This window comes from Panthera uncia (genome assembly GCF_023721935.1).
Source record: "Panthera uncia isolate 11264 chromosome A3 unlocalized genomic scaffold, Puncia_PCG_1.0 HiC_scaffold_11, whole genome shotgun sequence".
NCBI lineage: Eukaryota > Metazoa > Chordata > Mammalia > Carnivora > Felidae > Panthera > Panthera uncia.
Genome location: NW_026057578.1, coordinates 67,181,593 through 67,469,950, shown reverse-complemented (window position 1 = coordinate 67,469,950; position 288,358 = coordinate 67,181,593). Strand labels below are relative to the sequence as shown.

The following is a 288,358-nucleotide window of genomic DNA, read 5'->3' as shown; positions in this document are numbered from 1 at the left end:
TTCTCTGGAATTACAAGTAAGAATGTTTTAGCATTGGAGAACAAATACATTTGTCAGACACAGAAATTAGAAGATGTTAGTGACTTTGGGGAGTTATTCTACCATAAACACAGATTTGTAAGAAATGGCATTTAAGAAATTGCAGATGGTATCACTATTGTTATATCCTACCTTTATATTCCTTTCTTCTGGCTCTAGAATCAGAATAGAAACTATGTTAATATTATGTGTTTTAAATCAGTAATATTATTAGTTGTCTTAAAAGTAAGAAAAAGTTAGATCATTGTACAATTCCATTATCAGGAAATATTTCTGTCTTTCCTCTGAAATATTTATTTGGGTGTACTTACTGCCAGTTGTTCAGTCTACATAAGATAAGAAGCAATTATGGAAATGCCTGGCTGGGAAGGAAGAGGGGGGAAGAATCAAAAGTAATGCTAGTGCAAAAGGCTGTCTTTGTAACATTACCTTTTTCCCGTGATGTACAAACTTGTAAATATTTTAAAGAGCCTATTTCTCCTCACTCTCTAAATAGAACGCTAGTATTGATAGGAAATTTAAGAAGTGATATTACAAATATACAGACTAATGGATCATTAGCCTATAAAATGTGAATGATCATTGAAGCTGAGCACAAAATGCAAAACTGCTATTGAAACACTGCAGTTTGTTAAATTATGAGCAGTCAAAGATCATGCATCATGCAGCCAGGAAACAGGGAGTGGCCGGATCACACACAATCATTTAAACTTGGTTCTGTGGATGAGAAGAACTGATCTTTGAAGTGATATCTAATGAGGTTTGGCTGGGCTCAAGGAGCTTTTCCAGGGGAATGTGTTGATTCTCGTTCTGCATCCCCTGCATATTTATAGGCTACAGAATAAGAATGATTTTAATTATGCATGACTGAACTGAAGTCCAGGATATATTTGAGTTTTAACTGTTCAGGTGAAAAAAAGAAAAAGCCTTTACAAATTATCCATTTGCTCTCTTCAGTGGGCACAAAAAGTGGCTCTGTGTAAACCCGTTGTCTGCAGAGCCAATATTAATTTGATGACACTTTTGTTCTACCCAAAGATGACCTCAAATTAATCACAGAGTGAAGTTTTAGAGCTTTCACTCTGTCACTTTAAAGTTGTTTTCAGGAGGTTTAAAAATATTTAAGGTTAACTATTGCCATTTAATGAACAGAATGGAAAATGGCAGATCACTCAAACAAATCTCTCTAAATTGGGTTAGTCTGTGGGTGTCTCCTGGGATAGCTATCTTTAAATGAACTGCAAATTCATCTTGAATTCCTGTATAAATATCTTAGGAAAACCCACTGTCATGAAAATCCCATAAATTTTCCAAATTGAGTAAATTAAAACTCAGGTTCAGTAACTTATACAATGCCATAGAGTAGAGATGAGACTCAAATTCAAGTATTTTGACTTCTAAGCATTCTTCTTCAGAGAGAAACACCATATCTTTTGAATTGTGCAGGAACTGTGGCACTTAATGTTATTTTAAGATTGGAGGGTTGGAGACTAAAGAAGCTGAAGTACGTTCTTGAACTCTTAATGAAATTTAAGGAAAATTTGTAGACCACCTTTGTCATATAGATAGCTAGAAATTATGGATTTGTTATTATTTAGTGTATGATATTTAGCCTCTAAGGTCAGCTCATAATATGGTGAAGTGATGCTTAAATCTTCAAGAGAATACTCATATAAGATAGCAGAAGTCTTCTATTAGCTGTTGGAAAATTCGTGGTGTATTATGGCTCTCAAGATAAGCTGTGGGTGATGAGTGTAGGCATAGGCAAATTTCAAAACGGGAAGCCTCGGGTACGCAAAATTCAAATGAAGTTTAGTCCCAAATTAACTCACATTTTGATACATTTCTGTAATGTCCATTCTACCACTACATAATTGGAGCCAAACTCCATGGGTCCAACTCTAGTGCCCGCATATGCTGATTGTATGACCTGCAAAGCCAATTTAATTGGTGAGCAAGTCAGTTAATGCACGGGGTTATTGTTAAGACACAAGGGGTTAAAGTATATAACTGATAGACATCACTAGCTAAGTATTTGCTGTTACTAATGCTGATAGCTATAGTGGCATTATTATTATCAACAGCGTAGGATCCACATTTGTTTTCTCAAAGTGGTTCATACAACCACTTTCAAATTGCCCAACTTTTTTTTTTTTTCCTAAATTAAAAGAGAATATGTCCTTGAGATATACTTATGGTCACAGAATGAGAATGGATGTAAATATTAAAAGAAAATTATACCAATCTTTGATCTCATTATTCTTTGAGCATCTTATTATTAATTGAGAAAATTTATAATGGATACATTTGAAGTACCAGTCCTTATGCTTCATATAGAAAAAGTAAGCTTCTAATTTAAAAGAAAATTAACTATTAATGACACCATAAATTGCAAGCTTTACTCATGGCAATAACAGCACATGCACTGATTTAAAATTTTTCATATGGCACCAGTAGGGGCAGAATAAGGAAAGGTCTACCCAAAGGTATATATAATATTGATCAAAAATATGCCACAGTTTATGAATATCACTAACATTGGTGTGAAACAAGAAGTGGGAAAAATGGTAACTGGCTAAGCAATTTCACAGAAGTTTTGTTTAGAAAGTAAAGGAAGAAGAAATCTTAAGATGTAAGTGGGGCAATACTGGAGCATGCACAACCACTAAATAGTTTATAAAAAGCTGTTTAGAGAAACTAAGTTGTTAAAGGCTTTCATTTTTTTACTTTTGGTCTTGAAGCAATGTGTTTAATCAGGGTTATGCAACCACTACTTCTGTCCTTGTTGTTGAAGACATGAAGGAACTACAACAATGGAATTATTTTTATAAGAATGAATAAATAAAAAATGGTAACTAATTAAAGTATGTACAACTGAATAAGAAAAAGAAAATAATATTATTGTACAAGAACATTGACCCTGTAGCAAAAGAAAAAGAGTAGTTGTCTTGTAAGTCAGACTGGTTTAAGTCACTTTTAGAGCATTTCAAGAATAATATACCAAACAATAGTTCATAATGCCCTTTTAAAATTTGTATTTTTACTGCATAGTAAGTATAGAATCTTCCAAATGTATGTATGTGTATGCATTGTTTTACAAAAATAAGATATTATGTAAACTATTTTGTTACCTTTTGTGTCAATTACTAACAGCTCAGGAATATATCCTGTCATTGCATTCCATTATCATCATTCCCAATTGCTATATAGTATTTTTTGAGTGTGTGTTAACTAATTTGTTTCATCAAATTATTTTCAGTATATATCTGAATGACAAATATTATATTCATGACAAAGTTACATTATAGTCTATAGTCAATCTTTTAAAAAATACATTTCATGCTTCAAAGACAATGATATTATAATAATCAACCATGAAAAAGACAGCTATTTTCTATAGCAGATTTCTTATTACATTGAATAATATAACCTAGTCTGATATATAAATGAATTAAATTAAGTACTGAAATTGAGAGCAAAATGGTTAGAACTCTTTCTGGGATATAGACACAATTTTTGCAAATATGAATCGAGCCACTAAAGAGGTTGTATTATATTTTTAGGTCTTAGAAATGAAGTTCTATTTTAGGTAGAATCCTATTTTAGAACGGTGTTTTCTTCAAACTTTATTGAAGCATGTTCTCTCTTCCTAAACATCTTTATTTATATAGCATATGAAGAATTGGTTCTTTATATTTTAGATTTTACTGGCCAATGTTTTGATTCTTACAATATTGTATATTGAGGAAAGAAACAAACATCAACTTGTCTAAAAAGTTAATACACAGTTGTACATCCATACCATGGAATCATGTGCATCAATTAAAAGGAACAAATTCTTGATACACATGACAACTTAGATGGATCTCAAGGGAGCTGTACTGAGTGGAAAAAGTCCCTCTCAAAGGTTACATTCTACATGATTCTATTTATATACCATTCTTGGAATGACAAAATTATAGATATGAAGACCAGAATAGCAGCTTGCCAGGGGTTAGGGATGATTTGGGGAGAGAAGGGCACATATGGCTATAAAGTTGCTGCAAGAAGGATTCATATGGTGATAGAGTAGTCTGTATCTTGATGTGGTAGTTACGTGTATCTACACTTAAAATAGAATTGCACAGAACTACACACACACACACGAGTGCATGTGAAACTAATGAAATTGGCATAAGCCCTGTGGATTGCAGCAGTGCCAATTCCCTCATTTTGATATTGAACTATAGTTATGCAGGATGCTGTCACCGGCAAAAAGTGTGTACAGGGAACATGGGGCCTCCTGGTATGTTTTTGCAACTTCTTGTGAATCTGTATTTGAAAAGAAAAATTAAAGGGAATAAACGAAATATTTTAAAACATAAAAAATTGTTAGGAGAGTTTAATGTTAGAACGTTGAATAGTTTGAAAGAGGCAAAACTCAATCAACAGAAAATGAAGATGTTGGGGTGCCTGGGTGGCTAAGTCATTTAAGCATCCCACTTTTGATTTCGGTTTAGGTCATGATCTCACGGTTTGTGAGATTGAGCCCTGCGTGGGACTCCATGCTGAGTGTGGATCCTGCTTGGGTTTCTCTCTCTCTCCCTCTGCCCATGTCCCCGTCTCATGCTCTCTCTCTCTCGAAATAAATAAATAAACATTCTAAAAACATGTAAGCCTGCTTTAGAAAATATGAAAGAAAATTATGATGTTGTGTAAAGTACTACGCAGCTACCAGTAGTCTTAATTAATACTGAGTCCAACTTCCAACTATTTTTTATGATACTTGTCGGTACACTTGAGATTAAAAATAGCCATATATATTTCAGACAAAATTATCTTTAAAATTAGAATATATCCATGAGGCAAGTTTTATGTATCCCCAAGAAAAGCATATAACCTATAAAATGTTTAATGGTGGCATTCTTAATTCTTTTATGTGTTATAATTGTGTATCTACTTTTTTAAAAAAGGCATAGTAAACAACTTTTATGACTATAAATGCATTCTTACTCTCTTTTAAGGATAAATAACATTTAATTGCACAAATTGTAATAATTTGAAATAATAGCTTACAATATTCACCATTTTCATTATCTCTCTTTGGACTCTATAGTCCCATGAGTTGGACAAAATGAGCATTTATTGTCTCCATTGTAAAAATTAGTACCCTAAGTTAAAAGTTGCAATGTTAATCAATGAAGTAAGATTAGAACTCACTTCTGATTTTTACGATCTTTTTTAACTAATCTATTACTGTTTCATTCACAATTATTTTGCTTTATTTTACATTGCAAAACTTAGAAAGGTCAGTTAGAATACATTATCTGGGCATCCTCCAGGTACCAACTGTAGAGTTGAAGGAACTCAGGATGGAACTCAACCAAATGCTTGTCCAAAATCTACTGACAAACTAATTCTGTAACTTTGAGTGATTTCATCCTCTATGAGTTCAGTTCCTTCATATATAAATATATATAAAATAAACACTGTAGTTCACTTAAGCTTCTACACTGTTCTAATACTTTGTCTAATCTATATCCCCTTCCTACTATGCTGAGTTATAATTCTCTTAAAAGTTTTGGGATGACTCCTTCTAGAAGACTTCACATTTGATCATTTACTACCAAGCTGTATTTATTTTTTGAGCTACATCTTTACACATAATATGAAATTGTGGTAGCTAAAAAAACACTTTCATGTTGATTTTACTTTACCACTATTTCTTAATAAAAGTGTATTTGCATGTTTAGATGTCAACAAGATAAAAAGTTCTATCATTTTTTTAGTAGTCTTGAAATCCTTTCTCCACTAACCTTAATGGTAAAAAATGAGTAATTTGTAGAGAAGTTGACCAATTTATTTTAAGTACTGATTGGAACATATCTACATTTTGACCTTGGGTATCAAGACTTAAGCCTTTTTCTTCTTATCCAACATGAGTTTGCAGACATATGGTCAAGGATTCCAGCTTACAGCTCTTTCTCAGGATATGTGATGTTTATGGTCTCTGGGTTTTAGGTGTGATGTTCATTACCTTGGTTGTCACATTTTAAAACACATACTCAACCAATGATTTTATGATTTTATTACCCATGATTTCATGCTTTCACAAATGTAAGCCTTACTTATCTCTAGAAATATCTCTTTCCTTTTTGTTCATTATTTTGCATAATTCCTTTAAGCTTAAGGACCACATCTGATCTGTCTTTGTACAAAAAACATTTATCAGAATACCTGGGAATTAAGTAGACAAACAATTGCAGAAGGAACACATTTTAAAGACGTGTTTGAAATAAGCAATTATCTAAAAAAATTTTGGTCGAACTGCTCTGTAATTTTCCAGATTGTGCTTCTTGATACACAATTAAAATACAGAATAAGAGATATTTTTTTATGTCTTGTCAATAAAATATATAAATATTATATTCCTACACATGCTGGTGGTGAAATGACAGTCCTGAAGAAGTATTCTATGTTCTTTTCAACCTTCGAGCAAAGTATGCATGATGGACTGCAAGGGAAATTTTTCTGAGGTTCTTATTGTCAAGATTACAAGGAGTGTGGCCAAATCAATCAATAATCTTTTAGTTTTTAAACTGTGTGAGACATTTGGAGATGAAAAGGTTATAGGAGAATCTACTCATCTGTCAGTTCTGAGTAATACACAAATTGTTCCTATCCTTTTTGGGACTGAGCCAGCACAAACAGAGGACCCTGAAGACATAACTTCTAAAAGAACACAATGAATTTGTATTTGAAATCCTGAACATAACATATCTTCCAAGTACTTTTTAAGAGGTCCTTATCCTTTTGAATTAGATCTCTTTGGCAATTTATAAGCAGAAGGGAACCGTTCTTGAAATATTGACATGAAGACTCAGAACTTAGATTTATTCGCTAATCTGGTGAGGGTATAACAAAATAAAGATTTCCTTGTTAATTGTGAGCAGGATAATATTTACAGAAAGAGATGATATTATTATTAGATATGATTTTTAATGAGAGTTATGACCAGTTGAGCCATATTATCTGTTTGATTCATTTCAGGTGGCCCAATAAAATAGTGAAAAAGTCAGGTCTTATGGCAGATAGTTTCAATATATTTTGCATAAATTATGAGTATTTGCAACAGTGTTACTGGCATTTCACAGGTATACAAATCAACATTTAACTGCTGTAAATATTTGTGTCTTTATTAAGTTATTTTAACATTTTAAATTTGAAACTATACAGAAGTGTTAAAAGGATTGGATGATAGAGCAGGGTTTTAAGTGGAAAAAGATTTATAGATAATGAGACTTTTTCTCTTCTGAAAGGGAACACATTGAGTAAAACTATTCTACGCCAAAGTAATTTGGAGTTTAAGAAACTGATCATTTTGGTCCCATGACAGTATACATTCATATTAGCACAATAAAAGCTAACTTTATAAGAAACAACTCAAAATTTCAGTGACTTAGTATAATAAAGATCTATTTCTGGCTCCCACCATAATTAACCATTGTTCAATATCAAGGTGGAAGCTTTAGTCCATGTAGTAACTAAAGGACCCAAATTTCTTTCATGTTCTGGCTCCACCATTCCTTAAAACTTTGGAGTCCTTCACTGCATCCAGATCTTCTGCATCTAGAAATTAAACAAGGCAGGAAAGAATGCAGACAAGATACACTTGCTCTTATGAATCTTGGGTGGGAGATGGCACACCTCATTTCCACTCTTGTATTATTGGTGAGAACTAACATGCCCTACTTTACATAGAAAGAGGTAGGGAAATGTGATCTGACACTGTTTTCAGGAAGAAGGATACATAGCATTGTCTCTGCTCAACATTCAAGAAATGCAATAGAAATATAGTAATGGGGGCGCCTGGGTGGCTCAGTCGGCTAAGCATCTGACTTCAGCTCAGGTCATGATCTCGTGGTTCATGGGTTCGAGCCTGTCATCAAGCTCTGTGCTGACAGCTCGGAGCCTGGAGCCTGCTTCGGATTCTTTGTCTCCCTCTCTCTGTGCCCCTCCCCTGCTCACACTCTGTCTCTGTCTCTCTCAAAAATAAATAAATGTTAAAAAATTAAAAAAAAAGAAAATATAGTAATAGCAATTCAAATTGATGAACTGACTCCCAGAAATACAGCTTCAGTGTCTGCTCTTAAATACCATTCTATACTGCCTCTCCCTATAGGGAAGAAATAAGTTGTTGGTGGTACAAAATATATGTCATAAATAGATGAAATTGGGAGACCAGATGCTTTTAATTCAGATCTATTTTTGGACTTGTATTTCTAAGAGATTTTTGGGTAAAACAACTCCATAGATGGACCAGCTGATAAGGTCACTGCTACTTCTCTTGGATTACCCACAGCTTTTTCTTTGACTTGATCTGAGATTTTTCACACATGTTCATTTTTCTCCAAGGCCACACTTACTTAGGCAGACCTAGATAAATATGAGGTTTGGTAGCATGTGATAAAGAGGAGAGGCAACCTACAAAGGACTAAAGAGCAAGGCCTCTGGGACCAGCCTGCCTTGATACAAGGACAGTCTGCATTTACTAGTTGTGATACCTTGGCTAATTACTTCATCCCTGTATGCCTTAGTTCCATTGTTTGTAAAATGTAGGCAATACATGTACATGTAACAGAGTATTTAGAATTAAATGAATTAAAACTTATAAAAAATTAAGACAAGCATCAGGTATATTCTAAGTGTTATTTAAGTGTTTGTTAAATTGAGAGAGAGAGAGAGAGAGAGAGAGAGAGAGACAGACAGAGAGAGAGAGAGATTGGCTGAGTGCTCCGGGGATCCAAATGGCAGGAGAGAATTTTTGAGATCTTGGATTTTGAGATGTTTACTGATTTAAATGAAAATAACCATGCTGATAGTGGATGTGTCCTCTTTAAATTTCTTAGTGATATTATTTTCCAAAGATCAATTTTATTGGAATAATATATGTGTGGCTACACACTATACATAGTAGGCCTTGCTACCAAAACATAATATTATTCCAATAAAATTGTACATGCGTGTGCATGTGCGTGCACACACACACACACATTTGATTTGTCTCTGCCTTATTTTCTGTTCTTATTTTTTATGGGGTAAGTAGTTTTTTTTTTAAATGATTTTACAAGAGATGGCATTTTTAAAAGTAAATGAATATTAGACATAAGGTATTTTTTCTCAATGATTGATTGAGAGTAGACATTCACCACAATATGGCTCCTTCATCCTTATTCCTGGCCTGAAAGTGACTCTTTCTATTATGTAGAATCCTTAAACTCATTATTTGAGAGATAAGTAATCTAAATATATTAATTTGATATATATACTTCTGGAAATACCTTTAATTTGAGAAAATGACGAAGTAAAGTTTGGGATAAAACTATATTCAAGTCTTTTAACATTTGTTTGATAATGAATGAGGGTGCCTCTGTGGAATATTAGCTAATGTACATTTAGAAGGTAAGTATTATCCAAAGAAACTCCCTGTCCAGTTTGAGTTAAACTTTCATTTGTATGACCAAGCTATAAGACGTTGTACATGGAAACCTATTCAGTATAAGTACTGACACAATTTAATTACATCAATGCAAATGTACTTGCTATAGTTTTAAGCTAAAGCGTTAGACTCTGTTGTTCAAATAGCACTCAACTTAAAGTGCAACCAGCACTTCTCCACCAGAACACTCCAGATGGAAACCATGGTTTGGTAAGTCTGTAAATGCAAACTCAACTTTAGTCTGAGTCCAGCAAATCAATTTCTTTGAAACAATTCCTTAGCCTTAGCACAGCTGACATGTTTGGCCAAGTAATTCTTTGTTGTGAGGGCTGCCCTGTATATGCTAAAATATTGAGCAGCATCTCTGATCTCTACACACTGGATTCCATTAGCATCCCTTACTTGTGAAAAACAAAAATGTTTCTAGATATTGCCGAACTTCCCCTTGGATGTGGGGGGGGGGGTCAGATTACCCAAGATTGAAAAACACTGCCTAAAAATATTGGAACAACCAAATCCCATGTTTTTCATAGACATATATTAATTTTTCAAAATTCAGGGAAGGAGTTTAAATCTTTTTTGTCAAGTGAACTTTTTATCAATAAATATACAGATATTGTCTTTTTAAAGTAGAGGTTGTTTTTTTCAAAAAACAACATCCCCAAAAACCTCCAACACTGACAAACAGCCGTCTCTTTGGCAGGAGAAGAGCTCGGGTTTTGCTGATTTTTATGAGAGTTGTCATTAACAAATTGACAGCTGCTAAATATGAACCCTATAGTATAATAAACCTTTGAAATTAACTTCCAAGCTTCAGTTGCCAATTTTTATTGTTTTATTTAAGGAGCAGATGTTTCTGACAAATTTTCAGTGTTATAGTAACAGAGAAGGTAGATGATAACTTCATCCTCTGTCTTTTCTTTCCTGCTCACATCTAAAAATCACATTTCAGGGAATCCTTCTTGGTAACTGTCTGTCTTCTAAAATTGGTTGAAACAGAAGTCACAGCACATGCTGGTCCTTAATGCTTATACTTAATCACAGATTTTGACTCAGTATCATTCTCTCTATGATAGGTATACATTGTTAGCACCATATTTTAATGCCCCTTGCCATAATAGCTTTATAATGAGATCATTTAGGTGTTTCAACATCTAAGGCTCTTACATGGGCCATAATTAATATATTTCTCTGTTGATGAATTTTAGTCAACAGTGAATAATGTGATGGTAGTATTCCTGGGATCTATTCCCAAAGCCAATCTACGCCCAGTAACTATGAAATGTAGATTACTGTCATTATTATTTTGAAGAGCTTTCTTTTTATACCCACTAGTTCTATGTAATAAAGATCTTCAGTGTATCACATCTCCCTGTGATAATATTCATGGTTGTGAATAAAAATTTAACTGTGATAATAATTGCTTGAAAATGAAAATATTAAAAACAAATAATAGGATGTAGTGCTTAATTTTAGAATCATGGTGTGAAAAAGTGAAATGGTAACCTGTAGGCAGCATAAGAAAGAAGGAGGGGTGCCTGGGTGGTTCAGTCAATTAGATGGCTGACTCTTGATTTCGGCTCAGGTCACAATCTAAGGGTTGGTAAGTTCGATCCCTGCCCCCCCTGTGTTGGGCTTTGCGCTGACAGTGTGGAGCCTGGTTGGGATTCTCTTTCTCCTTTTCTCTCTGCTCATGTGCACATGCACGTTCTTTCTCTCTCTCAAAAACAAATAAACATTTAAAATTTTCAAAGAAAAAGAAAGAAAGAAAGAAGCAGTGGGCCATTTGCATCGGCTTGGAGGCCTACCTTGACTTAAGCACCCCTAAGCTGCTGCTGCTATTTATTTTTCATTCTCCACCTTATTTTTTTCCATAATGGTTCTTGTGAGAAACTGTAAAGAGTGCTCCAATATATAGTGTGTAACAGGGGTGAACATTTAAACATACACTTTATTTATAACTCGGGGACTACTATTGCTGGGGTCATAGATTGGTAGTGTGTTATAATGAGTTACTCTATAATAAGCTTTATTGAATTCATGAAAACTGCTTTCCTCCTGATTAATACCTTTGTGCATGTTACCATAGAATCAGTATAGCTTTCAGAAAATAGCAGCTAAGCTCAGAAGAGGGAAAGGAAAGAAATGATCTCCCTAGTTCCGTGGGTCTAATTTGTTTGTTTGCATATAATATCCATAAAATCACACCCATTTTCGATGAAAAACTCACCTCAGGGCATAAGAACAAAAGGAAAACAGGTAATTAAAATTAATGATACAAAAGCAGTAATTATGTACACACAGTTGATCAACAAATCACTTCAGGTGGTCCCAGGATTTATTTATCCTGTTTCTCTGTGGCTAATACGCTGATGTGACTAGACAGGTTAGGGTTGTTTACCTACTCACATCTATTGCCTTCTCCCTGGGAGGGGTACTGAAACATAGAACTATGCCATCTTTTTGTGAAGAGAGCTGCTTGATACTATTGAAGTACTGGATGAGGTGTTTCCTATTAATTCCTAAAGCCAGTGTTCTCCAGTTGTCCTGAATGACTTTTCTGGCTAGACCAACAATGAGGTTGGTTCCTTTGAAAGGAGAAGCCTGGGAATACAGTCTTCAGTTTTTTATTGGTTTTCATCATGAAAGTAAAGTGTCCTCAAATATTCTTATTTCTCCTTACAAAGAGGACATTCTCATCCATACATAGCTTCCTCCTTGGATACTTCATAATCTGAAGACTTACTGCCAGATTCCAACTACTGCTATTACTTATATATTCTGCAGATGCAAGCTGATTTTTATTGGAGACCTCTAAAAAACATGGCTAAAACTTGTAATAAGTGTGCTTGATGGCATATTTGGTATAAGAAGGGTATGGTGAGATGTTTTAGCTCTCTGGAGATCTATAGATGGCTTTCTTTCTTTTTGTTCCACTTCTAGCCAGTCAACCAGCAAAGTGTTTACTGTTGCAGTGAACCATTTATAATCCAAACTGCATAGTAAACTTCTAATTCATTCCCTTCGATCCCTGTTTGTTTTTGCAAGTCCCCCAAAGAGAAAGTAGAGTGTGCTTCCCAACCTTGTGTAACTTCTGTTTTCTGGGCAACATGTCTCAAATTATATGCAGTATTGTAGAACAAAAGTAGCATAAAATCATTGGCAAGGATTGACTGAATGAAGATGGCATTTATCATGGACTGTCCTTACAGCTTGTGAGACACTAAGGAAAAATTCTGAGCCTACCCAGATTTAAAGTTATCCCAGGCAGAACATTGGGTAGGCCAAATTGAGCAGGCTGTGTAAAAGAGAATTTTGCATGCAGAGCCATCCAACCAATCTGTCACTGGCATTACCAAAGAGACTCAGGCTATCTGGCCAAGTTGTTCTCAGAATTATAGTTCATATAGTTGGTATTCAAACGTAACTTAGCTTATTTAATTTTTCCTAGGCCATTAAACTCAAAATGTTCCTTCTACTCCATTCATCTGAAATACATTGAGGATCAGAGATTGTTTACATTGAAGGAACTATATGTATCTTCTATGAAAAAGCTGAGGTTTGAGAGATTGTGAGACTTCTTTAAAACTGAAGGTAGGCCTAGAACTCAAACCAGTGAAATATCTCTCATGAGGCTGGTGTTCTCTTTCTCTGCTCCATGCCACCTTATTTACCACCTTTCTTTTTACACTTCAGTGATGGTATGTGTGTGGGATTTGTGTGTGTGTGTGTGTGTGTGTGTGTGTGTGTGTGTGAGAGAGAGAGAGAGAGAGAAAGAGAGAGAGACAAAGAAAGAGTGAGAAAGAGAGGGAAAGAGAGAGAAGAAGGAGGTAGAGACGAAGAGGGAGAGAGAGATTATTATTATTTAGATTTGAAGGTCATTATAGTTCCTATTAAGCATAGAGGCCAGTTATGCTTAAAAGCCTAAAATTCACAGGACAGCCTTTTCAACAAAGTGTTATCTGGACCAAAGTGTCAGTACTGAGATTGAGAAACTTTGGTTTAACACACTGAGCTGTTGAAAAACTTTCTAAATTGCCTAATAGGGATTCACTTGTAAATTTTCTTTTTAATTTTCTAACCCGAGAAGCATTTGGTCTAGAATATTTAGTTCAGAGCTGAAACATGTATGATACCATAATGCATTTGGTCTAAGAAGAAATATCAAAGTTTGTTTTGTTTGTTTTTTAACAACTTGTGAGATGGGAGAAGAAAAAACTTTTTATCCTTTATTCAATGGCCTAAGGAGGTAGTGATCATCTTAGCCAGCTCAGGCTGCCATAACAAAATACCATGGACTAGGTGGCTTAAATGTTATTTTCTCATAGTTCTTGCATTTTTTTTTCTTAGTTCTTGCATGGTTCTTGAGGCTAGAAGTCCAAGATCAAATGGTTAGCATGGCCGGTCTTTGGTGAGAGCACTCTTCCTGGCTTATAGAAGACTGCCTTCTCATTCATTCCTCACTTGGCAGGTAGAGAGAGAGAGAGAGAGAGAGAGAGAGAGAGAGAGAGAGAGGGGGGGGGGGGCACATCCTCTCCATTAAGGACACTGATCCCATCATAAGGGTCCCACCCTCATGATATCATCTCAACCTAATTATCTCCCAAAAGCCCCATTTCCACAGACCACCCCATTGGAGGCTATAGATTCAACTTATGATTTTTTTTGATGTTTATTTATTTTTGAAGGAGAAAGAGATAGATCGTGAGGGGGGAGGGGCAGAGAGAGAGGGAGACACAGAATCCGAAGCAGACTCCAGGCTCTGAACTGTCAGCACAGAGCCCAGCATGGGGCTCGAACCCGTAAATGACGAGATCATGACCTGAGCCGAAGTCAGAAGCTAAACCAACTGAGCCAACCAGGTGACCCTTCAGTTCAACTTATGAATTTGGGGGAAGGGAGGGACATTTCAGTTCATAGCATTTATGGCAGTGATAATGCTAAGATTCATAGCTTTTCCTACCTCTTCAATGAACAACGGGTGAGACTGTGTATTGAGCACCTAGCACAGTGCTTCGTGAGCTAGGGATTCAATAAATGAACTTTGACTGCCCCCCCTTGCCTGAGAGCTTTCATGAGCTCTTTCTTCCCAAAAAAGACATGAGAGATAACGTCCCTTCGAGAGGTAAATATGTGCAGAATTGTCTGAAGACCATAATTTGAGAAGAAAAAGTGAAAGGTAAAGTAAAAGGAAGCTGAGAAAGGGCACCTTGTCAATGGAGAGATTTGTGTGTTTACTGACTTTCGTTTTTCTTTCCCCTTCTCTCCTTCATACTGTGTAAATTCTGAATTGATGTTACCCAGTCTAGTTTTCACATATATAGAACTAATCCATTTTTTGTTGTTATAAATGAAGATATGTTCATATATATTTGACATGGGTGTGTATCCACATATATTCTTTCATTTATAATGACAAATCTTAAAGTGGCAAAGTCTTAATGCTTAGATATTTGCATAATACGTCCTTCCTATGGCAGTGAATTTTATCACAAGTGTAGAGGAAAATTGCCATGGGGTGATGGTCTCCTGCTGTTGAACAGATTCTACCTGTTATTTGCAAAGCCAGGAGCACTAGAGGTGTACTAACTGTCCCTTACTGTAGTGTGTAATTAGGAATATCCTGAATTATCTAAGTCACAGGGGAAAACAGCGATCAAAAAGCAAAATGAAAACATGTACTTTTTCATGGAAGAGGCTGAAAATTAGAGATCAAATGGATACTTTAAAAAGTAACCTGTTCAGGAGATGCCCTCTCCAGCTGCAAATAATTAATCATTACAGGTTTGGGAGACAAAGGGAATATGAAGTGTCAAAAGCAAAGGAAAATCAGATCCTCTTTACATGAATACAGTCTCAAAAACTGGTTAGTTCTAAATGCATCTCTGTGATAACGATGCTATGATTCATACAGATTTAATGGTATCTCTAGAATTATCAAGTCAGGAAGCACTGTGCCCCTGATCTGTGGGGCCATGTTGTCCTCGTTAATCAGGATGGACGTTGAATGGCCTTGCTTTGATTTTGTTCTTGGACCATTGAGAAGCACTGTAATAGAAAGAACACCAGAACAGGAGGCCTGCACCTAGGTGTTAGCCCCAGGCTCTATGATTCTCTATTATGTGGCTCAGCAAGTCGCTGATCTCTGAGCTTCAATTTCGTGAAGTATGATATAAGGACAAGAATTCGTAGCCTACTTATGTCACAAGGTTATTGAGAAGTCCACTTTGGATAGTAGCAACCAACAGTATGCTCTATCTGAACTAACTAAAGCATTATTATTTTAATGCTTATTATTATGATTTTAACTGATTGTTATTTTAATGACTACTAGACTGGTTCTTTTGCTCTTCTGGATTTTTAAATATTCGGCTATTTTCTTTTCTGAACTAAATTGGATGATCACCACAGTGAATATTTGTCATATGCTTAAAAGTACCAGAAGTTTTTTTTCTAACAGTGTAACATTAATGTTCAACTTATTTAATCCTCCCAACAACAGAGTAAAGGAGGCAGTATTATCCCTATCAATTTTATAGTGATGTGAAGAAGATAATGACTGAAGTTCAACTAATGAGTGATAAAGTTGGGATTTAAAGGCAGATTCTTTTTCTGAAGCACTGTGCTATGTGGTGACACTAATACGATACAAATGTCATATGTATGTGATTGGTATAGTGCCTAGTTGAATCAGAATTTAAAATACAGCATGCCACCCAATCCTTACTTGGTTTTAATGGCAAATCTGAAGTCATCTCTGTAGCAGCAGTTGTAATAAATATGATAAGATGTGTTACATAGATGTTTTATGTCTTATAATAAATCTTGTCATAAGTGCTCTTACTGTTACTGTCCTTATTTTGAATTTAGGAAACTGAGGCTCAAAGAAGAGAATTAACTAGATCAGACTTACATTATAGTAAATGGTTAAACTATGTCTGATGGAGACCCACTTGTTCTAGAACCTTTAGCCCTAATCACTACATTATGTTGCCTCTTCTTGGTATTTCTTTTTCTTTTCTAACACGTTTCTTCTGCTTCTGTAATATCGGGCAGGTTTTTGGAGGCAATGAAGTAGTGTATTTTAATCATAATGGCCAGGTTAGGGCAAGCTCTATCTTATGTATTCATTGTTGATATTCATCAATTGTGGTTCTTGTTTGTTCTTGTGGAGAAGGAGATTGGTATATTCTTGTAGGGAGGACTTGTGGTAGGATCCATCATCTGAAGAAAGACACTCAGTGCATATGCACGTTAATCTGACAGATGGTCAGAGTTTAGAGCCCAGATCTTACTTCCGCATTGCCCATAATAAATAAACCATACTGGAAGGTTTGAGTGTACAGAGGGAACACAGGGAATTGATTTAGGACTGCTTGCTAGATGACCTTATTTTACATTAATTTAATATATCGACCGAATTTTAAAAGTCATGCCCTTCATAAAATGGCCTAAGGATGTGTATATGAAAATTAAAACATTAATGCAAACACATAAAACATAAAGCAGCAGCGGTATAAAACACACAGCAGGAAAGTCCTTTGGGGTATGCTAACATAAAAATGGACTTGTTATGCATGTAGGTATATGCTACCTCCTAATGACCTTAAAATAATTTGCATGCCAAATGATTATCACAAAAATACTCATTATGTCATTGGTTCAGGATTTTAAACTGAGTCTTTGTGGGCTGAAGGTCATTGCCTTATTCCAAGGTCATTCTGGCTACTGTATTCAGTCTGCAAAAGACAGGTAGGAATCTTAGATAACATTAGTATCCTCATTACTCTACTGACGGGCTGAAAAGCTAGACTTTCTTCATTTCAGCCATGCATTACTATGGAGAAGGCCTACTATATTTTGAACAGGAGCAATGATAGTCAACTGGAACAAAGTCTTTCCATTGTCAGATTTAGTGAAAGTTTCTTAGCGACTTTCCCATTGTATATATTTATTTGTTTATACTACATCTTGCCTGACATAGGTTTGAGATGTTTTCTTATAAGTTGTGCTGCTGAATTCTGAATTCAGAATCAATATTTTTAAGGTAGTGGTGATCCAAGTAGCACATGCACATTCCCAAGAGTCTGACTTGATTAGCTCTCTCGTGGACTAGAAAATCAAATTCTGCTGACAAGGAAATGACTGTAGGTTTATAGTTAACTATGGATAGGGTATGTGTTTGTTTATGCATACTATGCTTGGGAAGGAGGTACGTAATTCCTTTGGGATCAAGGCTAAAATGAATGAGCTATTCGGAAAGTGAGTTTCCCAAAAGCCGGATGTCAACAGGTATCCAGTCCAGAATTGCCAATTTTAGTGGCTACATTTCTACTTTAGTTTTTCTTTTATTTGTTTATTTCTCTGTTTGGGGAGGTATATTCAGCCAGATATGGAAACACTTCTAGAACTTGGTTCATCTCCATCTTCCACACACTGTCTTTAAGACTTTTGCTGAGCTCCGGATTCCAACAAGAAAATCAGTCTGAGGAGTCCTTCAAGAACCTCCCTGAATCTTTCTTAGGCTCACTCATTTGTTTACATGTGACTTTCCTTGTTATTGTTTTTAGTTTTCTAGTTAAAAAATAGTGCTAACAATATATAGACCAAGAGGAAATGAGAGTCCTAATATACTTGAATATTTTAAAATTAGGGAAATAACATAATGACAAATATTAATAATTATCCTTAATAAGTTTAAAATATTTTGGAAGGCTTTGTTTTATCTATAATAAGCTCAAGAAAAATTATTTCAAGAGCCTATGGGAGCAGCTTCATCTTTTATTATTGAGAAAGAGATACTAAGTTCTCTTCTGGTAGTTGCAGTATCATCTGCATGAGCAGATCAAGCAGAGAAAGCCATGACTATTCATCTGTTTCTAATAAATTTCTATAAGCTCCTTTTCAGAAGAACTCCATGCACATTTAATGTTTTATTCTCAGGCAAGTAAAATGGGTTTTCAGATGGTCAGTGACCAGGAAGATAAATCTAGAGTTGGAATGGGGCATCATTTATTTATTTCCTGTCCCTCAGGCAAATATGTCAGTAATCCTATCAATATAACTAGGCCTTCATTACATTTTCAAAGGTATCCAAGAATGAAAGTACTATGACTATTCCTTTTATCATTCTTCTAATGTGGAATTGTCCCTTTAGCAGAGACTCTAAGCTACTGAATTTATTCTTTCTGATGTCTAACTAGACTTGACTTTGCACTCCCTGTCCTCTTTTGCCTGAGCTTGGAAAAATTTCTTTTTGTCCCCAGTCTGTTCTTCCAAATCGTCCTCAAACAGCCGATTAATGCCATCAAAATGACCCAGTTGAGTGACAGTTAGATTATAATCTCTCTCATGATCAAGATCTTTTGCTGATCACCATATGTCTCCATATATTTACAGTACCTATAACATTTGCTTTCAAACTGTGAATTATAACCCATTAGCAGGTCTAAAAATGTATTCAGAGGGTCCTACTAGTTATAACTTATTCTTTTATCTATCTATCTATCTATCATATATCTATCTCATATGTACATATAAATGTACTAGTTTACCATGTAAAATGTATATCATTCTATGGGTCATGGTTCAAAACATGTTAGAGTTTCTTTGTTGTAGGATAAAGCCCAAGTATTTGGTCTGATACTAAGACTCCCATGACCTATTCCCTCTTTTCCTCTCCAACACAGTCTCCCTGGTTTAGATCTTATCTCTTAGCCATACCTAACTGCCCAACACACAATATGAAGGGCTTTATCTTTACCTCTTTGATTTTACTTGAGCTGTCTCCTCTGCCACAAATTCCATTCCCCTTTCTCCATCCATTTCACAAATTTAATTTCTATTTCACATTTTTTTTCCTTAGGTCAGCTAACAAACTTTCCCAAGAAATCTCCCTGAAATTCCCTTTCCCAGCAAAGCAGTGTCTCAGTCTCTTGAGCTGGTGAGCCCTTTTCCACAATAGCTACAGTATAGCGCACCGATTAAGAGAGTGGGCTCCTTGGAGCCTAATTCCCTAGGTTCTTGAATCCTGAGTCGTCTACTGCTATCTGCGTGTCTTTCATCCAGTTTCTCCGTGTCTTTCAGCCAGTTTGGTGCGTCTCAGTTTCCTAATTTGTAAAATGAAAATAATAATAGCAGCAACCACACAGAATGGCTAATTAAATGACTTAATACATTTCAGGTGCCCAGTTTAAAATACTTGGTCAACAAATAGAAACTAGTATGATAGTTATATGTTTGCTTCTGCCTCTAATGAACATTCTCCACATGAAAATTGATATTCCATTTGGAGATGCCTCTGGCAAATAATATGTTTGTTTACTTTTGTCTGGATGCCTTACAGTCATGAACTGTTTATATTGGAGTCGAAAGAAAGGGCAACAGTGTTTTTTGTTTGTTTGTTTGTTTGTTTTTAACCACCAGCAACCATTGGGATAAAGAAGTAGTGGAAAGAGGGGTATCTGGCTGGCACAGTCCGTAAAGCATGCAACTCTTGATCTCAGGGTTGTAAGTTGGAGCCCTATGTTGGCTGTAGAGATTACTTAAAAATAAAATCTGAAAAAAAAAAAGAAATGGAGAAAAGAGAAAATCATCATCAGCTTCCTTAAAATTCATGGCAAGAGTCTTGGCTGGATCTAGCTACTGAAGAAAAGCACCTGCAGGTTTTCTTCTAGGGCTTCATTTACCTAAGTCTTGACCTGGGCTTGTCAACCACCCAATCCAGAAACACTTTGTAAAATGGAGTTTTGGCTTCTGGCCTTCCAACTTCTATTATGTCAGTAAACCTGCCATCAAACAATCTTACTTAGGCCTCAGGGTTAGAAGATTCTGGCAACCATAAAAATGTTCCAATTGATTCATCATCAATATGTATATGAGGATGAAAACAAAAGAAAATGTAAGATGGAAAAAAAATCAAAGCTCCATTAATTCTATTCCCTCGCCAGTAAATGTCCTTTCTAATAACTTCTTTTACTCAAGTTTCCACTCTTTTCTCTGAACATCAGCACAACCTTAAATGAACCTGATTTTTGTTAAAGGCCAAATTTTGTTGCTATCCAAATTTTAGCCAAGATAAGCGTAAAGCTACTTTCAGTTGGGTATGTTTCTGACTTGGGGTTTTAATTCCTCACCAGTAGTGTAGAAAGTAGATAAATGATTGCTAAATTTGCCACTGTGCCAATTGAGGTTGGTTTTAAAGCTGTAACTATTAATTTTCCCATTTTTGGGATTTGTGATGTATGGTTTTAATGTTTTTCTTGTCCCTTTCAATTCATCATGAACATCTGTAAGACCACTGTGTGCCATCACTAGACTCTTTGTACACAGTCCCAAGGCAGAGACACATCCTTCTTATTAGAAGGAAGATTTAATTTGCACTCAAACAAGACATTTCCCCAGTGTAGTCAGAAGAACAGAAAAAAACCCTTTGGAAAAATAAGAACATTGATATGAAAGCAGTATTCTGTGGTATGTTCATTTCCGAGCAGATACTCATGGATTTTAATATTTGAAAGACTTCTAGAATCCCATCCTTTCTACTGGAGGAGATGAACTAGACTTATAGTTGCCTTTCCCTTTGAGTGGATCAGGTGTGTAATCCTGGGCCATGGCCCAGAGGCAGGTGTGCCAAGACCAGTCAGTAAAGAGATGAGATCCTCCTCACTATATATTAGAATTGTCTGGGGACTCTTATAAAATTCCAATGCCCAAACTGCCTTCCAGACCAATTGACTCAGAATCTTTGAAGGGAGTAAAACCCAGGCATAAGAATTTGTTAAAGATTCCTAGTTAATTGCAGTAAGCAGTCAAGTTTGAGAACAATTATTCTAAGAGAACTTAATAGATAAGGTTTCTAAATCCAGTGATTTATAAATTAGTTCTGACAATGCTTTCTTTTTTCTTTATGAATTAAGGAGCAAAGTGATACTGAGAAGACCATTTTTATCCTCATTCCTTCCTAAGAAAGGCGTTTTCAATTCCTGTTGTTTCTTAACCTTGTCCTGGTTGCCAATAGTACCAGATGCCAGTGCAGTAGCTGTATTTTTAAAATATTCTAAATTCAAAACATGTGTTGTCAAATTAACAGTCATCAATGAAAACAGAATGAGATAAAATGACCTTTCCTTTTTGCCTTTTTGCTCAAAGAGAGGACTTCCTCCAAGGAAGGATAATTAAGTTCCTTGGAGAGTGTTCTTTGATCTCATTTCCAGAGATCTCCTAAAATAAGAAGGATGCTCTTTTGGCAGGGAAGTGTGAGGTATTCTAATGCCCAGAGGGAGAAGCAGAGGAGTAGATTGGATCATCTCTGCAGCGTTTAGTTAACCATGAAGATTCTTTTACCTTACTCTTTAGCACTCAGTGTTGAAACTCAGCATTAATGACTAAAAGGCAAGCCTGCCTTCTCCCTAAAGTTATTCCAAACTGCTGATCTACCCATTCATTCAAGTGGCCTGGGACTTTACCCAGTGTCACAGAAACCAGCCCTTCATTGTAGGTAATCTGCATGTTACCAGCCTGTGAGTAAGCCATGGCAGTTAATGACCAAATTACATTGGTGCCTAGACTTCATCCTACAAAATTCTGCAAAATTCACTGCACCACCACCAACAAATATTTTCTTTCTTTTTTTAATTTTATTTTTTTATTTTTTAAAATTTACATCCAAATTAGTTAGCATATAGTGCAACAATGATTTCAGGAGAAGTCTTAGTGCTCCTTACCCATTTAGCCCATCCCCACTCCCACAACCTCTCCCATAACCCTCAGTTTGTTCTCCATATTTATGAGTCTCTTCTGTTTTGTTCCACTCCCTGTTTTTATATTATTTTTGTTTCCCTTCCCTTATGTTCATCTGTTTTGTCTCTTAAAGTCCTCATATGAGTGAATTCATATGATTTTTGTCTTTCTCTGACTGACCACTTTCACTTAGCATAATACCCTCCAGTTCCAACCACGTAGTTGCAAATGGCAAGATTTCATTCTTTTTGATTGCCGAGTAATACTCCATTGTATATATATACCACATCTTCTTTATCCATTCATCCACTGATGGACATTTGGGCTCTTTCCATACTTTGGCTATTGTTGATAGTGCTGCTGTAAACAAGGGGGTGCATGTGTCCCTTCGAAACAGCACACCTGTATCCCGTGGACAAATGCCTAGTAGTGCAATTGCTGGGTCGTAGGGTAGTTCTATTTTTAGTTTTTTGAGGAACCTCCATACTGTTTTCCAGAGTGGCTGCACCAGCTTGCATTCTCAACAAATATTTTCAACATCACCTGGGAGCTTATGTGTGTCTACCATTTAATCCTAGTTTCAGTTAGCCTCTGGATGGCTTCCCCCCCTCCCCAGATTTGAACAATCCAGGATTCAAAATTCTCTGGAAGAGTTTTCAACCCAGACGTTACAGGAAGTGTTTCCTGACATTTTCTAATAGTTGCTTCATGGACATTACATAAAGTACTTTTACTTAGTTAATAGTATTCATTCAATAAGTAGGTTATAGTAGCTGTATTTTTTCTATTGCTGCTGCATAATCAAATACCACAGAGTTGCAGCTTAAAACAACACTCACTTATTAGCTCACATTTCTGTGGTGAGGAGTCTGGATGGGCTTGATTTATTTCTCTGCTCATTGTGTCACAAGGCTAAAATTAAGGTATCAACTGGTCTGGGCTCTTATCTGGGGATGAAACTGCTTCCACCCTCCTTCAGATTGCTGATGAAATTTAGTTCCATGTGGCTATGGAAACTAGGGTCCTAGTTTCCCTATGGGTTTTCGGCTGAACGGTCATTCTCAGCTCTTAGGAGTGGCCCTGCTATCGTTACACACGGTGCCCTCCATCTTCATGCCAGCGACAGTGCCAGATTCTCCTCACATTGTGTATCTCTTGGACTTTTCCTTCTGCATGATTTGAAGACTACTCTCACATCTTGGGTGTTTGGTAGAGCAGAACCCCACTTCTGGTACCAAAATCTGTGTTAGTCTTCTATTGTTGCACAGATTACCACAAATTTATTGACTTAAAATGACACCCATTCATTTATTTACTTATTTATTTGTTTAAAGATTGAACATATTAAGTAGAGGCCTGACAGATATTTAACTTTATTTATTTTGAGAGAGAGAGAAAGAGAGAGAGTGTGCACACGAGCAGGGGAGGGGCAGAGAGAAAGGAGAGAGAAAATCCCAAGCAGGCTCAGTACTATTCCTGCAGAGCCTGACATGGGACTCTATCTCACCAACTCGGTTGGATCTCACCAACCATGAGATTATTACCTGAGCCGAAGTCAAAAATAAGACCCTGAGCCACCCAGGTGCCCAGGCACCCCTTTATTATCTCATGGTTCTATAGGTCAGAAGTCCAGGCAGGCTTACATGGGTTCTCCACTCCAGGACTCATAAGCCTACACTTAAACCATCAAGAGGGTTGGGCTCTTATGTAGAGGTTCTGGGAAAAAAATCCTTTTCCAAATTCATTCAGGTGGTTGGTAGAATACAGTTTCCTGAGTCTGTAGTTCTAAAGTCCCTGTTTCCTTGTTGGCTTTCAGCAGGGCCTGCTCTTACTTTATAGAGGCCATCCATATCCCTTCTTATGTGGTCCCCTCCATGTTCAAAGCAGTAAACATGCATTGAGAGCTTCCCATGCTTTGCATCTTTCTTACTTTTATTTCTGCCACCATCTGGAAAGAATTACGTACTTTTAAAGGACTCACGTGGTTAGATTAGGCTTACCAGTTAATCTGGCTTTTGCCAAATATGTCATAGGTATAATGTATCATAGTATTCACAGGCTCCATCCACTGTCAAAGGGGATAGGATTATACAAAGACAAGGGTCATTGCAGGTTATGCTTGGAATCTGTTGACTACAGTACCTCTAGGAAACATGCAAGACATAAAGTTGTATAAGACACTAGCTGACCTAAGAATATATATCATATGGTAAAATGATGTCGGCACAGCATGAAGGTAGATGTGATGTGTGGGTTAAGTAATAATAACAGTTTGCACAGTGTAATCATTTAACATCATTTCTAAAAGCACTGCCCAGCTTATTATTTACAAAAGCTCTGTGAATTAGAGGTCATTATTCTCATTCTACAGAGGAGAAAACTGAGGCTCAGAGACCTTAAGTGAATTGACATAGGTCTCAGAAATAGTGTCAGAACTGAGGCTTCAATGTAGATAAGTCTGATTTTGAGATGCTTAAACACTGGATGTGCTTACTCCTGGGACCTTCAGTACACAGCTCATGCCCTTCACTAACCCATGAAGATCTCCGCATTTAACCATTATGTGGACTACCCCCATCTTTTCCCACTTTCTAGTTTCTCTTCCTCCTCATGAAGCCCAGTTAGGCACTGAGGTCTTCGTCAACACCCTCAGGTTGATGAAAAGAACCAGAGGGTCCCTTTCTCTTTCACTTCTTCGGTTCTTTCACACCTAGCATAGACTATTCCTGCCCATCTCCTGCCTCTACAAACCTCCAGGTGAGTAGCAGACCTCTCTCTCCCTCTTCATATATAGCCCTGAGCCACAGGGGACATGTGTAAAATTCAGCAAGAAGTTTTTCAACTAGTTATGTTTCACTTGAATGACAAAAAGTTCAGAGGTCTGGCAGTGAAATGTCAATGGTTTCACCTAAGCAGCTGCTTTGAGGGTTACCTTCAGAGTTCTCTCTCAAAGTTGGGTACTTTGGTGGAGAAAACAGAACAAAATCTCTGTATTCCCCATTAGGAATGCTTTGTGTCTTCCCTGACTCTCAAAGCATCTTACATAAATTAGAAAAGTATATTTGGGAAGGGAGGATTGTGGATGGGGGGTGGGGACTACTGTTGATCACAGTCCTGGCAGGGGATCTGACTCCATGTTCTTTAGAGTATGAAGTTTATTTTTTCTTGGTCCTCATAGTGTAACAAGCTGCCAAAGCAAAGACAAGAGAAGTACCATTTGATAATTGGATTCTTCATTTCAGGGCTGGTTTCATAGTACATGCTGTCAATAAATGCTCATTGAAAATGGGTATCAAGAAATCTAGTGTCATTTTAAATACTGAAAAAAGAACAACCTCTCACTTTTCTTCTGGTGTTTTCTGTATTCTTACTACCACCAAATTCCGTTCCAAATTTTTATGATCTTATGCTAGAGAGAAAATATCCTGACTACACAATGATTTTCTCCAAGTTTTGTCAATCAAGCAGCATCATTTTAACATGGAGAGTAGAGGGTGCCTTTGCCACTTTTGTACTGAAATAGTTTCTTTCTGTCATTTGTGCTGGGTGGCTCTCATTTATTTAAATTCTTAACTAGAATTTATTTAAATGCATCTAATTTATTTTATGTAATTACAATAAATGTCAATGTAATTAAGTGGTATGGCAATATTGGTCATAATGAAGTAAATCTTAATGCAGTATAAATAAAAAAAATTAGTGAACAGTGCAAAGTTGGTCTGTTCCAAATTTCAAAACTGAAGTACAGTGTAAATCAGTAGATCCTAACAGAGGGAAAGGAAAACCATGAAATTGGATAAGATGGATTTGCTTTCAAAAACCTAAGTAACGATTTCTCCTTCAATCTCTGAACCTGGCTCAGAGTGACAGTTGCAATAAGATCAAGTTTAAATTTCGTCTCCACATTGCCGTCCTACTTATGAACTTGGTTCCCCCGTGACAATCCATATGTTGTCTTATATTTGTACAGTGTTAGTATGAACATTTCTAAATTTATAACATTAAAGTAGACCAAAGCATCTGTTGATGGTTGGTGCATATCAAAAGGAAGTAAATATTTAATGTACTTTTTACATTCAGAATAATGACCAATTTCTATTTGTATGCGGTTTTGATCAAAGGAAAGAACTTTGGAAGAATACTTACCAAGAAAAGCAAAAAGCAAGTGTCAATTCTCAACTGCAAACTAACCTTATAGGAGAATTCTATAGCTATGACTTAAAGCAGATTGTGACACAGAGGCAGAGGCTAATTGGCCACCAAGGCTCAAAAATTAAAACATGTTTGCAAAAGCAAACAGAGAGTCCAGGTAATCTTCAGATTATCACGTTGATCTATGTGTTTCTCCCCTTGACTCATCAGTTTACAAAGGTTCGTTTGAATGGGGGCACTCATTTGTCACTCATGGGCTGTTTAATAGTTGGAAGGTTATTTTATTCTAATATTGACTAAATCTGATTGTTAATACTAGGTGACTGTTAAAGAAGTTGCCTCAACCATGTTGCTTTGAAGACCTTTTAGGCTAAAAAATGTGTATGAAAAGTATGTAAACTTCCAAATTACTTGGGATACTACCTTCTATGTGATGATATATATATGGTTGAAGTCATTTTTGTTGCTCAGTATTTGAAACTAAAATGTCTAATTTTTAACTCAAATTAATATTTAAGATAGAAGTTGACAGAGATTTTAAATTTCAATCTTATAATTATAGCTCCAGAGCTTTTGGTAAGGGAAAAAAACCCACAAATAATGAAGAAGGATTTCGCCTACAAATAGTAAATGCAGATATGATTAAGTGTGTAATTAGCAGGCTGGCATTTTTAAAGAAAGGAAAGAGATTATGTGTCTGTGTGTGCTTTTAATTTTAAAAAATTATTTAAAATAAGGACACCATTTAAAAATGAATTTATGTGGAAAATGAGAAATTTATAGTAATGCTATAAAGTGTAATTTTTCCAAATAATGTATGATTACGGCTTGAGGATACAGCAAGGTTAAGCAGAATGGTATTAATTACCACTTACATATGATTCTGTGAAATAGCGAAATGTCTATGCTCAATTGTGTGTACGTAAAATATACATATGAAATCATCTTCACTGTTTCTCATGGGGTTGAGATTTGTGCCCTTTTCATTATTTCATACTTTTATGGTCTTATCTTAATCTTCTGGTTCCTTTACTGCCACAAAGGTTATTTCATAGTGCAATGTTGCTATTGATTTTCCTTTCTATTTCTTTCTTAGAGTAATTCTGTCGAAGTTGCTGTGTAAACATCACAGGAAATAGAAGCAATCACTCTGTTTTAAGATGAAATTTTACCCTGACAATGTTTATAAGCAGAGTTTTACATTTAGGAGATTGCGAACTTTATATAAGGTTTATGAAGAACTTCAACAAATTCATTTTCCTGGTTTGAGTTAGCTTGCCAAAGAAAGCAATTTTATTTGATACAAGTGCCAGTAATAATGTTTTCTCCTTAATACCATATAAAACACTGCCTAGTTCTTATGTAGTTTATTGCCCTGAGTGATAGATCAGTTTCATGAAATCAACACATAAAAATCAGTTTGAATGGATGAAGAGCTGTTTGGGTACAACTTTGGTCAAGTTACCTAATTTGTTACTGAGTTGTATTAAAAAGTTGATTTTTTTTAATACAGGCTAACAACTGGTGATTTTTAATGTTTTTTTTTTATTTTATTTTATTTTATTTTTTTACTTTACATCCAAGTTAGTTAGCATATAGTGCAACAATGATTTCAGGAGTAGATTCCTTAATGCCCCTTACCCATTTAGCCCATCCCCCCTCCCACAACCCCTCCAGTAACCCTCTATTTGTTTATATTTAAGGGTCTTTTATGTTTTGTCACCCTCCCTGTACAACTTGTGATTTTTAAATCAAATGGCAAAAATAAGTCAATCTTTTACTTATTTTCAAGACAATTCTTTATCAAGCTAATTTCAGATTTTTTTTCTTCCTCCTAAGTTCTTGTGTATCATAGACTAAATCAGCACAATGATTTACATAAGGAAGTTCTAAAACCATTTGTTTCCTCCTTCCTTCAGTCAACAAATTTTACTGAGCAAATTCTATGTTTCTGACCCTAAAAAGATTCTTCATTTGTGGAAACCATTGTCTAGTGGGAAGATAAATAGACATTATAATGAATATGCTATAAGTCACTGCTGACTGTCAAGGCAGGTAAATAAAAAAAGCTTACTGAATATTCCAGATGCTATAACACTTTGCCAACCACTGAAGCAGGTTTCAATAGGAAGGAACTGGTCTGGATCCAGAAGAAAAAGTAATTTTCTTGTCAGAACTCCCCCCATTCTGCCTTTGTGGTTAAGGGATTATCTTTTGAAAGAAGAGTAAGAATGCACCTCCCTCCACAGGTATATATGGTAATATGTCAGACATTCTCAACATTTTAAACCTATGGTTTATACATGATGATTGGATGGAGTCCCTCAGGCTGCTCCTTGTAGAAGCATGTGTAAGTTTGGAGCCAAATGAACAGGTATATAAATTGAATAGGTATATAAATTGAAATGAGACATATTAACTCTACTTGAATTCTAGTCAGGAGTTTACCACTAATCCATTGTTACCTCAGTTTCCTCATAAGTGGAATTGAGTTCATAATCCTTGCTTCACCCAATTTATGGGACCATTGTGAAGATGAAGTAACATAATAGATGCGAACATTCTTTGTAAAGTTAAATCTGCACTATGCAGATGGGTGGTGGGTGGTGGTGATGTTAGCTGTGAGGTACCACTGAACTACTACAGGCAATCCTTGCAGTGATGATAGATTATGACAGATTACATTTCTAGAGTAAGTGTAAACATGGAAATGGGACATGTCAAATCTGTCCACCAGAAACGCTATTACAATGGGGATTACATTTCTGACCGATAACCTAATGTCTAAAATTATAGATATCATAACATATGCCCTCTGTAATCAAATATTAAGTCAATTTTTCATGTTACAGCAGATCACTATTCAATGAAAATCTTTTCTAAAAAGTTGTGTATATAATTTTAATTTTTAAAAACCCAGGAAGTAATCTCACACTGTTGTATTTAATATTATAAGGTATAGTGGACTCTGTAGAATTCTTGTTTTCTCAAAAACTTCTGACTTATTGCAACAAATGATTGACACCAAATAGAATATCGATCTGAGCCAAGGTTCTTTGGATAGTGTTGGATAGGCATCACTGAGAACACTTTGGGAAGTCCTTTTGTCCACTTGAATCTTTTTGAACAATTCCTTAGGATATATTTAGGATATGTATACTTGCCCACATTTTCTTGTAAATTTTCCTGTAACAAATTGCTGTTCTGACTTTTTTTTTTAATGTTTGTTTTTATTTTTGAGACAGCGTAAGTGGAGGAGGGGCAGAGAGAGAGAGGGAGACACAGAATCCTAAGCAGGCTCCAGGCTCTGAGCTATCAGTACAGAGCCCAATGCAAGGCTCGAACCCAGGGACCATGAGATCATGACCTGAGCCAAAGTCAGATGCTTAACCAACTGAGCCACTTGGGCGCCCCTGTTCTGAGTTTTTGTAACAAAAAGACTTTTTCCCCTTTAGTTATCATCTCATCATTACTACAGCTGTATCTAATCTCATGCATGAAAAAGTGTAACCTCTTGATCACACTCAGTTTTGCACCCTTTCATCCTTATTGTTTGTTTCATGATATTAAAAAACCACAGAGGTTTGGCTTGAATTGAAGCCAAACCTATACATTACCTATTGCTAGGTTTGATACAGAATTTTCACAGTCAAGTCACAAATGCTGTGTATTGTCTCACCTATCAGATTATAATGGTCATGGAAACACTGTTTTTTTTCCTCTTTGTAAACATTTAGAATATCTGGTTAAAAAATAATGAGTCCAAATCTTACATATTAAGGAATTTTTTTCATAGCATAGTCATGTTAATAATCATGGATTAGAATAATCTTGGAACTATCTCCAGTATCAATAACCAGTTGCAGAGTAAAACTTCTCATTATCTTTTAGCGTGGACTGCCTTTCTTTCTCTCAACATGATTTCCCTGGTTCTTTGCCTCTTTTGAATCTCTTCCTTCTTAGTCTTTTTCTTACAGGCAGAAGATCCCAGTGAAGTATGGGGCTGTATTCTCAAATAGTTTCTTCAATTATAAATTGCCTGAAGCTGCTTATTACTCAGCATACACTTTATCTATTTTGCTTGAGATTTTCAAATTAGCAGTTTGTGTCTTAACAACAAAGTGTTTTTGAATTAGCTGTATTTTTTATTGTACCCACAGATTACTAAGAAACATACACAAAAGTTGATCTTTTGAAATGGGTCTCTGTTTTGAGAGGAGTTTTGTGTTTATGAAGGAACAAGAAAATGCTTTAAAATTTTCCAATGATAGAATGGCAAGTTGGTACAGTTTATAATCTCCCAAATAGTCAAGATCTGAAACTTGTTATCTTGGGGAAATTCCATTCTCAACAATATGCTTTGAAACTTCAAAATAATTCACCAAAGACCAAAAACAGAATGTTTGTCTTTGTTGGTTTTAAGGCCCCTTTTGAGCATCTGTTGGTTATATCATTGTGAAATTCTGTAAACACATCAAGAAACAACTGATCAGTTCCATGACTGTGATCTTATCAAGTCTGGCCCTCTTGTTTTTTCAGCAGAAGTATATAGCATATTGTTTTAAGTTAAAAAAAAAAAAAAACAAACAAAAACGAAACAGAGACTTTCATTCCTGGAAGCAGCGTTTTCTGTCTCTCTGATCAACATTGGCAGCTGTTCATTTTCTGCTTGAGTGAACTTCGAGAAAGGCAGTTACCTTGCATGTGACGAATGGTAGGTGATCTTTGGCTGTCCCTATCTTACACAGTTTTTGTCTCATCCTGATGAAAAAATCTTCACTATCACTATAGACTCATAATAATATTTTATAGAACCAGTCATTTCTTTACAAGCTCCAGAAAACTCTATACTTAAGGTAACCAATGTGTGGTGGAGAGAGAATTGTTAACCTTTATTATTATTATTATTTTTAATCTTCATTTATTTTTGAGAGAGAGAGAGAGAGAGAGAGACAGAGTGAGAACAGGGGAGGAACAGAGAGAGAGGGAGACGCAGAATCCAAAGCAGGCTCCAGGCTCTGAGCTGTGAGCACAGAGCCTGATGCTGGGCTCGAACCCACGAACCGTGAGATCATGACCTGTGCCGAAGTCGGACGCCCAACTGACTGAGCCACCCAGGCGCCCCTAGAATTGTTAATCTTTCCATCTTAAGGAAACCAATGTCTCCAGCAATCAGTTTTGCCCCTATTACAAATGATATTCCACCAGTGATGCCATAAAATACTATCATATAACGAAATACAGCTATAATATGGAAACAAATCAATCACTTTACACTCCAGCTTTGTGGTTTCTGAAGAACAGGTCTTTGTTTCCTTTGCAAAGAACTTTAATTTTTAATTATATTCGTCAGACACTTCAAAGTAAACCATTTGCTTTGTAAGAAAAATCAGGATCAGGACATTAACATTGGGATAATAATTTCAGAACTCTTTCTTTCTCTTCCAATTGTGCTAGACATCACCCTGTTCCAACATAATTTCATTTCTCCTGGTGTTTTATGAAGTAAATGCATGTAAGAAAATGCACTGTCTATGACTGTCTGCAAACAGTGATGAATGGCTTAACTAGGAAATGTGTTACACTTAAATGGATTAAAACTGGAGAATATTTAGCTGTGCACTTTGTATTACATTTCATATCCTGCTAGGTTCTGAAAAATGGTGCCTGGAAATGTAGAAAGACAAATGTACCAGAGGAATAGATGCTACATAACTCTTCAGAAACGACGAATAAGGTATAACAGAAAAAGAATAGATTCTGTAACCCTTTCATTTCCCCCCAACTATTTTGACTTTTTCTCCACCCACCCACCCACCCACACTTTATCCAGAAGCATTCTTTTCCTATAATTCCCCTTCCTGATTATCTCACCCATTAGTAGCAAGGCCACATCCATCCACTGTCTGCAAATTACTGCTTTGTCTTTCTACCTCCAACTCAATCATGAAAAGATCCTCTCAAAAAAGCACCTTGCACTAAACATGTCTGAAGATCTTCCAGCCAAACAACTTCCTCTCTTCGCTCTACTTGTTGACAATGGTTTTCCCCAAGAAGTTCAGGGTGGCACTGAATATCTTTGAGTCTGTTTGTTTGTTCACCACAAACTGTGAAATCAGGCTGGCTGATCTTTGCATTGTCTTCTCCAATACCAATATCCATTTTTTTCCTTTCCGTTCTTACTGCCTTTCATTATCTGCTGCTCCCCTTGTCTTTCCTCCTTCTCGCTTCCCATCTCCAAATCCATTCTGTACACACCTTGATTCAAAGATTCTTAAAAACACAGCTTTGAGCATTTATTCAGTAACTATTTCTGAGTTTTATTTTGTAAAAGTTATGATGTTGAACTGCCCTCAAGTAGCATTTTATCCATAATATTATGTATCATATATATGGCATATCATATATAGCATATTATATGTTATATGATATGTAAATATCATGAAAATCTATGCTTATCTATTTTTTGTTATATTGTTGCACATGCCATTTTCTCTGCCTGAATGAGTTACAAAGCTTCATTTCAAGACACAGATAGAACACCAGCTCCTCTTGGAGGGAAATCTATGTGGAAATGATCTCATGTTGATTTCATGTAGGATTGCATGTATGTCTTTTCTACACCGCTAAATGTTAGTACTCTTAGATTTGGAACCTATATCTTATCCATCCCCAAATCTACTCATATCACATGACAGAAGGCTTTTTAATGCTGTGGTTAAGCACATAGGTTTTAATCCCAGCTCTACCTCTGAACAGCTGTGTCCTTGACTTGGCTGTTTAATAATTTCCGCTGATTAATATTGTCGGGAGGCTTACCAGAGGTAACACGCACAAAGTACTTAGCACAGCCTCTGGAACCTAACAGGCATTCAATGAAAATATTAGTTACTATTGTCATCTTAGCACCTGTGTGGCACTTAACAGACAACCAAAAGGATGTTTTCCTGTAGCCGTTTTGATGGTTTGTGAATTGCACATGCTCGTCATGTGAGAGGAAGCCCAAACCAATAGCAGTACTGTATGCCTTCGTGGTTCATTCCAACTGACTCAACAGGGAGGTTTTAGGAAAGAGGTGGGATTGGTACCTATCATATATTTTTATATTACCATTTCAGTGAAGGAACTAGAGAAAATAGTCTGGTGTAGGGGTGATGTAGAAAAATATGTGGTGTAGGGGCGCCTGGGTGGCTCAGTCGGTTAGGTGTCCAACTTCAGCTCAGGTCATGATCTCGCGGTTTGTGAGTTCGAGCTCCGCGTCAGGCTCTGTGCTGACAGCTCAGAGCCTGGAGCCTGCTTCAGATTCTGTGTCTCCCTCTCTCTCTGCCCCTCCCTCACTCACACTCTGTCTCTGTCTGTCTCTAAAAAATAAATAAATGTTAAAAAAATTTTTTTTAATGTGGTGTAAAACCTTATATTTTATTGATTTTCCTTTTTTGGGGCCTGGATTTTGCAATTTATTTGGTTTTCAGATGTCCTTATTTTTAACATGTCCTTATTTTTAACAACTATTTTTATCTTATATTAATGGTCTTTAGTTACAAGTCATATATATTGTATGTTTATGCACAGATTTGAACATTGCAGTAGCACATGGAGATAGAAGGGAAAGAAGCCTTAGTATTCTTTTTTTCCAGGTAAAAAAAATTAGAGAAATCAAGTTCAGTGATTTCCCCAAGTCATTCCACCATTAAATGACAAAACCTGAGGTAAAACTCAAGCACTCTGAAACCGAGCCCTTTGCCATCTCTCGTATACATTACCTGCCACTCTGTTTGTTTAACGAGGACCTCTAGAAAGAAATAGCCCTTGCAGTAACTACCCAGTGAAAGATCCCTTTATTTGGTGTTTCCAAGGTTTCTCCACAACCAATAAAATTACAGTATATGACTTTTCATTTAAAAAATTTTAACATTAAAAATGGCATCTAATACTTTTTCTGATTCCAAAAATAATATGAATTTATTGTAGGACTCTTATAGAACATAAACACAAACAACAAAATAAAAAATCACCCATAATCCTACTGTCCAGAAAGAGGTGCTAAAATATTGATATCTGTAATTCCAGGTATGTTTATTTGCTTACATATGAATTTGAAAATTTTTCTTAAAGACAATAGAAATCTGTTACACTATTATCTTGTAATGTGATTTTTTCACTCAGTGTACTTTGAAAAGGTTTGTCATTATTTTTATTAGTTGCATATACTTCCAGTATATCAATATGCCATATTTATTTAATTCATCCCCCATCTGTAGACAAAAAGGTTTCATTTTTTCAGTTGTAAGGAAAAAAAGGTGGCTAACATCTTTTTAGATAAAATATTCTATATATGCATTTTTTCATTAAGATAAATTTGAAGAGGAAGAAAAAGCAGGATCAAAGGGAATACCAGATCTTAATGTTTTAGATATGTATTGTTCATTGTTCTACAGAAGGATCTTACTAGTTTCTGCCATATCAAATTGTACTCCTAGAAGCAGAGTATGAGACTAACGCTTTTAATGTCAACATGTAAAAATTTGTCAGTATTTTAATGAATATACTAAAATCAATCTTTCCTTCCTTTTCTTAGTAGCTCATAAGTAGCGGGTTCTATAATTTGGGGTGAAGGAGCTCTATTAGTGTATACGAAGTCCCCAAAGTATAGATTAGCACACTCCCAAATAATTGCTTGTTAGACACTGTCCACACTACTCTAGAGATCTAGGAAGGCTAGAGGCATTTTCCCTGAATGTTTTACTTACTACCAAAAATCAGATTATATTTTCAATTAGGTAGTATTTAGTGACTTGTTCCCTTAATTAACCTCTGTCACTTTCATTGATTTCTTTTTTTAGAAAAGTGAAATGTTGCTGTCTTTTTGACTGTACATTTTAGTGTGCACTATTAATGAATATGAGTTAGAATTATTTTGGTTGTAACTGTCACAAAGGCAGCCTGGGCCATTCAGACAAAGAGGGAGATTTATTGGCTCCCAGAATAGGAGGAAGCCTTGAATAACCAAGCTGAGGAGGGAAGAATGTTAAGGGCCAGCCCTAGGGATTCAGGCACTGACAGGAATCAATCTGGTTTCCTCTGTGCTCTCTCAGGTTGTCAGCTTCATTCTATCTCACTGCAGACTGCATTTTACCTTGTGTTGGAAAGCATGGTTTCAGGAAGTTCCCAAGTTTTGTTGCCTTAATCTTTAGGCCCCAGTAGAAAACCTACCTGAGTTTTGGGGGGTCAGTATCTGAAGTCTGAATATCCCTGTGTGTGTATAGGAATAGATACTTTGTTCTAGATTGAAAAAGCTAGGTGAGATTTCCACCCCTGGACCAATCCAATGTGTTTAGGGAGATACAGTACTGTGATGGGTCCAATTTGGGCCCTTTCTGAACCTTTAAACTGTGGCCCAGGAGACAGGTAACATTAGAATGTAACAATCCCTGAAGTGTCTACATAGGTGAGGTATGGGGAGGATTAGGTCCCAGTAGAAATGAGGAACAGTTTTAGTAATCCCAGAATTGCAGAAAAATAGAAGTAGTACTGAGTAGAAATAAACAAAAGTAGGCCTCTAATGCATAATGCCTGAATGATTCTCTTTTATCCTACATTATCTACTATCTCTCTGCACTTCACAAACTGTAAAGATGTACAAAAGGACATAGAGATCCATGTAGGTATGTTTAACAGAAATATATTTTTTGCTTGTCAGGAAAACATTGACACTAGCATAATATGGAATTATTAATAGGTAAGAGCTTTGCAAAAACTAGTGAGCTTTGGGGCGCCTGGGTGGCTCAGTCAGTTAAGCATCTGACTTTGGCTCAAGTCATGATCTCACGGTTCGTGGGTTCAAGCCCCGCATCAGGTTCTGTGCTGACAGCTCAGAGTCTGGAGTCTGCTCCAGATTCTGTCTCCATCTCTCTGCCCCTCCCCCACTCACACTCTGTTTCTCTCTCTCTCTCTCTCTCTCTCTCTCTCTCTCTCTCTCCTCTCTCTCTCTCTCTCTCTAAAAATTAAATAAACATAAAAAAACTAGTGAGTTTTATTTCATATAGAAAATGTATAGAATTAAATATCCAAAATAGAAATGTTAGCACTTTTTAGTTATATCCTTCACTATTTCTGACGATGTCTAAATGTAGATAGAACGGCAAGAACGTGGGCTATTTTTTCCAGGAGTGTGGGCCGTGTTTGTCTTTATAAAGTGTAGCATCTATTGAAAATGGTGTTTAAACCTCCTTAATAGGAACGAAGTAATAGAGCTGATGCTTGAAGACGGTGCAACAGAACCCACCCATTGCTATGCTTGTCTCTTTGATAAATGACATGATACAAAATGACTAGCTCAAGGTCAGCTCACTGAATTGTAGTTTAAGCAAAGCTCAGATCTTCTCAAAGTGATCAAGAATGATTTCTTTAAAGGTAATTGAATCTACTTAGAGAATTATCTACCAGTGTTCTCTAGGAATAGCAGATGAATTCATCAACAGAAGATAAAAATATTAGGAAAAATAAGACACCATTTTTACACCCAATTTAGATCCAGTGGATGGTTTGAATTGGACATTTTCTTTCCATTTGATATCAATATTTTTACTGATAAGCATGTTATAGTGAGAAGGTGGTAAGTCAAATGGTGTGGCTAATACACTGAGAGTCCTTGAAAATGATAATGTAAAAGGACTGGGCCCAGAAGCCTATATCTTTTCTTGAAGGAAGGTTACTGGTTTTTTTTCAAATTTATTAGTCACCAAAGGTAAATGTACAGAACGAAATCAACTTAACATGTTAGAATGTTTACTATGTGCTTTACATTGGGCTAAAGCCCAATGTATATATAAAGCCCAATGTATATATAAAGATAAAAAAAAAAGATGCCCCAAAAGCTTATCATTAGTGGAAGAGCTAGCTGGGAAAGGAGAAAGAGTGCAGTAGAAAGTTTTCTTTCTAGAAATGAATGAATTCTGCCAAGGACACCACCTTTCTGATCTGTTATTTCAGGCAAAAGCTGTGCATTGCTGAAAATACCTTTATTTTCACTACTTAATGTGCTCTTAGGGAAAGCATACTCTTAATATGAACTTGGAAAACAGACTTTCTACCTAGAGATGATTGTAGACACTATATTTAACCCTCGTTTGGCATATCCATACCAAGAAAAAGGTAGATGTTGTCAGTATGTACTTTTTTCTGGGCCAGTGTTCTCTACGAACCTAGGATCTATCACTTTCCTCAAGACTCAGGTGAACTCTCAGACAGTTAGAGGGCAGGCTTTAAAATGGCAGATATTTACTCATACCAGGTGACAGACCTTTGCTACTGAGAATCTGGTTAGATGTTTGTCTTTATATCCTTTGAGCATTAGTACCAGGGACAGTTTCTGATTGCAATTCCAAATTATGTCACAGCCAGAGAGAAAGAGAGGACTATGCCAATGCTTGAAACCTTTCCATAAAGCTCACTGGCGGTCTGGATATACAGGCACATGTCTAGTACTGGACATGTGTGCAGGAAAATAAAATAAACAACTAAACTCAACCAAATGGTAATGAGAATGATGATGTGAACAATTTATCTATTGGAGAAATTGGACTTTACTTTCTTGTCCTTCATGTATTTGTGTAATAGTACTAATTAAAGCTAACATTTATTAAGCATTGTAGCAAGCGCTGTGCTTGAATAAAAAACTTACTTCTTAATTGACTCAATTAGCCTTGCACTTGTTAATGAAGAAACTGACACACTCAGAGGTTAAGTAACTTACTGCATCATGGAGTCAATAAATGGTGGAGCTATCTGCTTTTGGAGCACATGCCATCATACCCTAACAATCTCTGTGAATGTCTGGGCTCCAAATGACTTATACAACTTTTTTTTTAATGTTAGTTTAGCACACACAAGTATCAGATTCTTACCCATGCTACCTTTTGTTCTTTAAACAGGCATCTGCTTTTGTAACTACATTACCAAAATGAATGTAAGAATAGATGCATCTCAGTGTCAACAAGCACCTTCCTTCCAAGTTATAAGATGGGAGAACCTGTAAAACTCTACACAGTTGGCAGTAGTTTTAACTCCCAAGTATCCCCACTTCATCCCAGGATCCATTTCACATCCAAACACTGTAAGCTGGGATTTCTTTTACAGAAGGCAAGCAGCATGCGTATGTCAGCCTAACAGCCTTCATTGATAAAGTCTGAAGGCTTTCAGTGCTTTAAAAGACACCATAGTATCTCCAGTTAAAACTATTCAGTATTTGCTTTTTCTGAAAGAAGAAATCCTGTAGTTTAAGGTTTTTTGTTGTGGTTGTTTTTTATGTTGGAAACTTGTTTGAACTATGGTAAAGTTGAGGCTAGTTGAATGGCTTTTCCCTAATTTTGCAAGTGGGTGAGAGTATGAGTGCAGTTCTATGGGAAGTTTTTGAGAGTGAGAATGGCAAGTATAGTGGATGAATTCCAAATTTTGTTTAACTAGAATGGTGTTGATAATGTTGATTAGAGATTTATTTTTGCCAGATGTAACTTCATATTACAAGTCATAGAGAAGTGTTAATTTTACTAACAGCTCTGGGAGTCACTTCTTCTCAGATATACCATCTGTTACTTAGTTGCCCTTTTAAGCTCTCTTTTCAACTAGGGATGCAAGTGTCCATAAGTAGACCCTACATATAGAGGGCACTAAAATAGTTTATTTTCAAATGCAGTTATATGGATTTTCAGTTATTGAGAAATCTTAAGAAAAGTTATCTAGATGCTTTTGTACCTGCTCTGTACCTGGTGGAAGTGTAGCTAGTCGTGATCAACTCTTCATCTGAGTAATCCTTTTGTTTTGTTTTGTTTTCAATGTTTTATCATTCATTTATTGGTTTAATAAACAATATTGTTTGTAATTTTGTGTATAATATTGTTGCCAAAGACATGTGAGTGGGTGCTGTGGAGGAGACAGATAAAAATAAGGCATGTGCCTTGTCGTTTAGGTGTTTGCAGTCAGCTTTTCCTGGGAATCTTGTAAGGCATGTACTTGAAAGAGTATATCATCACTCTGGTTTCCTCCTAGCTGTGAGCAATTATTGCCTTCTTCATAAGTAGACATTTGAATAACTGCAGCGCTTGCTGAAACTTCGACCTTCCGAAGATCCCAGATGTGAGAGGGGTCTTTATCATTCATCTAAAGTATCTAGTGAGTATTTATAGAATACCCACCAAATAGAGCATCTGTGCTCAGTGTCATAGGGCAAACGGAATGAGAAAAAACTAACAAATTTTTCCCTAGGGCATTTTTAATGTAAGAACTAAACATATTTTAAAAGTTCACAACATAAAGTGGTATAAGTGAAAATGAGTGGCAGAGAGCATAAATGCCAAATACATCCAAAAGAGGAATAAATTCAAAGGTTGGGGAAGGTTGCCCAGTAGACTGACTTAGTATAGGGGTATCAAATTTCAATGGGTGAAAAGTACAAAGATAGGAATTTCAGCTTGACTAAGGTTTTGGAATATACATCAGCAAAAGAGGATTCTTCAAAGAGAACTTGGTTTGTGTGTTTTGACTTTTAGCCTAAATACGAAAGCTTAGTTTATTAAAACTTTTTTTTAACCCAAATGCAAAGCAACAGAGGTAAAAACAAAGAAAAAATCAGCTACTTTTGCTTGAGACTCTGTCCCTCTTAAGATTTAGGCTCATACAAATAGCAAAATTATATTCCTTTATCACATTCCTTCATTCATATTGTATTTATTCACTCAGTACTTAAATGTGTCCAGCCTTGTGCAATGTGCTTGACATTAAGAATAGCCCTGAGGGGTAAAATAACTCACCAAAGGAGAACATCAAGATGCCCTTTGGAATTTTGCCTGTAGAGTGATGGGAGGTCATGTGGTTCTGATGAGGGATTTATAAACTGATTGCATAAATGTAGTTTCAGCTCTAGGAGCTGCTGCCCCCTCCCTTAACAAACCAAATTAAAGTTTGCCAGAGTCTCTCTACAATGGTGACTTGAGTTCAGCATGTCTCATGTATTTTTTTAGTGTATTCTAGTTTTCATACCCACAAACTTTTTCCGAAAGATATCAGAGATAAATTTGTCTTTTACCACTGATTTGTTTCATTTGTTTAAATTAATGATATATCACTCTACCAAATATCCCTAGGCAGAATGAAATGAAATTACTTTGTTTGAATTAGATATGCTAAGTAATTCTAAAGTGTAACTCTAGAGGGAGAGCATTCTGTGTTTAATGTTAAAATGTCTGCACATTTCGACAACTCAGAGAAAATAAAATTGTATTTTTGGAGATGATGACATTTTTGGAGAAAGACTCTCAAGATAAGGTTATTGGCAGAGAAATGAAAGACTCGTACAGAATATTGGATGAAGTCTCAGTGGAGGAAAGAAAAGTCAAGGAAAGGAAGTGTGAAGAGTAAAGGGATGACAGAGTCTGTTATAAGGGATCCATGATGCAAAGAAATGGAACAAAGTGAAGTATATGGGAGAAAAATAATTAATGATGAAAACTGTGTGTATTACAGAATGAGGACTCAGAAGTCTTTATTATAATACCAATCAGAAAAGAAATAATACTTCTCTCCCTCAGGTGGGTGTTCATCTGCTCATATTTTATTTTTTAATTGAAATTCTCATTGTTCATTGACCAGATCTCTTCTCATTTATTTTCACAGCAACATTGGTAGCAGCAAAATAATCATTGAGAAAACTATAATGGAGTGGGTGACTTACTGACTTAAAATATTTAGCATAGTGTATAACTCAACAAATGTAATTCTTCCCAATTATTTTTTATTTTACAAGAAGATACTCACTGTATTAAACTGATTGTGTAGACTGCTTTTTTTCCTCATGTATCTTGTCCTGCTAAACACTTCCGTTCTCTGAATGCATTTTTTAAGTAACATAGCACTATTGCACAAGTTTAAAGGTGAACCTCTGGCAGATTCAAGTACCTCAAATTTAAATCAGATATCTGACTTTTAACGTTAAATTAAAAGTTGTCAGAAAGGAAGATAATTTTTTAAAATTTATTGTTGCATTTCAAAAGGACCAGATCCAGGTCTGTATTTCAAAGTTTCTTTAATAAACCCTGGGAAATTTTTTTTTCTTTTTTCTTTTATTTTCTGAATCCACTTCTCTACTCCAAATGATTTAGCTGCTTTTATTCTTCAAGCTCCTTCCAACCATTCCAATGGAAAATTGTCTTATTTTGTTCCTGGAAAATTATACCTTTTGTTACTGGAAGCTTATTAAGAGTAATTAAAATTCAAGGTTACCCCACTCTCAGATGTTTACATGAAAATAAAGTCAGATTTCAGTCACCTAGATATTGGGGAGAGTTCAATAAAGGTGGCTGCTCATATCAAAATTATGTACTTGAAAAATGTGTTTTGATAATCTGCACTTCCCTTCTTGATGAATGAATAAGAAAGAAATTTTCAAGAAAGGATCACATTAAGTCTTTCTTTTCCTCTTTTTTGTAACCCTAGTGTGAATTGAAGACATACCTTTTTCTCTTCAGTATTTGCATTTTAAAACTGATATCCAAAAAGTGAAATAAACAAAATATTAAATTTCATAAGAATGTATGGGAGACATTTTGCAGTGTAAGAGTTCAGTGAAGTTTTATCCAAAGATAGAAACTTCTGTAAGGCAGACTCTGTTGATAAAAGCTGTCAAACTCAATGTATAATAGCATAGCAATATATAACTTCAGTTGTATAATAATCATGATGATTATTTATATCATCAATATATTATAAATGTAGTAGATATATAACTAATAATAATAGCTACACATATATATCTGATGTCATAGTAAGAGCTTTATTCCATTTTGAAAGCCCTATAACTTTCTTGCTGGCTGCTTGTCTTTCTAACATGAATTTTAACTGCAAGCAGAGTGAGGGAATTTGTTTTTTAATTGTAGGCACTCCTTTTTGTTTTCAAATTTAGGTTAAATGGAGTTTTCATATAAGAATTGAAGAGTTAGGATAATGTGGGACAATGCTAACATGGCAAGGATTTTTTTTTATTTTTTTACAAATTTAATGAATCTCATCTTCGTGCATATCCTTTCTGTTATCTCCTTGGGGTATTTCCCTTGTGGTTCCTACCTACAATTCTATTAATGATGTCAGTAATGGTATTGTAAAGGATCGGGCTTCAGGTGATATTAGTGTGTATAATGATTTGAAGAAGGGAATGACCCACTTTTATGTTAGGTCATTTTCTCTACCTATCACCCAAAACACACTAGCTTCAGTAAGTGCAATCCACTCTCCAAGAACAAGTGTTCAATGATCAAATGAGCCTTGGGAAATGAAATCCCACCTGTGGAGGGTACTGATGTGCTTGGCTATATAGAATTTGAAAAATACCCTTAAAAACTGTACTGGATACACTTACCTTAGCAGATAAGCTGTCTAATTTACTTTCCCAGGGGAATTTTTTTCTTTGTTAACATAATCTAGAACACATTCTCCTATTGTAATAATATAGGATCTATGTCACCTCAAAGGCATACTCCATTTGGTATTTGCCATTGTGAAATCTCATCCAAAAGATTATGGTACAATGTAATCTAATTTAAATACAATTCTTGGGAAAGATGCTGTTTTATTTAATTAAGGATTAAGAGGAACAATAAAAATATTTGCATTGTTGGAAATTACTATATACAACTACATCATTCTATTTTGTATTTATTATCCTAGCACATTTTGACATTGTTTTTGCTGATTTAGGGCACTGTAGGCCTATATAATCCCATTCTGTCACTGATAACTATTACGTAGTTGCTAAACTATAGGAAAGTAGGCCAAATGTATGCTTAACACATAAATGTGTTGGAATATATATATACTCAACTTTATGATAATTTTACTTTTTAAAATAATAGTAGAAGTTAGGACAAAATCAGTCAATGCAAGTTTTGTCATTTGTGTTCTGGGCAATTGAAGTTTTCCTTATTATACTTGCATAGGTTTCCTGATATGATCCTATAGTACTGTTGGATCCACTCAATAACCATTGAGAATCTCATCTTTGCAATGGACTGCCCAAGCGTTAGGTGAATATGAAACAAAAACAAAAACAGCAACCTGATAGGAAATTTGTTACCTTAAGGAAATTGACACAATGTAGGATAAACTTCACTATACTAGACAATATATCTGAAACACTATCTCAACACAAATTTTACAATAATTTTTTTTTCTAAGTTGTCTTCTGAGGTCAAAATATCTACTTGGAAATGCATAGTTACTAATGGCAGCTAATACTTTTTGAATGAATCGTGATTATCATAGCTTCAAGTTTAATCTTCTTCCCTCTCTCCTCTTAAATACACATAAAAAGATTGTTTTGTAGTTACCTAATGCTTATTGATCATCAATTTCACGATTGTTTTTTCGATGACAGTATTTTATTATTCTTCCGACTTCCCAAAATTCTAGGAAAGTGATAAATTTAGTCTGTTAGGCTATTTGTGATTCTTAACCCACTGACAGAATTCTGTTATGAGCATATAAAGTAAGGCCTCACCTATCCTTAGCACTATAATTCACTTACCAGGAGGTTCACAGAAACTTTCCTGAGCTGTCAAATACATATCCAAAACTCACTTGCCCTGTAGTCACAGAAAAGATCTTCAGTACCTCATATATTGGGTATTTAATCTTAGCCCATTCATAACTCCAAAATATTTTGTTATCTTTTCTCTGAGTCCAAGATACGTTACAGGAAGTAGCAGATTAAGAGAATGAACAGGAGCAGCCCACAGTCAGGCCTTTCGACTGCAGTGGTGATAGTGGAGAGGAAGAAACCCAAGAAAGCAGATTTAAGGACTTTAGAAAATTATGGCTCTGCTAGGCTGAATCACGTCCTGTAGGGGAAAAAGTGGTGTGGAAGTCTTTTCTGGATCACTTGACAAAATTGGGACAGAGATGGTAGATTAGATCAAGTAATGTATGTTATTAGTAACGTTATTGTGGTTATGTAAGAGAATATCTCTATTAGGATACATATACTGAAATGTGTAGGGGTAAAGTGCCAGGATATATATAATTCACCATTAAATGGTTAAGAGAAAATAATTGTGGGTGTGTTTGTGGAGAAGGGGTGGGGGAAATGTATACAGAGAGAGAGAACAAATAAACAAGTGAGGGAAAATGTTAATAGCTGAATCTGGGTAAAGGGAATATGGGATTCTTTGTGATTTTTTTTTTTTTGCATCTTTACTATAAGTTTATTTGCAAATAATTTTATTTTTTAAATCATGGTTTGAAGGTTTATTGTGTAGCATATATTCAAAATATGTTATTTTTTACTTCTTTATTTCCCAATCCAATAGCATACATTTGTAATAATGATATTAAATTATCAAGTTAATATCAAGCATCACATATTTAAGAAAGCAAGGTCTATACAATTCATTTCAAGGATAGTTTTATAATAATTAATCTATAATTTTAAACTTAGAATATTAGAGGAAAAAAACCTTCAACCCCCAGACAGCTGGGCTGTAGATTCACATCCTATCACATTGTATATGGTGTCTCATAAACTTTTCAATAGTGACTTCTAGTGTTTTTTAAATATATTTTTAATGACAGAAATTATCAATGATATAATATGATTATTACTCCCTCTATGTCTTTTTTATCTTCTTTCTTACAGCCTTATTAATTTTTGCTGGCCCAGTTTAATTAATAAATCACATATTAAAATACATATATTATACACACACACACACACACACACATACACACATACACATACTCATAATCATTTATACTCTGAATCAAAGGTTGTGATTTAATAGAAGTGACTTCTTCCTTATCCATGGAATTCAGATATGCCCATTTTACCCCTCATACAAATGGGATTCCCCTTTCATGAGATTGTGATGAGGATGATCTTAAGCATGGTGCCCATATAACCCCTGTAGGTGGCAGTATCTGCCAGGGATTTTTTTGTGTGTGCCACTACTTTTCCCCCTAGTTTTGTGGTTTCTCCTTCACATTATTGTCTTGGGAAGTCAGAAAAATTAACAGGGCCCATGAATATTGACATGTATGAAATAAAGGAACAAAGATATAGATAGAGCTGAGAAGAGCAAGGCCCAGGTAAGGCTTGAAACTAAAAGTTCAAGAACAACCAACAAATGTGAAAGAAGCTTACGGTTGATTTGTTGTGCCCTCACTACTGTTGTCTAAGTTTTAAACTGAGAGTTTGTTGCAGAAACTGAAGAGTGTGTTGCAGATCCCAAACCTGTTCCTGAATTGAGCCTCTTCATCAGCTTCCAAAATTCCTGTGGCTATAATTTGAAAGATAATTCTGCTATAATTACATTGAAGTGAGGGCGATAGGGAATAAGGTCTTTCTCACTGAAGGAACCAAGATTATGTCAATAGCTCTCAGAGACCAGTGTTTTGCTTTGGAAATCCATCCTAATTTAATGTATGAAATGGAAAAAGAAAAAATATATAGCCATAGTTTTGGAGGATATTAGAATATTTTTGTAGGATTCTTTTGAAATCTTGTTAGAATTAGTGTCGATTCTATAAAGCTTTAAAATATTTTGAAGGTTAATCAGTAAATACATTTAAAAAAATCACTAAGCATATACTTGGGCAAAACACTATGTATGCTAAAATATAAAAGCACTGATGGTCATCAACAAAGACATTGTAGTCTAGATGAGAAGCTGAGACATGATAACTCAATCATTATGTGACAATAAAATAGGAAAATGCAAGAGAGATCACATGGTGTGTGCTCTATGAAGGAGATGGACAGTGATAGTTGGTCAAGGCCTGAGAAGAAGAAATTACCAGCTTTGAGTCCAGGATTCCAGGAGGAACTTAGCTTTGAAGGATGAAAAGAATTGAGATTGGTGAAGAGGAGAGTTTAAGTTATTTGAGTTTGAGTGAACACAAGGTTTGAGCCTGGCAATAGGCTTGCAAGCTTTAGAAAAGAAGAAATAGATCAGTTTAATGAGAGTGGATGGCCTGTGTCTAGAAGGCATAGGAGAAATGGTTGAAACAGTAGAATAGAGCCAGACTGAGGATGTGGAATACCTGACTCACAAGTTTGGATGGATTGTTGTATAGAATCACTTGAAGTTATTTTTGCAAGGAAGAGGTATGTTGAGTGGGAGCTTTTTAAAGGAAGATTAATCTGTAGAACATTTATACATTTGCTGCTTTGTCCATATGTAATAAAGAGATTTTTAAAAGTTACATACTCTCTCCCTTGTTTGGTGTCTGGGCTGATTTTAATTATACTTAAATCAACCCATAATAAATTTGTGTCTTCCAGCCAAGAGTGTCTGTAAGTTCCCTTGATAGCATGATCCATTGCCTGAATGTCCTTGTAGCTAGAGACTGCTTTCATATTATTTAGCCTGAGTTCTTGCCTTTGTGCTTAAGCACATAACTTTCTCAACTGTACCCATTTAATGGCATTAATTCATCCAGGTTTCTTTTCCACATGCCCTTTTATATATTTATAGATAATTCTTCTCTTATTTCTCCTTCCATGGTGGATTAATATTTCCATCCTTTCTTTTCCTTCCTTCCTTCGTTCCTTCCTTTGTTCCTTCGTTCCTTCCTCCTTCCCTTCTTTTCCTTTCCTTCCTTTCTTTTCCTTCCTTCCTTCCTCCTTTCCTTCCTTTCCTTTCTTTCTTTTCTTTCCTTCCTTCCTTCCTCCTTCCCTTTCCTCCTTCCTTCCTTCCTCCCTTCCTCCCTTCCACTGCCCTCCTTCTCTCCCTCCCTTCCTTCCTTCCTTCCTTCCTTCCTTCCTTCCTCCCTTCCACTGCCCTCCTTCTCTCCCTTCCTTCCTTCCTTCCTTCCTCCCTCAATTCTTGACTTCACTTTATCTTCATTCTCACCTTCCTGATATTTTTATAGATTTTTTAAAATTTAAGTATAGCTGGTACATAATGTTACATTAGTTTCAGTTGTACAACATAGTGATTCAACATCTCTGTATGCTATACGCACAAGTGTAGCTACCATCGTTCCCCATACAACACTATTGCAATACCATTGATTAAATTCCCTATGCTGTACCTTTTCTCTCATGACGTATTCATTCCATGACTGGAAGCCTATATTTCTCACTTCCCTTCACCCATTTTGTCCACCCTTCACCCCCACCTTCTAATTTTTTAAATGGCTTTTACTATGTATTATGTATGTATTAGCTGGCCTGACAAAATTTTTAGCACAAAGGAGACTTATAATCTTAATAAAGTTATTTAAAGTCCTAAAAAAAGCTTAATCACCTTCCATTGTTCAATTTAAATATTACCTTTTCTAGGAAGCCCTCTATAATCTTCCTACCCTATGCTGACCACCCTCTTCTCTGAAACTCTTAGTTGATTTAGTCATTGCTATAGAGTAGAAGTCTTACTTACAACAAGTAATGTAGATAGGTCCATTGCTGTATATTTATCTTTTCCAAAGTACCTACACCTAGCATTGATATTATAGGTCTATCTGTGCTTTATATGTGGAAATCATAGATGGAGGGGAAAGTATATATGTGGCAAAGCAGAGTATACTACAATATTTTTCAGATGGTTTACCAAGATCACATGTTGCAAATTGATTGTCCTTGAGTTGGGGCTGTCCATACATGTTTTGCTTCCCTAAATAGTGGCTTATTGAACATTTAAAGTATTTTGAATTACTTATGAACATTTAAAAAATTAGGATGTTTCCCATAAACATCAGTATCTCCACTATGTGAAAGAAAAGAAAAAAAAAACAGTGTACCTGACAAAGTGATCTGCATTCTTATGGTAGAGTAATCAAGTAGAAGTGAGTAGCTGCCAATATCTTTAGACCAACTGGGAAGACTCTCTTTTGTTCGGGATAGCTCTATTTTTCCCCATTCCTAATTTAAAATGCTGTCTGGCCCTCCCAGGCACTTGAGTTTGTGATTGCTGTCCTAAATGCTTAGATAAACGTGGAGTGCCCTGGACTGTTTCAGAATTCTTTTAAGATGTACAAGAATATCTAGTAACATCCTGAACTTGGTGCTACAGTGGTTATCAGATTTTAGATGTAAGAAGAGTGAAATGGTCAGCTTCTGAAAAATGAAGATTCCTTGATCACATGCTGAGGTTACTAAATCAGCAGATCTGGGAAATCTAAATTTAAAAAAACAAACACACAACAGATGATGGTGATGCATATGTTATTTGTATCACATTTAGTGGAAACTTCTTGTGTCTCTTGATCTCTGGAATCAGACATACCTTGCCTTCACTGATAGAAATAAGTTCAATTTTAATAATAATCATTTTAAAGTATAAAGTCCTAGAGGTAGGAAGAACACGCTGTTGTGCTATGTTTTTATCGACATCTTCATTATTAGACACTTACTTTGTGTATGATATTTTCCCATAATAAATAATTCTTGGATGAATATCCTTATGATTCATTTTTAAAAAGGAAAATGAAAACTCCGTGCTAACCAAATTTATTTAGGGAGTTGTGTGTGTGTGTGTGTAGATCATATATATATATGATATATATATCATATATATATATCATATATATCATATATATATGATATATATATAATTCAGATATAATTCAGGATAGAATCCATCTTTTTTTAGGCCTAATTTTTCTCAAACTAAATATTTTCATATTGTTACCACTTTCAGTTACTGCTTCCATTATCTATCATTAAAATAAAGCTAAACGTGGAAAATATACTTTTTCCATGATGACTCATTTCTGTTGATTTGGAAGAGGGTCTTAACAATATGTTTCCTTAGTATAGATAAAATCATCTGTATGGTCAAATAAGGGTGAAATTAAACTTTGTCAATTACATCTATAATTCTAAAACCATTGCCATTTGCTCGTGGTGCCAAAGCAAATGTAGGTGAGGTTTAATAATATTCACCAGGTTACTACTGGTGGTGTTTGTTTCTTTTAAAATGCAGGACCTCATTGGCAAGCTGGGAATTTATCTCCTTGGATACTGAAAAGAATAGAACATTTCAACTATATGTCAGATTTTTTTTTTTAATTAAAAGAATTTTTTTACATTTATTCATTTTTGAGAGACAGAGACAGAGCACAAGTGGGGGAGGGGCAGAGAGAGAGGGAGACACAAAATCCGAAGCAGGCTCCAGGCTCTGAGCTGTCAGCACAGAGCCCGACGCGGGGCTTGAACTTACGAACTGCAAGATCATGACCTGAGCCGAAGTCGGATGCTTAACTGACTGAGCCACCCAGGCCCCCCTTTTTAAAATTTTTTTGACATTTATTTATTTTTGAGAGACAAAGTGAGACACTGCATGAGTGGCGAGGGGCAGAGAGAGAAGGGGGACACAGAATCCAAAGCAGGCTCCAGGCTCTGAGCTGCCAGCACAGAGCCTGACACGGGGATTGAACCCACAGACTGCGAGATCATAATGGCTGAGCCACCCAGGCACTCTTAAACTGTATGTCAGACCTTTGCCTTAACTTTAGCAAAAAAGTAACTATCGCATCTATCTACTCAATTTATGAATATTTTGGGTTAATGATATGACTGTCATTGTCCTAGAAGGAATAACATTCATTAGTGAATAACATTAGTTCAGGTTCACATGATGGCCCATGTAGAATAAAGAGAAACTTTATTTCTCTTCATATGATTTTGAGAATGTTGTACATTTACAAAATGGACTCTTTACTTTTTATCTTCACTTCTCAACTTTTATATGATTTCTTTGGCCCACATTTCCAAGAACAATCCCAATTGAGAAGTCAGACTTTTATGGCTCACATTCTGTGTTATTAAACACATGAATCATTTTGGTTTTATGACAAACTAATGGGACCATTGTTCCTATCCTGCAGAAGGTTGTTCTTTGGGGACCTTTTGAGTAAAGAGAAGAATGGAACAAGAAAATAAGATAGCTTCAGCCTAATAATCAGAGGTCAGTGCAGTCTGCAAGAAGATCATTGTTAAGTGTTTCAGCACATTTTACAAAATAGTCTGAGGAATTGCCAGTGTTAGTGTCATTATGGCCAATGATTAAATTCTGTTCAAAGTTAAAGCAAATTGGAAAAGAAGAATAAGTAAAAAGTGTGAGAACGAGAATAAAACAAGGGGGGTTCACCTTTAGATCGCTAACAGAGGACAGTGAGAGGTGATAATTAACATTCCAATTCTGTTGTCATAGATTTGACTAAACTCCTTGTGTTATTTCCACTCTTTCTAACCACAGACAACTTAAGGAATTAGTATTGATGTGTTACAAATGGCTCATTGAATTACTTTTCCTTTGAGGTCCCAACACCAAGGGTTCCTTCAGAAGACATAGAGAATCTTTTTTTCAGTTTGCATTGTTTTCACTATAGAGAGATTTTTTTTTAATGTTTGCTTGTTTGTTTGTAGTGCATATGAGTTGGGGAAGGCAGGAAAGAGAGAGAGAGAGAATCCTAAGCAGGCTCTACACTGTCAGCACAGAGCCCCACACAGGACTCAATCCCAGAAGATCATGACCTAAGCCAAAATCAAGAGTTAGATGCTTAACCAACAGCCACCCCGATGCCCCTAGAGAGAATTTTTAAGTGTTGGAAACCAGTTGTGTCCCCACCCACCCACACCAGCTCAACAAAATTGACAGATTAGATGCAGTACTATTTCCAAAGTCTCCATACTTAAAAAATTCTTTATAGTTTCCAACTAAATTTATTTGTAAGAGAATGATGAATGGGTTTTTCTTTTTTTTTAAGTTTACAAGACTGCATCAATATATTTTTTAAGTTTATTTATGTATTTTGAGACAGAGAGTGAGAGCAGAGGAGGGGGCAGAGAGAAAGAAAGAGAGAGAGAATCCCAAGCAGGCTCTGCACTATCAGCACAAAGCCTGATGTGGAGCTCAAACTCTTGAACCGTGAGATCATGACCTAAGCAGAAATCAAGAGTGGGACGCTCAACCGACTGAGCCACCCAGGTGCCCCACGACTGCATCAATATTTTTTAATGACAACTTTTTGTTAGAAAAAGATGGTCTAGTTTGACTTAGAATTATACAGGTCCAGGGGCGCCTGGGTGGCTCAGTCGGTTGAGCATCCGACTTCAGCTCAGGTCATGATCTTGCGGTCTGTGAGTTCAAGCCCCGCATCAGGCTCGTGCTGACAGTTCAGAGCCTGGAGCCTGTTTCAGATTCTGTGTCTCCCTCTCTCTCTCTGACCCTCCCCCGTTCATGCTGTCTCTCCCTGTCTCAAAAATAAATAAACGTTAAAAAAAAAAATTAAAAAAAAAAAAAGAATTATACAGGTCCAATCAAGTAAGTGAAAGTAACATGAAAAAGTCAAATGTCTCTTTCTCCTTCAGAGGAATAATCAATTTGTTTCGGGCAAAAACCAAAAACTGTAAATAGGACAACAAAACAGAGTTTTTATTTCTTTCATTTTAAAGTATAACTTTTCAATCATTCTTTCATAAACAGCCTACCATCTCTTCTACTCTTAATCAAAATCAAATTTATTTTTCTCTCCAGCTAATGACTTTATGAGTGGCAGGCAGGCTATTTTTTGACACAGGGAATAATTAAGAAGAGCTGAATTGACTAAATGAGAACTGTATTTTTGGTAGACTAGTTAATAATGACTTGGAAGTTTTGTCCTGATTTAGAAAGAAATTAAAGTTACTACATTTCTTCTTTTTAATTTTGATTGACAGACACAAGTGGGAAATCTAGTTACGGTCAAGTAGAACAAGATTCTCTGACTAAATCAAGAAAGGTTTGTTTGGAATTTCATGACAGCCAATGATCAATGACTTGATCAGTAAACTTTCTGGAGAGATGGGTCATCATTTGTGGCCTTAATCTCAAATGTGTTAGTAGCTCCATGCTGAGAACAAACATGTCCACAAATGCTCACTAATCAATCACTGAAAGTATGTGAGTGGTGAGTACCAAATAAAGCTTTGGTGTGCATGAGTCTAGGGTTAGTTGCATTTGATAAATTCATTCTGGCACAAGTAAAGAAAATGTAGTTGGTTTGTCTCTTAACTTTCAATGTTGTCAAAACAAAATCTTCAAGTGACTGTGTTATAAGTACTTTCTGTTAGGTTCTTTGGTGTGTTTCTTTGTTTAGCACAAATTAGAAATGTGTTCCTATTTGCAATTTCAATAAGCAAAGTTAAAAGACATTGATTCTTTCTCTAGTTTTGGAAGGTTAATTCTCCATGTTTCTGCAGACTTACAGTGAGGTCATTTATCCGTTCCCAAATGTGTACAAATGGGTAGCTCTATATTTATTCTGTCTGATTTCTCCTTTTATTGGCTGGGACCATAACAAACTAATTATTTTTTTTTATTTATTCACTCTTCCAGATAATGCATTTTGGACAGTAAAAATAATATCAGTTTGATATTCAGTTTGCACATAGGATTTCATGGCTGTCATGCCTGATTAGGGCAAAGGCATTTCTTTCTCTTTGCCTTAAAGCTACAGCAAAATGCTATGAGTAATTTGTACATCAATGACTCCTTCACACCCTTTCTAGGGAGGTGGATAGGCATCAAATGTCTGTTAGGGAATGGTGCCTTCCGAATCAATCAATAAATAATCTGAGGGGCTCCTGGGTGGCTCAGTCGGTTAAGTGTCCAACTTCGGCTCAGGTCATGATCTCATGGTTCATGGGTTCGAGCCCCTCATCGGGCTCTGTGCTGACAGCTCTGAGCCTGGAGCCTACTTCTGATTCTTTTTCTCCCTCTCTTTCTGTCCCTCCCCTGCTCTCACTGTCTCTCTCTGTCTCTCAAAAATAAATAAATGCAAAAAAATAAAAAATAAATAAATAATCTGAGTCTTTTAGTATATTACAGGCTATAATATTAGAGACAGAAATATTTTAACAATGTTAAATGAAGTCAGAAGATGTGTCATAAAAGCCCATCATGTTCTATCCCTAAACCAGCCCTCCTGGCAAAACAAAAGGAAATTTGAATTTAGATCACTTTCAGGATTTCTTGAATAACAACTTTGAATAAACTTATTCTTTGACTTGGGAACTTTACGCACCTCACTCTGAACAATTTATTCTTCTCAGGAAATTTTATTTCTTCTCTCTGTGCAACTCAGCCCTACTCAGCTTCCTTCATTTCTAGGGGGGGAAATGTGTTGGTTTTGTGTAGCTGCATAGCAACTTAATTAAGTAAATGATTTTATGAAGGGAGAACTTAATTAGAAGATGAACTTTCTAACTATTTCTTCCTTTTACTTTTCCTAGCAAGAGATATTGTCAGAGAAAATTGGACAGTATTTTAGAGATGAAAAGAGAATAAATATCTATTGTTTTGAAGACTGGGCAAGTAGGAAAAGTAGGCCAAGTCCCTGGGCTGCATTTGTGGACCATTTTCTTTTCACTGATATGTTTGACATCTACACAAAATATAAGACAATAGAATTGGCCAAGATTAAATGTAGGCTTTGCATTATCCATGTTATGTCTCAATTTTCTTGCAAGAATACTTTTTTTTCTCCTCAGTAGAATTATTTGACTATAAACCGATGAGTGAATCCATAAATATCTTTCTCTGCTACAATGAAATTTTAAAACACTACAACCAAGATAATCATAGCCTTTACTTTGATCAGACATCAGTAGGCAGCTTGTTTATACTCTATAGTTTGTAAGAAAAAAATCAATATGTGTTTTTTTCTGCTATAGTATTTGGATATGGTGTCCCCCAACCCTAAAATATTTCTTCTATCCTTATCCTTAAGTCTCTTGTAATGACTTGTAGAAAAATGTTTCTTACCAGCTATTTTTTTTTATTTTACCAAGTTATCCAGTGTCTAGTAGAGTACCTCAATAAATATTTATTCAACGAATGAATCAATACCTCTGTTTAATACCAAGAATTCAGCCTAATCTTAAATAATAGTAAACTGTTGCCTTGCAACTGCTCATGACAGCCTTAGGATTGGAATGAGAAGCCCACATTATATTCTGAAGTGTAATATTTTTGCTTTCTTGTCCAAAACATTCCAATAAACTAGCAGGAATTGTTGGTGGTGGGGGAGGAATAGCAGAGGGGTGAAATGCCATTTGCTCAGATTTTTAGGAATAGATTAGACATCCATCTCTTCTGGTGTTTTAAGCAATTACCGGCCAGGTGTATATCAGCTGTGTTATGTCAGGACTTTCTAATGCCATTGGACTTTTTTATCAATGATGATATCACAAAATAGTCAACCCCCGACTGAGTTTGTGGGTGTAAAAGGGATAAAGTAGACATCATTAAGCAATGTTTGCAGCTAGGAGATTTAGGAGGAAAATGTGTGTGTGGTGAGAGAAAGAGGATTAGGAAAAAGCAATGACTTCTGAGGGTTGTGTCAGTGTCTCACTTTTGGAATAGGGCTGGGAGTCTGCCTCCTGCAATCTACTTATTTGGTCCCCAGACTGGTAATCAACACTTGGTCTACATTTTATCAAATGACTGCTTGAAGCGTGGTGAGAGTTTTCGTAATAGAGTTTTGCTAGTAGTTTGTGTGCCATGCTGTGGAACCCATTCCACAGCAAGGCACTGACTTTATAAGAAATTTTGTTCAGTTTTCTATTACCTGGAGTCTTTATTGAATCAGTTCTGCATAATATCTTTAATGGTGACCATGTATCTCTGTTAGATATGTGGTAAGGAAAGACCTCTTTCTTGGTACTATGATTTTTCAAATTAATTTTTTAAAGTTTATTTATTTATTTTGAGAGAGAGCATGCTGGAGAGGGGCAGAGAGAGAGAGGGAAAGAGGGAATTCCAACTAGCCTCTGCTCTATCAGCATAGAGCCGGACATGGACCTTGATCTCATGAACCATGAGATCATGACCTGAGCCAAAACCAAGAGTTGGACTCTTAACTGATTTAGCCACCCCCACACCCCACCAATTATTTTTGATTAGTATGGGCAGCTATATCTCAAAGCACTTTTTATTGCTTTTCAGAAAAAAATTATAGTTCTAAATTCAGACCACACAAGTGATATTACTTGAATAGTTGACTTAATTTTGGACTACCTTGAAATTCTTTGCCTTGATAGCTTGAGGTTTCTGTATCTAGACGTTCATCTTCCCAGGATATACCAGAGTAGCCTTCTGTGTTTGAATCAGACTTTATGTTTAATTACTTTCAAGTAGCCAGGCAAGAGAAGGCCCCAGCTGTACCTGTTCCTAATTAACTCTTATTAGGTGTTCTGCTTCATTGAAGGTTTCCAAAATAAAGAGGAGTTCAAGACATAAGCAAAACAGTGTTGTCAAGTTTTGGCTTTGCCAGTGAGATGTGTGATTTGGAAAAATAATTCCTCAAAGCTTCAGTTTCCATAGCTGCAAATGGCACATTTTTTTCAGGTGATAACTAAGACACTTCCAGCTCTGGAAGTCTATGACCTCTTGAGCGTTTATGTGGTTGTAAGGTCTCCCCCATGAGAAAGCCTTTCTTTACCTGGCCCAGAACAGAGATCTTCCTTCTTCCTTGCCCATGGCTTTAATTTAACTTTCTTTTCCAGGGCACGAACTGACTTATTAACTTTTTCCTGAATTGTCGCTCCAGATCAGAATCTAAAAATTATTCGGATTTTAACAGATCCTTGTGCACCTGGAAAAGAGTCCATATAGCACCCTGTAGGCTGGTGAAGACTATGGGTGTAGTGGTGTGCCATATCTACTCCACCCAAGTTATTAACACAATTAATTCCCCTGGAGGATTTTTAGTAGTTGTTCTGATCTAACAAACTTTCATGCCTTAACTTCTCTTTTGATCTTTTCTGCAATCTAGATTGCCCACTAGTCAACAACCTCCATGTTGTCGATTGTACAGAGACCCATTCCCAATCCATATATAACCTAAGAACAAAGGGTTGCTGTGGATGTCAGTCCTGCCCTATGCCAACAGCTTGCCTCAGGTGTTTCCCCTACATCTTCAACCTGCCAGTCCAATCTTAAGCCAGCTGCATGGAGATTTGTTATATCCAACTTCATAAGGCAGCATTCTTTGCTGCTTGCATCTGACACCTGACAGGTCTATTTGTCTTAGATCAGTCCTTATACTCTTGGTCCTGATTAGCAATATCCTCACTACCTCCCTGGTACTACCCCTGCCCTCAAGATATCAACTTCCAAACCAAGTATAATGTTAGGCACACAGCAAATGTCATCAGCTAGGTGGAAATATGTTCTGTTTTGTTCCATTAAGTGTTACTTTGAGAGTAAAAGGTAGCCATTCCTTAAGGCTTAAATTGCATAGATCTCAGCAGGCAGGATAGATAGAAGTAGACAGCAAAGAAGAAGAGCCCATAAATCCTGAGGTTTAGAACTTCCCTGACTTTTTGTCTCACTGGACTTCTCTCCATACTCTCTTACAGGATCTATAGACGCTAGGTTTTTGCATCACTTTTTATTTCTAGGAAGCTACTCTGAGAAAGTCAAGGTCTCCAAGGAATATAGGAAACACAACTGAGAACTGAAGCAATATATGACCAAGAAGTCTTTTTTTTTTTTGTCCTGAAGTTCACAGCAAAATAAGATATTGTAAGGAGGCAAGAGTTTAGGATGTGAACTAGCTCATGAAGAAACATATGAGGTAGCATAACTGCACACACTTGACCATCTCCACGTGTACTTTAATTTTAAGTTCACTTCCATGGATTTTTCAATGCCTTAATGTCTGTTTTGAAATTATGATGTTCCCACCGCCCTGGGATCTATACAATTAGCACACTTTGGCAAGAGCAAAATAAAGTTTAGGTCAAATGTATTTCAATTCCTGTGTAAACAACGCATGGCAGCTGGAAGTTGTTTTAGAATTGCAGATGGGAATAGGTAATTCTGCATCCCTATGTGTATCAAAACGCACATGCTCAAAACCACCACAAATCGAACTTTTTCTTCATACCTGTTCGATAGAGTTGTTGGGACCATTTATTTCTTTAACTACTATTGACTTATCCTAACAGTAGACCAACCGATATCTACCAGGCCTTTGTTAGATGTTTGTCCTTTTTTCTACCCCCTGCATAAAGCCTTGGGCATGGGAGTAGAAATCAGTAATTGCAAATTTTTAATTCCTGACAGGCAGGGTTTTACTCTCTCTGGCCTTTAACAGCCCATTTAGCCTCTTCAGGCTTTACCCATCAGCAAAATGTAAATAGCTGAATTAATGTGAATAAAGGGCTTTGAAGATGAAAACTCTTCTGCACTATAAGTGGCAACAGAGCCTTTCTTCCTTTATTGAAAAAACATTTATTGAGCTTAGTGTCAATTCTGTGCAGAGCACTTTAGGGAATCATAGAGATGTACATTGCCAAGGTTTCTGTCCTCGAGGAGGGTCACTCCCATCTTCGTGACACCCAAACCTAAACTGGGAAGTAGTGACTATTTCAGCATTGGGCTTGGCTAGTGATTGCATGACTGGTTACGTCTTGAAAATACACATTTACCAAAGAAAACACTAATTCATTATCCACAATCATAAACTCAGAAGTAAGGTTTGTTTGTCAGTGATAGTCAAAGGGATCGTCCCTGAAACTCTAGCCCCTCAGGATGCTCCAGGACAAAAGTGTTAATGATTAACGAAGTTAGGAAGGAGCTACGTTAATACCATTCTCTTAAAGATTTACAGTGAATATGCTTACAGTTTTTCAACCCAAACTGAGAAACACATTTTTGCAAATCTCCTCTAATTTTACTCCATTGAATATTTACATCCAAATAATTCTAGAATCTTACAGAATTAAAGTGGGTTTCAGAGGTGTCCAAGTTATGTCTGAAAAATGGTTGCAGGGAGGAATAAGCTTCTCTTAATATGGACCAATAAAGACATATTTAAGTCAAATAAAGTGGGCAATTTTTTTTCTTAATTTTTTAAAATGTTTGTTTATTTTTGAGAGAGAGAGAAACAGAGCATGAACAGGGGTTGGGAAGAGAGAGAAGGAGACACAGAATCCAAAGTAGGCTCCAGGCCCTGAGCTGTCAGCACAGAGCCCAACGTGGGGTTCAAACTCACAAGCTATGAGATTATGACCTTTAGCTGAAGTCGGGTGCTCAACCATCTGAGCCACCCAGGTACACTGAATATTTTTATTGGCTTTTATTTGAACTGTTTATAGGGTGGCTAAATACTTGAGTAGCTACAGTACATAATCCTAATGTGGCCCAAAATAGGCCCTCTCTTATTTTTTCATGGTAAGCCTATAAAGACTTTTTTTTTTTACATTTTATTTTTTTATTTTTAAAGATTTTTATTTTCAAGTAATCTCTATACCCAATGTGGGGCTCAAATTCACCACCTGGCGTCACATCCTCCACCGACTGAGCCAGACCAGGTGCCTCTGTTATTTTATTTTTTTTAAGAAAGCAGATTGGTCCATCAACTTGATTTTCACATTTCATCCCAATGTCTCTGTATGTTTGAATCATTAATTTAGTTTTTTATTATGACACATGGAGCATGGTTCATGAAACTTAGCAAATAAATTGTTCAAGCAAAATAATTTTCTTCTTTAACATGTTAGTTCTCCACCCTTTCTGAGTATCTGACCATTATTTTATTTTAATACAAAATTTCTATATAAAATTGACTTTAATTTTCTACTAATCTATTTTCTCTGTGGGAAAAACTACCCTTTTAGTTATATTCCAGTAGAAATCTGCCAAGGCAGTAAACTTTACCATCTTTGCTTCACTAAATTATGTTCAACTTCAGTAGAGTATGCGTTTGGACTGGTCAGAACTGTATCCAATTATTCAGTTTAAGCAGAGGTGATAGGAACTTTAAGCAAAGAAAGCTGACTTTACTTCCTTCTAGTTTTATATAAGTAGGACTTCAAGACAAAATGCTTTAGTTTTCAAATAAATATTGTAAAACTGAGGTTTTCAAATAGAATAATTTCCTTTCTTTGGCTTTCTGTGCCATCAACAAAGACATCATCAAAAACATGAGGTTTTCTTTGAGTTTTACCACCTTGAGGATTAATTTGCTTCAGTTTGGTTTGCTATTCATGATAAGTGTATTCATTTTTTTAAACTGTGTGTTTATTAGGAGTATTTGGATTTAAATTCATGTTGTCCATGGTATTCTTTTTGAGCATCAAAAATGCATGCAGAAAGCAAAATGAGAGTAATTTCACTCCTACTTTACGTTCCTAAGAGGCAAATCATCCACATCTTGGAACTCCATCTGTATAAATATTTGTCGTTTAAATCCTGCCTTTCATTGCCAAAAGGCAGTGAGATGGTCAAGCTTCTGCCCACATGCTTCCTGATGTTATTGTATTAGCTAAGATTCTTTTTAATGTAAAATGGGGGAAATTTTAACTCAATCTGGCTAAAGCATCAGAGCAAATGTATTGGCTAATGGATTCAAGAAAAAAGCTGGATGCAGGAGAAGAAAGATGTCCTTATGACTCACTGTCTTTCTCTTTTTATTTTCCCACATTTCTATGACTTGCCATGGTACCACCAACCTCACGTCTTCTCAGATATGTTTTCTTAACTATAGCTTCCATCATGTGCCAGGCGACATCAAGTAAGACAAACATCCCAGTTCTCAAAGATCTCTCTGCTTAACATGGCACCTTATAAATATTTGATCAAGGTGTCATGTATCTTATTTTTTTTCTGTTACCAAGATAACCCCTCTTTCAGCCATTTTACATGTGGAAATCTATGATGAAAGGATAAGAATGAAGAATGAAAGACCCAAGGGAGTGAAGTAAGGGAAATTCCTTTTACTAGGTTCATCTCTGCGCGGTGCTCCTTGGGAACTGTTTAAAAGTCCTTTGCCATCAGGCCAATCTTAAAACTGCTTTTTTCTCCTGACCAATTTAGTTTTGCTTCTTACCTTATCTGACCTTTATTATACCCAGAAGAAAATGTGAGAGAATATTTTACTATGATTGAAGTAGCGTAAAAACAAAGTAGCATAAAAGCTTTCATATTTATTTATTTCATTGTAGTTCTACAGCACAGTCCTAAGACTTCCTGGCAGTTCTTGTATCTTTTATATTGACAGATGAATGATAAGAAGTCTAGTAAGGTATCTAGAAAAGAAGACGTATTAAAACAGTAACCTATTGCCAGTTTTCTATGGAACCTTGACGATATCAAAGAAGCTGAGAAGATACTGGTAAATCTCAGAAAGCCCAACTCTGAGTAACTCAAGTAGATAGGCAGAACTATATTCAAAATCAAAACATTTTTCATCACGCCATTTCAAGGGGCAAAAAATTCCACACCATGTCAAGCAGGATTTTGAAAATTTCTAGGTCATTTACGATTTAATAATGCTTTTAAATTTTGCTCTTTTTGTTTTTAATGAGGGCAATGTTTGGTACAAAGGTGAAGTGGGTATTAAATAAAAAATGCATTGTTGTTTTTCACTTTACCTTGTCCCTTTAGGGGTCCCCCATGTTTTAGTTCAGATTCAGTTATTGTCATATATTCAGTTGATAGGCTCTGATTCCCATTATCATCCCAGTGGTTAGAGGGACCAGGAGTGACTGGGGAACTGCAAAGCAGAACTATTAAATTTATATTTACTGCTAATCATTTCAACTCCTGGCAGACAGCCTAATTGCTAGCACAAAGAGGATGCTCGTGAGAATCATGGTCATATAACTTGCCCAGTGACTTTCAGTAAGATACATGGTTTGTGAAAGCTCTTGGCTTATTGGGAGAGTAAATATTATTGCAGCTTGAGTTTCCTTGTGCTGTTTCCAACTCAGGATTTATTAAATATAATTTAACAAAATATCTAATTTAAAGAGATGAGACAAAATGTGATTAGTAGTTTCCCATCCTATGTTTTTGGGATGGGCAGCAATACATAAGCTCCTTAAAAGACCAAAAATGAATCTAGGGCTTTTTCTATGCATAATTCCCATCAATGTTAATAGCTTTTTGTGGGCACAGTTTCTATTAATGTTAATGAGATACACGCTGGAAGAAAAGAAAACTGATCTCCCTTTGCTTCAAGTATTTTCCAGTGTAGCCTGAGAATGAACATCTAATAATAAAATATACTGACTCCATAGACAGGGAATTATTCACCTCCTTCTTTTGTTTTCATTCTGTTTTGGCTTTGCTCAAGTTGTATTTCTGGAAATCTACAAAAAAAAGTACAACTATATCAGTTGTCTCAGCAGTAGCAACTGTTTATTTAACCAGGGATCCCCCATGTTTAGTGTATTACAAGACAATTTTTCTTTTATCTGCACAACTGTACCAGTAGCTAACACTTGACCAGAGCTTATGTTGTAAGTGTTGTAACAATACTTAACTATGAAGGAAGGTGAGTTATAGTCAGGAAAAAAAAGACACGGAAGGTGTTTTCTTGACATTTAGTCAAGGTCAATCAAACATCTGCAGGGAAAGAGCAATACTCTTATATGCGCTGTGTTCCTAATATGCCAATTTCTGTATTAATGTTTAATGTATTAATGTTTTATATATGTTTACAATCCTGCCTAGGGGTAGCCTTTTAAGAGTCAGTCTAGGGGCCAAAATGAATCAAATACATTTTTATTCTAAACACTGTAATTTCGCTTCCTTTGCTATTGTTGTTTTCCTCTCTTCTGTTCTATGGTCTCTAGAAAAAGCAGCATATTTCCTAACGCAGTAAACAGGTCACTCAAAAGTCACTCAGAATTTTCCAAAGCAAACAAAAGAATAACTACTCCTTGTTAAAAAAAAGTTCTTAGGTTATACCACAAAAAAGCGCCCCCCCCCACACACAATGATAAATAGATTGAACTTCATCAAAAAACTCACATCCAAATAGTATCCAGATTCTCTCATATTACCCTGGCATGAATGTAGGCATATGTGTACATGTGGTCAACTCTGTGGGCATATTTTCCATTTTCTTTTCTTTAATTTTCTTTATTTCTAATTTCCATCCCATCTGTAACTTGGTATTCATGTCCCTAGATCAGCATATAAATGAGAATTTCATTAACTTTAAAGCTTAACTGTAACCAAAAATATTAATATTAAAGCCAGAATCTTAGTTAAAATGTTTTTGTGGAAAAAGACATGATCTTTCCTCTCTTTCTTGTCACTGGGTTGTCCCAGTTTCATCTGCCTTTTCAGTTTCTGGCTAAAAAAATGTCTTGAAAGAGAAATAGCTAGATCCCTGTTATCCCCAGGATTTCATATCCTGTCAGCCCTGCTTTCTGGTGCAAAGCCAGACATCTAATCTTATATGCTTAAAGGCACATGGGAGAGAAAACTCTGGAAATATAAGTCTGTGCTACTAAGAGATTTTAAATGAAAAAAGAAGATAATGTAGATTTTATTCAAGTGTACTAATTTTACATTCAAATGCTACTACTGAAATTTAGGACTGCTGAGAATCAACATTGTGATTTGATGGTTAATGTTGCTGCCACATTTTCAATAAATGAAATATTGAATATAGGACTATTACAGTCACTGGCACTGTGCCAGTATTAAGAAGAATATAAGGAAATATAGACAGTTCCAAGTGGGAATCTTTGTGTGTGTGGAGATATACACACACACACACACACACACGTACATTATATGTGCACATATATGCACATATATGTATATATAGACACACATATATAAGCAAAAATAACAGCAAAATGTGAATATTGCTAAAGATAATAAGTACTTGATTAATGAATGTATAATGAGTCATGAATCAATGGTTGAATAAATTCAAAGGAGCTAAAGAATTTCTAGATGCTGAGGTCACAGCAAGAGATTATGAAATGGTCTTTGAGGAATGTCTTAAGACCAAAATTGTGGTAGTGGGAGGGAAAAGATCTATTTCAAACATTTTAAGTTAAATTTGGTACATATTTACTCATAAAACAACGCTAGATAATAATATGTATGATTTCTATTATAAGACATTCTAGAAAATGCAGAACTATAGGGAGAAAAATCTGAAGGATGGTTGTCAGGGGCTAGTGACAGAGGAGGGGAAAAACAGTAAGGTTCTGAAATGCATTCTTTGTTGTGCTAGGCACTATGGATATAAGAAAGCATGCCTGCCTTAAAAGAGCCTATAATCTAGTTTGTTAAATTAATCCAAATTAATATGCATGTAGAGGGGAAGATCAATAAGTTGAAATATAGGCATAGTGGATTCTGTTGCACTTTTGGGTGAATCATTTACCCTGTGTCAGCCTATCCTTTTCATTAGGTAAAGTAATAAGATTGACCAATAGATGAATTTTGATATCACTTTTGTTTCTAAAAATTTATGGTCCTATTATTATGGTCCATGTGTTAATAATGAGAAGAAGTGGGCTTTCTTGAGAAGCCACCTGTGATATATACTGAAATATAAATTACATGAAAAATGATGTTCGGAGGTTAGGCAAAGTAAGCACAAAATAACTTTGAGATTCAACTCTCAGTTTCAGTTGCCTATTTGTGGCCACTAGGAGTGTAGGATTTAGTTGGGAAAATATGATATCCCATATTTTTATTAAGGTCAACTGTAGCCATCAATTTCAATCCTCAGTCTCTTCATAGTCTACTAGCAGCATTTTACATGGTTGAATATCCCCTCCTTTGCAAAACACTTTTTCACTTGGTTTCTAGGACCACAGACTTTTTTTCTTTGATTGCTTCTTCACAGTCTCTTTTTCTGTTTTTTTTCTGATGTTTAATTAGTAGAGAACCCTCGTCCTGAGTCCTAGAGCTGAGTCCCATCTCTTTTCTCTTTATGCTCCTTCCCCTGGACCCCATTCTCTCTCATGACTTTAACAACATCTTTATGTGATGCCTTCATATTTGACCTCTAGATCTAGACTTACATCCCCAATTTACTACCCAATCCTGTACAAACTCTAGTTGTCCAAAATTAATCAGATATTCCTTTTCCAGTATACTCCTTCTACAATATTAGCTACCTCAGAAGTTGGCATTCAATACTGTTGCTTTTCCCAAAAACACTGAGGTCATCTTGAGTTCTTCCTTTATCCCATTTCCAATATGACAGCAAATCTGGTTGGCCCTATCTTAACATGATTTGATTATAATTAAAATGTAATAGAAATTTAACCACCTCTCACTATTTCAATAGCCTACTAATTCTTCTCTGTACTTCATTCTATTCCCGAAGAAATTAAGAATGATCTTTTAAAAATTTAAATCATAATTATATCAGTCATCTGCTTAAAATCCCCCACATACCGCTAGCCATTATCACCCAGGGTAGAATCCCAGATTCTTCCACTGACCTGTAAGTTCCTATATGATTTTATGATCTTCCTCTGCCTCCACACTCATACACACCTCTTTACTTCTTAATTACTCTATTCCAACCATACTGCCTCTTTCAACATGCCATGTTTTCTTCTATCTCCAAGCCTTTGTATGTGATCTTTCGTTTACTCAGAACCCTTTTCCTCTAGACACTCACACAGTTCTTTACCTCACCACTTGTGATCTTCATAGACTCATCTTTTAGTGAGGTGTTTGCCAGTGTGTTTTGCAGTGCTATTTACTAACATTTCCTCTTCTCCTTTCTTATTTTCTTACCAGATCACATACTGTGTATTTCATGTATTTATCCAAGTTACTTTGTTTCCCCATTCTAGAATGAAAGCTGTAGGAGGCCAGAGGTTTTGCCTTTTGTTTCTGTTGTTCCCCAAGTTCAATAGAAGATGTCTGGTGTCTCAAGAACATATGTTAATGGATGCCATGTCTGGTAACTGCAAGTTAATCTTTGCCCAACAAGTATTGCAGAACCCACCCAGAACAAGCAATCTGCTGCTAGTGGTCTCAACGCACTTTTCCCATTTGTGCATTTCATGTCGGATGAGATTTAAATGCCTTCACAACAGCCAAACAGGAAGAGCAAAGCCCCGTGTTTTGTGAAAATAGCAAGTGGGGAAGAGATTACAATTCATGTGGGTGATCTCTAGGACACCTGAAAAATAACTTTTTGCTAGTTGGCTTGAGATAATTAGCATAGTCAAGTGTCAAGCATTGCTCTGGACCTCATTAACACATCTCCTCGGGGAGGCATTTTTACTTGGAAAAATTAGCCTTTCCTCTCCAAAAGCACTGAAAAGACATCTTCCTCTAGCTAGCCTCTGGTGAGAATCTGAGCTTCTCCATTATCACATCTGGTAACAGAAGAGAATATACTTTGATTCATTGTCACATTCAGATAAGTGAAGAAAGAAGCTTCTCCACAAGTGTGAATAGATTTTGATAAACAAATGGATTTTTTTTTTCTTTTTTGAAAGGATATTTAAACAGCAAGTGTCTCTGCTCTAGTGCAGCTTGGCTGTCTAGACTTGAAGGACTGCCTTCGGTTGTGTTCAGCATATGTTATCACCAAGCATACTTTTTATGAAAATGTACTGACGGTGCGACTTCCTCTCCAAAGATTTTTGAGGAGATTCTCTAAAGAAAATTGCCCTCTCGCTTTGTTTGTCTAATAGGTGCTACTCCATTTCTGCTGCACATTGTTTCCTATTGCACCGTAAATAACCCATAGTTTTATTGACCTTTGACAATCTTTAGGAAAGGTCTAGATTTTGTGGTTTGCTTTAGATTTACTACAAGTACATCAATGATTCAATCTCACTAAACATTAATAATAAGTCACTAGGATGTTTTCTTCCTTCCCAATCAAAAGAATCACAGTCTGTATCCCTCATGTACTTTACTTACACTGTCTTGGATAAGAAGCTTGTATTCTGAGCAGCAAGTGTTTAAGGTAGTTGAAACACAAGGAAGAAGGTGTGAATTCAAGTTCTACCACTGGCTGGCTGTATGATCTTTGCTAAATTCTCTGTAACTTCGCTTCAACATCTATAAAGTGGGGATTATTACATAATCTGTTTAGTTATTGTGAGGACTAAATGAGGTAAGTGTAGTGCTTAAAATGGTGTCTATCCTGCTCTAAGTGCTTAGTAATGTTAACTCCACTTATTATTACCCCATTGCAAGTTCAAATGTCAGCAATTAACCAAAGCCACTCTTAATCACTGGATCTTATGAAATGATCAGTAGCTTAACCCAAATTTCCTTAGAATGTTTTAATGGAAATAAAGGTTTCGTGGAATTCAGGAGGACAGAGTAAGTGAAAGGTTTTGTTTAAAAATACATAAAAGGACTAGTTTTTCGTGACTTACACTGAATCTGTGTTTTAATAAATTCCAAATAGGAGATAATATTTAAGGAAATAGAGAATATGTATTATTGTCAAATCCATAAGTTCAATGACCCTATCAAATATACATTCATGTTTAACGTTTTTTTTTTTTTTCTTTTTTTTATTTATTTTTGCGACAGAGAGAGACAGAGCATGAACGGGGGAGGGGCAGAGAGAGAGGGAGACACAGAATCTGAAACAGGCTCCAGGCTCCGAGCCATCAGGCCAGAGCCTGACGCGGGGCTCGAACTCACGGACCGCGAGATCGTGACCTGGCTGAAGTCGGACGCTTAACCGACTGCGCCACCCAGGCGCCCCACATTCATGTTTAAATAGCAAATGAAGACAGTGGGAATGGATATTTCACATTGTGAATAGCATTATCTCTATTACATAGCAGAGGCCTATTTTAAAAAGTAATTATTTTTAACACTTCTAAGAACGAATTTAAGTTAATATGTTTATCCCTAAAAATAAGCTATAAACTGTATCGTGGTTAATAATTTGTTTCCTCTTTCACTGTAAATAACCCATAGTTTTATTGGCTTTTGGCAATCTTTGGGAAGAGTATGTGTGCATGTATGCTTCGTGCGTATGTGTGTGCATTTGAGTCTTTGAACATTTGCCAGAGCGAGTCCTAATCATATTTTATAAAGATGTATATAGTAAAGTATACTTTTTAACCTTGAGATTTAATGGATATCTTCCTCTAGCTCATATATGTTTTGTTTGAAAGCAGTCTACAAATAAGAATATGCAGAGGTTACATTTACATGAGAAACAGGGAAAGTGAGAATAATTTCAAACATAATATTGTCTTTTACTGTTTATTGTTTGCTTCTTCATCAACAATAGAAATCTATTAACGATTGCTCTAAGCAGAATTTATGATGGATTACAGAGAACTAATTGTGTGCACATGTGAAAATATAACAGGATATTTCTTTCATTGAATTAAAAACATGTTTGTTTTTTTTAATGTTTATTTATTTTTGGGAGAGAGAGAAACTGCATGTGGAGAGAGGGGCAGAGAGAAAGACACAGAATCTGAAACAGGCTCCAGGTTCTGAGCTGTCAGCACGGGAGCTAGAATCCACAGTGAGATCATGACCTGAGCTGAAGTCTGGTGTTTAACCCACCAAGCCACCCAGGCGCCTCTAAAAACATGTTTCTAAAAAACTCATGAAAGTGCCTTTTTGTGATACTTACAAGACTGCATATTTTGTATCAGTTTTCACAAATGCTACTGGAAAAGTTAAAAAGAGCCAAACTGAAATACAAAAACAACTCAGGTAAATACAGGAAGATGGCATGAAAACATCCTGGTTAGGTGGCAGTTGCAAGGATTGATATGTGAACTAGAAGGCTTTGTGATACATTCATATATTTTGCTTCCTTTTTGCTTTATTAGCTGAATTAGGATTTTGAAACAAAATCTCTTGAGCTAGGATTACAGTGTTTTACTATGTTTGCCACTCAATCTGGAAAAGACATTTTCTACGTTTTACATTCAAATGATAGATTTTTTTTTTTTTTATGGGCCTCCCCTTTGAACCTTTCTCTGTTTACTGTAAGGTTTTGCATCTCCCTAATCCCTGCCATAGGCTTTACACATGACAAAGAAAGCTCGGATAAAGGACTAGGAGAAACTTGCAATTTCTTTGGGGGCTTTTTAGAAGGATTTACATGCACAGTTAATTGTAACTTCTGCTTGTATTTTCCCAAATAGACGAAAGCCTTAAAGTGTCTACCTTAGGAACACATTTAGCAGAAAAAGTGTCCCATATGTAGAATCAATGAATTTTGATTTTTTATTATTTTCTTTAAAAAAACATTTTCAACACACCCAGCCTTAAAAAAAGCACATAATGTTTAGAAATTCTGACAAAACAAAACCTGGAAATAAGATGATGCATTGGCTACTTCTGGCTAAAGTTCTGATACGCTGTTTTTCAGAGTAATATGTGGGAAGATTCTAACTTGGATTGGGTGAGCATCATGAAAGTCTCAGTGTCACAGAGACAAGACGCATCTTTTCTGAGCCTACTGGCAAATATAAATCTAAAGCTTATCAGAAAGTCTTCAAGACCAACTAAAAATGATAGATTGGCACACGGGTATTGTACCTTTTGCAATGCAGTCTTTCCGCAAACAAAAATTAATCTGGCTTTAAATAGGGTTAGTGCAGACATAGAAATCCTTCCTATTGGTGAATTAGAATGTATTCCAGACTTATGGATAAAGGTGTCTGTCCTTGATTACACTGTGGTCCATTTTACAGCCAGTGGGAGCAAAATCTGAACACCTGACTGACTAACCACTAAGTCCGTTGAGACCCCCAGAGTTCTTGAGGCCAGTATGTCAACACTTCACTACTACAGTTTCTAAAAAAGAGTTATGAAGTCTGCTTTTGAATTTGATGAAAACAAAATTAAACACGGAGCCACACTGTTCTTTTGTTCAGCTACTTTTAAAAGCTAGAGAAAGGAAAATTTACTTAGAAGATATATGTTCTTGCAATTTTTCTCCAAATGAACAATTCACCAATTAGAGCATCATAGTCAAATTGCTATCCCAATTTTTGTCTAAAACAAAAGAAAAGAAGAAAAAAATGCTTCATATACCCACCTATAATCGTAAGAAGCCAGAGCAAGGGAGGGAGGAAAATTGCATATAATTTACATTCATATTATTTAGCAATTTATTTAACAAATTGATCCTATCCATCAAACTCCTGTATGCATTATACCCTAGACTGACAGTAGCAGCATAACCTGGAAGCTTTGAGAAATTTAGAATCTCAAGACACACCCAAGATTTACTGAATCAGAATCTCCTTTTTACCAAGATCTTAGGTGACTCACTAAACACATTAAGGTTTGAGAATCCCTACCCTCCAAACTGCTTTTTCAGTATTCTCATCCAGGGACACATCCTGTTAAGTATAATACTAAGACTTTTGTATTTCCCCATAAATACCTTTGCCTTCAGATTCATTTGCTAAGCCACATTCGTTCTTCTGGAAGTTGGCTGGCCTAATGCATAGTTCCTACAATAGAAGAAAGAACACCTTGGTCTTTCTCTAATTTCTTTTTTTTTTTTCCAGCCTAGACTTGTAACAAAGATTCTGCCAATGCTGTAGAGTTTAGACAATACTGTAAAAAGGTAATTACATTAAATTTCTTAGCAATGGAGGTCGTGGGCCAATTCTAGTATTTTTCGTCGCAGGAATTCTGGCGAGTGTATCGTATATATTTTTGTCACGTTCTCATCAAAATTTACAGGTGAAAAGATTTTTTTTTCCCCTGACAGCCTGAGGCTTTATGATTTGGCTCACTGAATCGGTGAGAAGTACTCATTGAAACTCTTCTGGTAGCTGTGTGAGACATGCCCTCTAGTCTATTACCTATACTATCTAAAGCAGATTGTTCTTTTTTGAGCCATATAACAAGATATAGTTTTTGGAAGGATGTATAATCATTCAATACTTGCTTCTGTACTTTGGTATTTGCTATTCTGTATTATATCCTATATTAAATACGTATCTTTTAACACTGCCTTCTATCTTCCAGACTCAAATGTATGCTGCTCACAATTTTGTTTTGCTCATTCAGTTTGTGCTTGTATTTAAATTATGGACTGAGGGGCAGGGTATGAAAAATCTTCCTTCTGGCTCTCTTTATTCGCCTAATCTCTCGGTTCAAAGATTTTCATGGGAACCCCTAATAATTTTGTAATTAAAAAGTTGCTGTTATTTTGCACAACACTTTGGGGACTTTGCTGACTGAAAGGAACTATATAAATTTAACAGAAGTTTATCGTTTTATGGTCTTCAGTTTTCAAGGTGAAAGCAGCAGGACGTGGGCTGAGACTGTTTTCAAGGTATATCTGCATTCAGGTCTTATATTCTTGTACAGAGTCTGATAAAAGTAATCACAAAGGAGTATTTTGAAAATGTCTGCTTCTTTTATTTCCAAGGCTTTTCATGCACACATACATTAAACACACATTAAATACATACATACACACACACACACACACACACAATTTTCTGCTATTTTTGTGACTCAGTTCAGAAAATCATGAAAATGGTTAGTTTCCCTTGACATCCCACTGCCTCCCAGGGCTCGCCACCTGCTTGTCCGCATTAGATACCAGAAAGGTGCAAGATTCGGAGGCATCACAGGAAAAGGCCAGCGCCAATTCACAAATCTGGAAGAGAAGGTAGCCCAATAAATAGGATTTGTTCCCCTCCTGTATCTGAGAAAAGGCTGTCACACTCATATTTGAAATTACCATTGACTCAGTTTGCCTGAAAATATTTAGAAATGTCAGTGTCAAGGAGGAGGGGTGGAGGAGGAGGATTTTGCCTTTTCCTCAGAAGAGGGGATATAGGAGAGAAGCAAAGACTTTTCTTTCTTTATTAAGCTCTCTATCTGTAGATATTCAAACTCTCCACTTTTAGATTGCAAAGCAATTTTGAGAATTCTTATTTTGAATGTCCTTTTTCAGTAGTGATCTGACCCCATTGAAATCTCCAGATAGTTTCGGAAGTACTATCCCCAGTCTAATCTTTGACTTCCGTGTTAGAATGTATGATTTCTTTTCATTGCAAATCTTATTTTTTCCACCTTCTTCCCCAAATTTAGACAATGGGTTTAATTGATGATTTGTTGTTTCTTGACTGCTGACTTAACACTTTAGGTTATATCTCTAATTACCCCTATGAGGTTCAGATAATAACAAACTTCAGGGAGTTTTCCCAGATTCCCAAAGTCATTTATTAGAGCCTGCAATACCATGTAATAAATTTTTCTGATAAATTTCAATTGCTGTAGTCAAGCCAGTGGAAGATCAACAACAATTGCACAGCTTTTTACAGTACCCCAGCAATAGTGCAAGCAATTATTTCTTCAGCCTGCAATTTGTTTGCCTTATATTAAAAATTGTTAGTCACAATAACATGGAGAGATTGAACTTTGGGAGAATTTCAAACTATGTCTACAGGCACATTTGGAAAGTTTCAAAAATCAATTAGGCAAGGAATCTAACTACTAGTATTAAAAATATAGAAAATATAATTGCTTAGCCCTAAGATTGACCCAGTGAAAAATTATTTTTCCTTATTAAGCCTTCTTAATAAGACATACTACTTATAAATTGAATATAAATATACATATGTATGTAATTCTGATGTAACAGGAAGACTATTACCATTGTTCATATTGGACATACACTAGCAGTTTTCAAGAAATATTAAATAAAAATAAATGAGGTATAAAATTTCCAGAAGTGAATCTGATGTCTCCCACCTAGTTTGCTATCCTCTTTTATTTATCTACCTGATTTTTATTTTTTTCTTCAAGACAGGTAGTGTAGGGTAATGGTTAACTTCAGACTGCACAGTCAAACAGGCCTATATTCATATATTGCTTATTGCCCACACTAGTTTGTGCGAGCTTGAGCAAGTTACTAGCAGTTATAAGTCTCAGGCCATAAACAAAATGTAGCTAATAATGGTACTTCCCATATTGGGTGGTTATGAGGATTAAATGAGAAAGTGCATATAAACTGTTCTGACTATGCTAGGATGAGAATTAGTGCTCAAGTAATACTGATTCTTGTTGGTATTTTCTCAGCTTGGGTGAACTCCTAGACACCTCAGAAACTTGTTTCTTCTGTGGTCCTATTGTACTTTTTTTTCCTGATCAGTATGTGTGTGTGTGTGTGTGTGTGTGTGTGTGTGTGTGTGTATAACATATATTTTAATAGATTTTATTTTTTAGAATAGTTTTAGGTTCACACTAAAACTGAATGGAAGGTACAGAGATTTCCCATGTACCTTGTACCCCTATGCATGTATAGCCTCCCCTTTTATAAACATCTCTCACTCTAGTGGTATGTTTCTTATAACCAATGAACCTATATTGACACAGCATTCTTACTTAAAGTCCATACTTTACATTGGGGTTGATTCTTGGTGTTGTACATTCTGTGGGTCTTGACAAATGTATAATGACAAGGATCCACTATTGTTGTATCACATAGAGTTTTCACTGCCTTAAAAATGCTCTGTGCTCTGCCTGTTCATTCCTTCTCTACCCCCAGCTTCTGATAACCTCTGTTCCTTTACTGTCCCCATAGTTTTGTTTTTTCCAGAATGTCAAATGGGTGGAATCATACAGTATACAGCCTTTCATATTGGCTTCTAGTATGTAGTAAGAGGCATGTATGGTTTCTCCATATCTTTTCATGGTTCCTTTTTAGCACTGAATATTCCATTGTTTAGATGTACTGCAGTTTATCTGTTTAATAAACTTGGTTACTTCCAAGTTTTAGAAATTATGATTAAAGCTGCTGTAAACATCCATGTGCAGCTTTTTGTGTGGACATGTTTTCATCTTTTGGTTAAATACCAAGGAGAACGATTGTTGGGTCATAATGGTAAGAATATGCATAGTTTGTAAAAAGCTGCCAAATTGTCTACCAAAGTGGCTATACCATTTTGCATTCCCACTAGCAATGAATGAGAATTCCTGTTGCTTCACATCATCACCAGTATTTGGTGTTGTCTGTATTCTGGATTTTGGCCATTCTATTAGGTGTGTAGTGGCATCTCATTGTTTTCATTTGCAGTAATGATATATAATGTGGAGCATCTTTTATATGCTTCTTTGCCATCTGTACATCTTCTTTGGTAGTGTGGCTCTTCAGGCCTTTGGACTAATTTTTAACCTGGTAGTTCATTTTCATATTGATAAGTTTTAAGAGTTCACTGTATATTTTGGATAAAATTTGTCGGGTATATTTTTTGCAAATATTTTCTCCCAATCTATGATGTACTTTCTTTTAAAAACCACTAATAGTGTTCAGGTTGTATATGCCTTGCATTGGTATGTCATTACTTATATATACAACTCAAAAACAGGAAGTAGGGCCCGAGTTTTCTCTGTATCTTTGATAGTACCTGTACAGTCCTTTGCATGCATAGAGATATTCAATAATGATGAATTGACCAATTGAATTATCAATATCCAATGGAAGTCATGTTAGTGTATTCATGCCCCAAATGAAGAAGTTCCATAGAAGCACCCAAGACTGGAGGCATTCAGCAGGGCCTGATGCAAGTTATTTGATCCTCTTTCTGCCTCACTTTTCAGCATATTCAAATAGATTGTAGGTGTGTATCAAGGATAAAGAGTGTCTTAAAAGGATTATCCTAGAATTGGACTTAAACTTTTCAATGGCTTTTCAGAGAGAGACTTATAGATAGATCACTTGTATAGGCAGAATTCTGGTCACTGGATAAAAGAACAGATGCCTCAGAGGCAAGTTATGAGTGATCCTTTTTGGATACATATTTTAAAACTTCCATGGACAAAAGATATTGTAGCAATGGTGAAAAGTAAACACTAATTCATTCAAAACTACTTTGAGTGTCTACTATGTGCTGAGGCATTGTATATCAGACAGAGGTCAAGTTGATATAGATGTACTCAAAAAGCTTTATAAAGCACTAGGACAGAAGAGTCATATGCACAGATAATTATGGTACGTGGTAAATAGTTATGTGTAATAAGTATGTACAAAACCAGGAGAGCAAGAAACTAAATTTGGCTTAGGAAGGAAGTCATTGACTCATTTAACATATTTATTAAACATCTACTGTGGTTTAATTTCCTTGCCACAAACAGGCTTCAGGGAAGAGTTGCAAAAACCTGTAACTTCAAGATACTCCCCGTGCAGGAATCTGGTTCAATGGGTAGTGAGGGCTTCAGGAAGGAATCTCAAGGAAGACCTTTTGGAGAAGATGGCCTTTGGACTTGGCGTCGAGGGACTGGTAGGATTTGGATATTTGGAAATGGGAGTGATGAGAGGGGGAACAACATTCCAGATATTGGCAACATAAATGGCATAGGCACTTGACTGTCTTACATTAAAAAAAAATAATAATAAAACAAAGAATCTATTGATTTCTGATTTCTTTTGATGATCATTTTATATCTAGAAAGGTATAGTTAACATACTAGTAATATATTATATTTATTGAGAATTTACTTTGACCTAGACATTATTTTAAACACTTTACTTGTTTTTTAAGCTCACGTAATCCTTACTGGATCTCTGAGCCAGATATGATTTTTATTTGCAATTTGACTCAAGGAGGACTAAAGCCCTCACATGGGACTGGGGCACACCCACAGGCACATTTGATACTGAATTCTACACTGCAGGTCAAAACCATGGCAAAGCTCTTAAAGCCTCTCAGGACTCTGTCTTCATGAAAGAGTTCACAACTCAAAATATTAAAAAAAAATTTTATGTTTATTCTTGAGAGAGAGAGATAGAGTGCGAATAGGAGAGGGGCAGAGAGAGAAGGAGACACAGAATCTGAAGCATCTGAAGCAGGCTCCAGGCTCTGAGCTGCCAGCACAGAGCCCGACGTGGGGCTTGAACTCATGAGCTGTGAGATCATGACCTGAGCCGAAGTCGGACACCCAACTGACTGAGCCACCCAGGCGCCCCACAACTCAAAATATTTTAAAAGACATTTCAAAAGAAGCTTGCAAAACTAAAAATGCTATGAGAGAGAGAGAGAGAGAGAGAGAGAGAGAGAGATTGCTCTGAGCCAGTAAATATGGACTCATCAAATCTAAAGTTAGAGTAAGCAGAGTCTTGTATAACATGTGTTTGTTTCTGTTTTCTGGAAAATGATGGACAAGGAGGGCATCTGCTTGGTTGAGAGGATGTAATGACAGGGGAAGAGAGAAAGCTAGGTTGTCTGGCTCCTGTTTAGATTTCATCTTTTCCATCAAGCAGAATGATACAATATAAAAGGTAATATGAATCTGAGGAAGTTTAAATCCAAAATAAATAAGAGAGTTAGTATTTTCAGACAGCAGAGCTAGGAGGGAGCATTTTCGATAAAGAAAAAGATTTGAGCAAAAGCAACACAGATGAAAGATCTGGAGGGGATGGTTAAAGTCCTGTAACTGCAATTTAAAATCCACATGAATAAATACAGAGAAGATATCTTGGCAATGAACAGTGTGCATAGGTCTGAGAATTTTAGTTCACTAAATGCTCGTATCTGCAACTAGTGAATTTGGCTATTAAAAAACCCAGGCAATATTGATGGAAGAATATTGCCTTAATTGAGGAAGATAGTGCACTGTTTATCACGCATCTTATGTATTGCATTTAAGTCAATGTACTGTGTTAAGGTTCTTGAGAATCTAAGTTCATTAACAAACTGGATATGAGAAGGGTGAACAGTGAGAAAAATTTCTCTTAATGATTGATAGTTAAAGCATGGAAAGTGAGTCTCCAGGGGAAAACTTGAGCTGATGGTGGAAGAAAGCAGACTGGATAACAGTTTTCAAGAAGGTGAGGGGTTGTCATATGGGAAAAGGATACAGATTGCACTATATTGATCCTTACTGCAGACACATTAAAGAGAGGTAACTTTCAGTTCAAACAAAAGGATTTTCAGAAATGAATAGGCTGCTTTGAGAAGTAGTAACATCACTGGCAGGTTTCAAGTAGAACTTAAGGGTCCTTTGTCAGAGATGTTTTAGAACAGCTTCCTGCATTTTGGGAGAGTCTGGGTCTAAGACCTCTTTCCAGTGCTAAGATTTTCATTATTTTATTAATTAATATTTTAAGTCATTGGAAAAGTCCCTCTTATTTCTTTCACCAGTTGTCTCCTCCTGCATTTTGGGGCCATATAAAATAATAGACAAAGAGAAGTCTTATAAATTTCCTACGTTTATGGTCGTCAAAAGAGAGAGTTGTTTGCATCTTAAAGTTTTAAATAATCTGAGCAAATAAGATGGAAATAAAACATTATACCTAATGGGAGTCAATCCAAAAGTATAAGTTCTGGCAAGGAAATGAAAGACAGAAGACATTGACAGTCTTATCTTTTAGAGTGCTGATATTTTAAAAGGAAACTCAGCTTACAGGCCTTCTCTTAAAATATCAATAGGGGAACCATAGAAAATTTTTATGAAATAGTAATGTGAAAGAGTCACTACACATCATACAGTCTAAATTAACACCTGGGTGAAAATATTCACTCGGTTTCATTGTTGAATTATATTTAGTAACGACTATTATCTAATGGAGAAACGAGACAAAAAAGATGCTGGAATTGGTAGCACCTCCGTTCAGATGCCACTCTCGATCAATTTTTTATTGCCTAAGACATTATTTTGCATACATACACACAGCCCACATATAAAGTTGGAGCAAGTTAGACTTGAAATTATTTTTTATGTTGGAGTTTATGCAGATTAAGAGGTCTGCTTTCATTCTTTATTGTTAAGTGTGGAGGGATGTCTGATGTTCTCTTGGTAGTGATTATTGCTTTTCTTTATGTCCTGCTTGTCAGTTGCATTATACAGATAGTTCCCTGACTTCTAGTGGTTCAACTTACAATTTTTCCACCTTATGATGATGGGAAAGTGGGGCACATTCAGTAGAAAGTGTTCTTCAGTTTGAATTGTGATCTTTTCCTGGGTTAGTGATAGGTGAGATGATACTCTCTCCTGATGCCGGGCAGTTGCAGTGACCTGCAGCTCCTGAATAACTGATATACTTACAGACATGGTTTCTCCCTTTCAGTATAATGTTCAACAAATTCCATGTGAAATCAACACCTTTTTTATAAGTCAGGTGTTGTGCTAAATAGTTTTGCCCAACTGTAGGCTAATATAAGTGTTCTGAGCATGTTTAAGGTAGGTTAGGCTAAGCTGTGACGTCCTATAAGTTAGTTGTATTTAAATGCATTTTCAACTTACAATATTTTCACATTACAAAGGGTTCATGGGAATGTAAGCGCGTTGTAAGTTGAGGAAGATCTGTATGTCTGCTTTAGCTTCATACAAAGGATGGAAAACTTCCAGGTTAACCATCTTTCTTATGGTTAACAAAGGTTTCCCTTACATAGTAAACGCAGTCTTGTTGTGGTAACTACACCAACATCCTGGAAGCATAATTGCCTATAAATCAAAACCATTGTCAATATAATCATCCTGAATATATTTTTATTTTGTGTTCTAGACTGTCTTTATTTTTGATAGGTTAGATATAGCAGAAGCCTAGGGTATCATTCTGTCATCAAGAAATGAAAATAAACTCACTCCACAAAAAAAGTGAAACATTGCTCTGTGGATACATTTATACTATTTCAGTGTGATTCTCTGGCCTCAACCAAAGTGAATGTAGCTGAAATTTTGATGGAGAACCAGCTGAGTGTAAGGTCTTCTCCCCTCTCTATTGCAGCAGTTATTGTCAGGACATGTCAGAGTCCTGATGAAACCAGATTTGGTTGTTTTCTTTTTCTTTCTTTGTTTTGTTTTGTTTTATAGAATAAATACACAATCTTAAGTCTCAAGCAGACAGTAGTATGCGATTTAGAAGTTACAGCAATGCCTCTTTTGTTTTCAATTTTTTGGTCTGTTGGCTAAATCTATTTATTGCTCAATATTGGTTCTCATACATTGAACCATTATGAATTAAAATTTATTATGGTATGTGAAAATTGAGAAGGCAATGTAGAAAAGAATAGAACTATACAACTAAAAACAATGATCTAGAAAATGGAGATGTTTAGCCAAATGAGGAAATGGAGACAAGGGAGTTGTCAAGTGATTAGTTCAAGGTCACAACTTTAGTTAGGGACAAAAGTTACAGTCCCCTCGATTCTCATTGTTCATGCTTTCTATTATGGAAACTTCCTAGCACAAGTAGAGAAAATAACATAGTAGACTTCAGTGAACCAATAACCCGGAGTCAACATTTAGAATCATTTGACCCCCCAAAATGTTCATATACCTTTATTAAATTCATGTTTCTCTTTTTTTATTCTAAGGTATTTTGCTGAATGTCTCTTACTACTCCTTATGAGAATGTTTGCATTTATGATTGACTATCTTATTCTTAGAACAGGATTTTGACAACTGGCCCTTGATGCTATTTGAAATGCCTATTTTTGTGTCCAACAGTGTAGTGGCAGTTTAGTAGCAGCAGTGTGGGATTTTTTTCCTCTTTTTTTCCAATAATTTGAACTATTATTTCCATTTCCTATCATACTGATTGACATGACTAAGACAAAGCTAACACATAGTGGTTACAATGTAAAGATCCATTTCTTACTTTACTGGCAGTGCTTTTAGTTTAAGCATTATGTTGGCAATAAATTTAAGGTAGATTTGCTTTTATAGTGCCAAGAAATATTCTTCTATTTCTAGTTTACTAAGTGAATCTTTAAAAAATTGAGAATGGTATTAAATTTATCCAATATCTTAGATATATTGGATATATTAAGACAATATAGAATTTGTCTTAATGGTTTATATTGTTTTTTTCCTCCCTTGTCCTAATGATACATGTTATTACATTGACTAATTTTGAAACATCATAGCATTCTTGATATATCCCCAGCATGCATGGCGTCTGAAGTCAGAAAGAACTAAGCTTGAATCCTAGGTTTATACTTAGTGGTTGTGTAATTTTAGGCCACATTTCCTCATCTGTAAAATGATCATATTAATAGTTACTTAGAATTATTAAGCTAAAATCGGTTATTATATTAAGTGGCACTCTGGGACTGACTCGATAAATGGAGGTGCATGAAGCGCCCATCTTTGTCATGGTGGGTTATTCATTTGTATGCTATTGAATACATGTAGGGAGTATGTCAAGCAGATTTTTATAGCCTATGATTATAATATAAATTGGCCTATGGAATTGGGATTTGTGTGTGGGTACTACATTTCACTGACTTTTTATGAAGAAGTTCTAATTTTATGAAGTTAGATGGGTGGTTATCTATCATTTTCTGTATTCTGAAACAGGTCTCATCACTGGGAATTATCTATTTCTGTGATTTTCCCCCCAGAGGCAATAGAACACTATAGTAGTTAAAATAAGCAGATCTGGATTCAAGTGTTAATTCTTCAACTGATTAGCAGTGACTTTGGGCACGTGCTTAAACATTTTTATGCCTCAGTGTCTTTATAAAATGTTGGTAATAACTCTGTTTCTCAGAGTTGATGTGAGAATTCAATCGTATTCAGTAAATGTTTATTTGGCAACCATTACTGGCTACAACTGTGTTCAGTGCTAAATTTTAAAAGATTAAACTGGGAATATAGGAAGTGGTCATTGACAATTAAAGCTTATTGATATTATTATCAATATTACCAATAACTGAGGCATAAACTACCTAGACCAAGAGCCTTTTACACTGGTAATTTGTGCAGTTATTTCTGATCTAGTTTTATCATTTTTAGTTATCTGTACCATTTTATTACCTTCAGCACTGTAAAAGTATATGAACATAACTAGGGAGATAGCTGGGTAGGTATTTATTCAATTTTTTTAAGAGATTGACCATTTGTATTTGTGTTATAGTGTTTGGCTAAAAAAAATGGGGTCCTAGAAAGTAACATGTGATAGTATTTGTGGTGGAATAATTCTAAGGCCAGTAAGAAGTTAAATAATAATAGTAATTTTTTAAAAAGTCTCTATAATCTCTTTGAAGATTAAAAGGATGGCAGAAATGTACCTTATACAGCTTTCATCTGGATAGAATGAGAGACAGCATGACACCATTAAAACTCTTAGGGGAGTTTTGGCTAGCAAGAGAATGAAAAAGGGAGGATTTTATTTTAGAAAGCCAAAAATAATAAATGCTGTTCCAAAAAAATAAGTTGGATTAAAACTAAGTGGCAGCTCAGGAATGGATAAAAATTCAACAAGACTTTTGAAACACTCAGCTAGTGTGTGTGTGTGGATGCACCTTTTGATGCTGAAGAGTTATTTCCGGTGTTATCATTCTCTTTTTTGTGTGTGCATTTTTGAAAACCTTGAATGTTGGCTATTTTCCGAGCTGATAATCATATATCCTATGCATTAACTACATATCTTCCATAACCAGTGCATTTTGGTGGTCTGTGCTAATGTCAGTGTAGATTTGTTAGGAAAACATGTTAAAATAGTTCAGTTCTTGTAGCAGAGATTGGACATTATGACAGTTTCAGCTAATGATGAGTCAGCACTGCATTAAAAACAAAAATAAAATGCTAAGATGGCATTTAAAGTTATGAGATAAATTTATCTAGAAAATGTTTTCATGATTCCTTTTTATGGCAGTTTTTTGATATGAAATAAATTGTCAGAGCACATTTTGAGACAGCTGATAGACTTAATCAAAGCAGAAAATTGTATTATTATTTCAAGGGAATATGGAATAATTTAATTTTAAGTAGGAAAGCTAATCAGAAGCTTAATGCCACCAAGTCACTTGTGCTGGGTACATATTTGTTGCATATTGGTCCAAACTGAAATGCTTCCCACATCTCTTAGTCACCTATTATTAACTGTAACTGTTGAATGTTGCGACTTAATCATAGACTGTTACTCGTTAGTTGTTAATTGGGGTACAACCAGAGCCAATATTAAATATTCTTCCCTTTTTCTGTTGACATCAAAGCATGCTATTTGCTTGAGGAGAATTTCAGGGTTTTTTTTTCAGTTTTTAGTGCAGCATGAATCTTTATGATTCCTTGCATGAAGCATTCTCGCAGAGCTGGCACTCTTGGACAGCATCTTGGATAAAATTAGCTCAAATTTAAAATGGTATCATTAAAAACTAGACCCATGCTTAGGAAGAAAGAGAAGATGGCAATGATTGAGAGGCTGGTTTCAAGCAACTAAGATAAAAATTAAACAATTTGGAGAATTTTGATTTATTAATAGAAAATTTTAAATATTCATGGAAGGAGAATGTTAAAAGGATCTGAAACACGGTCATTATATTTTTCAGAGAGGGGTTAAGTGAGATAGAATAAGAAATCAGACTAATAATATTTCTGATCATGACCTGGAAAGTTAACTAAATTGAAAAGTTATAAGAGAAAAATACTTCTCTTGGGTCAATTCATATTTCAAAGTTCAGCAATACCACTTATTAAATTATTTTTATTGTGATATAAAAAATAATTATAGTTTATTTCATTTCTTCTGAAACCATTTAAAGGCTTTGTATAATTATAGTTATTATACTAAGTTTACACTATAGTATATAGGACTATACAAAGCTTTTTTGATACAGTCAAACCAGTTACAAAATTCATATCTATATCTATTTGATTCTGGATTGTGACATTTGAAAGATTTGACCTGGAAAGTTATTAATATTTATTTTTAAATATTAGGTATAACGCTATTGGGAAAATACAATTAAGTTTCTAATTTCCTTTCCAATTGATCACATTTTGCTTAACAAAAAACTTAATGACTGATTTTGTTATGATGATGTATTCCATTGGATTTGACTGGAAGTTTGAAACACCTCTTTCCAAAATAACAACTAATACTAAAAATGGTTTAAAGAAACCTCTTAACTGTGGGGGAAAAAAGATATTGGAGAAAAAAGGGGTACAGACAAGCGGGGAGAGAGGACAGATATTGGCCATTTTTCCAAGGGCCCTTCCATAGAGTTTTTGAGCATCTGACATCTAGACTTATAATTTAGCCTAAAGGGTTTGCTTCCATATCTATTCCAGGGGCTCCCCAAATATGAGGAAATCTTTTCTGTCCCTAGGGCTGGTGAAGAGTTAGCCTGCTAGTAATTCTGAAAACCTGGACTAAATTAATGCCCATGAAAGAAGAGTTGCTGGGCTCTACTCACCCTTATCTTGGCAAGTTTGTCAGTGTTCAAAGCACCATAAAATGATAAGAGTCTACAGGCCCCAGGATATTTTCATGTGGCCTATTCTTTTTCCATTGGGTCTTGAAGAATGTACAGAGGAAAGTAGCATGATGTGACTGAAAAACATGAATTTGAAACTAGATAGGCCTGTGGTGGATGCAACTTGATATTTTAGCTCTGATTTTAGAAGATTCACCCACTTGCTGTGAGGTTCAAACATCCTCAAAATGATGATTGTAAGGGTGACAAATAAGAGTTATTGTGAAGATTAAAGGAGTAAATGTTTGAAAAGTAATCGATATATTACTTGGTATATTCAGTGGAAGGATGTTGACATCTCTCTCTTCCCAAGAGGCATACTGATATCACATGTTAACTGTAATCTCTTTTTAGCCCCTTGGACTCCTTCTCAGAGGCATACTGGTATGACTAAGCATGCAAAATCTGGAACCAGATTGCTTGAGACCAGATCACAGCTCTCATGCTTATTAGGCAGATGATTTTGGTCAGGTCATTAAATGTTTTGAGACTTAGCCTCTTCATTAAATAACTGGAAATAATAACGTATATTTAATATAGTATGTCTGGTAAACTGCTTATAAGGAGTGCCTGGCACACAGCAAGTATTCAAGAAAAGGTAGCTATTATCATCATCACTATCACCATCACCCTTGTCATCATTGCTGTCATCATCATCATCATCATGCATCTGCTGCCAAACATAGCCCTTCCTATATAGCCACACTCATGTGATAAGTTTGGCACTGATATTAGAAAAGAGTGAATAAGCTAGATATGGTTCCCATTTGGCCTTAGAATGTTTTTAGTGATTAACTTCTCAGCGGATTTTTACCTTCTCAGTTAGATTTGGTATGTGTTCATTTTGAGAGAGTGTACATGTTTGGCAGGGTATGTATATAAGTTGGATGTGAGATCACAGTGTATTAATGTTGCTGTGATATTTAAAGATTAAAGATATATCATGGATAACCCAAAGTCCACTAAAGAATACTGTTAATCACACAAGACATGGCCTTCCTCTTTGGTACTGACTTTGCAAGTATTGTCAGGAAAGACCTTTAAGTGTCTTTTGTTCCTCAACGGGTGAACATTAATCACTTTTTGCTCCATAAAAGGGCATTTACATAGACAAGCTTTGTACTTTTGCTCAGCTGATTTGTTGCCCAACTCCGCTCTGAAGTCCTTTTTTCCCCTTAAATATAGATGATCCATTATTTGGAGATGGGTGAAACAGGGAAAGAACTAAACAGAAAAAGAAAGAACAGCAAAGATACTAAGATGGGACAGAACATGCTATATTCATGGGACTGAAAGACTAGTATGACAAAGCAGTTAGGAAGAGAGGGAGGGAGGGAGAGAGAGAACGAGCGAGCGAACAAGCATGTGTTCTTTCATAGAAGGCTGATAATGTGACTTTGTTACAGATCTTTCAGTCTGTCTTTACTCTGTTATCAGAATCCACAGTCTCCTCAAAGTGTCCTCTGGCTCTTCTAGGTAAACAGTAAGGGATGACTTTAGGAACCCACACTGGTTACTGCTCTCAAGAAGATAGCAACACATGTTATCTCAGGTTCAAAATGTTCATGAATTATTTACAGTTGAGTACTTTGTGTGTTTTTATCTTCAAAATCCTTGGCCAAATTTAGGAAAAACTCATATCTTGACTTCATTTATTTGCATTTTTTCCAGAAGTAGAATTGGATGAATTGCTTCCCTTATATGAAGTTCATTGCCTGGAAAAGTACATTTTAGGGACATGGGCATTGGACCTGGTTCATTTTCTCTTCTAGGTGAACAGGAAGGTAAAAGAGTCAAAGGTGACAACTTTTTATTTCTTCAAATAATTTGTGGAGGGTACTTATAAAACTAGTCTAGTACTTTCAAACGGTATTTGTAAGGTGGAGAGTGTACAGAGAACTCTTGCTACATCTTAAGATAAAAGAGCACTCTAGAGAAATAAGTTAACAAGACATTCTACCCACAAAGAAACTAAAGGTGTTACATTAACTTTGAAATATAAGCATAGAATGATGAATCATTTTTTGACATTGTAGAATTAAATGACTTTTGGAAAATATGGTGAGTCCCTGTTGATTCAGAAAGTCTTTATGTATTGTATTTCATAAAGCACATTGATGAATGAAACTTAGGAACAAACAACTAAATGAATGTCAAAATGCATACTGTTAGGTTCTACATTTGTATCAATAGTTTAACATTCTTAGTGTGCTTAGCTATCTGTCGTCAATTGCTTCCTTGTGCAAATGATATGCTTTCATTTTTTTATATGTAATTTCATGACCTACCTGTCCTCGATGGACTTTCTGGATAATACCTACATATATGTTCATTTATAATTTACATATCTCCATTTCTATGAAGAATCCATATATCTATGTCTGAATCTACATGTGTATCTGAAAGTATCTGTCTTTATACCTACATATTTTTGTTCCTTGGAGCTCGTACACACATTCTTCTCTCTACTTATATAAGTTGGATGTGAGATCACAGTATCTCTCTACTCTTTCTCTCACATTATTAGTTTCTTCTCATCTTCAGCTCCTCAAAGAGGCTTTTCTTAACTACTCATTGCCTCTTGTAACACCCTGGTTTTTTTTCCTTCTTGACACTTAGCATACTTTATATGCTAATATAAAATTTAATGTATAAAGAAATAATTTGAGTCAAGCTTCATGTTGACAGCAGTGCCTTCGGTTTTGTTAACCACTGTTTGTGTAGAACTTAGCAGAATGTCTTTATAGCAAGGAATCAGTTTCTATATTTTGAATGAGTGAATGAATATTGTTGAGGACAAAACTCACGTGTTAAGATATTTCCAAAATTTTGGAGCGCCTGGGTGGCTCATTTGGTTAAGCCTCTGATGTCAGCTCAGGTCGCGATCTCACGGTCTGTGAGTTCAAGCCCCGCGTTGGGCTCTGTGCTGACAGCTCAGAGCCTGGAACCTGCTTCAGGTTCTGGGTCTCCCCCTCTCTCTGCCGCTCATCTGCTCATGCTCTGTCTCCCTCTGTCTCTCAATAATAAATGTCATAAAATTTAAAAAAAAGATATTTCCAAAAATTTAGTACCATTTATGCAAGAAAATCATGAAGTTTGGGGAAATGAATGTATATAAACACAACTAACAAATACACTTAAAATTTATTCAGTTCTAGAAAGAGTGGTATAGTGTTTAGAGAAATACACTGTACCTAATAAATACCTGATAAACATTTCTTGATATTATTTCTTATTTGTTTAATTTTTTGTATTTTATTTTTGTGGCAATATTACTGTTTGAAGATGAAGAAAGGTCATAATCTTCAGGAGTTTCAGCATTAGAGATTCCATATTCTCTTCTGAAAACTGTTGTGCCAACATCACACCCATAAACACACATTCATTTTTGAAGGCTGCAGAAATTATTGCTTGCTATGCTGGGAATAATAGAGCCTTGCTGATTCTATAGAAAATAGTCTTTGGTGAATGCCTTTTCTGCCCATATGCACACATTTGCTTTTTCCAAGAATGTCAGACAGGTAGTCCTGGACTAGAAGTCAATAAGAAAGAAAAAGAGAAAGGTAGCATTGTCAGCTTTTCTCTTGGAATGCATTTCAAGTAGAGCTCTGCTTGAGGCTTGTGAAAACCAAGATCGCATAATCCATCACACACATTTGAAAATATTATCTTGTTATTATTTTTCGGGTTTCAAGTCACGATTCACAAACACAAGTTTGAAAAATGATATCCCTTCCAGACTGACCTTTTCATTTCATGTATAGCTTGTGAACATTCATCAGCCAAAGATTTAAAAATAATTGCAATTATCTCGTTGTGTTTTTTTTTAAACTATTTAAAAAAAATACAAAGGTTAATTTTATTTTACTTATAACCTAGTTACTGAGGCAACATTTACCACACAGAGGACTGAACTCACTATCCAAAGATGTTTTGTCCATTTGTCTGAAAAATGTGGTGCCGTGTTATGGAAATTTGGAGCATTAGAGTTGACTGTAATTATATAGTAAGGTCTCCACAAAAGTAATAGTCCTGGGATACCACAAATAAATGAAATCCACAAATAATCTCAAACCTTTTTATAGGAAAACGTTTTTACATAGAAATGCCAACAACTAGCGGAATTGATAGAGCCGAATGTCCTTTCCCTATCCAGTTCCTGGCGGAGGTAATAATAAGCAGTGTAATGGCCCAAAGACAAGGAATCAGAGAAAAGTAGAGAAACAAAGGTTATGGTTTTAATCAGCACTTGAAACACAATGTTTATTGCACACAGTTTCCTGAATGATTGTAAAATGTGAGCAAAGTTAATTTAACACCCAACCAAGGGTTTTAAAGCAACAGGAAAAACACATCAAAAAACTTAAAAAAACACCAAGCTATTTCTGATCAGCCCACTGCACTTTGAATGAGGCTAAACTTTAGCCAGTGTGGATCTGAGCTTCTCATACACAAACCTGAGGAATTTGTCATGATGCCATATCAGGTGCCATGGGCTAAATATTCAAAACAGAGGTATTACCATTGAAAACTCACAAACCATGCATAGACTACCAGTTAGTACGTATTTTTTGCTCTGTTTGATTTCTGGGTTTTAAAAATTATTTTTCAGGGGATAATGCTTAATAATAGGATACATTCTTTATATATAAGGACACATTTAAAGAGGAGTATTTCTTCTTGTGGTGGTTGCCATTTCAGTGGATGGAAATACAGAATTAATGAGTGCAATGAGATGACTTTGATTCCCAAGACCATCAGGTAGCTTTATTTCATTCTTTATTGTTCATGATGTCATGCAGAGATGTGTTGTTTGAACCATAGGTAAGTATAATGAAAAAGGTTGGATGACATCTCTGAACCCATGGCCACTCTGGAGAACTTCATAAGGGTTCAAGAATCACTTTACAAATGTAAAGGATAATCTAGTATTGACTCAACTGATGAAACAAACAAAATAGAGACAATCTCCAAATATCAAGTCATTATTGCCCCTTTAAAAGATATACGAGCCAGTCACTTAGTGGGCTGGTTTCACCCAATATTGTTTTGATTGTTGGCTTAATTTTCTCTAAAGATAGATATTATGAGGAAAAGGAGGCATTAAAGAGTTGGTGCTATCGGTAGAACTCAGTGTCTATCTATCCTCAGAAGGAGAATTCATTGACCCTTCTCACTTACCACCACTAAGTCCTAGACACCTGAGAAGGCAGGAGTTCTTACTCATAAAGACAAGTCCCCCGGGGCGCCTGGGTGGCTCAGTCAGTTAAGCGTCTGACTTCGGCTCAGGTCATGATTTCACGGTCCGTGAGTTCGAGCCCCGCGTCGGGCTCTGTGCTGACAGCTCAGAGCCTGGAGCCGGTTTCAGTCTGTGTCTCCCTCTCTCTCTGACCCTCCCCTGTTCATGCTCTGTCTCTCCCTGTCTCAAAAAAATAAATAAAATGTTAAAAAAAAAATTAAAAAAAAAGACAAGTCCCCCATCACCCCTGGAGTGAAGGAATTATAATTGCTTGGAAAAGAACACATCTGCTTTACAAAGGTGTCTGAGACACTGACCTAGTGGCATATCGCCCTGTCCCTTCAAAATTGGAGAATTCCTGATTGAAACATATAATAAAATGCTAGAGTTCATCTATTTTATAAATCTAAAAAACTAATACATTAAGATTTTGGTGTCTCTGGTGTATTTCAAAAAACTAACTAGTATTTTCTAAATGTGTGTGTGTGTGTGTGTATGTGTGTGCACGCACGCATGCGTGTACGTGCATTCTAACTGCTTAGCCATTCATGAAGGCTTTTCATAGAGCCATAGTATCATCGAAATTGGAAGGGGCATAGCGGTTGTCTAATCACGCAGTATCTGCTTCAGTGCAACAAATGGAAAGGTAGTATATCTCATAGGTAAACATGATTAGATTTTAGAATGTTCTCTCTTATGCCCCCTGGTAGATAGATGCTCTGACTTTGGTCAAGTCTCAGCCTTTTTGAGCTTTGGCTTCTCAATTTATAAAATAGACATGCTGTTACACAAGTTGTTGTGAAGATCGTGAGATATTATGTGTCCCAACTAAACTGTACTGGCTGTGTAATTCAAGCATTATTTTAATTAACTTCTGTTAAACCTACTAAGAAGCAAAACATTGTTTTCCAAATGTAAGAATAATAATAATAGTAACAATAATAATAATATAGCTCATAGGTGCTGAGTAGCCATTAAAAATGTTTACAACTTTCTATGCATTATCTCATCAAAAGGAAATTGCAATGTGATGAAAGTGTTCTGAAATTAAATAGTGGTGAGGGTTGCACAACCTTGTGCATATACTAAAACCACTGAAACATATATTTTAAAGGAGCAAATTTTATATGTGAATTATATCTCAATTAAAAAAAGAAAATTGTATGTGAAAGAGTTTTAGAAAATTGCAAATGTGCAGGTGATCTACAAAGTGCCATGAAGGATACAATGAGGCATAAGTCCGTCTTTTTTCCTACTCGAGTTTTCTATAATATGGTTGAGAAGTTAAAACAGATGCATAAAAACTAGCACCTAAAACAGTATGTGAGGGAGGCCGTCATAGGTTTACGAAGAGTATTAGATACTCAGAAGACTAGGAGATACATGTAGGCCTCCAAGAGGATAGTATCACTGTCCAGGATATAATTTCATGGAATCAAAGGAACTCTAGAATTCTGTAGAATGGAGACCAATTAGAAAAGACACACTAATGTGTGTCTTAATGGGGATTGGATGGGAAAATTAAAATAATGTTTTCTTAGAATATATTACCCCTAAATGAGATCTTTCTGATGTGGCATCACCAATGATCTCACCCACTTCTGGTTTCTTGCTATGTAGTGCTATAAAATGTAATTAGCCAAAAAGAAAGATGCACTTCACTACTGCCCTATATCTGACTCAGTCCTTTGGCTTCAAAATCTTTTTCCTGGAACATGTGAACAGTTGAAGCCATTCTTTTTTTAGAAAGCCCCTCCAACATCATCAGGTCCCAGAACTGATATTTATTAACTCTATGATTTGGGACACATTATTTAAACTCTCTGAGTAGATAGAAAAAAATAGCACTCAGTCTTCATGTTGGCCGGGGGTTTTAAGTGATAAATTGTATAGAGCTCAATGTGTCTCACACAGTGAGCACACTGGTATGCAGAGCCTGGGAAGAGATGGGAGACAAGGGGAAAGATCTTCTGTGTCCTTGCGTGTCTTTGGTATCCACAATGTGTATTATAGCTGTCTATACACAAGCTTGCTCCTGCCACACATTTGAAGGCTCCCTGAGGCCTCTCAGAGCAGTTCCCCATGGTGCACCCTGCTCCCCCTTTTGCTGTTCCCTCAACTGTTTTGTGGGTGTGAATATTGACATGCATGATTTGTCTTCTCGATTTGATTGAAAACCTGTGAGACGGAGAACACATTTTATAGGTCTGTGCGGTCTACACACTTACACAATGCAAGATGCCTGTTATATGTTCAATTTTTATTTATTAGCTAAATAAACAAAAAAAATATTAGTAGGGGAAAGTGAGAGACAAGGCAGCAATAGCTTCTTGTTTTTGAAATGATGTGTGTGTGTGTGTGTGTGTTTGGGGGAGGTGTACATTTCCAGCTCAGTGCCAGGTTAAAATAACTGAACCAAAAACACTCTTTGACCGTCTAGACTGGTAAACACAGTTTCTACCAGATAGTAAGACCTCTTAGTCATTCATTTAGCAATGTATCTGGGCGAAATTAGCAATTATCCGAATCAGTGTGTTTGTTTTGAGGTGAGAAAACAGGTGGCTGTCTAACACACGCTGCAGTGTTACTTTATTCCAGCAATAGTGACTGTAGGCCCCAGAGTCCCCCTCAGGCCTTAAAACCTCCTTTCTCTGGTGAGAATTAGTCTCCAGAGGAGCAAAACATAACATTCAACCTGACTTCGATTTCGGTTGTCGATGTAAAATTGGACCATGGGAGTTGTTCTGTATTCTGAAATGAGCGTAAGCATTCAGTGTATTTGAAGGCATTGTCAAGTTTTATCCAAAGTGGGGCCCTGGAGTATAGGACCGCATTGTTTTGTGCAACAGAAGTTTGTAGACCATAAGCAAGTCTCCTTGCTAAATCTACATGCCATCCTGTGTTGCACACTTGTTCATCTTGTTTGTTGATACTCTAAAAGTACAGTAAACAAAAAAATAGCAAAAGATAATTTTTTTTTCATTTTTGGTTGCTTTCCTTGACATAGTCAAGCCACACAATTCTACATAACAACCCCAGAAAAGAGGAAAAAAAAAATCAGTGGACATATCTATATGCCATATACAGGGTAAATCTTTACATTTATGTATTCTGTTTTACCTATTTCATACGCATATAGATTGAAATATATCTGCATCTATAACATACAGACATCTTGCTTGAAGTATGCCCCAGATATTAAGTACACCATTAAATCTTTACCTTGGTTACAACAAATATTTTCAAGTGAATATGTGATTGCATATGGAATTAAAAGGTGTGTGAAACTATGGTACCACTTGCTAGAACGCTCAAGTTCCTTCCCAGTGTTATCTTTCATGTTTCCTTCTAACTTGGTTTAATAATATAATCCTTATTCAGAAATGAGCTTTTGTGAAAAAATCAATAATTACCTTTGTCACTATTTATTTAATGAATCCATGGAAAGACTTCATTAAATTATAAATGCCTTGTTACTGATATTCTCATAATAGATTTTTGAAATTATATGTGAGCCAGTTATCTATTTCAAGGAAAATACAATGTAGAAAGATCAGTACATGTCCAGTGAAATTACTGCTGGTTTTGCTAATACAATATTCATGAGAATTTGCTGAAGACAATCACATTTAATCCCAGAGAATAAGAATTTGAAATGGATTCTTTTAAATGTAATTATCCATTGGCAAGAAAGTTTAGCAAGTTTTATTGTTTATGTAATTGAAATGATTTGCTATTCTGTCAATATGGGGGAGTGTTTTGAGAATATTTACAGTTTCTGAATGGAATCATAAATACTGATTCTCTAAATATGCTTCATATTAATATTTTGTGGTTTATGTGCATTTTTAATATATTTGTTTTCAGGGGAAAAATGGAGTCTGGATGCAGCTTGGATAGGGTAAATAAGGTCTGATTTCATGTAGCATCTGTTGTCTGAATCTACTTGGGTGGTATTTAGTCTGTTCTAGCTGACTCTGGAGTCTGAATCCATGAAAAATCACTGATCTTGGAAGTCAAAGGACCTAATCATCATATATTCAGGAAAGGATGGGTGTTATTTAAGTCAGAAGTTCTCTAAGCCATCACCAACCCTCATTGTTTCTTAATTGTTTGTTTTACTATGTTGTAAGAAATGAATCCCTACAAATTCTAGAGATTTCTATACCTTAGAAAATAATCATTTTACATTTCATATTGCTGAAAAAATGTAGGGATAAAGCAAAGGGACTTTTTCTCAGAGTTTGGTGCATCTTGTAACTTTGGCATTATAATGCTTTTATTTCCAGAACTTGAATCTCCTTAACAATTAGAACTCTGATAATAAGGGACTATTGTAGCCTCCCTATCAGAATAAGTAGGGAACCTTCAAAATTTCTTTCAGTCTATCCTGGGATAGGAAACATGTCTGTAATAGAAGAAACCCTAAAACAGTGGAAACTCCAGAGTAACAAATATCCTTAAGCACTTGTTACATTGAAAAAGCTGATTCCTACAATGCAACAGGAATTTAAATCTGGTGTTCTATGAAATATTTCTTCTTGATCCCAGGGAAAGTCTTAACACTACGTTTGTCTCTTTTAGATAGTTAAAAAAAAAAAAAGGTCATCCATTCACTTTTACGCATAGGAAGTAATTTCAGTGCACTCCTTTGTAATACTAAATACAACTTCAGTTAGAGCCAGTTTATTAGCCCTGCTTGGGTTGCCTTGGAGCGGCCACTTATCCTGGATGAGGGGAGGAAGTTGTTTCTCCTCTTGTTTCAGTGATGTTCACTTCTCCTCCTCCTTCCTGACTCCTCCACAGGAGGAGGAAGCAGGAAAAGGAAGAGAAGATAAGGGTCCTCCTTGATCTTACTTGGCTAATACAATAGTAGCCATCTAGCTGGACTTAGCCAAAACTAGAAACTGACTCTGGGAAGGGGCACTTTTGGGGAGGCTTTTTAGTGGGTTTTTCAGTGCTCTTAACCACATCACTGGACTTTTTTTTTTTTTTTTTTTTTTTTTTACCTGTAATTCCCTTAAGGTAGGTAAATGCACCTCCTTCAGGTGGTCATTTAGGATTTCTGCCTCAGTCCACCCCTGCAACTTCAGGTTCCTTCAGTTGTCTTCACTGCTCATCTCCACCACACCCACTCATCCCAACTGGTGGCCCTTTTGAATGTGATACAACACAATTCTATGCTGGCTCTCTAAGCCATGGTTAATGCTCACCTGTCACTTGTTCTAACAAACTCTGATGCACAGGTACAGTAATAGGTCTTTGCTCTGCCATCAGAGCATCAACAAGCCATAGTCCCTTCCCTTGAAGATTTCTCAGGCAAGAGTCCAATCCCAGGCAGGAGCAACTAGGATTGCTGACTATCCTAACCACTGCAACCAAGTTCCAGGAGATGAGTATCAAACTTTCTGAGATGTTTCAGTGGAGTCACATTCCCCTGCACTTGAGATAAGGGAAAAGTAGCACCTTCCACCTTTCCAGGTACCTGGAAATCACTTCACAGTCCAGTGGTCTCCAAAAATCCTCTTCTAGTTATCCATCTCTTCTTGGCCTTTCTCTCTTTTATAATGGGCTGAAAATAGGTAATTAATTCAGGGTCCCAAAAACAATTTTTAGTGTTCTCCTTTGCAAGTTGTATACCTCATTTTGTACAATGGAAGTAGCAGTCTGTTTTTTGTCTTATTACCAGCTCAAGATTGCAGCTGAAATTAAGACAAAGAAATCCTTTCTAACATCCTGTAACATCTGCGTATCAGTTGCTTACTGTCCACTATAAAATTATTTTAAACACATATTGATGGATACATATGTAAAATCTGCAAAGCACTATATGAGGCCCCGTGGTGCTCCTACTCTAGCAGGAAAATGAACAGGTAGCCAGAACAGCTAGATTAACCAAATCTGCTAATTGCAGTTATAGAATGACCCAACATTCCTCAAATTTAGCCTACCATAATCATTAGAAGCACAAAGTGCATTCTCCAAAGTGGGAATGCTTGGGTTTGAATCACCGCTTTTCTCTTTTTAGCTGCATGACCTTAGCTGAATTCCTGAATCACTCTGTGCTTTAGTTTCCTCATCTGTCAAATGGAGATAATGTAGTACCCCTCTCATGGGGCTGTTATGAGAAAGATCAAAGTTATTACTTATAAAGTATTAGGAATAGAATAGTATAAAGGTATTTGTTAATCTCTTAAATAAGATTCTTAATTTTCTTCCTATTAGTTACATCATACATGTGTTAAAATACGTATTTATCATGTTAAGTAATTTACTGAAAGTGAGCAAATTGGAAATCTTCCAAAACAAGGAGATAATGATTGCTTGCACAAAAGGCCTGTGCTAAATAAAAAAAATGTCTAAATAATGTCTCCACAGGCCCTTGGATTAAGTTTCAGTTTTCAGGGGAATCCAGCTGTTTGTGTATCACTGGAATCATTCTACAAAAAAACCTGGAATGTCTTACAATGGCATATATTTTAAAGTAAGGATTCTGAGAAATATGCTAGACAATAAAAATAAATCTAGAGAGAAAAAGTACACCTCAAGTGTATGTAGCTTTAAAAATTACTCTGCTCTTGGATTTTGAGTTTCCTAATAACCAAAGTTAAAAAGGAAATATGATTTAAGTCATATTGTCCCTGAAGCCTAAAAACAAATCAAAACACACAAATTAAAGTCCATACTAACTCAGTATAAGAAAGATATCCTTTATGAATAGTAAAAAGCAGAAAAAAGAAAAATGGAAACCTTTGCATGTGACTATGAAAGGGACAATGCGCAGTGTCCCACATAGTATCTTCAAATACTTCTGTTTAGTTAATACAATTTTATACAAGATTTTTTTTGAAATAACTCTCAGTGTAAGCTGATGCCATGTATACTGTTGCTGCCTATTCAGTGATGAGAATCCAGTGAGAGGTTAAGAGGATGTGGTCCAAATATGCAGGTTTCCGATATTCTGATTATAAATTTCTACAGGAATGGATAGATTTTATGTCCTTTAGACCCCTATCCCCCCATGTTGTTCCTCTCAACTGAGGTTTGATGAAAGGTGAGCTGCAGACAGTTTGAGGTGATGTACTCTGACAGGGGCCTGCAGTGTCTGTATTCTATGCTGCTGATTAAGGGCAAAACCATATGCTTTACAAAATCAGCTGAGCTCCTGGTAGAGCTGACAGAACTGCTATTAGAGAATGCTTCTCAGAGCAGAGAACATACACACACACTTCTCTTTGCAGCCTCATCTTGTGAAATTCTGAAGTTAACAGCAACAAAGTTTGCACTTAGAATAATTTTAATGCCAATTTGCATAAGCCATTAGAAGTTAATTTTATTTTTTAATGTTTATCTATTTTGAGAGAGAGAGAGAAAGAGAGAGAGAAGGGGGGAGGCAGAGAGAGGAAGAGAGAATCCCAAGCAGGCTCCATGTAGTCAATGCAGAACACAACGCAGGGCTCGAACTCATGAACAACGAGATCATGACTTGAGTCGAAATCAAGAGTTGGGATGCTTAACTGACTAAGCCATCCAGGTGCCCCTTGAGAGGAAGTTAAATATATATATATCTATATATCTATATCTATATATACGTATATATAGATATAGATATATAGATATATATATACAGATAGATAGATATATAGATATAGATATATAGATATGTATATCTATATCTATCTATCTATATATATATAGATAGATATAGATATAGATATACATATATATATACATAACTTAGTTATAAACCAAAAGTGAGGGACTGAATTCTCATTCTGGTACCTGTCTATTGTCACTTGACCTTGAAGAAGTCATTGTACCTTCCCGTGTCATAGTTTCCTCATTTGTAAAATAAAGAAATTGAGTAAGTTTCAGGCACTTAGCATTTGATGACTTTTTTCACGAATAAGGACTAAGAAACTGCACACACGAAATGCCTGTCAGCGTGTTCCATATCTTTTAGAATGATTTCCTGTATTGTGAATATTTATCATTCCACTCTAAACAGACTTAATTGCTGTGGTTTTGCCAGTTATTAATGAAAGAGAGAATTTCTTGCCTCATTTGTTTATGTGTGTGTGAAATGGAGAATGGAGTAAAGAAACTACATTAAAGAACGTGACAGGATGTCCTTCCCCACGGGCAGCTGTGCACCTTTTCCGGGGCATCCTCTGGGAGGAAAACAGTTCAGTTCTCTAGAAAGTGTTTCTATTGGCATATCCATCATCCATGAAAGAGATGCTCCAGATTGACCCAAATGTCAAGAGTCTTGCTTCTAATATATGAATTTTTCAGAAGTAAAATTGGAGGAAAGTAACCATTGTCTGAAGCATATTCTTGAACAATACACTGTATGTAATGTTTTGCTTAAATTTGTGGCTTCCTAGAACAGAGACTAGGAGGGTGAATGAGGGTAACTACATGACAAGAGAAATGCATCTCACACGGCCTTCGTATATATATATGTAGTGATAAAAAGAACCCAAGATGAACGTCACTGAACTGTGAATATTTTGAGGGAAGTGATTACACACAAACACACACACACGTGATTTTACACACACACACACACACACACACACACGCGTATACTTATGTCTGAATCTCTTTTTTTAATTTTTTAAAATTTATTTAAACTAAATTAAAAAAATTCATCCATTTCTGACATCCCTCACACCCTACTTCTTGGAATCACCAGTCTATTCTCTGTATCTGTAACCTTGGTGTGTGGTTTGTTTTAGATTCCACATATGAGAGAGATCATGTAGTATTTGTCATCTCTGACTTATTTTACTTAACATAATATTATTTAATTATTTAATATTTAACTTACTTAACATAATGCCCTTGAGGTCCATCTATGTTGTTGCAAATGGCAAGATTTCATTCTTTTTGATCGCCAATATTCCAGTGTGTGTGTGTGTGTGTGTGTGTGTGTGTGTGTGTGTACACACACCATATCTTCTTTATCCAGTTTTCAGTTGATGGACATTTGGCTATTGTTGATAGCACTGCTGTAAACATTGGGGTGCATGTGCCCCTTTGAATCAGGATTTTTGTATCTTTTGGATAAATGCCTCATAGTGCAATTGCTGGGTTATATGTAGCTCTATTTTTAATTTTTTGAGGAACCTCCATACTGTTTTCCAAAGGGGCTGCACCAGTGTGCATTCCCACCAACTGTGCAAAAGGGTTCCTCTTTCTCCATATCCTTGCCAACATCTGTTGTTGCCTGAGTTGTTAAACTTAGCTATTCTGACAGGTGTGAGGAGGTATCTCTTTGTGGTTTTGATTTGTATTTCTCTAATGATGAGTGATGTTGAGCACCTTTTCATGTGTCTGTTAGCCATCTGGATGTCTTCTTTAGAAAAGTGTCCATTCATGTTTTCTCTGCATTTCTTCACTGGGTTATTTGTTTTTTTGGATGTTGAGTTTGATAAGTTCTTTATAGATATTGGATACTAACCTTTTATCTGATATTTCATTTGCAAATATCTTCTCCCATCCCATTGGTTGCCTGTTAGTGTTGTTGATTGTTTCCTTTCCTGTGCAGAAGCTTTTAATCTTGATGAGGTCCTAATAGTTCATTTATGTTTTTGATTCCTTTGTCTGCAGAAAGAAGATGCTGTGCCTGAGGTCAAAGACATTGCTACCTGTTTTCCCTTCTAGGATTTTGATGGTTTCCTCTCTCACATTTAGGTCTTTCATCCATTTTGAATTTACTTTTGTGTATGGTATAAGAAACTGGTCCAGTTTTATTCATTCTTTTGCAAGTTGCTATCCAGTTTTCCCAACACCATTTGCTGAAGAGACTGTCCTTTTTCTATTAGATATTCTTTCCTGCTTTGTCAAAGGTTAGTTGACCATACATTTGTAGGTCCATTTCTGGGTTTTCTATTTCTTGTTCTATTGGTCTTTTGTCTGTGTTTGTGCCAGTACCACACTGTCTTGATGATTACAGCATTGTAATACAGCTGGAAGTCCAGAATTTTCATGCCTCCAGCTTAGGTTTTCTTTTTCAATGTTGTTTTGTCTATTTGGTTTTTTTTCTGGTTTCATAAAAGTTTTAGAATTGTTAATTCTAGTTCTGTGAAGAATGCTGGCATTTTTTGATAGGGATTAATTGAATGTGTAGATGGCTTTGGGTAGTATCAACATTTTAACAATATTTGTTTTTTCAACCTATGAGCATGGAATGTTTTTCCATTTCTTTGTGTTTCTTCATTTTCTTTCATAAGCTTTCTGTAGTTTTCAATGTACAGATCTTTAACCTCTTTGGTTAGTTTTATTCCCAGGTCTCTTACAGTTTTTGGTACAATTTTAAATGGGATCCATTCCTTGATTCCTCTTTGCTGTTTCATTATTGGTATATAGAAATACAACCAGTTCTGGTACTTTGATTTCATATCCTGAAACTTTGCTGAATTTATGTATCAGTTCTAGCAGTTTTGGGATAGTCTTTTGGGTTTTCCACATACAGTATTATGTCATTTGTGAAGAGAGAAACTTTGACTTCTTCCTTGTCAATTTGTATCCCTTTTATTTCTTTTTGTTGTCTGATTGCTGATGCTAGGACTTCCAATGATATGTTGAACAACAGTGGTGAGAGTTGACATCCCTGTCATGTTCTAGCACATTGAGTACTTCCTGCCACTCCCTTCTGGCCCACCAAGTTTCAGTGGACAGGTCTGCTGCTAACCTGATGTGTCTATCCTTGTAGGTTAAGGACCTTTTGTCCCTAGCTGCTTTCAGAATTCTCTCTTTATCTTTATATTTTGAAAGTTTCACTATGATGTGTCATGGTGTTGACCTGTATTTGTTGATTTTGAGGGAAGTTCTCTGCATCTTGGACTTGAATGCCTGTTTCCTTCCTCAGACTAGGTAAGTTCTCAGCTACATTTTGTTCAAATAAACTTTCTGCCCCTTTTTCCTGTGTTCTTCTGGGACTCCTATGATGTGGGTATTGTTTAGTTTTATGGAATTGCTAAGTTCCTTTTTGCTCTAATACTTTCCTTTCCCTCTTCTTTGCTGCTTCATTTTCTTCCCATAATTTTATCTTCTATATCATCTATTGTCTTCTCTGCTTCTACAATCCTCATTGTGACTGTATCTATTCAGCTTTGTATCTCAGTTATACCATTTTTTTTTTAAATTTCAGCCTGACGGGTTTTTAGGTCTTTGATCTCTGTAGCAAGGGTTTCTCTGGTGTCTTCATAAGCTAGTAGTCTTATGACTTTTGTTCTAAATTCTTGCTCAGATATATTGCTTATATTTTCTTTGAGCAAGTCCCAGCCTGTGACTTCTTCTTGACCTTTCTTTTGGGGAGAATGCCTCTGTCTTGTCATTTTGGCTAAATTTCTGTCTTTTGCATGTTTTAAAAGCCTGACATGTTTTCTGCTCTTGAGAGTACTACTATATTAAAAAGGGGTCATACACTATCCAGGGCTTGGCTCTTCAGGAAGTGTTTCTGGTGTATGTTGTGTGCACTCTGCTGTTGCGGGTTGGCTGCTCTTTCCTACTGCGTCGGTACTCTGCAGAGGTCCTCCTTGCTTGTAGTGGGATGTGTTTGGACCTTAACTAGATGTACTTTGATTTGTTTGTTGAAGTTAACCTTGCACCTGCCATGCTAACTCCTGCCAACTGTGGAGATCCTTCTGCCACTCTACAGATCAATTTCCTGGGTGTTCCAAGTGATCTGACCTCAATACAGCTGTGTTTGAAGAATAAGGACAGCCCAGGGCTCTTCTACTTCTCTGCCATCTTAACTATTCCCCCCAGGTTCCCTTTTCATTTTGTTGATGGTTCCCTTTGCTGTCCAGAAGTTTTTTAGTTTGATGTAGTCCTACTTATTTATTTTTGCTTTTGTTGTTTTTCTTTTGGTGACAGATTAAAATAATCATCACAAAAGACTTATACCAAGGAGCTTACTGCTTATGTTGTCATCTAGGTTTTTTATAGTTTCAGGTCTTATATTCAAGTTTTTGATACATTTTATGTTAATTTTTGTGTATGGCATAAGATAGTGGTCCAGTTTCATTCTTTTGCAAGTGGCTGTCCAGTTTTCCCAGTACCATTTATTGAAGAGACTGTTCTTTCCCCATTGTATATTCTTGGCTCCTTTGTTGTAAATTAATTGGCCATAGTTGTGTGGATGAATTTCTGGGCTCCCTGTTCTGTTTCATTGATCTATGTGTCTGTTTTAATGCCAAATACCATAGTGTTTTAATTACTGTAGCTTTTTAATATAGTTTGAAATCAGGGAGCATGATGTCTCCAGCTTTGTTTTTCTTCCTCAAGATTGGCTTGACTATTCAAGGTCTTTTGTGGTTCCATTCAAATTTTAGGGTTTTTTGTTCTATTTCTATGAAAAATACCATTGGAATTTGGGTAGGGATTGCATTGAATCTGTATAATGAATGCTTTGGGTAGTAAGGACATGGTAATATTAATTCTTCTAATCTGTGAACATAGAATCTCATTCCATTTATTTGTGTCTTCTTCAATTCTTGTCATTAATGTCTTATGGTTTTCAAATATACAGATCTTTTTTCCCTCCATGCTCAAATTTATTCCCATGCATTTTATTCTCTTTGATGTAATTGTAAATGGAATTGTTTTCTTAATTTATCTTTCTGATAGTATATTATTAGTGTAAAGAAACACATGAGAGGGGCGCCTGGGTGGCTCAGTCGGTTAAGTGGCCGACTTTGGCTCGGGTCATGATCTTGCTGTCCGTGAGTTCAAGCCCCGCGTTGGGCTCTGTGCTGACCGCTCAGAGCCTGGAGCCTGTTTCAGATTCTGTGTCTCCCTGTCTCTCTGACCCTCCCCCATTCATGCTTTGTCTCTCTCTGTCTCAAAAATAAATAAATAAACGTTAAAAAAAAGAAACACAAGAGATTTTTGTCTATTGATTTTGTATCCTGCAACTTTACTGAATTTGGTTTTTTTTAATTTTTATATTTTACATTTATTTATTTTTGAGAGAAAGAGAGAGACAGAGCACAAGTGGGAGAGGGACAGAGAGAGATGGAGACACAGAATCTGAAGCAGGCTCCAGGCTCTGAGCTGAAGTCAGACGCTTAACCAACTGAGCCACCCAGGCTCCCCTGAATTTGTTTTTTAGTTCTAGCCATTTTTATGGAGTTTTTAGGATGTTCTATATATAATATTATATAATCAGTAAATAGTTCCAGTTTTACTTCTTACTTTCCAATTTGGAAGCCTTTTATTCCTTTTTCTTGCCTAATTGCTGTGGCTAGGAGTTTCAATAATATGTTGAACAAAAGTGACAAGAGTGGATATTCTTGTCTTGTTCCTATACTTAATTCTTATTAAATGCTGACTAATCACTATAACTTCATACAATTCTTTTTTGTCCCCTCCTTCCTTTCAGCACCAAGGAAAAATTGGAGTTAAATTTAATGTTGGGACAGATGACATCGCCATTGAGGAGTCCAATGCAATCATTAACGATGGGAAATACCATGTAGTCCGTTTTACAAGGAGTGGTGGCAATGCCACATTACAGGTGGACAGCTGGCCAGTGATCGAGCGCTACCCTGCAGGTAAGCCAGTGAATGTGTATCGGGGGAAGATTTTATGAAAAACAAAGTGGAAAACAAAGCACTATTTTGTGTCCGTTTCACCAGATTGTGGGTTTTCTGAGAAACCATCAAGTATTTATTGGACTTTAAAATCATGTGAATGTAATGCTGTCCTAAACTGTTCTTGATACAGTGTACAAATGGCATTTTGGAGGAGAACTTGAAGGCACACTTTATCTTTTGCAAAATTCAGGACATCAGTGAAACCAGAAAAATGCACACATAAAAGGCACAACATGTCAAAGCTCTTTTTACTGGATCCTTGCATTCGAACAAAGGAAAGGCTTTGTCAAAAGTAACAAAGTTGTATTTAAAACCGAGGGAGGGAATATTACATATTTTTCTCTGAAAAAAAGTAGGACCAGGTGGTTCCTTTGATGGTGCAGAGCTGAAACTCATGAAAAGTGCAAGAGGACCATGAGACAAATAGAGAAACAGTAAAGGAACAATATATAGTACTATAAGTCACCTGTTATAAGAACGTGTAAGTAAATGAAGTTTGTTTTCACTGTCATATAACCATATGGGAGTTTCACAAAGATTCTGTGACACTAGCATTATTCATTTCACGTCTATAAAATGAATGTCAAGCTATTATAGATAAAATAAAAATTACCTTTTTTCATTGTTAATCAGCTTATCAGATCTGCATTATTGAAACAAAGGAAATAAAGACTTAAACTAGTGTTACTTGTGGTTGCATATATTCCCAATTAAAAAAAAACATGTTATTTTGGGGTGCCTGGGTGGCTTAGTCGGTTAAACATCCAACTTTGGCTCAATTCATGATCTCACAGTTTGTGAGTTCAAGCCCCATGTCAGGCTCTGTGCTGACCGTCTGCTTGGGATTCTCTCTTTCTCCCTCTCTCTCTGCCCCTCCCCCCTTTCTCTTTTTCAAAAATAAACTTTAACAATCATGTTATTTTAAAGTAAAATACAAATTAAAAGTATACTTGTATTTTACTTCAATTATTATCTCTATATTTTAGTACAAGAGGTTACTAAACACATCAGTCTCATTTCTCTCTGCTCCTCTTTTAGCTACAACTGACTTGTACAACAGATTTATAGTAGTGTATAAAGAAAATATTCAAAAAGAAATTTTCATTTTGCACAATACAAATGATTACCAAAATGCATATAAGCCTCTGTTATAAGTATTTGTTTCTTGGAAGAAATGATATGAGGAAGTGACTAACTTATTAATAAAGATCTCAGTTTTTCTTAATACTGACTCACAATTAGGAAATGTGTAATGAAATGTCCGTGGTGCCCTCCTGGAACTTTTCTGATTTATATATTTCTACATCTTCAGGCCTCATTTCAAACCTATTCTATAAAACTGGTGCTGTGCAAATATTTGCTGAATTAAGTGTGATAGAAAAAAAACAGCTCTATGACAAAATTCAGAAGCAAGCACATTAATAATATGTCCAGGGCTCATTATAATACTGGCAAATAGTAGGCAGTCAATAAATATTTGCTGAATTGATGTCCTGGGAATTATCCCTACAATTACAAGAATGTACACCTTATTTTACCATCTATAATGGATTGGAAGACTTGGAAGGAAAGTAACTCAAATATGTCACATAGACCCTGCTAATACTGCATTTACTGAAATCCTATTAGAAGGGTATTTTTCATAAAAAGTACACCTTTAGTGGGATTATGGAGAGTAAATTGGTAAATTTTCCAAAATACAGATTAATCAATACCTGTTTACTGAGAGGAAGTTACTGCACTGGACACCATGAAATGTGTAAAGTAGGGTAAGGTCTAGGCTGTGTCTCTGGGGGTTTTGTCATCTGTGAATAAAAGACCTGAATATGTAAATTGACAAATTCTGTTACTATTATAGTAGCCCAGCAATGTTTCACCAGTTAATTTGTTAAAATTATTTCATTTTAGTAACTTTTTACTTTTATCACACTTTTATCACATAGTGCTATTTTTTAAGAGCTCCTTTTTAGAGAATGCTAATGGTGACCTACAAGGGGAGAGAAGTCCCACTCTCAAGTTAGTTGGAGAAAATCTGTTTTAAACTAAGTTTAAAATATCTATATCTGGACTTTATTTTATTAATATACATAATGCATCTCTAAAAGAGAAATACAATATGCATTTCTCAAGCATAGATAACCAAAACCTAGTTTTCTAATGCATTAATGCATTGAGATAAATATTTTATATTTTCAAAAATTTCTATGCCTCTTTAATATATTTTATCTGATTGAAAGTCTTTTAATTGTGCACTTACTAGATACTATGTACTAGGTATATTTCAAAAAAGACATGATCCCGTGGCAAGCTAATGTCCAATTTAATACTAGAATAAGGCAGTAAATTAAGTCAGCAAATAGTTGTATATTTTTCTAGACTAAAATTTGTTTAACACACATATAATGTCTCATTTACCAATTAAACGGATGCCCAGTATAGGGAACAATGTAAAATATATTTAAAGATCAGAAACTGACAATATCCTGATAATTAAGGGACAATCTTTAGAAATAGTTATTTTAGATGCAACCTCTTTTATATTTAGAAAAAAAATAGGCACATGCAAAGATTCTACGTACGCTTTCAGTGAAAAGTATTTGAGATAATATTAATTAATCAAGAGTGAGCAAAGTCACAGTTATTATGGAAGATACAAGCAAAAGTAAAACACAGAATCTGTCCTCAAGAAAATTAGAGCACTTGTGAGGAATTTCAATATATACATGTAAAAAGTTCATGATGAATATGTAAAGAACTCAGGGGAGTCACCATTGTTATCAAGTATTTTATTAATCATCTGTTCTGTGTGCATTTCAGCATGATATTGAGGTAGGAAATAAGCCATGAAAATTTCAAAGACTTTCTTCTTTTGGAGCTGTATCTGCAACAATGCTGTGAAGGCTGAATACAAATTTAGAAGTGTGTGTCATCTAGATTAAAGTTTTTAGAACAAAGTGATTTTATGTATGAGTTCATTAGAAATGTCTAGTATATGTCTTTTATATTGGTTTGTGGTATCACTACTTTTATTTTAAAGTTTTTTTTTTTGTTGTTGTTATTCTTCATTAGAAATACAGCTGCACTAATGCTTTTACCACCAAATCCTATAATCAGAGAAGCAGGAACCAACAGACTATATTTGGTTCCTTTTAAAGTGCCTGCACTGCAAAATATAGGTAATAAGGATTGAAATTAGTAATTAAGTATAGCACTTAACCTTCCATTATAGGGCTTTGTGGTAAGTGCTTTTATATGAAGCAATTCATCTGGTAGCAACACTATACATTTAATGAAAAGCACCTAAAGCGTTGACCAGTGGTATTACCCTATAATTGTCTGAAAGGCTTTCATAGAGAAACTAATTAGTAGAGGTAGATTTTATGCCCTTTTGGAGTATTTGAAATATTCTTTTAACCCAACAATTCATATTTTAGAATAAATATTGAATTTTCTGAAAAACAGACCCACTTTTCATTATTTTCTCTACATGGAGCAATGTATAGGAATAATATTGTGCAAGCCATTTAAAGTTGAGAAACCATTTATTAGTGCTTATTAGTTAAAGCTCTTAGAATATAATGCATCATTGATATCTGATTTGTTCCTAATTACAATTATGTAGCAAAACTTCTCTCGCAACAAAAATAGATTTCCTTTTCTCATAATGTTAATCCACAGAACTTAACATCATCTTACTCTTTGCCCAGACTAAAGATTGCTCCAGTTAAATCACAGTTACCCTTGAGATTAAACGTTTGAGTTCATTTGTCTACCAGCATGCCAAAAAATGTCCTTTGCACAAAACCGAATACTCATTTCATTCATGTCAAATGAATAAATCAAATGAACAAATACTTAAAGGATATGCACTACATTAAAAGGACATACTAGATTTACCATCTGGACACAGAGATACATAAAAAATGTTGGAGATTAAAAATATACCATCTGAGAAAATATAAGACTTACCATATAACATTTGGCTAATTTTGGATGGATAAATACAAAAAAGGTAGGTTTTAAGGAAGAAGAAGCCATTTTGAAGTAAGTAGGCTAGTAAAACTATGAAAAAAAAAATAGGAAACTTGATTTGGATCTTGAAAGGCTTGATTTTTACCTAAAGGGTGGCATGAATTTATTTTAATGAGATTATCAAGAAAAGATAGAGACAGAAAGTATTTAGAAAGCTATTAAACCGTCCAGATGTCAAAAGATGAAGGCCTAGAGTAGTGTGTAAGAAAATAGAGAATAACATAGAATACGATGGAAAATCTGCTCAATGACTGAAAAGAAGGAGAGTCATTTCCACTTTTTAGTTTGTCTCTTTCTCTCATCAGCAATTTTCAACGTTTTCTTGCTGCACTATGTCACCAGACTGCCCCAAGTTAACAGTGAGATGGAAATCTATGGTAGGAATGAATAGAGAAGTCAAAGACATGTTTCTTGCTTGCTAAGAGTTTAGTCTTTTAGGGAAACAAGGATTCAGAAAACCCACCAATGTCAAATAAAATAGGTTAACTTCAAAATTACTAGTGAAGAGAAAACATGGTTTTCTATGATGGTATAACAAAGCAGATTATTTAGGAATAGGAAAGTTTAGAAGAAAGAGAGGAATGGCCCAAGAAAAGATTCCATAGAGATGGTGTAGATATTTTTTGCATTACCATCACTTTGGCTCAAAGATCTTATTGATATTATCTCTAAATCTTGATTTTGTTTTAATCTTTGAAAGTTGGTAAAATATTTGAGAGCTCAGGAAATTCATGGTGATGATTTCCCTTTAAATTCTATATACTTAGTTTAGGTTAATTCTATATACTTAGTTTAAGTTGTCGGTAATTATTGACTATCTGTTTGAGTCATTCCATCATTTAAAAGTTTCCTAGATATTGGTGTTTTTATTTACTTTTAATGAAATTTTTGCTATGTATGATGTATTTGAGAAAATCTGCATTTGTGATCATAGCATAAAAAAGAGAAGGACCTTCACAGATCCTTCTATTTCAGCTCCTTCATTTTACAAACAATAAAATGGAACCTTTGAGAGGTTGGTGGATTTAGTCAGAATCACTTTGCCAGTTAGTGTCAGAGCCAAAATTATACTTGGGAATTCTTGTTTACCAACTTTGTGTACCTTATTTCATACTATCTGGAAGATAGAAACCAGAATGAAGATAAATCATTAGATAAATCCTTCAACATAGCAAGGTATACTCTTCATAGCTAAATATTAAGATGACCTACACGATTGGTCATGGTTGTACATGTTATTCCATGTCAGAGTCCATTACTTCTGCTGACCAACACAGACACATACACACACAAACCTATATTATGAGTGGTAAAAAATAACACATAGAAAAAAATTTTCTTAGAAAAACCATAGTTAATTACCCAAAGGATACAAAAATGCTTTTTAGAAGGGGCACATACATAAACATTAAAAAATAAATGTTTAAAAAAAGGCACCTGGGTGTGGCTCAGTAGGTTAAGTGTATGACTTCGGCTCAGGTCATGATCTCATGGATCATGAGTTCAAGCCCCATGTTGGGCTCTGTGCTGACAGCTTGGGGCCTGGATCCTGCTTCTGATTCTGTGTCTTCCTGTCTCTCTGTTCCTTCCTCGCTCACACTCTGTCTCTCTCTGTCTCAAAAGTAAATAAACATAAAAAAAATTTACAAGGGGCACATGCACCCCAATGTTTATAGCAGCAATATCAACAAGAGACAAATTATGAAAAAAGCCCAAATTCCATAGGCTGACAAATGGATAAAGAAGATGTGGTGTATACACACACACACACACACACACACACACACACACACACACACACACACTGGAATATTATTTGGCAGTCAAAAAGAATGAAATCTTGTCATTTACAACAATGTGGATGGAACTAGAGTGTATTATGCTAAGTGAAATAAGTCAGTCAAGGAAAGACAAATATAATATTTCACTCATATGTGGAATTTAAGAAACCAAACTGATGAACATGGGGAAAGGAAAGCAAAAATAAGAAAAACAGGGAGGCAAACCATAAGAGACTCTTAAATACAAAGAACAAACTGAGAGTTGCTGGAGGGGAGGTAGGTGGGGGAAGAACTCTTGTTGGGATGAGCACTAGGTATTATGTGTAAGTGATGAATCACTAAATTCTATTTCTGAAATCTTTATCACACTGAAAAAAAACAAACAAACAACACCATAGTTATTTATCACTGAATTTTTGAGTCAGTAATACTCATTAGGAGGCACTGGTTATTTCTTAATCTCACTTTTGTCAAATCTCACATTTGACATTTGTCACATGTCTTGGTTAAATGTATAGATATGGGAAATGCTTGATGGAATTTTGTTTCCCTCCTACAAAAGTAAGGCAGTGAAAATATAACTCTTTATGGAAACTGATTAATCATAGTGAAGATTTGAATCATTCTTTAAATAAAAACTAATTTTTGGTGCGGTCCAGCAGAAGACATGGTAACCTGTATTTGTCACATAGTAGGCTACTTAATGAATAATGTTTGGAATAAATCCAGTTTCCTCATTCAACTTCTATGTAATAACATTGTCTTTTGCTCATGGTTTTTAGGCAAATATGTACATGGATGAATATTTATATGAATATATACATTTTTGGCTTCTGTGATATAGCTAACTGTAACTAATTCAAATTTTCCAAAGTAAAGCTTACACACTATGAAATATATGAAACTTCAAACACTGTAGCTATGTTAGAATTAGTGACTAAAATTCTGTCTTTTCTAGTATTAATATCTTCTTTAATGGTGCTCATTTTTTTGAGACTTTGGGGCTTTTCTTAATGAGGAAAAATTATAAATTTTTTATTAAGCAGTATATTAAATACATCTGCCTAAAGTGTGAGCTACAGAGAGATTGTATCCAAGGAGATGGAAAGAAATGGTACCTTCTCAGACTTTTCACTCATTCATATATATTCTCAGCGACCTGTATTTTTTTTTAAGTCAAAGAGTTCTTACAGTTACTGTAAGTCAATCACATTAGGATTTTTAATTTTTTGACAAAAGAAAAAGAAAGTTCCTCTGATAGCTTGGTGGGCTTTGGCATCACTTATACTACACAGGCTAACAAACATAGATAATATAAATAAATATAAATAGCCCTTCATGATTTTCAGAAGATTTCCCTTTGTTCCCCATTATTGTTTTCAGTGTACAATCTTAGTACTCCAAATTCTTATCGTAATTAAGGTACACGTTGATCCCACTCCTGAAAAATATGTTAAACACAAAATGGCATTACCATAATTTTAAGTAAGGATAGCCAAAAGTATTAACTGAAGAACTGGGTTCAAGGACTTTTCCCCAAAGGTATTGATAATCAGGTCAATGAATCTATTCACTGGTTACAAAAAAATGAATTACTAATGTTACATAAAAAAATTGTTGCTACTACAAATGCATAATTTAGTTTTTATGAGCAGAGGTGGAAAATGTTTAAAGTAATAGCTAAAGTGTGAAGGTCAGAGATATTACTTTTTTTTTTAATTCTAGTTTCTTTTTTTTAATTTTTTAATGTTTTTATTTATTTTTGAGACAGAGAGAAACAGAGCATGAGCAGGGGAGGGGAAGAGAGAGAGACACAGAATCCGAAGCAGGCTCCAGGCTCTGAGCTGTCAGCACAGAGCCGGACATGGGGCCTGAACCCACAGACTGTGAGATCATGACCTGAGCCGAGGTCGGACGCTCAACCAACTGAGACACCCAGGTGCCCCCAGAGATATTACATTTTTAAGGATCTTAGGCTTTCAGGAAATTTCACAGCTTTTCCAAGTGTTTTGGTTGATTTTGATAAGATTTATAGTTTTTTAACAATGCTTTTATAAACTTCGTCAGTATCCAAAAGTATCTTATATCCCACTGCTTATAATTACTTGAGTGCAATGGAAGATCAGTCGTGTTCCCAACTCAATGAACCATTCTCTTAATTCTTTCTCCAGCACTCTTACTCCTTATTTTCTCAAGAGCGTTTTATTAAAGTGCCCAGGTATATTTAAATGCTTTTGTGATAAGTACAGATAACAACTAGTACCTTTGTGTATAATTAAACAATTTAAAAAATTCTACCAGCTGTTTTTCCCTTTCAGTTCTTAATGTCACCATTTGAATGCCAGCTGTGAGCAAGACTCATATTTTGCGTAGTATTTCCTTTTCTTATCACATACCTACTTTTCTTACGTTGTAAACTCAGGAATAAATTGGTATTAAATGTCACTTGATGGTAAATAATCACGGTTTTTTCAAGAGGACACAAATTAGCAAAAAGATAAAAATCTCATATCCAGATGTTGAAGCCCTATATAGACTTCATATGAGTACAAACATTAGATAACTATCCTCAGTTTTAGATATTAATCTATATCAATTTTTCTATTATTTTTTTTTTATTTTTGAGAGACAGAGAGATACATAGCATGAGCAGGGAAGGGGCAGAGAAAGAGGGAGACATAGAATCCAAAGCAGGTTCTAGTCTCTGAGCTGTCAGCACAGAGCCTGACGTGGGGCTCAAATCGATGAACCGTGAGATCGTGACATCAGCCAAAGTCAGATGCTTAACCGACTGGGCGACCCAGGTGCCCCTTTACCAGTTTTTCTTAATGTTTCTTCCTCTATGAGATGATGATGAAGTAGGGCATCTTATCTTTAGAAAAATACACATATGTCTGCATTTAAACACAGTTATGCATATGATTTTTTGGGGTTGTGTCTCAACATCCCATGGCCCATTTACCTAGGATTCAGAACCTGTGCTCTGGGTGATCTTGAGGATGTCAATTTTAGAGGAAAAAAACCAAAACAAAACAAAGTCTGTGTAATGAACACAGAGGAACCTCCTATCCAAATAAAGTATGCTTCCAGTGAAATGTAGCTGCCCTTTATAACCTTCTAACTATGGATGTAGCCCTCTGGATTAGCCTCTTCTAACTCATATAAAATCTTTTTTCTTTAATAGAACAAGCCCAACTTTTGTACTTCCACTTTAGAAAAACTTAGTTCTCTCTAACATGATTATAAGAATGTTGTTATCCTTCTAATAAATGTATTTCAAGCACTGATATTATGCTTTATATAATTCTAGCATCAGTGCATTGCATATTAAACAGCCTCAAAACCAAGAGGCATGATTTGAGGCTCTCATGTGGAGAGATCTATTTGTAAATTATCTGAGGATTGTGAAGTGTGATGGCGAAATTACAGTGTCCAATGTGTTCAAGATAAAAATGACTATTAATCTGACATCTTTGGAAAGTGTTATCATTATTATGAGGACAAGTTAATAAAGCCCTTTGCATGTATAGAAGAAACTTCAGAACCCATGGAGGAGGACAATTTCTCTCCTTTTCTCCCCTTACTAGATAATTTTTCACTTTTATCTCATTACTTTTTTAATCTGTATGGTTTATTTTCTTACATATGTACTTAACTCACTCCAGGAGAATACTGACAATCCATTCCTTCCTTTCCACCAAAACCAAACTCTCAGCATCAAAAATGTTATAACCAATTAAGTTAGGTGAATGTAGGAAAATGTATATTCTAATTTCTGTATTAAGAACTACCGCAAATGTGGCAAATAGATGCCATTTGAACACTATCTAAGGTTCATAATTTTGAAAAAAATCCAGAGCAAAGATCAACAAACTTTTACTGTAAAAGGCCAGGTAGTAAATATTTTCATCTCTGTAGGTCTCATGAGCTCTGTCACAATTACTCAGCTCTGCCATTGTAGCTCAAAAGCAGGAATAGTAATAAGCAAATGAATGGCTGTGGCTGTGTCCTAGTAAATCTAGAAAAATAGGTAGAGGGACACATTTGACCTGTACACCATAATTTCTTGACCCCTGATATAAAGGCATAACAGAAGGATATGGGGACCAATCTGAAGGAGCTCCTACATGCCAGAATTGGAGTTATTTGAACAGCAAATTAAATGGATATAGCACTGGATTATAATCCAGATAGTGAAATAAGTATCCATGAGGACATATTGGTATTAATAAGTAACTGAATGGACAGATGACAGATAGATAGGTAGATACATGGATATATAGGGGAGCAGGAACAGTTTTGCTTTTTGTTTCGTTTGTTTTTTAGAGAGAGAGAGAGCAAGTGAACAAGCACAAACATGGGAGAGGGGCAGAGGGAGAGAGCCACACTCAGTGTTGAGCCTGATTTAGGGCTCAATCCCATGATCCTGGGATCATGACCTGACTTGAAATCACGAGTCAGATGCTCAGCTGACTGAGCCACATAGGTGCCCCTAAGGAGAGTTCTTTCTTACAGAATAATTCAATTAGCAAATGTAGAAGGATTATGGAAATAGAAATTCAGCATTACAACTTCAAAGTAACAATTGTTGAGGGTAATATTCACCAACAGATGCCAAAATTAGTGCATAAAAGTTGGAGTAGAGACTAGTAATTTATGTAGTGTAAAAGTATCTCCTTCAAGGGGAAAGTAAAAACCTTTCACAAAGAAACTCAGTAGAACACCTTAACCAAGTAATCAAATTAACCATCATCATTATTAAGAAATATTGATTTATGTACCTCATGATATAATGCACTGAGAAAGTATTTGCAACAAAAATTCATAACCTCGATCTAATCATGACAAATGTGATGTGGGAATCTGTGTTGGATTCTGGACCAGAAAAAGGACATTAGTTAAAAATTAGTAATAAAGTCTATACATTACTTAATAGTATAATACCAATGTTAATTTCTTAGTTTTGATAATTACCCAATGGTTGTTTCACTTGTTAACAGTGAAGAAAGGTGGGTAAAAGATATGTGAAGCTCTCCTTACTATTTTTATAATTTTTCTGTAAACTAGTAATTTTTTAAAAAAATTAAAAAAAAATATTTTTATCAAAAATACCTTTTCCTCAATTCTCTATAGCATTATTCCAGGAAAAAAAAAAGATTTTAACAATAAAATTTCATGTCTTTGTAGAACTGGCAAGTCAGATGTAATTGTTATGATAAATTATATATTAACATGTTTATATGGTTGTTAGAAAAGCACATTTATTCCTGAGGAATATAAACCTAGTTTCTATAATAATCCAAAGGTATAATATAATCTAATATTTTAGTTCTTAATTAAGAAAGAATGACATAATAAATGTGAAAGTCTTTTGAAGTATGAAGCCTTTAAATAGGCCATATATTAAAATTTAAATTATGATGGTGAATATTTTATGTCAAATTTAGCCTCATGGGTTGGATATTTGTCAAAGAAAGTCTTTCATCTTAAACATTTTAAAGTCTGTTTTGTTTTTAGCCTTTTGAATTTGACTGTATTAAAAAGCAGCTAAGATTCCTACCTCTTCTGAAAATTTGAGACTAACTTCACTCATGTTAAGTATTACTGAAGTAATTTGTCATCTTGGGCATATTATCTATACTGGTGGCCTGAATATTTAAAATATCCATTGAGAGTCCAAAAGAGAATATACCTAACATAAGTCTGTCTAGATATTACCATATGCATTTCCAATGAAGTATTTTAGCTGAATTTATGAGATATAAAACTGGACAGAATAGAGAAACATCTAGCTTCATTTTTCTAGATAGTGTCAACTAATTGATAGCATGCCATAATAATTTTTCAGGGTCACCTTGCTGGAGCATTTTAAAAGTCCATGTAGAGTCTTCAGCTTTCTCATTTGTTATTTTTATTGCTCAATTTGGCAGAGGAGTTGGATGAGAGTGTATTTTCTGGTTAATGGAGAGACAAACAAAAAGGCTTTTTTTAAATGCAGACTTTGCTGTAAAGTGGGGGTGGGATGAGGGTGCAGGATGGTCACAGTCACAGAAGGAAACAGGTCTGGGGATAATTAGATGAGGCCTGTACTTTATGGAAGCGTGTTTGAATAGAAGGTTAAATGCATAGGATTGACTCAATAAGGAAATTGGTGTTGCACAAGGGTTGAGGTAAAGAGGTAACACTTCACCCCGAAATCCCAAACATTCACAGGGCCCATATAAATTCCTGCCTTTTGTAGGATCTAATATTGGCAAGAGGGAGCTAGACAGGCAATCTATATGGGGAACTGTGGTAGTTTTGTTTTGTTTTTTTTTTAACATTTATTTATTTATTCTGAAAGAGAGTGTGGGTGTACACTCATGTGTGAGCAGGAGAAGGGCAGAGAGAGAGAGAGAGAGGGAGAGAGAGAATCCCAAGCAGGCTCCACACTGTCAGCGCAGAGCCCAGTGCAGGGCTCAATCCCAAGAACTGTGGTATCCTGACCTAAGCCGAAGTCAAGAGTTGGTTGCTTAACCAGCTAAGCTACCCAAGCACCACTGTGGTATTTATTTTATATACATTTTCCATTATAAATATTTTATAATCTTTAAAAGCCAGCTAATGTTATGTCCTTCTGATAGATGAGTAAACACAGAGATTAGGTTATTTGCCAAGGTCACAGATCCCAAAGCTCACTCCAGTACTCTGAAGTATTATGCAACATTGCCTACACTATTTATTCTTACTCCTTCTAAGGAAAAAAAAAAAAAAAGAGAGAGAGAGAGAGAAGTTTCTTTTGGGTGTTGCACAAGGATTGAAGTAAAGAGGTAACAACCTTTGTTGTGAGGTGCCTGGGTGGCTCCGTCTGACTCTTGATTTGCTCAGGTCATGATCTCAGGGTTCATGGGTTTGTGCCCCACATTGGGCTCTGTGCTGAGTAGAGATTCTCTCTCTTTTCCTTGCTTTCTTCCCCTCCCTTGCTCTTGCTCTCTCTCTCTCTCTCTGTCTTTCTCTCTGTCTCAAAATAAATAAATTAAATAAATAAATAAATACATACATACATACATAAATACATAAATAAAAAATTTAAACCTTTGTTGTGCTGAGGTCCTGTTACCAATGCGTATTGCTCATTTTGTTCAGATCTCTGAGGGCTGTGTAAGGGTCCCTTGGGATTGGTATCATGCTCATAATGATGCCTTCCCCTGCTACTTGTCATTCTTCTTTTGTTTTTTGGTCATTGTTTATTTAGGTATAGCAGTGAGTGCCAAACCCAATTTGTGTACCCCTCTTAAACACTAAATTGCAATAGGAAATATAGATCACACATCAAATGATCAAACTTCAGACATATGCTATATACTTAACACAAGATTAAAGATGGAGTAGTGTGGACCTTAAGGGACAAGGTTCAGGGGTCAGACTGCTTGAGTTCAAATCTTAGTTACAACACTTCACACATGTGATACCTTTCACCAAATACTTTAGCTTCTTTGTACTTCAGTTTCCAAATCTGTAAAACGTTATTAATGATAGTACTTACTTCAGAGGATTGTTTGAATTTTCAATGAGTTAGTTATTAGTTTCAAAATACTTAGTTATTAGTAAAACCCTGGTAAGTAGGAAGTACTCAATACATATTAGCTCCACTGTCAGTAATCATAGTAGTTCAGTTTTGCAATCCTATAAGTGCAATAGGTACGAATCTCCCTATTTTAGTGTCTGATTCCTTCTGAGAACAAATTTACCCCGTCTTGGCTATCAGACTTGGGTTCATATACATGGAGATAAATCTTTCCAGAAGGTTTAAGAGATGTAATTGCCCTACACTCTTTTGCCCCCCACCAAACTCATTCTGAATCAAGATATTAAAGAGGCATCACTATGAAGAACTGGGTTCAAGTCCAATGAGTGACACAGAAAATATGTTCTGTATAAATTTAGAAAAAGGAGTGGTGTGGGGTGATCAGAGAAGACTTCATGAAAGACTGGAATTTGGGCTGGGTGTTGGGGAGTCCTCTGACTTTTAGTAAGTGAGCATTAGGGAGACCATGCTAGCTGATGGACAGACTACTGCTTCTAGTTATGCAGTTTGGGTGACTATGGACTGCACCAATATCCCATTGGAGGAAATGAGTGGAAGCTGGAATCCAGTGTATGTTTGGGTCAACAAGCCATGTGCCCTAGCACAGAGGATGTCCCCTGAAAAAGAATTGACTTTTCCTTCTTACCAAGCACCTTGGGTTTACCCAACCTTTTGTCTGGGTGTTCACTGTCAGAGGAGAGTCTCCTTTCTGTTTCCTGTGATGGCACCCTTTAATTAGGAGACCAAACACACATAATTCCAAGAGAAAAGAAGCAATATTAATAGTTACTACTATATTAATAGGCACCTGCCAACCCTATCTTGGGCAATCAAAAACATTTTTCACTTTATGTGTAAGCTGCCAAGTAGAACTGAGACTATTGCTTGTCTCTTAACTGGAGAAACTAGAATCAACCTGTTGGTCATTATATTAGGTGGTTGGGTTTATTCCTGCTCAGATGGGGAAACTGAAGATATCAGTTAAAAGAAGTCTCAGACCAAACTTTAGGAAATAATTTTAACCAGACTCAAAATCATTACTTTTTTTTTCCCTAAAAGTATTTTAAAATATCAGTACATTCTCAGTCACTTGTAAATCTTGTGCTTAATTTCGTCTTTTGTCTAGCCAAGTTTCACATATCTTAAATTATGTTTAATTTTGGTTCAAATTTCTTTTTCACTTTCTGCCTGAAGATATTTTTCTTGAGTATTCATTTTTTATTCTGAATTAGAAAGCATTGAGAAAAGGTAAGCAAGTAGGATGGAAAGAAAGCATCATAAAATTGATTGAATTATTTAAAGTGCTTACAACAGAAGCAATTCTTGGACCTAGCCATTTCTTTCACATATTTTACTTTAAGGCCCTAATAGAGGCCCAGTCTTGGATACTCCTTTGATCCATCAATGAACGTTCAGTAAGACCCATCTCATGGTTGTTCCATGGTATGCCAAAGCTGATGGGGAACACAGGGAAGCAAAAAAAACAAAACAAAACAAACAAACAAACAAACAAACAAAAAAACAGTTTTTTTGTTCTGCAGGAGTTTGAGGAATAACCGGAGAGGAAAGGTAACTCAGAGAAGTATGAATTTTACAGGAAGTACAAGATTACATAGCACAAAATATGATGATGAGAGCTGGAAAAGAGATGTGTTTAGTACTTAAAACAAGTCTGAGTCTGTTCCAGAAGGGACAAATGGATGTATATTGATGAGGAGCCTATTCTAGGTTGGAGGGAGAATGAATCAAAGAATAAAAGTGGTTAAAGATCCCAATATAGCACAAAAAATGGTTTTTCTCCCTGTGATGGTGTGTTGATGATAACTTCATACTGTCTTAATGATTAAAGCTGAGGGAGTAATTAAGGAAGGAAGGTCAGAACCACTTTCTTCCAGAATTTGTGGGTTCCTGAGGTATGTCTATACTGTGACAAAAGGATGTTTTCTTTGGGAGTGTCAAGATGGCCTTAGAGATAGCAACATTCTGCAGATTCCTGTTTGAGTTCCCCTGGGCTCTCAAGAGAAATTGAGTACAGTTTCTGAGTCTGTGATGATAAGGTGAAATGAACACTGTCCACCTGGACAAAACAGAGGTAACTGGTGGTAGTTGTGTGTAACTGTTAACTTTTAATAAAAAATCTGGGTGAATAGGTAGAGGTAGGCACAATTGAGTTTTATTTCTACAAAGATGTGTATTTCTGATTGTAGCTGAATTCTCATTCTAACTATCTTATAACTTCCCAAGCCACCCTACTAAACTCCTAACTTGTGTCATTAATAACATAGTTCACCTTATTACCCCCACATATCAAAATCTTTTAGTTAATCCCATCAGATCAGTCACTGGGTCCAATGGTAGGCACCAGTCCGTGCGCTAATTATTACTTCAAAGATTCCCCAGTTTCCATCATTCATTTTCTATCCTTGCTGGCATTATTTTAGTGATATAGGCCTTTATCACAATTGGACCCCTCGTTATCAGCTGTAAACCATCTATATTCATCTTTGGCCCGCATTATTTTAATCCATTTGGTATATAGCCAAGATGTTTATCTTCCTGAAATTGCTTTTATCATATCTCTTCCTGCCCTTCAATTCTTCAGTGGCTCCCTTAAGTAGGCTATATAAGAATAGAATTTGTATAGATGAAGAGAGATGTATAGTAGGGTTCAATGCCTTTCTTTGGGGTCTGATATTTCATAATTGGGAATTTTATTTTTCAAATTCTATTTTTTTTCTTTTTACACACAGAAATTTTTTGAAAATCTGACTTTTCTTGCTTGACATTTTTCTAAATATTATGTTACCAATTTCTTGCCCTTGCAGTAGGAAACCAAGGATTACAGGTGTTCTGTTTTGTTTTTTACAATATTTATCATTCCAATGTCATACTTTAAACTTTACTGTGGGTCTTTATTGAATATATCTAAAATCTATTAACTTTGAAAAGTAAATGTAATGATTAGGGGCGCCTGGGTGGCTCAATCGGTTGAGCATCTGACTTCAGCTCAGGTCATGATCTCATAGTCCATGAGTTCGAGCCCTGTGTCAGGCTCTTTGCTGACAGCTCAGAGCCTGGAGCCTGCTTCGGATTCTGTGTCTCCCTCTCTCTCTGCCCCTCCCCCGCTCGTGTCCTGTCTCTTTCTGTCTCAAAAATAAATAAAAACATTAACAAAAATTTTAAAAGTGTAAATGTAATGATTAAATGTAACTAGAGTATTTCTGTGTGTAGCCAAACCAAAACAAATCAGAATAAGAAAGTCCGCTGTATTTGCCAATAATGTGTGATGATGCTCTTTACTTTTTTTATTTCCTTTAAATATTAGATAATAAGAATAATAGTAGTTTTATGACATTTTTTCAACTCTTAATGAGCTATGGTACTTTCCAATTGTCTTCTAATTCTGTAGATCTCAAGAGACCAATGCATCAAGGTTATCAATCCCATCTTATATCAGTTGGGAATTGGACCAGATTCTAGCTAAGGTCTTTTCATTTCTACAGGTCTGTAATTTTGTGTAGTCTATAAAAACAATAGTAGCCATCTATTACCAGAAACTATCCAGGTGCTTTATACAAATCACATCTTATTCTTAAAAATAATCTCATTAATCCCATTTTACAGATGTGGTAAGACATGGAAAGAGTAACATGCCTTTAGTACTTACTGAAATTTGAACCTGGGATTTTCTAAGTCCCATAAAATCAAATGGACTTAATTATTTCTTTCCATGAATCTTAATACTCTTGTGGTTTAAATATTTGGAAAACAAAGATTTCACAAATTTAAAACTGGAAACTCTTTGTCTTGGGGCTGTTAAAAGGTGACTTTTCATTTTTGGTGAGAAATAATGTCATCTACCTGTACTGCAACTTTCACCTAAATTATTGTGACAATGTAAAGTGTTTAAAAAGCTATGTATTCTTGATAATATGTTGTGTTATAATCCCTTAGGTTAGTCATGAGGTGAAATATCTTAGTCATTAAATAAAATAACATGGCAACCCAGGGGGAATGGATGCCTGGAGCTAAGGTAGGGGGTGATGGAGCAGTGCAGGGGGTGATAGACTATAGCATGGGAGGTTGAGATGGAGACACAGGTCCCAGGAATATCAGAAGAGAGAGTTAAAGTCAAAGACAAAGCTTTCCCAACCCCTTCTATCAAAAATTTCCCCCAAGTAAAATCAGGCCAAAATTGAAATCTGGCCGTATGGGTGCCAGCGGTGAAATTGTATTCAATTTCTTAGGAAATATAAGACTTGAAATGATTGCATTCAGATAAAGCCCAAATCTTTTTGTTTTAGCACTAATTTGTGCAGTCATCTTTTTTGCTAGGCCTCCGGTTGTCCTTGGGTATTTTCAGTGGAGGCGCTCACCTGTATTGCTAGGTGGCTTCAGGGAGGTAGGGATACCTTATCGAAGTTGGGCTTGGAATTGGTGTCATTACCCACTAATAAGCATCCAGAGAGAAAGAGAACAGAGTAAGTCACTCATCCATTTGGGAGTAGATGATAAATATTTCAAGTTAACTGTGAAAGTTGCTATTTTTGTAGCTGTTGTTAACTATTTAGCAAGCCCCCCAAAACCTAATTATGATCTCACAGAATCATTTTTTGTGTTTACTGAAAAAGATTCTTAAGGCAATTTTTAAGACTAGAAATTTGTGTAAATAATGTAGGCTTATCTTTTTGGGACTTAGAATTTGTTTTCAGAGTTTTGGAAGTGGGCACAATAAACTTTTTGTGATCTTTGTGATAGTCACAAAATTGAAGAAAACGTCAGTATATTTTAGTAAAAGAATCTCACCTATGTAATCATTAACATAAGTAGGAATTTATTTTATGCAGTGTTTTGTGTGTGTGAAACTTTTAAAATAAATTAGAAACTTAACACTATATTTTAAATAGTACTGCAGTCATCTGTGTTAATGATGTTACAGGGGGCCACAAAGTAAAGGAGGTGGTAGGATCACTTTTTTGGTATTTTAAGAAATTTCATTTAATGATATGAAATGTTAAATAATTCCTTTGCAAAAGTTGTTCTATAGACATAATGGAACTATATGTTTATCTATACCTATTTATACTTATAGGTATATGTGTGTGTGTATATATATATATATATATACACACACACACACACACACATATATATATATATATATATATATATATATATAAATATAAGTATTTGATATATGTATTTCATGCTGAAATAAATTTCATCATTATCTTCTAATTTAAATAATGCGGGGCGCCAGGGTGGCTTGGTCGGTTAAGCGTCCGACTTCGGCTCAGGTCATGATCTCACGGTCTGTGAGTTCAAGCCCCGCGTCGGGCTCTGTGCTGACCGCTCAGAGCCTGGAGCCTGTTTCAGATTCTGTGTCTCCCTCTCTCTCTGCCCCTCCCCTGTTCATGCTCTGTCTCTCTCGGTCTCAAAAATAAATAAACGTTTAAAAAAAATTTAAATAATGCAAGCTGTAAACTGGTGGACTTCATTCTATAACTGTGCTAACTACCAGAATCGTGGTGCGGACTGTTATGATTTAAAGCAAATCCAGAGAAGGACGAAATGCTTTCTCCGGCCAAAATTTATAATTAAAATGGGTACAATTTTGACATTAACATGGTACGCTATTAAAATTCAAGTCCAGGAGTACTCATTTCTAGACTTTTTTAGCAATTATACCAAAATGTTATCATATCTGCTTAGTACCAAAGATCTGTGATTAGGTCAACGGTACATAACTTTAAATAGTTTTAAATCATCTCTCCATTAGTTCACTAGGGTCTCCATAACAAAATACCATAGACTAGATGACTTAAACAGGTATTTATTTTGTCATTGTCCTGTAGGCCAGAAGTCCAAAGTCAAGGTGTTGGCAGGGTTGATTTCCTTTGAGACCTAGCTCCTTAGCTTGCAGATGGCCACCTTCTCTCTGTGTTTTCACATGGACTTTTCTCTCTGGGAACATGTCCCTGCTGTCTTTGTGTGTGTGTCCAAATTACCTCTTCTTGTAAAGACACTGGTCAGATTGGATTAGGACCTACCCTAAGGATGTCAATATAGCTGAATCTTCTCTTCAAAGGACCTATCTCCAAATACAGTTACGTTCTGAGGTACTGAGGGTTAGAGCTTCACCATATGAATTTCAGGGGGTGAGAAGCACAATTCAGCCCATAACAATCTTAAAGTATTTGAAGGGTCCTCATGTGGAGGATACCAACAAACTGTTTATTTCCACTGAAAACAACACAAGGCCAGTTGGATTTTAAAGACTTTAGGAAAAATTTTAAATGAAATGTTAATTAGGCTAGAGTTGAATGACCCAATTAATTTAGCAATGACACAGCCTAACTATAGATGTGCTAGATTATAAAGAAAAGAAAAGAAAAGAACATGTAAGTAGACAAATTCCAAATGTCCTTTCTAATGGAGTATCAGCTTCAACTTGGTAAGACATTATTTGTAGTTTTATCATTCTCTCCATTCTGTATTTAGTGATCCACTAAAAATCACAGTGGCTTAAATTTAAGGGGAATTAATGAAGGCAATAAAGAAATTCATAGTCTCATTCTAAGAAATGCAGTGTACTATTTCTTCTCTGTATCTACTGCATTCTTTAGGATGTGTGGGTCTTAATTGGTGATCTCCACCCAGGCTGAGAGTTATACTTAGGCCACCTGCAGGCGGCCAAAGTCTTCTCTTATCAGACTTGATTATATGGGAGCTCTCATGAGGATGTCTCCTGAACCAGAAGCAGCCGCATAAAGTACAGTTCCCCAGATCACAGGTGTTTGAGAAACCCCAGAAAAGATTTTACTTAAATTTTGGACAGAACGGGTTTGCAAAGAGCAGCCATTGATTTGAAGAAATCCTTATTCCCTCTTGAAATTGTCCTTTCTTACCGCTTCATTACTAAGATTTTAAAATGAAGAGGAGACAAACCTCTTTCTGAGCTTCCTGAAGCACTCCCCCATCCTCTTAACCACTTTTTAAAAAATAGAAATCTCCTAAAACCTAACCTGTGCCTGCCTTTCTCCTCTTGAAACGGCTGTCAGAACAGTGACATGCTTCACCGGGTGGGTAGAAAGAGAAGCCAGAGGAATGTCTACATGGTGAGAGGTGTGTGTGTCTGTATAGCTGAAAGAAGAAGGAAGACAAGTTTGTCATATTAAACATATCAGAAAAATGTAATGGTTTAATTATAAAGATCTCCACAGATGACGACCCAAAGTCTTCATAAATTTGTCAAAGCACTATGAGATAGTTAACAAAAAAAAAAAGTGAAAAAAGCATGCCAAATCAAAAATTTCGTCTTTTGGGGTGCCTGGGTGGCTCATTTGGTTGAGCATTTGACTTCGGCTCAGGTCATGATCTCACTGTTTGTGAGTTCCGGCCCGAATGGGGCTCTGTGCTGACAGCTCAGAGCCTGGAGCCTGCTTCAGATTCTGTGTCTCCTTCTCTCTCTGCCCCTCCCCCACTTGTGCTCTATCTCTCTCTGCCTATCAAAAATAAATAAATGTAAAAAAAAAATAAAAAGATTTTTAAAAATTTCACTCTTTTAAGTATATTTGCACAGTTAGAACCATTGCTCATATCTTATTTTTCAATGGGTCTAAAATTACTTCCCTCATAAAAATCCACAGACAGTGTATGTTAACAAGATGGCCTAATGTGTGTCCTCTTGACAACCCTACCTTCAGCATGGGATCATCAGTCATTAGCATTGGTGACCACATTAGAGGTCATACAGTCTACCAACCTCATTTTACAGATAATGGGACTGTCTTGCTTTAGACTACCCAGTATCCACTTCTGTTTATAGTTTCTGCTGTAGCCCCCTCCTTTTTTTTTTTTTTTACCATAAGCCTTATGGGGGAAAAAGAAGAGATTGAGACGTTATTTTTTGAAATGCATCTCTTTAAAGCATTAATATACAGATTAAAATGTCATTTTGAGACTCAATGATATCTAAAGTTTTCCTATTCCAGGAGCAGCTTTGTCACTCTCCTGCTGCACAGAACAGATGGTGGTCTCCTGAATTTCATTTTCTCTTAGGACAGGTGCCTTTGGCTTTTTCTTTTTGTGTGGCTTCCTCAAGTTACTGACCTCCCTTCAGTTGTTCCCTTTGGCTTCTAGGTAGCCATGCATAGATCTCTGAGGATAAAGTTGACATTGCTTGGGAGAAAATGCAGTGGTTCATACAAAGCATCTTTGGGGTGGAAGACACTTATAAGTCTATTTCCTTTATTTGTCTTCAGAAAGCAAAATTGATTTATTTTCCACTCCTCACATCTACCTCCTTCCTGATATTCAGATGAGTGAGAAGCAATTTCTGCCATCTGTGTATTCCTAGATACATCCTATTAGTCAAGTTAGGCCAGACAGCAAATAATGACACAACCACAATATTTTGCTAGTATATATGGAGTGTAATACTCTTAGGTATTGTGCTAAGAGATTTACATAAATTACATCAGATACCCTTACAGATACCTATACTACAGATGAGAAAACTGAAGTTCAAAACTATAATGTTTCTGGTTCCATGTTACAAAGCTAATCACTAGGAAGCCAAAAAGCAGAGCCCAGTAATCCTTAACCATTGAGGTTTCTTCTTCCACTATGAATCTGACTACATGGGCTTACTTATAAAAAATCATTGCTGGTATGCAAAACACATTTTTATTAGGGGTAAGCCATTTTAGGATTTTAAGTTCAATAGTATTTGAATTATCTATAAAAATATTATTTTATTTAAGAGTTTTTACATTGTATAAGATTGAAGAAGGCTGGCAATCAACCAACAGCTGTGTTCCAGCCTGTCCTTTTCAGTTTCAGAGCATGTAATCTTAAATAATTTGTGTACAGTTGATAAATCCCATCTCTTAATTGAAAAAAAAAAAAAGTCTTCCTGCATTCCGATTACAAATGAAGGAGAGAGATTTAAGTCCATTGAAAATGAGATTAGAATGCAATAGTAATCAGACCTTTCTTCACTGGCGAGTAAGGAACTTCCTCACTATCATTTATAGTCCATATCACACTATAGATGAGACATTTACTTATTTCTTCTTCTTTAGTCTAAATATTAAGAGGAACCGATTAAAAATCAGGGTTGGTGTAAGCAGGTAGAAAATTAAGCTGTACCACATAATTTTCTGATTCTCATAAATCAAGAACTGGGGAAAGGAGGCTTAAATATATGTGTAAGTTCTTACCAGGGTGGATAAGCTTAAATTTTTTGACATGATTTAGAAGGTATTTAAGATACTTATATCTTGGAAAATGGCAAAATGCCATTTTTAAGGTAATGTGGGATTGTTCTTACATTTAGTTTTCTTTTGCTCATCACCAAGTGAAGTCTGTCAGTGGCCCTATCTGGTTTTGTAGCTGTGAAACTATTCTTCTGTCTTAAATGCTACACAGCTAGCACAAAATAACTCTTTAGTATCCATGATAACAGAGTATGACCTTTAATTTATCAGAGTGCATTCTGTATTTTGTTATCTGCTTGTCCCTGTTGCTTTTTATTTCTTGCTGCTAGTTTTTGATATGATACTCCAGGCTCTTTGCATTAGGACCTCAACAACATAGAAAGACAAGGGAGAGCGTGTAAATCACTGTTCATTCCCCATAGGCGATGAGATCCAAGGATCACAAGGTTACCTCTACTTTTAATTAATCTGATACACCAATATCCAAAGTAAAATTTTTGAATGTAAGTAGCTAATAAGAACAAGTGCTTCTACAAATATTTATATAAAGGCATACTTAGGGGGCACCTGAGTGGCTCATTTAGCGTCTGACTTCAGCTCAGGTCATGATATCCCAGCTCATGGGTTTGAGCCCCGCGTGAGGCTCTGTGCTGACTGCTCAGAGCCTGGAGCCTGCTTCACATTCTGTGTCTCCCTCTCTGTCTGCCCCTCCCCCTGGGTGTGATCTCTCTCTCTTTCTCTCTCTCTCTCAAAAACAAACAAACAATTAAACAAATAATTAAAAAAATTAAAGGCCTACTTAGTTTAATTCAACGTAACGGGGGGGGGGGGAGGCGGTGAGCACAAAGAGAGAAATTTCTTAACCCAGTTAGATGTGAACTAAGCTTCTGATTTCTTCCTCAAAATAGTGTTGAACTGTACAGTAGACAGCCTATGGCCTTCATAGCAGTCTCTCAGGAAGATATTGTTTAACTGGATACAAAGGACTGCTGTGGTTTAACTGGATAGAAAAGGAGCTGGGGTATCATCAGAAACATTAGTCTTGAACAGACATTGCCCTACTTGAGCAGGCTGTGCTCTCTCCAGCTGTTTAAGTGGGCTGACTGATGAGGTACTTGGGTTGTACCACCCTCTCTTTGTAGAGCAGTACATTAACATACTGTATTTAATTTATAGAAAATGATGCTTTGATTTTGTAAGGAAATGGTGGGAGCAAAATTGAAATATCTGTAAACATAGTATCAATATGAAAGTAAAATTTGAAAAAGATTATCCATAAAAAGATCATCCATAGGATGGAGACATCCTAACCCAAATATTTTCATTTTTTTTGCATATTGCCCTCTAATTTTTGCCAACTTTCATCATATTTTATTAGTGGTTTTAACATTGTGTGTATTACATTCTTCACATGGTAGAAATATTTGAACCATTTTCATTTGTATTTACAATTAGTTTGAGACTCAATATATTCTGCTAGAAAATATATTTATTAAAAATAGATTTAAAGCTGGGGCGCCTGGGTGGCTCAGTCGGTTAGGGATCCGACTTCGGCTCAAGGTCATGATCTTGTGGTCCGTGAGTTCAAGCCCCGCGTCGGGCTCTGTGCTGACTGCTCGGAGCCTGGAGCCTGTTTCGGATTCTGTGTCTCCCTCTCTCTCTGACCCTCCCCGTTCATGCTCTCTCTCTGTCTCAAAAATAAATGTTAAAAAAATTTTTTTTAAATAGATTTAAACGTGTATAGCTTTATGAAATTGAAAAGAAAAATCAATCACCAACCTTTTGGGATTGATATCCCCACTACAACACATTTTTATCTAGCTATTATTTCAATAAAATGTAGACTGTGATATAGGTAAAATCCTTTGCGTCCTGTCACACCTTCTGTGTCTTTCTAGTCCATTGTCCTCTCTGAACTTCTGTGGAAACTACAGTTCAAATAGTGGTTAATTAGATACCTATGCCAATTTATCTATTATCCTGACCTTTCATTTAACTTTCCTCACTCTGCCCCTCATGACTGCCCAAAGTGGAAGCTCTTTAACAACAGGATCTATGTGATGGATTGATGTATGCCTGACATAGTCAGTGCTTATGTATTGACTTCATTGAGTCAGATTGCTTTCCTAATGTCTACCTAAACTGTACTAATGAAACAAGGCATTTAACTATTGGAACTAGAGAAGGAAGGTGAAGTCTTTTGTATACGTGAGATATGTCTAGGAGTGGTAAATGTGGGTACATGCATTGGGTTATTGATGAATGGCATTTAAGCACTGGGTCCTTCGAGATGTGTCAAGGGGAAGCAGAGATAAGAGGTGAGCAGGGAAGAAAAAAGAAGGAAATATGAAGTCCAAGCAAAATTCACTTTAGCATGTTGCAGAGTCCCATCCCTCTTCCCACAAGCCAACAAAACACAGTGGTCTTCTCATTCATGACTAGGACCCTCTCTCCTTTTCCAACTTGTCTCTTGAGAGGGTAAACATCAAAAAAGCTGTGAACTTGGTGGATTGTTATGCCTGGGGCTGTTCTTATAGGTAAGGGATTAAGATCAAGGATGCCTGGGGTATTTTATGTCTCAAGTGGCTTGCGTGGCAGGGCATCCTCATAAAAGGAAAATGAAATACTGCTTCTCACTGGAATCTCAACTTGTAGTAGATCTTAGATTGCTTTATTTACCTGCTTCACTATCTTAATCTATAAAGTAGATTATATCCTCCTGATAAATCCTCAAGGATTTTGGAAGATTACTGATTTTGTGCACCCAAGAAGGCAGTCTCACGCCAAACTTCACAAGGCAGAACCTTTATAAACAGGACCATGACATTTTCCATTATACAAGAGAGTGCCAAAAGGATTAAAAGGAAGATGTTGGACCTTTACCTCTCAGGCTGCTTGAGACTTTTTTTTTTTTTTTTTTAATAACTATTCTGAGGCACCTGGGTGGCTCAGTTGGCTAAGCATCTGACTTTGGCTCAGGCAGTCTTCTCACGGTTTGTGAGTCCGAGCCCCGCATCAGGCTCTCTGCTGTCAGCACAGAGCCCCCTTTGAATCCTGTCTCCCTCTCTCTCTGCCCCTCCCCCACTCACATGCTTGCTCTCTCTCTCGATCTCTAAAATAAGCATCTAAAAATGCTTAAAAATAAAAATACAAAATAACTATTCCATGGAATAGCTTAGGAGTCAAATATACCTGGGTTCAAATGATTCCTCCATCTATTTTGTATGACATAACACTAGTTACATCATCTATTTGAGCCTCATTTTTTTAAATCTGTAAAATAGGGGTGCCTGGGTAGCTCAGTCGGTTGAGCATCTGACTTTGGCTGAGGTCATGATCTCACAGTTAATGGGTTTGAGCCCCGCATTGGGCTCTGGATCGAAAGCTCAGAGCCTGGAGTCTGCTTCAGATTCTGTATCTTCCTCTCTCTCTGCCCCTACCCTGCTTGTGTTCTGTCTCCCTCTGTCTCTCAAAAATGAATAAACATTTTAAAAAATTATAAAGTAAAAGATACATGTACTTAATATGAGGACTAAATGAGATAGCCTATATGAGTCAATAGCACAATGCATACATAAAACATAAAAGTCACTCAATGCATTATTATCCTTTTTTCAGATAGTCTTGTATTTTCTCTAACTCCTTTACCTACAGACCACTTTCATACTTAAAAAGTGGGTTTTTAAAAATACATGAAACTTGGGGCGCCTGGTTGGCTCAGTTGGTTAAACGTCTGACTCTGGCTCAGGTCATGATCTCGCAGTTCGTGGGTTCAAGCCCCATGTCTGGCTCTGTGCTGACAGCTCAGAGCCTGGAGCCTGCTTTCGATTCTGTGTCTCTCTCTCTTCTCTGCTCCTCCCCCACTCATGCTCTGTCTCTCTCTCAAAAATAAACATTAAAAAATAATAAAATAAAATAAAAATACATAAACCTTAATTGTAGGCTTACTAGTTTGTTTAGTCCTATTGTCAGAAAAGAAGCACTTTTAAATGTTGGTGGTTATATGTTTGTAATTACATGGGGTCTTAAATGTCCAGATGACAATCTAAATCCATCACTATTTTACATTAGTCATGAATCTAGTCTGCTCTCATGGCTAGAAGATCTATAATTTCTACCACCTGATGTTGTGGAGATCCAATTCTGTGTCATTTTTACCTCGGTTAAAGGAAAGACATTTTCTTTGCAACCAATTGTTATATTTATTGATGGACTTTGGAAAATGTTGGTGGGGGAGTCTACAATTCAATTAATTTTCAAGAAATCACCCACCTAAAATCACTCTAGAAAAAGATATTCTTGGAAATTATACATATTTCTGAAGATTCATTGAGTCTAAGACTATGTCTCTCCCATATGGTTCATTAGAGAATGGAGGTACTTGCAGAAATTTCTTCCTGATCAAATCAACTATCAACTATCCCTACAATTAGAAACAAAGGATCCGAAGTTGGTATTAATTTCTCTGCCAATATATTTGCACCATAGTGGTCCCAACTTCAAGTTACATGCCATTGGCTTATGTTTAAGCACAAAACATTTTATGTAAGACACTTCCTTTGGCCTATTGTCAAAATCGTGATTGATGAAAGAGGAACAAGATTAGGGAGTCATAATATATATACCATCAGTGTACTAACAACCTTACTGATTTTTGGTTCTTGAATAACAAATACCATAGGGCTGTGCAAGAGATACCCCTACTGGATTCATTTTCCATTGAGGAATCATTTATCAAGTTGTTACCCTGTGCTCAGCATGTGCTATGCACAAGGTATATAGCAGTGAACAGATGTACTGGATGTAACTTTTGCTTGCAAGGAATCTAAAATCTCGAATCAATTTCATCATGATTATAGATACTGCTACTAAGTGTTATAACAATGCATAATGGAAAGCTCTAAGCTAACTAGGTGGAGGGGGTGCACAGGGAATGCTTCCTCGAGAAACATCTAAGCTGATATTTAAGGGAAAAATCAATTGGCCAGACTCGTGTGTGTGTGTGTGTTGTGTGTGTGTGTGTGTGTGTGTACATGTGTATTTACAGTGGGAGTGGGTGAGTATGTTAGGATACACAGATACAGGAAGCTTGCAAAGCAGATAAAATGGCATCTTTAAAAAGAATTAGCTCTGCTAAAGGAATTGAAAGAAGTGCAGAGTGACTAGAATTTAAAGAATTAGAAATAAGTGGTTCAACATGAAGCTGGAGGAGGCAGGAGACAAACTGATGCATTGTTATGCACATATCTTAATGATATAGCAAACAATGTAATACACAGACAACTATTTTCATTAGAATAGCTACATTCTTTCACAAGTGTGTTCCTCAAAGTATCTATGATGTTCAGAATCTACTTATTTGAAACATTACCAGCTAAGTTAGGTATTACTGTATTAGAATGGTTTGCAAAGCCATGACACATATGGCATTTAGTTGGAAATTATGTGATAATGTTGCTTTTAAAACTGGAGTAATTTTACATAACTATGTTAAACGTTTACATTACTTTGTGGGTCTAGGCATATCCAATGGCATGTTCTCAGTTAAGAACAAAAGATCTAAAAACAAACTCCTATTCTTCTCTGGAAGTATATATAGCTTTTCAGAATGCTTTTGTGTTTCCTTTCCCAAAGTTCAAAACTCAGGAAAAAAAGAAGGCTTCAGAAGAAGCAAGTATCTTTGTTTTTACTTTCATATTACTTTGGACAAGTGTTGGGTTCATAGCATTGCTTTCTTTTTATTTTATTTCCCACAAGTATATTACTTTGTCATACCGAAACTGACAGTTTTGTTCCTGAGGAGAAATTACACATCAGAGGTGAAGATTTATGAAAATGAGAGGAAAAAAACTATGTATTAGCAAAGTTCACATAGCTTTTCTCTACTGACCAGTAGTCATAAAAATATGATTACAATTTTATTTCTCTTTGTTCTTGGAGTCCCACAATGAAATTTAGCTACAAGTCAAGGATTTGAATTTTATTACTCCTTGCTGCTTACCTTGATTCTTTGAAATTAATTTTGTTTCCTTGAAGTCTGAGGGTTTATACAAAATTAATATTCTATAATATGACCAAGTATTATTGGTTAGATAAGAAAATGAAACTACCTGGGATTCAATCAAAATAAAGAATGTTGCAGTCTAAGTCTGAATGATCAGATTTTCCTTTTTATTCTTCACCCCTGGAACCTTGTTTGAAATATCCATTACATTTAGCACTTTATATCTAAATGGCCATTCCAAATAGAGCTTGCACCTATACATTGATTCTGGTGGTAGGAAGCCTAGCTTTTGTCAAAAATACTGAATCCTGAAACTAATATAATGTTTGTATTAATTACAGTCCAATTAAAAATTAGTTAATTAAAAAACACTGCATTCTTTTGCAAATCAAAGAAAAATAAACCTAAGTTTTACATATTATTTCATTGCTTGGAAATTACTTCAACAGAGAAATGAATGTCACTGGTGACATTTTCAGTGGAGGTTACCAACATATTTAACCCACATAAAATCCGCTGGAAGAAAAAAAAAAAAGATAAAAGGAAAACCTCATTCTACCTTTAGAAGGTAGGGTGAAGTTAGGGTGAAGGAAGTATGTTTTAACTATTCGATGAGAAGTTCTGTTATCATAAACTAATTTATAGTCTCAATAGATTGCTCTGTTGATCTGTATGCTTTTTAAAAAGTTAAATTCTTCTTGGACTCTTTAATGATTCCAAAATGAATAGATCTTTTATAAGTGGGTCATTATTACTATATCATTACCTCTGATTTAGGAAACTTAAAGATGAAAATAGCTTCCCCCAAAGATTCTCTTTGACTTGACTGGAGTATTCAGGTACATTCCACTGATTTTTAATCTCTCCTGTCATTATAAGCCTCTTCCTTTGACCATGCTCAGAAAGACAATGTAATGTTTCTACACATCTACATGTTTGGTATTAGATCCCAACCCTTTCCATAGGAAAGAACAGGTCATTGGAAACTATATTTATCTTTGACCTTTCCCAATCAAATTGGTTGTTTTATGTCCTTAAATACTGCATGCAAAGTTTAGATGTATATCAAACTATGGCCAGGATTAAAAACGAACACAGTCATACCAAATTACAGATTGTTTTGCAAATAACATATCATTATGAATTTGTGAAGAAATAAAATGGATTTTGAGCAATTTCTCAAAATAATATACCTCAATAATGACTTTTCATATGAAGCTTGTTAATGAAAATCATGAGATTTATTCTCATGATTAAATGTAGGCTTATTCCTGGTGAACCTAAATAATCTGAACTATTTTATACCAGTGGAACTCATCTGTCAGAAAGACATCATCACAATACTCTATTCAGATTTGTCTTTGGTTGATAGTGTATTAATATATAATTTTGTCACGAGAAGTCATTAATCTTTTATTCTAGTAGAAGAACAAAGAATCTGGAAACTAAAGTAAACATATATTGAACACAGGGTGCCTGGGGGCTCAGTTTTTCAAGCGTCCAACTTTGGTTCAGGTCATGATCTCACAGTTTGTGGGTTCGAGCCCCATGTTCTGAGCTGTCAGAACAGAGCCCGGAAGCTGTCTCAGATTCTGTGTCTCCCTCTCTGCTCCTCTCCCACTCATCCTCTGCCTCTCTCTCTCTCTCTCTCTCTCTCTCTCAAAATAAATAAACATTAAAAAAAACTTCTCTTTAATCCGTGTATTGAACTGAAATGAGTACCATCTGATTTCCCATCCATTACTTCAACAAAGACTAAAGTCTGTCATTTGATTTTAAAGTCAAATTTCTCTTAAAAAAAAAAAAGTCTCTGAACTAGAAGGCATCTGATAGTCATGGTTGATGGGATTGTATGACCCTGTTCATGTGGCTACCTTTTTAAAAATTATCACATCTTTTTATACCTATTTCTGCTGCCTACTCATTTTTCTCTTTGTTGTTGTTGTTAGTTGACCTTTGTTATTCATTGGAAATAATGGTGTTTTTATTGTTTTAGCTGACTCTCATCAAGGATCTTTAAAAGCTATTGTTGACTTAAATCATGTTATATCCAATAATGATAATTGCTCTGAGTGCCAAAGGTATGAGAGAAAATTGCATTTACCTGTGTATATATGCATTAACGTGTTTTTATGTGCTCTTTTTCTAAGTTATCAAAAAAGAATATACAAAGCTATTAGTTCTCTCCACCTGTCTTACTTAGGGCTTTTCTACTTCCCTTACTATAATAACTACGATTACTTATTTTGTGGCATGAAGCAGTTATTATTAAGTAAATAATGAACTGATTGTATAGATGTTCAAGTCAGTGACCATCATTAAAAGAAATAAAATTATAAATGAAATATGTGATATCTCATTTAGAAAGTCAAAGGGAAGCTCAGCTATGTGCGATTTATTCTCTGGGCAGAGTATTTCCTTTCTTTTTCTTGTGAATGTTGTTGGGCTCTAGGATGAGATAATGGTTCCCATGGAAGCTGTGAGAATTGAAAAAAAAAGATTTCCTTCACCACCTCAATCTACAGATATTTCACAGGAAGTTATATGATAGGTATTGTGTTCCACCAAGAATACAACAATTAACACCACACACAATACCTGACCTGATGGAACTTCAGAGTTCAGAGGAAAATATTTATTGAATATGCAATTATAAGGTCAGTGCCTGTTTCCAAAGGGCATGTATCAGGTGCTAGGGAAACATGCAGTCAAGTGTCCTAATCTAACTTGATGACAGCTAGGAAACACCTCCTGAGGAAATAATGCTTCTATCAAGAAGATTCCATTAATGAGTCATGTTTGGCTAAGAAAAAATGGAAATAGGGTGAGAGTGAGGAAGAGTATTTCAAATAAAGGAAGCTACAAGTGCAAAAGCCTAGAGGAAAAAGGAGAGCCTTAGAAGAATTGAAAGAAATCTCATGAGGATGCAAAGAAGATGGCAAGGCAGTAGCAGTCACGAGATGAGGAACAGGAGGTAGTAAAGGACTAGATCATGGAAGTACTCATAAATATCATCAGGGGTTCGCAATTTCATACTAAAGGCAGTGGTAAGGGTTATAATAGACAAATGAAATGCTTAGATTTCAGCTGACATGTGGAGAATGGGTGCAATTGATTGCAGGGATGATGCAGAGGGGTCTGTTAATATCCTGTAGTAGTAATTGGGCAAAAGGTGATTTGGAGCCTAAATTTGGGTGGTATCTGAGGGAATAATGAATCATTTCTTATGATGGGAACACTCTGGCATGAAGAACAGCATAAGGAACCACCTAATTACAAAGTCATCAGGAGAGTTATAACAATGTGAATTGATATATGAGTGTTGGCAGACAAAGAAGTTAATAGAGTAAAGGATATGTGTTTTTGAAAAAATATTTCATGTTTGCCTATCAAATTATGGACATAAAAATGTGTTGATCACATAAATCACATATAAGCCAAAAACACATATTCATCATTCATCACACTGCCTTAAGATAACCAATATCATATTTTAGTGTATTTTACCAAATATACATGTATGTAAGCACACAGACGAGAACACAAATTGTACACTCTTTTATTTTTTTATTTTTATTTTTTTAAAAAAGTTTTTAATGTTTATTTATTTTTGAGAGAGAGAGAGGGAGAGAGAGAAAGCACGAGCCGGGGAGGGGCAGAGAGAGAGAGGGAGACACAGTATCGGAAGCAGACTCCAGGCTCTGAGCTGTCAGCACAGAGCCTGATGCAGGGCTCAAACCCACAGACTGAGATCATAACCTGAGCCAAAGTCAGACGCTAAACCAACTGAGCCAGCCAGGCGCTCTAATTGTACACTCTTTTAAAACAAAGATAGGCTTGGAATTTAAGCTATTTGTATCCTTGTTTTTGTTGTTGTTGTTATTTTCTTTTTTTTTTCTAGATTATCAATATACTAAAAATATCCCATAGAATAAAATGTATTTTATAACTTTTAAATGATTACATAATATAAAGAAATACATATCAATGTTTTTATTAAACTATATTTGGGACCACTTTGACGTTTACATTCTTTTTTAAAAGTTGAGTATATTTGACACACAATGTTAACATAATTTCAGGTGTAAATTTTAAATTAAGTACTAATATTACATTTTAAATTAAGTACTAACACATGAAATATTTTAGTCAAATAGACATTCAAGGGACAATTGATAAGATCTAAATTATAGTTCTTTTCTAGTTCTCTAAAAGCGTGTGACCAATATAATGGCGGGTTTATTATGGTAAGTATAGTATATAGTAAAAATAGTATAAGACACACTTACAAATATTCTGAGAAAAAATTATATCTATTATTTTCTTGAGCAAAATGCTCCATTCCTTTCTTGTCAGCAGTACTACCTTTCAATGTTTGTTTCTCCTCTGAGTTTTCCTCTGAGCTTTTGCCAAGACATCTTAGCTCAAATTCCATGTTAGTTAATTTTCACAGAATAGAAAAACTTGCAGTATTCACAATTGAGCACTGAGATGGCAGCTTGGATTCTTCCTAAGTGCGTTATAGATCAAGAGTACATTCATCTATTTGCAAGCATTATTCAAGGTCAGTTTAAACTGTGCTTCTATCAGATAATGTTTTGTTCAAAGAAGCGAGGCTCCCATGTAGTTTGAACCTTTGAGTAGGAACCACTGTTTGTGGCTTGTATTTGTTCCTTACACTGTCATGCCTTTAGAATAGTTTAATAAAAGCAGATACTTGAGAATAAAAAAAAAACATTTTTTTTTCAAATGTTATACACTTCAGCATGTTAAGCTTTAAGTGGAACTGAAGGACACTCAACTGAAGTCACTTTTGTCAAAGCCTTTTCCTATAATAACAAATTTGGATGATGCAAGATGTATTCCCTTGTGATGTCCAAGTGATTGATAAATCAATTTGTGTGGAATATACAAAAACTATTCAGACTTTGTGGTTTCCTTAAATGAGATGAATAAGAATTTCTATTTTCTGAATAGGACATAAAGTTTTCTAGGCCTATTTTAGATTCATCAGTGTGCCAAAAGATGGTATTAAGTTTGGTGTTCATAAATTTCTAATCTGGAATAAGAGGTTGAATGTATTTTGAAAACTTAAACCTGTTTCACCTGAACATGTTTAACTAGTTAATAAGAAACATCAAAAAGACAAAACCCTGAGATCAATGGTCATTTTTTTGTAAAGCTATTATATGCTGTTTAAATTGGTTGTTCGGGTCTGTCTATAACATAAGTTCAATAACCTAGCTCAAATGCAGATTTCTAATTTTCAATTAACATAGGAATAATTTTGTTTGCTAAAATAAAATAAATGAATGAATGACAAGTCTGAAACATGAAATGTTCTAGGTAGAACTTTTTAAAATTCCAAATTTCAAAAAATCATGTGGCAACTGTATAGCTCAAGCTTTAAGTATTAACTTTTAACCTTTGACCTTACAGATTTTAACCAATGAAATGTCTCTTTAAACTTTAAAGGAAACAATGATAACGAGCGCCTGGCGATTGCTAGACAGCGAATTCCATATCGACTTGGTCGAGTAGTTGATGAATGGCTACTCGACAAAGGTAAAAAACATTGATTAAAACTTCAAATAAAAAAATAATTTGAACATAACCAAGTAGTACTTCATTGTAACACTAATAAACATAAAAAATAAATTTTCCGTAAAACTAAATTAAAAACAAATTTAAAACAGTAAAATGTAGATAGTAATATTTGCATACCTTGTATAATAATTTCTATACATTTTTAGACGTACCAGCTGTTTAATAATCTTACCCTGTTAACTTAAGGTTAAAGGGACTGTTAAATATAATCCACTAACTCAATCTATGAAGGTACTCACAGCAAGAATTAACCCAAAATGATAAATCATTCATAGATTATATTACATGTTCCAGCCTCTAAATTATTAACTAAAATATATGTAGTTCTGATATCTTTATTATGGTCCTGAAAAAAAAAAAACAAAACAAAAAACAAAACCAAAACAAAAAAAAACTCTTGGTTTAAACTCTAGGCATCTTAAATAGTGGGCAATATGGATTGCCAGTCAAAATGAAGTCCCTTTAACGTTTGCAACCTTCTAAGAGCATTTGAGAACAAGCCCTAATTAAAACTGAACTTAAAGTTGTGTGCATGCTTTTTATGAGCAGAGAGCAATCTGCTAAAACCGGATACTCAATTTGATGATATTGGTACTGTTGCTGAGGATTGCTGTTTGATGGAAATGTGCCATGATTTCTCCATCGGTTTGTGTATCATTCCTGAAGCCGCTTTTTACATCTGAAGCTATTTTTTTTTTCATTTTGTTTTGTTTTAATAGACTTGCTGAAAGCCAATCAGAAAAATATTTTTGGATTTTTTTTTTTTTTTGTCTCCGACATGCTTAGTGTAAACCATGCATTTCTTTTCAGTGTGATTGCCGGAAAAATAGAATAATTCAAATAACAATGGACTATATCTTCAAAAAATAAACATTTTCGAAGACTAGTGTATAGATACATGTGGCCATTACATGAACTATGAAATTTTTATCATAAATTTAAAATTAGATTTAGCTGCTTTAGATTAGTTTATGCCAGTGTTAATTTTAGAATGACAAATACTTGAAACATTAGCTATCTCACATTTTTTTTAATTTGACAATTTAGACTTAAGAGACCAACAGTATAAGATCTTGATGTAAAAGGGAAAAGGGATCCACTAAAAACTGATTTATAATATGTATCTTTGATTGGTCTTTTAGCAAAAACACTACATTTATGATAAGTTGAGAATTTACAAGTATTTGCCAATGATTATGCATTTCATGGACACCTCATTTATAAGCAATGAATTATGAGTCAAATGCCTCTCTTATAGTTTATTGCTCTCATTATCCACCCCATGAAAGATCTGTTTTATCATCCTTTGTAGAATGTAGAGTTCACAATCAACATTTTTGCATGTATGTAATATTATTTTTACAGGGCGTCAGCTCACAATCTTCAATAGCCAAGCAACCATAATAATTGGCGGGAAAGAGCAGGGCCAGCCCTTCCAGGGCCAGCTCTCTGGGCTTTACTACAATGGCTTGAAAGTTCTGAATATGGCAGCCGAAAATGATGCCAACATCGCCATAGTGGGAAATGTGAGACTTGTTGGTGAAGTGCCTTCCTCAATGACAACTGAGTCGACAGCCACTGCCATGCAGTCAGAGATGTCCACATCAATTATGGAGACCACCACAACCCTAGCTACTAGCACAGCCAGAAGAGGAAAGCCCCCTACAAAAGAACCCATTAGCCAGGTGAGTACGTGGATTTCATTCCTTTGTCTGGGAACTTTGGTTATGAAAGTAGGCTTTTCTGCATAGGTGTCTTTTCTAAAATGGGATTGTTTCTGACCTTGGGTGCTATGGCTGTCTTTCAGTCTTGCTTAGCATAATGTACTCAGTTTGAATGTGAAATGTGTATATGCTTTTAATCTGAGATTTGTCGATTTTTGTAAACTGCTTTGTGTTGGTTTTGTTAGCTACTAGCTGGTAGTCTTGATTAATAACTTTGGTCTAGCCCAAGCTGAGGGGATTGTCTGCTAATTGCACAGGGTTTTCACTTTTTAAGTTAAATAAACAAGTAAATTAGTGAAGTACTTGAAGGGCCTTGTTTGTTCAGGCTCAGGACATCATCAAAATAAAGCAAATTTGAAGAGAAATCGCATACAAAACTTCTATTATATTTTAAAGTGTCAAAATTTTGAATTGATAGCCTTCTGGTTCTCATGATGAATAATAAGGCTACCCTTTTACTGTTGTTGACATGGTAAATTTTTATTCTTCCCTTCAAGTTTCTTCTGACTGGTCTAAAAAGTGAAATTGACATGAAGCAGATTCATAGGAGAAAAAAAACCCTTTAATTATTTGTACACAGTCTCAAGAATAAAATTGAGACCCAAATAAATGACTAAGGCAGGCAGCTTTTATACTTTTTTTAGCCAAAGGAACATAAACCTGTAAGAAATTTACAGGGCAAAAAAGAAACCCTTAAGTTTTGGAGCTTCAATTAGTAAGGAATTCTAAAGGGATTTGGACTGGGGTAATAATTTAGTAAAAGTAACAAGGTTTGTTTATATAGCCTTCTTGGCTCTGTATTCCCAATGTCTGGTGATATGGATGTCTCTTTACTTCCTGGTACAGAGAGGACACCTTTCGTATGGAAGATTTATTTTCTGCTTTCTGAAGACAAAGGGGCATCCTAGTGTTCTTGCGCTGGGTGTTCCTTAGGTAACTCTAATTCAGAATAATCACTGTACCTGCCCTTGATCCCCACACTGTCTATGAGAAAAATGCACTGTTAGTTTATCTGAAGACAAAGACCCAAAATATGGTACTTAAAAACTGTCTTAGGCTTACATACTTTGTATTATATGTGGTCAGCTGCCCTTACCTAGAATCCACTTCAATGAACCTATGTCTCATGTCTAAAGTTTTTGAAAAATAGAGTTTTAAATGCTAAACGTTTACAACTTAATGCAATCAAGGTATACTTAGTGATGGCCTACTGTGCATCAGGCACTGGCATTACATCAGTGAAGACTAAGGAAAAGAAATCTACCTGCCTCAGAGAGTGCTGTAAGAATATTACTAAAATGCTATTAAATGCTACTAGATCCCTATTGACATTTATAGTCTTTGTGTATATTCTGTTGTTATTTCTTTCAGAATTGTGTGTCTACTTGGCCTAAATTGTTTCCTTCTGTTTTGTTTTTAATAGCGAATGTGTGTCTCTTGTAGATGCCATATAAAGCTTTTCCAAATACATGATCCTAACTTTTATAGAAAACTTCATTCTAAATAAACAAGAATGACAACAATTATTTTTACATTTCTTTTATTTCACGTGTTTGAGATACACCTAAGTGTCAAATTTGGAAAGAGAGTAGAAGAAAGTGAATTCTGTTCATATCAGCACGCTGTCTACTAATTAACATGTTTACCGGGGAAAGAAAAAAATAGATTCTGATTTTTACTTTCAGTAGAAGGAGCAAGAAGAACAGGATAGAAAGAGAGAAAATATATTAGAAGAGAGATAATAAAAACTTTATAAATTCTGTAAATTCATAAGGGTAGTATTGCATATTATGTGCCAATATGCACTTTCTCTCTGTCTGTCTCGTTTCTCTCTCTCTCCTTTTATTTTTTATTTCCATTTGACCATAAAGTACAATGAGCTGTCACACAGGGTATTCATCAATATATATTTATTGATCATTCTCCATGTGCCATACACTGTCCTAGGCACTAGGGGGGACATTAACAACAATGAACAGAAACCCCTGTCCTTAGGGAATATCCATTTCAGTAAGAATGTGTGCTCACATTATAATCTTTCTGTTGATTTTCTCTATCTTGTTTAGGTTTGTAAGATTGTTAATAATAACACTTATTCCCTTGAATAAAGACTTAACGACTTTAGAACTTTACACAGATTTATACATATCCAGCAGCTCCATTTGTTATGCTTTACTGATGCTTCATTAATGATTTGTTATTGTGATTGTTGGTTTATGATTTATTTAACAATAAGAAAATTATTGGGGCACCTAAGTGGCTCAGTCAGTTAAGCATCCACCTCTTGACTTCAGCTTGGGTCATGATCTCACAGATTTGACAGCCTGGAGCCTGCTTCAGATTCTCTCTGCATCTCTCCTCCTCTCTGCCCCTCCCCCGCTCATGTATGCACACACTCTCACTCTCAAAATAAATAAATAAACATTAAAAAAAAAACCCAAGAAACAAGTTAGTAAGGTGAATTTGATATAGGAAAATGAAATACAATGCGACCTTTAGACTGTTTCTTTTATATAAAGTAATTCATAAGAGGACATTCTAGGATAACCAGAGTTGGAAAAAAGTATCAGAGATTTTTCTTTGTAGTCTTATTTCATCATTAAAGAAATTACTGATGCCTGAATTGCTAGGTAAACTCGATGTATCCCAAAATAAGAAAAGACTTACCAGCCTTTTCTAAAATGCATTTTATCAATTAGTGACTAGTTTTTATTAAGAAATTCTGTTTTTTAAGAAAACATATAAAATAGCTATTGCATTTGCAAGCTAAATACCTAGAAATAGGGAAATAAAAAGTTATGCATTTTATAGTATTAATTAATGTAAAAGGAAAACACTTAACTACCCATTAATTTCCAATGAAATGTTTCTTTTATTATAAACTATTACATGTTTAAAGACAGCAGTGGTTTATAGAAGTAAATGATCTAATCAATTAGTGATTATTTGGTTCATTTGAGGAGGTATTGACTTAAATAAAAGATTACTAGGTTCATTAAAAAATATTTTAAATCTTTAGATTTTTAGCAGACCAATAACTGCAATTAAATAATTTAGATTAATATGCTACAAATATTCAATTTTGCAGCAATGTTTTTAGGTTGTACCAATAGGTTTTAAAATTAGCTTTTATAATGATACCTATGTGATTTCAGGTAATAAGGTGTGCATATGGGGAAAAAAACTACTAAGGAAGAAAGGAAATTATATACTGTTAAGTAACACAGTAATTTGTTGAAAATTTTCTTTACCTCATAATTGACTTTTCAATTGCCTTTCAATTAAGAAGAGATCACTGTTATATGTAGAATTTAAACTGTTCACTAGAATTGTCAAAGCCCTAGAAGTTTAAATAATAAGAGAGTGATTTATAATGCTAATTCCTGGACTATAACCTTTGACTCATTTTTGTAAATTGGATGAAGCATCTTCCTTTAAATCCTGTCCATAGTGGCCATATCTGCCTGCTTTTATCAACTGCCTTACTAAATTGTGCACCAAGAAGGGTCATTTTATTTTTCAAAAGCCATACCAGACTGTTTTCTCAATCAAAGTATATTTTCCTCAGTGATAACACTGAGCCACTTAAGCTACAATGGCAATGTACCTTGGGGTGATTGCATGTTTTAGAACTATGGAAACAGATTTTTGGTCAAGAAAAATTAAATTGGATTCACTTCAAATAGATGAGATGAGGTTTATTCAGCCATCCTGCAGGGCAAGTAGTAGGGAAGAAATGTATTTTCATTTTTTACAGAGTCAGAGAATTTTTATAAAATAGTACTCATCAAAATGTCATCCAATAGGATCTTGTTTACTTTCCTACTTAGAAGTAAATATGCTTTTAAAAAAAGTTTTTCCTCTGAGGGATAATCAAATTTGAAACTGATGTTTACTTTAGAAAGACATGATTCATATCATGAAATAATGAGGACATTTACCAACCCTTTTTGATTAAGTGGCATTTTTAAAAAATGTGAATATAATAATAGTACTTTTTATGTGCACTACGTAAAGTTCACAAAATTAATATCTAAATGTTTCTGTAAGTCCTGCTTATCTTAAAAAAAAGGTGGGTGATGGGTACTGAGGAGGGCACCTGTTGGGAGGAGCACTGGGTGTTGTATGGAAACCAATTTGACAATAAATTTCATATTATAAAAATAATAATAAAGACGCTTTCTATAAGACTACTCTCAGAAAGCAAATATTTGCAAATAATTGCTAGTAAAATTTCTCAGGATGCTGGGAGCTTCTTGGGATTAGGACAAGGATTGTCATGCAAGATTTTTGGCTCCTAAGTGTTTCCTTTCTGAATAATGTGGCAATGTCTTAAGACGTATATGTAGCTTTATATAAATGAGTAAAAGTAAGCCAGCATGCAAAGGGCAATATTCGTTCCCTTTGAATGCAGTCCATAAAGAAAAGAACGTGAAACTGCTATTCATTTTGAGATCAAAATTGTGACATTTATTCTGTTCTAATCTTTGTATCACATTTTGCAGTCTATTCGTTCTTTTCTTCAAGACTATTTTACAAGCTGTATACACACTGTAGTGAATATGGATCCATAGAAATGCCTTTTACTTAGAGGGGATATAGGAGAACGGAAAGAACACGGCAAATCATGAGACCTGGATTCCACTTTCAACACAACCACCTACCTTGCTGTGTAGCTTGGGCAGGTTGGTTACCATGGCTACACTCTGGCTTTACTACCTCTCTAAGTAGGTTAACTAAGAATCTCTTGAATTGTATTCAGCTCTAAAATTTCAGTGATACTAGTGATGATGCTCTTAATTGCTCTTCTTTTAAAAAAATTTTTAATGTTTATTTATTTTTGAGAGAGAGAGAGAGACAGAGCATGAACAGGCAGGGGCAGAGAGAGAGGGAGACACAGAATCCAAAGCAGGCTCCAGCCTCTGAGCTGTCAGCACAGAGCCTGACCCAGGGCTTGAACCCATGGACTGGGAGATCATGACCTGAGCTGAAGTTGGACGGTCAACAGACTGAGCCACCCAGGCGCCCCTTAATTACGTCTTCTGATGATTAACAAAGCATAGATTTCACCATTAACTTTTACACAGGGTGGCTGTGCATCTGGGGAGGACTGTATAGTTCCTGTGTACATCTGCTATACCACTGTAATTATTAACAGTATCCCTTTTTGAGTTTCACAAGCATTCCATTTTGGTCTGTATATTGCGTTCTCCTCTTACAGGATATATAAAATCTATCTTTGCAAAAAAAAATCATACTTCATAAGAATAATAAATAGGAAAGCCTCATCTTTTACATTCAGAGGAGCAACTGACTCTGGTATCTGTACCTGGTTTTAAGAGTCCATAGCCTTTTTCATCTTCTTTTTATCTTATTTCAAAAAACCTTGAGAAAGGAAAGAAAACGAGGCTTTGAGAGATTCTGATTTTTGACTGGAGGGACTATAGCTTGCAACTCCTAGTAAGAAATTATAGAGTAGGGCAGGATCAGTAAATATGAGTGAAATATATTGGAGCAATTCTGTGGTTACAGTTAGGCTTTTTTCAGAGTGGACATAACAAACCCACTCAAGAAAAAATAACTGTTTAGGATTTAAAAGCATTGATAGGTTGTCAGAAACATATATATTTCACATATGCAGTGTCCTACTGATTTGACAGGGTTTGATTCCGATGGAATGTTCTGAAAAGAAACCCAATTAGTGTTCAAGCAAGAAAAGAGTATTTGAATATATTGGACACTGCTGTTGCTTCCTGGCAGCATTGGAGATGCTCATAAAAAATTAATACTATTTGTTTGAAAAATGTAAGCAGAGTATACACACATTTCCATGAAAAATATTTAAACCTAACAAAATACATTTTGTAACTTCAAAGAACAAAATTTTATTTTTTATTAAAAATATTAACCTCAGCTGTGGCTTCATTATAAAAAATAATTGCATTACTTATAATTATGTGTGTTCCTGATAACCACTCTGCATTTTAAAATACTGGTGACATGAATAATTAATTTTACTTTTGCTAGTCCAGTCATTCTGCTGAATTCACTTAAATTAATGTACATTTTTACAGCAAATTTTAGTGCATAGTGGAAAGAAAAACACTCGCATGTAGATGTAAAATTATATACAGAGGAGTATTCTCCTGAAACTAATGGTGCTGAGTAAGAGAAGTATAAGTCATTGTAATTTTAAATGTAGGGAGGCAACTGCTACTTAGGTACTTTTCACCATCATTGCTGGTAAGCAAAAGTGCCAGGGTATATATTTTAAAGAGTATGTGTTAAGAAAATTCTTTTGCATAGTGCATTTTCTTTAGGATATGGAGATTTTACTGGATAAAAATATGTCCTATTGGTGGATGCAACCTTGGTTTTGAGATATCTTCAGAAATAGCTAGTTGTAGATAAATAAATCCATCTACCCATCTACCCATCCATCCATCCATCCACCCACCCACCCCGCCATGTGTCCATCCATCCCTCCATCTGTCCATCCATCCATCCATTCACTTGCTGAGCACTTACTATATATATACCAGGCAATGTTCTAGTCACTGGAAATATAGCACTGAACAAAATTAAACTTTTCTGCACAAAGCTTACATTTTATTTAATTATTTTTTAAATTTTTAATGTTTTTACTTATTTTTGAGAGAGAGAGACAGAGACAGAGACAGAGACAGAGAGACAGAGTGAGTGTTGGAAGGGCAGAGAGAGAGAGACGGAGACAGAATCTGAAGCAGACTCCAGGCTCTGAGCTGTCAGCACAGAGCCCGACGTGGGGCTTGAACTCACAAGCTGTGAGATCATGACCTGAGCCAAAGTCGGATGCTTAACTGACTGAGCCACCCAGGTGCCCCATAAAGCTTACATTTTACTTAAAGATGGGCATAAACATTAGAGCAAATATCATATATGGGATATTAAATGCTGTGAGGAAAAAAGCAGCGGAGAGGGGATGCTTGTATTAGGGAGGGGCGTGCACATTAAATGGCAGTCCTTTTTGAATAGACATGTATAGATTATTACTGATATAGGCATTGATTATAAGAGAACATTGGCATGTTAAAATACAGACTTATTTTTACATCCAGCAGTATCATACCCTAGGTGGATAGTTCTAGTGGCAACTAGCTGGTGTTTTAGGAAACCAGAACAAAAGTGACACTGAGATTAAACTTTTCTTTCTTTTTTTGTTTTAAAGAGGGACATCCATGGTCTAGGACCAAGACCTGGTGCAGGTGGGAGGAAGAGAGGAAGAGAGGGACAGAGGGAGAGTGAGAGGGAGAGCGAGCGAGAGAGGGGAGAGAGTGTGGTGGGGGACTCACTGGAAGCCAAACAAAGTGTATTTAGAGAGCTCCAGGTATGCATTGTGGCTTCAGGTATGTGGAGGCAGTAAGTGCAGATCCTCATGGAGGATCACAGAAAGGATGGGCAGAGATGGGCTGAGCATCCAGGCAGTTCAGAGGATGGTAGAGTCAGCCCCAGGCACTGCTGCCAAGACTGTTCTTCCCAGAGGGAACCCCATCTCTCAGGGTCTTGGGAGTTCCATAGGCTGTCAGAGGAGTCCTGGGGTGAGAAATACTTGGGTGCACCAGGCCCCAGACTCATCAGTAAGGAGGTCTGGCTCATGCCACCTATAAAGTAAACCCCAATCCTTTTTATCACCACCCCCTATCTCACTCAGAGTCACAGTGAGGCATCACTGTACCCCCAGGGGCCTGGTCAGGCCCAAGGGAGCAGGCTCTGGCTCAAAGCTTGTGCAAGAATGGGACCATCCAAGGTCAGAACGGGAGGAAATTGTTCATACTTGCTGTGTGTGGTCCTATGGATGCGAGACTAGTAAGAGCCTTGTTAATTAAATCAGAGTGTAAGCAAATTCTAGGGTATATAGGTGTATGAAAAGGAGATGTCTTAGTATTATTATTGGTATTCTACACATGAGAAACTTGAGAAACTACATAACTTACCCAAGACTACGCAGCCAGTTTCCTTTCAGAGTATTTTAAGGTGATCTTGTCCTTTGCTTTTAAATATGGCCTGTGTTCAAAATCTTATTACTTCTTGTCTTCTTATACTCTTTTATTTAAAAGCTTATTTATTTACTTTGAGAGAGAGCAGAGAGGGGCAGAGAGAAAGAATCCCAAGCAGGCTCCATACTGTCAGCGCAGAGCCCAACGTGGGGCTCAATCTCACAGAAAGTGAGATTATGACCTGAGCCAAAATCAAGAGTCGAATACTTAAGTGAGCCACCCAAGCGCCCCTCTTTCTCAGATTCTTAACAAGTTCAGTGTCATCTCCACACAAGAGTTAGTTTGCTGTTTTGAAAATTGAAATGCAGTCATGACATTCCCTTCTTTAATACAACCAGATATTTAGGATAAAAGGCAGCTTCCTTGGGATGATGGTCAGAATGCAACCTTCACAGCCAACCTCCTGTTTGCCTCTTTAGAGGGTTTATCTTTATTCTGACCTTCTGATTAAGTACTCACAGTGACCTCTAGAGGTCTTGCCATTTCACACCTCTGTGTCCTCATGTTGGAAGGTGGGAGAGAGACAGTTAAAGTATCTCCCAAACTGAGAAGGCATTTTGACATTTTATGACTGAAAAACAAAGCAGGCCGCTCCATACAGTTTACACAGAGTTCTTTTCAGGGTGATTTACTGATAGGAGGGATCCGTTGGAGGATGATCCTGCTGTGCAGCTATTCTCCACAAAGTCTGAGAGGATATGCAGAAGGGCCTTGTAGTGAGATCAAAGGGTTTGCATGTGCCTCAAGGGACTTGCATGCACCCAGTTGACACCTAACATCTAATTAGATCTGTGGCACCACCTGTGCATGAGGGAGGGGAGAGATCATGTTATTTTTAACAAATTTATGGAGGGCCAGAGCAAGCCTTCCCCTATTCTGGCCTTGGCAGGCATTTGTAAGGTGTGCAAGTTAATTTCCAAGAGATCCCGGATCATATAGCCCCAGAGGAGTGAGTGAGCTGACTTGAACAAGACGGAGGGTTAAAGACAGACTCAGTATTGTCAGCTCCCCTACACCTTGGCATGGAAAGCCCTTTCCTTTCTTCACCTTCTTACTTCTCTCCTTCATACTCTGCCCAGTCTCTCCCAGTCTGATCCCGCATACTGGAAAGTGACACAGTCTGAAGAGGCAACACCAGCATTGGCTGTAGGGGGCAGTATTGCATAGTGGTCAAGAGCATAACTTTGGAAGCCAGAATGCCTACCTAAATCGTAGCCTTACTTTGGCCACAGACTGGCTGTGGGACCCTGGGCAAGTTATTTAGCCTCCATAATACCTGTTTCCCATCTACAAAATGGGGATTATGGCTTCACAAACTTATTGTGAGGATCAAATGAGTCAATGTACTGTATGAACTATGATTGCTACTTGACAATTTTTTATTATCAAAACGATGAAAATTTCTATGGTTCATCCTAAAATATAAAGAAATATAGAGTCTCACACATGTGACCATTACACACTTGGAAGTTTTGTGTGGAAAGCATTCTTCAGGTACAAAATATAAGTTAAAGCATCTTTCTTACCTATAAAGGTATTTTCTCTGCCTTTGAAGAAGTAGCTCTGATAAGAAAAAAATGACAGAAAAAAGAAATAACTCTGAATTGATGTTTGTAAATAAAAGCATCAACTGTGTGGTGTGTACAGAGCAGAAGTCTCTTGAGTGAGGTGTTCTCCATAGGGAGGCAGCACCATCCGCTAGAGCATGTGGGGGGAGGGCAGGGGAGAGTTGTCACTGGCAGCTAGTGACAGAGGTCCATGAAAGCTGTACAGTCCGCAGTGAGAGACTGTCCTCTAATCTCCATATGCTGCACTGCTTTACTCAACATCCCAGCACCACCAACAAAACTAACGGTGACCTCAAACTCCTGTTGACTGAACAGTCCAGAAATTTCCTGTACCTATTTCCTAGCCGTTCCCAAACAGAAGATAATTCATACTATGATACTGAATCTTGCAAATGTGATTTCTGTAGCTGTCCTTGATGACATGTTTTGATTAAGGAGCTTAAAAATTCATGATACACTCCTTTTTCAACTGGGATATGAAATACATCAAGCACTTCCAGCTGTGAATTAGACTAAACTAGGTTTGGGATTCTTGATATAATCTCTTTTGATATAATCTTTATTAGCACTGGAGAAATAGAATGACAAGACTTTGTATCTAAGGCTTCAGATGTGGCAATGATTTTAGTGGGTATTTTCTCAGAAAGGGCTGGTGATATTGTCACCTCCTCTAATATTTTTAGTCTCAGTTATAGGACAAAGGAATATATTTTTATTAAATAATTCCTTAATGTCAAAATAGCAAGAATATAGCCTTATTTTCTTGTCTTAGTTTTAATCAGTATTGCAAAGAATTTGTGCCATTTTATTATGTGGACTGATTTTCATATACATGGGTATGTTGTATTATACCTGTCGATTTATTCCTCTTTTATATGTAGTAATAATTTTCATTGAGCAGAAGGAGAGAGAAAATCATCTAAGCATTAAAAAAAAAAAACAAAAGATAATTGTGTGTGTGTGTATATGTGTATGTGTGTTAATGGTGCTTGCTTTTTTTCTTTCATGGTATATATAAAACAGTAAGCTTTGTTCAATAAACTAAGGTCAAGATTAAATTTAAATCTCTACGATGACTTCTAGAACCAATATTAGATTTTCCTATCTGTTGGCATCACTGGAAGTTTACCCAACAGTAAAAAAATATATTAACATCATTAGGCTGGAACCTCAAGAGAAGGGTTAGCTAATTTATCTGTCTTAATTCAGTACTTACTAAACAGATTTCACTGTATTCTCATCACCACTATTCTCTTTATAGAAGATCTCTAGTAGATAACACCAATATTGACCACAGTAAGCATTCTAAATGATAATTAAACAAAATAAATCATGGCGGTGTATGCTTCTATATGTATATATATTTCTTGACCATAGTATGTATATATATATGTTCCCTATAAGTCCACAGTGATTTTACTTAAAATTAAAAATTAGCAAATATCTTTTGTGTACCTAACATATAAAATGCACTTTTTATTTTTTTTAGCTTACTTATTTTTCGAGAGAGAGAGAGAGCAAGCAGAGGAGGGGCAGAGAAGGAGACAGAAAATCACAAGCAGGCTCTGCACTGTCAGCACAGAGCCTGAAGTGGGGCTCGAACTCACTAACTGTGAGCTCATGAGCTGAGCTGAAATCAAGAGTTGGACACTTAACTGACGGAGCCATGTAGGCACCCCTAAAATGCACTTTTTAAAGTATTATATTATGAAAGGTGGGGGTAATTATATCATGAAGGTACCTAGTGATTTAGGTTTTACAACTAGAAGCATTTCTCACATATTTAGATTATCAGTGAATCCTCGCATAAATTATCAAGTACCCTAAATCATCACTATCAAAACTTTCGTACATCATAGATGCATAGTCTATTATTGACAGCATCACCAACACAATTGAAACTCAGAAACAAATTTAGAGGAGGGATGATATTTTAGTTCCTTTTTAATAATGAGCATATTGAAGCAACACGCTTGTATTATTTCACGTGTCCTGAGTGTTGGCAGTGTGCTAGACGCTACCCTGATTCTGGAATTACTCACATTCCTCTTCTTTTTTTTTTTTTTTTTTAACATTTATTTATTTTTGAGACAGAGAGAGAGCATGAACAGGGGAGGGTCAGAGAAAGGGGGAGACACAGAATTGGAAACAGGCTCCAGGTTCTGAGCTGTCAGCACAGAGCCCGACACGGGCCTCCAACCCACGGACCGTGAGATCATGACCCGAGCCGAAGTCGGACGCTTAACCCACTGAGCCACCTAGGTGCCCCTCTCACATTCCTCTTCTAAAATAGATGTTATCATCCAGTCTGTAGATTTGATAGGGTAGATGGTAGCCCCAGCCCATTTTCTCCTCTTTTAGGATTTTCCCAGTCAAGCACGATCTAGAGACTCCCCTAAGAGACATAAAGCTGAATCATCTTCACCTTTACATGGCATAAATACTGGGTTGAGAAAGCCCCAATACTATCCGTGACATGTCCAAGTATCAGTGTTAGAATAAAATATGAACCAATAATAATAGAAACTTGAAAATCATGTTTATCTTGACAGATTCTTTGGGAGTATCAATTTCACACTTGCATAAGCCAGGTCTTGGTGTAGCATCTGGGACATATTTCCTTGCTTAATACCCTTGTCCCCACTCTGCCACCACCACTCTTTTTCCTTCTTCCCTACCTCTTCTTTTTTCCTTTCTTCCTTCCAAACACTACACCCTATTTTAGGCATTGCAAATTCACACGTGATGACCTGAATTTCAAGTAAGAGAAATGAGCCTGAATTTGGCCAATGCTGTCTAGGTAACAAATATATTCTACTACCAAATCTCCAAGCCTGGAAGGCTAACCACATGAGAAGTCTCTATCTGCTCTATCATGTTATCCTAGCTATCATGAGATCTGCACTAAATATAGCTCAGCTTTTAGAATTCATCAATAAAACTTTGGCCTTGGAACACTTGAGGGAAATTTATTTTCATGTTTTCTATACCTCCAAGTTTATTTCTAAAGCACTTATCCCTGAATATTTATCAAAAGCTTTGTGTGCACAGCTACAGAATAGTGTAGATACTTGTGCTCATGGATCCAAAAGGAATATCAATTTCTTCTAGAAGAAAATTGAAAATGTCTATGTTCCATTAAAGGAAATTTCTCTGGTTCTCATGCCCATATTTCGGAAATGAAAATGACTCATCAAGATTCTTTCAAATTTTGTGGTGACATTCCTGAACCCAACTTTTCCATGAACAGCATTAACTGGCCGTTAGTAATAATTCTAGACAGAGTCAACATGGCAATCCATCATAACACAATGGAAAACAAGCCATCACAGAGCAGCCACATGACCCTCTTGTTCTGTTATGAACTGATGGCTTGCTACTGTCCAAACTAAGAATTTTCATTGTCATTACAGATATTGGTTCAATTACATTTATGACTGAAGTTGTCCCAGTTTAATTGCCTCGTCTTATATACTCTTGTTGGTGTGACTTTCCATTGTATATTATTTGAGAACTTTATTCAGAAAAGGAGAAAAAGAACAACAACATGTATAAAGCACCTAGTCTGAAATTTGCCATTGGTATGCTAACAATAATAAGCCAGCACAAAATTCAACTTCTCTAAAGACAACTTGCAACTTCCTGCTTTCAGCCTTTGCATACGTTGTCCCTTCCCCCAACAGCACTATTCCTATTAACTCCTTTCCTGCACTACAACTATACCTGTGCTCTTATTAGAATGGACTCTAAATTTGTGAAGTTCTGAAGGTGTACTAATCTAAATGGTACATGATTTCAGACCTTGCATTTCACTTGAAGCTTTTCCAAAAAACACTAAGCAGAATGCATTTCATGTTTACATAGTACTTTGGAGAGAGAGATAATCACACATTCAAATAAATAGATAGATAGGTAATCTACCTACCAGAGCCTATAACCTTTACTTTAGTTAGCTTTTGGACAAGTACCTTCAAGTCAAGATCTGTGGTTTATTAATCTGTGCATACTTAGCACCTCACTCACTGTTTGGTTCAAAGTGGGCACTTAATAAACAGTTTTTGAATAAATAAATTAATGAACAACAGAGAGTTCATATTCTACTGAGATAAATACTGTGTGTTGCCTAGTCTTAAATTTTCCTGGACTGATCAATATTTGTAGAGAATAAAGATAGGACACATAAGAAGGGAATAAAAGAAATTGTTTCCTTCATCCACAAAGTAAAGAAAGTTTTTAAAATGCTGGTTTTACCTGGGTGGCTCAGTCAGTTGGGTGGCCGACTTTGGCTCAGGTCATGATCTCATGGTTTGTGAGTTCAAGCCCTGCATTGGGTTCGGAGCCCAGAGCCTGCTTCAAATTCTGTGTCTCCCTCCCTCTCTGCCCCTCCCCCCCTCTCTCTCTGTCTCTCAAAAATAAATAAACCTTAAAAAAATTTAAATTCTGGTTGTTGGGTTTTTTTAAATTTTATGCATACTTATTTAAGAGAAAGGTATGGGTGTGATTTATAGGAGGCATAATTCTTGTTTCAGTTTGTAGTGTTGACAATCACATAAGTCCAGAAAGGAACCTCCAGTAATTGTTCCTCAGATGGAAAGGAACAAGCTGTGTAAAACAATACAATCAGGTTACAGATTAACAGGTGTAAAGCCACTTTCCAGGGATTAGTGGAGTATCATTTCTAGAATATTATGTTTTACCTAGGTGAAAGAGGGGCAGTGCTAACGCTCCCCTCTTTCGAGGAATATTCATTACTCACATAGTTTAGAGTTGCTGACACATTGTAATGACAAAAGCAGGCTAACTTTTAGTTAGATTTATTGTTTTCCATTTTTGTACAGCAAAGCACCCCTTATTGTTTGCACAGAAGTGTGACCTCTCCCATTGTTGCCCGTGGTAAGCAAGAGTCATGTTGCTAACGTCTCAGTATTGTGCAAGTTGTTGCACCATTGTCAAGAGCCAGGAATTCACACTTCCAAGTAGTTTGCCTGACTTTTGGTATCTGTAGCCAACTTTAATGAGTAATAAATAGGTGAAAATATTTGGAGAACAATAAGGAAGTCTGATAAGACCCATTACAGACCTAGTTTGCATCAGAGACCCTGGACAATATTTCAAGGAAAACTTGGGATAGGCTTGATACTTAACTATGTTGGAAACCAGGTAGAATTGTCAGGATGCCCTGACAACCCATCCTAAGATGAAAATATCTTTAATCGTATTTGTCTAGTGTCCCTTTACTTTTGAACACCTAACCTACCAAACATAATAGCTTAGTTTAGCTTACCTTAAAGTGCTCAGAACACTTACATTAGCCTAGAGTTGGTCAGACTTATCTAGCACAAAGCCTACTTTATAATAAAGTATTGTTTTTGCATGTAATTTATTGAATACTATACTGAAAGTGTAAAGCAGAATGGTTGTATGGGTACACAATGTATGGGTTGTTAACCCTCACGATCATGTGGCCAGTTGGGAGCTGTGGCTCATTGCCCCAGAATCATGAGATAGTATACTACCACATATCACCACCCCAAGAAAAGATCAAAATTCGAAGTACCGTTTCTACTGAATGCATATCGCGTTTGAAACATCATAAGGTCAAAAAATCATAAATCGAGGGCCATATGTATAGTATATTGAAGAGATAGTCATTGCCTAATTTAAGCTTGTAAAACTGCGATATTTTCATAAGCAATTTAAAATGAGAACCAAGTACAAAGAACTAGATAAGTAAAAGAAAAGATTAGAGCCTGCTGGCATAACACAAATTGGACACAAAGACTTAAATGAAGTTTGGGGAGTGGAGTGAATTCCTGATGACTGACAGATCTAGACAAAGCCTAGGAAATCTCAAAGAAGTTTATTCCTGCTGTGTGGGTTATTTGAAACTACAATATATTTAAATGGGTGGTACCTCAAATTGCAAATAATAACATTAATTATAACCTGCTCTTTTACACTTTTGGAGGCTAATAGAAGGATGCTGGCAAAATTCACTTTTATGCTTTGTTGTATGTATGCAAAACAAGTGGGGATAATTGGTAAATTATTTTCATTAAGGTAATATAAGCACATGAAAACAAATCAATATGATTTAGAAGATGGTATGTATAAAGAGCAACAATCCCCCATCCATCTCCTCTCCACCTCCAGTCTTATTCCTCAGAGGTGATATCTTTTCATAATTCTTTCAGTAATTAGTTTCACATCTCTAAATAATATACTTCCATTTGTTTATTTATCCCTCTTATACAATATTTGTACAATTCCCAGTATGAAAATTGAAGATTGCCTCCTGGCTTTAATCCCTTCCTTTTCCTTTTCTTCTTCTCTGAAATAGGTGGATAGATAGATAGATTTAGATATAGATTTATATACATTATATATAGATTTATATACATTATATATAGATTTATATATTATATACATTTATATACATAAATACACACATATATATGCACACACACATATATACACATACACACACTGTAGTTATTTGTTTTACTTTGAGTAGTGCATGTACATCTCTATATCTTATTTTGTTTATGACAGTATCTTTTGAGTGTCCACATTAGTAAGATGAAGACATCGTATTCCTCTAGTTTCCCTTTACTTTTGCACATCTCACCATCTCATAGTATTTCCAGGCATGTTAACCTTAACATTCTGTTTGGCAACCACAACCAAATCTTCCATACTTTATCTATGAGGCATCTGAAGTGGAAAAGCAATAAAGAACACTTAGATTACCATTACTACATAAATATCATTAGATGCCAGTCTCAGTTATGTGTTAATATGACATTTCTTTCCTTGTGAGTCTAATATTGTATTGCCTGGATTGTTCAAGGGGGAATTTTCCCAGGATCAAGGTCAAATGGATTACTTTCCATCTTATAAATTGCTGAAAGTTGGAGCATATTATTTAGTTTCATGTTTGAACTGATCTTCCAGAGTTTCGTTTTTCTAGGAGTTCCTCAACATTTTTTCCCTCTCATTGCTTTCCTTGCCTTTGTGATTTCATCACTTTAAATTTTCACTTTTTTTTTAACATTTATTTCTTTTTGAGACAGAGAGAGACAGAGCATGAACAGGGGAGGGACAGAGAGAGAGGGAGACACAGAATCGGAAGCAGGCTCCAGGCTCTGAGCCATCAGCCCAGAGCCCGACGCGGGGCTCGAACTCACGGGCCTCGAGATTGTGACCTGAGCCAAAGTCGGACGCTCAACCGACTGAGCCACCCAGGCGCCCCCAAATTTTCACTTTTAATCATACTTTCAGTTCTATCAAACCTCCCTTACCCTCTCCCGCACTTGAGATCTCCTAACTGGGCTTTCAGTTCTTGAGCACTAGTCTGCGTTGGATGTTCTAGAATGTGACAAAGAGATCCTACTTAGGTTGAGACTGGGCAGAGTGTGTAAGTAGCAGACTTTTCTTTGGAAAGACACGGAACAGATATCCTAATGCCAGGATGAAGAGAATATCCATAGTAAGAGTTTCACATTTCTTAATTTTTTAATTTTTTTACATTTATTCATTTTTGAAAGACAGAGAGAGACAGATTGCGAATGGGGAAGGGGCAGAGAGAGAAGGAGACACGGAAGTCAAAGCAGGCTCCAGGCTCCAGGCTGTCAGCATGGAGTCCGATGCCGGGCTCAAACTCACAGACCCGCAAGATCATGACCTGAGCCGAAGTCGACCGCCCAACCAACTGAGCCACCCAGGCACCCCAAGTTTCTTTAGACCATTTCTTTGCTTTCAAGAGAATGGCCTGGATTTTCATTTGTTAGTTTGTTTTTGCTTTGGGGTAAAAAGCTATTTTGTTCTATATTTTAGGTGGTTATATTAATAATATATTCCTGTATAATAAGTTATCCCCATACTTAGCAGCTTAAAATAATAAGCATTTATTCTCTCACAGTTTTTGTGGGTCAGGTGAATCTGTGTAAAGCTCATCTTGGTGCCTTTGGCTTGAGGTTTCTAATAAAGCTGGAGTCTTAACTGTTGACCAAGCCTGCAGTCTAATTTGAATCTTTGACTGCAGGAGAATGGGAATCCACTTAAAAAAATGTTTATTTATTTTTGAGAGGGAGAGAGTGGGAGAGAGAGAGAGAATCCCAAGCAGGCTTCACTCTGTCAGTGCAGAGCCTGATGCAGAACTCAAACCCATGAAGCAGGAGATCATGACCTGAGACAAGGTCAGACCCTTAGCTAACTGAGCCATCCAGGTGCCCGGGGAATCCATCCACTTTTAAGTCCACTTAAAAGTTCATCATGTGGCTATGCACGGACCTTGTTTTCTTGCATGTACGCACAGTGCTGCCTCAGGAATGTTAGCAACTCACTTCTCCAGGGCAAGTGATCTGAGAGAAGGAGAGAGAGCACAAGCAAGAATTGGGAGAGCTCATTTAGCATGGGAGCTACAGACTTTTTATAATCTAACCTTGGAAGTGACATTCCATCATGGCTGCTGTTACTTTGGCCCACACCCAAGGGGAAGAAATTCCATAAGGGCATGAATGGCAAGAGCTGAGGATCTCAGGGAACCTTCTTCGGGGCCTCCACAATGTCACAGAATAGAGGAATGCCAACTGGTGTGACTTTTATGTATATTTTCTTCCAGTCTCCTAGATCATCTCCAGATTGGCTCTCACTGACTTTTTATCCCCTGTATCTCTCTGCAGCATATTCTAAGCTGTGCCTTTTTCTGCTTATTTAACTCATTAACCCTCTTTCATTCGCTTTTAGTATTTTACTAGAAACCTCTTTGGAAATCTCTTGATTTTGCTAGCTGCATACTTTTTCTCTATACTGTTAAAGAGTTTACAGCCCACTTTTGTTCTTCTGGCTTTTATTTTTGTGGGACCTCAGAGGGAAAAGACACAAAAGCATCTATTCTCTCCCTCAGTTTGAACTGGACATTAGGATTCCTATGATTACTGGAGGAATTTAAGATCAGTCCTGCCTTTAGTCACTATGCAGAAAAGAATGCTCTTGACATTGGAAGTAACTTCTTTTCCAATTCAAATGACACATGGGAAGTCTTCCTCTACCCACAGTTAATCTTGTTTTTAACTCTTAACAGGTCTTGAAATATGAAAAAAAACCACTATGTGGTTCTTAATCATTTCTGGATTCTGAGCTTCCTCGTCTTTCTTCTCTCAGCTTAACATGCTTATGCAGTTTCTGCTTTCTTGAGTATTTATGGTATTGCACTTATACAACCCCAATGAATCTTTTAATCTTCCCAGTTTGACAAAGTTTAGCAATAATCATTTACACTCAAAGAGCAATCACAAAAATTCTAAATGACTCTGTGGTTGATAAGGCCTGAGTTCTTTTGCATTATTTTATTGTCCTTCATTTCTGATGGTTGGAAGTAGATGATGTGGTAAGCTAGCAAAATAGCCTTCAATCTCTCTAATATCTTATCTTTAATGAAATCTTAGAAGGAAATGGTCTTATATTTCTGACTTCATAACCCTCTATTCATCAGTGAAGAAAAGCCAAAATGAAAAGCCAGGTATAGTTTTGTCTTGGTATCCCAATTCAGTTTGTTCCGGAGAGTAAGGAACAGAAATATGACACAGATATTAGAGTAGTATTGGAAGAAGAGAATTTTCATTAGTTGTATTCCAACATTCCATCTTTTAAAATTTTGACTTCAGACACATTCACACATTAATTCTGATGGTAATTGAAGCAAGATTATTGCTTGCTTCTCTAAAAAGGAACTCAGAGACCATCATAATAAAAAACAAAAAGAAACATTACATTCAAACCTAACTACTCCTGATGCTTCCTAGTCTTATATAGTTATCATCACCTATATTTTTGTTTATCATTTCAAAGTTAATTGTTCATCTCTACTCAGAGAAAGATACCCTATTTATCTAATTATGTTGAATTAAAATTACCCTCTTTTCAAGTGCTTCAACCTACTTTGTGTATCAATAAGTTTTTGCTGTGATACAAACTACTCTAAAACTTAGCTCACAATCCTGTAGTGTGCAATTTGGACTAGGCTTAGCTGGATGGTTTTTCTAATCTGGGGTGATCTCAGCTGGTGTGGTTCATATGTTGATGATCACCCACCAGGCTGACTAGGGACTCAGATGACTCATTTGGAACAGCTTGATCTCAGATGGCTCTGTTGGAACAGCTTATCAATGTTCCACATGTGTCTCATCCTCTAGAAAGCCAGCCTGACACAGAATTCTGTGAGTGAGAGTGGGACTGGGCAAAGCCGCTAGAGGCCCAGACTCAGAGCTTGCATAACCTTGCTTCTGCTGCATTCATAAAGCAAGGCACAAGGTCAGTCCCGATTTAGGGAGTGGAACTGCAAAAATTGGGGCCATTTGTAATTGATCACAACTTACAGACTTTGACCTGTATTAATATTTATGCACCAGCCTACCAAGTGATAAAATCATCCTGTCACATGATTTTTTTCTATAGCTAAAAAGTCACAAACAAATGTGCATACAGCTTTGTTAAAAATCTGAACATTTTTTAAAATTTGTTTTTAATGTTTATTTATTTTTGAAGGAGAGAGAGACAGAGAGTGAGCAGGGGAGGGGCAGAGAGAGAGGGAGACACAGAATCTGAAGCAGGCTGCAGGCTACAGGCTGTCAGCACAGAGCCTGACACGGGGCTCAACCTCACAAGCTGTGAGATCATGACCTGAGCTGAAGTCGTACGCCCAACTGACCAAGCCACCAAGCCGCCCCAAAACCTGAACAATTTGGTTAACAATTCAAATACTGGTTATTTCTGTTCTACCTAGTTTCCTCTGAAGATAGTCTCCTAAACCAAGATTGTGTTATCCATACTTTCCTAGGCTCATGCAGTATCAGAATAGCTCATTTGTTCAGCTGACAGCAGGTACTGTTTAAGTCCTGTAATTAGCTTTCTCCCCTTTCTTCCCTAGAGGTATTTATCAGCAAACTTTGATGGTCAAAGATCACGTTATTCAAAGAGCACTCTACTACAAAGTACATGAATCTATTTTGAGATGTATATTTATATCTTTCATGTTCTTGATTAAATAAGCTTAGGCTTATCATAGTCACTGTTTCTTTGCTTCCTTTACACATAAACCCACACCTTCACATTTTCTTCTATTTTATATTTTAGGTTATTTTTCTCTTAGTGTATGCTTTGCAGCTGTCATAGTTTTCCTTTTTTACTAAGTTTTCTCATCAAGCCGTAGATGAAAACGATGACAAAACTTAAAGGAAGGTCATTGCTTTCCCCTCTGAGAATAAGAATATTATTTGGATTACAATGTATCCCCAGAATTTTGCTTTTAATTCACCTTGACATTCCTATAAAATCTGCCTAGACATCTGGCAGAAGTCAACAGTTGGATTTTTTTTCTCAATACATAAACACCTTAATAAACAAAAAGGAACAATACTCTTCATAAAGCGGGTAGAGAGTGTGAAATCTATTTTATGTGGGAAGAGAAATCCAGGTAGTTAGAATTATAAAATATGTTATGGACTGAACATATTTATCCCCAAAATGCATATGTTGAAACCCTACCCCCAAAGTGATGGTTTTAGGAAGTGGAGCCTTTAAGAGTCACTTAGGATTAGATGAGGTTATGAAGGTGGAGCACCCATGAATGGGATCAGTGCCCACACAAGAGTTACAAGAGAGCTTGTTTCCTCTTTCTCTTCACCATGTGAGGATACTCCAAGAAGACAGCAGTCTACATCCTGAAAGAGGGCTCTCACCAGAGCTCAGCCATGTTGGCACTCTAGTCTTGGACTTCTAACTTCCAGAACTTTGAGAAATAAAGTTTTGTTGTTTATAAACTGCCCAGTCTGTGGGATTTTGTTATAGTGACCAAAGCTGACTCAGACAATATGATATCTTGATTCAAGTGGTTTAAACTTCTAGAATAGTAGAAACACTGATATTCAAATGCAGATACCAAGGAAAATTTCACAAAGCTAAAGAGATGTGTTTTGGAAATCATCCAAACTTTTGATTTAGCTTCCCCATGTGTAGCATCTCTTATTGCAGATAACCAAGTTACATTGACTTTTATTTCTTCTTGAGATGTGAAGTCAATAAAATGTTCTCATTAAGCATCACATATCCTCATTTTTGTGTGATGAAATGGAGGAACAACATATAAGAAAGGCATATAACTTCAACTCTATTTAAGACAAATGGAACCAAGCTTTTATTTGCAATTTAAAATAATGAATTCTAGTTTTGACTTACATTCTAATGCAGGCCAGTCACGTCTGCTAAAATCTACTCATTTATTAGGCTACAATAAATTGTCCAAGTGGACTTTAGAGTAGTGATATTCAGATAAATCCACACAGAAAATACATTTTTAGATAGAAAAGGGAATGTGATGGAAATAGTTAAGACACACATCTATAGGGTTATGAACAATACATGTAAACATATTCAAATATTGACATATCATTCATTTACTAAGTAAATATTTGTGAAACACCTACTAGAGGGAAAGGTACTGTTCTACGCAGTGTAGAAATGGGAGTGAATGATTAAAAACTCTGCTTTCATGGTGCTTAAATATCAGTGAGTAGAGAAAACATGAAAAAATGCATAAGCAAACTATATCATCTATTAGATAATGGCAAATGCTATAGGGAATAATACTAGAAAAGGAAACTAGGTAGTGACTTCATGAAAAAACAACCATATGAAAAGCCTTCTATGACAGACTTGTACTATCAACGGTTCATTTAAAAAGTTCAATTTAGATGATATTTTCACTGAATCATTTATTTCTGACTGAATGCCTCAAACATGAATTCATAGAACCTTCCTGATAGCTCTACACAGTGTCTGTGCCACCCTGAATTAAATTTTGGGTCTGTAATCCTTTGTTATTATGCAGTAAAACAAACTATCTGCCGAGGAAACCATATGTAAAAAGAACAGTTTACAGTCAATTTGAATGTTTCAGAGATCTGAACTTGATCCAGGTAACCCAGTTAGAAAAGTCTGAAGTCACTTTATTTTTATTTATTTTTTTTTAATTTCAAATTTTGATTTAAGTTCCAGTTAGTTAACATATGGTGTAATATTAGTTTCAGGACTAGAATTTAGTGATTCAGCACTTACATATAACACCCAGTGCCCGTCACAAGTGCCCTCCTTAACACCCATCACCCCTTTAGTGAAGTCACGTTAAAGTTATATCTGTTGAAGTTAGGCACTACTGTAGTAACAAATACTTTTACATGAAGGCAAAAATATGTTAATTTGGAAAGAACTCAGCAATTCTATAAAAATAATGGGACAAAATTTCAGTAAAAATTTGTGATTTCTACTCTGTATTATTAGTCTGCTCTAGTTGCTATAATAAAATGCCACAGACTGAATGGCTTAAACAACAGATATTTATTATCTTATGGTTCCAGAGGCTGAGAAGCCCAAGATTGAGGTGCTGGATGATTTGGTTTCTGGTTTCTCATTCTGGTTTCTTCCCAATGGCCTTCTTACTGTCCTCCTTTGGCCTTAGGTGCATGTACATGGGGAGGGAGAGATCTCTCTGTCTTCTTTTTATGAAATCACCAATCATATTAGGTCAGGCCCTACCTACTTTTATTATATTTAACTGTACTTATTTCCTAAAGGCCCTGTCTCCAAATATAGTCCACACAAAGGCAATTAGAATTTTAACATATCAACTTTGGGTGGGCACAATTCAGTCCATAGAATACTCAGAACTTGGAATAGACTTGCGCTCCCAAATTGGAAGCTTAATGTACATTACTAAAGTCTGCAAATTCAACCCTGGTGATCTAACCATACTTCCTTTGTAAAATCTCTAAAATTGAATTTCCTTTCCATTCTTCCTACCATCACACTATTTCTTTACTTAGAACATTGACAAGCCAATCTCCCAACTGATCTTCTTGTCTCCAATCACTCTTAAGTACTGTCACTTAATTAATTCTAGTAGTATCACAATACAGAATGTTTCAGGTCAAATTTCCCACCCTCCAGGAGAGCCAAAGAAAATCTTAATTGTTGTGAGTTATGTAGACAATGATTCAGTGAATATTCATTACAAATGTACAAAGGTGCCTTTCCTCTCTGGCACATATCCTCAGACTTTAAGCGTATTTAGAAATCATACTCTTCCTAATAAGAATGGCTGACTAGTCACAGTGAAATAGCATATCTATCATTTTTATTATCCTCCAAAAGGAATTTTCAAATTGAATGGAAGATATTATCTTTTTGAGGTCCCATATTGAATTCTTTTTAACAAATCCTATCTGTTAAAAAGGATGATATATTCACTCTTTTTAGAATTGAGTAGGGGGCAATTGTGCCTTTCATTTTATTAGAGATAGTATGTTGGTGAGGAAGGCCAGAGACATTCTTTAGGAACTAGCAAGACCAGGAGACATGCTCTCCAGTAAGAATGCTTCATCTGTAAGTGGTGAATTAAGGGCTGGGAACTAGATTTATCTTTCAATACTTCTCACTAAAAGGGTTGAACTTCCAAACAACCCCAAAATGCAGACATGAAGAGTCTTTTGAGACACATTTCTAGCACTTAATAGCACTTGGTCATTTTATATGATGCATTTGGATGAGACAAATTGCATTGCTTTTCCTTTGTGCATTGATATTTTCTAAGTACACAGTTAGGTATATGGAGGAGCAAGCGATTAGCCTCTGACAACAAAAGAATTGAAAAAAATGATATTTGTTCATTCTTTTTATCCTCATTGAGTTAAAAGATTTATATATCCTGTATTTTCTGAGTGCCTAAGTGACTGTACTTTATACTGTAAAAGGTAACTCAAAATCTGGCTAAGGAAATTAAATTCTATTAATTTGTGCTGATAATTTCTGAATTATAATTAAGATGGATATGGGTTAGAAAAAAATAAATAAAAACATTCCATTAGTAATAAGCAAGTTAATTTAGATAGTCATTTTAGAATACCCTTTGGATTCCATTTGTAACTCATTCTGCTTGACTAAAACCATGTTAAATTCTTCAGAATAAATCAAGATGAATAGTGTAATAACATAACCAGAGTTTGAGCAGAAGATTCCATTCAAGCATGTTGGTTTCTTTATGTAGATTCATGAAACTTTCTACTTTCATATTTGAAAAGCGAGTTTAATAGTTGCTTGAGAGTCATTTGGATGTTAGATTTATGTAACTTTACATTTGTATAGTAGAAAAGATATGCTTTCCACATTGGTCTATATGTTACATCCCAAAGAGTTCTTTAGAAAACAGTCCCACTGTAGGTAGTATTTTTAAGTTATAAGCCAGGAACTCCTCTCTCTCTCTCTCCACCTCCCCATCATCCCATGTGCAAAGAATTAACTGTGTGTTCAGTTTCCCAGAAACATATACAAGACCTCAGTGCTTTAGAGTTTCTATATTAGTACAGGTTTTGAAATTTAAAACCTCAAAAGCTACTTAGTTGGTGCTTTCTACATAACCTTTGAAATACTTAATAAAATGTCATTTTTAATCATTTTTATCATTTCTCAATGATATTCCTTAGTAAAGGATTGAGGCATCTCATAACTAGTTACTGCTAACTAATCAAATATATGCGATTTTTTATTCTAAGCCATATATACTGCCAAACCAACATCTCAGCTACACTTTACGGTGTCTCTCAAGTTATATATTATCTGTGAATGTTCCCTGTCAAAGTAAAAAAAAAATGTACCAAAGCTTAATAGGTAGGAAGACTTTATTTGAAATTATTGCATATGGGAAATTAAATTCTATCCTACTGAAACAAAGAGCTGCAGAGTTGTTAAGACTGAGGTGGGGGATCATAGGCCACCTGTGTCTGCTAATTGTCCTTACTCAAAGGGAAAGTAAACCTTCTTGTTTCTTCATGGGGATAGTTTTAGTTTTATAACTTGCAACAGGGGGCTCACCTAAGATAGGTTCCTGTCCTCTCACAAAGGTAGGGAGATAAGGATGCTATCCTTTCTGATAATTACATTTCAATGGAATGGCTCCCACATCCTTGAGAAAGACATTCCCTAGGTCATAAATCTGGCAAGAGGCTTTTAAGGAGATTGATATGTATTCCAAAAGGAGCAGAGAAAGAATTTGTAATTAAGGGTTTTCTAAAGTAAATGCTCTAAGGAAAGGGAAGTTGGTGCAGTCAGTAAGAAACCTGTGTAAAGTGTACTCCAGCTAAAGGGAACATTAAGAATGTCTTGGTCATTCTTTAACTCTTCCAACCATAGGGAACCTTTTTCTCCACCAAAATCCTACAGCCTTTCTTGTTTCTACCACTCACTTGACATAGTTACCCAGATTTGTTAAAATACCAGGCTGCCATGTGTGTCTTTGGAGAATTTGTGGCATGGCTTGAAGTACTTTATATGTGTATTATTCTCTTTTAAAATTCAAGGTAGTATTTTGAGGGAAGTATTCGTATAAGCTCCATTCAGAAGAAGAACTTGTGACTTCTTAAGTCCAAGGCTAAGAAATCCCAAGTCACACAGGTCATATATGGTGGAAACTGTATTTGAACATCTGCAAACTAAATGCATAGCCTAATGTGCTCCACTGCTGTCTTAGTTGACTCAGGTTGCCCTAACCAAACACCATAAATGGGGTGGCTTAACCAACAGAAATTTATCACAGTTTTGGAGTCTGGGGAGCCCAAGATAAAGGTGCTGGCAAGGTAAGTTTCATTTGAAACCTCTTTGCTTGACTTGTAGGTGGGCACCTTCTCACTGTGTGCTCATATTGCATTTTCTTGGTGTGTGCACATGGAAGGAGAGAAAGAGAGCACTCTCTTACTCTTCTTAAAAGGCCAATGGTCTTATTGGATTAGAGTCCCACCCTTATGACCTCATTTAACCTTACCTCCTAAAGACCCTGCCTCCAGATATAGTCACTTTGGGGATTAGGACTCTGAAAGAAAAAAACTCAATTTTTCTCCTCAGCTCCCTACTCTACTCACAACACTCTGTCCACTAAATATGTGAGATTTTTTTTTTCCACACTCACTAATTCTCCTATACCAGTTGGATGTCCTGCAATTCAATTCAGTTCTGACACTATCTACTTGGAGTTACTTGCCATAACCCACAGATTAAGGGCTCAGTCCCACAAGAATGTCCTTACGTCATATGCCAATCACAGGTCTCAGATGGTCACCTATACTTCTGACTAACTGACTCTAAATTGGGTTTCCCACAGCCCTCTCCTTGAGTCCAATAACTTGTTACATTGGCTCATAGAATGCAGGGAAATGATAAAAGATATAGGATGATATGATCCTTTATCATTGATAAAGGATACAGATGAAGAGATCCCGAATACAGGATCTTCTGTCCCAGTGGAGTTGGGGTGTGCCACCTTCCCTGTACATGGGTGCGTTCACCATCCCAGAAAGTCTTCAAACCTCACAGTTCAGGAATTGTTATGCCACCTTCATTATGTAGGCATGATTGATTATTAACTCAATCTCCAACCTTTCTCTCCTCTCCAGAGGATAAAATGTGAGGCTGAAAATTCCAAACTCCTAATCATGGTCTATTTGGTAGTGGTCAGCCCACTTCCTGAAGCTACCCAGGAGCTCACCAAGAGTTGCTTCATTAGAACATAAGACACTTCTATCACCCAGGAAATTCAAAGAGATGTAGGAACTCTGTGTCAGGAACCAGGGTCAATGATCAAAGAGCAGAGCCAAAGATTCTCTCAGGGAATTAGGGAAATTAGAAAAGTCAGGAGCTAGGGAAAAGACCACTAAAAATGTATTTCTTATTATATCACATTATCACAGGCTTCTACCTATGAATTTGGGAGTATCACAATTCTTTCTACAGTAACTACCTCACTAACTGCATTGCAAATTCCATGAGGATTAGTTCTATTTGAACTCAGCACACTGCCTTGGTCATAAGAGTTTTGCATTTATTGCTTAACGAATCATGATTGAAAATTTCAAGACTATTCCATTAAGTCCACCTTGTTTTATAGAAGCACTGTCAGAATGTCAGAAGGGGACCAATGAAGTGTGTAGGATATACTAGACTTTTTATTTATTTATTTATTTATTTATTTATTTATTTATTTATTTACTTATTGACTTCATAGAGTGAGGAAAGGAAGAGTAAGAGTCAGATATTTCTGGTGACTACCTAATGGCCTGGCTCATATTCTTCTATTGGTGGCTCATTTGCTGCATGCTCACTACCTTCCAGGCACTACTGTGGCCTTGGCAGTATGCAGATATTAAGGCCCAGATGGCATTCTGTGAGGCTGCCTCATAAGATGTTTGAAGCATGTCCATAGAGTGAGAATCTCTTGTTTTACCTCAGATACTGACAACCTATGTAACATTCAGTGGGACACTGTACTCTTGATTTTATTTCTATAGGGAATGAGATTATGTATATCTAATCATAAAGCTGTTGAAGGCAGTCAGATTATGTTTGAAATCTTGAGAATGAAAAAAATACATTATTATTTTAGAATCTGGGTCTATTGTTTTAAATACCTGATGTTCCCATGTTAGGTATCTGGGAAAACCAGATAATAGCTTTTCTTTAAAGAAGAAGTGTGCACACAACCCTCCATATTTATAGGACTGTCAAAGTTCCATCAGTATCTCTGCAATGGAGTTTTAAAGAGTAACATCTTAACAGTTTTCTGTGAAGAAACTTCTTCTGAATAACTTGTGAATATTTTATATGATCATGGGCAAGGGCAGAAGTAAGAGAACTGAGAGAGAGGCAAAGTAACTTCTGTATTTGCCAAAAGGGTTTTCTCCACCTTTTTGTATTCATTGTCTCAGTACTTGTTATTTCTAAGACAATGTGCAGAGCATTAAAGGCATAAATGCATAGATCTTGAAAACAGAGTCTCAGCCCATAGAAAACCAAGGCAGCGTAGTAGGAAGAAGAATTTATTTACCACTGGAGTAATCAGGGCAAGCTTGATGATGGGTTTCATAATACAACTTAATGTAGGATAGGATTCTTTTTTTTAATTAATTAATTTTCTAATTTATATCCAAGTTAGTTAGCATATAGTGCAACAATGATTTCAGGAGTAGATTCCTTAATTCCCCTTACCCATTTAGCCCACCCCCCCAATCCCTCTAGCAACCTCTGTTTGTTCTCCATAGTTGAGTCTCTTATGTTTTGTCCCCCTCCCTGTTTTTATATTATTTTTGCTTCCCTTCCCTTATGTTCTTTGTTTTGTCTCTTAAAGTCCTCATATGAGTGAAGTCATATGATATTTGTCTTTCTCTGACTAATTTTGCTGAGCTTAATACCCTCTAGTTCCATCCATGTAGTGGTAAATAGCAAGATTTCATTCTTTTTGATTGCTGAGTAATACTCCGTTGTATATATACCAAATCTTCTTTATCTATTCATCCATCGATGGACATTTGGGCTCTCTCCATACTTTGGCTATTGTCAATAGTGCTGCTATAAACATTGGGGTACACGTGCCCCTTTGAAACAACATACCTGTATCCCTTGGATAAATACCTAGCAGTGCAATTGCTGGATCATAGGGTAGTTCTATTTTTAATTTTTTGAGGAACCTCCATACTGTTTTCAAGAGTGGGTGCACCAGTTTGTATTCCCACCAGCAATACAAAAGAGATCCTCTTTCTCCATATCCTCACCAACATCTGTTGTCGCCTGAATTGTTAATGTTAGCCATTCTGACAGGTGTGAGGTGATATCTCATTGTGGTTTTGATTTGTATTTCCCTGATGATGAGTGATCATGTGTCAGTTGGCCATCTGGATGTCTTCTTTGGAGAAGTGTCTGTTCATGTCTTTTACCCATTTCTTCACTGGATTATTTGTTTTTTTTGGGTGTTGAGTTTGTTAAGATCTGTATAGCTTTTGGATACTAACCCTTTATCTGATATGTCATTTGCAAATATCTTTTCCCATTCTGCTGGTTGGCTTTTAGTTTTGCTGATTGTTTCCTTCGCTGCAGAAGCTTTTTATTTTGATGAGGTCGCAGTAGTTCATTTTTGCTTTGGTTTCCTTTGCCTCTGGAGACATGTTGAGTAAGAAGTTGCTGTGGTCGAGGTCAAAGAGGTTTTTTCCTGCTTTCTCCTAAAGGATTTTGATGGCTTCCTATGTTATGTTTATGTCTTTTATTCATTTTGAGTTTATTTTTGTGTATGGTGTAAGAAAGTTGTCCAGGTTCATTTTTCTGCATGTTGCTGTCCAGTTTTTCCAGCACCACTTGCTGAAGAGAATGTTTTTATTTCATTGGATATTCTTTCCTCCTTTGTCAAAGATTAGTTGGCCATACGTTTGTGGGTCCATATCTGGATTCTCTATTCTGTTCCATTGATCTGAGTGTTTGTTTTTGTGCCATGTAGAATAGGATTCAGATAGGTGAACACATAGGAAGATGTGCTGGGAGGTAATAAGTGTAGTTGGGGTAAAGGTGTTAAGATAGAAATTTCCCTCATTTAGGAGACAGAGATGTGGAAAATAGATTTAAGTGTGGCAGTAATGAGAGAGGGAATTGTTAAGGCAAGTAGGTAGCACATCAATGTCATGAAATCAGGTACTTTCTGTGACTTGTTCTCAAGTTGTCTTACTTTTCATACTCCATCATCTGGGCGATATATTCCCAGGGCCATAATCTTCAAAGGAAGTGAAAGAATCTACTTCCCTGTGTTAAAATAATAACACATTTAATGAGTCATAAGGAGAAGTAGTGTGTCCCTTGTTAAACTTCAGCCATCCAATTTTTTATTCCACGTATGTAATTTTAATGGGTTTCGGGAGAAGTGTGTTCTTTCTAATTCCCTCAACAGTTCAGAACTTATTTAAGGTGTCACTAAACCCTTTGAGAGACAGGAGCATGCTTTTATGTTTTGTAATTGATGAAATGTTCCCCCTAAATAAATCTCACATTGCCCAATCTGATGACATGAATAATAAAACATAACCATGTGAAGGGAATAGTCATTTTGAGCAATACGCAGGGAAGAGATGTTCATTTGGTGTTGAAAAGTAGAGCACATTTTCATGATGAACTAGGCTCTCCAGACCTCTGTTGTTAACCTTCTGACATTCAAACTAGAGGATGTTTTCGGGCCAAATTTGCCAAGGAGAAAGTCTCTGTTTTAAACACTAAACTTATGGTGTTTCAGATGGCATGGCCACAAAATAGAATAGATGTTGCAGTTCAAATTGAGAGGACTTATTCTATTCTTGTAGGCAGACAGTGGACGTGGAATGGTGGAAAGTTGTGTTTACTGTATTAATAAATGGTAATCAGTAATTATCACTGCTTCACTGATATTCTTTTCTAAGGAAGTATTTTATGTACTCAGTATGCCATGTCTTCAAGGGATATGCCTGGATACTGAAAATAAAGAGATTGATATCTTCCACTGAACCAGTGAGAAAAAGCTAGTGGGTGTTTCTAAGAACTCATTTTAAAATGTCCACAATTGAGGCTGGCCTGAAGTTGGACCATGAGGATTAAAAGTCCCTCTTTGCATATTTGCAAAATTAGTTAGGGGTTGAGAGTCAACGTGGTGTTAGCCACAGAGCAGACCTGTGTTCTCTTCCTGGCTTACCCACTTACTAGCTGGTAACCTTTACTGAGCTGCTTAGCCTGTTTAAGTATGCGTAAAATGAGAAAACTATAACTTAGTTTGCAAGGTGATTGTAAAAAATACAGCAAATGAGGCACGTAACATTTTTGGCACTTACAGATGCTTACAAAGCTAATATTATTTTCAGCAAAATGTTTAAAAACATAGACATTTTCAAATTTCCCTGCTACTTGACCTTATCAGATTATCCTGTTTTCACACACTCTGCTCCTCCTTTACTCTTTCTGTCTTAACCTCCTTATCTTTAGCCATTTTCCTGATGCTCATGGATTCCATTCCATTGCCTATTACAGGTTCATTCCATTTGACATTGCACATCTAATTTCTCCACCTACATAAATGCAAGTTCCAAACACATTTCAACACTTCTGACTTCTCATTTCCACTTCCATGTCTCTGTACTGGCCAGTCTTCTTACTTAAAACTTCATTTCTCTACCTACTCTTATTAGCTACTGCTTTCCACATTTTGTTCACAAATCATCTCCTAGGACCGGTTATGATACTATGGTAGAATATAGTTGGTATATGTCTGTTGTAGAACCAGTTAAAAGGAACATTATAGGTGTAGTGTGTCTGTAGGTTAATCTTTGTCTAAGAACACATTTTTTTATTCATCTCCTCTCCCCACCTCTGAATCACACAATTATAAACCTCTTCAAGACTTGACCTGTATCTTTTCAGTTATTATGGATCTCTTCATAGTATCTTGTACAATGTTTGAAGATTTATAGGCTGAGTGAATATTATTGAGTATCATACTGTCTTAAAACTACCGTGAATCTCATTCATCAGCTACTCCCAAATTCTTATTTTATAGTTGAGTAACCTAAAAGATTAAACAGCTTACCATGATGGCAAAGCTAGTTGCAGAAATGGGACTAGAACCTGATTGTCTGCACTCAGAGTTTAATTCCTTAGCTCTGGCAATCATTGATAAAGAGCCTTATTTATCTTCCCCATCCTAAAGAAAACTGTGGGTATTATCCTGTAGGATAGCACATACATTATAATTTTCTCACAGATATATAGTGTTAAGAAATGGGTGTTCAGGGAGTGTGGGGCCTAAGACCAAGGGAAATGTTTATATATACTTGAGTTTAACCTTAGGATACTTCTAGATACAAGACATTTTAGAAAAACACTCAAGGCAAAACCCTGTGTCTTGTGTTGATAGATAGTATAGCTAAATACTCAAGGCCTAAGGTCTTGATTAGACTTGAGCTCACAGTCTCAGTTCCTTATCTGATCTGCTGAGGAATATAAGGCACGTTATTTAAACCACTCTGACATGTATATGTACATATATCAAACAAACCTCAGCACCTACTACAAATCACTATCCTCAATGAGTCCTTGTTTCTTCCCTATCAGTGAGGAAGGGAAGACACACAGTCCCTTGGAAGACAACAGAATGATAAATTACTACTTGATTTCAGCAAGAACTATATATGTGGAGACCTAGCTTCATCTGTAAAATAGGAATATTAGCACCTAATTCCTGGAATGCAATGAAGATTATATGAAATACCCACTGTAAAGTATTTAACACAAGTGTCAGATATTGTTAATATTGTCTGGAATATTTCTAGATGACATTTATGAAGTAGTTGTTTTATGTGAAAAATTGCATATAGAGGACAACTTTACTTTTTTAAAGATCATATTTAAAACTCACTATATGGTATGCAATATAGTTGTCTGCCCCATCTATCCCACCATGATTTTGGTACTTAAATATTTCAGTTTCTCGGATCAGATCCAATGAAGACCATCCATACAAACAAATTCAGCCTTGATGTGAATGGTGCTAGAACAGTTATGCTATTGAACTGCTTTTTAAAAGGTTAATCCATTAGCTCTGCCTCTGCCTCCCTCATTTTTGAAAGTGATGCTGGTTCAACATCTATGAAGCCTTAATATTAACCTTTCATTCAAAGTAAGTAAAAACCAGTCCCAGATTTCCATTGCAAACCTGTCATTGGTCACCAGGTTGAACACATTTACAGGTGAAAACATGATGACTTTTCACACATGCACACACACATGCACATACACGCACAAATTGACACTAGCCTCTTTAATGTTGTTAGGTTCATTTTGAGTTGGATTTAATGCCAAGGCATCTGCAGTCTCATCAATGTTTTCTTCTAACTTACAGCACATATTTTAAAATGGCATGAAAAATATGACTTTTAGATATAATAATTCTTAATCAAAATCTGAACTCAGTAGAAAGTAGCACCCAGACTTATATACTAAGCTGTCATGTTACTTCTTTTCAAAAAAGGACAAGAGAAAGTATTGGCAGCGATTTATACTCTTCTTATGGGCTCTAGTATATTATGGAGTGTGACATGCATATGTACGTATATCAAACAAGTCTTAGCACCTGCTGCCAATTACTATACTCAGTGTATCCTTGTTTCTTCCCTGGATATCAGTGAGGAAGGACACACAGTCCCTTGGAAGACAAAGGAATGATATAGTACTACTTGATTTCAATAAGAATTGGGAATACAGAGAGAGACCGAGCCCCAGCATTAGCTAAGGATGAAATTTGGTTGCCATAGAAGCTTTATTTCTACCTACTATATAAGAGATCCTGACAGCCAAATAAATTTACAGGTCACTAACTAAAAATCTAATGCTTTTATTCCTTGACATTTCAGCAACTATTCATCGCAGATTTTAGAAGAAAATAGAATGAATATGTAGAGCACAAGTAAATATAGCACATTTTTTAAATAAAGAATTTAAAATTATTTTATATTATCTTGATTATGTTCTAAAGTTTTAGGAAAGGAACTGTGCATTCTTTTCTCTCTTCTGCAGATGTTTGGTAGCAATCTTATTAAATTTCAGATTTGTATCCCAGGTCTAAAATTTTGTACACATTCTTTAACTTTTTTTTTCACAAGCGTATTGAATTGGTACTAAATACAATTCTCAGTTTTTATAAATGATTTATTATATTTTATTTATATTATGTTGGGGAGGACAAGATTCTTGTAGGAAGTTATGTGTATTAGAAAATTTAGTATCTTTCTATCTATCAAGTCATTAACTGCAAGAATTAGTATGCTTTTTATTTTTTTAAACTTAAAAAAAATAATGTTTATTTATTTTTGAGAGAGACAGACAGCAAGCAGGGGAGGAGCAGAGAGAAAGGGAAACACAGAATCTGAAGTAGGCTCCAGGCTCTGAGCTGTCAGCACAGAGCCCAACACAGGGCTCGAACTCACAAACAGTGAGATCATGACCTGAGCCAAAGTCAGACACTCAACCGACTGAGCCACCCAGGCGCCCCTTAATATGCTTTTTAAATTAAAGAGTACTAAGATGCCAGTTTATTTTCTAAGAGTCAGTATCCAGGATTGGAATAATATAGAAAAAAATATTTATCATTTTTATTAACATTTGGTTTATAGCCATGAATTAGCTTTTATATAGGTTGATTAAGAAAGCAGAAGATAAATAGATGGTTTATCAAAATATACGTTAAAGATAAACTGCATACTGTATTTTTAAAGGTCTTTCAAAATATTTTGATTATTTAACACATTTTTAGGAATTCTCAACTCTAGGAAGACAGCACTGAAGAATTCTCCTGGTTTTAACTAGCATGCTTGGTTCCTTTAATTATGATTCTTTCGTGAAATATAGGCCAATTGGAGTCTCTAATAATTTATTTCTTTAAAAAAGTTACTTCCTTTCATATTTCTAAACTTAAAGCATTTAGTAACTATTTGATATAGTCCCATAGGAGATTAAAAAAAAAAAAAAAGATTGTTATCCTAAGAGAATTGCCAATATGCTTGCTGCCTATCTTTGTACACTCAATTTTGTGTCTTGTGTCTGTGCGTATTTCCAACCAAAGTGCCTTTCCATCATGCTATTCCAGCCATATCCAGCTTGCCCAGAATCTACACATACAACATAGTAAAGTTTTATAGATATTCTCCATCAGCATGTTAGAGAATGGACATCCCACACAACTTGATCCTTAAACTAGAAAAAAATGACCTATGCTAAAAACTCCAGCAGATGTCTCACAGTTAGCACTCTTTGTGTGGTGGTAAGACCTCAGTAGATGACAGTGTATTCCCTCCCCTTTCTTAAGGTGCTTTTTGGTGTTCAGCTTTTTGCAAAAACTTGATAAAGCTGCCAGGAAAGCATTGACATCAGTACCTATTAATAGTTAAGAAAAAGCTTAGGTTGTGTGCTGTGTACTTTTACCCCCTAGCTAATGATTAAATGAAATTTTGAAATATTTTACAATTTCAAACTTAACTGACTTAACGTAAGAAAAATGCTTTCATACATTCAGGTTGAATGCATGTTTTTTGTTGTTGTTTTTTTCCTTTTTGGAAAAATTGGGGAATGTTATTTGTAGCTATTCGAGTGAAAGAGCAAGAAACGGGTCAGGCTGTAGGAATTTTTTGTAGTATTAAATGACCTTTCTGTTATAATTAAGTGTAAGTGTGTGCGTAAAACAAATTGTATACATAATTACATATATATATATATATACATATATTATATATATAATACATAAATAGATTAAAAAAGAAAACTGTTTTTGTCTTTTAAAAATTGGAATGCTTAAACAAGAATTAAATACTTCCTCCCGTCCATGACTGGCTCATCATGAATCTGTTAAAATCTGTTAAAACTACTGCAAAGAAGTGAAATAGGACATTCTGATTGTTTTAAATTTATATGGAATTATCAAGTAAATAATATGATTGCACATAGACTTCCACCACTGGCTCATATATGAATTATAGTTAGTTCTCTAGAGTATTAAACCAAAAAATAGAATAAGCCTTCCTTATGTCCAGGTGGGTGCAGTGTTTACAGACAAATAATTAGGTTTGGAAACATTTGCATTTTCATATAAGAATGTGTCATAAGTACACTTACAACATACAGTTAAGAGTTTTAGTATAAAAAAAGAAACTGAAGCAATGACTTGAGCATGATGGCGTTAAAACAGTTTAATTAGAATGAATATAACAATAAACAAAACCATTTAAGAAAACAACAAATGTACTTATAAATGCTTCTTATAAGAAAGGATACACATCCATTCTTTGATTATAAAATATGCACGACCAGTGTTTTCCTTTTGTTTATAAATCAGAAGTGTAAGTAATTCAATGCCCCAGCTACCCGAGTTATGAGTGTGAAGTGAGGAGTGCCCATTGTGCAGTATATTTAACAGACGTACACACATTGCTTAAAATGATAAAGTTATCCTTCAGTAATGCACCATATGCTTTGAAATTCCCTTGTTATAATCAGTCAAGACCTATCTCTTAAGAACAAAGGATTCAAGGGAGGATACAAGAGAAGCACAGAAAAGACACACACCTGTCCTCAAACAGCTTTCAAACTTGTTGGTGAGACCAGACCAAATCCAAAATAAGAAAACCAAAATAACAAGCGCTAAACTGAAGGACTGACTATAAGGACAACTCTAAGGGCAAATAGGGCTGAATAAAGGTCAATCTCTCAGTTGTGCAAAGGGAGGGGGTGAGTAATCAAACCCTATACACTGGGGATGATGAAAGCACAAATGAGGTAATGTTTTGGAAGAATTTGCAAAGCAGAGGGAGTGATTAGGAAACGTGAAGTTCAGTTTGCTTGCTGCCTGACCTTGTGCCCATTCCTTCCTCTATATTTACCTAGTAAATATTTTCCGGTCATATTTTTCCAATATTCTCAACCCTGCCAACTCATTCTTTTCCTTTCCAGATTTTCTTTTTCTTTTCATCCCACTGAGACTCAGGATGCTGAGGTCAACATAAAAGAGTATTTTCTGTGCCCATCCCTCTGCCTTAACCCATTCAGCACATTCCACATAAAGGAGAAATTAAATGTTGATTTAACAGCCAGCTTTTGTCTGCTGTAGTAGCATATGATGTGTTAGAAAATGATATACTAGGATTGCTAAGAAAAGAATTGATCCAACAAAATGCTTGTAAATAACTAGCAGCCTTGATCAGCAAAAGCATACTTTTCATATCAAATCAGCAGTTCCTGAATTTTAGGATAAGATACCTTACAACTGTAGAAAATTTTACATGTACTCTTATATTCTTTTCCCCAAAGATGTAAGAACTCAGAAGAAAAGAAAAGGTAAGACGATAATACCAAAGATTAAGATGTGGCAAGTTAATAACATGCTGAAGTCATAGCATTTTGTCATGAAGTCATAGTTGGAATGGTTCCATTACTGCCTTCACATTATTTTCATGACCCCTTCCACTGAATATTCCAATTTCCCCCCATATTCCCTTCTTGCTCTTTGGACAGCAAAAAAGCAAGCTTTTGTAATTTGAAAAGTAATTTGACAGGCATTTAAATCTTCTATTTCCCAAATACATACCTCATTAATGTCAAGGCGAAGAAAAATAAACCAGCCCCATAAAAGATCATCTGGAAAAAGTCCAGCCTTCTATGCTAGAGGCTCTTTATGGGAATGACATTGTGACTAGTATATTAATGAAGAAATGTTTTTTTTAAATTGTTTTAAATTCTGAGACTGGAAACATCTAGAGGAGTGCATTAACTTTTTTTCAGCCCACAGGAGGCCCTTTGATGCATTCCTGCTGCAGAGAAAGCATCAAAGTTACAATCTGACAGCGTGCCAAACTAGAGAGAGTAAATTATGTATCACATTTAAGTTGACATCTTCCTGTCTTAAAATACCATAGCATCCTGATTCAAAATCTAAGAGTCACACTACTTAGATCGAAAAGAGTGTTCCGAAAAGAGTTCCTGAGAATTAACGTGACCTGCCCCTAAATGGAAACTCAACGGTTTGAGGAATAAACCCACTGCTTTTAGAAAATCTTTGGTGTTGCAAAAGAATTTTACCCACAAAAGAACTAGAGTCCATCATTTGTTACTTGTTATCCACTATATATTCAAATATAAGCTTTCCAGCCTTCAAGGTCTTTATGAATTGATGAGTCATTAGAAGGCATCTAGATTTGGGTAATATAAAGAGGAAAAAGAAATGTCTTCTTCTTTGCTTCTCAAATATTTACCCAGGGACACAGCTCTACCAAATTTTACTTCTTAACTGAAGCAAAATTCACTGAAGTATTCAGGATACTGTGGGTGACAGTGCTTTGGTCTTTCACTATTACACTTTAATTGGAAGGCAAAATTACCATTGTTGGGATTTATAAAAACATGCTTCTTCCAAACACAGGACTCATACCATTTTTTTTTTTTTAGGTTTTTATATTGTTGAAGCTTTTATTATTTAACATTGATTTTTCCTGGTAGTGTTACAATGCTGTTTTCATGGAGACAAGGGGGCAGTTTGTGGTTAATTTTGCTTTTTCATTTCAAAAATATTTTGACAGTGTTATCACTTGGGGACTATTACTGCACATTTGAAAGAAGTGTCTGTTGTGGCAGAGGACACAGAGTTGACACATTATAAAACATAAATAATAATAATGCTCCTAGTCATATCACATTTATCATCCAGAAGGGCCCAAACTGATCTGCACATAGCAGAGAAGGGTTATTGTACAGCAGGCCTAAAAGTTTACATGATTGGGCTGTATAAAATGCCAATCAAATGTTAATTTCCAGTATTATGCCTAAAACTGTGAGCTGAGACACATCATCTGTATCCAAAGCTGGAGAATAAAAAGCAAATATAGAGGGGCCTCTAGGTGGCTCAGTCAGTTAAACATCTGACTCTTGATATCGGCTCAGGTCATGATCTCACAGTTTGTGGGTTCGAGCCCTACATCAGGCTCTGCGCTGACAGTGCAGAGCCTGCTTGGGATTCTCTTGCTCCACGTCCCCCTCTGCCCCCCCTGCTCATGCTCTAAATCTCTGTATCTGTCTCTGTCTCTCTCAAAATAAATAAATCAATATATATTAAAAAAAAAACAAATATAGATAGTTTGTAAGGTAGACGGTTGTGATCGGTCTCATTCATCAGTTCCAGGCTGCTTTTGTGGTGAACATTATTTCTCTGCCAGTTGCATAGTCTTAGAGGGAGTGGCAAGGAAAGTGCCAACCCTCTCACCTCATTGCAGGGTGACTTGAAATGATCACACTTTGCTTCAGTGCCTGAGGATAAATGTCTTTGATTTAGTCTCTCGGTATAGCCCCACCTTTTCACCCCATTCCATCTCTACCACTGGCAATGTGATATATGCCATCACCCTGTATCACTTCTTTCTGTCACTTCAAGGTTAGTTGATTGGAACTCAAAGAAAGGCCACTAAGGTAATAGAAAAAGGTATCTAGTTTTCTTTGAATAATACTGAAACCCATGGGCATTCCCTATGTCTCATACTTTTCCTCTTGTTCCCTGTTATTGGTGCCTCAGCTTGCTGAGCTTTGCCTATCTGGCTGCTTTGGTCCTTAGAATTGCACTTTTACTCTTCACATTTCCTGTGGACCATGGGTCTTCTTAAAATGAAAATAATCCTCATTTTTTTCTCTTGCTCAACAAAACTCCACGAAGGAAAAGGGAACTAAACTTCATCGCACAATTACAGTTTTACTTCAAAACTTTAGGCATCCATTTAACCGATGCATATATATTGAATGCCTGTATAATACCAAATATTGTTAAAATGTCTAAGTCTCAAAAAAAATCCTGCAAGAGAGACCACGTTATTCCATTTTACAGATGAGAAATCAGAGTCCCAGTTGAAGTTTGCTTTTTTCAGGCAGAACTTTCTGGGATCAAAAACCATGCTTTGGGCAATAAGTCTGCTTTTGGCCATATTAATTTGTGATTCTCTTTTTTGTCTTTCTCACATGTGCCTTCTGTATGATTTGTTTATGCTTTCAAATAATAAATTAACCCTGCAAATCCTTCCTTATCTTTCATTTATTATTACTGATGCATGAACCCTTATCATTAAAAGGGATCTTCCTTAAATATTACTAAGATGGAAAAACAGAGGCCACACATACAGGATCAGGTACCTTCCTACGTAGCCCAGGGCTTTTTCTTTAGCAGCAGTCTGTTGTTTACCTTCCCAGCAGAGGGGAACCCTTGACCTTTTATTATCATTTCCGTTATTCCCATTTCCTCCTTATTCCTGCCATGATCTAAAGTAAGATGAGCTCAGAGTTCTTACTACATGACTATAAAACTTCCACATTAGAGAAAGGGCAGACCTTTCCCCCCAGCATTCTTTTCCCCACTTTCCACATGTCATTAAAGGAAAATGCAATGGCTCTGGTTGGAAGGTGTGTAGGTGGATTGTCCCCCTTTGCTAGGATGCTTAGGCATATTGTACAATCTAGGGACACTTGAAAGGTTTAAGATATGCTTTAATAATCGCATTTAAAAAGTAGTTGTGGGGGGGGCCTGGGTGGCTTGGTCGGTTAACCGTCTGACTTCGGCTCAGGTCATGATCTCACGGTCTGTGAGTTCGAGCCCCGCGTCGGGCTCTCTGCTGACCGCTCAGAGCCTGGAGCCTGTTTCAGATTCTGTGTCTCCCTCTCTCTCTGCCCCTCCCCCATTCATGCTGTGTCTCTCTCTGTCTCAAAAATAAATAAACGTTAAAAAAAATTAAAAAAAAAGTAGTTGTGGAAAAGCTGGGCTTTTTGTTGCCTCTATGTAGCCAAAGCCTGGAAGAAATGAGGAGAAAGGCACGGGTAATAGCTGCTCTGGTGTCAGTTTAAGGTCAGATACAACAAAATCTCTTTATTAACCAGAACACATCACTGGAATAGTATTAGATGAGAAAGTCAGCCACTGGATAAATTACAAAACAAGAGACAGGAGTCTTGACTGCACCAGCTGTGATATCATTACCTAAAATAAAGTCTGGTCTTTTTGTAATATTTCAGTTAAAATGAGGGCTACTATATTGGATTATTTCTTATTTTCTCAATAGGGCTTTATGCTAGATTCTTCCTGAGAAAGATTATGGAGAAGTAATAAACAATAGTGGTTAAGAATACAGTCCCTATAATCAAGTGGCTGGAGTTCACAGTTCTTAACTGTGTGACATTGGACAAGTTATTTAACATCTGCGCTTCTATCCCCACAGAGTTAGGGTATATTACCCTCCTGGTATGTGGATGTGTTCACCAATCGGCAAGCTCACAGAACCTTATACCTCAGGGTATGGAGGCTTTATGGAGGCTTCACCATGTAGGCATGATTCATCATTAGCTCCATTTCCAGCTCCTCTCCCATCTCTAGAGAATGGGGAACAAGGCTGAAAATTCCAAGCTCCTAATCATGACACAGTTGTTCTGATGACTAGCCCACATCCAGAAACCCACCAAGATTAATCTCATCACACAAAAGACATTGCTATTATGCAGAAAATATCAAAAGAGTCAGGACCCTGTATCAGGAACCAGAGTCCAAGACAAATATTAGAACAAAGGATGATTCTTGTGCTTCCTCCCACCACGTGGGAGATTACAGGAGTTTTAGGAGCTCTGTACTAGAAACCCAGGTCAGAGACCAGCAGGCTTTACTGCTTGCCTATTAACAATGGGACATTGAGCAAGTTATTTAACATCCATGTGTTTCATCTATAAAAGATAATTAATGAAAAAAAAAGTTAATGAAATTTAACTCATAGCTTCTTGTTAAGAATGAATCAGTAGCTCTCAGCTAGGGAGATGTTGCCCTCGTGGGACATTTGGCGGTGTTTGGAGACATTTTTTTCATTGCCATGACTTGCATGTGTGTGGGAAGGTATGGGGTGTAGAGTGTTGTTATTGGCATCTGGTGGACAGAGATCAAGGATGTGGCTAAATATCATACTGTGCACAGTACAGTCCTCCACAACAAATAGTTGTCTAATGTAAAATGTCACTTGTGTCAAGGTTGAGCAATTCTAGATTAAATGAAATGACATACGTGAAATCCTCAGAATAGTATGCAGCAATGCAAAGTAAGCATTTAGGAAGGGTTGACCATTATTATCATTCATTATAAAGTTTAGTTGTCTTGCCAACTGTTCTTCCTTAAATAGCATTCCTGGGTCGTTACTCTTGTTACAAAAAACATAGTTTCTTATTAAATCTACATGACTCCACCAATGCTTTACTCCATGTACATTAAGCTATAACTCCCATCTCCCCATTTGCATTTCTCGTTTTTGATGTTTTGTTTTGTTTCCCAAACACAAGCTCTTTGGATTAGACACATATTTTTGTTGTCCCTACTACTAGAATTTTAGTATTTTACTTCTGCTGTACCTGGATCACTCTCCTACTAGTTTATCCACATTGCTTCTCTTCTTTAAATTCCTACTCAAAACATCTCCACATAACCCTTCCTGATTCATCTGCTTGGCCTTAGCATACCACCATTACAGCCTTCTTGATCTCCTGCACTGGCTGGGACTCACTGAAACTAGTATACAGATCATGTAACTTCTCCTTTTTGTAAGTTTGCTTTATCTCAGAGTTAAGGACTATCTTTCATTTATTCTGTTCTTGCATTTAGAAATTTGCCATAATTGGTGTTCAATTAGTTATTGGACTTTTCTTTTGTTGTTTTTATTTGGTATCAGAAGAAATCTTGAAAAAATGTTCAGTCTAGTGGTTCCTGGTTCTTTAGATTCTAAGAAACAAAAGCAATAGCACACATTTTAATATACATAATAGATATTATAGATCCCACACACACACCATACATGAGGCCCTCAATCAATTCAGTGTGTGGTGCTATGGTATAACAAACACATCAAGATAAAAATAAGCCTTATTGAAGCCGAACACTGTGACTCCTGGTACCAGGCCACCAATTCAAGGGGTCAGATATGATTCATCTTAAAGGGAATCTTTAACTTGGCAGCTTTTGAAGCCTATAAAATCATTTGTTCCAAATCCCAAGTTACACGCACACACTGGAATGAGAAATAGATTCTGGGTTATTCTACAAAGAATTGTATTCAAAAAAAATGAACAAAACCCAAGCCAGAAACAAACCCTCTAGAATTTTTACAGGTCTATTCTTCCTGAGGATCTAGTGATAACCCTTGTTTAAAGTGGCTAAGAAAGAAAACTAATGAATCAGAAACCAAGTCTGGGACATGAAGTGATTACATCATGATCTTGAGTGACCATTAAGAAAAGGATATTTAATGGTCTTTCAGAGGAGATCATAGTGATAAGCAAAAGTTAAAGCTCTTTTCAGACTGGTTCCCAAGCAGGCATGGATTCTCCCCTATCGTAAAACTTTGCAACCCTTTTTTCCTCATACACTCACTGAGAAAGGACTCAGTCACAAGCACTGAAGATCCCCACAAGAGTAATGCTTTCAAATATGCAACCCATTCCACTCCATGGGTTAATTAATACAGAACAATATTCAAATGAAAACTACTTTGAACAAGACTTTATATGAACATTGCTAAAATAAATGGGCTTTTCCATTCACTATATTGTAAGTTCTAAGAGGTCAACCACCTACCTTTCTTGTTTATAACTGTATGGCCAGCCCTGACATAGTCCCTGGTGCTCAGTAGGAATTTCATTTCTTTAGTAAGTAAATAAATGAATGAATCCTTGGATACACTATTATGGCAAGAGCAAATTGGAATTCAAAGTAAAACATTCAGAATGTAGACTGTTTTCCTGGTAAAGAATTCAGTCCTCCCCCTTCTCTCTTAAAGAAAAATGAAAGGCAGAAATTATTTGTGACCTGTACATGATGACAGAATTGGTGAAGAGTTGGCAACATGACTGATATTTTATGTGAATTGTAACTTATTTGTCTTAAACAAAGATAGAGAGGCAAACATGTGTTTGATAAATATGCTAATCTATACTTTCCACTCCAAATATCAGATTAAAAAGGACATATAAAAATGTAATAAAGTTATAAAACATAATAGGGAAATCTCAAGCATTGCCTTGAAAAAGATTCCATGCCTTTTTCTTCTTTGCTTTTACTCTTTTAGGAATTCATGCTCTTGTTTTGGTCAGGAAATAAATGGTCTGTTTTTCATGAAAAAAAGACTACAGTTTAAATAGGAAATACTCTCTGTTGTTCATTAACTATTACAGTTTTTACCAACACTAGGAAGAATACAGAACAGAAGAAGTATACCAGAATACGTTTAGGAATAGAAAAAAAGCACTTTTCTGTTAATCTTCTTCCCATATTGACCTTCGACTATTATCTATGCCTAACATCCACACTTATTTCTTAAGATACAGTTCCATGTAATGGGAAATGATTTGGTTCTAGACCATTTAATAACTTGGTTAGCTATGTAATCATGACTAAAAATATTAATTTCTTGGAGCCTCAATTTTAATGGATATAAAATTAGAATAGAAAAAAATAAACAAAACTAGGACATCATGATGTCTACCCAGCTCCAAATTCCTATGATTCTTTGCCTGCATTTTTTACTATGTTTCTCTAGATAAATGTCCTTACCCTATTTAAAAGAAAGAACTCTTGAAACTGTCATTATTTTGGATTCACACACCTTCCAAATAAGGATGAGCCTACAGCTAGAGTTCTCCGTGCTTTCTAGAGGCTGACAATTTGGCCATCCTCTAAGTAATGAGGCAAGAGCTTATTTTTATTAAATTATATAAATACAAATCTAGTTACCTGCTAGTCTCTGTTTTTCCTAGGTAGGCATTATCTGTGCTTATAAACAAACACTTGAGTACACAGTTAGGTACTAGTTTAATTCCATGCTAATTTAATGTTTGTCCTCAGTTTCTTTCAATTTCTCTCCTGAAGTCAATACATAATCCTTTGAGTATCCATGTGACCCTTGCTGTTACTCACTGGACATGTTTATTTCTGTGTGCCTGCCAGTCTGAATTAATTGGTCATTAAAACAGTTCCTTATGCATTTTCAGCAAAGCTTCTAACCTTCCCAAATAGAAAGTTAGGTTTCACATGTTTTTACTTGGAAATGATTTTGAAATCTTGTGCTATAGAAATGCTTTAGGGCTTCTTTCTGTAGTGACTTCATATTTCACCTCCTGGGAAATGTATATTGTCTGTGTTACTGAGAATTTATTTTGTGCTGGCATGGCCCCTGGAGATCTCATTCTCTTGAGAAGCTAGGCCTGGTAACCAAAAGCACTATGCAACAGGATGACAGGCAAATTGGAGTTTAGAATGCTTCATGCCCTGGCCTGCTACGGTGCCTCAGTCTCTGCCCTTTTGAGACAAGAATTACACAGATGGTATCTCAGGGATCTTACCTTATCCACAAGCTGGTCAGAAGAAAGATCTAGCAGGAAGTTCTTGTAAAGATATCCTCCTGGTCCATGACTCTAGAAGGCTGGTTGTAGATTAATGTTTTCAGGTCTGCTTATCATTTTCATTAGACCTTTCTTGGATTTTAAAAATAGATAAGGCTGTAATATCAGGTACCAAGGAAGCCTGTTGATTTCATCAGGAGTAAAGAGGAACATTCAAAAGAAATTGGTTTGTGGTAGCCAATATCTCCAAGATGGGACAGAAATTAGCTCGACCATCCCAACTAATCTCAGTAAGTACAAGGTATCTAAATGATGAGTTGATTCTTGACTTCCATTTCATCTAAACATCATTTGGTAGTCCCCTTTTATGAATTTAAGTGATTCCTTTAACTCAGGTGTTTGTTTTTTGGACAAAATGGATTGGGTAAATTATAGCCTATTTTTCAAGACAGAAATAAACAAATTGCACAATGTAGTTGTATTGCCTACTATGTCCCTAGAATAACTGATTCATGTAAAGAGAGTGCAAAAATATATTTAATCCCATTACAATTTAAAATAATGGTCCACAAACGCAGATTGTGCTTCAGAGCTCCTGATGTCTTAGAAAGAACAGTGATTTGGAGAATAAAAATTTGAGCCATAATTGTAGATTGATTATAGTAGTTATGCAAATGTAATTATAATTTTCTGTGCAGAGAAACATATTTAAATAGAAAGCACTGCAGTGATCTTATTCAGAAGTTACTCTGGTGAATACTTTTACTGTAAAGAAGAATTTGGTGTATTTTAATAATTGTCAAGCGACCATTATGATTGTATTACGATACTGTGTAATTTTCTCGAATTGGATTTGTCTTTCTCTTTGTACGATTTTAATTACTAAAAGTAATGACAAACCTTAGTAAATATGCTAATTGTACACAATAGCAATTTTCTCCATGCGGACATAAAATTCTTGAAAGCATTTTTGCACTTCTAAAGGAAGAAGTCTGTGCAGGGAACTCATATGAAAGACACGAAGGACAGCTTGTGTATGCTCTGAGATTCATTATAATCAAGGTGGGGTATCCCCCTCTAGCAAATAAATTTCAAACAAGCATTTTTCATGCTTTGAGGCTCTGTGTTACTGTAACTCTAGCCCTCATATGATTGACTTGAATAAGAGAATTGGAGAATTTGATCCTAGTCTGACAATGACTTTAACTTAAAAATGTGAAGACTTCTCTAGGTTGCTAACAAAAATTTGCATCTTTTTGGAACTGGTTTGATGATTTTGAGATCTGTGTGAGAAAAAGGTAGTTCAGCAGAGAGATAGATGTTGCAGGGTAAACAGCAAAGGACCAGGGGTCAGAAGACCTTTGTCACAAACTCGTCTATTCTTGATGAGTCTTCTTATTTAAGAAAGGGATGGAGGTATTATTTAATGATTTCTATGATGCCCTCCATCTTTAATGTTTATTGAGCCTAATCCTAGAGATTCTTCTTGATCTTCTGTCTTTACTGAGAACCTTCTGTGCTCAGTGACTGACTGTAGAGATTTTGTCAAAGCTACCAAAGTTCCAGTCATGGCAAGGGATCATCAAGAAATATGATAGTTTTCCCAGCCATGGTGACTTCCCTGAGCTCATAAAAAGTCTGCACATGAAGTAGAACCAAGACCAAATATATCTGGTTATTGTCATAAATGCAAAAATTCTTCAAGGAGACTTCTTTAGTTATTAATTGAACTTTCTGGAAAAAAGTAGCTAATAATTTAGGATTATTAATCGAGACCATCCTGAGCTTTCTGACTCACAGTGATTTGCTAACTCACAGAAGTATTTTATGACATCAATTTATTATGAAGAAATTCATCTATTCACTTGAAAACCATGTAATTAAAATTGGTAAGACCCTCCCCCAACCATATACATACCCCCTAGTGACATTATGGCTCCTATAATGTAGAGTAACCTTCTTATTTCAGATTGTAAAAATGCTGAGTAATCTTGTATTATTTGTATAATTAGCAGACCAGAAAGAGAATTCCAATCCTGTGTCATCATATTCCAAGTCACTTAGAAAACCTCAAGTTTGATCAATGCTATTTAAAACATCAGTCCTTGGGGCACATGGGTGGCTCAGTCGGTTAAGCATCTGACTTTGACTCAGGTCATGATCTCACAGTTCATGGGTTCAAGCCCCGTGTCAGGCTCTGTGGTTATAACGCAGAGCCTGGAACCTGCTTCAGATTCTCTGTCTCCCCCTCTGTTTCTACCCCTCTTGCAGTCTCTCTTTCCCTCTCACAAACAAATAAGCAAATAAAATTAAATTTAAAAAAATTAAAAAATAAATAAACATCAGTCCTTTTATTTAGGGGATGTCTAGATACTTGGAACAACATGATCCATAGAGCAAGTGTCTTTGTGTATGAATGCTCTTTGCTGTGCTCCCGATGATGGCTATAGATTTAAAGCAGATAAGTGAAATTCTCATCAGATCCTTGATAGGCCTCTTGGGTTCATCATCCAAGTTTCATACCAAAGAACAGAATTACTTGCTGGGAAGTTAAAATGGAAAACTCCTGTGTTTCTTTCTACTACACTTTCACCACAGTAGTTCACTCATGACACAAAACACGTGGGTTTTCCATACCAGGCAATGATGCAGTTCTCTGCAGACACCGACTGGATGTCCGACAAATCAATTCAATTCTGGCACTGTCTACCTGGAGTCAGAGTCAAATCCCACAATTAAAAAGCTCACAAGACTGCCCCTCCCCAACTTCAGATGCTATTTACAAGTCCAAGTTTTCGCTTGTGTTTCTGACCAACCAATTATGAATCGGGGGTTCTCATGACTCTGATCTTGGGCTTTACTTGAAAGCATACTCCTCATTGTGGATCCCTTGATAGCACAGAAACTTAAAGTTGTAAGGCACATCGAAAATCATGTTGTTCCACCACCTACCTAGTGTAAAATTTTCTTCAGTGTTCTACAGAGATGATCATCTACCTTTCAAAAATTATTAGTCCTCAAGGTAGCTTGTTCTATAGTTAATAGCTTTGAATATAAAGAAGTTTTGTCATATCCAACAAATTTAGTAAACTTTCATTGAATATTTATTATCTATACTGCATAAGGTCCAACCTCAGAAACAAAAGTAAACAAAATATGATTTATCCCTGCAGAGAGTTTTTAGTTAACAAGAGTTTTTATGCAGGTTACAGTGAAATGGGATTTGGTACATTATATTTGCACATTTTTAGTGATCAGTAAATATGCTATCTGAGCAAAAAGTCTGAGATTAGATACTTGAAGAACCTAAGTGTACCAGAGGGTATTTTATCTGTTAAGTTTATTTACTTATTTTGAAAGAGAGACAGCATGAGTGAGGGAGGTACAGACAGAGGGGGAGACAGTTCCAAGCAGCCTCTGTGCTGTCAGTGCAGAGCCTGACATGGGACTCGAACTTGCGAAGCTGTGAGATCATGACCTGAGCAGAAACCAAGATTGAGCCACCCAGGTGCCCCTGTTTTTTTTGTTTTTATTTTTGTTTTTGTTTTTGTTTTTGTTTTTGTTTTTGCTTTGCAAAGTGGTTATATCAACAGGTAAATGAGGAAAAGAGCAACATAGGAGACCAAGGGAGAGAATCTACATGAAGATTCAGGGTATGGTAAAGAACAGGGTTGGGGTGGTATGTGGGATGTGTAAAGGGGGAATGTATAACAGAAGTTTGCAAAGACACATCATGGGCAGATGATAGAGAACCTGCTAAGGGGGTCTGGACTTGTCTGCAGGCATTAGAAGGCTATTAATATTTTCCAACCCAGGGAATGGAATTAATACAGCTGTGCTTTGGAAAAATGACTCCACCGGCCAGATGTAAAATGATGTAAGAGGGGAGAGACTGGAAGCTGAGCAATCACTAATGAGACAATTGCAGTAATTCAAGAAATAGGTAATGAAAATTAGAACTAAGGTAATGGCAGTGGGAATGTGGGGTAGACAAGAGAAACGTTGCTGAATCAACAGGACTTGGCCACTGATTGAATGTGAGGGTTCTCAATGGAGAGGATGGATGTCAAAGAGAAAGGGACAAATGGAGGAAGATCCACGTGCATAAGCACTAATTGAGGTTAGCACTAATTGAGGCACAAAGACCACTAAGATGTGATTTCACATTCACTCAACATGTATTTGTTGGGTTGTTTCAATAGCACAGGTGCTAGTGGTAGGTAATACCTTTGAGAAACTCTCTGCAGTACAAAATTGTTTTCCAATAAAAGTAACAAGTCAAACTGTGATAAAAAATACTACATTGGATGGGCAGTAAATTTTCCTTAGGTGGAAAATTAAGGGAAAAGCATCCTAAGCAGAGGCTTCAGCTTGAACAAAGGCCTATGGTTGGAAACATGCACAGTTTTAGAGAACTGTAGGATTTGGTGCAGGCACAGGATAATTCGAATGCAGGGAATAGTATAAGATGAGGATGGGAATATTCTAGAACAGATGTTTAGAAAATATTGTTTACTCCATAAAAGAGGTTGGATTTTAATTCTCTGGATAATGGGAAGCTCTGGAACAGTATACTTTTGTTGTTTGTTTGCCTGTTTCTTTTGTTTTTAGCAGTAAAGTTATTTGCACCATATTTCAAAAGATAATACTGGTGAAGCATGAATGATAGATTCAGTACTATGAAATCTGAAGGCATTGGACACCAGTGAGTAGATTGTCACAATAGCACAGGTAGGCAGTGCTACTAATGGCCTGAAGTTAAGCAGTGGGCTGGTAAAAGGGGGAAAAGACAGAGAGTCATGTTAGAGGCGAAGCACGTGCTCATCCTCTCAAGTGTTAGGAATCAAGATCTAACACATGTAGAAAAGCCTTGTCTCTTCTTTTAAGATAATCTGCTCCCACAGTATACCATATTTTTGTTCTACATAGCATATTGTTGTATTAATATTATGGTTCCTTCCTGCCAGTTTCCCACCATCTTTTCACCATGGGTAGTTATGTTATAAGGATTATTTTACTGACACTTAATAAGAATATGATGTATTGATTGCTAACCCCTATATTATTTTCTTTGCAGCAAGAATAATAAACAAATTAAAAACATTCAATAGTGAACTAAGAAAAAAATAGTGTTTTTGCAAAGAATCTGTTATTCCTTTGATTACTATGGATTATTACCTGGCTGTAAGGCAACAGGGCTGCCCACTGTTTTCTAAACTGTTGTGCCCTCATGATGCCATGTTGATATAATCAGCTATTCATGCTGTGGGTCTGTGGAATTCAGAAAATGTTTCCAGAGCTTTAGCAAAAAGATGAGCAATAGCTTTTACCTCCCTCTGTCTTTTCTGTACTCTAACCAGATGTACATAATAAGAAATGAGTATGAATAATCTGCTGTAGTGTCTGGGAGACAAAATGCACCTAGTGTTCTCTGCCTGGATTATAATTCATAGCATCGAATTAGCTACAGTACTGTTACAAATTAGTGTATGTTCAACGCCACCTATTCTTCAGGTTGTTGGTTTGACAGGCAAGGGAACATGCCTCTCATGTTCGCAAAAGCTGAGCGAACCATAATGTTTTGATATCCCAAATAGCCTAGGTTGGGAATAGTTAAAAGATTAGAGAAAACTATAGCAACCACTAACCAGAAAAATAATCTGCCTACAAGACAAAAAAGTCAAAAATCAAAAACAAAACCAAAACAAAAAATTACCTCATACAGAATGACACCAGAAAATACCAAAGATTCTTCTATATTGTTTTTTACAAATATGATTTAACTTTTACATATATGTTCTTGTGAGTTTTGAGAGACTGACCAAAAGCATTGGAGTAAAATAAATATTTTATTATAACAGAAAGAGTCATTAAACACAAATCTTCCCTCATTCCGCGGGTTTATCTGAAATGTACCTGTGACCCTGTCACTGCCCTGCTAAAAGAACTTAACCCATGTGGGTTCCTTAAAATGAACTACAGGGCCTCCTTAAAATGAACTACAGGGCCTCTTTGATCTAGCCCTTGCCTATACCCAGCTCCATCTTTTGTCTCCACTACCCACCAACTAAATGGTCTAGAAATACCCTATTTGCCCTCCTTAAATTCACCATGCCTTTCATACTCTTTAGCATTTTTCTCATACCTCCAAACAATACATATTACATTGTGTTTTAATTATATATTTCTATCTCTCCAACTTTTGTCAATAAGTATTTCTAAACAGGAGGGGCATCAGTAAGTCAAGGGCAGCAAGTTGTTCCATGTTTGATATTCTATCTGGAATAATATAAAAGCACACACTCTTTTTCTTTTATGTCTAGAAGCACCTTATAGAATTGCTCACCATTTCTTACCCATAGGTCCTCAAGGAATACTGGGAACATTATCTGTTTCAGATGTGATCTTGAAAGATTGGCTATATTATGGTTTGTAAATTTTAAGACAAGGGTGTAAACAGGTAATAAATAGTTTTAAAGTTTACAATAGACTTTAGGGAAATTGACTTAAGCATATAAAGCAGATAGGCACATCAGTTTTCAAGAATGGCCTATGCACATCTATATTGAACATTTTGCAAATTATTGTTTTGGATAACTGCTTTGCAGCTTCAAAGAGGTTGCCAGAAGATTTTATCAACTTTCAAATCAGGATGAAACAATATTACAGGGATTGAGAATAAATATTACATTGACAAGATTGGACACTCCTTTCCTCACACTGGCAAAATGTAATAGAGACATCACAAATTCGAGAAATAAAACGTCTTTTTGAAGTAGCATAAATTCATTGTTGGCATTATCAATATAGATGTTTAACAGGAATAAGCAAATGTATAAATTGCCTTTTGTGATTATGTTCCAAAGTTGAAACCAGCTAGCTATATAATCTTAAGCTATTTCTCTTACCCATGCTTCTGTGCTCTCATGCATAAATTAAAACTGTTGGACTGGAATTAGAGTCAGGAGATATGTCGCCTACATGCCACCCCTCTCATTAGCCCCTCCTGTACCCAGAGCAGATATGTATAGATAATTAAGAGTACCCTCCTCCACTGAGCTTCAGATCCCTACTCAACAATCAAGAGAGCCACTACCGTTATATAAGAGTTAACACAGAGAGGAAAACTAACTGATTTTCCAGTTCTCAAATTCCTTGAATCTCTTGGGACAAACTCTAAATCATAGGCAAGTTCATCCTTTGGAATGGGCAAGGTGAAATCGTTTCTGATATGGTAAAGAACTTAAAGCTCTTAAAATGTTGGCCTATATGCCTTGGAGCTTTACAGAGTATTATGTAGTCTCTCCACTTTTTATTTGTTCTGATATTCATTTTCATTTATTATTCAACCCTTCCCTACCCAATCTTTTGAGAGAACAGAGTTGAGCTAAGTTCTGTATCATTTTTAGTGACACAACCAAGCGTACACCAATCCTAAATTGGTACATGCACCCCTTAACTTCTAGTCTGTTTCTCTGGAATGGCTGACAAAGTGGAATAGACAAATGATGGAAGGAAGGTAGAAACTAGTCAGAAAGCCAGTAATATGCAGGGTGAACTCTAAGAAAAACCCACTAAGCTTTTACCTTGAAAAAAAAAAAAAAAAAGCAAATATCTCAGTCTCCCAACCCCACCCTCAGAAAGTCTTCTTAGTTCATCCCATTTTGCTAAAAATGCTGAACTGGAATCTGAAGCTAGAAAAACAAACATCACCTGAATTCTAATACCCTTGGCATTTATGAAGGCCTGAAGCTATGATGTGACATAGAGGAAGAACATAGATCAGAGTTAGATCTTTCTGCCCTCAGTGTATTTTCCAGAGATAGACTCAGCTATGGCTTTGGCCAGACCAAGTCTGTCCAGCCTGCAACTAGCACTGGACCCATGTTGTGTAGTAAAATCAAATATAGGAAAAGTGCTACCAGAGCATTGAACCACATGTTCCAACTCTTTTCTGTGAATTTTACATGGAAGTATGTGTATTGGCTTTCTATTGCCGTGTAACAACAAGTTATGACAAATTTATAGACCTAAAACAATGCATATTTACTATATTATCATTTCTATGGGTCAGGAGTCCAGACAAAGCCTAACTGGGTCTTTTGCTAAGGCTTTCACAAGACTGCAACACAGTGTCAGCTTGGTTGCATTCCTTTCCGGGTCTCAGGACCCTCCTCCAAGCTTACACAGTTATTGGCAGAATTCAGTTCCTTGTGGTTGTAGAACTGAGGCCCTCAGTCCCTAGAGGCCACCTGGAATTTGCTGCCATGTGACCCTTTCATAGCAGTTCACATCATAGCAGCTTGCTTTTCAAGGCCAGCAGGGAAAAAGTCTTTCACTCCAGCCTCCTAAGGCTGTCTTTGTAACATAACCTAATCAATGATGAGGCACATTTACCATTTTGTGTTAGCTGGCAGCCAGTCATGGGCCCTGTCTATACTAAAGGGGCAGAGATTACAAAAAGTCGTGGACACCAAGAGGCAGAAATTGTTGGAGATCACTTTAAGGTGTGTCTGTAACAGTATGTGTGTGCTATAAGAGACAAAAACAAAGATTATATGTTAATTCTTAAACAGAACTTGGTAGGTACCAATATCTTATTTTCATCTATTAACTTATTTAATAATGACTGTCATTTAAGTAAATATTATTATTATCCTCATTTTATAGGCAAGGAAACTGAGACAGAAAGTTCAGTCAACTTGTCCAAAGCACACAGCTGATCAAGGTAGAATAAGAATATGAATGCAGATAACCTGGCTATAGAGTCCATCTTCTTAACTTGTTACACGTCCTCTGTGATAATAGCTTACTCTGCTATAGTTCCCTGTAAGTGCTTTACGTATTTTAATTCATTTAAGCTCCTAGTGATTACACAATTTTAGTATACATCTAATTCATCCCCTTTACTTTTCAGATAAGCTGAAAGAGACCATAATATTTATGCTTGAGCATGATTGCCTCACATGAAAGTGGTAATAAATACAATTTATTGAGTGGTCATTTTGCTGAACAATCCATAAATATTTCATTTATCTTATAACCTCTGTATAAAATAGATATTACCACCCACATTTTGTGATGAGGATACTCAAATTAGAGATGTTAAATAGTTTGGCCATGCTTTCTAGGGTTGGGGCTCAAATCCAGTTCCTTCTGACCCAAAAGCCCAGGCTTAGCACGACTGTGGTCTACAGTTTGGAGGGCATTGCCAAGCTAGTACATCTTTTCTCTTTTCTTTTCAGCAAAATGTGCTGACTTATCAGATTTGTTTTCTCATGAGAAGAAAATAAGTTTATGATTTTTATCTATCTGAAATTGGGGCTCTCTTGTCTGACTTTAATAATTGAGCAACCCCTGGATGACCAAGAAAGCAAGTATAGGAACTTCGTTTTTTAGCTGCCTGCAGCACATTCCCCCACAGGTCATCTGTAGTTCCAGAGGGTCTTGCTTGCCAGTCATATGCTTGAATTTCTAAGCTAGATTCCAGACATTTTTACAGAGAACAATTTGTAGGGCCAGAAAAGACAGATCCTTACCCCTTGGTATGTGTTGCATCACATTGATATCCTATGATTAGGAGAAAACCTCTAGACTCTGTGTAATAACGTCTAGAGTTATTTTCTTCTTATGTTCTATTATTTAGGAATATATTGGTATAGTGTGGCTTCATATAAATCTCTCTAAATTATGTTTACTGTCTTATTTTATGCCCAATCTTTCCCTTCGGAGTGCCTGTTATTGATTCCATTCAGAATTCCATGGAGGTAAACACTTATTTAATTAAAGGTGTGGGGTAACAGATTGGTGTGCTAGATTAAGTTAGTAAAATAGATATTGCATCCTATTAACCCAAAAGCAGGCAGGATGTCTGCTTTCATTGATACTATTACTTAGATATTTGAATCATCTCTAGTTAGACAATTTCCATTTCTTTTCATTATGCAGATGTTTAATGGAAATTGGGATTTTGTTTTATTCTCTTCCTACTAAATGATAAATCCTGTGTCCTTGGAAAGAAGCACAATGTAGATTCAAATGAGCTGCCAAATTGATTTTTGTGTTTGTCCTGCTTTAGCCTTGACTGCTTCTGTAGTTTGCACTTTTAGTGGGTATTTTCTGTGCACTTTGGTTCCTCGTATTAGGCTAGAAGCAGTTTATCATTGTGAAGAGACTTTATGGCCCAGGTGCAGGAAAGCTATAGGTTAGCAATTACTCGGTTGGGAGAAATTCACTGATAACATAACATGATGTGGGGTCACTCACAGGCCCTTATTTAAATATGTCTTTTGCTGTATAATTAAGAGCCCCAGAGTCTTCTCTAATGGCTTCATTTCATTACATGTGGAGTTTTTTTCTGTTAAAATGTGTAAATGCACCTTAGGGTAGAGGTAGGAAATAGCACTTTAAGCTATAGTCAGTCATTTACATTTTAGTATAAATCAATTCCAGCCTCTTTCTTCAGAGAGATTTTGGAAGTTAAAGAATATAAGATGATATACATTCAGATTTGTGTTTGTGTGTGTGTGTGTGTGTGTGTGTGTGTGTGTTCTATTAGGTTTGTGTGTGATGAGAGGGAAAAGAGGAAGGTATATGTTTAGCACAGACAGGTGGGAAGTCTGAGAACAAACTTTATTTTCTTAACAGTTTACTAGAACTTGACATGGATGTATTTGATTATAATATTGCTTCACTTCTTGATTACTTATTTAACAAATTCACACAACAAAGAAGCTGAAATTTTGTGGAAAGAACCTAATTATCTTTAATTCTTCAATCTCTATATTTATTCAAAGATCATTTTGAGGCAAGGCATAATTTTAAGGAATATACTGATATGTAAGACTTGGTCCTCTTCTAGGTTAGTACTTGACTAGTATCTGAATACAATGAATAACTTTTGTAAAGATATAAATTCCATGAGCGGGGCAGAAATTAAGGTCTGTGCTAGTGTAGAGAAGAGAGAGATGGTTTGTGTGGTGGGACCAGGAGATGGTAAGGAAATCATTTTGGATATAGCAAATTTAAAGTCCACATTTACATTTTTAGAACGTATTTACAGGAAAGTAGTCTTTCATCCCTACCCTCAGAAATAGTTTATCTTTAGTTTAGATGCAGTTCTTTAAAAAATGTGATTATCAAATGCTTTGCTACTCCAAGTATGTTCCAAACTGGCAGCATGGACATCACCTGGAAGCTGGTTAGAAACACTGAATTTTATGAGGCTTCTGGATGACTCAGTCGGTTAAACGACTGACTCTTGATCTCGGCTCAGGTCATGATGTAGTAGTTCGTGAGATTAAGCCCTGCGTGGGGCTCTGTGTTGACAGTGTGGAGTCTGTTTGGTATTCTCTCCCATTCCCTCTCTCTCTGCCCCTTCTCTGCTCACGCACAGGTGCGTGCTCTCTTTCTCTCAAAATAAACTTAAAAAAGAAAACGAAACACAGACTTTTAGCTCCTATACCAGAACTACTGAGTCAGAACCCGCACTTTCACAAGACCCCAGAGTGACTTGTCTCACATTGAAGTTCACAAAGCATTGGTCTCATACCCCACTGCAAGGTAATTTCCCTAAGCTGTCGCACATTGGCAGAACCAAGCTTGCTTGGGTACGGGCTGATGGAAGCAGGTAGGCTGACTACAATGAGAGCAGTAAGAACAGGCAACCAATGTACCTCATACTAATAGGAAAGGCCCAAGATAATTTGTAAACAGCTTCCTCGAAATTAAACAAAAGAAACAAGGCAGAAGCTAGGCCACTCTAAGTGTAGGGAAGAAGCTCAATATATCACAACAATTCCTAAGGGAACTGTGTGTGTTACGAAGAATAATTATCATTCATAATAATGAAACCCATGTCATTATTTAAAAAAATAAAGGTTAAATTACATTCAGTGTCCTTTGATTAAGAGGGTGGGGAAGTGAATAATGTTTCAGAATGGTTTCTAGCAAAATTTGGTCCATTTTACTTTGGAATTGTTACTTAAAGAGGCATGCTTCAATTCACATGTGCTTTGGGTATCAAGAAACTGGATGCTCCCCCACCCAAAAAATGTTTTTGGAAAAAGTTTGATATCTCAGGGAAAAAAAGTCGACCAAATATGTATTACGGGAAAGTACATATTTTGGAGAGAATCCATTTATACCTATTTTATAATTCTTAAATGTGTGTGTTATATAAAAATTATGTGTAGTAGAGGGGCCCCTGGGTGGCTCAGTTGGTTAACATCCGACTTCGGCTCAGGTCATGATCTCACGGTTTGTGGGTTCGAGCCCCGCGTCGGGCTCTCTCTCTGACAGCTCAGAGCCTGGAGCCTTCTTCGGATACTATGTCTCCCTCTCTGCCTCTCCCCCACTTATGCTCTGTCTCTCTCTCTCTGTCTCTCTCTCTCTCAAAAATAAATAAAATGTAAAAAAAAATTTTAATAATATGTTATTAAGCTCAAGAGGCATCATTTGTAGAATACCATGTGAATGTAGTTCTCTGGTGTTGTGTTGGGCCTTGGCTTAGAGAGGGACACAGCATCATATTTCCAGAGTTTAGGGCAGGAAAGGTTTTAATCCTGCCCTGCCTTTCCTTCCTTGGTTGGCCTGGGAGGTTTGCACTTTGCGACAGAAGAGTGGAGACCGCAATGTCCTGTTGCCCCTGAAATTTCTGCTTGATGGCTAAGCATCATGGCATTTCTGTTCATACAGGTCATCGCACTCTGCTGACTAGGCTATCTTTTTGCAAAAGCAGCGCAGCAGCATTTTATAAAATCCCTCAAGTGGTGGCAATCTGGACCAGCCCAGAGCTTGAAATAGGCAAAGGTTGTTTTCATTATCCTTGTTTTAAGCCTCCTTTACCTCTTTTCCCTCCTTATCTGGAGTTTCCTTGGCTTCCTCAGGTTCCCAGGCATGCACTGTCCTTCGGCTCTCTACAATCCGCAGAGATGAACCCTAGGAACAGACTGTAAGATAAGGATAGCTCACGTACACTTTTGGGAAACCTAGACCTTACGTACCCTTCGGGGAAAAAGTAGTTTAGGGCCATTATTTCTAATTACATGGTGCTTTGAGGAAGCATACAGGAGTTTACAGTGAAAGGACAGAGTAAGCTTCTGAAACATTGTGTTTGATAAAGGATGAATAAAGAACTATGCCTTACACTAGTAGATATTCACAAAGATTTGTGTACTTAAAATGATTAATGTCCTGTTAAAGATATTTCAGGAACCAAGGAACTTATGGGTGAGGTAGTTTTCTTTAGAAGGTCTTTTTCTCCATCCCTGAATTTATCCATAGTAGATTGCCTTATACTTTGGTAACAGATAATCACAAACTAGTTAAAATGATGACATTTTAGTTAATAATACTATATAATCACTTCTTTCAGCAACCTGTGTCAAAATACTCTAATTCCCTTCTTATGAATACATATCACTTAAATTTTCCCAATGGTCAGTAGCCATACTTCAATGATTCTATTTTATATGCTATAATAATAAATTTTAGTAATTACTTCTGAGAGTTATGCACCTTTATCTCTTAGTAGGAGGCATGAATTTTTATTTCTAACAATCCACCCACTATATTGACCCACTGACATTTCAAATATACTATGTTCACAAAAGAATTCAGCATCTTGCTCTCAAATCTTTTTCTCTTTTTGAGTTTTCTATACTTTTGTTAATAGTATTTTTATTCTGTTGTTAACTCAGGGGAGATAGGTAAATATATTTTAAAAAATAAAAATGCAATGTAAGTGTTAAAATCAAAGAATGATTAAAAGTATGGGACCACATCAAGGGTTGGATGAGCCATTATTGATGCTATAACATAGTATATTCAACATTTTCCACTCTATATTAGTTACCTATTGCTGCTGTAACAAATTACTATAAATATAGTGACTTAAAACAACACCAATGTATTATCTTACAGTTCTAGAGGTTAGAAGTCTACAGTGGATTGTCAACGCTACATTCCTTCTGGATGCTCTAAGGGAGAATCTGTTAGCTTGCCTGTTGCTGTTTCTATAAGTCACCTGCCTTCCTTGGCTCATGGCCACTGGCCCCTTCTTTCCATCACTCTGACCTATGCTTTTCTTATCAGATCTCCTCTTATTCTGACTCTTCTTCTCTCACTTATAATGACCCTTGTGATTACATTGAGCCTGCTTAGATAATCCAGGGCAATCTCCCCAACTCAAGATTGTCAATTTAACCACATCTGCAAAGTCTATTTTGCCAAATAAGATAACATCTTTACAAATTCCAGGGATTAGGATGTGGACATCTTTAGGTGACCATTAGTTGTACCACATACTGTAAATCCCAATCTATCATTCTAGTTATTGTCTCCTCCTCAGTTCATTTATTGGTCCACCATGCTTTCTTTCTTCCTGTCTTAGCTCATGTTTTCTTTTTCAAGGAAAATACCATTCCACCTTCTGTAATATCCAAATATTTCCCATTTTTCTAAGCAAAGTCAATTATATCTGCTTCTAGAATTCTTCCCTGATTCTTCCTTATAAGAAGTGACTTCCCCCTTCTCTAAAATTTCATAATATTTATCTCTACTTTTCATGACTCAGATATGAATAGTTTTAGTTCAAGGTAGAAAACAATATGTCTTCTCCCCTTCTAGACCATGAGGTCCTCAAGGGTATATTCTACATTTCATTTATAGTTCTACATCATGCTTACCCCTACCTGACTCCCAGTTCCCTGTATAGCTCAGTGACTACTGTGGATGCTCAGTAAATATTTTTTGAAAGGATTAATGAATTTCGAGAAATCACCATGTCATTTTGGCAGAGTCATGAGACCCAAGGGACTTGCACTTAGGCTTTCTTTCTTTCTTTCTTTCTTTCTTTCTTTCTTTCTTTCTCTTTTTTTTTTCTTTTTTACTAACCAGGATGGTGCTGTCCATATTTGAAATACAGATTGTTTTCTTTCCAGTGTATTGATTGTTGAAAATAATATGAAAAGTACTAGGCTTTACCACTTTCTTACATATGATTATATTAAAGGTTTTATTTTCTCTTAGATGACAAATTTAGGACTCAAAAAAGGGAAATAAAATCTCAATACTCCTGTAATTACAGATGACAATATTATTAAAATGTAGAAACTCAATTTTTAAAAAGTCAAGTAAGGTTTTTTTCTTTTTTTTTTAAAGCATTCATTTCACTTAGTTATTCCTGCATATCTAATTGACAGAAATTACAAGTTACTTTCTCTCATTTTTCTCCTCTACTGAGATCTTAAAAATGAGTTTCATGTCTTGACTTCACAGATTTGACAGATGTTACCACCCTCTTCAATCACTGCAAGAAATGTGTATCCTTAGCTATAAGAAATCCAAAGGTGCGAAGGAGATTGGAAAGAATGATCATTTTCTCTCCCTTCCCCGGGTGTTTTCATGTTACCCAGGAATGTTTCAGTCATTCTTTTGAGTTGGGTGAAATTATGAGAACTACACATAAATATGTCGATATTTCATTCTCCTGCAGCTTTGGATGTGAGACAGCAGAATGACAGAATCCTGGTTTTTCTTTTTTTTTTTTTTTTTTTTTTTTTTTTTTTTTTTACACTTCAGTGATTTTTCCATGGAGCTATGAGCAGAGCGAAAGAAAACTGCTAACCTGTTCATTAACTTCTAGAAATTCACTCTCACCTTTTGCCTTACACAAAATAAAGTAGTTTGTGGTTTGCTCATATTGTCAAATAATTGTTGTGAATGAGCATGACTGGAGGAGGGAGTCATGATAATAGTTGTGAGGTTGCCTCTGAGCCTTGGGATGACCACATCCTATCTTTGTTTCCTTGAAGTAGTTCCCTTAGCTGGGATGATTTACATAACTTGAAGTGGCCGTAGGTAGGTTGTGATGTTTGTATTTTTCCCAACAGCTCTCACCTGTGTAGTTTAAGTATACTATAAACTTCCAGAATGTAAGTGGGTTGAACACAGCAAATAATTTTGACTAATCTGCTATTGTGATAGGTATGATATTATCTGTGGATTGAAGCTACTTCTCTAGGGCCTTACAAGGACATTCCCAAACTAAATGTCTTGAGCAGATTGTTTTTGTCTTTTTATAGGTCCTATTGCTTCATACATGTCAATAGACAAAGAAATAAACCTCCTGCTTATATACTCTATACCCAATTCTGCCTTCATATAGTAATATTTTGAACTGTTGGGTCCCACCATAAGAAAGCATGTTGAAGAGGCCCAGGCTTCTCTGCTGGAGTCATCATCACACTGGGAAAAAAGTCTGGGCTCCAGCTATGAGCCTCCATAGGCATTAATGAGGAGTGCCCCCATACTATGCTTCATTACTGCTTCCTGAGGGACTCCTCTTGTGAGAGAAAAGAAAGGAGCCCAGTGTGATTCTGGAGAAGCAGTGGTTTATTTCCCATACTTAATTATCCAGCTGCTATATTGTTCCTGAGATAATTCTCTTTGGGTACAAGGCAGGAAATTAGATAATGCCATCTGATGGGTGTATGAGTTTCAAAGTTTGCCTTGAGGTGGCAAATATAATCACAGCCAGTTTTTCTAGGACTTATACCTTGATATAAACAAATAGACCATTTGTGTGATTTAAGAAGGTAAGGTTAGACACCCTGTGTGTAGGGAGAATGTTCAGAATCTGTGAGATTTTTATCTGTAATGATGAATAACTATTATTTTTCTGTTTTTTTAATTTCTCCAAAACTATTTATTTTCTGCATGTATTTACTAAGTAGGAGACATATACTTAGTCCTTATTTATGACAATATTACCTTGATTAAGTTGTTCTGTCTAGACATGGGTTATCTTACACTTCGCTGCCACTGAATTACCTACAAATCAATAGAGAGAATTATGAACAAAACCTCAAGTGTAAGTTAATAAATGTGACAGTTATGAAGCTTGCTACTTGTGCCAAATATGTGCCACAACATAGATTCTTTCATTCAACACCCAGTACCATCTGTGAATCAGGATTTAAGAATGATATGATGAATAAGATTATCACTGACGTCAAGAACCCAAGAACTGGTAAAATTGTCCTTAATTCATTCCTTCCTGCTCCTCACCTCTCAAATTAGCCCATCAGTGAGTCCCATAACACTGACCTCATACAGTCTCTTCTGCACATCTCCACCACCACTGCCTCACAGCAAGCGACTGTCATCTCTAGCCTACACTGCAAAACCTTCTTGCATCTCAGCTCCTCATCTATGCTGCAGCCCCACAAAACATTCTCCATTGACCATACAAATGATCTTTTATTTATTTTTTTAACTTTGTTAATGTTTATTTATTTTTGAGAGAGAGAGACAGAGTGGGAGTGGGGGAGGGACAGAGAGAGAGGGAGACACAGAATCCGAAGCAGGCTCCCAGGCTCTGAGCTATCAGCACAGAGCCTGACACAGGGCTCAAACCAATGAACTGTGAGATCATGACCTGAGCCAAAGTCGGACGCTTAACCAACTGATCCACCCAGGTGCCTCATATAAATGATCTTTTAAACATACAAATAAAATTATGTCATTATTCTGCTCTTAATACCTATTGACTTCCCATTACACTTAGAATAAGGTCTCAGTTTCCTTCCTCTCCCATCTGGATGTCTCTTCTGCCTTCTCACTTTCTTACACTGACAGCGCTTGGGTCATACTGTCTTTCTTTTGTCCCTCAGATGCTACAAACTCTTTCCAACCTTACGTCGGTAGCGTAGTTGTTCCCTGGAACATGAATACTCTCTCCCCAGGTAGTTAGTTATATTCTAGCTTCTTCTGATTTTTCCAGTCTAAGAAACTTTCTATGAATACCCAATACAAGGGGGCCCTTTCTTTACTCTGTTCTATCACCCTTTGACTTTTAAACATTTGTTTGTTTTTTTGTTTGTTTATTATTTGGTCGATTGGATGAATGGTAGAGAAGAGCTACTCCTGATACGTGGGAACTTGTCTAACCCATACAGTGAAGCTTCAGTGTCATTAGAAGCTGGCCTGGTGCTCACAGGTAGACTGTGTTATTTGCCTGTTGAATAGAAACAGTTTCACAGAACAGTAACATGAGATTAAGTCACTCTTGAGACCATAATCTGCTGAAGCAAAACAAGGTCATATCATTATTTTGTTTAGGAAAAAAATAAATAAATAAGGGTGCCTGGGTAGCTCAGCCAGTTGAGCGTCTGACCTCGGCTCAGGTCATGATCTCACGGTTTGTGAGTTTGAGCCCTGCATTGGGCTCTGTGCTGACAGCTCAGAGCTTGGAGTCTGCTGTGTCTCCCTCCTCTGCCTCTCTGTCTCTCCCCCAGTTGTGCACACAAGCCCTCTCTCTCTCCTTCTCTCCCCCCAAAATAAATAAATAAACTTTTAAAAAATGATAAAACCAAGGTCACTGTAAAATCCACAAAAATATCAAACCATCTCTTGGTTAAAATGAGTTAACTATTACTTTTCTGTGAATCATAACTTTATCCTCACTCTCGTCTGCTCTTGTTATAGATAAGATTTATTGAGATGCCCAATCAATCACAGAATTCCTCTACTTCCTGACAGGCTCCTATCCAGAACAGTCTCGCTTTCTTAAACTCTGCCCCAAACCACCTAATAAAGCCCAAACTCTTTAATAAGTCTTGCCTAATATCACCTTACTGAGAAGCTCCATGATTCCTCGTGTATGTACTATCCCTTGCTACAACAATTAATAAACCCAACTTGTTCAACTAAAATTATATTCCTAGTGGTATCTGACTAGATGGCATCGACAGTGGTTTGTTAGTTCATCTTGGTTTTTCGACTTTTTCGAACTACAATATGAACTCCTTTAGAGCAAGGGTCTTGTTGTCTTATTCTCTATTGTATCCAGAATCTTTAATAGGTTTGCCATTTCATAGACCCAACACATATTTGTTGAATTACTTAGTTGATCTTTTTTATATAGAGGTTTAATAAGCCTTGGACAGTGATTTTTACATACAGATCCTTGGCCCCAAGGTTGAATTTGATGGGTTGTAACGTCAACCACAAGTGCAAGTACTTTATGTGCTTTATATAGGCAAATGGCACACAAACCGTTGAACTCGGATTTTCACAATGCAATTAAGGGCTACCTACCAGCTTGTTAAAATTTAAATAATCTTAGCATTCATAAACTCAGACTAGCATACAATTACAGTAACTTAAAATTTAAACTGAATAACCTAGAGTCTGGATTCGATATTCTGCTGGACAGTGTTTCAAAGCATCCACTGCACCTGAACAGGTATTGGGAATTCCTACATGACTTCTGTTGGATAGTTTTCAGTTGATGCCAGTTTTGCTTTTTAAATTAATCTTTCGTATGTTTGGTTTCAGCATTTGCAATTTAGTGTAATTTGCATTTTTGTTATTGTTGTTAACTGTTGTAATGACACATAATTACATCAACTAACATTTGTCAATTAACTAGAATTTCAGACATTTATGTTTTAAAGTTCAAATATTAATCATCCATAAATCTCCCCCTATTCCTTCCTTCCCAAATTTACTTGTGTGATGACACTTCAACACAATTTTAAGTGTTGAATAGGTATGGTAGGCAGGCTTTGGAGTTCTTTTTCTACCTAAGTGGGCTAAGAACAAAATTAGTTAAGGGTAAAATAATGGAGAGAACTCTATTTGCTGAGCCACTAAACATTGAGGCTTCATGCTTTATGGTTCACCCATGAGTTTAAATAATGCAGAACTCTCTGAAAGTAAAAGACAACTAGCATATTTCCTGTCCAAGACTTAGGACAAAGGAAAAGTCAACGCAGAAGGATGAATCCTCTTTTTATTTCCTAATCCCAGCAACTATTTTATCTACCCAGATTTTAGGAGAAAAGAGCCTTTTTTTTTTTTTTCAAGGATGTGCTGCTTTTATTATAGAATAGTCAAAACAGTTATCTGATTACTAAGGCAATGGCAGGCACTAAGCCTCTCTCCTTGGGTTTCCCCAGATTTGGAGATAATAGAATGATTTTGTAAGAATCAAAGAAATTATTTATTATGTAATAGAGTATTTAATTTAAGAGGACTGTTTCATTTTTTAATATATATTTTGCCAACCATCCCACTCTGCAATAATTCAGCAGGGATAAACATATAACTGTTTCATTTCTGAATTACTATGTGGGTGTCTCTCAAAGGACCCGATTTTGAAGAAGAACAAATAAAAATAATAATGATATTTGTTGCTTATTTTTTCTTTTCATTCATACAGGTGTGAAACTCTAGCTTTTAATCAACAAACTGACATTTTTTTCCATGCTATTTGCTTTGAATTTTTTTATAATTATGAAACTACAACTAAATATACAAATTGGTTAAACCATGAAATATTGTCTGCCTAATGTGTTAGGACAATTTTTACAGGGAAAAGAAATTTAATAATAATTTCTCTAGATTTCTAGCTTCTTATGTCATACTTCTCTTTTAAAAGCACAGGTGCTGCCCAGGAAAACACGTTTGTTGCATCTGGAATAAACACAAATCAAAGTAGCTACTATTTTACATAATGGGCTCATAATTTGACAAACTGTATGAATGTTACCACAGGACATATTTTAAAGTCATTAAATGTAGAAAGATATTTGCATCCAGATGTCTTCCATTAAGCCAGATATTTAAAAGATTTGTAAAAATGTGAAACAATGCTTCACTTTTCAAATTTTTTTAAACAGTCATTTCTTTAAATGTTAAATTATTTTGAGAGAGAGAGAGAGAGCCCAAGCAGGGGAGGGGCAGAGAGAGAGAGGGAGAGAGAGAGAATGCCGAGCAGGTTCTGCACTGTCAGTGCAGAGCCTGGTGTGGGGCTTGATCTCACAACCTGTGAGATTATGACCTAAGACAAAATCACGAGTTGGCTGTTTACCTGACTGAGCCACCCAGGAACTTCTAAATCGTCATTTTTTAGATGTATGTTATTTATATTAACATGTGATGGATTTATTTTTATTATTATTATTATTTTTTTATTTTGGAGAGAGACAAAGCACAAGCAGTGGGAAAGGCAGAGGGAGATAAAGAGAGAATCTTAAGCAGACTCTATGCTCAGTACAAAGTCCAACCTGGGACTCAGTCCCATGACTGAGTGATGAAATGTGATTCATGACCTGTGATGAAATCAAGAATCGGAAACTCAACCGACTGAGCCACGCAGGCACCCCTGTTTTTGTTATTTTATTTTTTTTAATTAATTTATTTTTGAGAGAAAGAGCAAGCATGAGCAGGGAGAAGCAGAGAGAGAGGGAGAGAAAACTCCAAGCAGGCTCTGAACTGTCAGTGCAGAGCCCAATACAGGACTCAAACCCACAAGCCATGAGATCATAACCTGAGCCAAAATCAAGAGTTGCTTAACTGAGTGAGCCACCCAGGTGGCCCTATTTTTGTTATTTTAAAATGAGTTAAATGGGGCGCCTGGGTGGCTCAGTCGGTTGAGCGGTCGACTTCGGCTCAGGTCACGATCTCGCGGTCCGTGAGTTCGAGCCCCGCGTCGGGCTCTGTGCTGACAGCTCAGAGCCTGGAGCCTGTTTCGGATTCTGTGTCTCCCTCTCTCTGACCCTCCCCCATTCATGCTCTGTCTCTCTCTGTCTCAAAAATAAATGTTAAAAAAATTTTTTTAAATGAGTTAATTAATATTTAAACTTTTTTTACTTTCAATTTGTAATCAAGCAAATATTCATAGATATAATCTATATACACAGAAGATTTTTGGAGTCTTTAATGATTTTTAAATGTGAAAAAAGTTCCTGAGGCTAAAAAGTATAAGAAATGCCATTTTAGAGAAAGGCCAGATTACTTATCATGACCATATGTGCTGTGTGTCTTCTGGGGTTCTAGAAAATGTATCACTTTATTTAGGTCCAAGTAACATATTATTAAGCAGACATATTTTCAAACTGTCCATAATTCATGTTACTAGGTCTTTTTATTCTTTCATGGTAGTGGTCTCTAGAACCTAATATGTTTTCTTCACAAGGTGAATGGGTTTTGGATTTTCTAATATCAAGTACACTTCCTTAGGTCATGCCATAGGATGATTCTGTCTGCTTTAGCTATGTTTTAAGCAATCTATTAATAATCATGATTTAACTTCTAAAGTGAGTGTGAATATTTTGTTTTAAATAATAAGCAGAGTAGATTCGAGATTCTCTGAGGTAACAATACCCTCACTCACTTGCCTCTTTAGGAAACGAGAAAGAATAAGGCCATAGCCAGCCTGCTGGGTATATGCCTTGGCGTGTGTCATACCTGTGAATTCCATTCGTCATGCTTGTCAGCGTGGACATGAAGTTGAGGATCTCTAAGGCAGTTAGTGTCGCATTTATGGAAGTGACGAAATGCAGCTCACACCAATGATTCCATTGGTTTTGACTGATCAAACTGGAATCCACATATAATTGACAATTGAAATAAAGCCTAGCATTGTCCAGAATGGGCAAAATCTAGTACACTATAGAACAAAATGTAGCATCTTTCCCAGGCTTTGCATGAATCTGTACATAATTTGAAAAATTCTAAAAATAATATATACCTTGCCAGAACTTTTGGCCTTTATTAAATACAGAACACTAATTGTTTCCATAGTGAGTGAGCCATGTCAAAAATCAGATTTGAAATAGTCGATGCAGTGCCTAGCAGCAACTTCTTCATGTTACTAGTTAATGATGATTGCTACTATTTATTGACCACTGAATATATGCCAGTTTTCCTAAGTGTTACATATTCTCTCACTTATACCTTACGGGAAGTCTCAAAAGCTGTGTATTGCCATTTTTCTCATTTTATGGCTAAAGAAGCTGGGACTTAGAGAGGTTGAGCTAACTAAGTGATCTAAGCCCCGAAGTTAGGTCATGAAACCAGATCTGTCTGATTTCAGTGTCTATGCTTTTACCACTAAGATACTATCTTCCATGTGGCCACATATTACATGCATTTGATTGGCCAAAGGGATTCATTCCCTTTTATATTTCCATGCCTTTGCTAAAATAATTAACTCTACCATTTTCAAGACCCAAGTTGAATGCAGCATCTTCCAAAGGGACCTTTTCAGAATCTCTCCATCCCATCATTCCTAATCTCTCTCTACATTTTTCAGACTTCTGTCCCTCAAAATGAAAGACGTTGTGCTTTAGGAGTTGAATTGGAGAATTCAGTATGTCCAAGGAGGTGTCATAGTGGGCAGGGGTGGATCCACATAAGTCTGTTTCTCAAAGTAAGATCTAAAACAGCCTGCCTCAAAATCACTTGAAGCACATGATAAGCATGCAGTTTTTCACTCTCATCACTAGAAATTATAATTAAGTAGATCAGGGTGGGTCCAGAAAATTAGCATTTTTAACTAGCACTCTAATTTTTAGGCATCTTATATTTGGAAACCATTGCTAGAAAATATTGAATCTACATGAAATAATTGCATCTGCCTACCAGAATGTTATTGTGTAACATTATATTTCTATGAGTGACCAGATGAGAATTTCTCTGTTCACTGATTTTCTAATAATGTTATGTTCAATCCAAGATGAGCTTTGTTTCCAGCTTAGGTTTCACAATTTTCTTAATGAAAAATATTCATTCTTTTTTTAAAAATGTGTGTTTATTTATTTTGAGAGAGAGAGAGAGAGAGAATGAATCCCAACCAGGCTCCTTACTGTCAGCATCAAGCCTGAGGAAGGGCTTGAACTTGCCAACTGTGAGATCATGACCTTAGCTAAAATCAAGAGTTGGATGCTCAACCAATTAAGCCACCCAGTGATCCTACTTATTCACTCTTGATCAGTAAAAATGTGTGGTTTTTTTTTGTTGTTGTTGTTTGTTTTTGGTTTTTTTGGTCCATGTGCTTCTGTGCATGCATAGGATTATGGAGTCATTTGTAAGCTTCTTGTAGATACCTCTTCTAAAATTCTTTTTTTAATATTATTTATTTATGGGAGACCTCTGAGAAATAGAGTGCAAGCAGGGGAGGAACAGAGAGAGAGGAAGACACAGAATCTGAAGCAGGCTCCAGGCTCCGAGCTCCGAGCTCTGAGCTCTCAGCACAGAGCCTGACATGGGGCTCGAAACCACTAAGTGCAGGATCATGACCTGGCTGAAGTTGGATGCCTGACCCACTGAGCCACCCAGGTTCCCCATATAGATATCTCTTCTAAGTCATTCTTGGTGCTTAAGATATCATCGTATGGTCCATAATCAAGGAGTGGATGAGCAGGGATAAAAGAGACTTACATTTGATAATATCTGATAAGCTGTGTTCACTAAAAAGCAAAAGTTTCTCACAGTCCATTAAAGTACCTCAACTACTTAAAAGGTTTTGTGTTCTTTTTTTCTCTAGTCCTTTTTTTTTTTCTTCCTTCCTTCCTCCTTTCCTTTCCTTCCTTCCTTCTTTCCTTATACTTCCTGCCTCTTAGCAGACTTGACCATGGACTGAGTATGGCTTTTTTGCTTAATGCTTTTCATCAATCAGCCGCCAAAAATATTTGGTCACTGATGGCTGTTTGGTAAAAGGCATTGCCCTACTCACAGTATCCTGAAAGAATCAGTTCCTTTTTAACATTGTCCTTCAGCAATGTCCTTCAGCACTTGAGTTTGGATCAAAATGAACAATTAGTCTTTCTTCTATCAAAAATTTTTAAAATGTATAGTATGTCAAAAATTTCAGAAAAATCTTTAAAACGAGGAGTTAGGGACTAGCAGTATAAATCCCAACGAGATAAATCTGAAAAGAGTATGCTTGAGCATTATTACCCTTTGACCTTAAACTGGCCAACCTAGAAGCCAGCTGGGAGAAAAACAGTAAGAGAAAATTTCTGTACAGTGTGCGCTCGCTTCATCTTCGTGAATCATTGTTGTGCATGAAATGGGCTGGGATTTCTTTCTGGGTGGATTTATTGTCTTAAACAATTGGGGAAACTTTGCTATGATTTTAGTGGATTCTGATCTCTTATAGAAAAGGTCTAGAGGTCTCTAGATAGGTCTCTAGAAGTCTAGAGAGCCATCCTAAGGAAACTCTCTCAATACAAATGAATTCTTAGGATATGTAAAAGGAGCCTGCTTGGATAGCTGCACGTTCATGGTTTCTAATTGCTGCAATGTGGTAGGGACCAAAACAGCCAAGTGCCTTAAATAATTCTGACTGTAAAAGGGTCATTCTATTCTCCAAAATGTTACTAATTGCATATTTCTTCTATGCACATTAATCTTTCTCACTCCAAAATATTTTCAACTAAAATATCTTTACATTGTAAAGTCCAATCTGGGAAACTGTCTCTTACTGGATGTCTCTAAAGTATCTGTATTTTTTTATTGTCTGCTGTGGTGCTTCTCTCTGTTCCAATGTCTCACTTGTTGAATATTACTCATAATACTTTTTTTTTTTTTACGCCTTAAAAAAAAGCTTCCTATTTCCATTCATTGGAAATTCTGTTGACATGACTTTTCTGGAAGAAGAATTCTCAATTTGTACTCCAAAATGATCTTGAGGTTCTTATATTATGGAGGTGGGATGCTTATTTACAGTGCAGACTTTCAAGACCCATCTAAGTCCAAGACAGAATTACTCTCTGGGGAAGGGCCCAGAAACCTGGATATTTAGCATGTTTCCTTGTTGGTTCTTATGCAGAGTAAACATACCGAACAACTACTCTGTAGCACCAAGGTTACTTCTGATTTGGAAAGAACATTTGATATGTAGTCAGTAGACTTTCAGTTGCTAGTTTCATGGGTCTAGATGTCATTTAATCCTTCTGAGTCTCAATTTCTTTTATTTTTAACATTAGTATAATAAATTTTAGAGTACAGTGTTATCAAAAAGATTACATGAGGCATTGGTTTTTGTGTTTTTACTTTTTAAAAAGCAAACGTACCTAGAGAAATAACCAGTGTAGAAGAAAAAAACCCCACAAGAACAGAGTAGCAGAAAAAAATAAGATTTAGAATATATGAAATTTTACTTATTTTGACATTAATTCGCTTCCTACCTTTGATGTGTACCTGCACGTATTAAAGTTATAGTGAACGGAAGTTGAGTGGTGCTCTATGGCCTGAAACTAGGACTGCCATTTATAAGGAGAAAAAGCAAAAACAATAAAAATTTTAAACTAAAATAATCCACTATGATTTTCTACCATTTCTATCTGTTCCCTTTTCTTAAAAAATGTAAATGGTCCAGAAGTTTCCTCACATATATTCTCTCACAACTAGCTTACTTCCTGACATATGTCTTTTAAAAGTCAGCCAGGCATCCTGCTTCCCATTCATCATAACTGTGGTGCAAATACAGACAAGAGAATTTGATTAAAAAAAAAAAAAAGCCTTCAGCAGTCACGCATAAATCTTCTGAAGGAGGAGACTCAAAGTTTCTCCTTTTGTGTTTCATATCCTAGAAATGCTCATGGGAGGATCATACTCTTTCTTGGATAACCCAAGCTTTCAATGCCATAATCTAGAATCATGGGGTGAGCTGGGAGGAGTCTTTGAAGCCATCCTTGTCTCTTACTTGACATCATTTTTCCTTTCCTCTAAGTCTTACTCTGGTTGATAATTATGGTGATTTTTGAAAGCATCTTGAAACTTGCCAGTGTCATGTTCACTCACTGACTAGACTGGGAAGAATTCTACTGTCACTTAATTCAAGCCAAGTTATTTAACCTCTCTGCATCAAAATCCTTCATCTGTAAAATGAAGGAGTTTGTCTATGCAAACTATAAAGTTGTAAAAATCTAGCTAAAGAGATTTATGACATGCAGTGTTCTCTTACACCACACAGTATGTGATGGTATCTGTAGATCTGTGGCTCTTTTTTACTTATCTCTTTTCTCCCTCCCTCCTCTGTCTGTCTGTCTGTCTCTGTCTCTCTCTCTCTCTCTCATCTGCTTTCTCACAATATTTTCTGGGCAAAAGGAGCATTAATTTGACCTAAAACTGCTCCAATGTCCTAGTCATCCAGGTGGCTTTGTGTCTCAGCTCTGCTGCCCTGACCCCGAATGCCACAGGCTTGGCCAAGTGTGGAAATCAGCATGACAGGAGTCACAGAGAAAGTGCCTGAAGCTGTCCTGAGAACTCTGTTCCCAGAAACCTTGTCTGTGGGTGGAAATGACCAGGTGGGGCCTGGAGACCAGGGCTGCAGTGTTTCTAGAGGATGCAGTGTAGCTCGGCCTCGTCTGTGAACTGTGATGTGGGATGGTCTGAGATAGCAATTTGTCCACTTGCTTGTTCACACGTACACCTTCGTGGACTATAAAGTAGGCGACAATGGTAAATAGCCTAAGAAGTATAACTTGAGGGTCAGGAAAACCCCTTCCCCTTCACATAGTCTCCAAATAGCCCTCTTGGGATCCCTGTAAATACTACCTTTTATGGCCATACCTGTAAAGATCCAAACATGAGGAGGAGTAAGGACCTCAAGTCTTTTGTATTGTTTAGTTCATTGGGATTAATTTCTCAGACCCTTTGTTTAAATTAAAAACAAAACTATGAAAAGTGGAATATAAAACGCATCAACAGCATTTGAAAAAGATCCTAATGTTTTGCCAACACATTTGTTGCCAACAGGCTTCCGGGTCACCACCCTAGGAGTTTTTCTCTTACCTCCTTTTCCCGGTTCCTGTTTCTTCTTCCTCATGACTTCTTAACTATGGAGGGATCCAGGGCCTGGCCCTCAGTTCTCTCTTCTCCACCTAAACTTTCTTCCTCACCACTTTATAATATACACCTCACAGTAAAGAATACTTTTTGTTTTAAACCTCTTTGTAAATAAGGTAGAAAAGCCTAATATTTAGAACACAGTTTATCAGTCTCACTATTGACATTTAGAGACAGATAAATCTTTGTTGTAGGGGCTGTGCATTGGAGGGTGCTTATCAGCATCTTTGCCACCACCCACTCTAGATGCTTGTAGCACCGCCCCAGCTGTGACAACTAGAAATATTTCCAAACACGGTCAGATGTCTCCTTGTGGACCAAATTGCCCCCCACCTCATAAGCTACTGTTTTAGTGTAACTTTGTGTAGAACACAAAAAATCCTTTAATAATGCAAATTATAAGCCTTTGACTGAATTTAGCCAATTCAATATTTTTTAATGTTTATATCTCTTAAAGTACTAGGAATCTGAACAACAACCACAAAAGAGTGAACAGTGGAATCTATAAGCCGAGTTCTGTCTCTTGGATAAAAGAAGCTTGGGCCAAGTAGGAAGCACAAGAAAATGGATTTTGTTTTGTCTTTAGCCCTACACCACTATTGGTAAAACAAACAAACAAACAAACAAACAAAAAAAAACAAACAAAAACCAATGAAACAAAAAAACAACACATTACTTTGCCTCTAAAGCAGCAGTAAACAATATCCTACATTAAAATTCATGGTTAGCTCTGCCACTTCTTGCTAATTGCATCCTGCTGAGAAAACTAAGGCTTGGAGGGGTTAATTTGTCCAAGTTCTGCTAATTAGCCAAATCATTTACTTCTCAGTCCTTCATGTTCTCTAAGAATCAGAGATAATTTAGGTGAATTGTCACTGCATATTGTAAAGCTCTTAGCGCCTGTAAGTTTGTATTGTTATAGGCATTAAGAGATGAAAGAACTGAAAGTTTAATATGGTTTGGGGAGGACTTCAGCTAAGATTGCTAGAACCTGTCTCTGGCAGCTCCCTTCTTGCCCACACCTACCCTATTTTCTTAACATGAAAAAAGCAAGCCACACTCCCTTCTCTCTACTCTCCTTTCCCCTTAACACTTTTGCTCAAATATCTACGAGCCACATTCTTCTAAGCCTAAATGAATGTAGATGCCATCATTTTAATTAATTAATTTTGAATTAGAAAAGTAATACATAAATTGGATGAAAAGCATATAAAACGGTACCTATGCCTCGGTCTCACCTTTGAACCCAGCTCTGCTCCTCAGATTTAACCACTATTAACTGATATTTTAGGTCTTTTTGGAAATTTCTTCTGCATATGCAACTATATTTCATGTGTGTAAATGTGTGTGTACGCGTGTATATAAACTTTAAACAATTTAAAAAATTGCACCTTTGATTTTTGTTTAAATAACATTACATCTTAGAGATGCCTTCATATAAGTACATTTGAATTTGCCACATTATATTTTACAGCTGCAGAGTATCTCTACTGTAAGACTCTACCATAATCTATCTAATCAGTCTATTATTGATGACTAGATAGTTTCTACTTTTGGCTATTGCAATACTGCAATGAGTAGGTTTGATGATGCTTTATTACTGTAGTTTTGTTTTTGATGAGAAGTGTTCTGGGCCTTATTTTTTTTTTCCTTTAAAAAAATAAAGTTTGATTATTGAGGATTATGTTATTATTGAATAAGTAGGCCAAATAGAATGAGCACAAAACAATATGCATTTTAACAAATTTGAAAAATGCTTTATTATTTCCTGATAGTCAATATTGAATAAGGGTGGATAGATATTTGCAGAAAACTTGGCAGGGTTCAGTGTTTCAAGAATGTGTTTAAAAAATAGCTCCCAAGACAAAATGAGTTTTGGAATTTCAGCATTCTAAAGCTCAGTGACAATTTACTTATGATGGCACATCTATCAGTATTTATTCTCAGATTTTTTTTCAGTAGTGTTGGGTCACTCTAAAGGAATTAATCCTTGAAAATGTATGGATATAATTAAAACTGGGCAATGAGGAACAATAAAGAGAAGTGCCCTGGATACTCTTTCTATTATTCCTGAAGATTCTTGTTTCTTTTGAGTTGTTTTTTTTTTCTTGTTCTTTTTAATCTCCATGATATTGCCATTTGAAAAATACTGTGGTCTCATCACTTATAACCTTACCTGTCAGACTGGATACAATCATCTCAGTTACCTTGAAGAACTGTGCAACATATCTGTTATTGCACAATGATCACTGGAAGCAGATGTATTGGGGTATATAGTTCCATATGGTATTCCAGATGTGTGGATCCTTTGCTTACCAAAGAATTATTTTAAATTTCAGAGGAAAGACCAAAAAAATGAGTCCATATTTCCATCACTGGATAACACATTTGTTCTTCTGGCTTTAGGAAATGAAATGTACATTTGGTGGTGGGTTTTTGTTGTTGTTGTTGGTTTTATTTTTAATGATTGATAAAATGGCATATTTATTGGGATTTAAATCGTCTTTAAAGAGGAACAGTTCTAGTTGGCAGAAAAGCATAATAAGGTACTTCTGATTGTTGCATAATTGCCTTTACAAAATCATCCCATAAAAATACTCATTATAAACTTGGCATTCAAGAAAAAAGTCATTCATTAACTTGGGAATAAAATTATAATTACAATTATAAAGCTTTGCGGCGATCCTGTTAGGAGGGTTGCGTGCTAATTGCACAGTTTAAGCTTCTAATTTAATATTAGGTGAAAACATGATAGTCATCTGAAGGGAAGCACATAAGAGTTTAAGGGTTGGGATGTTAAAAAAAAGTTTCCCTTCTGTTTTGCGATCGCATTGGATTAGAAAGCAATATAGAGAAAATTCTCTGCGCATGAAAAAAAGGTCTTTATTTGGGTCGCATTTAGAGGGATGTCCGTTCTTCTATGCAGTCACAGCCAGGGAGTAAATTCAACAATAGCAGCGATGCTTACTTTTTGAGCAGGGCGCGGGCTGGGCTGTGTACCAACAGCCTCGTCAACTGCAGACGGAACTGCAGCATCCCTTCCTGCAGTAGGGCGTCAGCCATTGGTTCCTCGGTGACACGTGACTGATAGAGCCTTTTCTGTGTCTTTTCTCGCCCATCTGTGTGCAGGGCACTGATAGGCCAGGCTGATGCGCAGGCAATTTATCATCTTGATCTCCCACTGAGTCAGGGAGCTCTCCTGTCACCAGTATTGATTTCAGAGGATGGACTAAATTTCCTAGGATTTCCATTAAGAATTAAGAAAAAAGCTCTAAGCACGCAGGGTAGCCAGACAGACATGGATATGAGATGGCACTGTGAAAACTCGCAGGTAGCTTCTTCTCTCACAGCCGGTGCTCAGCACAGCTTAGAACTGCAGCATGCAGGGTTTAAGATACCAGAAGGCTAAGAACAATAATAATGAAAATAAGAATAAACTCTCTTGGATAAACTAATTTTAAGATTTATGTTACAATATTTATTTTTGGAGATTGCATGTCAAATTTATGCACGCTCTATATGAAATATAGAAACGATGCTTTAAATCTTTTAATGTCCTTAAACCCTGAGCATGATTGCTTCTAGTTCTGTTTGCTGCTTTTTGTGAGCTTCAGAGGTTTTTTAGCATGCTTGTGGCAAAAACAACCAAAAATTGTGTGTGTGTGTGTGTGTACATATATATATATATATATATATATATATATATATATATATATATATATGTATTAAGTTGGTTCAAGTAAAAGCATGAATAAAAGCTGCTTTCAATACTTGCCAGACTGCTTCATTATCGTTAATGACTTGGTGATATTTTTGCCTAAATATGCTTAGATTCTGACCATGCATGCTTTTTGCGGCAGAGTGGGTTTTCGTTGAGAATTTGTAAAGCTGGAATGTCTGAATTAAATATATGTTTGGTACAACAGAAAATGTATTAGTGGTCAACGATTAAACCTGATTAAATAATGGAAATATTTCATGATGGTAAGATTTAAGTAACATTTATTTACACTAGTTACTTCTTTCTGAAAAAAATGCATGTCTGGGATTAATGAAAGTGTTTATATTTTTGAAATATAAATATTGATTATTTCAAAGATAGTAAGATTTTAATTTTTAAAAATGCATCAAGGTAAAAAAATTTCAAAAGTATATATATATATTTTTTTTTATTTTAGCCTATGAAATGATTCTAAACCTGCTGTTTGTGTATGCAAGAGATCATGTGCATGTTCATGTGTGTGTGACTTCTTTGGGGAATTGTTTGATACCCTCCTGGCTAGTCCTTATTCTTGTGAAGAGGGAAAAAGCCCTGGCATTCATATATTTCCTGGGCCCATGGGAATTAGAGCCAGCAGAAGCAAGAGTAGGGCCAGATGGGATTGGCATGCTTGGCAGTGAGTACAGACAATAGGTGGGGGCGGAGCAGATGGAGAACAGAAGGAATTGCATATCAGAAAAGGGAGCCGGGAGGGGAAGAGCGGGCTTGATAGTGAAGGAAGCCTGCCCTCTCTTTTCAAGGGAACTCCTGACTGCATCTTCCTTTAATTATGAGATACAATGTCATGTCTGTTGTAACAAATATTTTTCATTAAATTAGGGAAGGAATCATCGAGTAGGGAAGGAATCTTATGAATAGAAGTTGCTTCACCAGATTATAAATGATGTGTTGTCTATTGGTTGTTGTTTGTAACCTTTTTCTCTTTGCTGTGTTCAGGAAAAGTAGGAGAAAAATTAAAATTAAACTATTGTATTATTTGGGTTGGTGGTATCTAGATAAAAATGTGGCAGTAACTACTAAACTTATATGAATCACCTTAGATGATTCAAGCATCTCTAGGGGTTGCTGACTTTTTCCCTAAGTAAGCTTTTGATTCTGAAAATATTAAGAGCCCATGCTGACTAATCTGCTATTATTTTACTTCTAGCTTATAAATAGAGGTTCATTTCTAGAATAACTTTGAATGTTTCATTTAAGTATTTGTTGATTTTTTTTTTTTTTAGGAAGCTTGGGATCTTTATTACCAATGTTTAATTCAAATTCTGAAATGAAATTTATCTCTCAGAATTCTCTATCAAGCTTTCTGTCACCCAAATGCCCAGAGAACTGTGCAGTCTTTGCCCAGGAAGGTCAAAGGGCTGGGGGAAAAGTGAAAATCAATTTACTTCTGAATTCTATAATTTTAATAATTCTTACAAAATTTTAAGGTGAACTTGGACACAGTTTCCAGTCCTGAGTGCAAATGAACTTGACCAAAATCATGCTGCCAAAATATACCAATAAAACACAAATTTTAAAAGTTTTAAATATACATCTTTTGATCCATGGGTCACCCACAACTCACTCAATCATTTGATTAGTGGACCTTGCATATGGAGAGAATTACCATTTTCCAAGTGAACTTTTGCCATGTTGCATATTTCTCTTGACTTACCCTTTGGACCTTGGCTTGAACCAAGGTCCTGGATAAGAGAATGAAAACTTTACCTTTGACATCTTGAGGTATTCAAGATAATTTACTCAGATCACTTATATTAATTTCCCCAGAGTCGAAGAATTGAGCCAGTTTCTTATACTTTATGCAATCCTTTTCCTCCTTGCCCTTCTCTTAGAAATTAATGAAAGAGTCCACTAAGCAAGAAAATGTTCCTCACTTGGCAAATTCTGTCCAATGTTTTTAGAAAGAAATAGAGCCTGCAGACAGAATCTTGGATAGGTACTTGTAATTTTGAGGGTTGTCTGGTGTTCCCTAAGTAAGATGACCCAGTGTTAAAGAAGAAATGTTTTCACTGATTTGCACAATCAAGTTTGCATAATAGGCTAAAAACCATGTAATCCTTACAGGCAAGGTGGAATGAAACTAGAAGAGCCCTGAAGTGGTATTAAATGTCTGGTCAAAATAGTATTTGGGCTCAACTGCCAAGCAAATTTCTCACCAAGACATTAACCAGGGAAATGCTTACATATTTACATAGTAATTAGTGATGTAGCATTGCATATTAAGGATGTTTTGGGTAGTTATGATGAAATGTTACTGTCTGTATGCCTTCCATATGCTCCTTTAATTTACGGAATGTGCTCATCCCACAGCATCTGGGTGCATTTATAAACTACAAGTGCAATCAATTAACTATATGATGGATGCAGTAGGCAGAATGCTAATTGATGGGAAAAGCCCTCTTGGCTTATACTTTGTAGTTTTCAAATGGGAGGGGGAAAAAAACATGTAGCCAAGGACTTTCAGCCATTGTCTATATTAAGTTTAAATGTTTTAAGAACTAAGCTTACTCTGCCCATTTGGAAATAATTCATTTGAAACAAGACTTTTTCCCAGGCAAAATTAGTCGCTTTTAATTCCAGTATATGAGCACTAGCAAAATTCATAGGTGAACCGTATTAGTGGATATTTAATTGTCCTTAGACCAAGTGGTGCCTTTTAATATTTAGTCTTTTTCATTTCCCATTTTCCCTACTTCCAGTCTTTTATTTCTCTGCTGCTTTACCTGTCACTTGTGAATTCAAATGCTATTTGCTCCAGACCTCAATTTTACTACACAATAAGCTGTATATAAATTCAGCAGTGTAATGACACCAAATTTGGCTTTATACATTTTTGTGTGCATTTAGGCTTTCGATTTCTTTGACTTCTACTAAGATTACCATATTGACCTGCAAAGATTGGTTTTACTTTCTGCTATTGTATTTTCATTTACTTGACAATTGGTATTTGAATCTCCTGAAGACTCCCTTGCCTCATCACTCTGGCACAGAAAATGGAGCCAAACACAGTAATATCTAGTAGAAGAGCAATTTCCAGTATACAGAATAATTAGGAAAAGCCATAGACAAGTATAAACTGATGGATATCTCTAGTTTCCCTTAGCAAATGAAGACAGTAATATATGAGATATCTTCAATTTTTGTGTCATAAATTATGAATGGTTATCACCATACATTTCCATTTGCTTCTCAAATTTTTTTCCTTTATTTGAATTCACTTGATTAAACATTAGTAACTATCTCAGAACTATTTTCCAAAATTAGTTATATGCTTTTCTTTTCATTGTTGTGGTATATGTCTGTGTGTGTGTGTGTGTGTGTGTGTGTGTGTATACATACATATATATAATTGTTTTTTTAATTCCAGTATAATTAACATGCAGTGTTATATTGGTTTCAGATGCACAATATAATGATTCACCAATTCTAAACATTACTCAGTGCTCATCACGATAAGTGTACTCTTTTTTTAAAATTTATTTTGAGAGTTTGCGAGGGGCAGTGAGAGAATCCCAAGCAGACTCCACACTGTCAGTGCAGAGCCCTATGTGGGGCTCAATCTCATGAACCATGAGATCATGACCTGAGCTGAAATCAAGAGCTGGACGCTCAACCGACTGAGCCACCCAGGCACCTCTAAATAAGTGCGCTCTTAATGCCCTTCACCTGTTCCACACATCCCTCCTCCCAACTTACCCTCTGGCAACCACCAGTTTGTTCTCTATATTTAACAGTCTGTTTTTGGTTTGTCTCTTTCCTGATTTGTTTTGTTTCTTAAATTCCACATTTCACATATGAGTACAATTATATGGTATTTGTCTTTCTTAGACTGACTTCCTTCACTTAGCATTATACCCTCTAGATCTATCCATGTTGTTGAAAATGGCAAGGTTTCAATCTTTTTATAGCCAAGTAATATTCCATTGTATGTATTTGTGTTGTATATATATGTGTGTGTGTATTATGAATATATACATATATGTTGTGGTATATATTTTTTGAAACTACATGTGAAATAACAATGTAATTATTTTTTTTAATTTAAAATTTTTTTTTAAGGTTTATTCATTTTTCAGAGACAGAGAAACAGAGCGTGAGCGGGGGAGGGGCAGAGAGAGAGGGAGACACAGAATCCAAAACAGGCTCCAGGCTCTGAGCTGTCAGCACAGAGCCCGATGTGGAGCTCAAACTCACAGACTGTGAGATCATGACCTGAGCTGAAGTCGGACGTTTAATCGACTGCGCCACCCAGGCGCCCCTGTAATTATTTTTTTTAAGTTAGTGGGTTTTTTGTTGTTGTTGTTTTTAGGGTTTTTTTGTTTGTTTTTTACTTGAGAGAGAAAGAGAGTGTGAGTTGGGGAGAGGGCAGAGGGAGAAAGAGAGAATCTTAACAGGTTCCATGCTCAGTGCATAGCCTGATCGAGTGGGGCTCGACCCCATGACCCTGGGATCATGATCTGTTAGGAAATCAAGAGTCAGACACTCAACCGACTGAACCACCCAGGCACCCCTGTAATTATTTTTTGTGTTAACAGAGAGGCTCAAATACTTTTCTTACTATTTTCCCACAACTATAATATAATGATGAGAGTGACTTGAATATTATCTTAGGGAACCAAAAGAAATCAGTCTCCTAAAGAAATTAGTCCTAAAGTCTGTATGTTCCCATCTTTGTTTCCACTGCTTTTTTAATTAAAACATAATGGGGTTTGTAGGATACCACAATCTTGATTCTCAGACTTTTGACCAAAAATATGATTACATAAATTCACAGCCTAGATTTACTGGTAACTTCATGGATAAAGTGGGGGTTTAATGCTATGGAAAAATGTCTTCACCTGTGTGATCTCTTCACATTTTTCCAACTGAAAAGTCTGCTAGAGCTTCAAAGACCATGCCTTCCCAGTCAATTGTCCAGTGAAGCGAATTTGCTTCTAATGAAAAAATATTATATATACAAAAATATAGATTATATATGTAAATACTATGTATATATAATAAAGTATGCACCATAGGTACAAAACTAAAACTATCTTTATGACTTCAAAATATGACTATGTTATTGTCAGATCAATATTGCATAGAGTTTTGATGTTTTTTAAAAGCACTTCATTTTGGAGTTGCATAGGTATCAATTCTAAATTACTCATGTGTGAACTGTCTACACAGTGGGTCACCCTGCATGACTAGATCTGCTTTCTAGACCACTTACCCTCCCATTGGCTTAAAAATCACTTTTTTCAAGTACATAGCATGACTTCTCTTAATTAGCACAGGTAGACTTGAGTGGATCATCTATTCATTAGGTTTATAGTAGAAGTACAATATTTTCAGAGTTGAGTGTAGTGTGTGTGTGTGAATATGTATGTCTGTATTAAACACTGGTAAATATTTAGCTGCTAATAGGTTTAAAGGATACATATAACTAACTAGAAATTTCAGGAAAAACAGCTACTCTTGGGTCTGCCAATAGTTTTCTTAGCCTTCAAGAAGTGTATTATCTCCTTCCAGAATATTGGCAATTATAATATATAAGCAATTATGTCAGTGTTTTTTGTACATTTGATAGTTAAAATATGTTAAGATATCTATTGATATATGTATATAGATATATATAGATCAATCGATATATAGATATATATAGGTATTAATTTATCTATACCAAAACTCTGCTAGATATGGTGGTTGACTCAAAGGAAATTCAGATATTTCTTGTCTTAAAAGTCCAGTTGAAGAGTCTAAAAAAATGCATATAAAAGTAAAGTACTGAAAGCTGACCTATTTTACCCTATAGTATGAATTAATGAAAATATATTTGCTGCACATCTGCCATATACTTGATGGTAGTTTGGAGATAGGAGAGGTCACTATGGGTTAAGTAGATACATAGAAGTTGTTCTGTTCTATGTCCCTTGTGTTTGTTTCAGCAGCCCTAGTTATGCAGTCACAAAATAGAAAGTAACACAAAATCAGGTCAAATCAGGTCAGCGACACATCCCATCACACCAGTACCAGCCTCTGAAGTGGTGTCTAATGCAACAAGGGTATTGGAAACAAGCAAGGTTCCAAGTAGTGTGTCTCAAAATCAGTCAAGGTGGTTGTTTCCTGTTCTACATGTTCTCAGGGAAACATATGGATTTATTAAAAGCCAGTTTTTATGCCTTGTGAGTAATAAAAGTAAATGCAAAACATGTATAACTTTTGGGACGCCTGGGGGTTCAGTCAGCTAAGTGTCTGACTTCTGCTCAGGTCATGATCTGTGGTTCATGAGTTTGAGCCCTGCATCTGGCTCTGTGCTGAGGTGAAAGCCTGGAGCCTGCTTCAGATTCTGTGTCTCTCCCTCTCTCTGCCCCTCCCCTGCTCACACTCTTTCTCTCTTGCTCAAAAAAAAATTTTTTTTAAATATGTATAACTTTTTTTTTTCCTTAAAACTCACCTGCATATTCTCTTTATTTATTAAAATTAGCCCTCATTGCTAAACATTTTCCTTAAAAAAAAAAAAAAAAACAAATCAAGGGGCACCTGGGTGGCTTGGTCAGTTGAACATCTGACTCTTAATTTCAGCTCAGGTCAAGATCTCATGGTCCATTAGTTCAAGCCCCACATCAGGTTCCAGGCTGACAGTGTGGAGTCTGCTTGGGATTCTCTCTCCCTCTTTTTCTGCCCATCCCCTGCTCACATCTTCTATTTTTAAGTAAATAATTTTTTCAATAAGAAAAAATATAAGAAATCAGTTTCCTTTTACTGATGGAATGATTTGGGTATAATTCAGTGTGTTTGTAAATTACCCCAGTAATAATTTTCAATCTGCTTGATTCTACTTCCTTTTCTCTATTTGATTGTTTTCTTTTTGAATGGTACCGACTGTAAAGAAAGTAGAATGTGGATGGTATAGGCAAGAAGCAAGGGCTTGGCCTTGAGTGAAACAGTTTTGAATAGTGATAATTATGTAAACAGTCTACTCACGTTGTTGAAATAGTTATCAATACTATTATTTCCTTGGTGAGTGGTTTTAAATACAGTGAATAATTATGGGGAACTTCATGAACCATTGATTAGTACTGACTGAAATGATAGCTAGTTGTAAAATATCAAATTGAATAGTTCTTGATTACTCTTTAAAATTTCAAGCTAGAGATAGTAAGCTTAGGTCAGTGATGAAGGCATCCATGCAAAAAGGGTTTCCTAGATTCCTGACTTTATGGTTTCCCACATAGCCAGTAAGATTTCAATTGCAATAGATGATATCATTTTAAACAGAAGGCTACTGATTCAATAATAAAATAAATACTGACTTTAGCTTCCCTCTCTCTTTCTCTCTCTTGATCTCTATCTCTTTCTCTGTCTAGCAATTCTCTAAATGTTGCATGAACTCTTTGTAGTGCTTTAGGAAGAAAGACAAGGTTCTAAAATGATAAGATCTAGTAGAAAAGTCTATGCTTGGGTGGCACCTGAGTGGCTCAGTCAGTTAAATGTCTGACTTCAGCTCAGGTCATGATCTCACTCATTGGTGAGTTTGAGCCCCACGTCGGGCTCTGTGCTGGCAGCTCGGAGCCTGGAGCCTGCTTCAGATTGTGTCCTCCCGTCTCTCTGCCCCTCCCCTGCTCTCTCTGTCTCTCTCTCTCTCTCTCAAAAATAAATAAACAAACATAAAAATTAAAAAAAAAAAAAAAAAGAAAAGTATATGCTTGGTTTATTTGAAAGTCTGCAATGGAAGGACATTTCCAAAGACATGCCATGCAAGTGAGCATAATACATGTTTTGCGTCTGTAAATATTGCAAATGGGAGGTTGGCTTTACAGGTTACTTTGGTATGGTTGTGGTGGTTATATATTTTTTTCCTTTGTGAATGTATCTGCATCTTTTTTTTTTATGTTTATTTATTTATTTTTGAGAGAGGAGAACACAAGCCCGGGAGAGGCAGAGGGAAAGGGAGACACAAAATCTGAAGCAGGCTCCAGGCTCTGAGCTGTCAGCACAGAGCTGGATGCAGGGCTCGAACTCATGAACCATGAGATCATGACCTGAGTTGAAGTAGGACATTTAACCAACTGAGCCACCAAGTCACCCCTGTATTTGTACCTTTTTAATGAAAACTATTATATAAATGTCAGTTATGTCAACTTATATGTAATATATAAGATTTGATCTGATCAGTGTGCTTCCTTTATATTTTAGTTTTAAAATAAATGCTATAATTTAAATACATAGAAATGCTGCAGAGAAAGTCCACTCTTCATTCAGCTTCCCCTAATATTAATGTTTTATTGAAGCATTGTCCATTTGTCAGTGCTAAAAAAAATAACATTCAGTGTGCTCTTTGAGAAGTGATTTTTTTTGTTTTGTTTTGTTTTTAGGCTTTATGCCACTGAGTGTTGTGAAACTACATTTGGAAAATTCCAACATCACTTGTTTTTTGCTTTGTTTTGTTTTCCTATCAATATCTAAGAGAATCCTCCTTAATGGACTACACAAAATTTCTGCTTTGAAACATTCAATCAAACATTTTAGGAGAAGAAACAATTAATAGAAAAGCAGTCCTTTTTGTTTATACCTATTTTTTCTTTGCACCTTTATATATGTTGGTTTCATTTTGAAATTGGTCTGGGATTCTCTTTTTGTTTCCTTGTGAAATTTACACCATTATCAGCCTGGATTGCTCTTCTAAACTTTAGATCTACCCTTACAAACAATCCCAATTCACCTCAAATTCAACATGGTTCCATTGTGAATGGGTTATTTTGGGACTTTATCTAATCTTAAAACATTTTCTTCTAATTGATTTATGTAAAGAGATTGTACTGAAGAAATGTTTACTGCTACTGGTGTGATGAAGACCAACTACTTAATCTGCTGGTACTTGACTTCTCCATTCATAAAGTGAGGGCTTCACAACTCTAATACTTTTTTATGATTTTAGAGTGTGAATAAATGTGAATTCCCTTTAAGTTTTTAAAGAAAAATGGCCTTAACACATAGACTCCTTTTCATTTTGTTGAATCATCTCCTTGAATTTTGAGATAAATTTACATCTTTAATTTTATTATGAGAATTTTCATTTTGAAACTAGTGTGAGAATAATTCCAGTTTTGGCTAGCGTTAATTTGAGGGAAAGCTCCTTTTCCATTTCCATAATGAAGAATGCAGAGGCTCGTTAGCATTCTGTGGGCAAGGCTGGTAAATTTCAGAAAATTGGTGATTTGGAAATCTAGAAACTCACCATAGGAAATGCTACAGAAGAAATATCGTTTCATGTCAACATCATCTTGATAAATAAGGAAAAATTTTGCAGTGTGTATATCACAAAAGCAGGCAGAATTCTGTGAAAACAAAGGAAAGGGGCACCATACTGCCTGTTCTTGTGTTCCAAAACCTCTACCTTCACTAAGAGACCTTGGAATTATTTCAAATATATTTTTTATACAGTGGATGCCAGAAGAGCTAAATTATTCATTGTAAGTGAAAATATTTATTACCATGTGTCTAGAAGCTCTGATTCCCTTTCTGGTGTTCCTAATAAGAACCCTGTGGTGTAAAATCATGGGCTGAATCTACTAAATAATTAGCCACATGAATACTGTACCTACCGTGTATATTTTTAGGTTTCATATCAGTAAATATTTGATAAAGTGGTGCAGTCTGGACTAAAAGTCCTTCATCCCCAAATCAGTTTTACATTCTTCTCTAAGAAGTAAGGTGCCCCTGGGTGTTGTATGGAAACCAATTTGACAGTAAATTTCATATATTAAAAAATAAAAAATTAAAAAAAAAAAAAAAAAGAAGTAAGGTGCCCTGTGGCTTCTAATGGAAGTGGAAAGGAAAGTAGAGACATAAACAATCAACAGCACCATCTGAGAAAATTCTCATCAGTGATAAAGATTTATGAAAAAATAAATTTGGTAAATGAAAAATAAGATCCTCAGAGGACAAGACTTTGTAAGCATTTCTTTATAAACTTAAAAAAGAAAGTGGATCTATATTGAGAACAAAAGTTTAGACGTATAGGACAAATTATTTTTATGGATGTTCACAACTTATATATAAAGCCTAATATAGCTTGCAAAATGTCTATAGTAATTTGAAATAATTAGCAGGGAAATATTCTTAGACACAGGCAAATGAAATTAGAATTTTGACATTTATAATTTCAACACTTCTGAATATATGGAAGGTGCAGTGATTGCATTTTTCATTTTTTTCTATTTGTTACCAGCATCTAAACATAGACAGGATTTGGTGGATGTTCTGGGAAACCAGCATTTTGGAGCACCAATTGATATGTACAGTAGAGGTTTAACTTTTAGTTAAATCTTATGATAAATTTGATTTCTAGAACACTATTAGCTTGAAACATTTCACCTTTAAAACATACTCTGGGGGCGCCTGGGTGGCGCAGTCGGTTAAGCGTCCGACTTCAGCCAGGTCACGATCTCGCGGTCCGTGAGTTCGAGCCCCGCGTCAGGCTCTGGCCTGATGGCTCGGAGCCTGGAGCCTGTTTCCGATTCTGTGTCTCCCTCTCTCTCTGCCCCTCCCCCGTTCATGCTCTGTCTCTCTCTGTCCCAAAAATAAATAAAAAAAAAAACGTTGAAAAAAAAAATTAAAAAAAAAAAAACAAAAAAAACACAAAAACATACTCTGGGCGCTGCAAAGCTTAAGCACTATGGCACCAGGGGGAGCGAAGAAAGGCAAGGTATTATGAGGTGTGGGAACCCACACTTCTCAGGCAACTCATTTCATTATGGCTACATGAAGTATAGGCCTGGATTCGGTTATGGCAGTTCTAGAACATGGGGCCGATTTCCCCCCCCTTAGTGTCTTTCTTGGCTAATCACCTATGATATATTTCATTCTTTTGTTAGGAGTAAGTCCTCTTACCACTTTAATTTTACTGTATCCAGGGGAACCTAGGTGGCTCAGTCAGTTAAGCATCCGACTTCAGCTCAGGTGGTGATCTCATAGTTCCTTAGTTCGAGCCCGGAATCTGGCTTTGTGCCGACAGCTCAGAGCCTGAATCTTGCTTTGGATTCTGTGTCTCCCTCTTTCTCTGCCCTTTCCCTGATCGTGCTCTGCCTCTGTCTCTCTCTCAAAAAATAAATAAACATTAAAAATCAATAAATACATTTGTTGTATCCAGTGGAATTAACTTTTGGAAAAGCACACATAGGTTCGGAGAGGATCTAACCAGATAACTCACCATTCTTTGCCTATTTTAGTCAACGTCACTGAGAAACTGCCTCTGTTCATTGTATCTTGTATTGTTCAGTGGAAAGTATTCAGGGACAGAAAAATTTTCTACTAGCCAATTTTCCAGTCTGTATCTTAGGTTTGGTGTTTAAGAGGAGTGAGGTCTTTGCTGCCACAGACAGCTAAAATCTAAAGACTCCGCTTAATCAGCTAGTCCTGGAGCAAGGCTAGTTTGATAAATTGTCTTACTTTTACGTGTACATTTTTGAATATTTTTTTCATCTTAAAACCCTTTCTTGAATTTTGAAACCAAGACCTATCTCACATCTCACTCAGTGAGACAGAAATCCTACTTTCTTAAGTCTGAAAGACCTGTCATTGATCTCATGTGTAAAATGAACTGAGACACCCTGCCACTTTCCAAACATGGGTGGAGGAACCTTTTTCTCTCCTTTTTTCCTTCTTCTGCTTTATTTTCTTTATAATTTCCTATTTGCTTTGTCTCTCTTCTTTTAATTTACCTCTAATGGAAGGATGCTACTGACATCTATTGTTTTCTTCTGCCCCACTTGTGTCACTTAAGAATCAAATTTTGAAACCAATAGATGGGTATGAAATTGCTAGGTCACTAGCCATTATTTTTAAACCTTGTGGAAGTTAGGAGAATCAACTGGATTCTGTGACATTGAAAGGAAATATATTGAGCACAACCTAATTCTTAGATGGATAAGATTCTGTACATTTGAGGAATGGCAAATAAGGTTACTCATTGAAGCAGTAGTTAATTGGGCAGAAACTAGAGTCTTCACAATAGAAGTATTAGGAATTTAATTTTTTAGTGAAGCCCTCACACTTCCTATTTAATTGTGTTGGTTTTGTTGGTGTTGTTTTTGTATTTTACTTTAATTTTCTCTTCTAAATAAGGGTATATAATATTTGTTGATGTTGAAATTATTATTTGTTGTTATCCTAATCTTTTGGATTCAATATTCAAGGATAAATAATGGAAGGGTAGGCAAAAATGGTGTCACTTATAATAAACTGTCCCATGACAACTTCCTTACTTTAGATTATGGTGAAATAGTCAATATTCTAACCACCTTAAAGCCACTAATGGTTTTAGATAGAAACTGTCACATTTAGCTGAAAAGTAAATTGTTGAGAACCAGTACATTTCCCTTCATTGATAAAGCACCAGGCCCTGTATATTTTTGTTTCATCTGTGGCTGTCAGCAAGGCATTTCATGAAATAGAAGATTATTGAATTTATTTATGTATGTATATACTCATATAGTTTTAAAACTTTTAACTTTGAAATGATTAAAGATTCACACAGTTACAAAGAAAAATGCAAGGATATCCCTTGCATCCTTTACCCAACTATCCTTGTGTTAACATCTTCCATATCTGTAGTCCAATATCAAAACCAGACTATTGACATTACTATAAATCATAGAGCTTTTTTAGATTTCACTGATTACACATGCATTTATTTGTATATGTGTGGCTGCATGCAATTTTATCATATGCATAGCTTCTTATAACCACCACCACAAAGTATTTAATTGCACCATTACTAAGAGAACTCCCTGTGTTATAACCTTGATTAATTAGATTTTAAGGGGACCTGGGCCATCTACCCTAACCTACTTTATTGGGATGGGGAGTGTTTTGCCTCAGGTCAATTGGTTAGATAGTGATTGAATTCCTAGTTGGCTCAGAATGCTGTGTCCTGTCCCAGACCACTTTCAGACATCCCACCTTTCATTCTCAATTTGTGAAGTTAGGCAATTATTTTTCTATAATTAAAAAAAAATTTTTTTAAATGTTTATTCAGTTTTGAAAGACAGAGAGTGAGTGGGGGAGGGGCAGAGAAGGAGACACAGAATCTGAAGCAGGCTCCAGGTTCTGAGCTGTCAGCACAGAGCCCAACACTAGCTGGAACTCACCAACTGTGAGGTCATGACCTGAGCTGAAGTTGGGTGCTTAACTGACTGAGCCACCCAGGTGCCTCACTACAATTTTAAAGATAAGAGAATTGAAGCAAACAAAAGTTTTAAGGTAGTTCAATTGAACAATTTCATCACAATTCTGGACTTTAAAAAAAATCAGATATTCTAATCCTATTAATGGATGCATAACAGGTTAAGGGAACATTAACCATCAGCGTGAGCATTATTGATATTTCACACAAAGCATGTATGTGATACATGTAATCCACGTTGCTTCATAGGGACTCAGCATGCTGGCTGAGAGGGAGAAGGTAGTCAGTTGTCATCTGTAAAGAATCCCAGAGATTTAGCTACAAATTATATAATCAGTACTCTCCATCAAAAGAATGGAATGTCTCCTCCCTCCCATTCACACACAAACACACCAGATAATGTAGAAATTTGTTTTCCTTTCCATTTTGCCTTTAATGCTTACATTAATTTAGTTACCTCTTATACAACTATTGAGGTGAGGTATTGGAGTTGGAAACAGGGGTATCCTCTTTGGAACAAGTTTCAATGCTACTTACTTTCGGAATGAATCTGGTTATAGAAGAGCAGAACAGAAATTATTTGGAAAGATTGGAGGATCAAAGACTTTTCTACTATATCAGCATCATAGAAATTAGAGATGCAAAAAACCCATTAGTTGATTTGCTCTATTTCCATGGAAATTGCAGTGAACATTTTTCAAAAGACCTAATCTATTTTTGTTTGAAATAAATGGGAACTCAATGTATATTCTTGTTTAGAACTTGAAACTGCTGATTGTTGTGTTTTCTGGGTTGTTTTTCTTTTTAGATCCACTTGACAGTTTGCATAGCTAATTATTACGTTCTCATTGTTTAATCTCAGCATTCCTGTAGGCTTTTTACAATGGGGGAGGGTGGAAAGCAGGACTACAGTTTAAAGTACATCAACAAGCTGTTAAATCAAGGAGTGGGGTGGGGGGAGGGATGGAGAGAATGAGTGTGTGTGTGTGTGTGTGTGTGTGTGTGTGTGTGTGTTTTCTGGAAGATGTGTCAACGTTAAAGCAGCAAAGTGGATTTTAAATAACTACCAGGCTTTAGTAGCTATAACACTTTTGTGAAGGTTTTGTTGGTAACCAAATACAGAAAATAGTGGAGTCACTTGTGGCCTCATTTTATGTAGGGCACTTTGTATCATGATGGGTCATTTGCAACAAAGCTTTTGCTAGGAACACTAAAGAACATGCAATCTTAGAAATCCAGTTTGTTTGTTTGTTTGTTTGTTTGTTTGCTGGTGAATGAACTTTCATAGATGGAAGGACCCTAATAATTTGAAGAAAATTTGTTACGAATTATCTCTTATACCAAATAGATAGTTTAAAAATTTTCCTTTTTTAGTATTCTGTGAATTCCATTTATGGGGAAGAATGCTTTTGTCAAGAGTCACTGGTTTTATTGCTAATGTATCATGAAACCATTGTGGAGGACTCAGAATTTAGAAGCATCAAGTGAACCATTTAAGACCAATTGAAGTAGTGATGGTTCAAATGAGATAAAATTACTTTTTTTGTATGTCTTCTCATTGGTGGTGGTGGTGGTATTGCTTTTGGTAGGGGGTGTTTGAAATACTGACTAGAATTACAGACTTCACCTTCTTTCCTGCATTACAGGGTAGGACTCTTCTAAAAAGATGCTCCACAATTCATTAGAGTGAAAGTTTGCTTTAACAGAGCATTCCTAAATAATTATCATGCTTCTTTAAGGATATGTTCATTTTGGATGAGAAAATTAAGGTAAAAATACAGTAGAAAATTTTTAAAGTTAATTCATATTGAGAGTGAACCCTGTGTTTACAACAATGGTGAAAATGTTTATTGTTGTATTTGTGTATACAGCTTCCCTTAGAGCAGCCAAACTAGTGAGAATGACCAGCTAGGAGCAGATAATGAGTGACTTGGATATCTATATTTGCATGGATGAGTAGATAAATGGATGGATGGATGGATGGATGGATAGATAAATACTATCTTGTAGTTTCTAGTTGCTATAAGCAACAGAGACAGTTATTTCCAAGCCTTTCAAGACACAATGAATGGCAAACATTGTGTGCCTAGCAATTTGAACCTCCACATATGAACTCGTTGAATACTTGAGAGCTAAGATGAAACTCATACACATTCTTGCAAACCATTGCCATGGCAACATACTTAAAATTTCCAAGGTCTGTCTCCCTCGAGTCTGCACCTGCAGTTAGCTTATTGTGAAACAAAAAGAAGGCTTTCCAACTTGAAAATGCTTTGGAATGGTTGGCAGTATGTTTTGAAATAAAGTGGAGTTTAAAAGTTGAAAAGCAAAATAGAACGTTCAGGGGAAAAGTACATTTGCATTCTTCATGCAATATTTAGCTTTTTTTCTCCTCCTACTTCACAATATTCTAGGCGAGGGTAAATGTGGATAGTCTACCTATTGTAGTTATTAGGATATTATGGTTTTTCCCACTTTAGTGAAAAAACCTGCTGCCTCCTGGCATGCTAGGTAACATATGTACATGTCCTATGTAATAATAATGAAGGCAAGAATAGCTAAGATTTACTTAGTGTTTATTATGCAACAAGAACAGTGTTAAGCACTTCATTGATCATGATTTTCTTAATTCTTAAAAGTACACTGCTGAGGTTGGTACTGCATCCTTCCCATTTTACAAATCATTGAAGTTCTAATAACTCCAGATTTAAACTCTGACTCTAATGTTTATGCACCAAATCACTGGATGCAGTGTTACAAGCTCCCATAATCAGTCCCAGCACTCCCCAATTTGTTAAGTGAAGAGCTGGTTCTAGGAGACCAGGAAAGGACGTACCACAGACAGAATCTCTCTACTCAGAATACAGAGTTAATCATGAATACAGCTAAACCCTTGCATGGCAGAACCCGTTCTACCCATAAGAACAAGCAGACACAGTCCCCAATCTTTAGGTGGCTTGGTCACAGACAGTAAGGCAGCCACTTTCCTTATTCTCTTGCTCATCTCTCTCCCAGCAACCTCAGTGGAACACTCGGAAAATAGATTGAGGTATTTGGAGTCTAGTTCCAATAAGGTCCCTTGGACTTAATGAAATAAGAAAAGCCTTGTTGAGAATTATCGTGGTAAAAAATGTTACTGAGTGGGCAACTTAGAAATAAACACATACCTTCATAAGGAGCTATGTATTTTGAGGAAACTAACAGGTCTCTGGATGTTAAGCCACGAGCCTTGGCTGATTGCTTTAAGCAGCTGGGCTTTCCTGTTTGAGAACTTCTCTGACCCTCTTTTTCTTAGAGCCAGTTTATTATTTTTCAAAATAGTTAGAGAACCTTAATTATCTGGATTTCCAGCTCAAAGCAGATCAAAGGAGTGATTTTGGAAAGGGAAAAGGGTGTGGATAAAGGCTGACATGGATAGACAAAAGAGAAAAACTAGTAAGAGCAGGCATTGATTAAAAACTAAAAGAGAAGCATGAGGACCTAGGGCACAGGGCATCTGCCTACACTTCGGCATCTGAGATCACCGCTGTGTTGCAGGTTCTGATGTTTCTAACAGTGATACCAAACCATCAAGAAAAGCTTATCTTCTGAACCTTCCGTTTAAAAGGTGACGCTTCTGCTATTTCAAAAGTTCTCATGATGACAACTGGCATTTTTTTGTGTGACTAGAAAGCGTATTTACTGTCCTAAATCAGCAGACATCCCAGAATTCAGAATTAAGCAAATGGGGCATAGGTTGCGGGTGAAGGAAAAGTGCACATCTAAGCAGGAGAGGTATGATAGCAAGTTAGAGGAAATGTGTCAGAACTGAGTGGAACAGACTGTAAATGCAGGGCTGGAGAGAGAAGAGCCGTCCAGGAGAGGACATGGTTAGTCACTTAGTCATCGAAGTGTGTTACATGTGAATTTTACTTATCACAGTGCTTTTAATGGCCAAAATGATAATAATAATAATAATAGTAATAATAATAATAAGTGAATAGTAGCTGAAGAGGAAGTCATTAAACAATCGCTTAGCCAAATAAAACACTCAAATACCTGTGGGAAGAGTTCAATCAGATTTCACCTAAATGAAATGTGCACACAACGACAGGATCTCTAAGGAAGTGCCTAGTCCCCAACAGAAGACAGCACAATTCTCCTGTAGCAACTGCGTGCACATTCTTCAGTCAGTCCTTGAGCTTGGCAGGGGCTGCTGAGTGCTCTCTGGTCTGATCTGACGTCGGGTGATGTAGGCAAACTTCATTCCCTGGTACTTATCAAAGGCCTTGTGTAAAATTTTCAGTAAAACTTAGGGCAGAATGGCAAAAGGCAAATCATGTTTGAGAAACTTGGGAAAAGCAGCAAGTGATTCCTGCTGCTGTTTTTATCTTCCTCTTGCCCAAACATGGAACTGGGAGCAGTGGAGGGAGGGGGGTGCCAATTGAATAGAAGGCCAGGAGGCAGGCTCACATTCAGAATCCAACGCTGAGCCAGGTAGTGATTGGATCCCACACACCTGACCAGGCCACATTAGTCTCCCTCTCTTTACTGTAAGGGAACTGGAACAGATATCTCAGTGAGTCTCCAAGCTCTGAAACAAAGACAATTTGATGAATTCTAGGTTACATCAAACAGCTAGGGAGAAAAGAAGAGCTTCCTGGCTTTTCAGTCTATTCAGATGTGATGTTTTTTGGGGTGTTTTAAAAAGTGCTCTCGGCCAAAGCATAAGAGACTCTTAAAAACTGAGAACAGGGGCGCCTGGGTGGCGCAGTCGGTTAAGCGTCCGACTTCAGCCAGGTCACGGATCTCGCGGTCTGTGAGTTCGAGCCCCGCGTCAGGCTCTGGGCTGATGGCTCGGAGCCTGGAGCCTGTTTCCGATTCTGTGTCTCCCTCTCTCTCTGCCCCTCCCCCGTTCATGCTCTGTCTCTCTCTGTCCCAAAAATAAATAAAAAACGTTGAAAAAAAAATTAAAAAAAAAAACAACTGAGAACAAACTGAGGCTTGATGGGGGGGTTGGGAGGGAGGAAGGGTAGGTGATGGGCATTGAAGAGGGCATCTTTTGGGATGAGCACTGGGTGTTGTATGGAAACCAATTTGGCAATAAATTTCATATATTAAAAAAATAATAAAAAAAATAAAAATAAATAAAAAGTACTCTCATATCAAATATGTAATTTGCTCTGTTTATAAAATGTTTAAACATGGAGGTGTGGATTTAAGTTGGAAATTACACCTCCTTTGTGAAGAGAATATCTGTGTCTAAAGATCTCAGGAGATCTCTGTCTTCTAAGGCTATTCTTTATATGCATATCATTGAAAGGTAGTCCAGAACAAAGGGAAGTTACTGACTCTGTGGGATAATAAGAAATATATGTTTGGTCTTTGTCCCCACTTCCTGACATAGCTCCTAAGTCCCTTGGACTTTCCTGGGTGCAAGGAGCATCTTTTGTTCTAATAAGTACATGCTTGGTAGGTTTGTAGATAGTTTTAGAATGGGACTAGTAGCCAGAAAGAGCAAGCCATAGTTAGAAGCCTAGAACTTTCAACCCCCACCCCCATCCCTAACCTTCCCAGGAGGGGAGAGGAGTTCAGGATTATAATTCATCATGCCTGCATGATGAAGCCTTCATAAAAACCCCTACATGACAGAATTAGGAGAGCTTCAGAGCTGATAAAGTCATGAAGGTGCTGGAAAGGTGACCCACCTGGAGAGGGCATGGAAGCTCCATATCCCCCCACCCCCTCCCTATCTTGCCCTTTGCATCTCTTCCATTTGGCTGTTTCTGAGTTACATCTGTTTATAATAAGCCAGTAGATGAAAAAAAAAAAAAAAGATCTCAGTAGTCCAGTGGAGGAACAACCCTTCCCGCATGTTGTAGGGAGAGGAAAGTGAGAATATATATGGAGCCAGCTATGTCTATATAATAAATATTGTCAAAATACCTTCTAAGTGCCAGCCACTGTGCTAGACAGGGCCTTTCTAGCCCTAGAGAATTTAGTGCTCTGTATAGTCCTGTGTAATAGGGGTAAATCACTTCATTTGTATTTAGGAAGAAACCTAGAGAAGTTAGGGAACTTGTCCAAAGTCTCACAGCTAATAAGTGGCAGAGCTGGGACTTCTGCCCTATCTGTATAACTCACACCTGTCCACCTCTTTCCATGCTCTGTGGACAGGGCTCAGTGGAGAGCAGCTTTCTGCTCATAGACGGCCTCCATTTGCCACATTCCTGAAGTTCTCCACGCAACTCAAAGTAGAAATGTCTGGCTCTCTGTTATATTCTTCCACTGCATAACTCTTATTAATCAAAGATATTCAATAAATGATTATAAGTGGATGAATGAACTAATGAAAGAGCAAATTCATGGAAGAATCAGTCAAAAGATCTCAATTTTATGAATGAATTCTGTCCAACACATATTTCTTGGTCTAAATTTGATGGCTGGACTCAACCAGCCCTTATATTCATCCAATTTATTTCAGGAGGAAAATAAAACTTTCATCTTGTAGTTAGGTACTAAAGAAAAACATAGAGGTATAGTTTCTTTACAATAAACAAAAGTATTTACAATGCAAGACTATTGAAGTAGAGTTCTGAGGAGACAGGCAGAATTAGGGGCAGTGAAGGGGGGGACCCAGAATTATAGTCAACTATTTTTTCTCAGTTTTTTTCTATAAAGCAAGCTATATCTTATTGCTTTCTCAAAGGACAGGACTGCTTCATAAAAACAGGCAGACCAACTTATTGCAAGATATTTTTAGCTCTTCCTTCTTTCTAAATTTCAGTCTTTCTCTCTTTTCAGTTAAAGGTAATGTCACTTCTTGCTACTGCTCTACCATAAATTTCCAGCCATGAGGTATAATGTGGAAACCAGTTATAAAGTTTCATTGTCACTTCTAGAGATGTTAGAGGCAGATAAAATCTTTGAAAAAGTGTGATTTTTTGCCACAATTCTCATGTCCCACTCTTAGGAGTCATACTCCTGGAAAATAATCTATACTTGTTCACTCTTATTTTGAGACTTAATGAACTGTTATAAATGAGAAATTGTGACAAACATATACCTCAGTGTAGTGAGATTAGAGAAGATGACCATCAGGAGTAAGGTTATTTGACATGATTCTACCAATTCAAGTGTCATGAGTAATATTTCTTCTGTTTTTAAAATCAAGATGAATCATGCACTCTGAACTTTATTTCCACAATCATACTTATTTTCATAAAAGGTTTAGAGTGTGATGACTTTTCCCACCTTTACTGAAGTATAATTGACAAATAAAAATTGTATACATTTAAGTACATGACAAGGGCTTGATATATGTATACATTATGACATAATTCACCGCAATCAGTGGTGATGACGTTTTAAATCAACTCTACTGAACTCTTGTGATAGATATCTTGGGGATGTTAAGCATGGAAAAAAAACTCTATCCCACAGAAGTACATGAGATAAGATAAAGCATACATCTAAACCGTTCCCAAACTTGTAGATTTCAACGTAATTTTGAAAGGCAAATACCTCCACTGTTTTGATGTACTGAGAAAAGATTTCGGTCTTAACTAGTGTATTGTTTATTATTATTATTATTACTATTTCAAAAGAGAGAATTAGCACATACTCAAGTTGGGGAGAGGAAGGGAGAGAGGAAGAGAGAAAATCCCAAGCAGGCTCTGTGCTGTCAGCCAGAGCCCAATGCCAGTTTCTATCCCATGAAACATGAAATCATGACCTGAGCCGAAATCAAGAGCCAGACACTTAATTGACTGAGCCACTCAGGTGCCCCTAAGCTAATTAGTATATTGTTAATCCATAGAGAAGACACAACCATAAGCAGTGTCATGTTGTAACTATAGATACAATCATTATAATAGGGAGCATTATGTGGCAGGGATCAAACCTAAAGTACATCTCTTCCTCTCAGCTTCTTTTCCCTTCCTTCTCCTTCTCTCTCTCTCTCTCTCTCTCTCTCTCTCTCTCTCTCTCTCTTTTTCTCTCCCTCCCTCCCTCCTTTGATTAATAGTGTTTGCTAAGTGATCTGTATTTCCCACTCACCTGTTCATTTAGATGCTCTAGTTATAATAGGGCATGCATTAGAAATAAACTGTGGATGCAGAGATAAAGTAAATGAAGTTGTCACCTAGGTCCCAGGAAAGTGAGTAAGGAGGAGAACTTGAGAGGACTCCAGTGTCCTTGCATCTATATGGTGAATCTCCAGGACATGAGGCCTGGAGAGGAGGGAATGACAGTGCCAGGTATGGATTGGTACTACCTACCTTGTACATTACCAGTGAAATTGACACATACACCCTAAATAAGCAATGCTGAAATGAATCCTATTCTGGTATAAAGGGAATCAGCCCAAGCATAACAGCATTTATGAGAGGGGCTAGTTGGATGAGAGAAACAGATCCCATTTAACTGAGGGTACACTCAGAGGATTTCGGGACATGAAAATGAAAGTTATTCAGTTATGTGGATAGTCGGCTGCCCTTTTTGAACTCTCCCCAGAACTATTCTTTATAGTGTATATGAAGAGAAAAAATAATTCCTTATTAGTTGTAATAATAGCATAGAAATACCACATTGTGGGAACTTGGATATTTCCAGAGTGCTTTCACGCATGTCAAATTTGATTCCTACAACATCCCTGTGAAATAGAGAAGTTATTTTCATTCACATATAAAAATGATTGTATATAAATATATAGTACATATATGTTTACATGTATAGTATATACTTACATGTATAGCATACATTTTCTTAAGTACTGTTGAGAACACAGAAACTAGTCTCCTTATATGTGTGTGTGTTTTCTTCATGACAATTTTAGTGGTTACTTATCTCAAATCCAATAATTTCCTTTGCCACCTTTTAATTTATCTTAAATGTATTTCATTGTGTATCTTTATAGACTATATCACATCCTTTAGAGAACAAAATGGTTTTGGATGGATGGATGGGTGGTGAATGGATAGATGAAAGTCATCTGGGGTAGGATAAGACAAAATCACAACCTATTGTGGTCAGTATGGTCTCATAGTTTTGCCATTAATTAGCACTATCATTGCGGTCAAACAAAAACTATTAATTTTGTAGCTTCTGTTTCTTGATATATAAAGTGACAAGTTTAGACTAAGGATCACTAAGGTCTGGCCCATCGCAAGAAGATGTGTGACTGCTTGACTAAAACATGGTTCATTCTATCCCCTAACATGTTAGACGCCAACAATGAAAGCTTGAAGTTTGGAAACATGTTAGTTGACACTATCCATCATTGGCATTTTACAATTATAAAAAATCTGTTTGGGCATCATTAGCAGTAAGTATTTTCAGTTCAACATGTGTAACGAATTAGTTCATTCAGTCAAAATGGTTGGAGTAGAGATCCATATAGACTTACCTAGAAACCTAGATTTGTACTGTAAACATCTGTCAGTATTCATTTAATTTGGAAACGGCCAAACTCAGTGCAGAATTTTGGACTCATGTCCAAAAGCAAATCAAATAGAGAGGGAACACAGTTGGTCACATACATATTCTGATTTCTTTTTTAGCATTTCCACTCCACTACCAGCCGTCTTTGGAGGTCTTATACCCCAAATTCTAATTAATGCAAATCCAGGAGAATAGGTTATTACAATACCTATCTGAAAATTTAAACTGCACTTTAACTTTTTCTTTTGGCCAGCTCTCCTACATTACTTTGACTAAAAATGTAAATGCAATATGAGCAATAAAGGTCATCAGTAGCTTAAAGAAATAGTACAAGAGATATATACTATCTTTTTGAAAACATAAACTTAATTTCAAGTTTTATGACACCAGGTTTCTCCTTTGCAGGTTTACTACTTTGCATAACTTTGCTAAAATATGATGTCCTTTTTTGACTAAGCGGAAATCCTCATTCTTTTCTTTCTTGCATATTTCCTTTAAATTCACTTTTTTGTGGCATTATTTCCACATTCCAATCTTCCCTTTTGAGTTTTGCCTGTTCAGATGACCACTATCAAATACATATAAAATGCATGTTAAAATGAGTAAGATATTGTGATCTCTTTACCATGGTGGGGTTTTTCTATCCAACCCACTTTTACTGTTCTGGAACCATTGCATACATTTTAAATAGTCAAGAAAATTTTGAAGAAATTGAATGGCTTTCAAGTCTGCCTTTTCCCCCAAGCAGACAGATGATTTATGGTCACTTTTTGTAATAACCTTAAGGCATCAATTGGGGAAAAAAAAACATTAAAGAAATGTGAAAGCTGGCTGTTTTCAGAAATGTTAAGCTTTGCCCTAAATATTCATGAACGCTAGTGTTCAAACATTCAAATTGGGTAAATGAGTGTACAAATGGGTATTTTTTTTTGAGCATGCACTTAACTGTAGTGCTCAGAATAATAGCACCTCCACCTACATTCTGCATAAGCATGTTATTAGTGAATATTTAATGAAGTAATAGTTATGGGAGCACTGCTACATTTCAAGAAAGCTAAGCCATTTGAATTGAATTGATTGTTATTTGTATCAGTGAGTGATTTGTTCCTTTGCTTTACAGAACAGAGTAAGCACAATAAGTTATTTGCAGGTGGGAACTACAATTTATACCCTGCTAAGTAGTGACCATATTTTGTGCCCATCAGAAAACGCTATGTATACATGAGGTATACATGAGGTGTTTTCTTTTCATTGATAACTAATTGAGCCTCACTTTTTTGTGTTATTCATGTGCTGGAGCTAAAACTCATACTTCCCATGTTAGATCTCACTTCATTGCTTTTATTTTTATTAGATTAGTTAGCCATGGAATTGACATCTTTATGTGGCATCTACTACTCAGAGAAATAATTGACAAATAAGAGCCAAAAGCTTGACTGAGATCATGGAAACTACCATAAAATCTATGCAGAGACTCCAAACTCATTTTGCACCTTTAGTAGGATTGTTGATTTTGTTTTTAATTTTATTTTAACATCTGTTTATTTTTGAGAGAGAGAGCAAGAGAGTGCAAGCATGGGAGGGGTAGAGAGGAAAGGAGACACAGAATCTGAAACAGGTTCCAGGCTCTGAGCTGTCAGCACGGGGCTCAAACCCACGAACCATGAGGTTATGACCTGAGCCAAAGTGGGACGCTTAACCAACTGAGCCACCTAGGTCCCCAATAAGATTGTTGATTACCTGAAATTGCCAGTTTGATGTATCTTTATTGGTTTGATTTGGTCAAATTGACTCACAGTTCAGAAATTGTATATATGTGTTACAACTGGGTTATTTTTCTGCAGTTTTTCTCTTGGCAAATATTGCCACTTCTCCCATCCCCTGGAAACTTCTTGTCTTATAAATTATTAGTGCAATGTATTGAACTTGGCTTGGGCAGTCTATAACACTAATCATGACTTCTGACTTTTTTTTCTTTTTTCATGAAAATGTGGCTGGCAATAAGTCCTTTCTGGAGAAACTGCCAGATTCAGTCCTGAAATCCAGACATGAATGCTCTCTCTCCTCCAGAACAGCTTCACATAGACAAAAGTAACAGTAAGATCAAGTGTCCACCAATTAGCAAAACATGTCTCATATCAGCTAGGTCCATACTCAACCCTATCTCCTGTCTCAATTCAGTTTAAATGTTGATCACAGCAGTGAACGATTTGGGTAAATAATGCTATACAAGTGAACACCCTTTATTGAGATATTTTTCAGTGTTGTATTTGGATGTATAGCCATATAAACTCTTGTTGTTTAGAAATAAAGTTTCAATCACAATTTTAGAGTAAATCATGAATTTCTTTGTGGACCTCAAATTAATAGTGGGCATAGTTTTGCATAGTGTAATTTGTTCTTTTGTCCTGATAGATTTTTCTTGTAGGTGTTTTCATCAGAATGTATCCGTCTTCAGTAAAGCTGTTTATCATGAGGAATAAAGTCTAAAGATGCTGTTCTTAGTAGAGATATAACATTACAGACTAAGTTTATCCTCTCATCATATCTTTTTAACACACAGGTATGCATTTGTTCTGTATTTTAAAAAGTGATAGCAGGATGCCTGGATGGATCAGTTGGCTAAGCGTCCAGCTAGCTCTTAATTTTAACTCAGGTCGTGATCTCACATTTGATAAGATCGAGCCCCATGTCATTTGATAGGCTCTGCTCACAGCACGGAGCCTGCTTGAAATTCTCTCTCTCCCTCTCTCTCTCTGCCTCTTCCTTACTTGCACTCTAAATAGTAAACTTTTTAAAAAAGTGATAGCAAGTGAATATGCAGCAAATTCCACCATTAAAGGTTGGGGGGAAGATGCCTGTAAATAAGGAAACAAATAACAAAAATACACGAGTTTCTCTACTTTCTAACCCATCAAATGGTGTCTCTGGAATAACCCTGGCTGTTAAAGAAGTTAAATAAGTTGGGATAACTTCTTACTATACACATCCTTTCTCCCACCCATCCTGATTACATTTTTGTCTCTATAACATGTTGGTGTGTTACATGGAGCATGATGAATTAAGTTTCAGTGCCTTTATTTCTTGAATTCTATTCACATCATTTTTTCCCCTGAAGGTAAGGAGACCTAGATATTTTTAGCAGACATTTTGAACAAGTACAGATGCTTGCTGCATGAATGTACAGGCCACTCTGAATTAGGGAAGACCAACATGGCACTTTGACCTGTGAGTGGTTAAATGCACAGTTAGGGACATTTGTCTAAATGGACATTTATGTAAAGCTAATGCTTTTGCTTGATTACTATTCTGTCTCTTTCAGCAGGTTGTCTCTTTTCTGGAAAAGGTTATAAACATCAGGGAAAGTATACTGAAGAATAGAATTGATTAATGTGACATATTTGAGTTTCTTTCTACCACTCTCTCAACAGCATGTCATAGAAAGACAGCTCCAAACACAGTGAATTAAATTTAAATTACACAGCTTTGGCTAGAAGATTGTTCAGTTAATTCAGCCTCCAAAATGAAATTTGATTTTTTTTCCCCACACTGAAGCCACTTCCTGATTTTTCATAGAGTGATGATTTCTGCCAAGTCATCTATTGATCTGAGATCTTTTATTCAAAAGACTATTGCTGGTTTTCCATTTCTGAGAGAAAAAACATGAAAAACAAGGATGTATATTCATTATACCAGGAAAAGTACATTAAAAATTAAAATACAGTTTTACAACAGGGTCGTATTTGTACCATAATTTTTTTCTACTCAAGGAGGGCTATCCGGTACTATTTATTTTATGACATTTTTTGCTATTTTAGGTACTATGTTTTGTGAAAGATAACACTGAGAACATTCTCATGCTTTCTGTTTACTGTGGAATTGTTCCAGAAGAATGTAGAAAATAGGTCAACTTTTTAAAGAAAATTTAAGTTGGGTGGCCTAAATAATTTAGTCTGCATGAAACACTGTCCACTGAGTCACACATTTTTAGTCCATGAATTTATTTTGAGAAGCAGCCTTCGTTATTTATATTTGATGTTTGATTTCTGATTCAGAATGTAAAACTAGCTGTGAAAGATGGAAGCTTAGTTCAACCAAGTACCAATATAGCTACTGTATTTTGATATAACTACTTAACATGAGATCTGAAAAGTTGAAAATAATTCACACATACAACTTCCGGCTTAACGTCTAAAATTATATTATTTAAAAATATAGTGCTAGAAAAGATGAAATCAGTGTTATATTTATTGAAATAATAACAATAATGTAATTGTTGATAGTATCACAGCTTTATAAGCATTTGCAGTGTGGTCCTGTTTTTGTGACTAATCCTTACAACAATAGGTACTCTTAGGCTCTCCATTTTTTTCACAGACAAAAAATTAAGGCACAGAACAAGTGTTACACTTTTAAAGCAGGGTTTCTCCACCTCTGCACCACTGACCTTGTGGCTCATAAAATCCTTTGTTGTGGAAGGGCTGTCATGCGTATTTTAGGATCTTCAGCAGCTTCCCAGGTCTCTGCTCATCAGACCCCAGTAGTAGCACACTGCCTCCATCAACCCCCCTGCCCAGTTGTGACAACTGAAAATGTCTCTCCTCCTGCCCCAGGTGAAGGAGGAGAAAGGGGGCAATACCACTGCTGGGGTGCGAAGTACTGGGTTAAAGAATCTATTCTCATTGCCAAGTAGTATTCCATAGTATGTATAAACCACATCTTCTTTATCCATTCATCAGTTGATGGACGTTTAGGCTCTTTCCATAATTTGGCTACCTTGAGAAGGTAACAGAAGGCCATGGGGGAAGGGAGGGGAAAAAACAGTTACAAACAGAGAGGGAGGGAGGCAAACCATAAGAGACCCTTAAATACAGAGAACAAACTGAGGGCTGATGGGGTTAGGGGAGAGGGGAAAATGGGTGATGGGCATTGAGGAGGGCATTTGTTGGGATGAGCCCTGGGTGTTGTAAGTAAACCCATATGACAATAAATTATATATATTTTTTAAAAAAAGAATCTATTCTCATCCTTCTCATCCTCCTCTTCCCCTGTCAAGAACAGAACAACAACCCTATACTGATTTCATGAATACAGTTAAAGTTCCTCAAGGAAATGAGAAATTCTTTTGTAACCTTGAAAGTAGCTTGAAAGAATTTCTACTGTGGTTGAGAAAAAAAGTAGCTTTCCACTTGAGGTTGGCTTTAAAAAAAAAAAAGGCAGATAATCTGCTCTGGGGTGAACTGGAACAATTGACCTGCAAGACCTCATAATCCAATAACTTGCTATTATCAAGTCAGTTTGGATGTTATCCTGCAAAATGTGCTCATGCCAAGAGGAGGCTGGATTCTGCCTTTTGAAGCTCACTTTAATGAAAGATACCTGCGTGACCATCACACCAATTGCTGGTAGTTACAACTGACATGAACAGTTTCAGTTCCAGGAAAACTGATATTTTGAACTCCCTCTTTTAAAATAGTAGCAGCAAAATAAATGAATCCAGTCTCCCAACTGTCTCTCAGGGGAATTAAGAACAAAATAACATGAAACCATCTCAAAATGCTACTTAAATGCTCGTATTCATTTAAAGTTACCTCATGAAGCCTTAGCATCTGAACAAATTCTTTATTTGAATGTGCAGCACAATGTCCCTGCACTTGGAAAAACTTCAGGCTGAGTTCTTGTCACAAAAGTGTATCATCTTTTATCTTCATCATTTTCAAGGTGGCGCAGTTTTCCTGAGATTGATTTATTTATACTTTAATCTCTGACTATATTAAGTGCTCCCTTAATTAAAGCAAGTCATGCCACATTTCTTTTTTTTCTTTAATATAGGATCTCTATATATTATTGTAATTCCATTTTTAAATCAGGATTTCATCAGGGTTGGTGTTCTGAGTATTGTCTACACAATTATAATCCCCTTAATCCTTAACCAATGTAATGAGATATTTTCTGTCATATATATGTTGAGTTCTGTACTTGAGCATTAGCCAAATCTGATGCAAACCTTCCCAGTTTCCATGCAATATCTATTCTGAGTTTACTGCTGCTTGTAAGTGGCAGTAAAGAACAACCTTTGGTGCTTGTAAATGTGTTGATGATGTGACGAACTGCTAGGATTTACATACTCTGCTTTTTATTACAGTGATGGTTATCTTTTTTTGCTGTAAGTGCAATGAAGCAACTAGAATGTCACAGAGAAAACTGTCACCTCCATCCTCTTGCCATAAAATATCATCCTGCTATACATTTCTCATTTATCATGAAACCTCAATAATGAAAAGGACAATGGTGAAATGACATCTGCTACCTGAATATTGCAAAAATAAGAATCAAGTGTGAAATCTCCCCACCCCCAATTCCTTAAATGGATATTTGCTTCCCTTTAACACATCAGTGAAATATATTCTCTGCTTAATCTGTGTTTCCTAATAATGACAAGCTATATCTCAAAGATTCATCAAATTCTACCTAGTAGTGAATATAAAAGGTTATAGCTCTTCTGCTTTTAGGAAGCTAAACACAAGTACTGCATAAAGCCTACTGATGCATACTTTGTAGCACTCCAGGGTTGTAATAAATTTCCAGTCATCTGCTTCTGGCAGGTTGTTTTAAACCTCTGTATGCTACTGTGTGCAGCTATTCTGTGCAGTTGAATGGATGGGTATCTATAAGTTGGCTACGACCACTTCTGTGCCCTTATGTAAAATAAGCTGTAATCAACTTTACAAATATGTGAATTCTTTCATGAGAGATCTAAAATAGATTGCAAAATGTGGGCTCTGTGTTGTCATAAAGAGAAATAATGAATTGGGTTTCTCTACCTATCAGGAAAACACAAATGTGTTTCATGTGTCAATGAGACAAAGATAAGAGTATCTGTTAGATCCCTTTAAATTAATCTACTTAATGTGATTCTTTTACAGACCACAGATGACATCCTTGTGGCCTCAGCAGAATGTCCCAGCGATGATGAGGACATTGACCCCTGTGAGCCGAGCTCAGGTGGGTTAGGTTAGTCGACTTTTTTTCTTACTTTTTTTGCTTTACTCTAAATCTTTGTTGCATGCTTTGGTCCTTAGAAGAAGCTTGCATTTATATCTAGAAGTCCACCCCATTGAACAATGCCTTATTGTGAGATAAGGGGTTTTGCTTTTTACATGGATAAATTTCCCCACATTTATTGAAAAACAAATTTTAAAAACAAAACCCACCAAGATTATGTATTTCAGAAGAAGCAGTGGGGGACAGCACACAAGGCTGATATCTTACTGTTCACATTCCATTAACTCACAATGTAATTTTTGTGTATAACGGTATAATGGGCTTTCCCTTGGGTCACCTGTAGTAAAATTGTAAAGCTTAAAAATTGCACTGCATTGTGGAGAATTATTTGACCTTTCTACTGACAAAAAGTCCCCACCACTCATTCTGCCAGCAAATTATCTTAAGTGATAAATTTCCGAATTTCAGAAGTAAGAGTATTATGGCAGTAGTAAAACAAACAGCAGGTAGAATCCTTGGTACATTGAATAGAGAAATATTTGAGTCTTGCCATGTCTCCCTAAATTTAAGTTGAGGCATTTTAACTCTATTGATGCATAATTTCTCCTCCTTCTTTGTGATATGGTGTGACTGACTAACACATAAATACTGTTTCCAAAGCAGCTCTGTACCTTTAAAGTGGTGGCTATGAACTCTGAAAATGAATCATTCATAGGCTGGGTTTGCTTTCAGATATTCATAATACCAAATATCAGGGTCATTTCCATTAGTTTCCTCTGTAAAGCAGTGTTTCTTCATATTCAATAATTTTCTTGTTTAGCTGAACAAAGCGAGTAAGATAAATAGAGACTAACCACTCAGTTACTAGTGACCTCTGTAGCTGTCACATAGAATCCAAGAAAACTTCATGTCACCATGAAATAACTAATTTATATTCTGCTGAGGAATATCACTTTAAATTAAATCTATTCATTTTGGTATTTGGATTTAAAAAATGGTTCAGGATGCATATCTTGTGTCCCTTTTGACTATCACAACCCACTGACCTGTAGCCACACACTCTAAGCACATGGAGCCACTACTGGGGGCCAGCAAGGAGCTTCTCACCTTTCAGCTGGAGAAGGTCAGGAGATACAGACATGTGTTCGTATCCTCTTTCCTCTGGCCTGTATCCCACCAATCAAAAATTTCAGCCTCCAGAATGTGATTAGAACTCTGAGGATCATCCATTCCATTCCTCTGGTTTACTGGTCTCTACAACAATTCCCTTTTGGTTGTCTGGACAGATATGGTCACTTTATGATATGATCCTAGGTCCCTTTGCCAAATTCCTGCCCCTTTTTCACTGGTATTCACTCTTTCTGTGTTCATGAAAAAATAAAAATTAAAAAAAAAAATAGTTATTTCTTTCTTGTCCATTACATCAACCCCATTTGTTTGCCTTCTCCTTCCTTAAATTTCTTCTTTCTGTATTTCTCTTACTTTCACATGCCCGATTATGACATTGTGTTTTATATCTGGTTTTCGCTAAGATCCTCCAGCATGGATTGTTCATAAAACAAAGTCTGGTGTTACGTTGTACATTTGTGTGTGTGTGTGTGTGTGTTTATATTTATATTTGATTTTGCTTTCCTAATTAGCATTTTCTTGAGAGAAATTGATTTTTGCATTATTTTTCACTATGTTAACATAGTGCTGAAAACAGTATAGATTCTTACTAATTACAGTACTTACTGTACTTGGTTTTCCTCTGGTCTGAATCTTTCTTTTGCTGACTGAGTATAGGCTATCATCCTCTATGTATATATAGCATCCTTACCCTGTGTACCTAGGAAATTCAGTAAGAGAACTCTAATTGCACTTAAAATTGTTGCTTTTTTTCCTCTTGACCACAGCTAAGTGATCCAGTTCTTCTAGCCATTGCTTATAGGTCTTACTAACCATTCTTTATAGATTAGTTTACTGCCTCCGCCTTTCTTGGGGGACACTGGTCCTAACAACAGGACAGTAGGTGGTGGGGAGGAGAAGAGAGGAGAAAAAGAGAAGATTACCCTTTTGTCGTCCTCTCTCCTTTTTATTCATCTGATTTGTGCGGGTTTGTTAAATACTATAGCATGATGGAAAGCGAGGAACAGTTTGTCAGCAGCCATACTGTAGATAATAATCTTTCTGTCCCATTTTCTTCACCACACTTACCACTGTCAGAATCTTGTTTGCTTATCTGTTACTTGTTCATTAATGTTCAGCTTGCATCCCCCACAAGAAAGTAAGCTCCATGAAGCAGGAACCGTGTTTGTCTGCCTGCATGGATTTGTTGTGCGAATTTTAATTTTGTTCCGCTGCATCAGAGTGTGTTGTCCAATATACAAGGCACAGCAGCTGCTGACTGTATGTGATGACAGCTCCTTCGGTACTCTCGCACCAAGCCTGCTGGAACTTCCCATCCTCTCCCTCCTTGTTTCTTTCTGCACTCCCAAGTTTTCAATTCATCAATTCTCTTAAGGCTTAAACTTCAAATTCTGTTGCTCCAATGTCATCTTTCTTTGTAGGCTTTTCTTATGATCTTACCTCTCCTTGATAGTGTATTTCATGAATGGTTTCTCTTCCTATATTACATTTTGTAAGTGAGAGCTCTTTTCTATCATTGGCTTTTTCTGTCCCATCCCCTATGATTTTTTTCACACCCATCTTTAATAATTCATGCAGTGTTGCTCTTTTGGCAGACTTGGCTCTGTGTGACAGCTTCTTATGAAGTCCTTAGAGTATACGGTTTTTTTTTCCAACTTTTTTTTTTTTTTTTTTGTCTAGCGGTGTTTTTTTTTAAATCATTTTCTAATCTGAATATTGTTTCATTATAGATTGCTTCTCCTGCACATCTTTGTTTCTCAATGTACTGATGTCATGCTTTTCTTAAATTTGTTTTTCTTGCTTGCTTTTCATCATCAATACCAACATAAAATAACATGGACGAAAATTGTAGTTGCTGATGTTATTTAACTTTAGATACTGTTAGGCATAACTTGATAGAAATCATTTTAGATATCACTAGGTCATATTTTGGGAAATTGATTTTTAAGGAAAGTAATATAACAATTTAATATTCAGAAATGGATATAACTGCTATGCACTTTTTCTATCCTGAAACAAGTGAAAGAAGATATTTTTGTAAAAAGATGCATAATTACTTTTAAAAATGTTTTGCCCAAATCTTCTCTGTATTTCACATGAGTGTCTTTCCTACTCCCTTAATATTTACATATGAAGTTTCCCTAATCACCCTAACCTACCCTCTCTTCAAAAAATGGTTTCTTTTGTGAAAATGGGTTATGCTCATGTACGTGCCTTCCTAAGGCTATTAATAACACAGGAAAAATCTGGCATCTTCCTCAACACAAGTAAATTATACCTTTTATCAAGTGTTTGATAAATTTGACTTACTATGTGGTTCTACTCATAACGCTTAATGAAGAGGGAAGTTGTATACTTGGTGGATTATCGATTTCAACATTGATCAAGTAGTATTGAGTCCTACTTTGCCATCCACTGTTCTGTTCAGCTCTGGGAACAAAAACAGAAAGTTCATACCTTCAGTCCCATTCTACAAAAGGATATCTTTCATTCTTCCCCAGATGTTTTGTCAGTTATTCTTTATGATTGCTGGATTCTTCATCTTTGACATTAAAATATTGCCTATTTTTCATGTTGTTGCAAGGATTAAAACAAATATATTTAAGGCACCGGCTGCAATGCCTGGCATGAAATAGAGCATAATGGTGGCTTTTCACTTTCCCAATTTAGTTATAAAGAAAAAGAATATTCAAGCTATTTTTTTCCCTATTACATAATGCTGTTACTTTTCCTGGCTGAAAATTGGTGGGCAACTGATGAAACCATTCAGGCCTCCTGGTGGGAACTGTACATGTTGAAACTGGATTGGGAGCAACCCCCTGGGTGAGAACACATGGAACTCAGTGATGCTTGATTCCAGCCACACCGTCCTGCATGGTTAGCATTGGGTGACAACTTCACATTGGTATAAACTTAGTATTTTAGAAAATGAGAGCATAGCTATACAATTTAGGTCTAATTGAAGCTCAACTTTTAGAATGACAGGTGGAAATCTAAAGCAGCCGGTGATAACTAGGTCACAGGCCACCATTGCCCTAAAATGCCTGGTTTCAGCTGCCTGGACACATGACAAGTGGATGAGTTTTTCTTCATACTTCTTTTCAAAAAGACTGGCAACGTCTGTGCCTTTCCCTCAAACTACAGATAGTGTTGTTAGATTAAATAAATATGTGGAAAGCATGTTGTAGGGCAGTGTCTTGTTCATAATACATGCTATGAGTGTTTGCTGTTATTACTGTTTGTATTATGTAAATATACGTATTTTGCAAGACTTCTCTTTTTTCACATGAACATAAGGCTCTGTGAAATAGATTTCTTTCAAGTCTTATATTTGTGATTCACTTAGTAGGCTGACAAAACGGCAACCCTGCAAACTACTTACATTCCAAAATGGCCCTTAAACGTGTCCATACATCTTAGTTTTGAGCCCCTCTTCTAAACAGAACCCTTTCTCAAAACTCCTGAAGAAATCAGAAGAGGTGATTTTTTTTAAGTTTATTTATTTTTGAGAGAAATAGAGAGCAGGGTGGGGCAGAGAAGGAGAGACAGAATCCCAAGACGGTTCTGTGCTGTCAGCAAGCACTTGACAAGAGGGTTCAAACCCAGGAACTGTGAGATCGAGTCACTCAACTGACTGAGCACCCTTCTGGGCGCCCCTGGAAGAGATGATTTTTATCCTGATAATTTAAGACTATAAATGAAGAGAATGATGCTCTTTGGTGTGGGAACTTCCTAATGAATAAGTAAATGGTCTTTTGTTACAGAGGAAACAGGACCAGCTTCCTGTTTCCTGGGAGTCTTGCTTAGGAAGGACAATTTCCTCTTAGATTTATAATGCTAAGAATGATTTGTCTATGCTCGTTATGTATGTGTGTGTGGGTGGGAAGGAGCTAATAGGGTAATGGGCCACTTTCAAATAAAACTTTTGTCAAATGAGAAAAAGAAAAACTTACTGAATAATAAAAAAATCTGGGTAGTTATGAAAGAAGAAGATCATCATTTTTGTGGCAATCTCTTAAGCATTAGCTAAACAAATGGGGATAAGGTGATCACTATAGCCCCTCAAAGGATACCTGTTGATTGCTCATCAGTTGGATCACACTGATTGGGGTTCAGGTTATATGAGTATTGATAGATAACAGTAATAACTTGTTTTCATTTGGAGATTCATTCTCTATTCTTCATTGTTCTTAGTATTTCATAAACATTATCATATTTCATTATTAGACAAAACTCTGCAGTATTTTCATAGTGAGGGAGACTCAGAGAGATTAAGTTACTTTTTGTAACATGAGAGAGCTACTAAGCTGTCTAATTTAGAAAAGGTAGGCTTTTAACTTCTTGGGATGCAAAAGATTGTTCTAAAATTCAGGTACCTCACAAATATAGGATTAATTTTTTTAAATGTTCATTTAAATAATTCTATGGCTGGCATAAATTTAAATTTAATAGAAAAAGGTCCTTTACATGTATTACTATTCATTAGGTTAAATTTACTACAATTAGCATGCAATTTTGAGTGGTTTTCCAGTGTGCTATTTTGAGAAAAGATCAAAGGATTTCTATTGAAGTGATCTCATTAACCACATTAGGAAAAAAGATATGTATACTGAACAAGGTGCATCTTTTCATTAAATAAGTAATCACAATCATTTAAAGGAATATATCGCTTATTAGATCATATTTTTAGAGCCTGATTAGAAGATAATTTTGTGCTACATTTAAATTTTGTATATATATTATGTAATTATTCAAAAGCAAGTTTAATTAGCCATAATAGCCAATACATTGCTGTTAAAATGTAAATTTTGAGCTGTCGCCAGAAAAACAGCAATAATTAGGACTTCATTTTTGGAAACATCTAGAGTATCTCCTGAGCACCAGGCCACAGTCAGCACCAATCACACAGAATCAGGGCCCTGCAAATCATACAGGAGCAGAGCAGGCACCTGGATTTGGGGCACTGATGGACTACGAGGCTTTTGGCGTGTGACATTCTAGCGTAGTAACCATCTTTTTCCCCATGTAAATTTAATTCTTCAGAAAACTAGAATAAAAATGAATGCTGCATGGTTAAAATACAGGAAAGTCATTAGACATCATTTGCACTTTTCCCCTATTTCTGAGAGCAGTGATGTCAAAACAAAAAATATATTAGACAAAGTTAAGTAGTCAAGGAAGATTCAAGATTATTGTAATACATGGAGGCCAGAACTCAAACTGAGCTCACTTCAAACTCAACTCAACTGAAAAAAAGAAGACTGGAGAGATCTGTGGAGGGATCATAGACTACCTGTGGCTTGCTGATTGGCTTCACCCAAAGAAAAAGTAAACCTCCTTGAAATATCTTCCTGGTTGGAGATTTAGTTACAACTTGGAGCAAGGCCCTCTCCCTTTCCAAGGTAGGCTACTACCCTCCCACAGAAATTGGGAGATTGGGAGCTATCATTGTTGAAGATTATATTTCAAAGGGACAGCTCTCAGGTTCTTGAGGAAAAGAATCCTGGGTTGTGACACTAGCAAGAGGCTTTTAAAAATATTTATATATCAAAAAGTCAGAGAAGAAATTTGAAATTACAAGTTTTCTAAAGTAAATGCTCAAAAGAAAGGGAGGCCAAGGGCCTAGGGGCAGGAAGAAGCCCATCTAAAGTTTGATCAAGCTGTGGGGAGTATTAAGGTCTTGGTCAGAGGATTCCATCTTTCCAGGAAATCAATGTTATTCAGCAAACTAATTTTGCAGGAAATCAGTAGGACACGAAATAATAAACAAAAGGTGGTTTTTATTTCTTGGTTTTCAGAACACTACAATTTACATTCAGTGTAAACTATTTGGACCTATCTGTGATTTTGGAATTTTTTTTTAAAAACAGCAAAATAGAATAGATTATTGCCACACATTAGAAAAGCCCTTAAGAGCATTTTGTAAGAACTGTGATACACAACAGGGAGTTAATATTAGTTCTGGCTGTAACTTTGGAGTCAGAACCAGTTTGAGTTGCAGCCCTTCCTGATCTTGGGGAAGTTACTTAGTCTCTTTGAGGTTCAATTTCCTAGTCTGCAAAATGGGCAGAATAGAGTTGTTACAAGATTGAAAGAGGATGATGCATACCCAGTGATTAGCAAAATGCCTGTCTACATTTTAAATGTATAACAAATAATATACCTTATTATGGTATATTGGTGAGTGGAGGACCTGTTTCTACTAGCATTGGTTTGATGCCAGTGGATACATTATTCCATCTTGTAGTAACGTCCTCGTAAGACATACAGATTTGATGTGAGTCAAAAATGAGCCACAGTCCCTTTCGATGTTACAGAGGGTGGGCTCTAGTCCAAAGCCTTAACTAACACATGATTGGCTGCTTATAATTCTTAGTTAACAGATGAGTGAGTTTACTGTGTTATATTAAAGCATTTATTTGAAAGTCTACAAAAAGTGCATGGCTGCTAATACAGAGCTTCCTATATTAAGTAACAAAAATCTATTCGATAATGAGTACACAATAGATTTTTAGGCAATCTGCATGTATCCAACCTTAAAACATTAATAAACTTTCACATCACAAGTCCTTATTAGAAAATGCTAAAATACCATGAGAGCCTTTCTAAAGTGTGACATGTCCCCTTGAGCTTTGGAAAGAGACAATGAGATGTGTTGTCATTTTAAAAATAGTCACCAACCCTGAAGGAAGAAATGCGGCAAACGTTTAGAAAAATATAGCGTAAATCCATCTCTTATGGAAACATGAAATCTGGGAGGATTCTTGTGATGTATATCAAATACCTGTTTTGGTAATGAAATTGGTTTCCTGTGGAGTTTCCTTGATATTTTATTAACTACCTTCCCTCAAGTAATGTCAGAGGTAACTCAGCATATTCTGAATAGTACCCTACAGGAAAAGCTGTCTCCATGAAGATTCATAATATGCTTTCTCTGTTGGTTCATGGGCTCCAAGGAGCAGCAAATGCTACCTTAGGCTGCAGTTTGTAGGTCTCACCTCTTGTCATCTGACTTTGTTGATTAAATCACCATCATCATTATTAACTCCTTACCCGATCTCAGGATTATAAGAATCCTGGCTCTGGTAATAAAATAGGAAAGACAAGAACATTTATTAATTTTCCAGGTTAAAAATGGATGTATTAAAGATGTCAATACAGACAGAGGCCATCAAATAAATGAAGAAAATTAGTAGAAAGAGAAGTACCAACGTTGTCACATCTATAAGCACACTAAAATCTTACATTTCCTTGAGCAAACTTTGGAGTGTCTGAGTTTAGCCACTCGCTGTATAATCAGAAGCAAAGCACTGAACCTCTGTGGATTTGACTTTTTGCATCTGCAAAATGGCATGAATAAGGTTAAATACCTGCAATATTGTTGTGCTGATAAGAGACAATGCATGTAGAGCACTTAGCATTCGATCCAACACAAAGAACTTTTGATAATGTAAATTAGCTTTTATTAGTAGTACTGGCAAATTGACTGAGGAGTGTACCATACTATAAATGGAGATACACCTATTACCCGTGGCAAGAAGGAGAAATGTTAGTAATTGATACTTTAGTACCTAGAAAGTTTTTTAAAGTGTTTCTGAATTCTATTTACATAAAACTTTTCTCAGTAGCCACTCTGAAACTAACAAGACAAGAGCAGTGCTTCTGTTGGATAAATTTAGGTTGTGAGGATGGGAAAAGGGCACATATCAACTGTTATTTTTATTTTTGGAGGAAAACAATGCAGAGCTCTTGAAAGAAGGAATGATTAACCTTCCTGCCTGGTCTTTTAATCTGCCTGCTCTTCCTCCCAAGACATTCAGGAAGACTGGGCTACATGACTTAACCAGCCATAAGCGCCACAGACTCGCCCCCATGGTGGATGGCTTGACATGCTTTCTTCTGGTGGACTCAGTGGAAAACCTGGCTAATTCTTCACCTTAGCTCTTGTACTTTCACCAGAAAGAATGAGATGTTTTCCAACAAAAGACGGCAATAGCTTTCTGACAGTAGTATCAAGATGATCACCCAAAGTGAGCAGACACAGTTTTAAATGAAGAAAACTACATATTGCCCCATTTCCCAAAATGCCCTGGACTTATACAGATGGTGTGCAGGAACCCTGGTTGAGGAGGAGTGCACCTAGCACCCAGCGTACAGCTCCGCAGTAGAAACCATACTCTGTATTTCATTCAGAGTACACCACAGAATTCCAGAGCAGGGAAGAAGGAAGGAGGAACAAAGAATTGGCCTAACAGTTTTAGAAAGAAACCTAAAACCTCATCAGAAGAGCTATTATTTCTAAGATAATAGGCCTTGCTGTCAGTGATTACTGAAGAGTGGTCTCGGGTGATCGATTTAATGATACCTAAAAATATAAAGTATAATAAAATTTTGAAAGAGGGAGAAATTTAATTCACTCCAACCATGGGAGCCAGCAAGCACTGATCTGTAAAGATGGAATGTTTCTCAGATAAACAGAAACAAGCTCTACATTCAGCATGACAATTAATAGCCTGAATCAACATGCCTTGCAAATTAAGGGATCTTTTAGTCACTTGAATTTACAGGGCCTCCATTCATGTTAGGGAAGTCCATGAATGCAGTGACCCCTGAGAAGATAATGTACAAGGTGGTCACCATCACAACTGATTGAGCCATGGCATGCAGTACATACTGCAGAACTGTGTCATTGTTGGGAAAGCTGCTGATTCCATACCTTTTGTGTGGAAGACACGGAAAATAATCAGACTGTCATTGTTTTTATACAGAGCCTTATCCTTCTCTGAGCACTTTCACGTTTATTGTTCTACCAAATCTGATTCTCATGGTGACCCTGGGAGGTAAATAACATATAACCATTATGTTTCTGATAAAAACAATATTAGCAGTGGATAACAAATTACGAAAGGTCTCTTAACAATTTGTAAAATTGTAACAATAACACAGCCACGTACCTGTGTACACACATGCACATTCCTCACTACTCTAGTTATAATCATGGTGCCATCTTTGTCTTCCTATAAACCAGGTTCCCACCAAATTCCTAGTTCCAGGCCTGAGAATTCTTTGGAATGAATCCTCTGGGTTTGGGTAAAAATTGGTTGTTCAACTTTATGTATGTAAAACAGTGAAATGCATCTTAAGGAAAGTGATTTCTGGGGGCACCTGGGTGGCTCAGGAGGGTAAGTGTTCAACTCTTGGTTTGGGCTCAGGTCATGATCTCATGGTTCATGGGACCCAGCCCCACATTGGGCTCTGCACTGACAGCATGGAGACTGCTTGAGATTCTCTTTCTCCCTCTCTCTACCCTTCCTCTCCTGGCACTCTCTCCTCTTTCAAAATAAATAAATAAACTTAAAAAAAATGAAAAGCAATTTCTGGGTGTTTTAGTCATTGAGCAACCAGAAAAGAAACTATTTTGCTATTGAAGAGTATAGTGGAGTAAGAATCAGTAATGGAGAGAACAATCTACATTTCAAAATATAGCTGTTCTTGCATTTATGAAATGTAATACATTTTGATGAAAAACACAAACTCTCCAGGCTCCCTAGCTTTGAAACTCATTTTCTCAATTATTTTCTGTATGGCTTTTTTTTGCTTCACAAATATGGAAAGTTTGACCTGGCTGATGGGCCTCTTTTCAACTTACTTTGCAATAGTAGCAGTCTTGAAAAGTACTCTAGAAACTTCTGCAACTATTCTGCTTATTTTGAGAAAACAGCTCCAAATTAGCTCTCAACTATTTGTAGTGCTATGGGTGTCAGATGATGTTGATGTAAATAAAGCACCCAAATGAATCAAAATGGAGACTGCTAACTTGGTTGACTTTAAATAACTTAGTGATTTAGTCATTGGAATTAAGTGGCTTATTACTTGAAGGCATAGGAAAATAAATGCAGATATGATAACTTGCATTGATATAAATCGATCCTAATCTGCATAAGCACAGGGGAAGTGATTTCTGGTTTAATTAAATAAATATCATAAGTCCCTCTTTTATTGAAGATATTATAGAAGCTGGGAGTTAGGGAAGTGTTGAGGAAACCATATTTATGATGAAATGCAATGTCACTACCAGTGTCTTGCCTCCCTGTTTATTACCTTTACTTAAAACTTTGAAATCAGAGGTCTCTCACATTTTCTTAATGGTTAAATTCACCCCAGTCTACTCCTGAAAATTTATGAACTTACAAAAATCTCATCTTCTAATCAGTCGGAAAACATACATCTTGTAGCTTGTGTGCACAATCTTCATTTGATGTTAGAAGGTGAGGGAAGTGGTAGAAAAAACAAATAGAGTTACAGGTAACTATAAAAGGACTAGCAATATAGACTGGAAGCAAAAAATCCACCCAACAGAAATGAAAAACTTAAGTAAACTTTCACAATAGTGTGGGCCCCATACTAAAATGGATGATGTAAAATACGGTTAAGGGAAGACGAGGATTAAGTTAGATTTCCTGCAAATCCTCCCATGCAGTCTTCTTGATTCTGTTCCTGCAGCTTCAGGCCATTTTGTCTCAACGTTTTCCTTCTTAATCCTTAGTGGCTTTCCAGAGTTCAATCTAGAAACCTGGATCCTTCTTTTCCTTTGAGTCTCATTTCAAATACCTTCCACTCCAAGAAACTTTTCCTGATGTCCCTGTCTAAAGCCTCATTTCTCTCTCTCTTAGTACCATTTTTTGTGTCTTCTTCTTTTATTGCATTTTTAAATTTAAAATTGTCTTATTTTATCACATTTTCCATTGCGTTTCTAATACTCTTGGGTACCTTGATATCCTCAACATCTTACATGGTACCTGGTAAATTGTTGTTACTCAGTAAATACTTGTTAAAGAATTTTAATTATGTGATTTTAATTCTACTTGATTTTATTTTCCCTTTTTCCCCCCCACCTCCATACATGAACCGATAATAACAACTTGGCGTGAATCTTTCATATACCTTTCACCATGTTCCTATTAAATACATTAAAAGAGTTGTTTTTCGGATGTGAGGGCGATCTGGCTGCGACATCTGTCACCCCATTGATCGCCAGGGTTGATTCGGCTGATCTGGCTGGCTAGGCGGGTGTCTCCTTCCTCCCTCACCGCTCCATGTGCGTCCCTCCCGAAGCTGCGCGCTCGGTCGAAGAGGACGACCTTCCCCGATAGAGGAGGACCGTTCTTCGGTCAAGGGTATACGAGTAGCTGCGCTCCCATGCTAGAACCTCCAAACAAGCTCTCAAGGTCCATTTGTAGGAGAACGTAGGGTAGTCAAGCTTCCAAGACTCCAGACACATCCAAATGAGGCGCTGCACGTGGCGGTCTGCCTTTCTTTAAAAAAAAAAAAAAAAAAAAAGAGTTGTTTTTCTCTCTTGCTTTATAGAAATGGATGCACACTATATGAATTAAACTTGCTTTTCTCCTTTATTGACATGTTATGTACATCTTTCAGGTCAACATATTTAACTCTAACTCCTATTTTCAACTTTATTAAAATTCTAGACTATGCGTGTTCCATAATTTATTCAACCATAACCTTGTCATTAATCTCTTAAGTTTTTCCCTTTGTTTCTTTTCCTCTCATAACATTATAACAAACATCCTATATTTATATATTTATGTGCTGGTGTATTTAATTATGTAGACTGTGTTCCCCAAACTGGGGTTGCATGATTTAAATATTTGGGTTTTTTTATCTTTTACTATTGTAAATTTCAAGCATATAATGTTAGAGGGAATTGTATAATGAACTCACATGTACCCATCCTCCAGCTGTGATTTAATCTTTTTTAAAATGTTAATAGATGTTATTAGATTGCTTCTTAAAAATGACTGAAAACTTCATATTCTCACCAGTAAAATTGCCCATTTCCCAAATAAATATGCTTACCATGTCACCATTTCTTTCTTCTTTATTCCTGTAAGTTTGTTGGTAAAAAAAACCTCCTTATTTTATTTTGACTTCCATTGTAAGTTGAGCATCTTGTCCTACATTTAATCACCCATTCAGATCTTCTTTTCTTCACTTGCCTGTGCACATTTTTGTCCATTCATCCAGTGGATTGTTTGTTTTACTTTTTCCATATTACTTGATACGTGCTCTTTGTATTTTAGAGGTATTGACTCTTGGTCTGTCATATGTACTACAAATATTTCTCTTCTCCTTTTCATTTGCGTTTTCACTGTTAGTGACACCTTTTTTTCCCATAAAAGCGTTATTATTTATGAAGCCAGATATGCTGATCTTATCATGTATGACTCCTTTGCATGGCCTCTGATCTGTGTGTTAAGTTTTATATCCATCTTCTAATTTCTTTTCACTCTCCCACAACATCTACTATGCAACATCCACTCAGGCTTTTGTTTAGTTTCTGAAAAGTAAACTTTTTCTTTCCTCTAAGTCATTACTCCTCATTCCTTCTGATTAGAAGACTCTGCTGGCCACTTTTCACTTGACTACTCTCCAGTCCTTTTCCCTGTCTCACCCAAAATGTCACAAACTCAGAAAGGTCTTTCCAACTCCCCAGTCTAAATCAGAAACCCCTGTTCTACTCCTGCGTGGTAGTTACCATTTTCTTTCATCATACATGCTGGCTCCAACTGTTGTATCAACTTTAACTTCATGATTTTTTGTTGCATGTCTCTTTCCTTCATTATATATCAAGGCCCATGAGGGCAGATGTCAAGTGTGTTTGGTTATCTATCTATACTCCCAGGGCCTAGTAAAGTCCTTGGAACATAACTATACTTCACTATATATTAGTTGACAGAAAGAGTGAATAATTCTTAGAAAACTTCACAAAAGATGGTGCATCAAGCTAATTTTGAGGAATAAGTAGTATTCAGCTAGGCATGATGAAAAAGATCCTATGAGCCAGCCATGTAGGTAGAACTTTATTGGCCTGTGGGAATTGGCCAATTTTATTTATTGCCATAATAAAATTAAGACTGAAAATTCCTTTGAGAGAAATGGAAGAGAATTTTGAGTCAGTAGCTGTGGGCAGATCATAAAGGGCCAGGAGAATGGTAGTCACATTGATACTTGGCACTTTCAAGCGTTCTAATAAAGCCTTATGGGCACAATGACCATGTAAAAGTGTATGAAGCCTACAGATGATTGAGCTATAGACACATAGTTTACAGAGTATAAGGTGATTGAAGAACAGGTTTCAGTAAATGCCATGATCCTATGGCTTGCCCCAGAGATGAGGGAGAATGTATGTGTTCTTCAATTAGTTTTCACTTGACCGAAGTCACACAGGGTTTGATTGTCCATCGCCTTTTTAATTCCATGTGGTGCCATTTGAGGTAGTAGCTTGTTCTGTTTGGTGCTTTCTGTCCTCCAGGCACATGATGAGTTTTTCTGTGGCCAGTGTCCCTTCCCACATAGTACCTAGATTCCTGGTGAAGATAACAGCCCCTCAGTCCCCCAGCGGTGGCCTCTGTACTTCCCCTTAAACATGGGCCTTTGTGCCTTTGAAAGTAGCAGGGGAAAGTGTTAGACCTGGCAGCCACACAGGTGGCAAAGGCTTATTGATTTCCAAGTCCTTTCTGAATCTCCATTTCATTAGAAGGGCTATGATGTGTCACACATGTCCTCTCTCAAGCGTTTTGTCTGACCTGCCTGAGCAAACTTCTGAATGTGCAAGGCATGGGTGGAGTTGATGGGAAGGGAAAATGAGAGGGATTTGAAACATCCAGCATTCATCACCTCTCAGACAACCATAGTATGAATTGAAATTAGTGCACGCCATGCAAATCATTGCCTACCTGCTTTCTTGCAGCTGTGTCATTTGAACATGCATTCTTGTGAGTGACTGCATTGTAATTGTTTCTTCTGACCCATGTTGTATTGAAGCACAGAAATGGAAAAAATAATAAACTTTATTTTTCTAGAGATGGAGAACAAAACTGTGCTAATCTCAATTCACAAACACCCCAGGAGCCTACAATTTCAATTTTCTTTTCACAGTATTAATGAAACTGGGTACTGGAAAAGTCAAATCTTCCCCCATAAATCTGAAACCATTTTGAAGACTAGCCTAGAATTATAATAACTTCCACATCTATTAAAACACAGTACAGTGCTCTGTTCTAATGAGATCGTTTTAGGCAGCTCTTTTTCCTAGGTGGGGAGGAGAAAGAAATTTAAAATTGATTACTTTTAGTTTAATTTATGATAAAACCAGAAAGACTGGTCAAAGACTCTCAGTGAGAAAAAAATTTAATAAATGCATCTTGCCAGCAGTTTTTTAAAAGGATTATTGTAAGGCAGGTTATCTAACAATTCCAAGTAGCAGAATGATAAATGTTGAACATTGCAGAGTTTCATAATCCGTTATATACCCCTACTGATCTGAAATGTATAGCTCATATTCTGTTTTTTTTTTTTAACCATTGGTGTATTTTATTCTTTACTATTTCTTAAAATTGGCAATATCTTATAATTTTTTTTTTCTTAAAACTCAAAAGCTGATTTTTCATTGTCTTCAGCATATAATGAAACTGTTACTTCATCCTTGATGTGACAGGGTCATGGTTGATGACGTACCTATACACTAACAGTCTATATTGTAGAAATAAAACCAGCAATAAGAATTGCCTGGAAACTGCAATCTCACCCTACAAAGCTAAGTTTGGAAACAACATAAATATAATAAGATTACAGTGAAAGAACAGCTCATCCAAGTATACAAAATAGTTTCATAAAAATGACAATTTGAGTGATAAAAAGAGCATCTAATGGCATGGTTATTGCCTTAGTGTACTCATCAATGGAAATATAAGGTCCCACCACCCACCAAACTGTCATTTTATGTGACAGGAATTAGGACTGTAAGCATCATTTCTCGTGCAGGATCGTGAAAACATACATCAAGCGCAGTTTTATTTTTTAATAACAATATCTGATTGCTATTTTTCTAGTCTCAGAAAGAATAACCAAAGGATGCCAAACACTTTCCATTGCAAAGTGAAACCTCTTTGGAAAAATTGACTAATGTTCAAAAATTTACCTTCCAAAATGCATAGTTATTTTAGAACTTTAGTTGTGAATTATCCTGCTAAATAAACGTGGGCTTTATACTCCCCATTTGCATAAACTAAGGCTATGACTAGATACAAACAGTGGCAAACTGATAAATATAGGCCCCAGTGCAAAGCTTAATGACTTAATGTGCTCCTCACACATCCTCATCTGCATAACAAAAGTTTTTAAAATTGGTAATAAAATAGCATTTATAAATATATATATATACACATATATATGGCATATAATTGTATTGTGTAAACAAATTTAGAAGGCTGTATTATAAAGTAAAGCATTTCAATATGAAACACAAAGACTATGTTCTGATGAGACAATCATATTTAGACTTTTTGGGGGGGGCCAGTAAGGACTATTTTGTATTGTGGTTTGAAATTAGGAACTTGGCAATAAGTTTTGTTACTCATTGAACACCATGCTGGCCCACTGTGCTGTCTGAGGGCCACCTTCAAGGACAAGTGCTGAACTGGGAGAGAGATGCACAGAAGAGGTAGAGAGGGGGGAAGACGTAGAAGGAAGAACAGAGAGGAACGTGGAGTAGGTGGCAGAGACGCCAGAGGAGCTGGTAAGAAATGAGACCTGCCACAGTCTTCTCCGTTCTGTTCTCTGCTGTAGCTTAATATATCACTTAAACATGTTTGTTCCATGGTGTTTTTTAACTGGATCTAAATGAGTTCTTATTTGGGGGAAATGATGCTCTCTCACAGATGCACTGCCAAAGACTGTCAAAAATAAAGAAAGAACATACATCAGGACAATTTCTTTTCCTGTCCTCGTAGTTTAAAATAACTATCTCAGCAAAACTTAAGGATAAGTTAGAATTTTAAATAGTTTACTTTTTAATTTTTTATGAAAGCAACAAATGCATTTTTAATGTTTTTATATGACAAGGCACTGGAGTATGTCTTTTACATTTGCTGTGCATTTTCCATAATGAATTTTTATCTGATATGATAAATTGGCTTAGGGTGTGATGTGGAAATATGTTAATAACTGTCCTACTACATGAAAGACTATGCCTACATAAATAATCATGGTATCAATCAATGAAAAACAAGAAAATTCACAGAGCTAACATACAGGATTCCTTATTAATTAGGGCCAAAGAAGACTATGTAGAGACCCTCAGATCTTGCCAAATATTTGAAAGAGATAGAGAAGGAGAGAATTAAAGAACCAGTTTTCATCTGCCCTTTATGTTTTTTATTTATTTTTGAGAGAGAGAGAGAGACAGAGCGTGAGTGGGGAAGGGGAAGAGAGACAGGGAGACACAGAATTGGAAGCAGGTTCCAGGCTCGGAGCTGGCAGCACAGAGCCTGACATGGGGCTTGAACCCACAAACCATGAGATCATGACCCAAGCTGAAGTCAGGTGCTTAACCAACTGAGCCACCCAGGCACCCCTCGTCTGTCCATTATGATAACCCTGTTTACCTGTCCATGAGCCTCACGAATATTTTCATAGCCATTTAGTTGACAAGTAGCTTCTGTGAAAGAGGTTATAACCCTTTAGAAAGCTTTTTGTCCTTGCCCATGCAGTAAATGGCTTCTGCATCATTTAGGCAAAAATGCCAGCAGAAATCAAAAGCCTTCATATTGCCATTCAGGTGTGCATATGTGCTTTCCCCACAGGTAGTAGACCTTGTAATTTACGCTCCATTCCAGTTGATTCTGAGGGTAGATGATGATGGGCATGAATTACATGGGAGTAAAATAATCTATTGTTTCAGTGTTTGCATAAATTGTGTATAATTCACAATGCTTCTCTACTTTATGAATCACTGAAATAGGATATAAGTGGGCATAAACACTTAGGATATTTCATCTACTCTTTTTTTTTTTTTTTTTGCTTGCAACCTAGCCTCAAATCAAAGTATGTGTGCCACCACCGCAGTTGAAAGCTTAACTTGCATTTCCAGTCACACCAAAGGATACTCACATGCTTTGGCCTATTTAATACCCATCCCCAGTCCTGCTAACGTTTTCCACGGACCTTGGCCCCTTATGCTTCTGGTCCAGTTAGCTTCGTTTTCTTGTAAGTCAGTTACAGTTTACCTGTAAGCAGTACAAATTACTGCTAATTTGTACATATTCCATGCCTTTAGCTCCCTCCCCTACTCTCTTTTTTATAAGTGTTTTCAAAGTGTTCTTCTCTGCTTTTAAAATATTCTCATCACCTGGTGGGATAGAGAAAGGGAAATAGAGTAAAAGTACATTTTAGTTCGTTTGTTTGTTTTTTTTAGCACTGCTGAGAAAACACATATAGATTGTTTTATTTACTTAAAATGTCTTGATTTAATGTATTATGGAATGTAAAGCGAATACAAAATTCTCAAATGCAGGAAATAAAAGAATTGGTTATGGATTTTGCTGATTAAATTCCCTTTTTCTCATTGTCATAAAGGGTTAAGAGAGGACTGAGTTTCTCTTTGATATAAAATTGTAGTCAAATTATATAGGAAGGCATTTAGCCTTTTGAGCCATTTCTACTTTTCTCTACATTTAAATTAATATGAAATTTCCTCAGAGGTTTTCCAGTGATCATCAAAATAAACCATTAATAACAATAAGTGAAGCCACATTTATAATTCATAAGTGTATTTAAATTTCTCAGCCTTTTATTGTACATCTGGGAGAGATGTCTTTAGTGTATAAATAGTTCTGATATTAGCACAAAAGTTAAGAAAAATGTCACTTATCCTTCAGATTTGAAGCAAAAACAGAAAAAAATTACTAAATAATCAGTGAGACATGGAAGCAACTGCATATTCCAAACAGGCCTATAATAATATCAATGGTGGCTATTAATTTTTTAATGTGAATCAGGGAAAAAAAGGATAAAATGTTTTATCATTGGGTTTTAGCATTTTGGGTAGGTTATTTTTAAAAAACGATATTTAGAATCTTTATTTACATATGGGTTACAGAGATATTTTTAGGCCTGCATGTGACTTAGGCAACGTTTTGGCTGGAGTTGCAAAAAAAGGCAAGTATTTTCCCTAAATAGGAGGTGTTTATCGAATGCCTGTATGGCAGACTTGAAGCGTTTGAGGCTTTGCTTTGGTCTTTCTTTACATCTCATTCTTGTAACATCAATTGTTGATATCAACTTGTGGCTGCTGTGCTGCCTACACAGTTGTTGTGAACATAGATCAGAAATATTTGAGCAGTGGGGTGCCTGGGTGGCTCAGTCAGTTAAGAATCAGACTCTTGATTTTGGCTCAAGTCATTATCCTCAGGTTGTGAGATCAAGCCCCAAGTCAGACTCCGTGCTGTGCACGGAGTCTGCTTGGGATTCCTCTCTCCACCTTCCTCTGCCCCTCCCTCCCTCACTCTCTCTCTCTCTCAAAAAAAAAAAAAAAAAAAAAAAAAAAAAGTAAATTGGTAAATAAAATAAAATAATAAAGAAATATTTGAGCAGATAAAAATAAGATTACAATTCTTGGATAAGGTAGTCCATTTAGGATACCAAATCCTAACTAGAAAAAAATGAACATATACATTCTTAGTATAGAACATTTAAACCCTGCATTTCTTTAAAACTCTAAAGTCTTCCTAGCATGAACTATATGGTTAGGATTTTGTCTCCATTCTCCCTATTCTTTTCTGACAGACAAAGTGAGATAATTACGAAAATGTGTTTAAAATAAAAACACACCATCAGGTTGGGGGAAAAGATTTAGGTAACATTTAAATAAAATCCTTTCTTTAGCTCTTGAGACACCATGTTAAAAGAGTGATCCACAAATGAGCAAGTAAAAAGTTGTCATTTAGTGAAAGTTCGCAGCTGAGTTAATTGGCAGACTTTGGCAAAGATGACTGTATTTGAAAGAGAAAGTGCTGCCTCTGGTTTGTGAGGTAGTGACAGAGTTCCTGCAGTACATTCTATTCTTCTTGAGAGGAAATTAATTTCCTGTAATCAAATGCTGTGGATTATAGTCTTTGTCTGGTTCCACCTTGGCCACAGGAGCAACTCCAAGGCTTTTTATTCAGCAACATTACATGGGCTTTTGTAAAACAAGCAGTGACATATTCAGCATAGAAAGGTTTCACCTGATACATTTTACAGCTCCAGAACACAGCATATTGCTGCTTTGAGACCAAGAGCTGTTACTTTGTAAGTGACTATATTTGTAAGGCTTTGTCTGGGGAAGGAAAGGAAAGTGACAGCAAGAAACCCACATTTAGGCAGAAGAAACCTTGGTGATGTTCGGAAATGGAATTACAAAGCAGTACAGAGCTATGGCTGATAAATTACTCCCAGTATTAAATAGGAAATTTTGTAAAAATATTAAAAAATAGCTACTAAATGATGTTTAATAGTAGTATAATAAAAGCACAACTTTAGTGTTCTTGTTCAATTTCTATAAACACACAAACCATACACACACACACACACACACACACACCTATATATCTGATATATATACAACCTTGAGATTATTTTAATTCATGCTGCCTAATTTAGAAAAAATAATATTTTGAAAATTATAGCATTTTTAATCCACTACGTCTGAAAAGTAATCTTTTTTTTCTGTAAGACAAAAGAGAGGACACAGATTCAGAGAAAGAAAACATAAACCATAGAGGAAAATGACCTAGGGTCAGAGATAGGACAGATTTTTATCTCTGTACAGTTGCTTATCTTCTAAAAATTCTTTCAAAGAAGAAGTTTATTGTGTAGAGAAAAATAGGTGCCCCACCCCCATTTACAAATTAAATCCCAGGACTTTTTCTCTCCATTTATCCCCAATTTCGATGCCTAACTATGCCTTGGAGAAGATATTAATGCACCCTGTAATCCATTTCTTATACTCATGGAAGAGCTTTATTTATCCTTTGGAAAGACTGAATGAGATTTTTGCCAGTTGAAGAAAAATGTGCAAGCCAGTCTTTTATTTATTATCTATTAAGTACTGAAATTTGACTCATACCCAACCTAGATAGCCTATAAAACTGAGAAAAAAATATTTTCCTACTTCCCCCTCCCAAATTTAGTTTTGGTCATCACTCAACCACTGCTAATGAATGGTTGATACATATATACTTATGTGAATAAAACCTCCAACACAAAAGGATTTATTTTTATTTTAGTTTGTAAACTGTGACTAACATCACGGTTTTACAAGCAAGCAATTAGTCTATTCAAAATGCCTAGATTATCTTTTTGTTCAATACTGTATTCATTACTGTATGAGGCACTATGACTTCTAAAATAATACTAAATTTAGCTATAATAATTCAGATTCCAGAGCTAGCCCAAGTGTTCCATATGAACCTCAATTTGGTTGTTAAATTAATACCCTCTGATAGTATAAGGTAGTGTCATTATGATTGTATTTACCACGTTGGGTTTATAATTTTTCACCTAACACATCAACATGGCCCTTAAGAGCTACAGAAGCTTATTTGGGGCTGCACTTACAATATCATGTTAATAAAATTAATCTTTGATAAAGAAAAGATGGCAACAGATCTCTCCCCAAGCGCTTTGATTCCTAGTCCCTAGTCTCTAGTGAGCATGAGGCCTAGGGATTGCTACATTTAGCAGCAGCAGAATACCTTTCACTAAAGCCGTAGGTGTTACTCGTTTAGGCATGCAAATAGATGGTACATGTTAATATAGCTCTTGGGCATTCGGTGAACTCAGTAATCACACTACGTTGTTCTCACCTTCTTTCCTACAGCTAACCCAACCCGAGCAGGCGGGCGAGAGCCGTACCCAGGCTCAGCGGAAGTGATTCGGGAGTCCAGCAGCACCACAGGCATGGTGGTGGGGATCGTAGCTGCCGCCGCCCTGTGCATTCTCATTCTCCTCTATGCCATGTACAAGTACAGAAACCGGGATGAAGGCTCGTATCATGTGGACGAGAGTCGAAACTACATCAGTAACTCAGCACAGTCCAACGGGGCTGTTGTAAAGGAGAAACAACCCAGCAGTGCGAAAAGCGCCAACAAAAATAAGAAAAACAAGGATAAAGAGTATTACGTCTGATCCCAAGATCTTAAAAAAGACCCTTGTATAGAAATAGTCTTCATTTTATCTGAGACATAATATAAACTTATTTACTTTCCTTTTTACGAAGCACATACAAAAGAAGACAGGGAATGCAATCAGGAAGGAAAGACTGTTTTTAAAAAAGTAAAAACAAGTATCTCATGCTCTTGTTTCTCCAAAAAAGAAAGAAAAACAAAACAAAAACAAACAGGGGCCAATAAATTCCCTAACATCCACAGTGTTTTCATTTACTCTGCCTGTCTTTATGTTGCTGGAACATTTCTAAAAGACAGTGATGACCGCACGCATTCATAAAGCAAAGGAGTATTACAACATCAAGGCACAACACAAAAACAACGCAACACACAACACACACACACATACACACACACACACACACCAAAAAAAAAAAAAAAAAAAAAAGAAGCTACCTATGATCCTGGATTTAGCCAAAGTGCTAGCGCTTTCCTGAGAAGTCAGTTAGCCCGATTGCCAGAGAAGACGGTGTCATTTGGAATGACCCAAACTGCAAACCTTTGGGTTTACCCCCTGGCGCAGCTGGAACAGTGGTTGGAACTTGCATTTGAAACAAAGTGCTGGCTTTTTTGAAGACTCGTGTAGGAACACATTCAAAAAGCCCCTTTCTGGTTGTGAGAGAATAAAAAAGTATGGAGGCCTTATTTTCAACAATGTGAAATATAAGGCACATTTTCACACTAAAATTTCAAAACAAACAAAAAAACCCAAGAGGGCATAGATGCAATCATTGGGAAATTTTCATGCACGCTTAATATGTTATTACATATGTTTATATAAAATCCATCTCTGTGTGCTTTCTGGACTGTGATAAGTGACGTTTTATAGCCTGTTGTATAGAAAATGCAAAATATATCTCTGCTCTTCAGCCATTTTTGGTAAATTCAATGTTATAAGTGTTGCTAAGTATAGGGAGTTTTATGACATCGGAGCAACAATTATTTCAGGGTTTTTGTTTTTGTTTTTGTTTTTTGTTTTTTGCCACCATTATAAATTGCCACAATTACTTACTTTTTTTAAAAAAAATTACAATGTAGTGTTTATTCTAAGGAAGATATGTATGAATGTATATAAAAAGACTCAGCTTTTTTTTTCTAACATGTACAGCCTTCATTCTGTTGCAATTAAGTTTTAGTATTTGTATGAAAGGTGTGAATTAGAAGGTAAAATATATACATATGTATCTTATAATCTTCTTTTCTCCCCCAAATACTCACATTTTTCATATATTTTCACCATTTACAGTCACAAACACACACACACACACACACACACACATCCAGAGGAATCCATCAGATATGATGGAAAACCTGAACATATATATAACAGCAAATATTTACTGACAAATTGAAAAGCAGGAAGGAAGGAAGATAGTTGTGCCAAGGTATTAGTGACAAATGGGGTGATTTGCTTCATTGAGATCATGCTCCCAAGAAACCCTGGGAAGATTTTAGTCCCTAATGAAATGGAACCTTTTCTTACCAAATAGAATATCACTGGTGTATTGCTGCATGCATATGAAACATTATGTTGGGAGGTTACAGAAGCAAAATTGGTTAATCTACAGCTTAACCCTGGCTGCTGCAATTGAAAACTTTGTTTCCAATAAAATCATATATATATATATATATATATATATATATATATATATGTATATATATATATATATACGCACACACGCACACACACGCACACACACACACTCTGAACCTGATGTGCATGATAAATACTTTGGAAAGTAAACATTTTCTCAACTAAGAAAGTATTTTCAACAATTGTGTTAGTATCCATCTAAAAATATCATTCTCTGTTGATTATTGACCATATTTTAACTTTTCTGATTTTACATATATATCATTAAATATAGTTTTAGTTTAACACACATTAAGCGATAGAAAAGTATAGATGACACACTTGTTTTTGCATATTGTTTCAATGATGTTCATAGCAATAAATTATTAACATGAGCAGGTAATGCAAAGGAAATGCATTATTAGATTGGAAGGTGATGCCTCAGTAAAAATTGGTCGCATTACTTTAACATCTCCTAAAAGAATGATTTTAGATTTCATAAAAGAGAATACCTTTACCATGAGCTTTAATCAGCAAAGGCAAAAAATGCAAAACATCTTTTGCGATACTTCAGTTGATGAAAAAAGCCAAGAAGTGGCCTGGATTTCAGACATACAGCACCTTAGAAATATGTATAATTCATAGCAAATCACCACTATCTATGGTTGCCAAGTAATTGTGGTGTGTGAAAAGTCTAAAAGGCTTCTCATGACCCAGAAAGTGGAGGTTTAAAACTAAAATTTAGTATCCATAACTTGTGTTTCAGATTTTCTTCTTCTTTTTTTTTAATTTGCTCGCTTTAAGAATTCATGTCTTTTTTTTTTTCTCTAATTCAGTCTTACTCAGGGAAAGCCAGTGAAATAAGAAGGTAAATATGAAACCACTAATTTACATCTTGAGGTTTTAAAAAGAAATGGTTGCTTTTCCATTTGCTCTATTGAACTCAAACTAGTTTCCATCTGGAAAGATTCTAAAATATGATAGAAAATAAATAATGGTATTTATAAGAAGTATATCTATGAAGGATGTTGTTTGGAGTTGATCTCAATATTTCTTTCCAGCATAAATTTTAAAATTTCATGCAATGATCTAATATTGTCAGTAAAAATATTTCTAATGTTATTGGCCTACACAAAATCTAGCAATTTTTTTTCTTCTTTCTTTCTTTTTGAATGGAGAAAGAAAAGAGAGGAACATGAGCTAGAGAGAAAAAAAAGACATGAATAAGATCCCAAGTATCTTCATACCAAATGTATCAGGGTTCCATGAATAGTTGGCAGTTAACAGGATATCACACTACCTGGCATAAATTTGATTACATCTCTAGACTGTAACTTTTCTGATTGAGTATGCTTCTTTTTTATCCATGTAATGTGTTGCCTTTTTAAAACAAAAAACAAATACTACAATAATGTGTGAGGTGGTCAATCCCCAAAACATCAAAGAAAGGCCACATGACCCTACCCTTCTAGTGCTTTGTGTGATTGGGTATCTAAGGGTTTTGTTTTGTTTTTTCTGTTGCAAGGCCAATTTCTCCATTATTGGAAATGCTAAGCAAGTGGAATTTACTGTTTTGTTAATAAAATATTTCTTAATACAACTGTGGATTTATTGATTTCAAAAAAGTACATGCGGCACCATTTGGGGACCAAGTGGCCCAGTAAGGAAGACTGAATTTGAAAGGAAAACCTGTCCTTTAGACAACCAGGAGAAGAGTACCACCTCTATTTTTCTGGGTTTTGATATTCATTAAGCATGTCTACCCTCATACACTTAACGATACAGCCACTAAATGTACCTTTGTTTGTATTTGTCCGTCTTGCTCTACAGGAAACTGCAAACTCCTAGAAGCAGTTAAAAACAACAGGAAGATGCTGATTTCATACATAAGATTTTTCTCTATAAAAAGCAGTGTAATTTAAATAAATCTGTGATTAATTTCCAATACTATAATTTACTAGCTACAAGTTATCTAACTTCTCTGACTCACTTTTCTCAGTAAATTTAGGGCAATGATACCAACCCCATAGGGTAGTAAGGATAATAAGAACTAATGTGCCTTGCACAACTAAGTGCAAAGAAAAGGTGGCTACTTGTATACTATTATTTTCCATAATAATAAATTCAAGAAAACATGTTAAAAATGTTTGCTCAGGTTGTGCTATTTGAAAAATAAAAATGCAAAAAACAAGTGTGTAAAGGAATATACTTTTTCATTTCCCACATTTTTTTTTTTTTTTTGCGAAAGCAAAGTGACTGTAGAAATGAGATGACCTATCAGTTACTCTTTGTGAGTTTTAGTCCAAGAGTTGGAAATGGATTTAAAACTCTGCCCTTTGATAATGTGATAGAAACAAACGCAGTCTTTATCCCCATTTTTACAGTACAAGGTTTGAACATGAGTACTTAATCCATTTTATACCTACGTTGTTCTAGACATATATTTCTTTCTTATTTACTCATAACTTTTAAATATACTGGGGAAACAAACTATCTCTTCTTAATTTCTAAATTAAAGGCTGTGTAATGTAGCTTACCTTAAAAATTTATGAAATTTTAGGGGCACCTAGGTGTCTCGGTCAGTTAAGCATCTGACTCTTGGTTTTGGCTCAGGTCATGAACTCATGATTCATGAGTTCCAGCCCCACATTGGGCTCTGTGCTGACAGCTCAAGAGCCTGGAGCCTGCTTCAGATTCTATGTCTCCCTCTCTCTCTGCCCCTTCCCCTCTTACACTTTCTCTCTCTCTCAAAAATAAATAAACATTATATATATATTTTTTTAATTTATGAAATTTTAAAGATGACAGCTGTATAAAATTTATCAGTAGTAAACAGCTCAAGGATTCTTGACCTGTGAGACACAGATCTCCAGAGTCCAGTGATTAGGCACCAGGAGTTAGTAACCTCTAGCAATATTTATTAGTAAAATTTGACAGATAGATTTAGAGAAGTATTCTTCTGGGGAGAGAATCTAAGGTTCATCAAATCTTCAAAGGATTTCAAAATTCCCTAAAATGTTAAGAACCAAACACACATTGGAAATAGAAAAAACTTTTTTTTATAAAAATAACTGAAGATAAATGGTTCAGTGAGTATTAAGAAAGCATCAAAGAAATGTCATATACTTTTACAAGGTACATAAGCATTATCCTTCTCTACAACTTGTTTAGCTGTCTGGCTTTTATATAAATTAATTTTGTTTCGTTTTTATAAGTTCAATCTTCAAATATTTGTTGAGTACTAGTATATGTAAATCCATTCATCTCATATATCCAGTATTTTGAACATGATATTCATTTGAAGAACAACTTATCCAAAGATTGGAATACTTGATTAAATATTTTGAAGATACATTGTATACATCTACTATGCAGGAAGGCTCTATCCACCAAAAGCATTCATCCTGTGGAAGTCATCAGTACTGGAGAGTGGTAGATGGACTACAAAAAACAGCTCATTGACCTCAAAATTAAATTCATTGGATGGCCAGGAGGAAATAGTTCTTCATGAGGGTTATACAAAGAAGATGCGTTGACCACTTCTTCATAATTCCTCTTTTATCAAGAAGGCTGAGTGATTCTAGACCAACTATGATAAGTGCATCTTGTGCTTGTATAAATATTCTTGTCATTGAGTGCTCTTCCTCCAAACAAGACAATTCTTGGCGAGGAATATGGTTATTCAAGTGGTAGCATCCTATATTTCCTACCTGAATCCCATCTCTGTGCAAGATATGGTGATGGTTCTCAAGTGCCACTGATCAACTCTGCTTAAAAGTGCAAAATAACTCCCTGAAAAAACATAGAACATGGAACCACAGTATTGATCCTTTAGTAAAAATAGCAATAAATCAAAGAAAAGAAAGAGAAAGAAGAAAGGGAAAGAGAAATAAAAAGAAAAAAGAAAAGAAAAGAAAAAAGAGAAAGAAAAAGAAAGGAAGAAACGAAGAAAGTCTGGTTGAATACTTCTGGTCTGATAGTTAATGTTTAGAACAATGTACTTTTACACTTAAAGTAATGATCTGTCACAAGCACAGCATTTAGAGCAAAGTGTTTGGGGCCTGAAGCCTGGTGTGAAAGTCATTAACTGTGGGTCCTTTGGCCATCCCTCTATCAATCATATCAAGTTTATTCAGATGTAAAAGTGAGATAATGAAACAACTGGTAGTTAGAATTTTAAAATATAATGCATTCAAATTCTTTCCATAGTTAGCTTCAATACTTTACTAGAAGATAAAAAATAAAATAAACTTACAGTGTAATTTAGAAATATTTTGAGCAGCTGCTAAGAGACTAGGATTCATGTAAAATTATATGTTCAAAATTGAGACTATTTTAAAGGTTCAAGTTAATTGTTCTAATATAGATGGCATTTTACCGTGTCCCCAACAAAGCCTTATCCAGCCAGGAGTAAAGGAGTGATTGCTTCTTTTGCAAGGTAGTCTATTGTAGGGCAGTTGTGATTTACAATTTCTAGGTTCCTATAGCTCCCCCTTGGTGGTTCTATTTCTCTTTGTGCAAAATAGAACTCACTCCATCTTCCACATGACAGCCTTTCCAATATTGTTACTCTCCCTCCACCTTTGCATGGGTTTTCTCTTCTTCATTCTTAACATTCTGGTTTTACTTGGCCATTACTCAAATTATCTGGATGCTGAAATTGCCATCATCTTAGTACCCTTCTCTTAAACCCCTGGTCTTCTCAAAATGTGACACAGAAGTGACCACAGTACTTGTAAGACCAAATTACAAGTTACAATGGAGTTATCACCTTCCTTGATTTGAACTTTATTCTCTCTAATACTTAAGTTTTCATTATTTTTTAAATACTTTTTTGGATTATATTGAATTTATGATCAACTAAAAATCACCAAATTTCTTTCTAAGATGAGTATCCTTTAACTTACACCTATGTATTATTTGAATTTAAACATAGGACTTTATCCACAAGAAAGTCATTGTATTGAGTCTGAATTCTGGCCAGTTGAATTAAATATATATCTTGGTCCTCTCACAATGTTCTCTCACACAAAATGATTGGCAAATTCTATATACATTCAGTGAAAATATGTTTACTAGAAAGATACTATGCATGCCTTAAAAGATTTCCCACTAAACAATGCTTCTTTACTGGGGGGTAGGGATAGATTTGAGCCCTGAGGGACGTCTGGTAATGTCTGGACATAGTTTCGGTTGTCATGGCTGGGATGGGGAATGCTACTGGTGTCTACTGGGTGCAGACCAGGGATGTAGATAAACAACAATGCACAGGAAAGCCTTCCCCCAAACACAGTTATCCTATACAAAATGTTAATATTTCCAAGGTTGATCCTCGTAAAACATATCACCTGGCTAGGATAATACATACCAACTTGCCAATCATCTTTAACTGGAGATTCACTCAATGTATTTGTCTTGTTTAGGAGAATATCATGAGAAACTAAGTTGCCTTGCAATCAAGATACAGATAGTTTTCTCCTAATGTGTCAGTGAATCTGACGTATTAGGGAATTAGTTTAATTTTTATATCTGTTTATTAATTATTACTACTTTTTAAGAAAAAATGGCCACAAGGCATCTATTTTTAAAAACAATTCTAATTTTGATTTTAAGTTCACCAGTTCACCACTATAGAATTGGAAGCATTCTCTGAGTATTACTTTCAAAATCAGGGCAAATCTTGCTTCCTCTTCTACCCTTACTTCTTATTTTCTGAAAATGGCAAAATTACCAATATAATTTCATAATCGCATTAAAGTTCTCTGGATTGTATTTGGCATTGACAAGACAGATAAACTTTTGAAAAAGAGATTTGTAAATCATTCACTTTTCACCTACATCGTGCATCAGTTCTCACTAGTACCCTATTCCTTGGAATCTGATTTCAAGAGACTTAGGTGTAAGTGTGTGATTTCTGGCCTGCTTGGTCTATTCCAGGATAGGTGCTCTGGTATTTTCTGTCATTTCCAGAAGGTCACTATAATAGACTTTCCCTTCCATTATCCAATAAGCTTTCTGAATATCAGCATGCTTTTCAGAGAGGTGATTCCAGGGAGCACTGGAATTGGAACAGGGGAAGAGAAAAGAAGAGAAAGAAGCCCATTAAGATTGTATTTTAGTGCTATGGGCAATAGAGGCTCAGTACTACTTGGAAATTCTAGGAGACAGTGTTGAATATGCTTCAGAATTGTTTTGCCTGAAGGCTAAAGAAATAGGGATATTTATCTATAAATTCCTGTCAGTCTTTTTTCGAAGGACGCCTAGGGGGTAAAAGGGTAGAGGCCATAACTCGCAAGTGCTCTATGGGATGTTGCCACCTGATGTGCTGTGGTCTGGAGAGAGTCCTCAAGCAAAGAATTGCATGTGCTTGCAGCTGGAAGCCATTTGGTCACTGTTCCCCAGAGTGGTGAATGCTATGGTATACGGAAGGGTCATGTGCACATCAGTAAAGTTTCTTATGCATTTCTGATTTAATACTTTAACTGAAATTGAATGCATTCAGTTTTCTGTCTAGCTAAATCGGTTCTGTACTGAGCTGCTCATTCTCCAAAATGATGTGATTCTACTCTCAGACCAGCCTCTGTACTTTCCCTGTGTTTCTTTGATGGTGTTCGCAGGACCACGATGGCTCGTTTCTGGCCATCTTGCAATCGTTTCCTATCATAACTGCAATAGCCTAACAGTTTCTATCATTTTCTCAGTTCTAGCAGGATAATTTATCTCAGTGTCTCTTGTGTCACATATAGCCATTTAGAGCCAAAACCCAGATACTAGTCTCCCTGAACATAATCAAGGACCACTGGGCATGTGTAACTCCCCTCTGTGGATGGGGAATATATATTCCCAGAAATAAGATTCATCTTATATTTTTGTCCATATGTTCCTAACATATCAGGACACTTTGTATCTCTCACCAACCCCTCTGAAGTTGTCTCAGATGCCTGCCTCTGGATGGGAGAGGATGGGGGTAGATGTATCCCTTCTCTATCTGTGGAAAAAAAAAAAACCAGAAAGTGAATTTCTAAAAGGTTTAAACATTATCTTACTCCATGTCCCCAGCGAAAAAAATCTGAATTTTATATAGTCAGGAGATGGGATGGAACAGGTCGTGCCTTTGGTATTGCTAGCTTGCCTACATGCGCTGTATACACTGCAGGGTCTCACCTACAGACACTTGCCCTGTGCCTGTGTGGGTTTCCCTTGGATGTTGGACAGTATTCCACAGAGATGCCCTCTCATTTCTTTATATCCTTCCTGTTTCCCCTTTGATCCAGTCCTTTGACTTCATTGTTTTTGCTCCGCTCATGACATGGAAGTCTTCACCATAATCTAGTGTGGATTTTAAGACATTCTAATAATGAGCTTCCATAGGGGAATGTTTCAAGTTCTGAATATGAAAAAAAGGAATACAGACATCCAAGTGATCTTGTACTTTGGAAAAAATTTTATTTTCTCCTGTTGTTTCTATTTTTCTCTATTGGTCCCTGTGTGAAAATGGAAACAAAACAAAACAAAACAAAATCACACATTGCACTATATTGTTCTGTCAACAACCCTCACAAGATACCTTACCTGTTCACTTAATTTTAGACTAAATTATGCTAAAGGATTCTTGTCTTTTTATTGACCTTGAATCATGTTACAAAGACATATCCATTACTTAAGAAGAAGTTGTATTCTCTTACCTCTTCTTGATTTGTCCACATGTCATCTGCCTATAGAATGAAGGAATAGGGCAGCCATGACTCCCAAGTGTGGTGTTACGATGTGAGCTATCATAGAGCTCTGAACCTAACTACAGTTATCTTTGATAGCTTCCCATTTAGGTATTTTTATATATATTTAAGATCAAATATATAAAATACTTTTTAGGTATTATTTCTTAATAAATAATTTTTGGAGTTTTTAGAGTTTCTATTCTATTTTTCAGCTTTCCCATTTACCTTTAGGCCTACTTACTTCCAGAAAATCTGGCTACTAGAAAACACACACATTTTCTCTGTATTTTAAGAAGTCTTTTCTCTCAAAGCCAGCAGCACATGTCTGACCTGTCCCCAATATTTCCTTTCTTCTCTATGATAAATTTCACAAAATTTTCTGTTTTTTCCATCATCAACACCAGGACCCGATTATCTGGTGTTGGGGAGTATTAAGTCCAGAGTACCAATTGATTTGGTTACCTTTCAAGACTTGTCCAAATGATCTACTTTTGATAAAATGAAACTTCTCATAGGTAATATAAGTAGCTGGGATTTTGACATCTTGGCTCTGCATCAGTTTTATTCCCTATATTGATAAAACCTTATCTATTCTTCTCTACAACATCACTTTTTCTTCTCTTTCATCATCATCAAAATATTATCATACTTCAATATTAATGCTCAATATATTTTTCATTTTAATTTTTTAACATTTATTCATTTTTGAGAGACAGAAAACAAGCAGGGGAGGGGCGGAAATACTGGGAGACACAGAATCTGAAGCAGACTCCAGGCTCTGAGCTGTCAGTGCAGAGCCTGACATGGGTCTTGAACTCACGAACTGTGAGATCAAGATCTGAGCCCAAGTTGGATGCTGAACTAACTGAGCCACCCAGGCACAACTCAAAATATCTCTATTGGATAAAATTTCACGTGGAGGGATGCTCTATTCCCAGTAGCTTATGATTTTAAATTGTAATACTTAATATAAACTTGTGGATTAGACTTCAAATGTAACTTTTTTTATGTGAAAACTGACACCTGTAGTTAAAATGTCCTACGTGGTTTAATGGTTAATAGCTATAAGCATTGTGGGGTGCTGTATGGTCTACAAAGTACTGCCACAAATACTATTTCATTTCATTTTCACAACAAGCTTCTGTGTAGACAAGAAAGATGATATGTAGGTATTATTGAATATAACAGAAACAAGGTTTCAGAGATCACAAATGGCTTAGGAAGTATCACTCACACACAAAAAGTTAACTAGCCAGCTCTTGATTATTTTTTATTTTGTGTTTAGGAGGACATGAAGGACATTGTGGTTAACAGAAATCCATGATAGTTCAACAAGATCTCCCTAGCTTTATCATGTTACAAATCATTTCTTGGCATAACTGGCAAGTAGCAGTTTTTCTTCCTTATAAGGTTTGCTAACAAAAGCAGAAGCCCAAATAGTCAATAATAAGTTAGTAACATGCAGCTGGCTTTTAGCTAATAAAAGAGAAGGTAAGGAGAGAATGACAAGCAAAAGAATCTAAATGTATTTCTGCATTTGAGTAATGTATTGGTGATAATGATACTCCTTATAACTAGCACATTCCAATTTATTATTCTAGTTTATCTTTACAATCTTCCTACGAGGTAGGTATAATTGGGATTCGTATCTCCATTTTGTCAATGATAACAATGAGAACAAGAAAGGTTAAGAAACCAAATGTAAACTGACTTCTAACAATAAATCAGTATTTCCTATATATTAGGTCATGTCTGTCATGTGTCTCCTGAAACCAGGGGAACTATATTTAGTATCATAGTTTAGAAGAGCTGCAAAAAACGTTTCAACTCCTTCATTTGCAGATGAGGAGATTGGGGCTTCGAGTTAAGAAATGGCATGCATGAATTTACACTGTCTGTTAGCAGCCAAGCTAGAACTAAAATCTGAGTCCCCTGACTCCAATTGCCACATCCTGTCTCCATAGCCAAGAAATATAGACTCTACAAACAGAAAACAGTGTGTACCCATTAGTGATGCCATCATTATTTCCCCAAACTTGATTTCTTTCCAGATTGCTGATGTAAATCTTTCAGCTGACCTTGCTGTTTATCAGATAAAATTATTGTTTCGAAGTTTAATGACAAAAAGTCAATGTCTGGCATGTATTGGGTAGTCAATAGATTTCTTTGAGTGACAATGAAAACAATTGTATTTGCACTGGTGTTTCTACTAACATTTACATATCATTTCTATGATGTAGTTGAGTAACAATTCAAAAATCAAGGGGAAAGCAAGGAATATATTTTTTGTTGATAAAAATAAATGGTCTGTTATAAAAAATACAAATCTCACCCTCTGCTCCCTTCACGTAGAGAAAGAGCAGCACTTCCCTCACTTTCCTCAATAATCTTGAACTCACACCACCTGCTTCCTCAATGCCTTCATTTACTAAGTGACTTCTTTGCTTTCCACCCTGAACACCTGGCCTTGAACATCCCTTTGGGTTCTGCCACCATCTGTGTGAACTTCAGTATTTCTGTTAGTGATCCTTTCAATAGCTATACTCCAGTCCCAAAGACCTCTCCATTAAGCTGAGTCTCAGCCACTGAGGAATGATATATACATATCAGCAATGTGGTTTTTTTTTTCTCCAAAGAGAACTGCATTTTTAAAATGCAGAATTCTGCAATCCCTCTAATGACTATTCATCCTAATTGTTCTTTTCCATTTCTCACTGCAATTAATAATAATTGCCTCACTTGTAATATCTTGGCCTGCCTTTCTATCCTATTGCATCATTATATTAACCTCCCCTCATATATACTCGTCCTATTGCCAACACAAATACCCAAATGGTACTCAATTGCTTTCATAAAGCCTTTTCAAGAATGCTTGTTTGGGTACTGGGGTGTCTGAAGGTGGTTAAACATCGGACTTGATTTCTGCTCAGGCCATGATCTCATGGTTTGTGACTTTAAGCCCTGCATTGGGTTCTGCACTGATAGCACAGAGCCAGCTTGGGATTCTCTCTCTGTCTCTTTCTCCCTCCCTCTCAAAGTAAATAAATAAATAACAACAACAATGAAAAAAGAATGCTTGTATATCTTGCCCACTTTTGCAGACTGGTATGGTAGAAAGCCCATTTGCAGCTCTGTGGCAAGCTAATCATTCCTGTCTTTCTTATTGATCCTTACCTCTTAATATTTTACCACTTTTCAAAGCCACATACAAACCCCACTGGCTGCTAGAAATCTATTCCTTAAGTATCTCAAACACAATATACTCCAAACTGATTTCATTATTTCTCAGTTAAAACTATTTTTTCATAGTATTATCAACCTTCCATGCAATTAGAATGAAAATAATACAAACATATTTTAAATAATGCCTGGTATATTGTGGAATTTTTTTAGTCTCTCTTTTCCTTGTCTACACTCTTGAATAAGCCTAATTCTTTACGTATGCAATATCCCTGGTTAGTTCAGAACATCAGTTTTTCAAAATGTTATTTTTGAGAGAGAGAGAGAGAGAGAGAGAGAGAGACAGCGTGAGTGGGGGAGGGACAGCGAGCGGGGGAGACACAGAATCTGAAACAGGCTCCAGGCTCTGAGCCATCAACACAGAGTCCAATGCAGGGCTCGAACTCAGGAACTGTGAGATCATGACCTGAGCAAAAGTTGGATGCTTAACCAATTGAGCCACCCAGGCACCCCCAGAACATCATTATTTTTTACTGGATTTTTGTAAGAACCATAAGGTTCTCTGATCCACATTTATCATCTCTGTGATCCAATCTTTACAAAACACACTCTTACACCAGTCTCCTTTTCTAATAAGTCAAATGGCTCCATTCCACCTTAAAAAAAAAGAGTCCGTGCTCTACATTTGTGCTTGCTACCTTTACTCCTACCAGCCTGAGGCAATTTCTCATGTATTTACATGTGTCCGTAACTTGGCTTATTTTGTACCTTAGCCTAAAAAGCACACAGTTCCTTACCAACAGAACTCAGTCTCTTCTATCAAGGCCCACTTCATAATATGTGGAAAATTTTCTCTTCTCAACCCAGTTGGAATCAATTACTCCTGCATTCACAGATATATTGCCTGTGTGTCTATTAATTATTTCCTTCATTCTGCCTTGGTCTATAGTTCAGTGTTTATAGATTTTCTCAATTATATGTAAGTTCAAATATCAATTCCTTCCATAAAACTTTATAGATAGAGAAGTTGGAATCATTTTCTTTTCCTGTGTATTTGTGCAATGCACTGTTCACATTGCTTATATTGCATTTTGAGCAATTTTTTATATATAGTAATTATTCTTAATATAGTTATTTATAAATTATTCCATATCCCCATTTATAGAAGGTAATAACTTTTTTTGTTCATTTATTCGAATATTTGGAAAACATCTGTGATGTCTTATGCCCTGGGCTAGGTATTCAATATATAATTTTAATCTCACATAGAGTTTACATGTCACTGGGTAAACAAACAGCAATCAAAGAAACACGTGCATGAATCATACATTATAATTATTTTATAAAAGAAATATGAGCACGTGATAAATGAAGATTAACATTGACTTTGTTAACTAAGATCAGTTAACTCATGAAGATGGAGTTAACCAGGCAAAGGATGGGAATAGGGTTGGAAGTTAAATCTGTGTTAAAAGAAGGCTAGGGGCATCTGGGTGGCTCAGTCGGTTAAGTGCCTGACTCTTGGTTTTGGCTCAGGTCATGATCTTACGATTTGTGAGTTCAAGCCCTGAGTGGTGCTTTGCACTGACAGTGCAGAGTCTGCTTGGGACTCTCTCTCTCTCTCCCTCTCTCTGCACCCCCCTCCCCAACATGCTCACTTGCTCTCTATCTCTCTCCCCAAAAACACAAATAATCTTTAAAAAAAAAATGCCTAGAACACATGAGAGACCAAATCAAAATTAGTGAAGCTGGATCATAGAGGGCAAGGGTGCCAGGCTGGGAGGAACAGTTTGCAAAATGAGGCTGGGATATTAAATAAGGACTGGATAATTTTGCCTGCAGATGAAAGAAAATGCAACTTAAACTCTTACTAAGGAAACGGTTCACATAATTGGAAACTCAATGAGATGGTAGACATTATGGTTGATGTAGTGATGCTCACAAGAACCCAACTTCTTTCTTAAGCTCTATGGACCTCAAATGTTATAGGTAGCATCTTGCAAAGTAGTAAAAGCTGTCTAGGTGTGAGAAATGACAGGAAAACACAGTGTCATCTCAGCAAAGAGAAGAAAGTAGAAGATGAGGAATAATTTATTGATTTATTGTGTTGGCTGTTAAAAGTAAAAAAAAAAAAAACTCTCCTTGATGATTGACAGATGCTGGGAGTTGTTGATTTTGTTTCAGCAAACCTATAAGAGGAGAAACTAATTAAAAGTTCCAGAAAGGGAAAATTCAAATAATGAAATGTGGATCTAATTACTTAACACAAGGATTCTCAGCCCCAGTTCATTAAAATCACCTGGTGAACTTTAACAATGCTAATGCCCCGGCCTTACCCTGGGGGTCTGGATGGGGCCAAGAGATGTTAATTTTCTCATCAGTTAATTTACTAATTAATTGATATATACATTTATTAATTTATAAGTTCTCCAGGTATTTCTAATGGACACCAAGGGTTCAGAAAAATCACTTGAAGATAACTATTTGAATCTCTTGTTTCCATGGAATAATCTGTCTACATTCCCTTAGGCTATAAACATAGAATTCCACTTTGGTTTATCCTGATAAAATTCAGAGAAACTCAGTTGCATGTTATGTATACCAACAAAAGTTGCTTAAAATAATATTAGTAGGAGCATGATGCATACATCTAATAGTGTCAATTACAAGCAGTAATCGGTTGAGGGCATTGAATTTTTACTTTTCCAGTTCCATGACCTCAGTTACAGTTAATGTGTCTGGATTTCCTTCCTCCTAACTTGGACAGTTTTTTCCTACATATTCTGTAATCATTCATCTCACCACTCCAACTACAATGTGATTTCCCTGAAGTCAACGATTAAGTTTTACGCCTCTCTTTTATTTAAGCACCTGAACCCAGGTAAATATCAAAACTAGAAGAAATTTGATAAATATGTGACTGATTTACTGATATATTCATGACTCTATTTCAACCTCTTTTTGATGGACTCATGAAAGAGGAAAGAAGTAGCCTTTATGGCCAGGTTCAAAAATACTACTACTGGCTGCCAAAGGTGAATTCTCATCTTCTATTCTCTTAGAGACTTTATACAGATTTATTTTGACTTCTCACCTCCTCTCCATACCTAAAATACAATAATAACTGCAACAGGGGCAATATTAAAAGTTTACCGTCTTAAGTCAGCTTTGGCTTAAGCCAGAACAGATGGTAAAACTTTTTTTTTTTTTTTTAAAAACCTAGGCAATACTTGAGAAGCAATAAAGGGAGCTGTGTTGCTGAAGTTGCTTTATGCTTGTAAAAGCTAATGCACACTATATAGTTAATAAATTCACAGAGTAAAAATGTTGGAATGGGCATTTGTAGCCCCTAAACACCATACATGTGTGGGAGAGAGGGGGTAAAATATTGAGGATACTTCAGAAATGGTTCAAGGACATACCAGTGCATTTAGAAGACATAAAAAGCCATCAGACCACCTTTGCCCATGAAAATCAAACAAACAAACAAACGAATACTTTTTTCCCCCTGAGGCAGAAGAATGACTATGGTAAAAAGAAAAAAAAAATGGAGACAAATCCTCCTAGATTGCCTGGTCTTACAAACTCACCACAAAGAGCTACTTTTCTGGCATTTTGTCATGAGAAATGAGACTTTTGAGAGGGATAGCTATTGCCAACTTTCCAATCACTATATTTTGCTTTTTCTTTATTCTGTTTTATGTTTTTCTAACTCTAGCCATAATTAGGGCAATGTAAAAAAAACTTTGTCTCATAACCTGAAAACCTCTGGAAATCTGCTGATTGTGCAGTTTCCAATTTGAGCTGAGCCAAGAACCTTTCTGAGTTTCATATGGAACTTTCTTGCCCTTTGCCACTTAAATTATTTATTTATTTGATTTGATCCTTTTGATTTATTAAAAATGTTGCCACTGGCCTTAGGACTTCTTGGCGGGGATACAAAATGGTGATGCAATAATTACATTAAATCTGGCATAAGGATGGGGCAAGAATCAGATAAAAGGGAAAATCTTCTATCTTAAAAAAGGGCTGCAAAGAGAGAAAATTTATATCTTATATTCGGGGTCAGTAGTGGGAAGCCGTGTCCAACTTATTTCATGAATCTCACTAGAACTGACTTTGGCATAAGCCTGGTAAGGTGGAAATGTGTTCCATTAGAACCTGATGAACCAAAACCAGCAATAGAAACATAAGGAAGGAGACTTAGGTTATCCACATCCAGGTGAGCGTGTCAGAAACTCACCTGTGGTGGGGAGTGCAGGAATGAAGTAAAGGAAACCTCAGACAGTGCTTCCATGAATCAACATTTTCTCCCACACCCCCTCCTCCATTAGTCCAGCCATTTGTTTTTTCCTGACTATAATGTTTAAGAAAAGGGAGTGCATCCAGTGGTTCATCCATTAAGGTTTTATTTACACAGTCTGACTCAGAAAGAAATGTATTCTCATTGCCTTTTTATCCTCTTAAGATTTCTTTCCTCTCTCCATTTACCAATTTCACTTTTGCCCATTTTATCTCAGTCCCTCACCTCACTATACCCTAAGTAGCTGAGGACGGGATAGGACTTCCATTTCTTTTGCACTACCTGCTTTAAGCTTTGACTGACAGACACATCATTAAGGCAAAAAAAAAAAAAAATTAAAACAGAATTGCAGGTGGATATAGCCAATAACACACTCCTTCATTCATTTAATGAATATTTATTAAGAAATTATGTGCCACCCTCTTTTTAGGCACTGGGCACAGGATGAGCGCAACAGATATGTTTCCTCTCCTCATGAAAATTTCATTCTAGAAAGCAAGACACCTCTCAGAGGACACTTGGTTCCTGCCAGATTCTTTTGACTCACAAAAAGGAATGGGTCAAAGATTACAATGAAGTCAAGAAAATGAGCCCAGCTGTGCTAGGAAGAATGCAGGCAGGCTTTGAGCTGCGTTTCCTGCTGATGCACTGCAGGGTGTAGCTGTGGGTTATATTTCCTCCCCTCCCATTTTCCTCTTCCATGCTGAAGATTATGTTACCCTTCAGAAACCTTTTCCTTTTAATCTGTTCTTTCCTTTTCTTTTACAGAGAGAAATGCAGGGCATTATCTACTTTCAGCCAAAGGAAAAAATCCTTTTCTCCATGGGGTTTCCTGATTGACTTGTTGAGTGCTGAGAATTTGTCCTTGGTTCGATATTTCTCCTTTTAGTGATTGAGGGAAATCTCCGGATGACAATACTACACTCCTGGGGGTAACACCTTAAATCAACACAGAACACTGTCGTCCTGTGCTAGTTGTGATCAGCTTGAGAGATTTTGAAGAGTAGGGGAAAACAGAAGCCTCCAAACAACTTGCCTCTTCAGGTGCTTAGTGATTCTTAAGTAATCACAGCTCTGACCTCACACTCAGATGATCATTCTCACCCTGCCCTTCTGCTGGCTGCGGAGTTGGGCAGGGAGCCAAGCTATCAGCCGCGCTGCTGAGATAGTCATACAGTGTGGGCACAGCAATGTTCTGAACTAACCAAGCAGCAGCAGATACAGAGTCTCTTCGGAAGGCTGATGTCAGCAGTCAGGGCTCATGCACTCTTTGGGATATCAGGGTAATATTAACATCCAGGACTTGCCTTTCTCTACATTTGGCAACAACGTTCCTAGTTCATACATAGGTTGGCCACTGTGAGGAGTATCAGTGCTCCAGCTTCAAGCAAAGAGAATACCATATACCTATACAAATGCTTCTGTGGTGTGTTTATTATTTTTACAAGCTGCATACATGAAAACAAAGAACAAAGAGACTAGAATGTTCACTAAGGTGTGACCTAGTGCACAGCAGGAAGGAGTAAACCAACATGGAATTGAAATGTCCTAACTGTGACTGGAAGATTCGATGAATAGTAATTCTTGGTAATGTAGACCACAAGGTTCAATCCTTCACTAAAAGAGTGGACACACATACATTCCAGCCTCCAGGTCACTTTCATGGTGGCATTATGAAGTGTAAATGTGTTCACATTCTTATATACTTTATGACTGTTATCGCTGACTGGACATCATTTGTATTGCTACACAGTGCATTTTTTTAAATTTAAATCCAAGTTAGTTAATATACAGTGTGATAATGGTTTCAGGAATAGGACTTAGTGGTTCATTACTTACATACAACACCCAGTGCTCATCCCAGCAAGTGCCTTCCTTAATGCCCATCACCTAGTTAGCACAACCCCCCTACCACCACCAACAACTCCCCTCCAGCAACCCTCAGTTTGTTTTCTGTATTTAAGAGTCTCTTAGGGTTTGCTTCCTTCTCTTTTTTTTATCTTACTTTTCCTTCCCTTCCCCTATGTTTATCTGTTTTGTTTCTTAAATTACACATGAGTGAAATCATATGATATTTGTCTTTCTTTGACTGAATTATTTCACTTAGCATAATACATTCTAGTTCCATCCACATTGTTACAAATGGGAAGATTTCATTCTTTTTGATCACCAGGTAATATTCCATTGTAAACATATGCCACACCTTTTTTACACTTTCTTTTTTTTTTTTTTTTTTTAATTTTTTTTTCAACGTTTTTTATTTATTTTTGGGACAGAGAGAGACAGAGCATGAATGGGGGAGGGGCAGAGAGAGAGGGAGACACAGAATCGGAAACAGGCTCCAGGCTCCGAGCCATCAGCCCAGAGCCTGACGTGGGGCTCGAACTCACGGACCGCGAGATCGTGACCTGGCTGAAGTCGGACGCTTAACCAACTGCGCCACCCAGGCGCCCCTTTTTACACTTTCTTTAGTTAGTTGATGGACATTTGGGCTCTTTCCATAATTTGGTTATTATTGATAGTGCTTCTATAAACATGGGGGTGCCTGTGCCCCTTCAAAACAGCATTTTTGTATCCTTTGGATAAATACCTAATAGTGCAATTGCTAGTCATAGGGTATCTCTATATTTAGTTTTTTGAGGAACCTTCATACTGTTCTCCAGAGTGCCTTCACCAGTTTGCATTCCTACCAACAGTGCAAAAAATGTTCCCCTTTCTCTGCATCCTCACCAACATCTGTTGTTTCCTGAGTTTTTAATTTTAGACTGTCTGACATGTGTGAGGAGGTATCTCACTGTGGTTTTGAATTGTATTTCCCTGATGATGAGTGATATTGAGCATCTTTTCATGTGTCTGTTAGCCATCTGGACGTCTTTGGAAAAGTGTCTGTTCATGTCTTTTGCCCATTTCTTCACTGGATTGTTTTTTGGGTGTTGAGTTTGATAAGACCTTTATAGATTTTGGATACTAACCCTTTATGTGGTATGTCATTTGCAAATATCTTCTCCCATCTGTTGGTTGCCTTTTCGTTTTGTTCATTTTTGCTTTTTTTTCCTTTGCCTCCATAAGAAGTTGCTATGGCCGAGGTGGAAGAGGTTGTTGCCTGTTTACTCCTCTAGAATTTTGATAGGTTCCTGTATTATATTTAGGTCTTTTATACATTTTGAGCTAATTTTTGTGTATGGTGTAAGAAAGTAGTCCAGGTTCATTCTTCTGCATGTTACTGTCCAGTTTTCCCAATACCATTTTCTGAAGAGACTGTCTTTTTTCCTTTGGATATTATTTCCTGCTTTGTCACATATTAGTTGGCCATACACTTGTGGCTCTATTTCTGGGTTCTCTCTTCTGTTCCATGGATCTATGTGTCTATGTATGTGCTAGTGGTATACTGTCTTCATGATTATAGCTTTGTAATATAGCTTAAAGTCCAGGATTGTGATGCCTCCAGCTTTGGTTTTCTTTTTCGAGATTGCTTTGGCTATTTGGGGTCTTTTCTGGTTCCATACAAATTTTCAGATTGTTTGTTCTAGCTCTGTGAAGAATGCTGGTGTTATTTTGGTATGTATTGCATTGAATGTGTAGAGTGCTTTGGGTGGTATAGACATTTAAACAATATTTGTTCTTATAATCCCCGAGCATGGAATGTTTTTCCATTTCTTTGTGTCTTCTTCAGTTTCTTTCATAAGGTTTCTATAGTTTTCGATGTACAGATATTTTACTTCTTTGGTTAGTTTTATTCCTAGGTATTTTATGGGTTTTGATGTAATTGTAAATGGGATCTATTCCTTGATTTCTCTTTCTGTTGCTTCCTTATTGGTGTATAGAAATGCAACTGATTTCAGTATATTGATTTTATATTCTGTGAGTTGGCTGAATTCATGTATCATTGCTAGCAGTTTTTTTGCTAGAGTCTTTCAGGTTTTCCACATAGAGTGTCACATCATCTGTGAAGAGTGAAAGCTTGACTTCTTCTTTGCCAATTTGGATGCCTTTTACTTCTTTTTGTTGTCTCATTGCTAAGGCTAGGACATCCAGCATTATGCTGAACAACAGGGGTGAGAGTGTCATGTTCCTGACCTTATAGGGAAAGCTCTGAGCTTTTCACCATTGAGGATGATATTAGCTATGGGTCTTTCATATATGGCCTTTATGATCTGGAGGTATGTTCTTTCTATCCCTAGTTTCTTGAGGGTTTTTATCAAGAAATGATGCTGTATTTTGTTTGTCAAATGCTTTTTCTGCATCTCTTGAGAGTATCATGTGGTTCTTATCCTTACACAATGAATTTCTTAATAATTTTATCAACCCTTGATTTTTCCTAATTTTCTCACCATTCAGATTGCACTACAATCAATCATTTCAGACACACATATTTCTTTTTTATGGAATTATTTCATTAAAATTAATGCATAAGAATAGAAATAATAAGGTATGAAAATCAGTTTTATCATTCTATTTTAAAAACATTTAAGTAATCTATAATGTCACAGTAACTAGTGAACACTCTCACAATGATCTTGCCATCATTGAGCACTTAGTCTATGAAACTTGCAATGCTATATCACATATCTTCTTTTGTAACATGTTTTGAAATTGCTAGTGTGAGTGAACTGTTTTGCCATGCAATTCTCTCTGACCAGGGCACCCTGTTATAATTGTTGCTATGGTGTTCTCAGTGAAGTCTAATATTGCCCATCTTTTAAATATATAAAATACTTAGACATGGTTACTTAAGAAGATATCATATTACATTTAATCTTGAGGTAATTTGAAATATGACTACTGTTAACATGAATAGCTAATTGATTGGTATTTATATGCCTGTGTGGTTGTGTAATTTAAAAAGAGGATTCCTCAGAATATGTTTTCTCAGAGACCCTGAGACTGACCTGAAAAAAAGAAATAATACAGGAGGTCCAAAAAGAAAACTAAGAATCATGAGCCAGGCTTTATAAGAAGCTATTTTCTCAATGACTGTGAGCATTGCTGGGCATAATGCTTGTGAAAACTATGGCTTATTAATATCTCAGTCACAATAGGCAGAGACTGTTATTTGACTTAAACTGAATGGCAACCAGTATTATTAAGTAAAGCTAAATGTAATAATGCTAAATGAATGATTAGGAGTTCTGAAACCTTAGTCAATTCTGTCAATTAGTTGAAAAGTGGGAATTTTAATATTCATTTCATATAAATATATAAAGAAAGAAAATAAATATATCTTTATGAAAGGAAATCTTTATAAGGCTGATGTATGTACTGAGCATGACTTTTATACAGAGATAGACATAAAGGAACTCATTCTATTTTATTGGATATAGCCAGATAAAATCATTAGTTTTGGGTTTTTATCTCTTTTCCTTGCCATTCAGTAAAATACTCCTGGTCTCTGTGATATCACTAGAGTATGCAAAGTGCTTTGGAGGGCTCAGAAATTGCAAAGCTTTTTTGAATTTTATAAATAAATGGAAATAAAATGTTCATATTTAAGAACCAAACCCGTTCCCAATCATCCAGCAGATATAACATGGTTCTCTATTTCAGCCAGTTCCTAAACGTGTTCAGAAATCTATGTTGTAACAGAAACAACTGGAAATATCATTAGAATCTAGGAATCATGTTCTTGTCTCAAATTCTGTGCTAGTTTTTAAGCAAGTGCATGACTTCATCTCTTTAAGTATCACCTTCTTTATTCATCAAATGGGGGGAAGGGCACTTGTCTTTTTAACTAATCAGAACTATCGATGATCTAAAAGATAACATGACATAAAACAGGACAGGGATATATATTTCAATATATAGAATGATGGTCAAATTTATGCTAAAGCT

General features: G+C 36.2%; 1 protein-coding gene and 1 long non-coding RNA gene across 2 annotated transcripts; one reads left to right on the top strand and one right to left on the bottom strand.

Annotated features, from left to right (window-relative positions):
* Positions 1-60,385: 60,385 nt before the first annotated feature.
* LOC125936995 (uncharacterized) lies at positions 60,386-66,214 on the bottom strand. Its single transcript, XR_007462195.1, has 3 exons — positions 66,097-66,214; positions 61,483-61,538; positions 60,386-60,473 (listed from the first exon to the last, which is right to left on the bottom strand). It is a non-coding gene; the product is annotated as an uncharacterized LOC125936995 (long non-coding RNA).
* A 69,042-nt stretch (positions 66,215-135,256) lies between these two features.
* LOC125936994 (neurexin-1-beta) lies at positions 135,257-267,386 on the top strand. The gene is made up of 4 exons (XM_049651463.1): positions 135,257-135,356; positions 136,764-137,083; positions 243,487-243,574; positions 265,410-267,386. The coding sequence occupies exons 2-4, from the start codon at positions 136,883-136,885 to the stop codon at positions 265,715-265,717; spliced, it is 597 nt and encodes a 198-aa protein (XP_049507420.1). The 5' UTR covers positions 135,257-135,356; positions 136,764-136,882; the 3' UTR covers positions 265,718-267,386.
* Positions 267,387-288,358: the final 20,972 nt, after the last annotated feature.

Coding starts and splice junctions, on each gene's coding strand:
- LOC125936994 (XM_049651463.1), top strand. CDS start 136,883: ATGGCAGCCGAAAATGATGCCAACATCGCCATAGTGGGAAATGTGAGA. Junction 137,084..243,486: donor CAAAAGAACCCATTAGCCAG/GTGAGTACGTGG, acceptor ATTCTTTTACAG/ACCACAGATGACATCCTTGT. Junction 243,575..265,409: donor GCCGAGCTCAGGTGGGTTAG/GTTAGTCGACTT, acceptor TCTTTCCTACAG/CTAACCCAACCCGAGCAGGC.